Genomic DNA, 270665 nt, shown 5'->3' on the forward strand with positions numbered 1-270665 from the left:
GTGACACACAGCACGGGAAGGAGCTGAGATGCAGGGCCTGGGTTGGGGGGCATCCAGGGTCACGCTTGGGTGTGCGAGCGCGTGCACGCGTGCCTGGGTGCGTGCCTGGGTGTGCATGAGGGTGCAGGCAGATGTGGGCATCCGAGTGCATGCACAAATGCCTGTATCTGTGAGCATGCACGTGTGTGTGTACATGGGAGAGTTCACCCTTCCCCCCCAGGGGGTCCTTTGGCTCTGTGGCACTGCCTGGGCAGGGTGTACCCCCCTGCTCTGCGGTGTAGGCTGGCAGGGCTGCTCTGAACAACGGGAGCAGCAGGTTCTTCCTGAGACCGGGAGTCAGACGAAGCTACCTCTGTTTTGTCAGAGCCCCTGTGCCACAGGCAGCCGGCCGTGCTGCGTTAGCAGCCTGAGCAGACGTGCTGGCAGGGCCCCGCGCTGCCTTCAGCATCGCCCAGGTGTTGAGGGAAGGGCTGGCTGCTCTCCTGCCTGACCAGGGCCCTGTGCCCAGCCATCGCATCCCTCCTGCCTCATCATGGCCCCAGCTGTGAGCACCCTCTCCTTCGCCTCTCGGGAGAGCCTCTGTCCCCCCCCCGCCCCATTTGGCACTTCTCTGGCTCTAATTGAGCTGTCAATGGGCAGAGATAACAGGGAATTCGTTAGGTCTCCTCTTTGATGTCTGCCCGAGCTGTGATTGCAGCACCGGCTCCAGAGCGTAGCGCGAGCTGCAAATCCTTCGCAAACAAACCGCTTCAGACGAGGCCCCTCGGCACGGCAGGCTGCCAGCCCCACGGTCGCCCCCCCAAATCCCCGCCGGGCCAGCCCCACAGCCGCCCAGGCCCCGGTTACCTCCAGCAGCACCCCCTCGGCAGCCAGTTCCCCCCAGGGACCTACAGCCGCATCCCCTCGGCTGCCGGGCCCCGGTACCCGCAGTGCCGGCCGGACCCTCGAGACCTAAAGCAGCAGCCCCCCTTCGATGCCCCTCCGCTGGCGCCAGCCCCGGGGCAGCCCGGTCCTTCAGGGGCTCCGTGCCCGTGGCGGCGAGCGCCCATCCCCGCCGCCTCGGGGCGGGCCGTGGCGGTCCGGGCGGCTGCGCACACGGGGCGGCCGGGCCCGCCTCCGCCGCTCGGCACAGCAGCACCGCGGACAGCGCCGGTCCCCCCGCGCGGCTCGGCACGGCCCCGGTGACAGCGCCGGTTCCCCCGTCCCCGGCACGGCACGGCCCAGCCCCGCCCGGCCCGGGCGCACGCCGCGCCATGGCCACGGAGGTGGGTGCGCGGTGGCACGGCGGGAGCCACCCCGGCAGCGGGCACCTCCCGGCGCCGGGCTGCGGCGGAGCTCCCCCGCTCTGCCCTCCTCTGCCCGCCGCCATCGGCTGGCTGGGCGCGGGGGGAAGGGGTCCGCGTGGGGTGCGCCGGTGTGGGAGGGCAGCGTGGGGCTGGGGTCCGCGTGGGGTGGCCTGGGGAGTGGGTCAGTGTGGGGCTGGGAGGGGTGCGCGTTCTGTGCGTGTGCACAGAAAGGCCAGTGTGTATGCGGGGTGCCTGGAGGAGTGTGTGGGGGGGTACGGGGTGCCCTTATTGAAGGGAGCAGCGTGGGTCTGGGGTGGGGTGCCCCGGGAGAAGGGGTGGCTGTGGAGCTGGGAGTCCTGCTCCCAAGTGCCGTGGTTTGGACACGGGACGGGGGCCGAGGGTCTGTGGGCACACAGCAGGAGGTGGCCCCCATGTCACCCAAGGGGAAGCGCAGGGAGGGGTCTGACACCCGTCCTTGGCACAACCTGGCCCCTCCATCCTCCTCTCCAGCCCTCCCCCCCAGCTGCTCCACGGCCCAGACCCCTGGGGGCTCACGTGTGCCCTCGTACCCCGCGGGGTGCCAGGGCTGCCGGGGCTGGGCTGAGCGCCTGCCGCCGGGGCTGCCGATCCCTTTTGTGCAGCAGCCCTGCTGCAGCCTGCCCACCCGCTGCGCTGCCGCTGCAGACCCGCTGCCCGGCCCCTGCTCCTGCTCGGCTCCTTCCCTCCTCCCGCCTGCACACTGTTGGGGCGGCTGCATGCTGGGGTGCTGCTGGGGACGGAGGGCTGTCCCCTCCCCGGGCCGTGGCCCACCGGGGACACACACCGATTGTGCAGCAGCTGGTGCAGGCGAGGCTAGACACCGGCCCAAGGCAGGAAGCACACAAACTCGCCCACGCTCTGAATAGGGGGCTGCCGTGGCGTCCTCTCCTTGCTGCCGCCCTCCCCTCGTACTTGGCCTCGCACCTCCTGTGCCAAGCTGTGCTCATGGCATGACACAGCCTGTGCTGGGGGCTCCCCTGCCTTGGGGGGTGCAAGCCTGTAGCCCTCATGCCCTGATGCTGGGGGAATGGCATCGCTCCCAGGGTCCCCAGCCCACAGCAGGGATGCCCGTCGCGCAATGTCTATGGCCCCCAGCTCATCCCACCGCTCTCCAGGTGCATAGCCTACAGGAGCTGCGGCGCAGCGCGTCCCTGGCCACCAAGGTCTTCGTGCAGCGGGATTACAGCGATGGGACCACGTGCCAGTTCCAGACGAAGTTCCCCCCAGAGCTGGAGAGCCGGGTAGGGAGCCTGGCAGGCCAACAGAGTGGGGGGTGCCCTGTGAGGGGGTCAGAGGGGAGAGGGATCTGAAAGAGTGGGGCTCCCACAGGGTGTTGTATGGACCTGGGCCAGCAGATGCTGCTGGGTGCATGCAATCACAGCCACCTTGCCCAGCGTGCAAGGGCTTGGGTCCTTCCGGGGACTGGGAGACTCTGGTGATGGGCTGCAGACTCAGCACGTCTTGGCATGGGTGGGTGGTGGGCAGGTCCGAGGGAGCTGAGGAGAGGGTTAAGTGCTCCCCAAGTCACTCCAGGGATGGGGACTGTGCAGCGCAGGGGGTCAGCCTGTGGCCAGACTCATCTTCACCCCTGTTTCTGCTCTAGATCGAGCGGCACCTCTTTGAGGAAACCGTGAAAACTCTTAATGGCTTCTACGCTGAGGCGGAGAAGATCGGGGGCAGCTCGTACCTGGAGGGGTGCCTGGCCTGCACCACTGCCTATTTCATCTTCCTCTGCATGGAGACACACTACGAGAAGGTGCTGAGGTCCAGGGGAGGACTTGGGGACAGGCACAGCTGGCAGGGGGCATGGGGATGGCACAGGGAGCAGGGGGGGCTGGAGGCCAGAGCAGGCATTCCTGGGCTGCAGTGGGGGGACATCAGTGCTGGCAGGCCCTGAGTGTCCCTCCATGTGCCAGCAGGTCCTGAAGAAGATTTCCAAGTACATTCAGGAGCAAAATGAGAAGATCTATGCACCACGGGGGCTGCTGCTCACTGACCCCCTGGAGCGTGGCATGAGAGTCGTATCCTCTGGGCATTAGGGTGCTGGGGGGCAGAAAAAGGGTGAGGGATGGGGGAGTGGGTGCTGGACAATTGGATTTGCAACTGGCATATCCCACAGATGATCCTTAGCAAGGCCCAGATCGAGATCTCCATCTACGAGGATCGGTGCAGCAGCGGCAGCTCCAGCAGTGGCAGCTCCAGCAGCAGCAGCGGTGGCGGGGGTGGCGGGGTGGGGGGCCGGTGACTGGCAGGGAGTCCCTGCAGGGACTCGTACTGCCAGGACATTGGCCTCTCCGAGCTCCGCAGGCTGCACTACCAGAGCACCCGCTTCTGAGCCCAGGGTGGGTGGGACGGGGAGGCTGGGGACTGCCCAGCAGGGCTGCCCACCCCCCTCTGTGCCCCCCGCAGTTGCTCTGCCCCTGATCAGACCCACTGCGGGCAGGGGCTGGTGCTGGGGCGTCTCAGGTACTTCCCACTGAGCCAAACTGGTGCCAAGGGGCTCCCACAGCCCTCTGGGTGCTCGGTGCTGCTGCCCCTGCCCCAAACGAAGGAGCTTGCCCTGCCATGGGCAGCCCCAGCTGGCAATGCCCTGCGTGCCATGCATTAGGGAGCAGCAGGACAGGCAGCGCTAAGGGGAGGGGACACACTTATCCCCACACCCACAGGCACTGCCAGCCCTTGCTGCACTCCCTCCCTGGGGTGTCTCGCTCTTGGTGCTGCAGGGTAGGCTCAGCTGCTGCGTGCCCACTGCCCAGGGTGCCTGGCAGAGCCCTGGTGCCACTTCATCTGCACAATGGTGCCGTGCACTCACCCCAGCACTGCCCCATGCACTGCCTGTTGCTGCTTCTCAGCCCTGGCCAGATGCCATCATCCATCTGGCAGTGGCATCCCCACCAGTAGCATCCTCCAGCACTACCCATGACACTGGGCACTTGCTTCTGCTCCCTGCCTGACCTGGTGCCATCCCCAGCTGGACCCAGAAAGCTCCCCAGCCTCGAGCCTTGTGCCCAGGGCAGGGAGATGCAGTGCTGGGCAGGCTCCTGCCCTTGTGCTGCGTGCCACAGGCTCGTGCGTGGCCCAGCGTAGTGGAGGCTGAACTGTGGCATGGGCGAGTCAGGCTCCCTACCCTGTCCCTGCAGAATCTGCCCACTCCTGGCTGCCGGCAGCCCCCTGCCTGCTCTGCCCCAACGCAGGGAGGGTGCCCAATGGAGCAGCTCCACCAGGACCCTTCCTCTCCCACTGCTGAGCCCTCCCCTGCCCAGACATCCTGCATGCATCTGCCACGAGCACCCTGATTCTCAGCCTGGCCTGTGGTGGGGACACTGAGGGGCACCTGGACCCAGCTGCAAGGTGTGTGTGTGGGGGGGTTCATGGGCCAGGGTCAGATGGGGGGAAATAGGAGGGTCCCTGTGACATCCAGCACCCTGAGGAGAAGAGTCCCTACCTGGGTGCAGGGCTGATCTGAGATGGCATTGCTCTCCCTGAGGTCCTGGAGGGAGGACCCTGCCCCGTGGGACTCCCTTTGGCTCGGTCGTGGCATGTGTGTGGGGTGGCCCTGGCCCTACCATTCCCACTGGGGCCCCCCTGCATGGAGACCTTCCTCAATAAACCCCATGCTTCATCCCCCACTGCCTGCCCTGTGTCCTCCTGCATCAGAGGGGGGAGTGGGGCAATGCTGGGGGGCACACCAGTGTGCACAGAGCCCCACAAGGATCATGAGCTTGGAGGAAATAAGGGGGAGGGATGAAGCAGTCCATGGGGGGACAGGGACAGACCCGTGTAGCCATCACATGGTCCCAGTGACAGGGACCCACAGGTAAATCACTGCAGGAAAAAGGGTTTATTCAGTTGGCACTGGGTGCAATGAGCATGGGGCTGGGGGTGAGCAAGGGACACCCAGCGGTGCCCAGGCAGGCTAATTGCACCAGCAGCACCCACCCATGCCTAGGGAGAAGCCATGGCGGCAGTGGAAGGAGCCGTGGCTGTTGTGGCAGATATAGTCGCAGGGGCCAGGCTGTGCCTGGCACTCATCTATGTCTGGAAAAGAAGGGGAGAGGGTCAGAACTGCAGCAAGGGTACGGGGCTTGTCTGGCATGGGCAGGGCAAGGGACAGAGGGGGGCAGCTCTGGGGCTGGGTAAAGCTGGGACATGAAGGCATCTCCAATGCCTGCAGCCACACAGCTGTAGTCCTGCCACCACTTGTCCCCAAGGCTGTCAGGTAGCAGATGCCTCCTCACTCCGTTAGCTGCTGCACAGCCACAGTCTGTCCATCCTGTCCCCTGTGTTTTGGGCTGGCCGGGATCAGGGCTCTGAGCACAACAGAGCATCTCAGGAAGCAGCATGCCTGCTCCCATGGCAGCACAGCTGCCAGCCCCGCTGCCTGCAGGTACTCACCCAGGCACTGGCTGGCAGCAGGATCAAGGGGGCGGAAGCCTGGGCGTCAGTGGCAGACATGTGCCCCAGGGGTGTTGGTGCAGAGCTGGCTGCAGTTGTGTAAGCCCTGGGCACACTCGTCAATGTCTGGTGGTGGGAAGAGAGCAAGCAGCACAGGGTTACAGTATGCAGCAGGAAGGCAGCACGGCCCTGTTGTTGCTGTGTGGGCAGGGCTGCCGGCTGCACCCCATCCCCTCCAGTGCTGCACATCTGGCCGTGCTCCCAGGGCTGGGAGCAGGGATAGGCAGGGGCAGAACCGCCCAGGGCCACTGCGCACCCTCCAACTCGCTGGGGGATGCTGGGGGTGCTCCCCACCCCCCTCCCTGTACAGCCCCAGGGTAGGGTTGGCAGGAGCAGGGGCACAGCCCTGCCCCACACAGCTCAGCAGGCCGGGCTAATAGACAGGATATAGTTTATTGAGGAGTTCTCCGGGAGAGGGACTGGAAGACTGAGCAGGGTCCGACTCCAAACAGTGGGGTCAATACATTAAAAAACAGACCAGGAGGGTCTTTCCCCTGCAGGGCCAGGGGCGATCCTCCTCTGCCGGGGCTGGGGAGGGGGGTCCCTGTCACGGAGGAGGGGGCAGGTGAAGCACACACGTCGCAGGCCAAACCAGCAGGCACATGGTACGGTATCGAGGCGACGGAGCAAGGAACCAGGTGGGGAGGTGCCAGCAAAGGGGCGCTGCCCCGGGGCTGCTTTCCCAGACACGGTGCAAGGGGTGAGCCCCCTCCACAGCCAGGCAACCAGGCTCCGTGCCTGTCCCACCGTGGGCCACCCCGGCGGGGCACAGCCAGCACTCCCAGGGTTGTTCAACATGGAGAGAGAGAGAGAGAGAGAGAAAAAGAGAGACAGGCAGAGGCTGGCCGGTCCTTTCACCAAGGCTGCTCTGGCGTGTTACAGGCAGGGGTTAAAGTGCACAGAGGCAAAGGCAGAGTCCGAGGACTAGAGGGAGGAGGGCGCTGTGGGGGGGCCCAGGCCAGCTCCCAGTGGAGGGGTATCCCCCAAAAAAGGCCACTTGAGCTGCACAGAGAAGGAGCAAGAGAAAGAAAAGAGAAAGAGAGAAGGGGAGTCAGTGGGGACTCACTGGGAGGAGCAGGACAAACATCCAGAGCCAGGGTGCAAGGGGTTGGGCAGCTGCATGGCAGCTCGCAGGATGGGGCTGGGCCTTTGGCAGGGGTGCAACAGCATCCCAGCGTGGTGCTTTGGGGCTGTGGTGGCACAGGGTCAGGGCATCCCCACCATCACTCACCCACGCAAGCTGTGCCATCCTCATTGGGTTCGAAGCCTCGGCTGCAGCGCTTGCTGCTGCGGCAGCGGTACCCGCCATAGGTATTGATGCAGACAGGCTTGTCCCGGGGGCAGACGAAGGGAAACTCAGTGCACTCGTCCATGTCTGCAAGCAGAGAGGCCTCGGTGTGGTGGCTGGGCTGGGGGCTTGGGGCTGCCAGCCACAGCCCCTCCAGTTTCCCCTATACATATGGGATGACCCCCCCCAGAGGTAGCCACGCACAAGCCATGCCACTGCCCAGGAGGCTCATGGCATGGCCACAGCCACCCTGTCACATCCCTGCTGCCCCTCCATCACTCGTGGCTCTAGCACAACGCCTGCCACATACCAGCCGTGCCTCCCACCCCGAGCATGGCAGTCTACCCCCTTCATGTGATGCCAAGTGTCCCCTCCGGAACTGTGCTGCTGCCCTCATTCCCATGCCCTGTGCCAGGCAGGCAGACGTACCCTGCACTGAGGTACATAGCAGCCCTGCCTGCACACCCAGCCGCCTCCCTGGCTGCTGCCTGCCTGTAGCAGAGTGCTGCCCTCATGCCCCCCGCTGTGCCCACAGGACCATGCCGCAGCATCCCGGGGGCAGGCATGCCTGTGCCCCTAGCAGCCACTCACCTACGCAGCGTCCATTCTCGTGCTGGGAGAATCCCTGCCCGCACTGCATTTGGGAAGAAGCAGAGACCACCGGGATGGGGAGGAATCAGCCCGGGGCAGCCACCGAGCCAGCAGAGCTCAGCTCCTTGTTTCTACCCCCAAAGCCTTCCACCCTGCACCCACACCTGGCCCTCACCTCCAGCGGGGCAGGCATGAGTGGCTCCTCCGTGTCCAGGGGGTAGGGGACCTCCAGGACAGAGTTGGTCTCACTGCTGGCCACAGCTCGCACCACGACGCGGCCATCCGGCCAGGTCACCTCCAGGCTGCTGGCTTCGTCGTGCCCTGCAGGCGGGCAGCTGGTCAGAGGTGGGGTCTCCGGGGCAGGCAGGGGCTGAAAGGAGGCCAGGGGGTGGTAGGAATGGAGGGACAAAGCCTTCCCTTGCTCCCCGAGCCAGGACCCTGGTGCCTGTGCCAACAGCCCATACAGAGGGATGCAGACCAAGGGGTGCACATGGGGACAATGAGTTGCCCTGCCAGTGGGCAGGAACACCCCTGCAGGCTTGGCTGCCAGCTGTGCTGAGCCAGGGGAGCGTTAACAGGCAGGGAAAGCCCTGGTGCCTGGGCAAAGCAGCAGGCAGAGGGTGGAGAAAGGGGCAGCTGCCCCTTACAGCAGAGCTGTAGTGGCTGAGCACTCTGCCTGCAGCCTCCCCTGGAGCCCACCATGCCCAGGGCAACAGGCATGGATGACTACTGTGCTGCAGGGCACCGGGGCAGAGGTGGACCCTGCCCAGGGAGGTGTTGAGGATGGCTGGGAATGGGGGCTGCCCCTTACCCCCGTGTCTCACCCAGTCCGAAGTGTGCCACGGGCTCCATCTCACAGAGGTACCCTGATCCGCCGTCGATGATGCGCAGGTGGGCACCACTGTGCCGAGTGAACAGCACCACTTTGGCCCCCCGCGCAAAGGCCCCAAAGCGGGTGCGGGGGATGATGCGCAGCCAGTTGTTGCTGGTGCCCTGCAAGGGAGGAGGGAGCGGGGAGACTGAGCAAGGAGAGGCGTAAAGGATGGGGAAAATACGAGGACCCTCTGCCTGACTCACTTGGGTGCCCTTGAAGATGGAGATTGGCTGTGCCATGGACTCGCCGTGCGACAGGATGAGGTCCAGCATCCCATCACCATCAAAATCTGTCACTGCACCCCCTGCAAGGACAGGATCAGGTCATGCCTGGGGCACAGCCCCGTATCTCCCAGCACTACACCCCTCTGCCAGTGTGAGCTCCCACAGGCACTCCTGGCAATGCAGGGGCAATAGGGAAGATGGTGTGACCCCTGTGCAGGAATAAGGGTCCCTGTATGGGTGGCACCCTGCCATCAGGTGGGTCAGCTCCCTGGGCAGTGGAGGCGGACAGGCAGTGCCTGAGGGGCTGTGGGAAACAGCAGGCTGTCTGCCCTCCCCCCCACCCCCCCAGCCAAATGCAGAGGTTGGCTTTGAACAGTGGGCACCTAGGAAGAGGCTCCCCAAGAGTGAAGCTCTGGGGAACAACTGGAAACAGCATTGTTATTTGGGCATGGGTGGAAGGAGAAAGGACAGGGCCACTCCTGGGTGATGGGGGCTCCAGGATACAGGTGGGGAGTGGGCAGGTGACTCAGCCAGGCATGTGGCATCCCCAGACACATGGACCCCCACTGCCAGGGCTGGGGGGACCCACCCGTGCCCCGTCCCTCAGGCTCCAGTGCATCCCCTGGATTCAGCTCTTCCAGGATGGGGTCTGAATGCTCCCTGCGGATGAGCCTGCCAAGCACAGACAGGGCATTAGTGCCAGCCCCTATGGTCCCCAGCACCTTCCTCAAAATTGCCTCCCCTCCCGCAGCAGCATGGTAGAGAGGCGACAGCCCCAGTGACTATGCAAGGTGGATGAGAGACGGGACCTCACAGCCTCGCTCCATGCAGGGGTGACAGGTATGTCATGACAACCTGGCTCTTGTGGGTCTGAACTGCAGAGCAGCAATGCCATCTCCAAACACTGCTGCATCACGTTGGGAATGGAGTTTCCCCCGCAGCGGGTCCCAGCCACATCACTGCCCTCCACCCACCCATGGGTGCCAGCACCAGGTGGACAACCAGGTCCCACCACCCCACATGCCAGACGAGAAGGCGTCACACTGTGATTATGAGGAATTGACCCCCACAATTAACAGCAGCCACGAACAAGCTTCCATGTGGCTGCTAATCAGCGGTGCAGGGGACCCCAGGGGCTGCTGCAGGCACGATCACAGCAGCTGGTAATGATGCCAGGAAGGGCTCAGTCACGGTGCCTTTTATTAGCTGAGCCCAAGCAGTGGTGCTGCTGGAGAGGAGCCCTGTGAGCCTGGCTGCGCCACGAGGGCTGCTCAGTCCCCCAGAGGGGGGTGTGGGCTGCCCCGGCCCCCCCAGTACCCACCAGGCTCCTACCGGAAGAGGCGGTTGGCAGAGGAGCCGCGGTAGGCGATATTGTTGAAGAAAACCTCCAGCTCTTGGTCATTGTCAAAGTCGGCTGCGATGACAGTGCGGACAGGGGACGGCATGGAGAACTTGGGGGTCGCAATGTCCTGTATGAGGGATGGGAATGGGGTGACAATGGGCACGGGGAGCAGGGCACCAGGTCCCACTTTGGTGCTTTGGGTCCCCTCCTTGCTGGGAATTTGGGCTCAAAGCCAAATCAGGGTGAAGCCAGTCCCCCCAGCCAAGGAGGCTCAGTGGCAAAGCTGGCAGTCGGGGGGTCCCAGTCCCAGCCCTTACCCGGAATCGGATGTGCCCAGGGACCCCACTCTGCAGGTAGAGGCGGTGCGGCCCGTTCCAGTTGCCGTAGACTATGTCCACTCGTCCATCGCGGTTGAAGTCAGCCAGTGCCACGCCGCGTCCGTGCTGGTAGGGGTCATCCAGCCCTGGGGAGCCACAAGGGGACAGGGGGAGAGGGGACACCCTCCCTGCCTCTGTCTCCCCAGAATGTGCCCCACAATCCCCAGACAGGTACTCCCCATGCAGGGCTGCATCCCTGCTCCCCCCAGTTCCCCCTACTCACCCACAGCAGCTGCCACGTCCTGGTATGTCCCATCCCCACGGTTGTGGAAGAGGAAATTGGGGCTGTTCTCATTACCACAGAATATGTCGGAGGCGCTGTCACTCAGGATAGGGCCCACGGCCACCCCACGGCCCCCTGGGGACAGCAGCCCAGGGGTGAGGAGGCAGCCAGCACCCTGGCCCAGAGGGGTTCGTGTCCCCCATTCCCCCCCTCGGTGCTGCCCACCCGGTGCTCCCAGGACCCCCGGCGTTCCCTCCTCGCCCGCCTCCCTCCTTCAGTCCCTCTCATCAGAAGCTAATTGGGCCTGGCACCCGCGTGTGTCACTCCCAACCCTAATCACTACCATCGCCATGGTGACAATACTCCTAATTAGCGACAATTTACCGCTGGGGAGCCAGGGCACGGCAGCGGTCGCCGCGTGGGGCAGCACGGGGGGCAGGCTGGCACCCTCCCCACGGCCCCGCTCCTGTGCCCACGGCCCCCTGCCACGCCGCCTGCCCTGCGGATGCTGCGGGCTCCGGAGGGATCAGCCCAGCTGACGGTGGGCGCGGGGGTCCTGCCAGGTGGGCAGTCCGTGTCCCTGGTGCCTTCCACGGGCCGTGGGGCTGCCACTAGGTGGGGCAGTCAGGCAGCCTAATGCGTGGCGCGGACTACCCACTGCCCTGCCCCGCTCTTCCCTGCCCGCAACGGGGTCCCGCACTCGCCGTGCCCAGCAGCGCCCCGTCCCCGCAGCAGCCGGTACCTGTGTACTTGCTGACGCCAGCCTGGGCGGCCACGTCCACCAGCACCACGACGCCACGGGCAGGGTCACTGGCAGCCACGTCCATCTCGATCAGGGCGTGGGGGCCCACGTTGCCGCTGGCGTAGTTGGCGATGTAGATGGAGTACCTGCCAGAGCCCTGTGGCCGGCAGCACCTCCTCAGCACCCACCCACCCAAAACCCATCTCCACGGGGACCACAGGATCCCCGCTGTGGGGCTGGATGCTCTCATGGCTCCATGGGACCAGGCACCGCTACCATGTGCTGAGCAAGAGGTCTACAATGCCCGTGGCAAAAAGCACCCGGGGAGTGGAGGAGATGTGCCCCGTTGCCTCCAGGAGTTCTGTGGTCCCCAGGCTCACAGTGCCGACACAAGGCAACCTGTCCCCCCAGTATCCCCAATGTGCCAGGTCCCCCCATCCCCACTCCCCTCTCCTTGTCCCATGCAGCAGCTGGACCCTGATTTAGTGATAATCGTTTGGAAACAAACCACTGGGGGAGGAGGAAGAAGAAAGAGCAAGTGACAGGAGCATAAATCACCTCGACAGGTACGTTTATCAGCTGGCAGCAACTGTGTGGACAGGCGCCCGCAGTCCCCACGGCTGGGAGGGCTGCCAGCCCTGACAGTCACGGGCTGCTGGGGGGCAGCCCCATCCCCAGTGGGGGTGGGATGGGGCTGGTGCCCAGGCGAGGGGAGAGGTCCCCTGGGAGCCCATAGGGGAGGGCCGGAGGGGCTCGGGGGGTGGGAAGGGAGCGGAGATGCCCGTTGCCTGCCGTGCCCTGCCTACTCACCGTCCGGTCCACACAGGCAACGGAGCGCCCGGCAAATCGGCTGGCCACATCCCGGTTCACCTCATCGCTCAGGAGGTCCTCCCAGCGCCCGTTGCGGAGCTTGAAGAGCTTGTCTGTGTAGGTGGCCATGCCTGGGGGCGGGGGGGAGCACAAGTCAGCGGGCTGCAGCATCCCACCTCCTCCCGAGGAGGGTGCCCTGTGGCAAGGGGACGGTGTGGAAGAGGTACTCTTTTCCCAAAGCATCCCAAACCTGTCCCCTGCAGCCCCCAGCAGCACCATGGGGCCTGGCTGCCACTGCAAGAGCCCCCGTGACCCTTTAAGGGCTGCCAGGAGACATGCAGAAGAATCAACTCATTAAGGTAAAATGTGTCCCAACAGGGCGCAGCCCTGTAGATCATCCCCAGGAAGGTAAAAAAATCGATGTTGTGCCAGGCACAGGCAGCGAGCCACGCTGTCCGTGACAGCGCCAATGGCAGCACCTGATTTAGGTACAGGTGTGCCGGCAGCCACCGCCAGCCTGGGTAATTAGGAGTGTCAGGAAGACAGATCCATTGCGTGGAGGTCAGGGCAGTGGGACAGGGACATGGAGCAGCGCTGGGCTGGAGCGCTGATCCAGGGAGCTCCAGAGATGCCTGGTGCCAGCCAGGGGCACATGGGTCCCCTGCCCAGGACAGGCATCCCAGGAGCTGGGACAGCCCTGGCAGGACAGGATTAGACCTGGCGTGGTCCAGCTGACACAGTGGAGCCATGGCATGGAGGGGCATGGCTGCTGCAGGGCACAGCTGGCACTTGCAGTGCAGGATCCATGTGGCAGGGCAGCCTCAAGGGTGGTGGGGAAGCTGCTGTCCCACTTGGGGTACTGTGGGGAGGGCAGTGGGCAGCTGGAAGTGCTGACTCAGCGGCTGGCTGGGCTCAGCGTCCCACCCGTGCTGCCATCAATCAATGGAGCCACTCAACTGAGAAATTAACTCCAGCCCGCACACATCCCTCATGTGCCGAAGGTCGCAGGCGGCCATGCTGCGAGCTCCCCCCATGCCCGGGGCACAGCCGCTGGTAGGGCTCACCGGAGAAGGCATTGTTGGTATTGAGGAAGTAGATCTCCTCGCGGCCATCCCCGTCAATGTCGCAGGCCGTCACACCGATGGCATTGCCCTGCCGATCCCGCAGCGCATAGTACGGGGAGCCTCGCTCATCCTCTGCCACGTTCACCAGCCGCCCCTGCGCCTTGTCATACTTGAGCACCAGGTTGGGGCCATTGTACCTGTGGGTGCGAGCAGGGGTGATGGCATCCCAAGACTTCGGGACAGGATGAAAGCCCCCATCCCAACCCTGGGCAGACACTGGGTGTTACACCAGGTGTTCCCCATGATGGGCACAGCAAAGACCTTTGCTGTCCATGGAGGTCAGGGAGCCTGGGCTGCTCTCAGCACCTGAACATGGGGCTGGCTCTCAGCTGTTGATGGGGAGGGCTCAGCTAGGACCTGTTTCAGCCTATGTTGAGCACTCCATGTCTACCTGGCCTGGGTACCCCAGGGCAATGCCAGGGCAGGGGTGGGGTCCAAGCAGCCAGTGAGGCAGGATGGGACACAGGTCCCTGCTTGCAGCCCTTTCCTGGGGCAGGGAAACTGGCATGCAAGGCAAATCCTCTTGGCATGCTGCTCCCCACCAGCTCCCCGCCTGCTCCAGTAAACAAGTTATACAACGGGCACCACAGCTGCTTACAAAACCCACCTGGCTGCTTGGCTCAGCCCAGCTGGAGGTGGTGGCCTGTGCCCCTCTGGGGTCCCCAGTGCTGCCTGTGGTTTGCTGCCTGAGGTGATGCTCAAAGTGGCAGCAAGGCCATACTCTGCTGCCCACCATGGTGCCCCCTGCTCCCACGTATGGATCCCTGGGGGTGAGGGCCTCTCTCCAGGTGAGCACATCTGCACGTGCAAGCCTCCCTCAGGGGTGAGCACAGTGGTGCGTATGCAGACATGCTGCACTGGCGGCTCACAGCCGTGCCAGCACACACAAATGCAGAGCCCACACCTCGATCCCTGCTGTCCCCAGCCAGGACCAGACTCACTGGCAGCAGCTGCTCTGTGTCCAGCCCCGCTCGGGTGCTGGCAGTGCAGCACGCAGCTCTCTGCCTCCCTAGCTCCTGCCAGCCCTTCTGAGCCATCACTCCGATAAAGGGCTATAAAAAACCTCCAGCCAATTAACCAAATCTCCAGAGAGCGTTGAGTCCTGTCAGTGGAGCTGAGCTGGCTTGGGGACATGCTGGCTGTGCACTGCAGGGTGGACCCCAGCCACTGAACAGCTGCCACTGCCCCGCAGAGAGGGGACCTGGCCCTGGGGTCAGGATGGGGACACCTGCATGGCCTCATGCAGGCACCCAGCTAGCATCAACACACTATATGGGTGCACACACATGCACAAGTGGGTGCATGCCGACACCCACCCCACCACTCTTGTGCACAACCCCTTACCCAGCTCACAGAGGAGCAAGGAGCTCCTGGCCCTGCACAACCACCAGGTCCCACTGTCACCAAGCTGCTGGGTGCACCACTCACCCTGCCACCACAATCTCAAAGTCACCATCAGCATCCAGGTCAGTGACGGCCACGCCGTAGTTGAGCTGTGTGGGGTTGCTGTCGTAGTCAGGCGGGAGGAGGCGGTGGGTGACGGCTGTGAACATGGGCTCGCTGCGCTGGGAGCCTTCGCTGAGCCAGGCCAGGAGCAGTAGGCACAGTGCCAGCATCCTGGGCACCTGGGAAATACCTGCAGCCCATCAGCTCCAGGAGGAGACCCTGCTCCAGAGTGCCTGAGCATCCCCACCACTCTTCCATGGGAGACACTGTCTTTCCACCCCTTGTCACCCACCCCAGCCTGTGCCACCCCCACCAGCCCCTCAACCCTTGGCCCTGCCACAGCTCTGACATCCCCATGCACAGACCCTCCTGGGTGCAACTCACCCTCAGGGCTTCCTTGGAACAAGACCGTACTCCTGTGAGCTGAAGCTGAGCAGAAGTTGGGAGCCTATCCTATGGGAGGTACTAGGGAGGCAGGAGGGCTGCAGGGTGCTGATGAAGCTGGGCTCAGCCCCAGCTCACCCTGCCCCAAGAGGCCGCTGGCACCCAAGATCCTGGCAAGTCACGATGCCAATCACTGCTCCCTTGGCAGGGCCAGAAGGAGGAGGCAGTTGCCAGGCTGGGGAGCTTGTCCCCGGTTCAGCTGGTCTTCCAGAGCTGGGTAAGGCCAAGGGGAGAACATGGGGATACTCTGTTAGGGGACTCCTGTGTGCCTCAGTTTCCCCACCCTGCTAGCGCTAGTCCTCCCAGGGTCTCTGTGGGGCAACCTCCTCTCAGGCTAGCCGGGGAAGGTTTCTTCTGCACAGGGATGCGGCCGTGGGAAGGAGATGCTGGGAGGAACGGGAGACGGGGTGGAGAGGCTCATTTAACCTGGACTGCGGAAGACAGCGTCTGGCAGCACACACAGAGGAAACCTTGAGCCCCACCACCCAGCACACACAGAGCCCTGCATCCCACTGCACTGATCCTGCTCCCCTTCCCTCTCCAATCCCATCCGTTCCCTAGAACCAGCTGCAAGGGCAGATGTGTGTGTGTGTGTCCCCAGCTCTACTCTATGCTGCTCCCATTCCCTCCCTGGCCTGACCCACATCCTCCCACAGACCCAGGCACAGCCAGTCCCCCTCTGGCACTGTGCTCTTCACCACCCAGCCAGACTTGGGGCACCTTGCCCATCACCCTGCCATCCTATCTGGAGTGGCTCTCCAGGTGCAGGAGCCTGGGTCTTTCCCTAGTGCAGGTGTCCCATGCAAGGCACATGCGATGGGGATGGGGTTTCATTGGGTTGCAAAGGGATGGGACAGTCCCTGGATGTCACTCTGCAGTGCCAAGCAGTGAGGGGGGAGAAACTTTGCACAGCCCACTGGGCTCGAAGCAAGCCACCCACACGTGGACATATGGATGCAGAGCTACCATAGGAGCCCTCTACAATGGGAGGGTGGTATGCAGAGTGGTAGCCCCTCACCCCTGGCCACAGCCAGGCAATGTGTGACTGTCCCCAGGCCACTGGCAGGGCTCTCCCTGCTCTGCTCCCCCTCCAGCTCTTGCTCCCCACAGTTTGGCCCATTCCCCAGGTGCCTCCCCACCCCATCCAGCTGCAGCCGAAATCCCTCCAGGCTGAATGGAGCCTTTCCAGGAGGAAACAATGTTCCTGATTGAAGACAAAAGGCCTTTCCCAGCAGATCCGGTGCTTGGTGCCATGGGGAAGGGATGCACGGCCCAGAGCCAGGCCATTTTGGGAAGGGGAGGGAGGCTCAGGCTGTGTGTTCTAGATGGGAAAGGCCTTGTGGTCCCCAGCATGCTGCTGATAGCACCGAGGCCCCACTATGAAGCTCCATCTGAGGTCTGAGGCTATGGGGTTCTGCTTGTATGCAGGGCAGAGCTCAGCCTGCCTTGTCCCAGCAGAACCATGTCCTGGCTTGGTTGTGACATCTGGTAGCAAGGTCACCCCAGGATGCCTGCTCAGCATGCTTGAGCCTGGTGACACAAGGCCAAGGTGTCAGGCAGGGGTAGAGGCAGCAGGATGATGGAACAAGGCAGGGAGTGCCATGGGCACCCATGCAGGCTGCAGCAAGGCAGTGCAGGGACAGGGTACTGGCCCCATGGGCAGGGATGCAGCATGTAGGGCTCATTTGCCCCCATGCATGGCTGTGGCTGGCAACACCAGGGTGGAATGGGACTGGGAAAGGAACCATGGGGCAGGCAAGGGGGTGTGCCCCAGACCCTTCAGCACAGGTGGGGAGATGCTGTCCCCAGCACTCTTCATGCACTCACATGCACGTCCCCAGCCCTTGGCCTATATCATGGGGAGGGTGGGAGCTAGCTCTGTGTGGCCACCCCATCCTGCATACCACCATGACATTGCTGCCCACCACATCATGCACCCTAGTGATGTCATGCTCCACCACTGCAGCAACATCCCATCCCGGGCCACAGCCGCCTCCAGCGCCACTACGACATTGCACAACATCGTGCAGCAGGGGCCTTACTGCACCCCAAAGAGCTCCCCAGAGCAGTGACAACATGGTGGCATCACACCAGCCCATAACATCTTGCTACATGTGCTCCAGTAACATCATATTCCTGTTCCTGCAATTCCCAGTCTGCCACTGCTATACCCACCAGGACAGAAGACAGGCAGGAGACATCCTGCAGACCCAGCAGGCCCTCTCCCACAGCAGCCACACTGCCCAGGGGTGCCAGCAGTGCCCCTTCTGCAGCATCTCAGCCCCAAGCAGATCAGCCCCTGCAGTGCCTCTGCTCTGGTCAAAGTCTGTGAGCCCTGGTCCCACTGCCCCAGCTGCTCACTTTTGCTGTGGGTTCAGCACTGCTTCCTCCCGCACCCTTCTTGCGGACCCTGGCCTGTGCATGCATCCCATCACAGATGCTTCCCATGGGCACAAAGCCCCCAGTTGCTGGCTGTCCCGTCCCTCTCTCCTCCCATGCAGGACTCTTCAGCACCGGACCTGGCATGCTGGGGCTCAGCCAGCAGCAGCTAATGCAGTGTGGAGATGAGCAGTCACCTTAGCCTCTGTGCTCAGCCCAAAGAGACACCAGGTCCTTGGAGGGCTCAGCTGCAGCTGCCTGCTCCCAGACCCACCAGCACACAACCAGCCCCTTCCCATGCAGGCAAATACACAGATGGACCCCTCTATCGGCAGCCCCCAGCTCTCCACAGTCTCAGCCACAACCAAGCACGAATATCCCTAGGAAGAGGAGCTGCCTGTTCTCTCCCTCTGTCCCTTGCTTCTTGCCACCCTGATACCTCTCCCCCAGTCCCAGCCCACACCCCCCATCACCACTCCATCCTCCTGAGCCCGGTCCCCGCCAGCCCAGCATCCTTCCATCCCCATTCCGTCCTTCATCCCCTTCCTCCTGCCTTGCCACCCCGCATCCTCTCCACGCTGCGGGGGCAGGCTGCGTGCCCGGCCCCTCTCTGCCCGCCACCAACTTCTCTCCGGGCCGGTGACCGTGCCGGAGTTGAAAGCCACCCCCTCCCCGCCCCAGAGTCCCCGGGAAACTTCACGGAGCAGCAAATCACCCCCTACTCACGGGCCAGGGGGGCTGCCCGGCGCCCCCGCGGCGGCGGGAGCGCATCCCGCAGCGGCCGCCTCACCGCCCGCCGCACCGCGCCGCCCGGCTCCGGCTCTGCCGCTCTCCGGCTTCCGACGGGGCCGGCCTGGCCGAGCGGCGGCTTATGTAGGGCCGGGCGGCGGCGGCAGCGCCAATGAGCGGGGTGAGGGGCGCCGCTGCCAATGGAGAGCGCGGAGGTGGGGCTGCGCTGCGCTGATTTACTGTCCCCATCGCAGCGGCAGCGCTGGTCGGGATGCTGCGGGGGAACCCGCCGGGGAGCATCGCCCCGGGCACTGAGCCCGCCGGGGCTGGAAGTGGTGGTGGGGCTCCGGGATGAACGGGGCGTCGCTTCCCGGGCAGGTGGAGCAGCGGCGAGGGAGCTGGCTGGCCGCGGGGGGCACACGGTTCGCAGGCGAGGAGCTGCACCCCCGCGGTCACCCCGTGGGTGCTGGGGGGGTGGCACTCGGGGCAGGGCTCCCCACCTCCTGCAAGGGCAGGCGGGGCTATGGGGCGAGGGGTGCGGCGGGGGTTTGCCCCGTAGAGCGGTGCAACTGCGGGCACGGGAGGGGGAAAGAGAGCGGAGCCGGGCAGGTCCCGTAGTGCAACACCTGGCAACACCCCGAGGGCTCAGCACCCTCCCTGTTCCAGCACCCTGCGGGTCACCCACCTCCCTCTGCAGTGATCCCCGGGAGTGGCTCTGCCCTGGCAGCCAGTCCAAACTGCAAGAAAGGTCCCATCTCTGGCCACGCAAGGCACTGACTTGCCCGAAATCTTGTGGCCAGTGGATGCCCGAGGCAGGATCGCACTTAGCCCGCAAGCCTGTCTTCCCTGACATGTTTTTCTCCTGAGTGGCCACTGCAGGGCTGGGCACAGCGCTCTCAGTGTGTCTCTGGACAGCACCGGCAGGACACAATGCTACCAGGTCACCCCAGTGGAGCATGTTTGCCTGGGGCTGTGGCCGCCAGGAGAGACATGCTGGGAGACAGCAGGAGCTGCAGGAGCCCGGGCTGTCCGGGCTGCTTCAAGTGGCTAATCACCCATCCTGCTAAAACCCTTATTCCTCATTCAAACGTGTCTGGCTTCAGCTTCTGCCTGTTGCTCCCGGTTCTTCTTTCCCTGCTGGATTTGAGAGCTCTCCAGTCCCAGTGATTGTCTCCCATGAAGGTTCCTCCACGTGGCCATCAAGTACACCTTGATTTCATTTCTGATGACCCACTCTCGCAGGGTGCCTGACTGAGCACTGGGCTTTCTGCACAGCTGCCAGCTGCAGGGTCCTCATGGCCAGCATGACATTGTCCAGGCACAGGGAACCCGCTTTGGGGCACTGCCGTGGAGCAGGAAGCACCCCTGCTCTCTGCATTTGCCATTGGGAGGTCGGGATACTGAGCAAAGCCACCACGGCTGGGAGGCTGGTGTGACCATCACAGGTGTGCAATGCTGGGCTCACTTGTCCTCGTGCACCCCAGAGCTATGGGTCCGCTCTGCCTGCCAGTGGCCCACAGCCTCGGTGCCTGGCTGCAGCTTTGCATGCGTGTGTGCGCTCAGGGCAAGCACCCCCTCTGCTGAGTCGTTAGCTCATCCCAGATTAGTAACCACCTGGGTAATTATTAGCACAAACTCTGCAAGCTGGGTCCCAACGCCCTGCCTGTGACCGGCAGGAACAGAACAGAAACACCAGCAGGAAGCCAGCTTAAGCATGCCGAGACTGTGAATGGTGCTGGGCACGCCAGCTCCCCGAGGCTGCAAACCCGGTACGCCAGCACACCAGGGCCCGGCCCTGGCCCCGAGCATGGGCACACCTGCCGGCTGACACAGACAGGCCTGTCAGCATGCCAGCGCACCACACGCATGCACCTGTACACGCATGTGTGTGCATAGGTGTGTATGCATGACGTGCACAGCTAGACACGCAGTGCCGTGCACACACATGCAGCTCCGCAGGTGCACACGCTGCGTCAGCAGGGATGTGCTTACACCACGACATGCTGTGGTTACACAGATGCTGCGTGCATGCAGGCCACACATGCTGAGAGGGTCTTGCAGGCTGCAGCCCTCAGCTCATGCTACCAGCACCCAGCAGGGTGATTTTCCACTTGTGATACTGCAAGGTGCTCCCCAATACCTGCTGCTGGAACCCCTCAGTGACTTTCCCATGGATGCTGCCACCCTGTCAGGCTGGGATATTTCTCTGGGGAGGAAGAGCAGCCATCAGGCACCTTAGGGTAACAACTGCCATGGCTGTAATCCACAGCCCTGCATCAGTCCCTGTGCCCATCCAGCCTGGCCCAGCTGTGTCCATCCCACACCTCTGCTTGCACCCATTTGGGGACACAGTGGGGCAAGCACGTGGGGTGGAACACGGGTCTCTGCAAGGAGCTGCAGAGGGGAGCACAGAGCATCAGTGAATTGAGCTGGGATGTATGTGGGGATGTTCGCGGGGCGCTGAGGCTGGGTGTGGGCACCGGGGTGTGGGTAGCCTGGCTGTGTGGCATACAGGGAGGGATGCATGGAGGACGGTGGCGGTGGCGGTGGGGACAATGCACAGGAAATTAGAGCGAGCAGCAGCCAGATATGCTGCGGGGGGAAGGGAGCTGCTGTGCTTCACCAAGGGCTACACGCAGGCAGGGGGGAGGGTCTTCTGCTGAGTTGGGGCCAGCATGAGCACCAGCCACATCCTCGAACACCTAGGACCTGCCTTTCCCATCCCCGGGGCAGAGGTGTCCCAGCTTTCCTAGGGTGCTTGCCCCATCCCTGCTGACCTAGCACCCTGGGAGTGGGGACCGTCTTGCAGCCAGCAGCATTGACTTCCTGTGTCCCTCTGCCTGGTGACTCATCTGCCACCCCGGGATGCCCCTGGGTAGAAGGGAGCAGAATGCTGGGGACCAGTCTGCCCCTTGTTTGCATTGCAATGTGCAGAGGGGTGGCACAGGGCTGTTAGCTGGCAGTGCCAAGTGCTCCGGCCATTCAGGGTGAGCCTGTGGGGTGGCAGTGCCAGGTGATCCCCATAGCCCTCACAGGAACAGCACTGCTCTGGGAGCTGGGGGACCCTCAGCAGGACAGGAATCCGTCCAGGATCAGCTGGATTCATGGAGCACCCAGTCTGTCCCCTCCAGCAAATTCCAGATGGTACAACACAAACTGGGTGCAGGTGAGTAGAGCAGTGCTGACACAAGGCACTAACCTCTAGGATACTTCGCCGGGGCTGTCATTCCTTTTTCTAGAGCATCATGAACACCGAGACACCTGCACACAGCCTGGTGGGTGCACAGCAGACACACATGCTGTCAGCATACTCACGTGCACCTACATGCACACATACAACAGTCTGTGTGCAGCCATCCCGTCTGCACGCACTCTCTGTGCTCACACATGGTGTGTGAGCACTCAATGCGCTGCCCAAATATGCACACAGCCCATGCAGACACACACACACCTGCACTTACACGTGCATGCAGCAGCGTGCGCACACCCCACCATGCACACTGCCCTGTGCACTGCTGCTCGCTGCACCCACCACCACAGCTGGGCAGGCTGCACCAGCCACCCTTGCTGGTTTTCCACACTAGAAGAGGGGACAGGCTGTCACTGCAGCACACTGCGGGACCCCTCAGCCACCGAGCCGAACCTGGCTCCTGCCTGGCACTGCTTATTTCTCTGGTGGGGCTGTGCTGGGACCTCCCTGCTCTGAGGGTCTAATTTCCACCCTAAATGTGTTCATGGATAATTTATCCCCAGTCATTTATCCCTGTGCTAACGTTGTCTTTTAGCTGAAATAGCTCTTCTCCTCCCTGGCGTTTACCCCGCTGATGTATTTATAGTGAGCGCTCCTCTCCCCCACAGCCTGTGCTGTGCTGGGCACGAGCCGCTGTCCTCCCATCACCGGTCTCCTGGGCTCTGCCTCCCCTGGCAGCCCCACAACGCCTCTGCTCCTCTCCCAGGCTGGCTCCAGCACAGGCAGGTCTCCCAGGGCCCATGCAGGGACGCAAGTCCCCAGCCCTGCCAGAAATGCCTCTCCTGGCTCCTCCTAGGATTGCTTTTGGCTCTCCCATAACTGCACGCCCGTTGTGCGGCGGCTCACAGCGATGGACTCCCATGCTCAGCTGGCTGCTCACTTGGTCCCTCTTCTCCCTGCTGTCCCCTCCCTGTCACTGTCCTGCAGCGCCTGACCTCCAGCCTTGCCCATGGACCCCTGCCCGCTCTGGTCCTGCACCCCAGGCCAGCCCACTGCTACCCGTGCCGACACCTCCCTGCCCGGGGGGCTCTTTGTGCTGGGGCTGGCAGTGACCTGGTGACTACCACCCATCCCAGTGGCTCCCTGTGAGCTGCTGCCTCCCAGCACCCTTCCCCAGTCCTCCTGCCAGCGAGGTCCCTCTCAGGTGCTCACTGGGCACAGGAACCCCTGGCGAGGCGTTATCTTATTACAGAGGCCAAGTCAACCCTGAAGTGTGTTTAATATCTTCCAGTCCTCTTCATCACAGGTTTACCGTACCCTCAGCAGCAGCAGGGTGTGAAGGCTGGGCCCTAGGTGCTCCCCACCCAGGGGGGCCCCTGGGGTGCCCAACCCCTGCCCTGGGATCCCCAGCCCCGCGGCTCTTTCCCACCCCAGTCCCTGGCTCTGCACAAGCCTCCCTGGTCCCTGCACGGTCCCCAGCTGCTCCTGTCACCGTGCACAGTGCCCCTGGGTCCCCGCTTGGACTCTTCCTGTCGCCGGGACATCATTAGAAATGTTAATTATTAATTATCACTAAAAGCCCTTTTTGCTGCATTGCTGTTCTCTGCCTATCTCTGCCCCGTGCTGCCTGTAACCGGATCCACCCGCGCTCGCCTCCCGCCTCGCAGTCCCCATCCCTGCTTTCCCTTGCTACCTGCTGGGATGCAGGGTGGGGCATTGAGGGCAGTGCCCCATCCCCCTGCAGGATGTGGCCCCACGGGATGAGCTGAACTTGTCCTCCCTGGGATCCTGGAGCCGTGGCTGGCATGGAGATGCACCAGTACCAACACTCAGCCTGGGGACGGCCCTGCCTCATGCCAGGAAAGGGGGCAGGAGGCCAGAGGAGGCACCTGGCCAGTGCTGCGATGGAGCCAGGGACCATCAGCTCTTCTCAGCCAGGGACGGTGAGCTGCCTTGTGAAAGGAGCACTGGGACAGGGGTCCCTGGCTGGAGGGGGTCTCACCAGGGTATAGGCTGTGCTCTAGCCCACCCAGGCAGCATCCCTGGCTGGGTAAGAGCAAACATGCTGTGGGGAAACCTGGGGTGCTGCTGGCAGCTGGCTGGGGCTGGCAGGACCCACGGGGCTGGTACATGTTCAGGGCAGCCAGCTGCTTCATAGGAGCCATGCAGCTGCTGGGAGGCAGGGGGATGCCCAGCCTGCCCAGCTCAGCCTCCTCTGTCAGGGCCTCCGAAAGATTTATCAGCTCCAAGTGGATCCTGCTGATGAATCAATTCAAATCACAGTCTATTGAAAGCAGCCAGGTTCCTTCCCATGGGGCAGTGACTGTCACCGGACATGGCGGCAATGCCACAGACAGTGCTGGGTGAGATCGGGAGCTTATTCCAGTTGCAGCATCCCCGAGCACTGCCTGCCAGGCAGCAACCACCTCCTGGCAGCATCTCTGCCTGTCAAAGCTGGCCACAGCACCCTGGTACCTCCTAGGGACTGTGGCAGGATGGGCCACAATGGAGCGGGCTGCGAGACCATGCCAAGGGGGGGCTACCTCAAATCAGGATAAAACCTGGTTTCCCCCTCCAAGAGGTCTCTCCTGCTTATTCTCCCCATCTCCCAAAGGAGCCAGGCTATCTGGGTAAGCAAACTCCCCAGCCCCGGGGCTGTCACGGGCCACCCCATGCTGCTGCCCGGTCCTGCTGAGAGTGCTGGAGAGCAAGACAGTAGTGGGAAGGAGACAACAGCTATAGCTCAGGGAGAGGAATTTGGGGGCAAGCTCCTGGGGGAGCGCAGGGAGGAGCACCCAGGCCGCTCCTGGAGCGGTATTGATTCCTGCAGCACAAGCACTGTATTCTGTACCTATTCATTATAGATGTGCAGGAAGACAGGGAGCAAGAGACCCCAGCTCCCACCTCCACAGCCAGCCCACACTCCTAGGGGCATGGTCCCATCGCCTCCCTGCCTGCAAGCTGCCGGCAGCACCGGCGCCTGCCCGCACTGCGAGCTGCTTCCTCACATTATACAGCTCTGTCACGAGCCACCGAGTCCCCAGGTGTTTGGTGCAATAATGCAAAGCAGATCTAATCCACCCCAGCCCCGAGCTCTCTGCAGTCCCATCCCCACGGGCTGAGCATGTCCCCTGGCCGGGCATGGGGGAGAGACCCAGGGTTGCAGGTGCCCTGGGTGCCCCCAGCACGCTGCAGCTGATGGGCAATTCCCTCCTTGCCCCTGTGTGCCCTTTGCAGCTCCCCAGGGCTTTTCTTTGCCAAAAGCACTCTGTAATCACTTGCTCCGCAGCAATAAATCACAGGGATGATCACAGAAGCACGGGCCGGCGCTGGGCTCCCCAGGACCGGGGTGCAGCGAGGCGCCTGAGGCGATGCTTGGCCCCAGGACGTGACTCATTTTCTGGTGTTTCAGTGCTAAGCCCAGTGATCACAGCTCGGGGGGGGTCTCAGGCCATGCTGCCAGGTCTCTGACCTCCCTGTGTTGTCTGGCTCCTTTTGAGCCAGAGCAGAGCAAGCAGGGACTCCTCTGCACCCCACGTGCAGTCCCAGAGGGTCCCCAGGGCTGGCTGGGGGCTGACGCGGCTGCAGCAGCCTTGGTACCCCAGGACAAAGTGGTACCGTGTCCCCAGACCGTGCCTGGCTGTCTGTGTTCCTCCTGCTCACAGCCTCCTGTCCCCTCTGACACCTCCATGTGTGTGTTGAGCCAGCAAGTTCTCAGCTCCCTGAGAGCCCTGGGAGTCACAGGGGGTGACAGGCTTTCTGGTGGCTGGGAGGAGGCTCCAGGGCTGACAGGCAGGGCTGGGGGAGAAAAGGATGCTCAGGGAGCCAGAGCAGAGCTGAGGTTGTCCCATGCTGCCTCTTCTTCCCATCCCAAGGGCCGTGGCTCAGCCCAGCACAGGATACTGCGTGAGTGGGAGCTGGATGCATGGCTCGCCTGCGATCAGACCCAGATCTGGGGCCGCTGACAGCTTCTTTCTCTCCCGTGCTGCTCCTTTCAGCCTGTGCCTCCCCACAGCCCTGGCTGACGTAGCTGCAGATGAACAGACAAGGAGAGCCAGGCAGCACTCCCGGCCCGCTCTGCTGTCCCCTGGGAGACACAGACATGTCAGCTTTAGATCAAGACTCTTCAGAAGCAAGAGCAGCCCCAGGTATCAGCAGAGAGCGGCCGGATGGCTCCCAGCACTCGCTCCCACTGGCTGCATGACACGGACAGTGGGTTTTAGGATGCTAAGGCAGCCAGGATTGGGGTGCTGAATCCTCTGGTGCAGAGCCATGGGATGCTGCACCAGCGCTGGGCTGAGTGCCTGGGCCATGGCTGGGCTGGGAGCAGACCTGGCAGCAACAGCCAATCCCTGCCCTGGCACTGGGAGCAGTGGGAGCCCAGTGCCACCCTGCTCTGCATAGAACATCAGTCAGACCTTGGAGAATGGGATCTCCACACCTGGGAAGACTCCTAGGACCCCTGAGACCCCTCCTAGCCAAGGAGAAGGTGGGCCACGGCCAAGCAAAGCCCTACAGCCCCACTCTGGGGTAGCTGGTCTCAGGGGTTGGTGCAAGTAGGGTGCCTCTACACTGCCCCCTTGCCCTCACCCATCCCCTCTTCCCTGGGGAGCATGGGGGTGTCAGTGGTGTAATGGGTCCCTGTCCTCGTGGGTGGCAGTCTGGAGGGTACCCCAGTGTCCCTTGTGGGAAGCAGGAGCACAGACACAGCTGCTGGAACTGGAGAGGACACCTGAGGATGTCTCCAGCAGGGGAAAGTGAGGGGGTCCTTCTGCATCCCACACCTCACAGCACTCGGACCATGCTGCTGCTGCCATGGAAACTGCCATGGAGCATCATCCTGCTGCACCAGCCAGGGCAACCAGGGCACAGCGGTCCCCAACCTTCCTTGGGCTCTGTCTGCGGGCACCTGGGTTGACAGATTGTGAGAGGATGGGTGCTCCCTGCCAGCCACTGTCCCTGGGTCACCCTGGGGCTGTGATGGGACGGGGGCACCCCGGGTGGGACACCCAGGGCACGGCAGGGACGGAGAGGCCGGGGAAGTGCTGATGGGGGGTGTCTGGTGCCACGCTCAGACAAACCCAGCTCCCACGCGACCAGGGGCTCCACGCTGCTTGGCCTCCCACAAACATAAATCATTTTCTAATTTATAACATGAATAATTGATTTTGCCTCCGTAGCTGGCGATAAATCTCCTGTGCGCACATGCATAAGAAAATAATAATAATGAAAGCGATCAGGATCTGCTGCCATCGATTAGCTGCAAGAGGGACCACGGTCCCCTGTGTGCCATGGCAGGCTGGGGCAGGGGCTGCTCCCCGGGGGGGTGCAGGGTGGCCCTGCATAGTGTGAACCTTCTTTGTCCTGCACAGGGCCACGCAGCTGGGGCGAGATGACCCTACCCATCCGTGTCTGTCTTGCCCAAGGGTTTCCCTGCCCAGCCTTCCCTTCCCGGTCCCTGGAGTGATCCCGCAGGACTGTGGTGACGGAGCACAGCTTCTTTTCCAGGGCCTTGCCTTGTTCACACCTGCACCCAAATAAAGGGAAATCAAAGGTAAAACATTATAGCTTGGGTCCACCGCTCAGCACAGAAGAACAAGGTGTCTGGGGCTAATGTACCATCTGTGCTGAGCCCCCGTGGCTGTACTGGGACCCACACTGGGCAGTCAGGAAGGTCTGAGTACTTCAGGGCATCCCAGACCTCAGGCATCAGCAGTCCCAGACCTGTAGCTGCACCGGAGGAGGGATGAGATGCTTGGCACAGCCCCATGCACTGATGCCCCATGCAATGACTCAGTTACACCTTGCCAGGATGGCAGGTCACTGGTCCCCGGTCCCTCAGCAGCTGCACACCCTCTGGGGAGCTGCAGAAGCTGCGTTGGCTGCCGGCTGCCTGGGCACCAGCCTCATGTCCCACCACACACAGGTGGCGTGTGCGCTATGGGGCATCACTCCTCCCTCACCCACACCATCAGGCTGCCTGGGAAGCAGCTGCTTGGGAATTGCATCGGAGAGCTTCGGCTCATTAGGAAGCTGATCCTGGGCAAGGGGGCAGAGGGGGGGCAGAGACCCCCTGTCCATCAGCCAGACAAACCAGGGCGCCTGCACCAGCCTGCCCAAAGCCTTCACAGCCCTGCGCCCCAGCGAGCTGGGTCACGGCCCCCCTCTGCCCTCAGCCTGCAGTGACAGCAAGCCCCACGCCTGCCTGCATCCCCTGGGCCACCCTCTCTTCCACTGCCAGCCCTCGCCCCGCCTGTGGGAGAATCCAGCCGTGTTCCCCGGGGCGTCCCATCCTTCCCCCACGGGTGCAGGCCCCGTCTCGGGAGTGCTCTGCAGCACCAGAGCTTCATTAGGAGCCGGCGGACGCGCCGGTCCCGGGCATGCTGCCCTCGCTGCCCACGCTGCCTGCGAGCGCGTGGAAGCGCCGGGCCCCCGTTCATTATCTGCCGGGCGCAGGCAGGCTGCTCCTCGCCAAACCCCAGGAAGGAAGCAGAGCAAACCTGCCCGGCGCAGACACCTTCCCCCGTCTGGGTGTCTGGGCAGCCGGCATGCCGGCCGGCTCGCAGCCCTGCGGCGGGAGGGCGGGATGTGGCCCGGGGGTGCCCGAGCCCCCGGCAATTCCCCCGGTGCCCCCCCGGCAGGCAGAAGCGGGGGTCTGCGGGCCCAGCCAGCACAGCCGCAGCGAGCACCGCTGCTCCCGCCTGGTGGGTGACATTAAACGGTAACGGGAAACCCACGGCAGCCTCCCGTGGGGTCAGCCGGGAGCGGGAGCGGGGGTCGCTCTCCCTCCTGCTGCTCTGTGTCCATCACCCCCCCAAGCCACGGAGCACCCTGCCCTCGGCCCCCTTCCCCCGCCTGCCGAGTGGTGCCTGGGGGCGGAAGGGCCGCGGTGGCACCGGGGCTGCCCGCGGCGGTCCCAGCTCCGGGGACGCGCCGAGGATCAGGGCGGCGGCCCAAGTTCCCACGGGGTGCCGGGGCCGGGGGCTGCGGGGCTGCCAGCGCGACGGGGAAGGAGCGGCCGCCCGGGGCGCGGGGCGGTGCGGTGCCGGTGCCGCACTACAGGTCCCGGCGCTCCCCGCGGCGGGGCGGGATGGGGCGGGTTCAGCGCGGCGGAAGCGGCGGCGCGGAGCGGCGGGGGACCCGGCGCGGCCACTGGTAACGGCGGGGGCCCGGCCCGGCCCGGCGCGGCTCTGCCCGCGGGGTGCTCGGGGCAGGGGCACAGCAGCCCGGGGTGCGCGCCTTGACCCGGTCTCCGGGCTGCACGCCGTGTCCCCTGCCCAGTTCCGGGGCTGCTCACTGTGCCCTCTGCCCCGCTCTCCCCCACCCCCTGTCCCAGCCCCGACCACCACCCCGCTGGCCCTGGAGCACGCAGGTAACATGCCATGTTGCAGACCCCATAACTCTCCCCAACTTATTGAGTCACTCACGGCGCAATGCCTGTGGTGACAGCCCTCTAGGGCAGGGGAGTTATACGACATCCCCGAGTGCTCGGTGCACCACGCTCTCATGGCTCATGAAACATGTCCCTGGTGCTCCCAAACACTGGATGCTGTTTTTCACGGCTGCCTGCCTGGCCTCGGTATCCCCTCTTTCCTTAACGCTGCCTGCGGGTCTTTGCGTGTTGCCCACCACGGGGCTGTTGCAGTCTTGGGGTGGTCCGTGGCATGATGCTGGTGTCTGGCTTTTATCCCTTGCACATTTTGGGGTTGTCACCCTTGCCAGTCGCTTTTTGGTTTGAGCGCACCCAGGGCTCTGGGTCTTGCTTTTCAGGCTGCTCCTGCCCACCGGGTAGCTGCTTCGGGTTATTTTACCTTCATTTTCCCAGGCTGGCTCTTGTTTCGTTTCCTGCCTACGTTTTTCGGATACTCTGAATCATTTCGCTGCTTTGGCCGGTGTTGCAACACCTCTCTGCTCAGGATCATCTACAAATATAATTACAATTCACTATTCAAGTGAAAGTTTGGGAGATGATATAAAACAATACCCTGAAGTTCAGCTAAATTGCATCCTGCTTGCCTTATCCAAAGGCTTTACCAAGCGATTCTTCTGAAATGACTCCCGCTGGGCAAGCCAACATCCTTCATCCAGAAGCCCACCGTGGTAGGTGTGCAGGCTCCTTCCTCTGGATGTTATATTCTGTGCTAGGGATGGGCACAGAGTTTATCCTGCGCCTGGCTCCAGTTTTACGGCCCTTCGTTGCAAAGAAAATCAGTGTCTGGTTTGCTCTGCCCAGTACCATGTGTGTGTCGGCAGGTTAATTGGTTTGTATTAGCGCTGGCCATGCCGGCCAGGTGAGTGTGTCTATGTGGAGATGCTGTTTTTGCTTTCTCTGCAGCTGTTTTTGCAAGGCCTCTGCCTCATTTGCATTTTTCTGGTTAAAAACAGTAATTTTGCCCTTTTGAGTCATCTTTATTTTTGAGCCATCATTAATTTTCTCTCCCTCCTTGTTTATTAATAGACCTTTTCACTTTTGTGCTGATTCTGCCTGGGTATATTTGTAAAGTCCTTTGTATTTCCCTTAGCCCTCCAGCTGTTAACTCTTTCTGCTGGTTTGTTGTCCCTTTTTTCCCCTGCAGCAGCGAAGGATCACTATCGACTTAGAAATCCCCCTCTTTTCTGAAACCTTCCCCTTCTCTTGTTCCAGGTATCTCCTAAGAGCATCACAAGTGAAAGGCATGATTGAAATCTCTTTTCTCAGCGCCTTTCATGCCTTTGCTGCCTCCTTGCATAGCCAGCATTTGCTCTGGCTGCTAGAGAGCATCTTTCTCCCAGCAGCAGGGAAAAGGGACGTCTTAAAGCCCACAGGGCTGCAGGCAGGCATCGGATGGGACGTGACTCTCTGCTCCTTGAAGTGCTTTGCTTTGCTTCATGCTGCTGCTCTGTGTTCTTGTGTTCGCTCTGCCTCTCTCCACCAGGTATCCAGGTCCTTCCCTGGCCCTGTCGCTTGCAGCGTGAGCTGAGCAGGCTGAGCTGGAGCTCTCCTCAGAGCAGGAGAGGTTCAAGGTAGCCAAAACCTCTGGCAATCCTTACCTGGGCTGCTGGGTGCCGGCGTTGTGCAGTCGGCGAGTGTGCTGTGGCACGTGCCTGGCGTGGGATGAGCCCCGCGAGCTGTGGATTCCCCAGCGGGGCTGTTTAGAATCTCCTTGTACCTGCCTTTTTATTAGTCTTGTTATTATATTTACTTTTTTCCCCTCCAAAGAGCCCAATCTGCGGCAGGCTGTAAAGAGTGACATTGCGGGCGTGCGAGCTGCATGCCGAGACTGCGCGTGGTCCCCCAAGGCTCCCGGTCCCCGGTGCTGTCCCCATTCACCATCGAGGCTTTAAGGTTATCTGCTCTATCGATGGGAGTATGGATTGAGTGGAATTAGAAACCTCGAAGGCTAAAAATACAGCTCCCTGCCAGGAAATGCGGCAGCCTGCTGGGAGGGCGCTGGGTGGCACCGAAACTTTTCCGGGAACTGGCACGCTGCATGTGAGCCCCGCAGCCCAGCATCCGTGCCTGTTCCTGGACTCCCCTCACAGGGCTGTGGCTGGCACCTCTGCCCGCAGCAGGAGAAGGTGGTGGGTGCCCTGGCTTTGCTGTCAGAGCCACGCTATAGGTGTCCTCACCTGCTGGGTGGGGATGCAGATGATGGAGGAATTTGGCGATGCACTGTGCAGCGTGAAGTAGGATCTGCGACATGCTCAGCTATGTTTTGCTGTTATTTGTGGGGTCCTTCCCCAAAGAGGAGAGGGAGAGAAAGCAGGGAGACAATGCTGCCCATCTGTGCTGCAAACGGTCACTAGAGGAGAAACGCAGGCTGCCACATTGCCCGAGCAGCTGCTCTGAGACCTCACAAACTTGTGCCATGAGCACAAGCTTCCCATGAGCAGCGTACTCCTGGGGATAGTGCGAGGGGAGCCTGTGCCTGTGGGGAGCATCCCCTTGGCCCCACCAGGCTGTGTTGTGCTGTGTTGGTGGGCATTATATGCCAGGCAGCTGGGCAGCACTTCCTCCGCCACTTTTACTGTGGTACCGTGGCATGCCTGGTCCGCAGCTCCCTTTCCCAGCCTGGTGCGATGATGCCAAGCTGTTTTCCCAGCCGGTTCCAAAAAGCAGGGCAGCACCTGGGGCAGCACAAGCCCTTTTGGGGATGCGCTGCCCACCTCCATGTGGCTTTGTGGGGCGAGCAGAGAGCTTGGTCCCAGAGTTGGGAAGCGACAGGCTTGCCCTGCCCAGCATAGTGTGAATGAGACCCGAAGCCAGGGCTGTTGCTCTGCCTCCCGGAGCGTGAAATCAGTCGGTGCCGACGCGTGGCCGTGGCATCGATGAAGTGTGTAATAGGCTGGGGGCAGGAGCTGTGCTGCCCTGTGGGGAAAAAGCAAAGTGCTGCAGCATCCTTGCCAGCGTGGGCCAGCCACCACCTTGCTGTGCTCCTCCCTGGGCTGTGGGAAGCGGCTCTTCCCCGGCAGCGTATGACAGGCAGAGGCAAAGCTGTGCGGGGAGAGGATGCTCCCAGCGCCAGTCATCTGGCTAATGCCGCACCATCTGCTTTGGAGGGTGAGGCAAGGTGAACGGCAAGCTTTCGAGGAGCCCATAAATCCTGCGTGCCAAGGCTCTTCTTGGAGGTGACTCGGATCTGCGTGGAGCAATGCTGCTCCTGGCTCCTTCCCATGCTGGAAATTCTCGGGAAGCAGAGCTTGGGAGGATCAGCGATGAGGGGGGGTTCGGTGATGTCCCATGGGCTGAGACTCTGGGCTTGGCTGGGAAAAGTCCTTTAGCAGAACGTGCTTTCGTGTGGTTGGAAGCTCTGCGTGGTTGGAAATGGTGGTGCCGGGGGGGGGTCCCGGTGCCCCCTCCCCTCCGGCACTTGGGCTGCCGCTTGGTGAGAAAATGTATAATGCCTCGGTGTTGAAAAATGACTAATCTAGACCTTGGAGGCTTTGTAGGATACGTTCTTTTCTTGCGGTCGATAAAGATAAAGGGGATCGTTCTGCCAGCAAAATTAGTGTATCAAAGAGGGGGAAAAAAAATGACAAGAGCTGCAGAGACAGAAAAATGGTTGGGGCAGCCCCGGGATGGTGCCCAGCATCACCGCGGCGCCCATGCCTGCGCCTCGTGCCGCGGTGCATGCTCCTGCCCACCTCCGCGGCACGAGGCGCAGGCACGGGCGCCGCGGTGATGCTGGGCAGCACTGCCCTGCCCGGGCTTGCCAGCGGTTTCCAGAGAGCCGTGAGAGACCCATCCATCACGCCAAGGCAGCCGTCAGTCTGTCCATCAGGAGGAGGGGATGATGCCGTGCGGCACGGGCAGTCCCGGCCGCTTTCCAGCCGGTGGTTGGCCTCCCCTCGCCTTCCCGGCACCGCTGCCGGCTGTCGGCGAGGGGCCACGGGGAACGTTCGCGCCTCGGTCGGGGGCTGCGTAGAGGGGAGGCTAATGTACCGGAGGTGCCTCGGAAATGAGAGCCTTGGATGGGTTCCTGGCCCTATTGATCCGCCGGCAGTTTATGCATCCTGACATTCATAATCTTGGTCGGTGCTGATGGTCCAGATTAATGGACCCGGGGGCTGTCCATCCGTCACTTCACATTAATTACTGAAGAGGTGTTTTTCCAGTGATTTACCTGACAGCGGCCCGTGATGAATCCCCCTAAACGGAGTGGGCAGTGATTAATCACGGGGCCCCGGCCTGGCCCCACGCTACCTTCCCCTCAACCACAGCGCAGCCCCCCATGCCATCCGTCTCCATAAACCCTGCCTGATGCATATTTATAGGAGCGGGGGGGGGCTGGCAGCTTGCGGCCTGCCTGCTGCTGCCAAAGATGATGAAAAATAAATCTCTGCCGGGATGGGGCAGCGGTGTGCCGGGGTGGCAGCCATGGTCCTGCGCTGGGGTGTCCCTGCACTGGGGTTTGGTTTCTGTTGCTCCGTGACGGCCATGGGCTTCTCTGCAGTTTGTGATGCATGAATGGTGCAAGGGCTCTGTGTCCTGCTTCAGCCACAGCTGCTGGCCCCTGGGGCGGGGGGGGTCCCCGGCAGCAGCTGCTGGAGCAGGGCAGGCACCTTGGTGATGCTGGCAGGGTTTCCCTGCTTCTCCCATAGCCCGGTACACCCACCGAAGGCTCTAGGACTGCAGGGTGCTCCACATGCCAAACCCCATCTGCAGAGCCACAACCACGGGGGCAGTATTGGGGCTCCACTATCCATCACTCTGTGCTGGCCGCTGTGGGAGTGAGGGTGGGTGCTAGGCTGGGACCCCGACCCACCGACCTGGGCAGGGGCTGCCCGCTGTGTGCCCGGCTGCAGGGCTGCTGGGATGCAGCAGGGCAGTGACGCTGTCTCTCCTTGGCAGGTGGTGGTGGCACCATGCAGCAGGAGGCGGAGGGCGGCCGGCTGCGCCGCAGGAAGCCCGACATGGCCCTCTACGTGCCCAAAGCACGGCGGGAGAGAGCGGCGCAAGCGGCGGGTGATGTGCCGGCCAGGCACTGCCGGGAGCCTGAGAACCACCGTGTGGCACAGGACGCTTACCGGGGCAGCGGCGAGGGGCAGAGGCGAAGCTCCCGTGTCAGGACACATGTGGGCAGAGCGGTGAAGAAGGAGAACAAGGTGGATGCTGGCCCAAAGGAGCCGCGGGCAGCCTCTGCCGGGCACTGCCAGAGGCTAAGAGGCAGCTGCCCCATCACACCAGAGAGCCTGAGGGCAATACCCAGCGTGCAGGAGCCATGCCCAGATCCAGCTGTTGCCCAGCCCTCGGACAGGTGGGACAAAGCATCGCATGGTGAAGAACTTGGGGAGCTTAGTCGTGGCCGCCAGATGATGAGGACCAAGCCTGACCCTCCATCCCCACCGAGTGCCCAGCCTGGGGCCACGGAGGCTACCCTCGAGCTTGGGGGTGACCCCGCTAGCCCAACGCCCCCCGCTAGCCCAGCACCAGTGTGTTGGACAGGGCCAAGCAGTGTGTTGGAGCATTTGGGGGACAGCACCCCGGATCCAGCCAGGGACCTCTGCCAGCACCCGGGAGAGGGTGTCCTGCCGCCAGCAAGGGCAAGCAACCAGGGCAGCGTGCCCGGGCTGACGTGGGAGGCTGCAGATCCAAAAGCCCAGGGAGAGGAAAGGGAGCCTGGGGGGTTTCTTCTGGCAGGGCAGAGCGAGGCTGGGGTGCTGGCAGAGGAGGAGGAAGAGGAGAGGCAGGGAGGCATGGCTGAGCTTGCTGGGGAGAGCACCATGGATGTACCAGGAGCTGGCTGCGAAACCAGGTGCTCGAGGGGTGGCGTGGGTGATGCGCCGGTGCTCCCCGAGGAGAATACCCCGAAGCACAACATGGGCAGCCCATCCCAGCTCCCACCCAGCAAGGAGGAGAGTGCTGCCAGGGCCAGGGATCCCAGTGAGGAGGGCATCCCGGTGCCCACTGCGGAGGGAGCAGGCAGCACTTCTGCCTGCCCAGATGGCAGCGCCGGGGCTGAGAGTGGTCTGCTGGGTTTTGGCAAGGAGCTGGTGAGCAGCACATGGGAGGGGGCATGTCCAGAGAGCCGCAAGCCCCCGCTGCCCCTGGAGCTGCTGTGCTGCGGCATAGAGGGGCTCTCGCCCGTGGCCTGGGTCGAGGAGCCAGCAGGGGCAGATGAGGACACAGGCTCACCGCAGCAGCACCCGTGCAGCCGGGAGGCCAAGGAGGAAGAGGGAGGTCTCCGCAGTGGCTCCCCGAAGGTAGAGCCCCCCAGTGCCGGGACCCTGAGCCAGGCCAGCCCAGGCGCTGAGGAGAGCTGGGACGCGTTGTTCAATGATGATGGGGACTGCCTGGACCCGCGCCTGCTGGAGGAGGTACGTCCTGCGAGCCGGCGCCCACGGGGATTTGCAGGGATGGTGGCTGCTGCCTGCTGGGATGCGGGGGCAGGGGTCCGTGGGGGTCGGCTGTCCCTGTGTCCTCTGGGGTGGGCGCATGGAGGGGCAGGCTGCACCCGGGGCACGTGGCCAGCCTGGCTGTGCTGCCTGCTGTCACCACAGCTGTCACCCCAGCCGTCCCCGAGGGCACGAGCTGCCTGTGGTGCCGAAATGCCTGGGACCTCCACCTTCCCCCCTGGCTCGTTCCCATCCCATCCTGTGGTGCTGGTGGAGGCTGGGGGAGATCTCACTATGGTACATAAAATGCACCCAGTAAAACCTGCTTGGGCGCCGTAAACTGCAACTGCACCCTCGTGAAACTGGGGCTGGTGATAAAGAAATGGGCTGAGACGTATGGGCTCCCATTGAAATAGCAACGGGATGTTTCCTCGAAACTATGGCTTCTTAATCAGCTGTGGCTCGTTACCATCCCCTCCTGCACGCGTGTGGCTGAATTTACTACAATTAGCTGCTTAGCACTGGGACCCACGCCGTTTTCCTGACATTCGCGAGGAAAGCTCGGCTTCTGCAGCAAGGCTGGATATCCCTTATTGCATTTTAAATCAGTAGCATCAAACTGGTAATTTTCCAAATGACATTAATGTGCCCAAAGTAACAAACAGTGCTAATATTGTTACAGCCAGCGTCCATCCACCCCAGGCTGGAAGCAGGGTGTGAATTGGCGGATGGTGCCTGATAACAGCTGCTGGGAAGGGATGAGATCAACTCAAGATCATCGTTACTGAGGAGCACTGGTACCCACCTCATCCGTGGGGCTGTGCTCGGGTTGGCATGCCCTCGCCAAGCCTGGTGTGGGGCTGGGACAGGGAGATTTGGGTACCCCATCCCTGGCTGTGCTCTCCCCAGCCAGGAGGTTGTGGTGAGCGCTGGCGCAAGGGGGATGGTGCTGCTCCGACGGCAGCCGGTGCACGTGGCACTGGCACTGGCTTTCCGTGGGGCTGGCACGGGGGGACACGGCTTCGTCCTCAGGCGCAGCGGAGCAGCTGCTTGGCCCCGCTGGGGAGGCAGGTCAGGGAGTGCCTGTGTTATGGTGCAGCCGTAGGATGCTGTGGGCAAGGTTGTGCCGTGCAGCACCAGTGCTAACTGTGGACAGCTCTGGAGCATCCGTGTGAGCTCCCCCGTGCACAAGCTCTGAGCAAAGTTTGAGCTTTCCAGGGAGTTTCCCAAAATGGGTGAATAAGAACCTGAAAAAGGGATTTTTCAATTAAAAGTTGCCATCTTCACCCCCCTGCAGATTCCCATGCTGAGCCTGGTGCTTCCTGAGCCCTTCAAGCTCTTGGCATGCAGACGTGGCTGCTCAGGGAGGGTGCAGGCTCTTGGGGAGAGGGAGCTGTTGTTAATTAACAAAAAGGACAAGAAAATTAGTAGCGTTCTTCCTCATAACTGAATCCTTATGCACTGCGGATAGCTGGCAGAGAGCAAGATTTATGATGTTCTGTGTGGAGGAGAGATTTCTGATAGCGGACGGCTCTTTAATCTAGCAGGAAAAACACCACAGTGAGATCCATTGGCTGGAAGCTGAAACCAGACAAATTCAGAGTAGAAATCAGTTTGAACACAGAGGGTAATTAAGCACTGCGACCATTTCCTTGCAGGCTCAGTGGACTCTCCATCGGCCGGCGGGGCGGGGGCCACGGTGTGTGCGTGCGTGCCGGGGGCTGTGGTGTGTGTGTGCTGGCATGCGCCTCCCCTCCAGCTCTGGAGGTGCACTCTTGGTGAGCGAGCAGGAGCATGAGCGAGCAGCCACGGACCCCTCTAATGTGCTTCAGCAAGGATTCATCATTAGGGAGCAGGAAGGCATGATGGACGGGCTTCATTCCCTGCAGCATCCTGCCTCTGCTGTCTGTCCATCTGTCTGTCAGCAGATGCTTCCCAGTGCTGGGTGCTTGCCAGGGCTGGGGGCCATACCCTGGCTCCTGCTCCCTGCCCTGCCCCACAGCTGGGGGGCTGTGGGATGCTGCGTGCCTGGGCTGGCAGTGCGGGGGGACCTGTTGAGCCATGCCTGCCGTGCGGCTGAGCCCGGCTGCCAGACGGCTCCTGTCCTTGCCGCCCCGCCACACTTGGTGATTTGTGAAGGTCAAGGACCGCTCCGACACTCTGCGCTCCCGCTCTCTAATCATCTTCCTGGTGCATGGCACTAGCTGAGTGCTCTGCTCCCTCAAGCGATGCTGCAGGGCTTCATCCTGCCCGGGGACGGCTCCTTCGTGTCCCCCGAGCAGGCATGGGTGCCTGCCGGGTGCGCTGCCCCGCACAGGCTGCGCTCGGTTAGTGGGTGATAGTGGCGGGGCAGGTGGCTCTGCTGGCAGTGCTAGCCTGTCCCATGAGCTCCATAACTCAGCTCTACCCTCCACCGGCATCCAGCCGCCCTGGCAGCACCCCCTCACCTGCCGTGAATCCATCTTCCTCATAAAATTGTTGGAATGAGCACTTTTTATTGACTGAGCTGGCTGGGATTTATGGACTCTAACCTTCCAGCCATGGTGTGCTCTGCTACGATCGCTTGGGGGATCGGGCTGGGAACCTGGCTGAGTTATGTACCCCCTCCCCGGCACCACGCTGGCCCCACACTCCGGAGGAAACGGCGGAGCCGCTGGCAGCTTTGGGCTGCACCTGGCCCAGTGTCACAGCTGGAGCGGGGCCATGAATCCCCTCAGCCGCTGGCACAGCACGGTTTGGAAGTGGTGCCCACCAGCACCGATGCTGTGGGGCGGAGGGGAGCAGAGGGGTGGCTGCACCCTCGTGTCGTGGCAGTGGGAGACTCCTGCTCGTATTTTAAAATGAAGGTTGAAAAATGGGAGAGGAAGAAAAGTGCTACAGCTGTCATCTTTTAGGGCTGGAGAAAGTGCCCCACTGTGAGATAGTAAACGTGCACAACCCGTTTAGCTTATCAAAAAGAAGATCGAGAAGGGACTTGATTAGTGTGAGTAAGTGCCATCACAGAGAGGGGACCAGGGACTGTGAGGGCTCTTTAATCCAGCTGAGAGGCAGAACAAGAACTGCCGGCTGGAAAGCAAAGCCATACAAATTCAAATAAGAAATAAGGCATAAATTTTTAGCCACGCAGGTGATTAACCACCAGAACTTGCTCCTCAGTGGAGCTCTGGCTTTTCCATCTTGGCGTCTGGGGTGCCAATGGGCTGCTTCGGTGCATGTGCTGCAGACGGGACATGCCGAGCCTGGTGTTCCCACGTCTTTCCTCCTGGCCTTGCTGTCATGCTCCTTGTTCCCCAAATGTATTTTGGGCAGCACGTCACTGTGGAAGGAGGGGTGTGCTTGGGTATATGTGCGCTGTCTCACCGGTGCCATTCCTACCATGTCCCCAGCGGGATTGCGGAGTGCAGCAAGTGAAGGGATGCTGGTAATGGGAAAAGCAAGTGAATGGCGTGAGAGCCCTGGTCGATAACTCCTAATATCTCAACTCCATGAATCCATCTGCAGTGCTGGGGCAGGGTGCGGGGGCCGGACCACTTCCTGGGGAGGGCTTGCTGTGGGTCAGGAGCTGACGTGGGGCGGGCATGCACGAGTTGCTCAGTGCTGTGCCGCTCCCACCCCTGCAGCTCTCGGGAGGTGAGAAGCGCCAGGAGAGCCAGCAGTCACCCCGCTTTGACTACTACCGGGCTGAGCCCGCCGCACCAGACCTCAGTGATGCTGAGCTGCCCCATGTCATCGAGATCTATGATTTCCCTTCAGATTTCCGAACTGAGGACCTGCTGCGTGTCTTCTGCAGCTATCAGTGAGTCTGCTTGGCATTGCCCCATCCCTGGTGCTGGGGTCTCCTGCCTGGGGTCTGCTCCAGACCCCTGCCTACCCGATGCCGATGCCTTGCTGAATTTCCCTCTCTCTGGCAGGAAAAAAGGCTTTGATATTAAGTGGGTGGACGATACGCATGCCCTGGGCATTTTCTCCAGCCCCATAACAGGTACTGCTCCCAGTTCAGCTGGGGATGGGCAGAGGGGAGGCATCCCTGCCTCTCCCATGGCTGGATCCTGGGCATGGGGCTGGCCCCACACAAAGACACCTCTGCTCTCTCCTTGCAGCACGCGATGCCCTCAGCACCAAGCACCTGATGGTGAAGACGCGCCCACTCTCCCAGGGCACCCGTGCCTCTAAAGCCAAAGCCAGGGCGTACACGGGTGAGTGATGCTGCCCCGTGCTGGCTTGTGTCATGGGGCTTGTGCTGCAGCATCTTCATCCTGGTTATTAGGAAGGGATGGAGCAGCCGGCACAGCTCCACAGTGCTTAAGTGCTGCAGAGCTGTGCCAGCTGCCTTGTCTGTCCCGGGATGCCCCTACTGATGTCCCCCATCTTTGCTCACCCAGACTACCTGCAGCCAGCCAAGGAGCGCCCCGAAACATCGGCCGCCCTGGCCAGGCGGCTGGTGATCGGTGCCCTGGGGGTACGCAGCAACCAGACGCCAGCTCAGCGAGATGCGGAGCGGAGGAAGCTGCAAGAAGCCCGGGGTAAGATTTGGATGCCCAGATGGGCTGTGGTGTGGGGGGACCCTCCTTGTGGATGCCCCTTCTCACAGGGTGCTGGGTGGGAGAGGGCTGTGCCAGGGTGGGCTCCTGACACCTCTACAGGGAAGTGGGTGGCTGTGGGGTGATGGGGATGCGGGGTTGACCCTCCTCTTGTCTCTGCAGAGAGGAAGCGCTTGGAGAACAAGCAGCGAGAGGATGCCTGGGAGGGCCGGGACTGAGTCAGGAGGCTGCACCTTCAGCCCCTCTGGGAACCCCCCTGGGGTGCCCAGGCCCCTCTCTGTGGGCAGACAGGGCACCCTGCATCTCAGAGCTGGGATGGATCCTGCACCGCCTCCCAAAGCACTGGGCTGCTCCACCGAAAGGGCTGAGCAGGATGCGTGCAGGCTGGTTGGTGCCGTGCGGATGCTGTGCCGTCAGGCAGTGCTGCCCGTCCTGCCCAGGGCAGGACCCCTGGTGCTGCCTGCTGCAGCAGGAGCTGCTGTTGGGACGTGGGGAGCTCGGCAGCAAGCACGTGGGGCTGTGCGGGGCAGCCCTGGCCACCTGGCAAGGCCTTGTGAGCAAGAGTTTCTGTCCTTTATTTTGCTAATAAATACCATTTATTTTACTCTGTCTGGCCTGGCTGTGGCTTTCTGTACTCCTGCATGCCAGGGGTGGGGGGGGCTTGCATGCTGGGGACTGCTGCACATGGCTCCTGCCACCGTGGGGATGTGCACCCCTCCCAGGTGGTGGATGTCCCCGGCGGGTGGGTGGGGGGCGCAGGCAGGAGGGGTTGGGCAGGGCGGCAGGCAGGAATGTGCTGGCAGGGACCCTGTTTACTTCCGCGGAGCAGCTGCGGCCCCAAACAGCGGGGCCCTTGTCAGTGCACAGGGAGGGCCACGTTCCTGGCCCCGCGCGGGGCTGTGATGTGGTTGCGCTGCCGGCCCTGGCGGGCTGGGGGCTTCCTGCCATGCCCTGGGTGGGCGCGGGCGGCCAGGTCCTGCCTTTGGCTCCTCTGCTTTACATCGTCTCTCAGCACCCGAAAAAACACCCTTGTGTGTCCCACCGCCCCCATCCTGTAGCCCCCCTCCAGACTCTCGGGGCCACGGTTTGTGGGGCTCCCGTGCCCTTCACTGCAGGTGGGGACAGGAGGACAGTTCTTTTCCGCCACCCCTGCCAGTGGTTTGCTTGGTTTTGGTCAGGCCCACCTCACTCCAGCTTGCGCCGAAGGGCTTGTGTGGCTGCCCCATGTCCCTTGGCTGTCCCCCAGCTCAGAGGCAGCGGAGCCGGTCACGACCCTGCAGCGGTGGCTGCCTGCCCCCATGCCGGCGGTGCTGCCAGCTGGGAGCCGTCTCAGCCACCTTAGCCGCTGTTCCTGGCTGCTCACAGCTCGGCCAGTGGAAATTTCAGGCCGTGAAGCTGCTCTCATGTGGAAAGCATCTTCCCCACTGTCTGGCATCCCTTGAACCCCAACCCCAGCGGAGCGAGCCTCTGCCAGCACGCGGCTTGCCACGGCCCCTGGCCTCTGGCCACCCCACCGCGTCACCACCGTCCCCGGCAGTTCCTCCACGTGTGGGAACTGTCACGTGTGGGTACAGTCCTGCCTGTCCCAGCTGTGTGGGGCTGAGGCGGGTACTGGCAGCCCCCCCCCCCGCCTCCCCCCCCCCGGCTGGTGCCTGCTGGCAAGGTGGGGACAGGCAGGGGTGTCCAAGGAGAGGGGTGGTGCTGCCCAGTAGCTGGCTCGTCAGGGGCCAGGCAGTACAGTGTGGGTTGGTGGCATTCCCATTTATTTCCTTTAAAATTTTTTTGCTAGAAACCGTGGGAGGAAAGAAACACAGAGAGCAAGGGCACGGCCTCCCCCAGGAGCAAGGGCTGCAAGGGACAGAGTGGCCCCAGCCCTGCCCCCAGGGCTGGGAAGCGGCCAGGGCAGCCTGGGAAAGCCCGGCATGGCAGCTGCAGCCGTGGTGGCCAGTGGCCTGGCTGCTGGCCCATACTGCCACAGAGCTGGCCCAGACCCTTCGTGTGCACGGGGTCAGCCAGTTCAGGGCCAGGGTGCCCTGGCCGGCAGCGAATGGTAGTGACAAGCCAGAGCCACTTGGCACTGGCCGCATACAGGCAGCTGGGGGGCTGGTGGCCCTGGGTGGCAGAGGGGTGACACTACCTGGCTGGGGGACACATCGTCTAGACCAGGGTCATTCCCAGCTAGGGACTGGCTTTGTGGTCCTGGTGGGGAAGAGTGCAGGGAAAGGAGCAGGGGATGGTGGGGTTGGTAATAGGGTACCTGCTCTCCCATTGCACAGCACCTTTCTCCCATCACACAGCACCTTTACTGAGGACAGGACTGGTACACAGGTGACAGTGGCTGGGGCCTGTCCTGAGTCTGCTGGGGCCAGGGGGGCAGGAGGCCAGGCTGAGGTAGACATCCTGGGGGGGGTACTGGAGCCACAGAGGTGGGGGCTGCTGCAGTACCTGGGTCCTCTCTTGTAGGTCCCGCTGGCGGCATGGGGCTGGGCACCCCCGAGTGCTCCCCACCGGCCCCGGTGCTCATCTCCATCCTCTGCAGCAGCATTAGTAAGTACAAAAGCCTTTGAGTCCTTGAGCTCAGTCCAGTGCTGCTGGGGCGCAGGGGCCGGGGTGCAGGAGCCAGGCTGCCCCACAGCGCTGCTGGGAACGTGCTGATGCCGGGGGGGGGGGGGGGGTCACACAAGGTTGTTGGCAAGGCGCTCCTGTCGCTCCAGATCGCTCACCACATCAGCACCGTAGGCATCACCTGAGGAGAGCGACAGCATGAGTGGGTGGGGGACATGGGACCTGTGGCACCCCCAGCCCCGCCGCTTCCTCCCGCCCTGCCCACCATGCCCCCTCTGATCCTGGCCCTCCATACTTGTGTGGCAGCCATGCATCCAGACGCGCTGCCCATCATACTTGCACTGGCACCGCATCACATTGTTGGAGAAATCTGACTCGGCCACCTCATGCTTGGGGTTCACGACCACCTGGGGAGGGTGAGGAGCAGGGCTGGGGGCACTGTCGGCCCCCTGGAGTGCTGCTGCGCCTTGGCCAGCCTGGGCCATGGCACACACCGCGGGGTGCAGAGCAGCACCCCGATGTGCAGGGTGAGGGGTGCTGGTGGTGCCCATGGAGGGCAGCCCACAGCCCTCAGCTCCAGTGGCTCGGTGCCACTCTGCCCCTCCATCCCCGTACCTGGAAGGTGTAGCTGCCTGGCGGCACATCGGTGATGTCGATCCACTGGCAGTCGATGTCATGGCGGTAGGTGTCCCAGCACCCCACGCTCACCCCCTGCTCCCCAAAGTTGGCGCAGGCGAAGCGTCGCTGCAGCCCTGTGGTATGGAGAGGAGGTGAGGGAGGGCATGGGCAGAGCCTCCATCGGCGAGCAGGATGGGGGGGTCGCTGGCAGCTCTATGGCTGGCACCTACCCTCAGGGCAGTTGGTGTCCTCCAGGCAAAAGCTGGCCTTGTGCCCTTCGGCCACCTTGGTGCCATTGAGTGTCAGCAGGTCATAGTGGGTAAAGACCTCAATGCTGTGGAAGTGCCTGTGGAGACAGAGGCTGAGCACGGTGCCGGTGTCCTGCCGGGGAACACGTGCCCGGCCCAGCCGCCCACTCGGGAACAGGAAGCACCCAGAGGCTCTGAGTAAATTACAACCTTGAAGCCAAATAAAGCCGTAATGACAGTGCCGGTGCAGACGCTGCTAATTACCCTGGGTGGGCCAGCCTCTGCGGGACGGGTGCCACCGTGCCCTGCCTGGCCCAGAGAGGGGGCAGCCCCCTGACAGCCCCTGCCACAGGCCACTCACCGGTGGCATTGGTGCCAGGTCCAGGCATGGCGCCCCATCCTGGGTCGGAAATCGGCTCTGCCCAGGTTGTGGATCTGGGAGGAGAATCGGAGGAGGCGGCGGTGGCCATAGGGCCAGTGCATGTCGTCAGCGGAGCGGGAGAGGCAGCGCTCCTCATGGGCACAGTACAGCAGCCCCAGGGGCCGGTCCTCCAGGTAGGCCGTCTCCTGCACCAGCTGGGCGTTCATCACCAGGTCCGGGGCATCTTGCACAGAGCAGATCAGCAGGGATGGAGCAGGCAATCCCCACCCTGCACAGCCCCCCTGCTCTCTGTACCAGGAGAGGAGGGTGTGCCCCCTCCCAGCAGTAGCCCATGGGCTCCCGGTACTCACGGGCGGTGCAGGTGACCCCCGCCGAGAAGCGTCCCCCGCCACTGGGGCAATGGACAGGGCCGTGGCGCTGGCACTGCTGGAGGGCCAGCTCGGTGCCAGTGCAGTGCACCCCGCTCATCACCACCCGGGCGGCATCGGGGCTGCCTGCCCAGTACCATGTCTCCTGGGCAGAGGAAGAGCACAGCGCTGGGACCAGCCCTTGCACCCCCTGCCAGCACCCACCCCGCCTCCCCTGCCAGCTCCCCTGCCCCAGCACTGCCACCAGGGCTTGTCCTCCCAGGCTGTCCCTTCCCAGAGCCCCCGGCCACCCCATGTCCACATCACGCAACACGTTGGACCCCTGGCAGCCCAGGCCCCAGGCTGGGACCCCGCTCACCTGGAGAGCATGGCTGGCAAAGCCCAGCCCCAGCTGCCTGCAGACGACCATGGCCTCGTTCAGGCCCCACTGTGCACCACACACTGTGCCCCACTGCAGCCGCCCTTGCAGTGGCACCAGCACCTCCACCACACCTTCATCAGGGCTGCGGCCCCCGGCCAGCCGCACCTGTGGGCAAAGAGGGGCTGAGCCAGAGTGTGCGGAAGACCCCCAGCCCTCCCACCCGGCGCTGCAATGGGGCAGTCAGTCACACACATCCAGGTGAATGTCTCCCTGACATTCCTCTTCCTCCTTTCCACCCCACAAGACTACTTTTGCCATTGGCTCATCCTGCAGACCCCCATCAGCATGCTGCTGTGTCCTCCCCCATCCCCAGGGCCACACCAGGGCTGCTCTGAGCATCCAAACTGGGGCACAGAGCTTGGGGTTCAGGGGCTGTGCAATGGGGTTGGGGTTCCACAGGCTCTGGGGAGGAGGCAGGGGCTCACCTGGCTCTGGAAGTCCATGAGGGGCATGTGGCAGCGGACAGCAGCGTCATCCTCGTGCCGGCAGCCGCTCCGCTCAGCGTCCCGGAAGCGGCACTCACCCAGGGAGCGCTCATGGCCGGTGCACCGTACCTCGCTCATGTGGATGGGCCCCAGCCCTGAAGGTGGGTCAGCACTCCCTGCTCTGTGCCCATCCTGGAGCAGGGAGGACCTCTGCCCTCCTTCCCCCGATCTGGGCGTTCCCTACGGGAATGGGGCTGCCCATGGCACGACCAGCCAGGGGAACCCCATCCCAGTGTGGGCTGGAGCTGCCTGGACTGCCAGGATGCTCCAGCAGCACCCAGTAAACCAGGGGTTTTCCCCATCATGCCCCTCCAAGCCCAGCAGTGCCCTGAGTCCCTGCCATGTTGCCCACCTCACCTTGGCCCATCTGGGCTCCCACCAGGGCCTGCTTCGCCGTCCCGTAGCCCAGCTGCCGGCACACCACGCTGGCTGCAGCCAGGTCCCACTGCTTGTCACACACGGTGCCCCACTGCCCATGGCGCAGCACCTCCACCCGGCCCTCACCAGCGTGGGTACCTGCTCGCAGCCGCACCGGGAGCACCTGGGAATGGGGAGCAGCTGGTCAGCGGCCTCAGGGTGCACCCACCCCATGGGCATGGGTGCAAACGGGGTGGCCGAGTGCTGCCTGGCTCCGGGACCCTCCGTCAGCAGGACGGGATGCGGGGCCGTGCTGGGGCTCACCTTTCCTGGGGAGGTCTTGCTCCTGCCCTTGCCCGTGCCCTTCTGGAAGGCAGGGCCAGGGACGCAGCTGACAACGGCATGCATGCCATGGGGGCAGGCATGCTGGCGGGGGGCTGGTGGGGCCACCTGTGTCGGGCAGCGGGCCAGGTGGGGCTCCATGCCCTGGCACCGCACCCTGTGGACCCAGAAGCTGTTGTTCCGGCTGAGCGTCTTCAGGCTGCCGAGGGAGAGGAGCAGGGGCCGGCGTCAGCTTGGGTGCTGCAGGCTCTCCCCCACCCAACACCCGCACTGGGTGCCCAACCAGGGTGCCTCTGCCCACCCTGCCCAGGGCTGAGCCTTACCTGGAGTTGGGGTCCTTCAGCTTCATGTTCCAGAGCTTCCTGTGGGTGCACAGAGCCAGGAGGTCCGGGGTGGCCATGCCAACCCTGCGGGGCTCCAGACCCCCCATCCCATCATCCCTGCCCTTCCCAGCACCTCATGGCAGGACTTGGAGCAGTGGCCCAAGGCGGGGGTGGAGGGGCTGAGGGCCACTTGCCTCTCCTCTCCTTCCACCCACACTTTTCTGGCCACGGCTGGTGACCATCCCCACAGCCACCCAGCTGCTGCTGAGCCCAGCTCTGCCCCTCGTGGAGGCCCCAAGAAGGGGACCCAGGCATGGCCAGGCCCTACCAGCACCCCGCACACCCACCCAGCATCCCTTCCCTGACACCCCCTGGTCTCTTGCCCCCACGTGTCTAGCCAGGCACCCTGCCCCATGTGCTCCACAGCAGCAATGCAGCTCTCCCGCATCCCTACCGGTAGAAGCTGGTGTTGACGTGCTTCTCCCGGGGGAAGCCCAGCATCCCGCAGACCACACGGCTGTTGTTCCTGGTCCAGCCGGCATCGCACACCTGCCTCCAGCGCCCGCTGTGCTTCACCTCCACGGCACCCTCCGTCACTGGCATGCTCAGCTTGGCCCGTGCCAGGATGGGCTTGAGCCGCACCTCCTCCAGGCTCAGCCCTGGCACCTGCCACGGTGGGCACAGGGGTCGGCATGGGGGCTCCAGCATCGAGGGCAGGGTGTGCAGGATGGGAACAAGGGAAAGGGACCTGCCCCAGACCCCCGTCCATTCTGCTGGGCACTTACTTCTCCCAGGTGACCAGAGATGGTGGCCAGAGAGGGGGCACCAGGTAGGCGCTGTCCTGAGCACACCACACCGGCATCCTCACCGTGGTGGCAGTCGCTGGTGCCCCAGCCATTGTGAACGCACTCTGCCAGGGAGCCCTCACTGCCCCCACACCGTACATTGTCCAGCCAGATGGGGCCTGAGAGAAGACACGCAGGGCTGGGGGTCACCGTTGGGGGGATGTCTCCATCTCCCTCTCCAGCACCATGGGCCCCATCCAGCCCTCATTCCCCACCTGCCCCCTACCTTCCCCTTGGCCGTAGGTGGCACTATGGGTCCAGGTGACAGCCGCGGCGTAGCCCAGATGCCGGCAGGCGACGGTGGCCGCGTGGAAGTCGAAGCCATCATCGCAGACAGTGCCCCATCGTCCCTGGTACAGCACCTCCAGCCGGCCCTCCCCAGCAGGCCCCCGTGGCCCCGCTAGCCGCAGTTGCACTGGGGCTGGCTCCTGCCCGCTGGGGGCCACCCGGCACAACAGCAGCACCAGCAGGAGCAGGATGGGGCTCACACCAGCCAGCATCACCATTGTGGCTCTGCAAGTAGGATGCCTGGGGACAGCCCAACACTGAGCCCTTGGGGACCACAGTGGGGTGGAGAGTGCTGCTGCAAGCCCCCCCGTGCCCCAGGAGCTGGGCAATGGTGGAGAGATGTCATGGCCCCTCACAAAGTAGTGACATCCCTGTCCCTGTGCTGCAGGGGATGCAGGGGTTGGTCCCTGCCACACACAGCTTGCAGTGTCCCCCACCCTGGAGTTCAGCCCCAGCTCCACACCCACCTGCCCATCACCAGGGGCACCCAGCCCTGGCACAGCCCCCTCAGGCACCCACTGCCCCACAGTCAGCCTTGCCTGCCAACAGCCACAGGAACCCCCATGAAATTACACTGCCTCTATTGCTTCCTGCCTGCCCCATGCTTCAGGCCACGAATGGGGGCCCCACAGAGGTCCCCCCGCCCTTATCTCCCACCTGAACACTGTGCCAGACACCAGAGTCCCCTCCTTATCCCACACACAGCCCCTGTCCCCCATCACCCCACTTCTTCCCCTGCATCCCTGCTCGGAGCACTAGTGAGTTTGCTGTCGGTCCCCCCACCCCGTGCCCAGACCCCCACTCCCGGGGCCATCCCCGGCACTCACCCTGGCAGAGGGTGACGGTGCAGGACAGGCAGCAGCGTGGGACAGGCAGCAGCGAGGACACACGGCGCCAGCTCCCGCCGGCCTCCAGCAGCTCTCCTGCCGCCGAGCACCGCCTGCCGCCGCTTTTATGGTGCGGCGGGGTGGGCCGCCCCGGGTGGGGACCCGCGCTACCCAGCCCGGCCCCCCCGCACCGTGCCTGGAGCCCAGCCCTGCACCCTGCTTCCCCCCCCCTCCCTCCCCCCCCCCCCCGCAGTCCTCCTCTGCCACCCTGGACCAAACCTCCCCCCCCCCCAGCCTGGAGGATCTGAGCACCCCTGGGATAGCCCCTACCTGCTGTGAGCCCGGACCCCCTTGCGCAGAATGAACTCAATGCCTCCAGCCAGGGATGCCCCCTCCCAGCATCACCGCACCGCAAGGCTGGCCCCCAGCCAGACAGAGCATGGGTTTTCTGGGGGTGATAAACTGCCAAGCTAAGGACACCCCACAAGGACACCCCTCGCCCCTTCCCACCCCACTCAGCAGCTCCAGTGGTTGCGCAGGCATAGGGTGCCTGGGGCTGCTGCAATGGGGCCAGGACTTGGGGGGCACAGAGACCGGGGGAGGCTGTGGGGTGGAACTGGGAGACCAAAGCAGGGTCCTCCCGGGGCTCAGGGCATCACCCGGGCCATACCTGAGCCAGGCTGGCTGCAGGGGTCCCCAGGCACTGCTCCCCTCTGTGGGACGTGGAGTCAGGGGATGCCCCCCCTCACCTGCCCCGGGAACAATTTCCGGCTAGGGGTGCTGCCAGTCTCCAGGGCACCCCGCTGCCCGCCTGCCCCACCATGCCACACCGTGGGATGGGGGTAAACAGGAAGCCCTGTGCCCTCACCGTGGTGGCCAGGGGCTGGCCAGGAATGTGTCGGTGGCTACTGGTCTGTTTGTTTGGAGTCAAAGCAGCTGGTTCCTGCTGGGAGGAGCCAGGATCAACACGGCCGGGAATAGCCCGTGACCTCATTGCCACGTCCTGCGGGAGCCTCCAGCACCCCGGGTGTACAGGGGTGCCCGGCCCTGAGACCCTCTTGCAGGGGACCCTCATCCCAGCCCTATGCCCCAGCTGGGCTCAGGGCACACACTGGAGCGTCTCCTGGGATGGGGGTCCCTGGCCAGCCCCAATGTGGGGGCCACAGAAAGCCCTGGGGAAGGGCAGGGCTGGGGCCAGCACAGAGCCCATGACTCATTTGTGGCTCGATGGTTTGGAGCTCAATTACTCAAGTGTGAGGCCAGCAGCCTCCCCCCCCCCCGCCCTTCCCCCCTCAAGCCACCCCAAGGCAGATGCTAGCAGGGGTGCAGGGCAGGTGAGTGCTGGATCCCGCTGCTCCTGGGGGCAGCAAGAAGAAGGCGGAAGGAGGGGTCCAGTGCGTTCTCCCACACCTGGGACCTGCCAGCCTCAACCTGCAGGAGTGAGGGCACTGTGTCCTTCTGCTCAGTGTGACCATGGCAGGCTGGGGGTGTCCCCTCTCGCTGTCACCCCCCCACTCCAGCCCAGCCCTTGGGGCTCACTGGGTGCCAGTACCTGCAGCCCCGAGCAGCCAGCGACTGCAGCAGCTAAAAATACACCGCTGGCAGCAGGGCAGCCCCATGCGCGGGAAGCTGTGGGCAGCGGAGCAGGCGTGCGGGGCTATTCTCAGAGGACTGCGGGACTATTCCTGGCCGGTCAATATTGATTCAGCCAGCTCAGGTGCAACAGCTCAGCCTGGCAGCACTGTATTTAGGGCCCGGTGGGAGGTGAGGCGGGTGGCTGAATCGTGGGCATTGTCCGCGGGAGGAAGAGGGCAGGGAGAGGATGTGAGCTCTGTAATCGGCAGCGAGCGGCTCCCGGCAGCAGCCCGGGAGAGGGGCACACCCCGGGCCTGCCGCCGGCTGAGGGGTGGCCAGTGAGAGCCGCTGGGTAGCACAGAGCATCTGCCCTGGGGATGGAGGGATGGGGCCAGGACACATGCAGGCAGCTCCCAGCAGGAATGGGGGGTGAATGGGGCATGGGGGGGGGGCAGTTGCCAGTCCTGGCTCCTTGCAGTCTCTGACCTGCTGGGTGTGGGGTTGCTGTACACACAGCCGCTGAGGGCTTGGGGCGGGGGGGGAGCAGAGGACAGTTGTGGCTTCAGGTAGCAAAGCAGGTCTAAAGCAGCTCCCTGTGTGTTCTAGGCACCTTGAGGTGGCCCAGGCCAGCCCCGGGCTGGGTGGCTCCAGCCACATTGCCCTGCATGGACCTGAGCATGCATCAGTGAGCAGAGGAGGGGGCGAGGGGGCTGGTTTTCCCCGTTCACTGCTCTGGGACATGCCATGTCTGGCAGCACCCCCAAGGCTGCATTGTGAGCCACGGTGCAGATGGCACAGTGCAGCCCCCCCACATCAGCATGTTGGGAGCTGCATGAAGAGCTGAAAAACCACAGTGAGAACACTCAAGACACAGCCTGGGCCAGGGTTTATTTCCATGGGTGCAGGCAGGGGCAGAGCAAGGCTTGCCATGGCTGCCCGGTGCCCAGGAGCCACCCGGGCAAGGCTGGGCTGTGGTGGGCTGGAAGCAGCCATGTGTTCAAGGTGAGAGTGGCAGCTGGGAGCCGAAGGCACCCTGCCAGCCTGCACCCCTCCAGCTCTCAGGGGATGCTGCTGCCCTGGGGTGCCTGGGAAGGAAGTTGGGGACAGGTGGGACTCTGTGTAGGCACAGCATGGCTTGCTGCAGTCACAACCCTGCACAGGCGAAGTCAGTGTTACGGCTGCCATCACAGGTGCCTGAAGTCCTCAAGGGCCACCTGAGCTGCGTTGCGTCCTGCTGCTCCCATCACTCCTCCCCCTGCAAGGGAGCAGCAACAGGGAGCAGTGGGCAGCTCTGGCCCCGGGAGATGGGGCCCAGGGCTGCACCAGTGAAGCTGCTCCATCTCCCTGCCCGTGTGAGGGCAGAGGGGAGTAGACCCCTCCCCCCCCCAACGCCTTATGCTGCCCTTGCACCTCTTCCATGCACCCTGTCCTTCTCCTGCAGCCCCCTAGGAGGATCCTGGCTCCCAGCCCTACTCACCAGGGTGGGCTCCACTTCCACAAAGGTACAAGCCAGGAACTGGGGACCGGTAGCCTGAGTAGGATGGTGCTGGCCGGGCAAAGTATAGCTGGTCAAGAGACATCCCTCCATGGAAGATATTCTGCAAGCAGAGCTCAGGCTGTGTGACCTGGCTGTGACCAGCCCGATGCTGTGCCCCTACCAGTGCTGGCACCAGAGCGATGCTTAGAGCTGAGCCCACATGGTACCCACCCCACCAGGCAGCCCAAAGATCCTCTCCAGGTCTGGTGGCGTTAGGATGTCCCTGCCGATGACGGATGCCTTGAACCCTGGGGCATAGGCTTCGATGCAGTCAAACACTAGAGAGGGATGGAGTGACTGGCACACAGTTTGGGGGACACGGTGCCTGACCCCTGAGGAGCTCCAGGGTGGCTCTGCCCACAGGCAGGGACCAGCACTCCTGGTGTTACCTGTGTCTGTGTCTGCATTACGTACCCGTGTCTGCATATGCATTTCTGGCATGCTCGTCCCAGGGCTGCCCGCCCGCCAGCTTGAAGGGGGTATACTGGGTGAAGAGGGACACGACATGGCAGCCCTGTGGGGCCAGGCCCGGGTCCAGCACCGAGGGGATGCAGAGCTCGATCATAGGCCTGGGGGAGCAGGACACCAGCTGGGCAGGCAGAGGAGGATCTGGTCACCCAAACCTCTTCCCCCAGCACCACCTGCCATGGCTGTTCTGCCCCTTCCCCGGGGCACCAAGGTGTGCCATTGCAGGCTCCTACCTGCTGGAGGGGTGCCCGTGGGTGGCTTCAGTGAAGGCTTGGTGCAGGAGGTGGGTGGCCTCACAGTTGAGATGGATGGAGCACTGGTGGTGGGGCAGGGGCTGGCCATCACGGGTGTTGGGGGCAGCCAGGAAGCTGGGCAGCCGATCCACTGCCACTGGGTGCAGGAGGGGAAGATGGAGCAAATGTGGTGCAGCCTCTTGCTGAGCCCTGCAGCCTGGCACTGGTGTCTCTCCAGTGGGAACGGTGGTGGAGGTGGCCCCACCAGTACCTACCGTTGATCTTGGTGACAGGGGAACATGTGTCAACCTGCCTGATCCGCTGGACAAAATCCTTTGGTAGCTGCTCCTGGGGTGGGAGAGGCCGGGGTAGAGCCCAGTGGTGAGGGAAGCAGCCTGGCCAGGGGACGCCACCACACCAAGCCCCTGCCAGCCCCGTGTGCCCCATACCTGGGGGGTGAGCTCCAGGAAGGTGATTTGGGGGGAGGCGTTGGACAGCACCAGTTTGCTCCTCACCTCTGTCCCATCCTGCAGCGCGACGCCCTGTGCCCGCCCATCCCCGCCCAGCAGCACATGGCACACCGCCTGGGCAGGTGGAGGGGACAGGACCTCACCAAGAGCATCCCTGCTGCCTGCAGGCTGGCCAGGCAGCTCTCCACACCCAGCCACCCTATACCTTCTCAGCAAAGATGTGGGCTCCTTGGGCAGCCGCTGCGTGGGCGATGGCTTGGGACAGGGCCCCCATACCGCCGGCCACGTAGCCCCAGGCCCCCCGCCGTCCCTCCAGCTCACCCATCACATGGTGCAACAGCACGTACCTGTGGCAGCAGGACCCCAGGTTAGCCAGGGTCTGTCCCCTGCATGGGCACAGTGAGGATGGTTCCACAGCCCCCATAGATGGGACCGCACCAGCTTGTAGGATGCTAAATCAGTTACTGGGAGCACCTACCAGCCAGGACTTCACCTGAGCTGGGGACAGAGGTGTCCAAACAGCAAAGGTGCAGTGGGGAGCACTCAGGAGAGCCATACAGCAGGGATGGGGGACAGCCCCTTGCCCAGCCCAAACCCCTGAGCCACCACAGCAAGGCTGAGCGGGCAGCAGGAGGGAGAGGCAGCGGGGCAGGGTACAGGGTGCCAGGGGACAGCAGAGCCAAGGAGCTGCCAGCACAGAGAGCGGTATGGGGGGATGGTGCAGCCATGAGCCCTGGAGGAAAGGGACCCTCACCCACTGCCAGGGGTGTGGGGGCTGGCCATAGCTCCAATCACCGCGTCAGTAGCCAGAGTTGCCTTCAGGGGCTCCGACTCAAACCACTGGTCCAGGATCTGGCCCAGGAGAAGAAGAGAGCACCAGGCTTGGGGTGAGGGCTGCCACATCCCCCCGCAGGCAGGCAGGGAGACAGCTAGTGTCTCTGTGCCACTGCTGCCAGCACTCACCTTGGAGATGGGGGCTGTGAGCACCTCGTAATAGCGGGGCAGCTGCCACCCCAGCGCCAGCCCTGGGGGTGCAGAGGCAGCGTGAGACCTGCACCAGGTCCAGCTGCCTGCACCTGGTTGGGTTTGGGGACAGGCAGAGGGCAAGCTTGCTGGCCTGCCAGCCCAGCTGGAGCTCCTGAGGAGCCTATGCCCTGGAAGAAGCAGCTCTGCATTGCCCATGCCAGGTGCAGGCAAATACCCATTGCCATCAGGGTACCCAGCATCCCAAACGTACCTGCCCGCAGTAGGGGCCGCAGGGCTTGCAGGGCCCTGAGCCGCTGGAGCAGGGACCCCTGCCCCAGGGCAGCTGTATCCACCGGGGGAGCATCCAGCAGTGGATCAAGGGCCAACACCAAGCCCCCCATGAAGGCCTCGTACTCAGGATAAGCCTGAAAGGGGACAGAGACGGGCTGTGGTGGGTGCAATGGATACCCTACCTAGGAGCGTCCCTGCCACTCTCCTGGGCAGGACAGCCTCTTGGGGGCTTTGCTGTGCTGGGTGCTTGCCCTCACGATACCTGGGCATCCTTCTGGGAGAACTGTGCGATCTGCTGCTGGGTCTGGGTCATGTCGTGCCCCAGCAGGAGGGAGCGGGGGGAGCTCCTGTCCTCCAGCAGCGGGGTGAAGGAGTAGGGGTCCCGTGGGAGCACCCTCAGACCGTGTTGCTGCAAGACAGGGATGGCAAGACCCACACTGTGGGGATGGCTTGGCAGCAGGCTCACCCTGCCAGCATGCCAGGAGGTGCCAGCAGCCCAGCCAGGGACGGGTGCCGATACCTGCAGCTCCAGCTCAGCATAGATCTGCGGCCGCAGCAGGCTGAGCAGGTACGACGCCCGGGAGAACTTGAAGCCTGGAAGATGTGGGGCAGTGGGAGGTGCCCGCACCCAGGGTTGGGGGGGGACTGGGGGTACACATGGCACATAGAGGTACCTGGCACAATCTCCTCTGTGACAGCTGCACCACCCAGTACGTGGCGTTTCTCCAGCACGACCGTGCGGACCCCTGCCCGCTGCAGGTAGGCAGCCTGCGGGGAGCCTGGTGTCACGCTGCCCATCCCTCTGGGCAGATGTGTCCTCATTGCCTTGAGGACCCTCTTGCACATGGTACCCTCCTCACCAGGGAAGACCCTGCTCCTCACAGCCCTCTGGGAGCCCCTAGCCCCACAGGCAGTGCCACCAACACCCTCCCTTGCCCACAGCGCAGACCCTCCCTGGTTTCACGCGGTCCTCTGGGGATGGAGACAACACCACCCCGCTCTTGGTACTCACTGCCACCAGCCCGTTGTGCCCTGCAAGGAGAGAGGGTGAGCTGAGCCCAGCATTGGGGTGGTCCTGCGGCACAGGGCACCCTGCCATGTCTGGGGTGCAGGGCTGCCACAACCACCCAAATAACGGGGTTCTGGACATGTGGATACAGGTGACAGGGAGCATCGTCCCCCATCCCTACAGCCCTGGCCCTAACGGTGCAGGGGATGGGGACAGTGGTGGTCAAAGCAGATGCCCCAGTTACACCCTGCACGCGTGGGGGCTGCAACATGTGCCCAGCCATGCAAGACCCCTGCACCCTCCCCCAAGGACCATGCTGGGGGACTGCCACGTGCCCAGCATCACTGTGGTCCCCACCTGGCCACCCCCCACCTGCCCTGAGGGGAAGGCAACTGGGTGTCCCTACCAGCTCGCTGCAGCCCAGCGCAGGGTCCCTCGCCCTGTGTTACCTGCTCCAATCACCACCGCGTCATACTCCTGCCGCAGCCGGTCTGCAGCCCCACCATGCAGCCGTGCTCCTGGCAGCCCTGGGGACAAATGCCAGCCCCGCAGCCAGTGGGAAGGGCAGCCCATGCCCAACCAAGCCCGGAGCCCGGCTGCCATTGCCCTGCAGTGCCCGGCCACGGCTGCCCTGTGCCTGGCAGCCTGGACTTTGCTTTCACAGCGGAACTTTTCCTAAGGCTTCCGGGCACGGGGAGGGAACAAGGGGGCCAGAGCAGGGAACGCCTTGGTGCAGCGCCAGACGCTGCGTCCCAGGGCTTGTGGGGAGGCTGGGCAGGACAGGGCACATGCCAAGTGCTGCCCGCGCCCTCCAAGCCCAGCACTGCCTGCAGCAAGGCGCTGATCCTGGCAGAGCTTTGCTGGGGGTTTGCACTACTGAGAAGGAGCCAGGGTCAGATCCTGCCTGCTGCTCAGCAGGATGCCAGGTGCTCCCCACCCTGTACCCCAGGAAGGTGCTGGGCAGACAGGCGAGGGCCTGAGAGCCCCCCCCAGCCCCTGTTCTGCTCCAAGGAGGACCCAGGGGCATGTGGCTGGGGTGATGGACCAACAAGCACTGCAGGACAGGGGGACCTTGTCCCCCCCTCGAGCAGGCAAGCCCCAAGCACAGACCTGAGAGCAGCGGGAGAAGGGGCAGCTTGGGCATAAACTTCGCCCTGAACCCAGCGCTGTTGCTTGGCAGAGCAAATTCCTGCCCAGCAGGGTGGGGCAAAGGCCCCACCACGGTCCAGTGCTCCCTGAACTGCCATCCCCAGCCCCAGCGAGCAGCACAGAGCGACAAGGGCAACAGCTACTGGAGCCCCAGGGGGCTGGCCCCATCCCCAGCCGTGGCTGGGGGGGGTTGCATATGCACCAAGCCCAAACATGCCTAGGAAACACATGAGCTCCCTTGGCTTTACCCCCTGTTCACAGCCAAGCTCGGCCCCACGGCTGACTGGTGTCTGGGAGCCCAGGTGTGGGGTAAGGGGTGTGGGATAAGGGGTGTGGGATGGGTGGACCTCCCCACAGCCTGCCAAGCCCGAGGGGCCCGCACCCATTTGTGGGTGAGGGGAAAGGGGGATGCATCCTGGGCCATTCCTCCACGTAGGTTTGGCTACACCGTTTTGTTCTCCAGCCAAAGCCTGGTGGTGATGCCAAGCCAAGGCTATAAATCCTGCTTTGGAAATGCACTTTTCAGCAAGATGGTGATTTGCCAACAACCTCTCAGCCTCACTCTCCACCTGTCCCTGGAGGCTGCTGGGTGCCAGCGAAGCCTGCGGGAAGTGGCAGGCAGCGGGAGTCCTGGCTGGGCTGGAGGATGGGAAGGCTGCCCATGGCTGCCTGCAGGCACAGCTGACGGCGCACAGGCACCAAGAAAGCAGCCCAGGCACCAGGAACACCCACACACCCGCTTTAATCCTGGCCCCAAGGCGGTTGGAGGCAGCTCAGAGCAGGGGGATGCGGGAGGGCTCCCAGAGGCGCCGGGCCAAGTCACAGGCCTGCTGGACCACTAGCTCGGAGGGGATGATGCCCAGGTGCACAGTCAGCAGCTCGTAACACTTCACCACCTCTGCCTGGTGGTTCTTGCTGTAGTAACGCAGCAGCTTCCTGGGGAGGAGAAGACAGGGGTCTTGGCAGACACAGCGCAGACCAGCACGCCCTTTCTAACCACCTTCTCCCTAGAAAGTCCCTGGCAAGGACACAGTGCCCATACCCTGGCAGGACCATGGCACCAGGCTGGGGAGATGGGCTGGTGCAACCCCAGTGACACCACAGCACTGGCACCACCCTACAGCGACATCCTGATGAGGACAGCATCACTCACGGTGACCGCCATGCCAGCACAGCCCTGGGCCCTGGTGCCAAAGTGCAGGGCTGGGGACTGCTCACCTGTAGTAGTCTCCTGCCAGCATCCCAATAGGAGCAGAGTCATCCGAGAGAACCGGCACCTCCATCACCTCCAGCTTGTAGCCCTGGGGAGAGATGACAGCAGAGGGCAGGAGCAGGGAAGGGACTGCCGAGGAGCTGGAGCTGGCTGTGCCTGCAGCCCTTCTCCCTGCCCCCAGAAGGTGTCGGGGGAGAAGGGCTCAGCCCCTGGCCCCACATACCAGCTCATTCTCAAACCAGAGGAAGTAGGAGCAGTAGTAGTCACCATCCTGCAGCATGAGCGTTGTGTAGCCCTTCTGTAGGTATCGCCGGGCCAACGTGATCAGCGACCAGACCTGGGGAACAAGGGACACCTGAAGCCTGAGCAGAAAACCCTCCAACCATTCAACCTCTCCTGTGGTCCCCATCCCCATGAGCAGTACCTTCCTCTTGATGAAGGTGGCCAGGGGGCCCTTGCCCAGCTCTGAGCTGGACTTCTCTGTCACGCTGAGCGATGGTGCCATCATCTGCCCAGCCGTGCGGTCCGCATAGATGAAGTGCACCAGACCAGGAAAGTCCTCCAGGTACGTGGTGTGGGTTAAGGGTGTCCAACAATTTTGGTGCCCATCCAGGACAGCTCTTAAGCCTAGGGGAAACCGCTTTCTCCCACCACACTCCTCCCCTTGACCCTTGTGCTGGGGGGACAGGGTCCTCCCTCTTCCACCTCTGTTTTCCCCCCCAGGGACCTCTCCTCCCCAGGCTGGGCTCCCAGTCGCAGGGACGGGTATGACACCATGGTGATATTGCGCCTGCTCTTCACCAGCAGAAAGTCCCGCCAGTCCAGCAGTTTCTCCCTGCCAAGAAGAGGTGTGGTGAGAGGCTGGGACCCCCGCCAAGCCCCAGCAGAGCTGGGTGTGGGGCAGCCCGCTGGAGATGCTGGCCACCCCCATGCACTCACCTCATCAGCTTCTGGGCATGGTCCCGTAGCCCCTGGGACAAGCTGTGGCTGGTGGAGGCCAGGAAGAGCTGGCGGTACACAGAGCAGAGCTGCCGCTTCACGTTGGCCACTGCCTGTAGCAGCCTGAGACATGGACGGTAGAAAGTTAGGCCCCTGGGTCCCCAGTGCCACAGGGACAGCCGTGCTGCCTCCTGGGCTGGGAAACATCCCTGCTTGCCCTGGAGACTTTCCCTGGTCACCTCATACTCACTCCAAGGAGCTCGCAGGCTCACTCCGGGAAAATATCTTGTTCTTGAAGTCCATCCAGGCATTCTGCAACTAGAGAGAGACAGGGCTCATGTCAAGCTGTGGGGACAGCAGTACAGGGTTCTTGTGTCCCCACTCCCACCTGGATGTCCTGCCCGCTCAGCTTCTTCACAAACTTGTCCATGCGCTGCCGCAGCTCAGCCAGGAACGGGTAGGAGCGTGGGGCTCCTGTCTCCAGCCCCTCTTCCAGCTTCCTCTCCAGCACCAAGAAACCATCCAGCAGCTGGTACAAGGTGATGGCCACCTGGGTCGTGGGGCCCTGCCAGGGAGAGGAGAGGTGGGTCAGCCAGGACCCAGCCCACTGTCGCTTCCCTCACCTTAGAGGCCGCTCACCTTGGTTAGGAGGACAAGGGAGATGCCTGGCCAGAGTGGGAGGCAGTGCATGGTGTGCGGCAGCAAGGGGCAGTAACCTTCCCGCAGGTTGGCATCCAGGAAGATCCTTCTGGGGTTTGAAGCTTCAGGGACCAGAGGCCCCAAGGTCTGGAGCAAGTCCTCTGCCATCTAGGGAAGAGAGGGGAGATGCTCAGACCCCTTAGGGGACGAGACAGCCTGCACCGACCCAGGACGCTCTGGAGGGACAGAGCAATGCACTGAAAACTGCAACTGGGCACGAGTGAACCCATGGAGCTGGAGGGGCCACATGGCAAAAGATCAGCAGCAAGGGAAGCACCCAGGGACCCCAAAAGAGCAGCAGATAAAGGGGAAGCTGCTTGCAAAGACACGGGTTGCAAACACCTTGCACCAAAGCCAGCACTTGCTTGCAGAGAGTGTGTGAGGCTCTGCAGCATTTGGCAGGGAAGCAGCCCAGAAAGCCCAGAGGCAGCAGAGGGAGACACCAGACTGCTCTGAGGCAGCCCCGGCCCCTCTGTGCTGATGGCTCTGGACAGGGAGACCGTACGCAATGCCTCAGAGAGGGTGGTCAGAGCTATTACAGTTATGCACAACACGGGGGACACAGGCTGAGGAGGTGCAGAGCCAGGAGGGACTGCAGGACCCCTTGCTCACCTGGACTTCTGCAGCATCCACCTCCCCGGCGCTCAGTATCTCAGCACCCTCCGACCAGCTCTCGCTGCCTGCAGGGAGCATGGCAGGTCACCCTCCTTGCCAGCCCCCCACGCAGCCCCAGAGCCTCTGCAGGGCTGGGGGCACAGGGCAGGGCTGCTGCCCGGCTGGGCACTCACCCATGCTGTGTCTGTCTGGTGAGGGCTCAGGTGTGTAGTAAACCTCAGGCACAGAGAGATCGTCTGTGTCCTGCTGGCAAGAACGGCTGGGTCAGCGATGGGAGCGATGCAGACAGCCCAGCCAGTGCCCCGTCCTGCAGCTCCTGATCCCAGGGACTCACCTGGTCATCAGAGTCCTTCTCCGCAGCTCCGTGGGAGCTAGGGCCACTCATGGGGATGCTCTCACTTCTCTTGGGCCCCTGGGGGACCATCTTCCCTGCCTCAGGCTTCCAAAAAAAGGGGAAAAAATTAAGGCCTGGCCACCAAGGCATCACCCTGCAGGGGCACCCTGACCCGCTGCCCCCCACGCCCCGCTCTGGAGCACCTGGGGGCCGAGCTCCTCCTCGGCGCTCTGGCTGGGGTACAGGTCCTGCACCAGGAGGATGAGGACAAGCAGGTCAGCGGGGCGGATTGAGCTGGCATTGCGGCTATGGGCAAGAGAAGGGAAGGGTCAGCCGGGAGGACAAGGAGCTGCACTGCCGAGGGTGGTGGGGCCGGGGTCAGGTGCACCTGGAGTAGAAGGCCAGCAGCTTGGTGTGCACCAGGAGGAAGGCATGGCCCACCTCATCCCCGCCGCGCTCAGGGCTGGTGTTGATGTACTGCACCACCTGTCGCTCCAGGAACTCAATGCACTGCTCACATAGCTGAGGGTGGATCAGCCGCTCCACGGCCTGGGGGGGCAGATGGTGGGGACGGCTGCTGAGCCCCCCCAGACCCAGCCACACAGTCCCTGAGCTGCCCCGAACCTCCAGGCACTGCTGCTCTGGGGAGCTGCCTCGAAGTCCCCAGCCCAGAGACATCCCGGGACTCCACACAGCCTCACACCCCTGGGATGCCCCGAAGGCAAGGGACACCCCAGGGTACAGTACCTCCACTGCAAAGCTTTGGTCCTCCTCCCGTAGGTGGCTGTAGGTCTCCAGCAGGCCCCGCAGCAGGCTCCAGACACGCTCCCGCTGCTCCGAATCAGCCGGCCGCAACCTGCAACAGCCGCAGAGCATGAGCTGAGAGCCGGCTGTCACCTCCCTGAGGGAATGGGCACCCCCAAACCCAGCTGCAGCCCAGCAGGCAGGGAGTCCTGCCGCAAAGGGAGGTCCCAGCTTGGAGACGCCCACTCCCACCCGCCCCAGGGCTGCATGGAGACACCACTTGGCAGCTGCCCTGGCACCCTGGCATGCCAGCCCGTGCCGGCCGGCCATGCCCGCTCACTCCTTGCGGATGAGGTGGGAGTCAAGCGTGACGAGGCCGCAGTGAGCCTCCACCAAGCGCCGCAGCACAAACAGCGTCCGGCGCAGGTCATCCTCGCTCTCCGTCCCGTCGCCGTTCACTGCGATGTACAGGCAGTCCCCAAACTGCAACCGGCAGTGGGGTCAGGCGGGGGCCGGCCGTGGCACCCCAGTCCCCGGTGCCAGTGCCGATCCTACCATGTGCAGAACGTGGAGGTGCCGCCCGTGCTCGGTCGCAAAGCAGGTGTAGGTGTCGGCGAGCTTCTCCAGCAGTGCCGCGCAGGAGATGATGAGGGGGGCGAAGAGGGTGTTGAGGCTGTCCTCCAGCGCCGGGCCCTGGGGCACACGCTCGCGGGTCAGCCCCCACGCACGACCGCACACCCTCTCCCCGCACCCGCGCCGCCCTGTCCCGCCCCACCTGCCCGGCGTGGGGTGGTCGCAGCCGGCGGAGGAAGGCGGCATCGGCCCAGTAGAAGAGCAGCTCGGCCGCGGTGCTGGCGATCAGGACGCACCGCATGGCCCGGCCCGGCCCGGCCCGACCCACGGCAGCGGCGGCGGGAGACACACAGGGGGACACGGGGACCGCGCGGCTCCGCCCGCCCCGCGCCGCTTCCTGCTCCGCCGCGCGTGACCGCCGCGCCCACGCGCGCAGCGCCCCCGGCGGCCCGGCGTGGCCCGGCACCGCGGCACCGCGGCACTCTGTCTGCCGGCCCGCCTGCCCGCCCCGGGGCTGCCCCGCTCCCGCCCCGCCTGCTCCGGTCCCGGTCCCGGTCCCGGTCCCGGTCCCGGTCCAGTAACGCCCCGCTCCCGGCCCGGCCCCGGCCCGTGTCGGACAGAAGACGCCGGCGCGGTTGACAGCCCAACTTTATTACACCTCCGGCAGCACCTCGGCGCGTCCCGGCTGCTCCTGCCCACGACACCGCCCCTCTCCCGGGCAGGACACACTCACGACCCGGCCGCCGCCGCTCCCCAGCAGGGAGGGCCGGGGCTGCCCGCCGGCTCCGCCGCTCCGCTCCGGGCCGTATAATTTAATTATCAACGTTACCAGCCGCGGACCCCCGAGCTCCGCCCGCCCGGGGCGGATCCCGGTGCCCCTTCTCCCGGCCCGCCCTGCCCGCAGCGTCCCCGCGCCGGTCCCGGTCGGGCTGGCGGCAGCAGAGGGAGCTGCTTCCATGCGCTTGCTGCACCGGCAGCGCTGCCCGCACCCCCCGCCGCCCGGGAAGGTGCAGAGGAACGGGAGACCCGGCTGCTGGAGGGGTCACACCGAGGGGCAGCGGGAGTCGGGGTGCCTGCGAGGGTGCCCATCCTGGGCTATACGAGGGCTTAGCACCCCAGCCCTCCCCAGCAGATGATGGGCACCGGGCCCCGGGTGCTTCTCGCAGCTTGCGGACGGATCGCGGCAGGCCCTGCAAATTTGCTGTTGCACTGCTCCGGTGGGATGGTGGCCAGGGCCAAGCAGAGCTCTGCAGTCGCAGGGCGGAAGAGGGTGCCAAGCCGGAGTGTGTCCAGGGTGCGAGGACGAGGGCACGGCGCCGTGCCCGCCTGATGTGGCCCTGCTGCAAGGCCGTGCGGGCTGCCGAGGAGGCAGCGTGTCCTGGGGAGTGCGCGGGGGCAGGAGCGGGGCCGGCGGGTCCATTCTGGGCTGCGGGCTATCGGTACCGGCAGGCCAGCGCATTCACGTTCTTCACCACATAGAAGCTCATGGTCAGCGGGGGGATGACCAGGGTACGGCCGGCCCGCAGCGGACGAGGCTTTAGCTCAGGGAGGGTCCCGTCGTCCACCATGGCCAGTGGCTGCCCGTTGAGCTGGACTGACCTGCGGGACCAGGAGAGGGTCAGGGCGGTGCCATTGAGGACAGGGCAGTGATGGCAGCCCCAGCCACCAGCATCGCACTTACTTGGAGTGGAGCCCATCCTTGCCGTAGGGCTGCAGCAGGTACTGGTGGACGATCTTATCCCGCAGCGTCCCTGCCAGCTTGATTTTCTTCCGGGAGCGATGCAGGTTGATGATGTAAAGTGTGATAGACCCCCGGACATAGTTGTGGCTACAAAAGGGAGAGTGGGAGCTGAGGGGTGTTGGCACGTGCCCCAGGAGCATCACCTCAAGAAGGAGTTTGGTGTTCTCTGCAAGAACCTGCCTCATGCAGCCATCTGGAGGGGACATCACTGTCATGGCTGCCCCTTCGCAGGGAGATGCCACCTCTCCATCACAAAGCCCGGCTCCGCGATGACAGCTTCCCAATGTCCCCCTCCTCTCCTCAGCCAGAGGTGGCACAGCTCAAGGGGGTGCCACACCAGTGTCCGGAGCAAGGGTGGCAGTTCTGGGGCAGCACCCCCTCCCCAGGGCCTCGCAAGGAGGAGGCTGAGAACGGAGGGGAGCTCTGTGTGCAAGTGGCGTCTGCCCCCACCATCCCGGGCACCTGACAGGTCCAGACACTGATCCTCTGTCCCTGCCTAATCAGACAGTCCCAAACAAAGGCTATAAAGCACTTTGCACCTGTCAGTTACTGGACAAGGTTTCCTACTGAGCTGGAGGCATGTTGAAAGCATCTGGACTGTGTAAAGAAACAGCCTCTCCTCCTCCACAATAGCAACTTGTGTCTGCAGAGGAGGTGGCCACCCCCCACACCCCCCCACACCCCCCTGGCTAGCTGAGGCGCTTTCAAAGACCTTATCAGCGAAACAATAACCAGGACGGGCTCCCCGGCAGTGCGGCCCAGCGGGTAATCCGACCGACCAGGGGCCCCTCGTGTGAAATCCACTCCCTTGATCTCTGCTGCCGGGGCTGCTTGCTGGCCACTGCACCAGCCCTGGCCGGACCCGTTCCCAGGCGCGGGCTTGCCACTACTTTCATCGGAGGCATTGCCATTCCCACGCACTCGCTCCGCTGCCACAGCAGACAGAACAGCACCCGAGCGTGTCCCCTGGGAAGCCAACCTGCCTTGCCAGAGCCAAACCCTGGGATCCTGCCCTAGCACGTCCTCAGTGGTCCCCATCTCCTGGGGGTCCTGCTTATCCCCCACCCCCATAGCACCCAGCATCCCTCACTCCGCTTACTTGTGGTAGCTGGTGCAGTGGGCATAAATGCGGAGCTTGTCACGAATGACTCTGCCGGGCCGGGGTTTCCTCTGGAGACCAGCCACGTGGATCGCCAGGACCTTGGGACCGATGAGGCGCTTGTAGAGCAGGGACAGCCAGTAGTCCTGGGGGGCAGAGGAGACAGTCAGCAGCACAATGGTCCCCCCGACTCACTGCAGGAGCAGGCAGGAGAGGCTGGCTTCCCTGCTTAGAGCCTAGCAAAATTTTGCTTGTTGGGTGATAATGTCATATGCCAGATGTCTGCCTTGGAGTGAGCTTTTTTTGTGCAGTCCAAGCCAAAACGGCATCACTGTTTCCAGGAAAGAGATTAAGGGAAGAACACATTGCTCTGCCTGCGCTGAGAGACACCGATACCCTCTAAAGGAGCTCAGCTTTTGGCTGGGCTGTGGAGCATGGGGAGCAGCATGGATGCCCTCGCACATTCCCATGGACCTCCACGTAGCCATGCCATGGACCTGTGCAGCAGGTGGGATGGTGATCTCTGGAGCAGGCAGGTCGCCCTCCACCTCACTCTGTACATGGGGCTGGAGCACACCAGAGCTCTCCTGTGCTCTCCAGCTCTGTTCAGGGCATGCTGGCTTTGGTGACTGCTGAGGGTGCTCCACTTCCCAGAGGTTTTTCTTCCATTTTAAAGCCTCTTGTGGAGTTAAGCACCCATGAACATAGCACGGGGAAGCCAAGCACTCAAGAAGTAGGAAACGTTCAGCCCCTGCACACATGCGTTAATGATGCAGCCTTTAATTACATCACCACATACTACTTTTTCCTGCAGGGCACGGCTTTGCTCGGCACACAGGATGGGCCCCAAGCCCTGGGGAGGGAGGCGAGGCTGTGCAGTGACGGAGGCTGCTGCCGGCAGGGCCCCCCCTCATCCGCTGCAGAAGCTGGGAGGTGTGCGGTAAATGAAGCAGGGTTGTGGGAAGGGAAAGGTCAGTCTCAGGCGCTCGCCTGCCTTTCTGCAGGATGGAGCTCTGGCCCCGCTGTTGCTCTGGGCACCCTGGGTGATGCCAGAGAGATGGAGCCTCTCATGCTGCTTCTCTGGGTGCTGCCTGTGGATGTACTGGGCACTGCCTGAGTGCTGGAGCACCTTTGCACACGTGAGCACTCTGGATAAACACTCTCTGCACAACCCAGACTGGTTGCCCCAGAGGGACCGTGTGCCCCAGGACAATTGGGATGATCCCCCCAACCCATCCGCAATGTTGGACACCCAGCAGCGATGGTCATGCTAGCACTAGGGACTGCTCTGCCTGGCAGCATCTCGCCCGCAGAGTGAGGAGGGCCCACTGCTGCTGTGGAAAGGAGCACGGTTCAAGCACCCCGTGGCTCTGCACACCGCCTGCGGAGGCACAAGGAAAGCCCGGCATGGTCAGGATAATGCCAGAAAGGCGTCTGCCACCCCAGAGGGGCATGAAAGGGGAAAATGGGGTCTCCAGGGCCCCAGGCTACCAGACAGGATGGGCAGGTGGAAGCACAGATCCCTCACACAGGTACAGGTACCCATCCTGTGGTTGGGAAGCCCTCAGCCCCTGATTAACATGCATTTTGGATGAAGAGGCCAGCAGATGAAACAGCAGTGCTGCAGCAGCAACCATGAGGCAAATACCCACCTGTCAGACTGGACTGCCAGTCCCCATCCTCTCTCCAGCCCAGCACAGCAGAAGCTGATCACTTCCAGCAGTGCTGGGTTGGCCTGGAAAAGGGAGATCCAAACCAACTTCCCACTTTCTGGGTAAGCTTTTGCCACAGTGGTGGAGGAAAAGCCTCCTCCTTCTCTCCTCTCGCTGCTCCCAGCCAAAACCACGGGGCTTTGTGCCACACCAGCCTAGTAACTGCTTCCCCTGCAAACACCAGGCCCCAGAGGAGATGTGAGGGTAAAGTGAGAGGCTTGTGCACCCCGAGGAGGCTCAGCCCGTGAGGCTGAAGCTCCCAGGGAGGACGAGCTGCAGTTGCTCAATACTGCAGATATGTGCGGTCCCTGAGGCACGTGCCACCGTCCCCAGTCCCCATCCCTGCTGGCTGGCGGTGCTGCCCCACACCATGGGGACGTCCCCGCCGGCACCGTGTTGCAGAGGCTGTGCCAGCCTTCCCCCGCTGCGGGAAGCTGCGCCAGCCCACCCTGCTCAGGCTCATGGCAGGCAGGAGGAGAGGTGGCCGGCACACTGCCGGCTCCTCGGTGAGCCACACCGATTAGCAAGCATCATTAGATGAGTAATTACTTGAGTTGATGGTGAGGCCAAAGGTGAGCACAGATTGCAGTGTTTAGCCCCACAGTCGTGAGTTAAAAATAAATGAGTTCAGTGCTCCGAGCTACCTGTCAGCTCAGACTCTTAGGTGTTTCTAGCAGCTCCCTTGGGGTTTCTCACCTCGTCTCCATATTTCCACTAATAAGATGCTGCTTACTTACCCATAAGTTATGGAAGCAATAGAGACCAGAGACTTTGTTGCCAGCCTTGAAATTTCCATCTCGGTCTCAAGAGCTGTTTTGCAGGGAGCTCGTGATGGCCTTGTTGTGATGGGGAGCTGGCACCAGCAGCTCCAGCCTCCAGCTGAGCACCTGCCCCTCCGGGCAGGGTGGTCCCAGGGTTTGCTGCTTCTACACAGCATCCCTCTGCTCTCAAGGCTCAGCAGCAGCCAGGTTTGCAATGTGGGGGTGTGGGGAGCTGCCCAGCCCCATGACCTATCCCAGTTGCTGCTGAATCAGTCGTCTTGGCATACACTCTTTTCAAGGGTGCTTTGACAAACCCTGCTCCCCTGCAGAGCTGGGCGAGCCGAATCCAGGGCTTCTGCCACGGTGGCTCACAGGCAGAGCTGTGATGTTCAGTGGCAACAAGGGTGCAGCATCTCCCGGGCTGGGCACAAGGAGAGATGCTTGTCTCTCTGGGCAGCATTGGCCATGTTTTGTGAGCTTCTGATCCGGCTGAGGATACACAGCTTTTCTGAGAAAAAAAACATGCAGATGCCACAAGACGGGTAGGGTAGTGAGATGACCACGGCTGAGCATAAAGTATTTCTGCACAGGCAATGCCCCAGGGCAGCGTGGGGAGAGCAGTGATTTTACCTTGCCTTGCTAGCTCCAAAGTCTCTGTTTTGAGAAGGATGTGGAAATACCAAAGAGAGTTCAAAGGAGGGCCAGAAAAATGACCCAGGGCTGGAAAAGGAGTCGTCAGCACTGGCCTCGAGGCATTTGAGCAATTCAGCTTACTGCAGGGAAGCACTGAAGACAGCTGCAGCTTTTCGCGTCATCGCAAGCCCGCTTGTGCCGAGGGCCAAAATCATGTTACTTGCAATAAATTACCAGGAGCTGGTGACACTGAGCATTTGGATGACGAATTACACACACACCTAGCGTGACGGGATCAAACCCGCCAGGTGGGGGCACTTCCCCCAGCTGGGCTGGTGCTCTGGGGCTGCTCCTACCACTGGCATGAGTGAACCCCAGTTAAAATCACACTGGGGATGCTGGGCACCTGCAGCTACTGTCTCCTGTTCAAACAGTGACCAGCTTGGGAAGCACTTGCTCTTGAAATCCAGGTTGGCTGCAACCAAGGTGGCTTTTCCACCGATCAGTGGCCTCTCCCCAGACCCCTGGCAGTGGCTGGCACCCCCTCCCATGTGGCAAACCCTGCACAAGCACGGTCCCCAGGCTGGCAGCACACACATGCCCTTGCAAAGACAAGTGCCTGCCTTGCAGCGTGGTGCCAGGCATCCCATCAGAGGCAGCCCCAGCGATCCCCAGGGAGATGCATGGCTCTGACCAGCACAACTACAGAAAGGATTTGGCTTTTGGAGTCATGGAGGGCTCCTGTTGTGAGGGCCGAGCCAGCAATACAGCTGTAGCGGTAGAGGAGGAATAACAGACAGGAATCTGGTCCACTATTAAGTCCTCTGGGAATCGAGGGAGCTTTCTTGCTTTAATTACTTTGCAGACCCACTAAGCAGTGCTGCCACTGCAGCCCTCAGAGCTGCAGACAAGGAGCACCTGAAGGCAGAGCCGTCCTACACCTCACGAGGTCTCCCAGCAGGGACCCCTGATTTATGGGCAGGAAGGGCGCTTGTCTCAAGTAGGCTGACATGCAGAGCTCCAGCCAGCCACATCTTCTGAGCACCATGGGGCCTGTGAAAACTCACAAGCTTTCCACTAGATGGGGAAAACCCAGAGGGTCCCACCTGATCTCTTTGCACATTTTAATTCATTGCAGAAGCTTTTAGGGACTTCAGCTTTTGGAAACATCTTATTAGGCAGGCCATCAGACAGACCTATTAACCAGACCCTCCCATCTCCAGAGCCATTAGGAAGGGTGCAGGAGCGTACCACATGCTCTCTCCTAGAGGCAGCAAAACAGCTTTACAGCCCACCTGAGTTTGTTCACCACATGTAAGAAGACATTGCCATAACCAGAAAATTGGACTAACAGAGCCGTAGCCCGTTGGTCTCGCGGGGGCTGTAACCGGCAAAGACAGCTGAACTTCAAATGAGCAGGCTGCCGACCCCGCAGTGCACAGCCTCCTCCAGCTGGGGCTGCCTGGGCATGGCTCTGTGTCCCTGTGTCACTGGCAGCATCAGCTGGCTGCTGCCCACCCACCCTTCTCCTCTTCTTCTTGCTTCTTCCTCTTCTGAAGCTGCCCAAACTATTCCTCTGTCCCTCAGGCATGCTCGAGTTTCAACAGCCTGTTACAGGTTACTCCACTCCTGCACCTTCATCTGCGTTTTTCCACAGTCCAAGCAACCTGTATGGAGATAAGGGCTGGCTGGTCTGCCTTCCTGTACACCACAGGACAGAGAGCTTCACTCCTTTATCCCTCTGTTGAGCCTGATGGCTTGTTTTTGGCAAAAGAATCTTCCAGAAAAGTAGTGATTGTGGTTGTGAGGGCTTGGAGGGATGGAGAAGCCGCCACTTCCCAGGGAGTCTGTTCCAGCGGTTAAACATCCGCACTGCTAACAATTCCACTCCTTATTTTCAGCTTGAATTTGTCTGGCTTCAGCTTCCAATCAGTGGTTCTTGTTCTTTCTTTTTCCACTAGATTAAAGAGATCCTCAGCATCCAAAGCTTTCTCCCTGCGGAGGTCCGTACATCCTGTTCAAGCCACGGCTGGTTGTTTCTTCAGCAAGGCTGGACTGATGCTGCTTTTAACATTATCCCTGAATTTTATGTGCTTCTTGGACTGTGGGAGTTTGAGGCTTTCTCACCCAAATCCTGTGGAAGGTCCTGTGACAAGCAGAGCAGGGCAGTGCCTCTCCCCAAAGGGAAAATAATTTGCTGAAGACATAATGATCAGCTCCAGGAGCCGGTGCTGATGTTGTTCTCACGAGCTTGCACGCACCCATCCTGAGGGATGGGAGCTGATAGCCATTTTGCACCCTCCTTGTGTGGACGTCTTGAAGAGCTGAGGACTTGGTGAGCGCTCTCCTACAATATTTGCTGTCATACTGAGGGAATTTGCGGGTGTGCCCTTAGCACCATGGGGGACACTCCAGAGAGGGTCTATGAATGGGGAACAACGTTCCTCCTAGCCCCAAACAAGGGGGCTTCAGGTGGACCGGGCTGCCAGGAGCCAGTGGCATCAGCAGGGGAGAACAGACCCTTGCTTTGATCCAGGCACCTGCACCTGTGAAAGGATCGGCCAACACTGGGATCGGCCAACACTGCCCAATTCCTTTCTTGCTTAGACTCCGTCCCTGCAGGTGCCCACCCACAAGTCCCCTGAAGCTGCTGACCTCTCTTCCTGGGCATCTGTTTCTTTCACTGTGCTGAACCTCTTCCTTCCTGCTCTAACGGCTGCAGACGCCTCATCTCACACCACTCCTTCCTGCATCACCTTCCGCCTTCACATCTCCCCAGCAGCTTTCTCTGCCGGCAAGCGGTCTATGGCTGAAGCATGACATGAGGGGCTGCCAGTCCTGCACCCCAGTGCCTTTTGGCTAAGGAGGGAGAGAGGAGGAGGCAGGGCGAGGGAGGGCAATGGGACGTTAGCCAGTACAGGAGCAGCTCTGTAGAGCAGAAAAGCGGCTGCTGTGGCTGTGACATGCACCCTGTGCGCTTATGGGGGCTTATGGCAGGCTGCTCTTGGTCATGTTTTGCAACGGCTCTGCAATGAGTCCCAAAGCGCAGCATGTGGGGACAGCCAGGAGAGTTGCTCCTGATCCCAAATAACCTGCTAACGTGCGTGCACCCATGAGCTCAGGGAGCAGCATTCTCATCCACAGAGCCAGCAGCACTGCAAGCTCTGTGTTTGGGCTAAGCATCAGCCATTTGCCCTACGGCCCAGGGTCTCCCCCAGCTCTGCCATCAGCACAACCCACCAAGCCTCTGATAAGCACCACATCCTCCCAGCCTTCGAGATACTGCCCCCTTTGCTCAGCCCCTCTCCCTTGGCTCTGTGTCTTCTGATCTTTTTCTTCATCCTGGAGAAAGGCCAAACACCGACATTAAGGCAAAAATCCTGCTGCGAGAGCGGCAGCCACAGGAATCACTGCCGGGCACTGGTGGCACCAAAGGGACAGCCTGTCCAGGCACCAGGGAAGTGGCATGTGGGAAGTGGCCCCTGCCTACTGCTGCCCTTTGCAAACTAGCCCCCAGCCAGTGGCCTCCACCTTCCTGGGGAGCTGAGCAGATGGAGAAACAGCCAAACCTCTCTTTTGTCATCACCTCTCCCTAACAGGGTCCAGGCGATGGAGGCTGCAGGAAGGGAGCGGAGCTGCCGGATCAGAGGGTTGGAAACCAAATACGACTCCTTTGCTGCTTTCTGTTCTTCTGCTGCTTTTCACCACAATGCTACTTCCCTCTGCTCCGCCGTAGAGCACCAACCCACCCTGGAAAGGTTCTAGCTGTCCCACCTCCTCCACAGCCCCAGGATGGCTCTGTCACCAAGGTGGCCAGGTCTGTCACTAGCACAGTGCCTCTGGGGGACATGGGCATTGGCTGTGTCCATCCTTTCAAGTACCAACCGCTGCTGCCGGTCCCAGCTGGAGTGCGTCTCTGACCCAGTCTCCGGTGCAGGAGGAGCAGCCTGGCTCTGGGTCTGCACATGTCCTGCAGCTCTGGCAGGTGGGTGCCAGAGCTGCTAGCTGCAGCATGGCTTTGATGCGTTTGAGACTCCAAGCATATGCACTTCAGAGATGTTTTTTATGGTGCACTAAGAGAGAAAGGCCCCTTAACCCGCTGTGACAACAAGCAGAGTTTAGGTGTTTTAAATCTGTCTCCTTGTTCGCAGATAAAACGAGCCTCAGAGCAGACTTAGAGCTCCTGGAAAGCTGAATGCAGTGAGAGCACAGAGATCAGAGGATGCTGCAGTCTGGGAGATTTCTGCAGGGCACCATTTCCACTCTGCACTTCAGCAGGCCGTTCTCTGGCCTGGCCTCTCCTGGGAGAGCCTTTCCCCCATGCACACCTGAACTGCCCGGGATTTCATCCCAGGGCCAGTGCAAACATCCCAAACAGACAGCTCCTGCCTGTCCTCACCTCTCTCACTCCTTCCCCATCTGCAGGCGTCACTCCCGCCAGAGCCAGTGCTCCAGTGTGCGGGGCAGACGGGAGTGCCAGACACCCGCGCGGCAGATTTATGGTCGTCAGGAACAGTCTCCATCTGTGTGCGAGCTCCATTGGACCCGCTCCTCTCCCCGCCCTTTGTCGCTCCCAGGCTTGGGACCGTGCCTCTCTGCCTGCGCCCTCTCCCCGACAGCCACCCCAAAGCCGAGGGTCCCCCGCCGGGGGGAACAGCAGCCGCTGTCCTACCCCTGGCAGCTCGGCCGGCTGCATGTGCGCAGCGCGGTGACTCAGTGCTGGGCGTGCAGATGGGCCGGCGCAGCGGCGGGGCCGAATTCCCCCGGCCCCGCAGCCAGCTGGCCGGGCTCGGCGGTGGGAGAGCAAGCCGCTTGCGGGAAAGGGCTCTCCGAACGCTTCCCCCTACGGATGCCGGGTGTCCTCTTCGCCTCTGGACACCGCCTAGCCGGGCAGCCACCGGGCGAGCTGATGGCGGGGTGGGGATGGGCGCCGGTGGGCGAGGATCCGCCCCCGCAGCCCTGGCCTGGGGAGCCCCCCCCCCCCCCCCGTACGGCGCAGGGGCGGGAGAGGCACCGTCCGGGGAGACGGCTGGGACCTCCAGCTGCAATTAGCAGCGCCTCCGGCCAAGCCAGCTCAGCTAATGAGCGCACCGGGGAGCGCGTACGTGCGGCAGGCGGGAGCACGGCCGGGGGACCCGCTCCCGGCCCTGGGCACCCGGGGCGGCACCTCGCCGGCGGGGCCCGTGCCTCTGAGCGCCCGGGGATCGGGGGGCCCGAACCGTGCCCCGCTGGGGAGGTGCTCGGGACCGGTGGGGCAGGGGCCGTCGGTACCGAACCGCGTGGCTCGCACCACGGCTGTGCCCCAGGGACCCGAAGGGATCTGGGGATGGCTGTAGCCTGGCACCGAACTCACTCACACCAGGGCTTTTATGAAAGGACAGACCAAATACGAGCTCAGGGTCCTCCCTCCTCCAGGACAGACCGTCAGTTTCCCATTGAGTTCCTCTGTGCCTTTGGGCTAAGCAAAGGGGGTGAAAAATCACCCGTGGCATCCGACCACGGCACCAACAGGCGCAGACCTCTGCACTGCTGCGATGCTTTCTCAAGGACGCCATCAATTCACAGACAATATCACAGTGTCTTCTACTACCACAGCTGAGCAGGCAGCTCCTGCCATTGCTTCACCCTGTGATCCCTCTGGGCCTTTCTCATGCAGCATATGAAACTTGCACACAGAAAGGAAGTTTTAGCATCTACTAAACCCAGGAGAACCAAGTATCTCACCGTCTACAGTCTTTAGGAGAAGGTCCAAGAGGAGCCACAGTTATCAGGAGATGGAAGCCTGGATTTCAGCTTTGGCTTTTCCATGGGGTTTGTGTTGCTCTGGCCCTGCCTAGAAATATGTCCAAGTTTTTCCATGCATAAGTATAACCTTACAGCGCTGTGCATTAAGAGAGCAGAAATCACTACCAAAGATGGATAAAAAAAGAGGCAATGCCATGTGGAAGAGCATGCAGAAAGGTATTTAACATGCTCTAACAATCTGAAGAGAAAGCTCACACCTACCTGGGGGACTGTCCAATAAAATAAATGTATTGCATCCCTCTGGTCTGTTTCAGAGCGATATTAAGGAAAGGGAGATGGAGTACGTACACTGCATGCCTGAAATGAGCCTAGAACTACTAAATGCCAGAGCAGCATTTCAAAGGCACTGCCCTGTGAAGGGTGAATATCAATGCTGCTCCTGCCCTCCTTTCCTCCGCTCCTCACTCCCACACACATGTACAGATGGGTTGAGGTGCAGGCAGGCAGACTGACATACCTGCAAGAGGCTTTATTTGAAGGGCTTCTCAAGCACATGCCCTGATTATTATACAGCTGGCTGCCCCAATCACTCAGGAAGAAAAAGCACTTCAATGACACATAGAAAAGTTATTTCAAAAATAACAAGGCATTAAACACTTGAGATCAGTTGCATTAATATCAACATGATCATTGCTATTCCCCAGCCTGATCGCCCCCGTGCCCAGGCCAGGGAACCTTGTGTCACACAGTTTCTCCTGTTTTGGTCCCCATTAATGCAGCAAGAGAAACTTGTTTCCTTGGATCTACACTTGGAAGGAGGCTCAGAAAGTTGGCCTCGCCTCCTGCTCTGCAGCCAGGATGTTGATGGCACCACCTCTGAGGAGAGGGTGGATGCACAATTCTGGCAGCCAGGACAGACACCCAGAGCTGCTCTCTCACGGGTGAAGGACCTGGATGGAGGCACAAATGCCCCTTGCAAGATGCCCCAGAAGCTCTAAGATGTTGCTTAGCTTGTGAGACAGCTGTGTGTGGAAAGCCCAGGAGAGACATGAGCATCTCCCTAATTTCTCCATGAACCTGCAGTGCCCCTCAGCCACGCTGCTGATGCCTGAGACCATTTTTGAGGAGCCAGGCTGCATTGCACTGGCAAGCCACTGTGGCACAAAGCCAGCTTAAACCTCTGCTTTCAAGGTTTCACTGCATCCCTGCCTGCAAGCAGCTATTTCCAGGTGCTCTTCCATTTCCCACAAAAACAGTCAGAGTTTACAAGTTTGTTTTCAAGCCAAGGCTAACCCTCAGAAAACACAGAGCAAACCCCACCAGGCTGCCTAGGTTTGCTGCCCAGCACCCACACCCAGAGAGTGGCTGTGCTCTCTGCCCACCCAATGCACCGGTACCCCTCGCGAGCTCACAGCACGGCCCATGACAGCAGCTAGCATCCTGCTACACATAGAGCAGTGCAGTGATTTGCCTGCTCCTTCCCCCACACAAAACAAATTCTCCCAGTGCTGCAGTCCTGGGAGGGAGGCAGAAACATGGTGATTTAGAAGCTGAGACTCCCACAGCAGTGCCCACCAAGTGACCCCTCTTATCTGCATTCCCCGGTCCCCAAATGTGGCACCCACACCAAATTTTATGGACTTCCTTATGCCATTTGTCATAACATGCCCTAATAGAGACAGAACTAACGTGTGCAACACCAGCAGCATCTGAGAGGCTCAGCTGAAGGACCCCCTTGGCAGCAGCGCAGTGCTCATAGGATGATGGACTACAAATCACTTGATTTTATATGGGAAGCTCTTTAGCACGAGGATGGAGGGCTGTATTTACATTGCCACACCATCCCTGGACCATGCAGGAAACTTCCTGCACCACGCAGCTCCCCAGCACCTAAGGACACTGCTGTAAAAGGCTCAGCTTCAGCTCAGCATCTTCAAACACACTATCCTCTTATCTGACAAGCAGGGATCAAGAGTAGCAGGGGAGGAGGATGTGCAAAGGCTGCTACAGGGAGCCCAGTCCTGGCTCCTGGCTCCCTGAGGAGTTGCCAGCCAGCGTCGTGATTGATGCTGTGGTGGTGTGGCCCTTCTCTCAGCAGGCAGCTGCCTCACGCCCAGCCTGTGTGCAGAAACCTCTTTGTCATGGCAGCTAATGAGCAGATTGTATTTCACAGCACCGTGGCCCCGCGCAGGTATGGCCAGTGGCTTTCATCTCCCTGATAGCTCCCATGGGAAAAGAGCTGCCCCGCGGAGCAGGTCATGGTCTGGTCTCACTGGGTTTTTTCGTGTTTGCAGCTTTTAAACCCTCTGTTGCGTTGCACCTGCCTGTGGCTCTTTTAAAGCACAGGAGTGGAGGGAAAGGGGCTGGGGAAGCACCCACTGTGTTTGTGGGTTTGTGCAGGAGCACAGCAGTGGGACATGGGAAATAGATAAACACTGAAACACGTGTGAGAGCAAGGAGACAGCCACGAGGGGGGTGGCATCTAACTTATTGGGAGAGTTATCTTTGAAACAGCAGCAAAATCCATTTTAAAGACCTCCATTGTGGTTAACAGCCAGGGGTTTATTCCTCAAACTCCTTCCCTGGCTTTAATCCTGCTCCTAACTGCACGCCTGCTCCAGCCGCTCCGGGGCCACTGCCCCCGCTGTGCTGGGAGAGCTGGCCATGGGCCACCCACTGCCCCCACTGTGCTGGGAGAGCTGGCCATGGGCCACCCGCTGTCCCTGCTGTGCTGGGAGAGCTGGCCTGCACCCATCCGGCCAGGAGCAACCTGGGGGGGCCCCTGAGGCCCTGGGAAGGGGGGGGATGTGGCTTGGCCAGGGGAATTGGCTCTTCAGAAGAAATCCATCAAGCGCTTGCCCTAGGCTCAGATTCATCTCAAGCAAAGTTCAAAGCCCCCCAGGCTCCCCCCAGCCCAGGGCCCCAGAGCTGGCAGGCACGCTTGCTGGAGCGGTGTGTGCAGGAGCAGCCCAGGGTGCTCCAGGAGATACCCGGAGCCACATAGGCAGGGGACTGTGCTCTCCCACTCACTGGTTTGCTCTCCGGAGCCACCCACCAGACCACGCTGGGGTGCTTAGCACAGACCTCCTATTGCAGACACCTCCTGCGTTCTCCCCTGACCCTCAGGGGTGCTGTCATGGGGATGCTGTTTTCACCAGCCAAGTAAGTGGAGACAACCGAGATGCGGCTCCGTCAGCCTCTGCCCCCCCGCAGCTGCCCCCTGAGATCCCAGCGCAGTGTCAAAGGCAAGTTCACAGCAGCAGTGTTGTGCGCCTCTCTGACATGGATCCCTGGCCCACTGGCAGTGTCTGCTGGGTCATGGACCCATAAATCTCTTCCAGGGGAAATGCAGAGCACCCAGTCGCTCTGCAAGGCTCTCCACTTACAAGGCAGGGTATTTACAACACCACCACCACCCCTACCCCGCCCCCCCCCCCCCAAAAAAAAAGGATTAAAAGGAAACCTGCTACTTTTAACAAGGTTTTTCATACAGTTTCTTTATCAGCACCATGTGTGCTGGGAGTCCCCACTTGACCAGGCATTTTTGAAGAGCGAGGGATGCTGCAGGGCACTGGTGAGAACCGCTGCTCCCTGTGAAGCCAGGAACGCCCTTCACCTTGGTTTTTAGAGATCTAAACTCAGGTGCTGAGGCGTCAGCCTGGCTTCCCCTGGGCCAGCTCACCACTACTGATCCAGCTGCCCTCATGGTCCTGCCAAATCCCTCCCTCCGACTCCGCAGTTCGCGCTGGCACCCCTCGATGGCACCAGCCTCCCTCCTCTGCTACCGACTCTGGGCACTAGATGAAGTTTCAGAGGTAATGTCCTCCCATCTGCCTCCAATATGTTGCATTTGACATGAACTAATATCTCCTATTAATACTGCAAGAAACTGATCTGGAAAAATCCATTTTCAAGCAGAGTTGAGACAGGCCACAAGAAGAGAAACCTCGCCAGAAATGCGTGGGGAGAAGCCAGTGCCAGTGCCAAGCCCCCAGGCAGACCTACCGGCAAGGGGTTGAAGTTCTGGTCCACCAGGTGGTTGTGGCCGTGGTCGAGGAAGGAGTGCCGCACCACCACGTCGATGCCCTGGCTGGCCAGCAAGCCCAGCGTGTTCAGCCACCTGGGGATGGAGGGAGCAGAGTCAGGCCACTGTGGGGAGACCCCTTGGCCCCAGTGGCACAGCCGTGCTCCAGTGTACGGCATCACTCGTGTGCACCTGACCTGGCGCCTGCTCCCAGTGCCTGAGCCGAAGCCTTCAGATGGTTTCGCATGCACGTTATTAACCGGCTCCCAACATCTCTGCCCCGGCAAGCCTGCACACCTCTGCCCCCCCTGCAGCCACCTCTGCCCCAGCTGTGCCCACCTTGCATGTCCCAACACTGCACCCGAGCCCCTGTGTACACCCTGGTGTCGCAGCCCTGCACCCAAAGCCTGGGGTGCCCCCCCAGCCTGCCAGCACCCTGCACCCACCGTCTCAACAGTGGGGACTGGAGCATTGCAGCAGCCTGTCTCCTCACACCCCCCGGGCAAAGTCTTCAACCCTCACAGCCTGCCACAGCCCAGGTATCACAGGGATGTCCCCGCGCCTCCCTGCAAAGCCCAGATAATCTTCCTCTGTCTTTCACAATCACGGCCAGCTCTGAAGATGTGAACTGGGGCTTTGCAGCAGCATGCCCATGTCACTGGGCCGTGCCAGTAGACACGCCCCGGGAGCCAGGAATGGTTGTGGCTTCGAAGAAGGAGAGAAAATGGTTTCCAGAGCAGAGTCCTGCAGAGCACTTCCCTGGGCAGGTGCCCTGGGAGTGAATGCATGCAAGGACAGGTGGCTGCAGCCTGAACCAAAAATGCAGAGCGGGAGGAGGTCCAGGCAATCCCAAGCTGCCAAGCGAGGCAAGCCTGTTGGGATGCTGGCTCTGGGTCCTGGAGCTGGCATGCCTGGATCACACCTCCCCTTCCACACCCATGGGAAGGGTGCGGGTACACCATGGGTACCTGCATGGGATCCTGAGCGGTCCCCTCCTTGCTCTGCTTCTCTGGGTATGCCAGAGACTGGGTTGCCTACAGGAAAGCAGAGCTGACGATGGGTAATAGGGATGCTACGGAGAAAATAATGGTGCCCAGGCTGCCAGGGAGCACTGAGGGGGAGTATAGGTGGGGTCTCTGGGCACAGAGCTGGCCGTCTCCTGGCTGCAGCAGCTTTGCAGCACCTGAGCCCACAGAGCCCATGGGGGTGGCAGTGCCCTGGCACTGGTGAGCTGGTGTAACTCACAGGAACCCGGCCGCATACGAATCGGAGAGGTTGTTCATGCCTCCGGCCGAGGTCGTGCCAACACCTTCCAGCCAGATCTTTTTCCCTGGTGTGTACGTATTCACTACCTGTGTGGGACAAAAGCAACCAAAATGACTCCCATGAACTTGTGATTTAGAGCCAAGGCAGACATCTCCTGTGCTATGCTCCAGGAAGGCTTACAGAGACCTTCAGTAACGCTGCCGCTGGGCAGTCATTGCCTACCTGGTCTTGGCACAATCACTAGGTATCTTCACCATGTCTGAGTGGTGGGAGGCTGATCCTCACTCTCTCCTGTCGCTGCCACATATCCACTACCCATCTTCCGGAGCTGCTCCAAACACACCATCCCAACATGCTCTCACACTCCCAAACCCAGGCCCTACTCTTTCCCTATGGTCTCCCCACATGCTCTGTCCTGCAGGCTGCCCTTGCCATGTCACTTCAGCTCTCCATGTCACCACACAAGGTGGCTGCCAGCTGCAGGGAGCACCCGAGCCCCTATGGCTCTGCAGCATGGGAGCCCTGGGACATGTACTGGAGGCACATGGAGGAATGGTGAGCACCTGAGAATAAAGCAGTGGATGCCCCCAGGTTGTGGGGAGAGCCAGCCCCATGGCTGAGCAGTGACTGCTTCACCATCCAAGGGGTCCCTGGCACAGGCTGGACATGCAGGTGGCTCCAGCTGGCAGTGCAGACACCTGTGAGATGCCAGACAGGACAGAAGGGCTCAGATGGCCGGAGCTGCCCTCTCCCAGCACAAGCAACCTCCGGCATCACGCAATACCCCATCCTCTCTCCTGCATTCCCACTTCTCCAGGCCGGGTGATGAGCTCCCGTGACCAGATGTCTGCAGAGCCAGCGGCCCGAGAAGCACTCCGCGCAGCCTGATGGATCCTACCCCATTAGTGAGGAGCGCTGGAATGTGCTGGATGGACTGGGATCCCTCAAAGATGTTAAAATACGCCAGCTCTGGGCTGCCTCCCACTCACAGCCTGTGAGAGTCGACATCCCTGACTGAAGCCCCAGAGGTGTTGGCATCCTGCCTGTAATTATCTAAGCCCGCCACCTTCCCCTGTCGGAGAGGAAGCAATAAAACAGGGAAGTGGACAAGCCCAGCTGCTCTAATCAGCCCCGGCAGGATGCACGGACTCAAAGCCAAGCTGGAGGCTATTAGCACCCAGCACTGTGCTTTTGCTCAGCCACACTGGCATTCCCAGGAGTGCCCTTCCCCGGCCCTGCCCTGGGCAGACCAAATCCTGTGCCATGGGTGTGAGGGTTCCCCCAACCCACACCGAAGGCAACTCCTTACTGCCACTGGTCTGGGGATGGTTGGGGTCCAGGGAGCCCCTAGGGCCTGTGTCCCATCCTGCCAGGGGTGTCACCACCCAGCTGCCCAAGGCCAGGACAGCAAATGTCTTCCCCAGCGATCCTGCTGTCCATGCTCCGCTCCCTGGAGCAGTCTGCCCAGCCCACCCTGGGGGCTCCCGCTCCCTTCCCAGCCCACGGCAGAGGTGGGACACATGCCACCAGTTTTGGTGGGGCTGTGTCCCCCCAGCGGGAGCAGAGATGGCCGGTGCCTCTCACTTGCCCCTGCAGTGATCCCACCGGTCGCCCTGCCATGCCTCCCCGTGGCGCGAGGATCATCCGCATTCACAGATGATTCCCAGCTTGCACCGGAGGACTCGGCAAACGTCTGCTCTCCTCCAGTTTTGCTGTGCCGACCCTCGCATCCCCTTTCCTGGGGCCTCTTTGACTTGTTTACTCATCCTATGGATTCTCCCTGCAGGAATTACAACAGTAAGATATTGTGGTGACTGGTATGGTATGAAAACCCAGGCAAGACGGACCGACATCCCCTCTAGTCCCTAAAGCCTTCCCTGCTTACTAGGTGTTCCTTATTTGCTGTCAGACTGACAGCTCAGTGGGCCGGTCACAGCCCTGGTCCCTCTATCAGCTGAGGTGGGGGGACCCTGCAGAGCCCCGTCCCATACCCAGTCGCTGGAGATGCGAGCCGGGTCCCCCTGACCGGCGGGGAGAGGAGTGCTTGCTGCAGGCTGCGCTAACCAGGCAGAGCCGTGGGCTCTGACACAGCATGCCAGCAACAGCTGGGTTTTATAACACGGTCAAAACATGATCATGAGGGAAAAAAAAAAGTTGTTCATAACGATCATGATTCTCCACCAGTGAACATCACCCTGGAAATGCAACTGTCACAACTTTGCAAGCAACAGTTTTAGGGACTGTGAGCGAATAGGGCAAGATGTTACAGTAGGAGACGCCTCCTAAGCAGGGGCAGCACCAGCCCTGCTCTGGCTGGTTTGGTACCTCCTGGTTGCTCCCTCCCCTCCTCGGCCTCGGGAGCAAGTTTCAGGAATGGACAGATGAGAGACTGGAGAGAGTCAGCTGCTTTAGAAAGGCTTTGCAAGGCAGCGTCGCCCCTGTCTCGTGCATCCAGCCCGCATCCTGCCACACCTGCACGGCTCACGCCACGCTGCAGCCCGCAGCCGCTTCCCTCCTGACCCGCCACACATCCCACCCCGGGGCCAGGCACCGTGCTGCCTGGACTTTCCTCCCAACCCCTGGGTGAGGGCTGGCTATGTCTGGGCCGGGAGCACAGCCACCCCTGCCAGTCGCCCTCCATCCCTGCCCCATGCCAGCTCCCCTGGAAGCGCGTCGGTGCTGAGGCCAGAGCCCCGGCCACCAGCTGTGCCAAGGCCGGGCACTGCGGGCATGGTGTCCCCTCGCCCCTCGCAGACCCTTTGCACTCACGCACTTTCTGGATTTTCCTGATCTGGTCAGAGAGCGTGTCTAACAGGCGCGTTTTCAGGAAGTCATTCACTTTGGCCACTCGGCCATCAATGTAGTAACTGGAAGGAAAATAAGAAGACAAGGATCAGACAGCTGGGAGTAGCTCTGCCCCGAACCACATCCTCCCGTCCTGCTGCTGCCCCGCACCAAGAAAACTCTGCTCCAGGGGAGTCCCTGCTTGCAACCAGCCCTGCCCTGGCCCTCTGGCTGTGCCTGTGTCTGGAAGATGCTTTCAGTCTCCAAAACAAGGTGTGAGGTGGATGCACCCTGAACATTGAGCATCCTGCACTGCAGAAACCACGGGAAGTTTTGCACTTGCTTAACTATTGCTGGTGAAATGCTGGGAGCAGATCGCAAAAGGCTGGGAGCAAAATGCCACCTGGAAAGGCTTTGCAGCACCCTCTGCGCTGACCTCATGGAGACACCATGGAACGAGACCCTCCAACACGTTGCCTGTAATAGTCAGGCAGACCCTGGGCTCCACCACCAAGGAGATCTTGGGAGATCTGTTCACCTGGCTCGTCCTGTCTGTACCCATCCCCTGTCTTAGGGGCACCCTGCTTCCAAAAGGCAGATAAGCCAGTCAGCCCTGTGCCCAGTATCATTGCTACTGGAAAGACTTCTTCTACGGGATGGCAAAATGGAAGATGCACATCTAATGGCTGAAATGAAGATCCCCTTAGCCACAGGAGGACACTATGCAGACAGCAGGGAGGAGAAGGGTCCCAAGCTGGGGCTGGCAGGGCCCAGCCGCTGCCTCCCTTCCCTTGGTGAAGCCACATCCAACCAGAGTTACACAGACCCTTCTCCCTTTCCGCAGACTTCAATACAGCCATGGGTGCTGGGATGCATAACGGGCTGAAGACCTGGGGTCTGAAGAAAGGTGGATTCAGCTTTCCAGGGCTGATTTCTCCATAACATGCATCTCACCCACACCAGTGAGCAGCTGTAGTGGCCGTAGTGGCTGCTTCACTTGGGTGCTGAAATGCAGGAGCATCCCCAAAGGACGCTGCCATCTAACTCAGCCTCAGCCAGAACGCCCAGCACACGTGCAACATACACGAGTGCTCAGAGAGGATTTTTGCTTCTCACTGCTCCGAGTGACTACCCAGGTAACAGGGTAAATGCACTTGGAGCTGCACAGGGCTGTGCTGAAAGGGGAGCAACACCAGGACTAACTGGCCCAGAACAGAAATGCATTAAATGAGAAGAGTGTCACCTGCCAATCCTCCCCCAGAAGTGTAGTCCCTGCTGTGTCCCCAGTGAAGCACAGGATCATGCCCAGTCTCGCTCCAACGTTGTGTAACCCAGGGAAGGAGGAAAGAGGCATTTCTGTATGTCTGTGTTGACTGGAAGGTGCTAAGGGCAGAGATTATCTCTGGTGGGGACTTGGGAAGTGTTCTAAATCATTCCAATCACTTATATGCTATCGAACCACTGGCTGCCGGGAGGAGAGCAGATCTGTAAGCAGCAGGCAGCAGTGGGGTTTAGAGAGATTACTTTTTTAAGACAAAATTACAAAGCCATGGACTCTGGGGATGGCAGATGTTTGGATTTTTGCACAGCACTTAAGAACTGAACAGAAACGATTTTTTCAGACTGCTGTGGACTAAAAACCCCATCACCTGGGCTGCAAACTGGCGGAAAGGCCATAAAAATAAGGTTGTATTAAATGGGAAAAGATGGAGTTAGAGAGACCTCAGTCTGCGTATGGCTCCTCCAACACAGCAGGCTTTCTGCAGGGTTCAGCTTGCCTGCACAAGCTGGTATGGTCCCAGAAAAAAAAACCCTCAGAAAGCAAAGGCAGGCTTGCATCTTCTCATTGACTCGTCCGAGTACCAGGTATGCTCTGACCTACAGCTCTGCTGCCAAGGGAGAGGAACATCTCTCCAGGAGCTGCCCCAAAGGAGGCTCTGCCATCCCAGGGACCACGCAGAGGAGGCAGCCTGGGAAGGTGCTGCTGTGCTGAGCACAGCCAAGACCCCGCAGGGAAAATAAATGCCCCAGGACCGTGCCACAGTCACATATTTTTGACAGAGAAATGGGGACTGGCAGAGGGATGAAAGGCAAAAATAAACTTTCTTCAGTATCAGGAAATCTTGTTGGTAGTACGTCTCCTGGGGGAGCACCTTGGAATTGGGTATTTAAGCAGAGCATGAAGACAATTACAAGCTTCTGTAAGATGGGCAAGGATCTCTTCCAGATTTGTCTGGGAAGTTTTCAGACACCAACAGGTACTTTCCACCTCCCCAAAGTGGGAAAGAGGGAAAATGGCACCAGTTGCACAAGGCTTGTGAGGAAGAGGTCTTCACTGGTACAAGGCTGCTCAGGAACTGGTGAGCAGTTTCCAGCTGTAGGCTTTGTCATTGAGATTTGGGCATTTCCTTTTGAGAACTTCAACTGTCATTACTGACAGTATAGAAATCCACAAAATGCAAACAACTGACATGTCTTTAAAGAAGCAGCACTTGTTAGGCGTGGATTATTCCCAGAAGCAAAGGCTGCAGCTTTGCTGATATTTCCAATGACTCAGTGCACTTGACTTTAAAAAAAAAAAAAAACAACAAACAAACCTCGAACAGTTGCAACTCTCCAACCTCCCAAAAAGCCAGCAGCAGCTGCAGAGAGCTCCAGCCTGACGAGTACCTCCAGAGGCAGCAGCATGGTGCACAGGCAGTTGGGCTGAGCCAGCCCCGGATGCTGCAGCATCCGCATCCTCCTTTCCCTGTGCCGGCGAGGTCTGAGTGCCAAAGGAGCCGAATGGACAGACCCTCCCCAGCACAGGCAGGGGTCTCTGGCAGCCACGGCTCTGCAGAGGCAGAGGACGTGTAGCTCATGGACAAGCTATTCAGCTCCAACACGGGCTGGCAGAGCTTCCAGTGGGCTCTGAGCATGATGCAGCACCAGAGTTGGCCCTGAAGCCTAGGAGATTTCAGCATGTCCCCCATGCGCACAGACTATGCCCATTCTCATAATACAGAAGAGAATAGATACAGGCAATTGTATGCAGGGCTGACTCATCGTGTCCCCCAGTTTGATACCACTATCTCTGTAGACAATCTGCAGGAACTTGAGACAGCCAAGAAAAAGAGGGATCTAGCAACTAAATCCTAGACGAGACATACATCTCAGAGGAAAGGTTGCGTACGGCCACTTTGGGTGCCCTATTATACTATACAAAGCTGTGGCCAGTTCTTCCCCTTCTGTTTACATTTGCCCATTTCTAAAACCCCCATTTGAGTATGCCCTAGAAACCCGGGATGGGATCAGTGCACTTTGCAAGGGGAGGTGTGACTGTATCACTCCTGACATGGCCAAACCAGAGCATTGTGCAGGAGGAGAACTCCACCAAGAGCTGGGCAGGGATTTGTGCAGGCATGAGGAAATGCATCACCCCAATTCCAGGCCCCCATCCCTGGCTGGAACTGCAGCATGAGACTCGAGACACAAAGACAAGAGCTGGGAACAGTACATCAAAAAAGCTGCTGCCAGCAGGTCTACTGAGGCAGGGCTGAGCACGGCTGCCAGCCAGAAACGCCTGTGTTCTGGGGCAGGCTGCAAGGCCAGGGCACGCACAGCCCTCTCAGAGAAGGGAGCCAGGCACCTGGGGCTATACGTCTCTATCCTGTCACCTCCGGGACTTGTGCTGCATTTACAATAGTTTTCTGGAAAGATCCACAATCTGCTGTGTGGGACCACGAGCATCATCCCATATTTAATGAAGGCAGTGCACTGGCTCCTGGGCAGCTGGTTTCATTTACCTCCCCTTTCATTTTAAAGAGAAACCTTTGCCCCTATTATCTGACCTCTTCTTCTGTTGCAGTTAATTACATTAAAGCCCACTTCCCAAAGCTCAGGAATTTCCGGATCTACTTTGTTGCCTGCTGCTACGGGGAGAGTCTGCTAGGAATTAGGGCACTCGCCTGCCGGGGACGCCAAGCGGGGAGATCCCCGCCATCAGCGTGACACCCCGCTGCCACCGCAGCTGTGAAACCAAGACGCCTCTACCGACAGAGGCAGTCCCCATCCCTGAATATCTTCCCAAGGAGAGGGCAGAGACCCTGTCTGCAGCACAGGACACAGGCAGCCCCACTGCTTCCCCTGGAGAGGAGAGGCAGGATGCGACCCGCTCCCCCCAGGTAAAGACCTGCGGGCACAGGGGAGAGGTGCTGCCCACCTCCAGTCAACTAATAAATGCACTGACAAAGAAGAATGACTGGGTGCTGCTCTCTGGCCCTAAAGGCAGAACTCACACCCGTGCCTTTCTCTGTCCCCAGATGAGGTGCTGCTGGTGGGAGCCATCTCTTGCCCATGCCGTCTCCCCAGTCATGCCCTGGCATTGCCTGGGATCATGCTGGTGGCCAGGGCCATGAAGCTGCCAGGGACCGTGCCCTCCATCAGACAGTGCAGAGGATGGCAAGCCAGTGGGCAAAGCTGTGTCCTGGCCAGGTTTATTTACAGGTGGAGATAGGCCAGTAATTCCTTCATGCAACCCTTTCCTCCAGACACAACCTCAGAAGACACTGCACTCTGAACACTCACAGTATGCTCGTGCAAGTCCAAATATATTCCCTTGGTAAGTACATTGCAGGGGGTGGCAGTGTCCATGCTGAGCAACTCTGCCCAAGCATCTTTGGGAAATCTGCCCTCTGCAGCTACTGCCTCATGAGCAACTCTGCCTGCATGCTCAACATGTCTAAGCCAGAAGAGATGTCACCCAAACCAAGCCCAGCAAAACCATTTTAAGCAGCATCCCCTATATGCCCATGTGCCTGGCATCTCTGGTTTGCCACATAGGGTGGGTGAATTTCCATCTTGGAAGATAACGTGGCATTCTCCAAGGAGCCAAAAGGATAGATGTCCACTGGCTTTGAAGAAGCAAACATTTACTTTCCCTGTAATTAATAGGGATTTGTGCTTCAGAGGCAGCTTTGCATAAGGATTTGCCCATTAAATATGCAAAACTTGAAGTTTTGCACAACATTTTGGATGGAAAAACAGCCGTACAGACTGAGAGAGCACGCTTGAGGATGGGACTGAGCATGGCTGCAGGTTTAAGTGGACAATGAATCATCACCATGGGTGAGGACGCCAGTGCTGAGCAGAGAGATGGCTGTGGGGAGGTTTCTGAGCAGTGGAAACCCGCATCCAGAGACTGAGGGGGTCCACAATAAACCAAGCATTTACTCATAACCAAAAATAACAAACTAAATTATCAGGGAAATGCCAAAACTCTTGGAGCCTCTGTCAGTCCCACCTGCCACACCCTCCTTTAGTGGAAATTCCCTGGGCATTTTGAAGCCATTCACACATCCCTCTCCAGCAACACATTACTTCTGAATAGGAAGGCACACATGCTGAGTTACATATGTAAGTGAAACCATACTCCGAAAGGCTGGCGAGGTTGCTTATTTCCACCCAGTGTCACTTTTCCGTCAGCTATATTTCAGATATATTCTGTTTTCACACAGAGAATAGGGATCTCTGCAATGTATTCCCTTCTCAATTCCCTTTCTGGATCAAGCACAGCATTTCAAAGGAATACCAGATTTGACAAATTTATAATCGATATCCCGGGAGAACGTTAGGGTTTGGAACAGAAATGTTCATACTTGAAGTTAGACAGCAGTTTAGTTTCCTGCTAATAATTTTCTTCTTGGATACAAAGGAACTTGTTTTGTTTTGCTGTTTGGAGCAGAGGGATGAGACACTGTTTTGACATTTATTCATAAACAGTACAGAAGCCCAGCTCGGAGCTGTGGCCATTGCCAGGCCTCGCAAATGCATACGGGTGCAATCCCCAGAGCTGCAAACCCAGCCTGGGGGAGAAGCATCTCCTCCGCTGCAGTGGAAATGGGTCAGCAAGCAGTGTCTCAGCTCTGCGACCCTTGCGAGGAGCTGCACCAGTCCTCCCGCTCGCAGGCTGCTGGTTCAGCGCAGCCACTCAGCACCAGAGCTGCCGAACACTTTACACTAATCCTATAAGAAGAGGTTTCAAAGCAGCTGTGCGGGCAGATTCCTTGCACACCAGGATGAAACTCCACATCTGAAGCGTGGAAGTTTGTTCCTTCAACTCCTCCAAGGGCTTGGCCCAGTGATCAAGCCCTGTTGCAGAAAGCGAATTCCTGGACTAAGTAAATGTGATCAGCACATCGTGTAATCATGAAAAGCAAACTCCCAGCTGAGACATAGATCATCCTTGCACAGCATGAGCCTGTAAGTAACACAAATCCCACTCCAAATGCTCTGCTACCCTGTTGCACCAAAAGCTGCTGCTGCCTGGCAGTGAAGCCCCAGGAACCAAACACCCAAGCAAGCAACACTGCGGTGCAGCAAGGCAAGCTAATCTCCCTGAGGAACAGGACTTGCTGAATGCTGGTGCTATAAACCACTCTGAGATGCCAACAGCTGCTTCTGCAGGAGGCTCCAAGGTTAACGCATCAACACAGAGACTCTGGGCACACTTGCAAGAAAACCTCATGTCTTAAAACCCACCAAGCTCTTTTTAAGAGCAGGTCTCCAGGTGGGCTTTACAAACCGCGCTGTTATACTTCAGCAAAGCAACCTGAGTACCACACAAAGGGTCACTGAGGAGGATCGGTTTAGGAAGCAAGCCCTGTGGGCAGCACACAGAAGCCCACCCTGGACCTGAGACCCAGGCTCCCATGCTCAAGGCCAGTGCTCCATGTGGGAAGTGTAACCCACCATCAGAGAAAATCCCCTTTTTTCTGGGAATGGGGGGTGGGTCTCACCATCATTTTTGCTCCAGTGAATGCCTGTCTCTGAAACCTGTTCTTTCTGTGGCAAGAGAGAGTCCTGCCTGTCCCACAAATGCTTTTTCTATCAATTCTGGTGGTCACTGTTGTGCTTGCATGCTGCCTCACCTTTGCACTGGCATTTACACTCCCACTACTGCAGAGGGTCAGTCTGCTGGGGAACCTACCTCTGGCCACAGTGTGCAAACTGGGGCAGCTGGAAAAAGATGTTTATGGATTTTCCCCCAAATAAGAAAACCTTTCCCTCCACTTGATGCTTCTCAGACAGTGCTACAGCTCAGAGCTTGCTTTGCCTCTTCTGAACTGCAGCGCATGTCCATGTGTAGGAACCAGGGGAAATCAGGTATCAGCACCCCTCTGGCAGCCCCACTTGAGCCTGGATCTTAGATGTTCACCTCCTTTCCATCAGCATCTGCTTCTGGGGCCCCATCTGCACTGCAGGACAGCGGTGTGTCTACGGACACCTGAGACCATTACAAAATGGAGTGGGGAATAGGGCATTAAGTGTTTACCATTGGACTAAGCTGCCTCTCCCTCCTCTGGGCCAAACCAATTTAGCTTCAGGCCAACGGCTGCAAGGAGACAGCGATCAGGGTGAAAGGAAAAGGGCTTTCAGACAGTCCCAAACATCTGTCATATGCGGCTTTTGCTTCCCTGTTGTCCCCACCTCGGCCACCACCGGAGCTGCCTGTCTTGCCAGCTGTGCCCGGGGACTCGGCCATCCGGCATGGCTTTGTTTCCAGCAATCAGGCAGGCCAGGCATGCAGGCAGTGGTATTTTTAGCCTCTGTCTCAGCTGCAGTGGTAAAGGTTAATATATCCCCTCCCGTATTTGTTCAAGAGGCTCCAGAGGGATGGACAGAGCCTCTTTCACCTATTTAAATGCAGCAGGAGGACAGAGGAGGTGGCTGTCACACATCTGCCCCCTCTCACACCCAGACAGCACATCAGCTCTGCTCCCATCCTCGTCTGATCACTGCAATTAGTGTTGGAAAGTAGAAGAAGTGGTGAATACCTACTGTTGCCAGGTAACAGCATCCACCGTGCTGCCAGCCACTTTCATGAACCTGTAGGAAAAAGAGGAAGAAACCATATAAGCCCAATGTTGTCACAGGGGAAATCCTAAAACAACTGATGCCCATCTTACATCACAGGATACCAAAGGGGGTCAACTCCAGTCACAGATCCTTTCTAATGAAACCTTTGCATCCTTAAATGGAAAGAATAAATTATACTTTCTACAAATGCCTGTAACAAACACAGCTGAGAATAATGGAGTGAAACCCAACTGGCAGCAGAGCTCTGAGCATCATTTTGGGGCAGGTAGGGAAAGATTTGGAGCACAACAGAATTTCAGGAACAAGGGTATGTAGTTAGTTCTACGAGAGCAACAACCCTCAATAGTGATTAAAGAAAGTTTTAAATGCCCATCTTAAAAGGAGACACTTCTTCACCCAACATGTACTTAAGCTGAGGAACTCCTTCCCTGGACTCAAGTAAGAACTGGCAAAATGGAAGAAAAAAATAGCAAAGCTATTAGATGCAAAGATGCCATGTCCAGCTCAGGAAGCCCCTGAACATTGGAGGATGGGAGGAAAGGCTGGGCAAATACTGCTACATGCTTCCCTTTTTTTTTGATGCTCTTTCTTGGGCATTAGGTGTTAGCAAACTGATGGGATTCCGACCTGGGTGCACTTTTAGTCCATCTAGTTCCTATTACTAACCATGCACAAGGTTACAGTTATGTGTGTGTATTTGTCTCCTGATCTTAAAGACAATTCACCTCCAGACAGCTGCTATGTGAGTCAGACTTGAGGCTACACAGGTGTATCTGCTTATGCTGATGATGCCAAACCCAAAGCAATTCCTAATCTTGGGCACTGTACGTGATCACCGCAGCAGCCGCCTCTGCCACAGGCTTGCTCCATCCAAGACATTTCCTCTCTGACTCCCTGGTCCAACAATGCAAAACGCACCTTTGAAAACTGTGGCTCCCAGGAGGAAGCCCAAGCAGTTACTCTGTTCTTACGCTTAGGAGCAGAGATATGAAAATACACAAAGGCACACACCAACTGGACAGGCACACTTTTCTGTTCAGTAGTGTAACGTGTATAGCTAATGCATTTTGGAAGTGATAATGTATGCACGTGACAGGAGACACTAGCTTGAGCAAGTGAACGTCACGAGAAAGAAACCGATGCGCAGGAATCCCGGGAACACAACAGGAATCACACAGCTGCCCTGACTCCACTGGGACACAGGGATGAGTAGCATTGGGTCCTGTGACCCCAACTCCCCCAGGACAGCCCCGTGACCAAGGGTGGGGAAGGGAAGGTTTGTAAGGAGAGATGAGACCTTTCATCAGGCCAGTTGTGATGGCAGAGAAGAACAGCAAGCTTTCCAGCGCACGAGCCTCTAATCAGGTCTGAAACAAGAGCAGCAAACTTCAGGCTAAATATAGCTCGGAAACAATCATTCTGACTTTAAATTAATGACGATGGTCAATTATAGGCTGGGACAAAAGGGCAGCTGGACCCTGTGAAGCATAAGAGGACACTGGCACAGGCAGGGGTAATAAATCCCTGTGGACAGAGAGGGAAGAGATACAATTAGAAATGGAAAAACAATAACATGCTGTAAAACCTTGTAGCACTGATGCATCCCTGATTCTGCTGCCTAGCAGCGCTGTGAGCTTCAGTTCCCAGGCTTGCCTTTCAGAAGTGCCTTTACATCTCTCCTGAGGGTCAGGCCTGGGAGGCCAGTACCAGGGCATTGGTTTGGGGATGGTTCTTCCCCAGCTGAGCAGGGTGAGGAGACCTGCTGGACTAGTCGTGGTGCAGCCAGAAGGAGAGGTGCAAGCTCCCCACAACCCACATGGGTCATCTGGTGAAAAGGGGATTTTGCAAATATTGTTCTACAAAACTAAGTGTACAGAAATATGCTAAAAGGATCAAAAAACCCAACTCCCAGGTTTTAAATGCTCAGTACAGGGACTGCTGCCTAAAATGTAGCACATGAAGCATACAAGAGTGAACTAATGAACTCTAAACTGAAATTATGAACACAATCTGTATTGGGTTTGAAGATCGATATATTGCAATTGGGTTTGAAGATTAGCCCAGCTTGCTTTCTAACTTTAAATGCTTTATGTTCTGACTGCAAAATAAACCATCCTAAACTTTACTAAATCACCTCTTCAGGCTCAGCTTGGCAATCTCCACTCGCAGTCCAAAACCATGAGCAGACTGAGTTCAGAGGAAGAAGCTCTCTGGTTTTCTTTACCACTTCCACAGAGCCTACAGCCCTGCTGCAAACACACCCACTACAGCTGACTTTGAGCAGGGACTGAAAAGCAAAGCAAACCCTCAGTATGACCTCCAGCATCCCTGGAGCAGCAAAAGCAGGACATCTGTCTGTCCCATTTCCCATGTCTCTAGGAAGCTAACTGACCTGTTATTAAAAAGCTCTTGAGAAAATGACACAGGCATCACTCAGGTGGCACAGTACAGACCAAAAACAGGACAGAAAAGGTCCTGCCTTGCATAGAGTTCCTCTTTGGTCTCCATAAGAGTGAAATAAATCAGTTAGTTCTGGTCGTTTTCAAATTTTACCTTAAAAGATGCATATCTAGCTCAAATTTTGCTTTCCATGTCTGTCTGTCTTCCTTTTATTGAGATTTTTGCAGGATGAAGTTCAAAAGTTCCTGGTAAAACTTCAAGTGCTGTCTCAATGGTGGAGTTGTGCCTGGAGCACCCCAGAGGAGTTGGGCAATGGTCTCTACCCTCCAAAGGGAACCTAGAGCAGCTCAACAGCCAACGAGTGGTACTGCACAAGAGATGAAAGCCCAGGGCAGGTGGAGATACAGAGATGCACAGGTATCCAAATATCCTTGGCTTAGCAATACAGATGTAACTAATCCCTTTATTCCTGTAGCACCTGTGCTGCTCAAACCACAGATTTTGAGGCCAGTGAAGATCCATACGGTCCAAATGACCAGTGCTGGCACATTTTTATCTGGGATTTCCTGGACTGCGTGATGTCCATGTGTGCAACGCGGCGCAGGCAGAGCAAACCAGACGCTTCCGGGAGGGCTCAGATCCCTGCACATGTGCTGCACAGATGGGCTGGGCTGGCGCAGTAAATCTGCCATTTTCCTACACATTGGCCTTTCTCTGTGAGCACCAATCAACCACGCAGCACATGTGCAGTAAATCCCACCCCAGGAGCAGTGGGACAAGCTGAGCCTGTGCCGTGCAGGCAATGTGGACAACCACTGTAGCGATGCCCTGTGGTAGCAGCTCCAGGGCATACCCATGCGGTATCCCTGGCTGGACTTCCACATGTCAGAAATTTAGGCAAATGTAAAAGTCCTCAAAATCTGCTGGGGCAGCATCTCTAGGTGGGAAAACAGAACACATCAGCGGCCTGAACAGGAGCCTTGGGCAGGGAATTTTTGATACGATGGATTAAACAAAGTCACTGAGCTCGGATATGTCCATCTCCTTACCCTTGCAGCTGCCCATGTGCCAGTGCCCCATGCCAGCATTACTACTTGTGGGACCTGTGTTGAGCTAGAACTGAGGCTCAATAAGCTTTTAAATAAGCAATGAGAAAAATGTAATTTAACAATGATCACTCACCCAAACAGTTCACAGCTCTGTCCCAGAAATGGTAATACTGGCATAACATGGGACAGCACCTCGCAGGTCAGGAACGAGCTGTGGCAGAGCGGGGCAGGAGAGCTGGACACCCTGAGGTGGTACTGACACCGTAACTCTATATTGTGAAACCATGCCTCAAATCTGACCTTCCTCAGAGCATCTCCCATAGCCACATCTCCCAGGACCGCAACTTTCACTTGAGTGTGGGCACATCTCTGAAATAGATCTCATGTCCTGATTCAATACTGAATCACAGTGCACCTACTTGCAACCTTAAGCAAATTGCTCCCATGGTTAATTAGCCTCCGAGTATGTTATTTCTCATCTGAGTGTGTCTGGCTTCAGCTTCCAGCCACTGGAACTTCCTAGGTTTATTCCTGATACATTAAAGAGCCATCTGCATTTGGAAACCTCTTTCCCATGCAGGTAATTGCAGATTGTCATCCTTTAAATAAGAAAAAAGTGATCCTGTAAAAAAAGAATGCAGCTGCATAAGGACACAAGTTACTATCACACAGGCTCCCAGGTGGTTTAGGATCATCATCTGACTCCTGGGTGATGGACTTCACAAACACGGGTTGTTTCATCTGTTACTCCCTGGAGTACTACATAAACAAACTGACCCCCCCAAGCCCCAAATGTGGGAGCAACACTGGCCTGCCCGTGGTGCCGCGGTGGATCCCTTGAGCTGGGTGGCAGACCTCTGCCCTTTGAGCCAACAGTGACAGGTAGAAATAGCTTTATCTTGTGTCTGAATTGGGTGGTGAGGGGGACTGAGGCACAGGCTTCACTCACTTCTTCAGGTTCCAGTAGCACAATCAAATACCCGCAGCAGCAGAGACAGGCACTCAACCCAACTCATGCTGCCTGCTGCAAAGACTTTGACCTGCAGTGCCAGAGTTCAGACAGGATTTCACTCCGGGGAGCGGACCCTGTTGGGGACTACGTATAAATGTGCTACTATATTGTATTCTTTCTCTGCTCAACATTACCTTTCTTCAACCAACCTGATCTACAGTAGGGCTGCACAAACCTTCTAGCAAAGAGAGCTTTATGTCCCATACTGTCCCACCCAGCCTTGGTAATCTGCACTCCAAGGACCCTGGAGGTTGTATTTGGACCATGATGTTGCATGATGCTTTTTTCAACCATTGATTTGTCCAGTCCCTTTCTGAACACACACCTCCACAACACCCCTCCACAATACCCTGTCACAATGACTTCTACAATGCCATCACATACCATGTGAAAAAGTTTCCTCCTCCTTTCCAAAGCTTTCTTCCAAACTACTTTCTGCACTGTGGAAAAAACACCCCATTCACAGGCTCACGGGCCTCGGTAACATTCCCTCTGAGCTGTCTGTCTTCCAAACAGCTGAAGAGGCATAGCCTATTTAATCTCTTCTCATGTGAAGAAATCCCATACCTCTGCATATCCTCAGTTCCTCTCCCTGTAACCCTCCTGGTTCTATTACATCTTTTCCGACATGAAATGACTAAGATTGTAGATAGCAATCAGGGTGAAGGTACACTGTGTACTTACACAGAGGCATCTCATCTATGTCTTTTCTTACCCATTTTGTTCTTCCGATACAGGTGACGCTGATTTTGGCATTCCAGCCATCCAGATCAAGTTTCAGCAACAACTATCTTAACCCTTTCCTCCTGAGAGAGATAACTAAATCCTTTGCTTATATCTCAGATCCTTGACCCTGCTATATAACCAACTGCAATATGCCTCATCATATCCTTCACCTCTCATTTCATTGTATTTATGAATGGATTCAATCCTAAGTTAAATGCTACCAGAGCTTGAGTTCATGCTGCAGTCACCTCCTCCTTCCTTTGTATCATTAGTTTAATGTTGCTTGTCTTATAGCTTGATTTTTTGTACAGAATTCTTGCTCTGGACATATTCAGTGTCCCAGTATATCCTGTCCCACCAGCCCTGTGGTAGCTTGCATAAGGGTGAAGCTTCTGGCTCTGCTGAGACACGCTCTCCTCTGTGGCATCACTAAAGAGCCTTAGACAAGTACAGCAAGGATGTACTTTCTAAAGAAAGTCAAACAGCCAAAACAGAAATTCTGAAAAATACAGTGCTTACAAGTCCCCTGTATCAAACAGGGCAGAAGTCCTTGTCAGCAAGAGGACAGGACAAATACCTACATTTCTTCCTGAAACCCACCCAGAGTTCTTCTCTCTGCCAGATACTACCTACTCCAGGCTCTCCTTGTTTCTCTTCCCTACCTGAATTTAAACAAACAAGCTCTGCCCATAGACTGCCTTCGGCTGCTACTCCAGTACAAGTCACAGATAAAAAGCAATGCCTGGACCAACTGATGTGTGCTGACCTGCTCAGCCAGCCACAGACCTCTTTGCCCTTGTAAAGACATGGACACAAAGCACAGGCAGTCATCGTAAAAATACTATGAAAGACTCTCCATTTTTAGCACCTTGATTTTCTTGGCCTCTGGTTGTGTTGGACCCCAAGCGTATAGCCTGTGCCATCTCGCGAGCTATACGCTAACACCTCTCTCTACCACAGAAGCACCAACACGGGAATCCAGGCTTGGGGTTGATTTGTGGTTGCATGGACAGGGCTGAGGATTGGGACAGGTTTTAACCCGACTTCCTACCTGGGCTACCCACAGGTAATCAAGACATCACCTCCGTGCCCCCTCCCAACCCTGCCAGGTCCATAGCTGGCAGGGAGGAAGGGCTTCATCAGCACTGACAAATGTGCTTCCTCACCTTTATGGCCCCTTTCAGAGCACTGTAGAATGATATCATCACCAAAAGCAGACAAAGGGACCCAAATGGGTGGTTAACTCATGGGTGGTACTACAAACCAGGAGCAGGAGGCAGTAAAATCACTAATGATGAGAAACTCTCGTGCCTTGTGAGGTGAAGACTGGCATGTGGGAGCTTCCTTACCTGCTGCTGCCACCTGGCCAGAGATGCTGTGGCTCTGTGACCAGAGGGTGGATGTGCAATGGTGACAGCAGCAGCAAGAAGGGGACAAGGAGGCTGGAAAGAGGGCAGAGAGAAAGCCAAGGAGGCAGGAGGTCTGGTGGCTCTGAGAGCTGTGGGATGAGGACATAGGGAAAGGCTGTAGCTCCAGACAAGAAAGATTTTCACTTCTCTGGTGACTTCAGTAGGCTCAGGACCCAAACTGGCCACAGAGCATCAACAACAGCCAGCCTAGCACGGACACAAGTGCCCACCAGCCCTTATCCTCCCAGCACTGCAGCTCCTGCCATGGTGGATGTAACACCTCAGCTTGTAAGTGTCCAGCGACACCAGCTAAGGAACAAAAGGTCATGAGAGCACCTAGCCAAATCGGCCCAGGCGTGCCGGTGTAAGTTTTGTACCAAATATTCTGAGCTTTAACATGTATTTAGCATCTCTTCTTCCTAATAGCATTCCCTCATGTTTCTTCTCTTCCGGCACTGAATGTGTGATTCAATCATGCATTAACCTTTGTGTCTGATTCCTGATCTGCTGTTAAAATCTACGTTAATTCCTTAGAATCTCACAATTTTTTCCCCAAGCAAATTCTGAACAGTTCTGGGATTCCGGTACCCGCAGACACAGTAGGTAGCTAACATGGTCTGCTCTCCAACAGCTCAGGCTGCATGAATGGTCTAATTAACACCTCATCAAACTCAACTGTTGGTTGTGTCTGGAGAAATTCCCTCTTGCACCTGTGCATTCACAAGACACCATTTCTAGCCTCCCACACAGCAGGCCCCAGCCATCGGAGCAATGCTCCATCACTGCAGAGCCTATCCTTACATCAGCAGTAGCGGTCCTGGTCCCGTCTCCAGAACTTGCCAGCCCAGAGTGACACTGATAACACTCTGTCGCTGCTCTGAGCAGGGTGGTGCAAGAGCTTAGGAGCAATAACTCAGCAGTGAAGGGTGTGAAAAGCCCACACCACTGCGTTTCAGGCAGGGCTCTCCTCCCCTCACTGTATCCTACCTCCATCATCAGATGCAGAGGTTTCACCCACCACAGCTTTGTGTCACTTGCCTAAGGACAGACTTTGCAGTGGGGCAGCGTGCACACACCCCTGCCAACCTTCAGGTGCCTGATCTGCACTCATGATCTAGCCTGTCTAGCAGACCCCAGAGAAAGGTGGTGCCCCAGGAGGGGTTCAGTCCCACCCTGTCCTGGAGGACAGGCCCTAGGATTGGATCAGAATGGCCCTGGAGGTGTCCATCTCTCACCACTGAGACAGACAGAGCCTGGTGCACAGCAGAGCGCAACACCCAATTCACGTTGACAATATCATTATTATTGCAGGGCAGGGTTTAAACATAAAGAATAAGTTTAGCTTGTTTGCTTGAGATAACAGTTAAATAATAGACTACAATGCTTGGAACAGAGCATACAACAGGAAAATGTAATTTTAAGTAATAATTCATAATGAGATTATTCTGAATGTATCAACACCTCAGGTAACTCTAGAGGCTTTCCCTGGAGAACATCTAACTCCAGCTTCTGCTGTTGGAGATCACACTCCCTGGGCCACTCTGAGAAATCTTTTCCCGCTTCAGCTCATTTCCATTATTTGCTGCCCCAAAATCCGCTTCCTCACTTTGTGTAATGGGGTACTGCTTACCTGGCAGACTAACCCACCCATCCTGACTCCTGTGCTGGGGTGTATCATCTCTCCCCTCCAGCCTTACTTGAGTCGTAATCTTCCACTTGGCATATCTTTTCCTATCTGGTTGACTTCTGCTTTTCATCACGTTTTTTAAAATAAGAGCAAAACTTTGCAGATTTCACATCATCGTGACTATCACCTGTACGCACTTCATCCTACCGGAAGCACTACATAGACCACTCATGGTCGTCTAGCAAGGCAGACAGCAGGCTTGCCATTGAGAGCACTTTCCTAAATTCCTTCTCCTGCTTGCTGTGTGGTGCTCATTTAGGATCCCCGGAGGCATGTCCTGGCTGTGACAGCCCCAGGCACATGCTGAGCCACATCCCATCGACCAGTTCTGCGATGCTCCCACTGAAGGCAGAGCTCTCGGTAGCAATAACTGAGTTCTGAAGAGACCTCAGGGAGCTGTTGGGAATAAAGCTCACGCTGTCAAGTAGCTTAGGCACCGGGGTTTATTTGTTTGTCCTTTTGCAACTCCATTTCCAAATACTGCAAATGAGCATTTAGCCCTTTGTCTTTGTGTAATCAGACTTGTTCCTCCTCTTTACGCCCCGCCTGGTAATAATGGGTTCTTTATGTGGAAAGACAAACAGCTCTTGTCTCGCAGGAACCCATGGGCTGTAAGGCCATGCAGGCACGTGCCACTCGCTATGAGCTGCGGACACCAGGGTTTGGAGTGCAGGACACAAAATTTCTCCAAGGGAGAGAGAAATCACTTTGTGCACCTGTGGACCAGCATCACCCTGGCAGGCAGGGACGGCAGCAGAGAAACAGCTTATAGCTTGGAGAGCAGGCATGCTCGTTACAGCTCTTTCAGACCAATGTGGAGGTCTGGAGAGCCCCCCATCATCCCGTCTTCAGGGCTGCTCAAATCCTAGCTCTTACCTTCCTTCCCTTTCATTTGAGATGGTGTTTCTGTCATCCTCTCCATCAGATTGTATGCTACAGCCTCGCTCCCGGGGTCGCCGTCAGTCAGAGCATGGCTCCAGCAACGCAGAGCTGCCGGACCACCCTGGCCGTGCGACTCAGCTCTTCCGACCCTTCTTCCCTGGGACCCGGCTGCAGCGCACGAAGGGCAAACGCAGCAGTAGGACTTCCCTTTCTCTAAGAGCTTCTTGGCTCTCATCCCTGTTGTTTTTCTTACTCAGCCTGCTCCTCCCGGCGCTAATAGATTTCCTGCTGATCAAGGCTACTACAACATTTTGTAACTCCCCCCACGCCATACCAAACACCAGGGCTCTGGCGAGCGATGCGACTGTGTGGCATCGGTGGCAGCCGTGGTGTGGGCACAGGGGCTGCTCCCCCACTTTCACCAGTGGGAGGGATGCTGGTGTCACAGCCGGTTCCACCAGCTTTATGGTTTCTTTGTGCTGCTGCAGCAGAGCTGAGAATCTGGCCCTGGCTCCCTCCCTGCCTCGCCGGGGACTGCATCAGTGTGCTGTTTATTGTTTCTGCCAGATCATTCATGCAGATGTTAATGAATGCTAGACCCAGCTTTGCTCCCAGCAGAGTCCCTTCCACACCTCCCCCTGCCCAGCCCTCTGCGCTGGAGTTTCTGTTTACAGTCCTGCAGGGAATTTCCCCTCTGTTGCACAGTCTTCGAGCCACACAGTCCCAATTCCTGCTGCCAGCAGGCTCCCACACCTCCCTGGTTCCTGTAGCTGTCCAATGTCACCTCCAGGTGTCTGTGTCCCTCACTGTCACCATTCCTTCTCCACCTCTGGCCTCCCCTAACTACAGACATGCCAATTCCTCTAGGAGGGAGCAGAGGGCTTGGCCAATGAAGAAAGTTGCTACAGGTTCTTCCTCTGCACAGATGGAGAAAGCACAGGGAGAAGCAGCCACCAAAGGGGAAGAGCAAAGCAATTTGTCCAGGAAGACTCTGAGACAACATCTATGCTGGTAAGTGGTGCCAGGACCCACCTCCTGGCCCCACAGCCCACAGGCGTGGAGCAGCCTCCATCCACACCACCGCGTTATCTTCATATCCCAACAAGGTAGGCATCTCAGTCTGCTTGTAATTAGGAAAAGCTGGGAATATCTGAGAGTGTTAATCAGCTCAGCCCAAAATCCCCCCAGGGACCTCTGCAGAAGTTTAGAAGCACAGACGACCGTGTCTGCAGGCCCCTGGTACCGTGGTAGCTGAGCTGCACAGAACCTCGCTGGTAGCTGTAGGACATCAGGAAGCCGAAGAACAAGTCTACCTGCTGCAAAGGGCATTAGTTTCAGGAGAGATTTTTGATCTTTTCTTGATCAAAGCAACATCACTTACCCTTCCAGGAGAGCGATGACATTCTTTCTGGGCCTCCCAATGTTCGGCCCATAGAGGTTTGCTCTGGAATAAGTGCGGATAAGCTGCAGCAGGCTTCTCAGCTGGATGTAGTCCTTCCCCAGCTGGCTGCCGTTCACCGAGCGGCCGATCAGGGTCCGATAGTTATTGGGCTCTGGGAAAATAAAAATAGACAAGCAAGGCTTGCCAGCTCTGCTCCTTCATCTGTGCTTCCGGAGAGAGACACACAGCTCACACGCTGTCACACAGCTTGAGCTCCACAGAGCTGCCTGTCTGCTCTGTGGAGCAGCAGCAGGAGCCTCCAAGGCATGGATGAGGGCCATTGCTTGCTCTCCTGTGCCAGCATCTCCTCCCGCATCCCTTTTGCTGTGTGCTGAGTGAAGGACCCGTGCCTTGGTGTCATGCTCCTGTCCCCCACTTCCCCGGCACTGCAGCCACCGTACAAGTCCATACAGCTGCTGGTCTGCCCACCCCAGGACCGGCTGTACCGAGCAGCCAGGGCAGAAGCATTTAATGTGTTTAAATGTGTGATGGAAACATCCAGCTAAGGTGCAAACACATGCCAGGTCCGTCTTAGAGATGGTGCTGCCTTATAGCAGAGGCCTTTAAATCCCTCTGAACCTACATTGGCAAAACATCCTGGGATTTGCAAATATCCTCTTCCAAAAGGGAATACCCTTCTGCTACTGCGAGCTCTGTTCCTGTGGCTCTCCTGTTCCCACACTTACCGTTGCCCAGCTCCCAGGAGATGTTGTACTTCTTGCTGGCACTGTACTTCAGCAGGCTGAGGGCATTGGAGCTGTTCCAGGAGTTGTTGGGATTTCGGCGCAAAGCATTCAGTGCAAAGATCAGGTGAAGGCCAGAGCAGTCAGCAAAGTTATAGAGTTTGTCTAGAGACCTGGCTGGGAAGAAACAAAAAACAGCTTGTAGTTCAAATGAAAGCCAGTTCCAGGGAGGTTCAAATGATCCTGCTGTCTATCAGACCTTGGCTTCTGTGTAGGATGAGCCAGGGTCAAATGCCATCCCCGCGACATCTGTAACCGCAGAAATGCACCTGACCTTTGAAACAGGGATAGGATTCCAGGTGTGGGCTCATCTCCTTCCAGCATGAAACCTGGATGCCCTCCACCACTGTATCAGTGCTAGGGGCCATGTTACAAGAGACAAGTGACTGCATAACATCTCTTTTCATCCACTCTTGGCAAGGAAAGTTCAGCCTTTTCTGTGCTTATCCGCCTCACATCTCTTTCAGAGCAGATCCCTGCAGTGCCTGGGGAGCAGAGGAGGAAATCCCCACCCCAGGGCTGCCAGCTTTATGGTCACCTCTCCTGCACGCCGCCGCAGCCTGCCGTCTGCTCCCGTAGCCCCCTGTGCAGTGACCAAACCCCAGCCACATCAAGCAGAGCCTCCAAGACACGCACCACACACTTGGCTAACCTCTGGTCTGCGCACAGAGAGGAGCTTTGTGCCGCCTCTTGAGCTTGGGGAGAGAGGAGGGCTCCCTGCCTGGTGACAGCACAGCCAAGCTCTGCTCCTGGGGTGGCCCTCCTGGGGTCTTTCAGGGTTTTGCATCCTACATGCTGGCCCCAAAGCTCCCCAGAGGGCTGGCATCCACCTTGCTGTGCTGTGGCCTTGATGAGCAGTGGAGCACCAGCCAGCAGCAGAAGTAGAGACCAAAGAGAGCCAGCCTGCTGTTCAGTGAGGAGAGACATTAGCACAGGGCACTGCTCGGAAAGCCAAAATGCTTAATGCCTTCTTTTGCTTCAATCTTCCCTGAAAACTCTAAAGCAATCAAGTCTCTGATGAAGCTAATGCCAGCGTTAACAGGATAAGAACTCACGCGACAGCAAGAAGAGATTTGGTTAGAGGGCAATTAGATAACTGTGGTGTTTTCAATCATCCCTGCCTGTTGAACTGCATCCCAGGACACTCAGCAAGCTTCCTGAAGCAGCCTCGGAGATGCAACCATTTAACTGTGAGGAGCCACTGGGGATGGGGAGGTTCCAGGTGGCTGGGGAGGGCAGACCGAGGGCTCCACTTTCAGAAGAGAGGAAGGAGGCGCTGGGGAATTACAGAATAGGCAGACTGGCTTCAGGTCCCAGAAAAATACTTGGACAAATAATCAAGCTGCTTGTCAGCACTTACAAAATATAAGGAGATGATCAACAGCCACAGGAATGTGCCAAGAACAAATCACACTGAAGCAATCTACTGACAGGAGAGGAGGGCTTGCGGGCAGCAAAGCAGCTGTTTAGGTCTTATACCTTGATGGTTTTTAAGGCTTTTGACAGGATTGCACATGATGTTCTCTCTAGAAAGTGAGGTAACCCTGATCTAGACTGAACTGCAGTGAGAGATACACACAGAGAGCAGCTATCAGTAATTTGCTGTTAACTGAAGGGTCTAGGCAACCTGCTCTGGGTCTCGTTACGCATTTCGAGTGAGGAGGGGTATAAAGGAGTGGAGGATACATACATCAGACTTGCTATGACACTAAGGTCGTAGCATGCACCACCATGGCCAAGGGAGCTGAAGGGGATGGAGAGGAGGCGACCACATGCTCAGGGAATTGCTCTAAGCCCAGGTGCGATGCTCCGAGACTTCCTATGCCAGCACTGCTGGACCAAGGTGCAAATGAGATGGTGACAGCCAGGAGCTGCTTGCTCTGGTTGGAATAAGCTGCTCACAGCATGTACATCTGTGTTAATTCTGTTGCCTTTCCTGGTCACTGAAAGTCTCGGTGAATACGGAGCCAGCTCTGAGGTCTGAGAAGAATAAACTTATTTTAAAAGCAATGTTTTAAAGAGGGTCAAGGAAATAAGCTAACTGAATAGCTAACATTTAATGGAATGCAGCAAAGTCATGGAAAGGAAAAGAAAGGAAAAATGTGGAAAAGAAATTCTTAATCCTTTTCACAACCTTTTTCTAAATGCTACTGGTTGCTTGAGTGAAAAGTAGCTGAATTAGATTAATCTAATATATTCATCCCACTGGTTCAGGCACATTAGCTGTTTTTCTGGATGTTTAGTGAATTAGAGACAGATACAGTTACTTAATACTCATTTACTTCAGACCTCCAGGCAAAAAGCTGCACTTCAAATGAGACTCCTATAAAGAGGATAAGATAGACATCTAAATGACAACATGAAGATAGCAAAAAGGTGTTACCTGCAGTTCCCCTGCTAGAAATGAAACCTTTTTGCAGTGAAAAACAGTTGTAGTTCTTAAGTACTACAGGATGGGATTTGGTTCATGTTTAGGAGTCTCTGCAGAGGACTGGGAATTGATTTTCCATGCATCCACTGGAGGAAACAAGCCGTCTGTTTATCCCAGTGCAGGGCCTGCCACTGTGAAATTATATTTTCCCCATGACACTTACTTTGTTTCCATATGCCTGGACACAGAGATGCCACGTGTATTTCATGTTCTGCTGTGACTTTCCAAGCTGGAAACCTCAGCGATCAGGAGAGAGAGCTAGGAGAAAGGCAGAGGTGCCTGGGGGTTGCTCCTGCAGGTTTCCAGTGGTCTCCCAGCTCACAAACTAACCTGCAGACTGCAACAAGGCTGCAAAGAGCAGAGAGCTACTAACAAACCTATATCTGCAAACCAGATTGTTAATATAGGCACTCTAGGTATTAAGAGTATCAGGTATCAAGCCCATTTATCTCCTTTATCCTTAGCAGCTCTCTAAAGATGGTGTGAATTTGGAAGCACCAGTCTCTCCAGTGACTCTAGCAGAGCCTTGGTGACCAGTTTGCACAAGATGCCCAACTGTTAGTGGTTAAGGGGCATGCCTGACCCCTCCTGAGGTGATCGCCTTAAACTGGACATCTCTGTAGTAGACAGCTGCAGTTAGATGGGAAGAGTACTGTCATGGGTGACTAAAGCACAAAAAGAAGCATATTTAGAAGACCTTGAGTGATGTCCAGCCCTCCATAAGTAAAAACAGGGCCAAAAGAGAATGCTATAAATATTTTACTGCCATGACTAGGGATGGCCACATTACTTCTGAATAATGAGAACACAAAGAATCACAGTATTATTAACAGCTGGCTAAAACTCACTTTGAATTCTGGATAATTGCACTGTTTTTTCTTCATCAAACACAGAAAATCTTCCAGGAATTTAACCTTTCCCCAGCTAACAGATCATTAGGCAAGGCTTTCACAAAGTATTTCAATAGAAAAAGCCATTGTCGTACCAGAATGAATCTTAATAGAGCAGAACTGGATTTCTAAGACATTCTCCCCCTCTGCCCAGTGCAGAGATGCACATGCTCATGTCCACTGAGCTCAGAGAGAAGGAATAAGAAAAAAAAAAAAAAAAGTACAAGGACACTGAGAGTCAGCTTCTGCCACTTACAAATGCTCACGTAGTTGGACCGAGACAAACCAAGGCAGCAAAGCTACGTGCTCCGTTCCCTCACACCCAGCGGCAGTGCTTGCTGGCAGGTTTCGGCAGGGGTGGGTGCCTGCCTCGGTGGGTTAGGGACTAACAGCAGCCAGTAGGCAGAGACAGAGGCTCCATGGCCCTGGTACAAAAGAGAAATCAGAAGATATTTGGGCCTTCACAACCTTTTACATCCTTGATTCTTAGTTGTGGAGGCTTGGACGCATCTGGAGAGTGAATACTGCCCGACGATTGCGTGGCTGGGGGGCTGCCAGTGAAGATCTGCTCGCAATCCTGCCCTCTGCTGAAGCTCTGCACAGGAATTAAAGATTTTGGCTGTTTACATGGATCTCTCACCCTGCACAGAGGGAGACAAACAATTTCAAAATGCAGGAGAAGGTGTGAGGCCACAAATGGTGGCAGGGTTCATGGACAAGTACGTCCTTTGGGATTCTTTCCCATTTTTCTCCTTTTTATACGAGGCTAAATTTTAAAGTTCTCTGAAAGATGGATGGCACTTAACTCTGTGGCATGCCAACACAAAATCTGAGGCGTATTAAAATGTCTCTGGCAGTTTAAAATAATTGGAAAGACTTTCCAGTTGTAGTTACTGAATTAAACATTATACTAGCGATTTTTTATAAAGAACATAGTATTGACTGCCATTTGGTAAGAAGGACAGTTCAATAATCTCTGGGTTTGAAATTCTTCCACATTTTTTATTCTGCTTCAGGAATTTTGCTTTGGCAGGGTTTAGCACGAAGAGTGGAAATTCATGTGCACACTGAGATAGAGGCTGAGATCAGCCAGTGGGCTGAGGGGTGGCGGGGCACGGCACGACGTGCCGGGGGCTTTCGTAACTCTGGGAAGTCAACCAGGACAGGAAAGAAGAGCCTGTTCTCCCTCTATCCCCACCATTTACCACGTCCATCTCTCGCACGTACAGCACGTGCCAGCGCTGAGGAGGACTAGGCGAGAGCTGAGCATGGAGAGGGCAGCACACACCGGGCTCCCCAGATCCTCAGGTTAGCTGAGAGACCAAGCAAACGAAAAATAGATGAACCTTTCTATTGATAAAGCAAAGAAAAGCAGTTCTAGACATAAAGATTTCAACTAATCATGGGTATCGCTCAACCCTGCATTGCCCATAAATCCTGAGCAATGCCTGGAGCACCCCTGCAAACAGCTCCTGGTGCCAGCAACGAAGCCAGCAGCATCCCCTGCGCCTCGAGCACCCTGCAGGAGACAGCAGAGGGAACGGGTTGGGAAAGACCTGGCAAAGAGAACCCCAAAGAGAGCTTTACAGGCCGGGGGGCAGAAAGGATGGTACAGAGTGTTCAGACAAGAGATGAGTAAGATGGCTGGTAAGAGCAATGAATGGAAAAAGAAAGGTATTCCCACTTACAGAAGAACAAGTGGGTACATGGAAAAATTATTTACAAACAAATTACCACCATAGTCAGCTGAATCCCATTTGCACTGGCTCTCTTGGGCTGAAAATCCTCATAAAACCACATGTGTGTGGCAAGAACTTAATGTTTTCTTAGCAAATAAATATGAATCAGAAGATATGCAACAGGCAATCAGAGTAACTCCAGACCCATGGGACAGGTCTGCAAAACTGGCTTGAAATCTTCCCATGGATTCCATCCCCAGTCACGGTAGGGTTTCAGGCAGGGAAACCAGAACCCCCATCCACAATTTGCACAGTTAGAGCACCAAAGAGTAGCCTTCACCATCACTTCACCATCAAGTTTAAAGGAAAAGCAACATCCCACACTGTCCGTATATACTATAACATCCAGCTTGATCCACTGGATCATGGGAAGATTTTCCTATTCTAGCTGCATGCTAAGCCATTCCTTCAAAGTTGCTGCTTAAAGAGAATTTTAAAGATTTCGAGGCTACCAAGAAACCCACACAGTTGCTGGAAATTACATTCTGATGATAACCATCCCAGCTGGGAAGCTGTTTGGTTTTAATTCAGTCTTCTGAAGCATTTTGCTATGCAGTAAAACCACACCGTGTAAAGATGCTGAAGAATTCCCAGGCAAAATTACTGGCAGGAGGGAAAAGTTTGCTTGCCTCAGACACACGTTTCACCTGAAATGCTCCCTCTACCTGGTCAGACTCCCAATTTTCCCCAAAGAGGATGGAGGTGTGCAAAGTCGTCTCTTGCTCTCATTTACCTCCTGGGCTTCCTTATTGCTCTATGGGGGAGCAAAGGCTGGGGGCGTGCTGCATGCAGGAAGTGCTTCCCAAGGCAAGGTGCAGCGTTGGAGGTCTGTTCTGAGTGACAAGAAGTGCTTTGGCAGAGCCTAACGGTGCTATAGAAAAGGGATCTAGTTTAATCCTATCTGAAGAATACCTGAAAGTTGGAGGAACTGGCTTTAATACTGCCAGCCAGTAAAGAAATGCTGCGCACCGTGTGTTAATGAGAACCTGGATTTTATATCCAGCTGGATGACAGATGGGGGATCTGGGGCTATTCCCCCCGGAGTATTGAGGGGGCCTTGTTCCAAGGGAATTGTTGTCATCATCCCTGGTCTTTAAGCAGCTGAACATCGACCCTCAATATTCATTCAAGTCTTTAACTAGATTTTTCATTTCACTGCCAGTGCAGAGGTGATTATGCTGACCACGTGAGCTAGGTTTAGTCCTTAACACCACCGTACAGAAATAGCAGTCTGGGGGCTTGGTGTCAATCTCTCGCCAATAAGGAGCTTGGCCAGCAGCCATGGATTGTGGGCTGAGTTCCCAGCTGGCATATAACTTGGAAGACAACCACAAGGTCTGGGTTCAATATCCAATTGCTAAGGAGTCTGGCTGACAGCCTCATTTTGTGGAATGAATCCCAAATTAATATAATGCTTTTGATACCAGACAAGGGGCATGGCCTGCTTCCAAATACTGTAAGGGCTCAGATAAAAGCCATAGGCATTGGGTTCAGTGTGTAAATGGTATCAAGGTTGGATAACAGTCAGGATTGGGCTTAATCCTCAGATGGTGAGAAAAAGGAACGAGGCCTGAGCTCTGCCTTCATACAAAAAAAAAAAAAAAACAAACCCCAAAAAAACCCCCAAGCACTCAAACGAGCAGAATAGCTCTGTTTTCAATCCTCGCGTGGTAAAGAGCTCACAGGACAGTAATGGTTTCTAGGAACAAGTGTAAATTGACATGGAGCTTCAGAAGAGATATGGGATCTGGGTTCAATCTCCAAATACTGTAAAGCTCAGATAATGGCCAGAGGGGCAATTTCCAAACCCTCTTTTCCAGTCTGGTGCCTGGGAAGGAACCAAGATCACATTACAGCTAAGAAAGCTGCTTTCTTCTGCTGCATAACTTAAGACGTTTTCCCTTTTGGATCACGCCGAATCCAGCATCTTCTAAAGTTTCAGAGAGAAATGGAGGTGGGCAGGGAGAGGGGCTACAGGTCTGAGCAGAACAGAACAACAGAGAAAGAGAAAATAAGACTGTGAGCACTGCCTGCTCTTGTGCACCTTGATGGTCACCTCAGATCACTGTGCTCAAGCCATGGAAACTGCTCCAGAGAAAACACAGGTACAGCTCATCAGCATCCTTGCTGCTCTGCAGTGCCTGCACCGCTGGGCATCCTCAGGGCCTCTGCAGGAGGCAGGTCATCCCACCAAGAGACAGTGATAGCTTGCCTCACAGCTACCTCTCACTGACACCACTTGCACAAGGGATTGGTGTGAAACAGCATGCGCAGCAATAACTCACTCCTGCTCTCATAGCTCGCTTGTGGAGTAGCCTCCCGAGGCGGCTAGGCTAGCTTGCTTGAAGTCATTCCACTTTGTATAAAGGAATGCAAATAAAATATGGATAAAATATTCAAATACTACTTTAAGTGGGCATTTAAAGTTGGTCTGTTACATAAGAAACCTTTCCTAGATGCGGTTTTATTGAAAGCAATATTGCTCCTGTGAAAAGTTTGACGTTTGATACATGGGCACTATCTCCCTTCCCCTGTGCAACTTCCCCTTCCTTCTTGAGCAAGAACTGCACACTTGGGGTAAAACCCCTCAAAACACCCTCTCAGGGCAGCAGCTACCCATTCCTAACAGCCAGAGGTGCTGAAGACAAGCCCTGTCAGCACTATCCCCTGCACAGGTAGTGGGGACAGCCCAGCATTTTGCTCTTCACCCTGTGCAAAGCTATGATGTTGGGGACAGGTTACAGCCCATGCTACAAAACCGCCTTCCTCCGGGCTTTACCTATGCACGTGGAGGGAGCAAACCCTCCGGGCTTGGGAACATGGCTGCAGATATAACCCAGCTCCGCTGCCAGACCGTTTGCTGACAGAATGACTGTTTTATATGGCTATAAGAGCAGCTATAAGCGCAGCTGTCTGAAAAGCAACAAAATCTATGATGTGTGTTTCTAAATCCAATGACAGCTGGCAGTGCTGCACTACAGCTCATTCCTTCTTTTACACAGTTTAGCTAAAACACTTCTCTACGATCACCCCGATTTATCAACAAACAGCAGTTTCTGGAACAATTTGAAAGCATTCCCAAATAGGCAAGAAGTGGTCAGCTCTTCAAGCACTCAGCGATCTGCGAGCTCCCAAATAGGCAGGCAGCTGGAGATGGACGGGGACGGCTGATGGGAGGACCAAACGCCCTCCCTGGCCACCTCATGGGGAGGACGGGGCTATGGATCACATTGGGATGGGGGGGTCTGAGGCAGGGCTACCTGGGCAGCTGCAGAGCATTACCCACAGGTGGGGCATGGTGATTTATATGGTTTAAAGCTGGCTTGAGGCACAAACATGAATGATTTCTGTACTGCCAGGGAAGAGACTTAGTCCCCGCGTGGTGCTGCTCACCAGCCAAGGAAGCCATGAGAATGGACATCTCCATGTGCAACTGAATCCATCTCCCAGACGTGGGAAACCCTGTGCAGCCCAAACCCACACAGGTGTGTGCAAGATAATGCTGTACCTTGCTTCATGTTACAGTGTACAGCCACGCAGCAAAGTGAGAAGACACAAGGGCAGGTACCATGACTATCCCCACACTCATCTCCTGCTGGCTGTGGGGCAGTGCCTGCGGGGCAGACGACACAGGGACCCAAGTCCCCTGTGCATCACTTGCTGCTTAGGCAAGCTGCATCCACATCACTCTTCTAGGTGCCACAGTTACAAGGCAGAGGTTTTCTTTAGAAATGCTTTTTCTCAACAGCACCTGAAGCGCCAATGCTGCAGCAAGAGGATGGATGTTTTCAGCGCTTTCCTGCAAAAAGTGAGCTGGGCAGCATGGGCTGAGCAACACCCACATGCTGCATGGCTAAACTGGAATGAAAAATGTACAGATGTGAAGTGTGTTTTTAACATGTTCATTTAATCCCAGTAAAATGCTTAACCCAGGTAAGCTGTGCATCCAGTTCACTGTTCCCTTTAGCCTGGCTGGCAGTTCCCATACTCTGTTTTTGCTGCCTGAACAGCCGTCACGTGGCAGACACACGGCTTGATTCAGCAGAGCCTTGCGCAGGGATGTGAGCCAGACCCACCCGACAGCATCCCCGGAGCTGCAGAAGGCGCAGTGCCGTGTCCCGGACCTCTCTACCTCCCGCCCCCCGGGTCTCTTGCTGCTCCGGAGGAGAGTGACACTGATCAGTCATGCTAGGAAACTGAAATACCACATCGGGAACAAATTCAAACTGAGGACTTCAGCGTTGCCAAACCCCAACATTCAAAAATCATGAGTCAAGCTCCCAAAAATCATGGGACTGGCTCAAAAAACCTGGATTTAACATAATTTTCATTGCCTGCTGTTTTCAAAAATTTTGGGTGCCTTTATAGGATATTTTTAAGCTCTTCTACTATCAGGAGAGTTAAAATCTGGCTTGTTTTTATTTTTTCTTTTAATGGTAGTTGATGTGCAGCAAAACAACTTTTATTTTACAAGTTGTTTGGGGTTGGCCTCGCTTTCCCGTGGGTGGGGGCTGCAGCTGGCAGCCAGGGATGGCAGGGGCACACCCGACACCGCAACAGAGATGCTCTGGCACTAAGCAAGGATCTGCCCATCTCCTCTTACAAGCCCTAGCTATTTAGGGGATAAACCCAGAATCCACAAAAATCAGGTGCTTCATGTTACGGGTCTGAGTCAATATTTCCTATCGTGCGAGGAGCCGCAGCCACAATACGCCGTTGAAAACCGCCGATCCCAGTCCCGGCCCATCCTCTCCTGCCTGCTGACCCCATTCTCGCCATCGGCCGTCCCTGGCTGTTCCTGCTCGGCAGAGCAGCTGATTTCCCTGAGAGGAAGAGGGAGTGACTAGGGCTCTTCGCACACTTTGTGAGCTGGGCATCTGGTATTTTTCAAAACTCTAAAACATTTTAACTGAAAACTGTCCTAAAAAAAAACCCAACCAAAAAACAACCCATAAAACCGGAAATGTTTCAATCTGAAATCCTTAATTAAAACCACACTCTTTAGTACATAAAGAAGGAAGTTAAAACAGAAATGTACTTTTGCACATTACAGACAGCATTATAATAAACACAAAGCACTGCCAAGAAAGAGGCATTTTCAAGGCTAAAGTAGATGCCTCCAGCTGCACTCAAATAATGTCAGAGGGCTTGTCCACACTGATGAGTGTCATTGCATTTGAACATGATAGCGAACGACCAAGCTAGGCGGATGAGGAAGACGGCAATTATTGGCGCAGACCGCTAGCGCTGCAGCAAGGACTGCAACCCACTGGGGTCTGTGAACTCCACTGACTTCCCACAGATCCCAGACCCTGGTCTTAATCTGTAAAATATTTGAAGGAACTGGCCCTGACTCTTCCTGCTCCTCTGGGCTCGCAGATACGGCTCAGCTGGAGGGACCCGGTTTGGCAGGGGCTCTCCCCAACTAATCTTTGGGGGAATCTTGTACCAAAGCACATAGGGTGGAGTCTGAACCCAATTTGGGAGGCACAGACAAATAGTCGGAAAAAGGCCAGTATCATTAGCCTGATGTCCTCCTGCACCACGCAACCCGGGACACACACAAGGAGTGCAGAAATCAAACCCACTCCCTCAGCAGGACAGATCAGATCTTTTGTAGAGGTATCTACTGCCAGCTTAGAGTTTGCTGCAAGTATGAAAATCAGCCTATCCCCATGTAAAATTTTGCAGTTATTTAACATCCATTGTCAGAATAGACACCTGGCTTCTTGTCCAAACTGGTCTTCTAGTGACTGGATCTTGCTATACCCCTGCCTGCTAGGGTTTTGTTCTTGTGGATAGCTCAAGATTAAGATCAAGCCTCCTCTAAACACATTTTCATTAAGCAGCGTTTGTCACAGGTCTTCAGTATCTTCACAGTAATGCAAGTTCTTCCAAGCTTCCAAATCAATTCTGCAGCTCTTTGCTGTCCTACAAGACTTACTAAGCTACATCACCAAACCACTGCTATGGGCAACATTTAGGATCTCAAAATATTGATGTGCCAAGGGAGGATAAGCCTGCTCAGGCTCCTGTTCCTCTGCACCAGTCACAGAGCCAGGCACTACTGCAGAAGCAAGATGGTCTCCTGCAGAGAGAAGATGCTGGAAAAAGTAGCACCTGGGTGAAGATGATTGGTACCTCTCCAACCTAGAGAGGTGTCTGGAAATGAGGTCTGAAGGGAGCCACTCAGAAAAGCAAGCAGGTGTCCTAAAACCAACTGAAAGCTTGGGATATGGCTAAAGGAAAGGGAAACTGCAGAAGGCTCAGAGCAAAACTCTGAGAATAACAGGGCAGTCTTCTGATCCTATTATACGTCTGCACAGAAATGCCAGAAGAACAGGCAGTAAACAAGACTGCTTTAAAGTCCTCATATGAAACTACAGCATTTAGCCTCACACATACTTCATGGAACGATGTCATTGGAGGGGAATACTGATGTAAGATGATGTAACTTGTTTAGGAAACAGAAGAAGGTAATAGGAAGGGGGGGGGGTTGTATGAAGAATACTTTGAGGTTCAAGAAGAGGTGAGGAAACAGACTCTGTGCATGTCCCCAGTGACAGAGAAAGAGACAAGGAGCACAGGAGATGTCCCACAGAATGTCATTAATCAGAAATAGGACACAGACAACACCTTTTTGAGCATCTGACTGAAGCGGCCAAATACTTGGACTTGGTAGGAACAGGTAATTTTAATTACCCTGGCATCTGCTAAAGCCAGAGCAGGGCAGGTCCCAGACACACCAAGCTGCTGGGATACATGGGGGAAAAGTTGCTTCATAGAAGGGAAAGTAGCAGGGGAGATGTTTATTACTTGGATATTATTGATACAGAAAGTTGATTAATAGTTCAAAACTGGAAGTAAATTTGAGTTCAAGTGGTTACAAAACCATAAAGTTCAGCAATTTAAGGCAGTGAAGGAAGAAGAACAATGGATTAAAGATAATGTATTTCAAAAAAAAAAAAGCAAATTTGAACAAATTCAGGGCACAGGTCAAGAGGATCTCTGGGGAAGGGAGTTCAAGACAGCATTTCCCAACCAGTGAGACATGGAGAGGCAACAGCTGTGCTGTGGGTCCAAGGGAGAGAACAGCAGAAACAGCAGCAGGAAAATACCCTGTAATAAATACATACAAATAAGAGGAAGAAAGAGGAAAATATCAATCCTTAACTCATCGGAAAAGGGTAAAGAACATATTGACATAGAGACAGTTCTTTGGTGTAGTTTTCATAGAAACAATTAACTGTGACATGGCTGATAATTACATTAATTTTAAGTGTGAAACAGAAGCAGGCCTGAAGAGGGAAAGAACAGATGAAAGACCACTTAGGAAAGCTAAACCACAAAAGTGCTCAGTTATCACTATGAAATATGTGTCAGATTGTTTTGACAAATACAGAAGATTCATATGTATTCAATAAATAGTTTTCCTGCATTTTCACCCAGAATTTTGCCATTATCAGCATGCCCTCTTGCAATAATGCTGCACTTTGCTGAAATAGTTTTACTGCTGGTATAGTGAGGTGCACCCACTGCTTTACTCCCATGGACACAGATGCATCCCCAATACCCTCAGCTTCCCCGTGTTCCAGGGGAATGCATCTCCTCCAGCTTTACTGCAACGGAGATATCACCTGAACTACTTTATCCTTTTAAGGTGAGCTGGGAAGAATAGTCATGAGAACTCCTTGTGAAGTAAGCACCCAAACTAGCTCAGGTGAACTCCATAGGATCTCTATACCTCTTTGTCTTCCTAGAGAACAACCCAAAGCCAGCCCAGCCCCGGAGATCAACACTGCAGATACACAGACTTGGATGGGATGGATGTTAAATTTCACAACAGTTACTCCACAGCCACTGCTGCCAGCACAACTCCTCCGCATTAGTTAGCACATCCTCGGTCGCTGTGGAGATGGAGAGAGGTGCTCGCACAGCCTGCCAGGACAGTAGCTCCAAATATCATCCATTAATTGTATCGTGCCTAGATGTGGCTGTCAAAAACGCAGGGAGCCACGTAGGCAGAAGAGGCAGATGAGAGCACAGCTCACTCATGGTATGTGGGACTCAACTAAACATGCAGCAAAAGGCTCTGTCATTACTCCAGTCAATGAATGGATTTAGATGTCAGATGTTAGCTCTTTTCCAGAGAGACCCTCTGGATGTTTTTTAATACATCTGTGTACCCAAATGCTGAGTGACCTACAGCACTGCCCTCCCTCCTTCTCCACTCTTACTACTGGAACACAAATCCTTCAACTGAAAATACATCATATTCTGGAGCTAAAGAGTCGTATTAAAATTGAGTATATGAGGTGCTGGATTAAGCTAATGGTGTCATTGGCTTGCCTTCTGGGAGAAGGATGTGATATTTTTGCAATGTACTTGTCAGATTTTTAAACTTACTCAGCTAAACAAATAACCACCATTAAGCCTCTGAAAGGGATTCTGCCCCCAGCCAGAGGAGACAGCCTTCCGAGACAATTCCTGGGGATAAAGGTTGATCTAAAGCAGCACATTTTCTCAGGGTTTAACTAAACGTATCTCACTGGTTAAATAAGCGGTTATCTTTTGGGATATGGCATAATCTCCACTGAAAAATAAATGCATGGAAAATATTAAAATCAACTTATTAAAATAAATTCTCCCCAAACTGCATGGCAGTCTCTAATTAAATAATTCCACCTGAGAATCCCATCCCCTCAGATTGCATATGCGATATGCCCACTGGCTCCCACCTTTGGTAAATGGGAACCATGTGGGCAGCATTAGAAGAGGGAAGTGCAAGAAAAGGTGAGCCCAGCAAAAGGCAGATCAACCCACCATGGCACGCTAGGGAAGATTAAAGGGAGACAAAAAAGGAGAGCTGAAAGCTTTTGACAGAAGAGAACAGGAAAGTTTCCTTATCCGAGAAAGGTTATAGGCTTGCTCTGAGTGGGGAGTAAGGTGTTAGGAGATGGAAGAAAAGACTAGGTCTCTTGTCCTGGGAAGAAATGCTTCAAAAGTATTTACTTTCCAGCTTAGCAATGACCTTGGCTCCATTTATTGCCGAGGGCTGTGGATGTTGGAAGACTGCTTCCACAGAATGAGGCTGGAAGTGCATTATTGTTCAGATGATAAACGTTAGACTTTCAGAATTAGGAAATATATTTATACTCACAGCACTCTGAAATGACTCAACAGATTCTCACTTAGATTTCAGGTCTTCTCCTCAAACCCTCAGTCTGAAACTTTACCATAAGGAATTCCCATTTAAAAAGAAATGATAGGATAACATTATAAACACTCAAAACAGGTTTGCAACCACCAGCCTGGGTTACCACATGCTCTTGTGCACCAAGGGAACAAATAGAGCGAGAGGCCGGACACCAAGAGAACAAGTCAGACACTAGGAGAGCCTCCTGGAGAGAAACTGGAGAGAGATGTAGGGTGCCCAGGGTGAAGGCAGTAGCAGCAGCAAACTCGGGCAGCCCCAGCCTCTTCCCAGCAGCCCCGACCCCCAAGAGCATACTCCAACCAGACCTGGTGGCAGTGTGCTGCTGTGCAACACAACAGCTTTGATGACAAAGACTGATGGTGATAAAGTAGGTATCTACAGTGATTTAGGGAGGAACATGAAATATTTTGTGCACATGTGTAGAAACAGATGACTACCTCTTTCTAGAGTACTTTTGGCCATGCAAACAAGAAGCACTTGTGTTAGAAGAGGTGACAGCAGCAGGGAGAGGTTTATCAAGCTGATGCTTCAGGCCCTAGTTAATCATGATTTCTTTCTGGTGAACTTTACTGGCACCCCAGCACACACAAGTCCTGGCACAACAAATTCAACACAAGCCAGTAACTACCAGAGGGGCCTGGAAAAACCTCATTAGCTTGCTGATGGCTCTACACCCAAATGAAATCTAATCACCACAAGGCCAGGGCAGAAGGGAAACCAAGCCTCTGTGGTGCCTTGGAGGAGTTTTGGCAATGCTGTTGATAACCATGCTCCAGAAGGGCATTGGCTGGGGCATTGCACTGAGAGCTGGTTTTTAAGCAGCACGTTTCCTGCGTATCCCATTCCTTGACACGAGAGGTGCTGCAAGTCCCATCAGTGATGATTTCCCACTTCTTGAAGGATGGAGATCTGCAAAATTTCCTTAGCCTCTAATGGCTCCTTCCCAAGGACAGACTCGCTAGGAGGTGCAAGCTATTGGCAGCTCAGGGGCCCAGAGGAGCTGTTGACCGTGTTTAGGCCACAATCCAGAAGATTTGATTTCATCCAGTGTAAATGGAGCTGTTTTATTTATTCTAATGGTCTGATGGCAAGGGAGGAGTGCTCCCTGGCTGCCCGCGACAGCCACAGCCCTGTTCCAGACATGGAGTCCAACGCATAGCCCCGCTCCAGAAAATGCTGTTCGTAGGGATGAGGTGCCCATCCTTATGTGCCACCTGGAGACAAGGTTTCAACAGACCCATACTGCCTCCCCAGGGATGTTTATTCTTCTCTTAGACCTGTTGTCTGACCCTGTCCATCTTCCCCAATCAGGTGAGCCCATGTGGTTTTTCCACATCACGCTGGAGGAGCATTTGAGCCTTCCATCTCCAGCAATGGCCAAGAGGAGATGCCTGGAGGAGAGCGCGAGAGGGGCAACCAAGCTGTGACACCTCCCAGGTACACTCCCAGCCTCCAAGAATTGGTGGCACAGGGCATCAAGCATTACAAAGCATCAGGAGTCTTACTAATAAATAAAAGCAATAGTAAAAGCCAGTAAGTAATGATAGCCCCAGAACTTCACATGCACTGCAAGTACAACAAAACTCAACTCAGAGTAACTCGCTGTCCCATCTAAAGGTCTGAGAGCAAGATGTCCTAGTTCGCACAAAACAGCAAGAGCCTGCTGAGCCCTCAGAACAAACTTGCGCCAAATTATAAATAAAGATCCAAGAAGACTTGACACAAATACTGAGGCAATGACTAGAGAAATGACTTATGAAGTACACAGCAAATGCCTGCAGGGCTGACCAAATGGAGGAGAAGCTTTTAAGAACTGCAGGAGCTTTCCAGAGGAACAGAATCTAAGGAGTGCCAATTTGTGTCGAAGATTTTCCATCTGCACATAAATAAATAAATAAGGAAGATGGAAGCAGACAGGGAAAAATCTGTATTGTCCATCACAGAGCCCTATGTGGGTGTAGCTCCTCCAATGCAGAGTCTGTGCTGGACTCCAGCAAGACTGAAGCATTGCAGATGGCCGGCGGTAGTCATCTGTGTGGGGCTGAATTATACTTTATAGGTCCAATTCTGCCTCTAAAATTAATATTGTGTCCTCTACGTGTCCGAGGTACTCTCCAGACCTGCACAGCATTCACCTGCCAGAGAGGGAGCGACAATGTCCCTCAGGCAGAGCGTGGGCTGGGAGGACAGTGAGAACAAAGGAGCAAGAAAAGAAGATACAGAACAATAAGTAGAAGGGAAAAAGAAATACATTTATTGGCCAAGCCGTGACATCCCAGCTCCCGTTAACTCCTCACTGCTGCTCACCACAGCACCTTGGCATAAGGACACCAGCCTTGCCACAAACTGGCACGTCCACGGAGGGAGAAGAGAGGGAGGGATGGCAGGCAAAGAGGGGACAAAGGCAAGCCAAAGAGTGCAGGAGGGAAAAAAACATTTTGGGGTTTATTTTTCACACAGGATTCACAACATTCCTCAGAAAATTTAATTTTGCCGTCCTGTTCTTGTTTGCTAACCAGAACCAATTTAATTTTAAAACAACACGCAGAGCCAACGGGGGGAAAAACATTTTGCAATGGCTCTTCGCTCCCACTTGGAACGGCAAGCACAGCTTAACTCGTTCAGCTCCCACAGCTGCAACACCAGCTCATGGGGAGCCGGCCCGGGAAGCCTCCGGCCGGGAGGGAACGGAGGGAGGACTTGCTGGCGCCGGTAAACGATAGGATGCAAATGGCTTTTCTCGAGCAACTTGACAAATCCCACCCCACGCATCTGCAGAGGCTCGAGGTGGTGGGAGAGGAGAGCAATTTGTCCCATGGAACATCTTCCTCTCGGCCTGACTCCCTGCTCGACAGCTCGCTCCGCGGTTTATAGAAAAAAAATGGCTTGTTAGTGCATTTAACAAAGAGCAGAAAGCTCCTATTCCTCTTCTGCTACCAAGAACATGCACATTTCTCGTATCAGCATGTAAGCCTTCTGTGGTTTTATGCCTTGTTGTGACAGTTTGGTAAACAAGCTGATAAAAATCAAGTGCTTTTCAAAGGCAAGGTTAACACACTCATGTGCAACCTGGCTTGTCAGAGAACACCAGAAACTCCAAACACGTTGCTTCTGCTTACCATCTGCATGAGCTTATTCAGACTAAAATAACAAAGTGTGTTTCCTGATCTCCGTCAACATAAATAGAGCCATTAAGCTGCGAGGCTGTTTACATTCTGGGAAATAGTCATTGCATTCATCCAGATTGCTCCTCGTCCCACAACCACAGTGTCCCCACACTGTACTAGCAGCAGCTCTGCTGCAGCCCACAGCCCCACCAACCACTGGTTAACACCAGGCACTGGGACCCACCACGTCTGTGCCACAAAAGCCAATGTAAAACCCTTCGCAAATATCATACGTTGCTGTCCACATTTGGTTTTATAACTAGAAACAAGGATACACTTGAAGGATTCAGCTCTCCCAGTTGTAATATCTGGCAGGCAGAAGTAGGAACATTCACATTTTTTAAAAGGAGCTCTTTTGGTAGGTAAAATCGTAAATATTAGAGTAGAAAAGACCTGGAGCTTGCCGGTAGTGTGCTTACAACAGCTACGTCGTCTGCGTCACACAAAGAGCAACCGTCCAACACGAGCACGTAGAGATGGCACAGCCTCTGTCCCAGAGGATTTACGTCCTGGAAGAAGAGGGGTTGGTACCATCTGTAAGCCCTTGCGTCCCAGAACATCGGAGCCAAACGCTGCGCTCTCTTGGCCAAGGCAACCCATCTGCTCACCGAGAAGGGTTGAGAGCAAACATCCCCCAGCCCCACGGTGGTCCCACCATGCCAACCAGTGCCTCTTTACCCACGCAAAGGACTGGGTTCCTGGGTGCTGGCAGGGACCCCCAGGAACATGTGCCATTCCGGATGCTGGCTTGCATTGCTAGCCTTGTTACTGCCCTAATAGGTGCTCCCTGTAATTGCAGGAGACCATTGTTTTTTCTTGGCCTAACTTCACCTGCAGAATTGTAGAAGAATGAGAATTCCACATTTGGAAATAATAACAAAAGGATAAAACCGGGCAAATAATGGTGCCGGCCAGGTCACACATTCCCATTTTATTAGACTCAAACCCTCCTGAAAGAATTTCCTTGAATCTGCGTGTACTAGCTAAGTGCAAATATTTTCTAGAGGACATTCTGTTTCACAAAATGGAAGGGCTCTGTTTCTGCGAGGGTTACATCATAAATTATCCATTATAAGTTCAGCAAGTTTCGCCTTTACGCTATCTAGCATAACAGAGCTGGACCTGCCCTCTTGGCTCTGCTTGGCAAGCTCACCCCACAGTTTCAGTCCCATCAGAAGCTGTCCCCATCACAAGGCCAGAAAGTCGCATCTCTATCACCGCTCTTCGCAACTTGTGTCTTTCTCTCGGTCCCAGCTGAAAATATCCCTTTCCTCTTTTGTGTATGGCTCTTCCCTGCCCTCTCCCTCTGCTAGCAATTAACTCAGTGGAGCATTCAGGAACCAGAACAAAAGACAGCGTAGAGGATAAAGCCATAGTCCCATTCCCCACCATAATGATGGAGACAATGCTGCTTAGCCCAGCTTCGTGCCGAAAAGCAACGAGCAGCAAAAAGCCCACACGACATGAACAAGGATGAGAAAGAAGCGAGTATGAATGCGTTTGCTTTAGTTGCTGATGTTCTGCCAACCACGTCATAAGTAACCATTTAACAACGGGACTTGTGGAAACCAGCACACCAATATTTGCTTTTACCTTGAATTTCAAGGCATTCGAGCTATGCAAGCACTGTTTTTAAAAGAGTAAAACAAGCATGGTTTTGCGCTTGTACGTGAGCAACGGTGAGGTCGGATATGCCGCAGGAATGTCATCGCTCTTGGCAGAGCCGGTATGTCCAAGGGAACCATCCTGCCTTGACTCAGAACTGTTAATCGTGTCAGGAACCATCGCTAGTTCCAGAGCTACGCACTTGCTGGGAGAGAGGCTTTCATCACAGCCCTGTAATTAAGGGGAAATGTTGATGTTATACGTTAATAACCTGGAACATCAGTTATCCTGAGAGTTCAGAGAATTTAAAAAATGTAAGTATTTTGATAAAGCTAATCAGTTTACATACCAACTTTAATTTAACCCCAAATAAATCAGGAAGGTTTGACTTTTTTATGCCAAGATATTCCTGCAGAAAGAGAAAGTACCTCAGCATGAACGCAGCAAGTCTCAGCCATGATACAGGCAGGCACAGCATGCCACCATGCAGCACCTTGCATTTCTCCCTCTGCATCTAAAATAGTTGAGGAACTACTCAACACTTTGCATAATCAACTCGACCCTTACAACTCCTCAGGTTCACTTGGGGGGGGGGGGGGGGGGCATTGAGTGGAAAAAAAAAAAAAAAAAGCCTGTGGCTGGACTATGTGTTTTAATCATGTCCAGCCCTTTCCATCTGAGGTGTATGTATCAAGTATCTGTCCAAACAGGAAGGACGCACACACGGGATAGTCAGAACAGCTGAAGCTCACGCACTCGAGAAGGAAAACATCTCCCAGTTGTGCGTGGGTTGGCTCTGAGGATCAGAAAATACATGGGAGATGATGCCCAGGGATGGGGCGGGCTTGGCCACAGGACATGCTCGGGCACACTGCGGTGGGGAATGGGCCATTTCGGGTCAGGGCTGGAGAGGACACCGTCCCCTGTCCAGGGTTGGGTCCTGCTCAGAAGCTTCCTAACCCAGATGGGAGAGGTGAAAGCAGGAGCCCCAGTCCATTCTTGAACATGTGGCAATGTTTCATTGTCAAAAAGACGGTGCTGGCCAGAAATGTTACTACATTATTCAGCATTAAGAAACATTTTCCACTTAAGAACAGACATAAGCTTGAAGCCAGTGTAAAAGCACCCTTTCAATCAGTAGTAACAATGGCATCATTCAGTTCTCCTGATGCTTCAGTAGAGATCAGTACTTCTGCCTGTATGGTTTTAATAAAAGCAGCCAAATAACCCAGTGATGGGCTCTCCAGAAAGCCCTACAGAGGGTTTGTGTACTCTAAAACAGAGCACGGGATTCATGGCAGTAAAGGTGGTACTCGTGTGAACACAGCCTCCCCAGGATAAAGATGTTCCCCAGCACAAGCTGAAGCAGTACAGAGCTGTATGCAGACAAGCCCCTGGAGAGGCAGAAGAGAATTATGGAGTGTTGAGCTAATTAAGTTCACAGCCTTAATTATTGGAGTACTACAGCTGATAATGCAAAACCAGCCTTGTAAACAAGCTTCTATTTTCAGCCACTCATGCCAACAACTTTCTTCTGAAAGCATCTGCTGCAGAACTCAGACTTGTCCCATCCCAAGGGCACGTTCTGGAGAGTGTAAAAAGGCACTCTGAATCCCTGTAGCGTCAGGTAATTAAAGCAAAAGAAATCTTGACAATTCCCATTTTTAAACAAATAATGAAAACATGATGGAACATTTCAAACTCATATGTGGGCTGTATCACGCATGGCTTAAGTGGTGGTTGCAGAAAAAAAAAAGAACATAGGAATTCAGCTTTATGTATGGCTTCCAAATTCATAACCTTCAGCTTCTCTTCAGAGTATCCCCTCTTCTGAGATCGGAGGAAGAAGAGGCAGGGTCACATGCAGACCCTTTGCTGGTCCCAGGAGAGCACAGATGGAGTCACAGCCTCACACCTTAACTGGCCTCATCCTTCCGGCCACACTGAAACTTCTTAGAGGCTCTAAAGCCGGAGGAACCATCAGATCACCTTGTCTGACCTCTACGTACATCACACACTATAGTATTTCACCCACTTATCCATGAACTGAGCCAAATAACTCCAATTTGGCTGAAGTGTACTTTCTATAAAGGCATCCAGACTGAATATAAAGCATTACAAGATGAAGAAAAGTCACTTTTTTTTTCCTTAGGTAGTTTGTGCGGTCAGCTAAATATTTGTGTCCCATTTCTAATTGGAATTCTTTGGTTTTGGCTTCCAGCCCCTGATTCTTGTTCTGCTTCTAGCCATTAGATTAAGAGACTCTGCAGCAGATTATATATTTTTTTCCTGAGAACACACAAATCAAGTAACTTTTTGGTCATCTTTTTCATACACTAAACCGACCAGGTTTGTGAAGGCTCCTGCAGCAGGGTACTCCCTCCACGTGGTAAGCCAATACATCTCAGCACCCTGTAAAGGATTCCTCCTACCTGCATACATCCAGGCAAAATCATAGAATCATCATAGAATGGTTTGGGTTGGAAGGGACCATAAAGATCATCTAGTTCCAGCCCCCTGCCATGGGCAGGGACACGCTCCATTAGACCAGGTTGCCCAAAGCCCCATCCAACGTGGCCTTGAACACTTCCAGGGAGGGGGCATCCACAGCTTCTCTGGGCAACCTGTTCCAGTGCCTCACCACCCTCATAGTAAAGAATTTCTTCCTTATATAATAACAAGTTGAAGATGCCTCAGCTGGTGCATGGGGACCCCAGTGAGGAAGAGGTGAAGGGGGATGACAACTCTCAGCTGCAAGGAAAAGTCAGAGGAGCTTGGGGATTGCACCAAAGTCTGTCCTGTAGAGTGCCGAGATCTCCTGTTACAGCAACGCTCAAAGCACCGTTCCTGTTCACGCACATGACTCACATCAATGAACAGAAAACGATCCTCGAAAAAAAAAAACCAACCCAAAAAAACCCCAAAAACAACCCCAAAAACAAAACCTCAATCCACATGGAGGGCAGAAAATATCATCACGCCATCTAGGCCACCCTCCCACATAGTCAAAGCCAGGTACCTCTCAGAGCCACCTTCACTGAACTCAATAGTTTTAATTTTACTCAATAGCAAAAAGCATAGCAATTTTTTTTTCTTAAATGGAAAACATGCACCAGATCCACTTTTATACTGCTGCCCACTCAGTGAAGGGTTACATGTTTCCTGGGACAGGGTGCAAGCAGTGATGTAAGGGTTTGGGAGCCTCAGACATAGACTATCACGGGCTGTCAACATGTGAACAAAGACATCAAGTACGAGATGGGATTTTTGGGCATTAAAATACACATTTCACAATTCCCATAGCAGATGGTGATTTATAACTCACTCAATTATCCCTGTCTCATGATGGTGTATAGCAGAAATGTTAATGAGGGAACCAGAGCTAAGGAGAGACAAAAATGGACAGATCTCCACATGGTCATGCACGACATGATACGACACACATTACGATATTCCAGTGCCCACCCAAAGGAATCAGGGCTGGGCAAATGGGGGCAAAGAAGTCAGAAGAGGACCAGATCACCTATTTCTACTGTGAGTAGCAATTTGAAGAGCAGGAGAAGCCAAGATGCTGCACTTCAGTCCTGGGAGAGTAGCAGTGACTGACAAGCCAGACTCAGACCCCCCCCAAGACACTGTGACCTCCAGAGCAAACCTGATCTTTAAATGACAATGCGTTTTGTTATTTCGCACCTTTGCCCTACCATTGTAAATCCATGGGGTCGGCCAGGTTAATGAAATAATGTGTTACTTAAGCCCTGCTTAGTGACAAACCTGACCCTAAGGTTCTCCACCACTAACCACACCTGCCCTACATCCCAGAAAAGTCGTATCAGGTGGGCTGCAAGCACTCTGCTCTGTCCATGCTGCACAGAATTTGGGGGTCCCCTCCCTGTCCAGGCTACACCCCAGAGTGCTGTTCTGTTATCATTTCTGTGCATCTGATTTCACAGCACTTTCCAACTTAACTCAGACCAATCCCCCACTTAATTACAAGGACTTAGTCACTAAGCAAATAACATGAATTGGCAAGTTATGAGAAACATCTTTTTTGGAAAAAGGTTAGCCCGAGCTGCTTAATAAATAACACGATAGCAGAGAGAGTGTCTGAGATTCAGGAGTCACCAGGAACTCATTGCCAACACAAAAGCTTTTACAGGTTCTCTTGGACCTCTCCTAAAGAAGCCACTCAAGAAACAGGTGTGAAATCAGTTAGTCACAGAGTAGCAGAGCTGTGTGCCTTCCTCATTTCAAAGCAGAGGTCAAGCACCAATGCAGTAAAACCCAAAAAGAGATACAGGGCTGGTTTTATTGTGTGTCTTTTATACAGAGTAGGTGTAAGGGCCAGGGATGGAGGAGCCGTGGGGTCCCTGACACAGCTCTTCCTCAGCAGCACAGGGAGGCACCTGGGACACAAAGATGTGATTTTAAAATCATGAGTGTTAGTAGGGATAGAACAGCAATTTTAATTTCTAGAATGACTTTTAATTAAAGGAAGCAATAAGATTACAGTGAGACCCTCATAGAGCCAACACATATGGGTGTCTGCCTCTACATTGCTTTAACAAAAACTTCTTTCAGACACCAGGAGGCACCAGCATCCTGAGAGGGATGGGCTTCTTATGGGTGATGCTCACAGCTAACTCCTAGGTATCCACTTTCTCCTGGTACGAGGTTTGTATTTGCATGTAGCCTCCCGTATCCCTTCATTTTCTCCCAGGCTTTCTGGTGTATGAACATCTCCACTACCTGTCATCTTTTTGCCCTCTAAATTCTTTCCAAAGACTTGCACCTGCCTGTCACCCATCAAGTTAGTTAAAGTAAAACCTTGCTTTTTCTCTCCAGAATGTGATACCCCACCATGTGTGCTTCATAACCCAGTGGAACTGCAGCAGCACCTACGTGCCCAAGCAGCCACTAGCCGTTACTGGAACCACCAGCCCCAAGTCTCCCCTTCTTATCGTTACTATCCCCAATAATATCACACCTAAATTGCCACTAGGAGGAATGCTCCTTTGATTATGATGCCCGGCTTATTTCTGAGCATATAAAATTTCATGTCCTTCTAGTTTTACACTAAGGCACTCAAATGCTGAGCAAGCCAAAGCCTGCACACGTCTGCTGTGATGAGAGATGCGCTGTGACAGCTAAATCTCTAGGGTGCACTTGTCTTTACTTGCAACAAGCTAAAATGGACACACCACAACACCTAGTGTTATTCTTCTCATCATCTCTTCCATCACCTCTGTTCATCCAGTGAGATAAATCCCTCCCAAGGACAGAAACCCATGGGAGCTCAAGTCCCAGCCTTAACATGAACTGTATTTAACTTTTGTTCATGGACTCCATCAGTGGGAATCAGGCTTCTTCAGTGACTGAGGGAGGCTACTGGAGAACTGTGTTCCCATGCCGAGAGCTGACAATCCAACCAGCATAAAATCAAATGGCACTGAAGCTGTCGGCACTGAATCAGCGTTGGAGGCACTCTTGCCTCAGGAAGTCGCTTTGAGGGACACATGCCATGGAAGGGTCCCCATCCCCAGGCACCCTGAAGACTCACAGCTGTGTGGGCAGGAAGCAGCATCGATATCACGGTGCGCCAAAGCACGTGGCACTGCTTTGAGCCTATGGAAAGCCACCAGCATGGATCTGCCCCACAAGATCCCAGTCTGTTTCTGCAAAGCATAAACCCCTTAAACCTTGTGTTTCTGGAACTTAAACCTGACATTTTAAAGCAGCTTAAACGCGATGCAAACACTAATAAAACACCATCCACAAGCTCTGCTGCTGCAAAGCGGCTGGCTTTGAAGCTGGATAATTCACTTAGCAGGATCTCAGCCTCGCAGTGCTCTTGAACAAGGACAGAGGGACTGCAGGAGCATCACTAACAGCAAAACCTATCTGGAAGGACTAGCAGGTTGTTTCTATTTACTGCTCAGGGTACTAACAAGTCCAACAAGGAGAAAAGCACATGTACTTTCCGGCTACAAAGGCAATGCGAGCAGCCCAAATGCATGAAGTAACTCACACATGAGCTTTGGCTGTGACCATTTCTGGTGTTTGGGACACGATTGCCCCAAGGGAACACATTGCTACGTGACACAAAGCCCCTCTCCGGGATTCACACTCTAGGGAGTTCACTGAAGCTAAAGCTTTTATTGCATTTTTACTTTGTTTCAGGGCTGGGTAATTTTATGGCCATTAATAACACTTACAGTTAAGTAAGATACGCCTATGAAAAGGTAATCAAATGTCACGCATGAATCCAGAAACCAGCAGTGGTTCATTCAGAGAGGGCTGAGGAAATGGCAAAATAATTATCTTTGAAAGGAAAGAGGAGATGTACTTATATATTAGCAATTAGCAATATGTACTTACATATCAAGTAACCATACACCAGTAAATTAAACAAGAGCTGGTGCTTGGAGCAATGGGCAGAGGCACAGCAAGCTCAGAGGTGGGCTTCTGTCGGGGGTAAGATACCCAGGTGTCTAGATTACAGGCTGGGAACACAGGAGGAGATGGATACAAACTCAATTAGGAATCACCACCTTAGTGATGGAGGCATCCCTGTGCTGATACAGCAGAGGATTAAACTCTGCAGCTAGACAGTCCCGGGCTGAGAAAAAGATAAATCAGAGCAAGGAAGAGTTTGCAGGCCAGGAGGGGGAGAGACACAGACAATCCCACTGAAAGCTGGCCGCACCATGACGGTGATGGATACCGGCAGTGGCAGTGGCACTGCTCGCGCTCAGCCAGGATCCCGTCTGCTCCTGCACCATAACAGGGGTCAGCAGGATGCTGCGGGATAACGCATCCGTAACCACAGCAGCCAAGCACCTTCTGGTTGCACAGTATCAGTGTAACTGGTGCTCATTACTTTTTTTTTCTGAAGAGGTTTCCCGAAAGGTTAATGTGCCTCTGACACAGCATCAGAGGAACACACAGCTGATCTGTCCAGCTCAACAGAAGTAATGACTGAGGGTTTGTTTGCAGAGTGACCTCCACATCATGGTGCCACACTAAATCACCCTCCTGGTCTGTGCATTCAATGTGGAGAAAGCAGGCTAATGCCATGGCTACAGCAGGGCATGTTACTACAGTCAGGTTGCATTTCTGCACACAGCATGGTGATGCTGGGGGCTTTTTTAATTGCACATTTTTCTGCACTGGCCCCTTGGAGTCCTGGGCTGAGGATGGAGAGGAAGGATGTCACAGCACTTGTGCAAAAAGGTTTCTGGATACAGACTCTTTGATCACAGGGAAGGAAGGGCAAGTTGGGACATTTATGTGGGAAACAAATCCCCAAGAACCACCTTATTACAGGGTAAGGAAGAGTCTTTTTTTTTTCCTCCATGCTCCACACAGACTGTCTAAAAAAGCCCACATCCACAGAAAAAGCATAAACTCTGGCAAATTAAATGTAAGAGCATAATAAAGCAAGTCAAAAAGATTTTAAGAAACAACTTACTAACACCTTAAAAACTAATAAAAGTTTTTTCAAACACATGAAAAGGAGGAAGCCTGCCAGAGAGTCTGTAGAGCCAGTAGATGACTGAAGCAAAAAGATAAGGCTACAGCAAAAAAGCTAAATTAATTCTTGGCATGTGTATGAAGGAGCTTAAGAAGGTTCTCACAGCAGAGCCTTGCTCTATGTGGGACAAGCCAGAGGAATGTCTCCAGCCACAACACCAGAGGTGCAATGACAGGGGCTTGCAGAGCCAGGCAGGACAGGGGAGCTTTGGCCACTGCTCCTCACCGCAAACAGAAATCACATGGTGGAAATATCAACTCACACAACCAGTGCCAGCCATGTAATTAAGCAGAGGAGCTTGTTACCTGAAGGGCACTGTGCATGCTGCAAGGCTGGATGGATTCCCTGGGCTCTGAGATGAATGAGCAGGAAGAAATCCACCATCAGCAATGAGCACTGAGCTGCAGGTGATGCACTGGCAGTTCCACAACTCTCCTGTCTGCGCTCTCCGTGACAGGCAAGAGATGCAGGAGATCCCTCCGAGGGAGAGAGCAGCAGTCCCCAGAAGGAGGGAAGGCTGAAGGTGAACACCCAAATGACACTTGCCATCACTCTGGTTATTGCTCTAAGACTGTTGTTTGGGAAAAGGTCCCAGTAATGAGGATTTATAGTTAAAGGAAGACAGCAGAGAGGGAGAGGATGGTACTATGAAACAGCCAAGTCTTTTGGGGCTTCAGAAGAGTTTTGCTGTGGGTGCTAGAGGTCGAGGACTGTGCCTATAACCATACTGGAAATCCTTGGTCATCATAAGCTGCAAACCACCAGTAACTGGGAAATACATTGGTTCAAGTTCCTGGCTGCTTCCAGCATAAATTCATGTGATTTGGTACCAAGCATGTTCTGTCATCATCATTCATATGGCTATGAAGACTAGTCACAGTACCACGGATGATGAAATTAGGACCAGGGTACTTATCCTGAGCAACGCTTTCTTGGCTTCACGGGGTGCCTCCCAGGAGAGCCTGCTGCAACGCTGTCTGTAACAGGGCTGTATTAAGGTTAATATTTTTATGGGGGGGAAAAAAAAAAAAAATCACAAACATAGGAGCAGTGGAAAATTTAGGGTTGGAAGTAGAAATACATGTAAGGCTATGGAAAGGTTTTATAACTGGACATACCTTTTTTTATTAGACTGCTCTGTGCAGTCTGACTGCACAAGCCGCTTCCTCTCACCACCCACTTGCCCCTGTGCATTTTCCAGCCTCAGGTTTTCCCCACTGAACCTTCCCAAGGGATCAGGCTGCTAATAAGAGGCAAGTCCCAATTCATTTCTTAAACTTAGAAAAATGAACTCAGCTTCCCATTGCGCAGGGAGCCTCATGCACAGCTGCCATGGGCCCCTGACACCCATGGGAATGCAGCACCTAAGGGGGCTCTGTGGAAGCCCAGAACCTGGAGAGTGAAGTTTTCTATTCAGGAGCCTAATTCCCACCCACAACCCCCCCAGAAAATTTCAAGGTTCCACCAAAAAAATAGCCTACAGATTATATATTCAGTTTAAAAAAATTGAGTCTCACTTTCTGTTATTCACTTAGACCTCCTTGGGGCAGGAAACGAGGGCTTTCAATTTGGCTATAACAAGGGGAAATTTGCAGATGAATGGAAGATGGCTTTGCTCCTAGAAATGCTGGCATAATGACTCCACAGCGAGATACCAAAGAACTTGAAGCTATTCAATTTATTCTAGTGACAGATAGTGTGTCAATCACCTCTTAAGCACCGGAATACGTTAAAAAGTTTTTTTTTTTTTTAATTATAAGTTACACTTTAATTTATCAAAGCCAGGGCAATTTTTAGAGACAGAATGAAGCAAGACAAATGTATGTACTAGAAATAAGCCTCCTTTTTATACATACATACAGTGAAGGCAGTTAATCATTGGAACAATTTATCTACATTGTGGAGGATCCTCCATCATATGTTATCTTTTTAAGGCAAGAATAGAAAATTTTATTAAAATCTGCTCTGGTTCAACCAGAAGTTGCAAGTTTTAAGTAGGAATTTCTGAATAGGAATTTTTGTTCAATGTTATTATGCAAGACAGACAAGATTTTTGTATTAGTGCCTACTGACCTTAAAAGCCAAGAATGATTATAATGAGAGACGTTTCCCATTAAAGGAGATGATATTAAGGGACTTAAATTGTATTTCTTTGAACTATTCTGAAAATGTTTGCTTTGATATAGATATTCTTATTCAGTCAGTGTTTATTTAGATATCAAAAGGTACTAAAACTAATCACGGGAGTTCTTCTTAACATATATTTAATATAGCACAATAGACTTACTGAAGCACGTAAAATATCTGAAGTATATTAGGAGTTTAAAACCTTGTAAAACTATGGATTACTAACCCAGTGCTATGAATGCATTTGGGGATTTGATGCGATGTCGCAGGATATTAATTCCCCCCCCCCCCCCCCCCCCCCCCCATCGCAGCAGCAGGGTGAAAGGAAAGCTCCTCCAGTCCCTCTAGCAATGGAGACAAAAATATTAGAATATTTTTAATGAATTTCTGCTGGACTTGCAGAAGCTAGGGTGCACGAAGATCCTCCTCCTCTGGTTGCACACATGTCCTTTGCTAATACAAACAACCGCTGACGAGAAAGAACGCTGAACTTTGAGTCAGAACTAAAATAGGTAGAATAGTCAAGCATTAAATTAACCAGAGCTCTGGATCAAACTTTTCCACATTAGATTGAGCTCCGGCTCATGCACACCACACAACGTCTTTTAGTCAACACAGACACAATCAGATCTGATTCATATTCCAGCTAAGGATCAGCTCTTAATTCCCTCAAACGAAATCCAGACGCAAGGTGCCCCACGTTCCTACGCCGTGCGGATTCTTAAACATTTTGCTCCTTCATGTACACGCTCAGGACACAGGAGTACGCACCATCTTGGAGCAGGCAGATACACAAAGATGGCTTTTTGCCAGGCGTGCTCCTCTGCAGCAAGACATAGTAAGCCTCCCCTGTCTAGTCCTTGCTTAAAAGCAATTCCTATTTGAACTGGCCACGAATAGCCCAAAGTGACACTGAAAATCAGACATTGCCCACAAAAGCCAAGCTGGTAGCTAACCCTCACTCTCTCAGGTGTACTTCTGCACCGGCCATGTTGTGTCATCTCATACAGTGCCACTGCATTGGAGACAAACCTGCCCAACTCCTAAGGGAAATGTATATCTTTTTCAACCAAACTACAAGCAGATTTTCCAGTCCTTCAGTCCAGCTGCCTCAAATTCAAAGCTTTTATACTATCTGTAAAGCAATTTGAGCTGGCTGGTCAAGAGTTCTCACTTTATGCCTTTTTCTTCATCTCCGAGCCCTTTCAGTAAGTTATACCTGTGCTGGGGGAGGAAGAAGGGGTTAAACCCAGACTGGTCCAGGTCTGTAACCGCAGCATCTCGCATCACCCTCACTCCAATGGTGGGGAGGGCTGCATGCCCTCACCCCACTGATCTCCCCTTCCTTCTCAGCTGTCTGCATTAACACACACTTACTTGCCACGGGAAATCAACAACGGAAATGTGCTTGTTTGAAACCCCTCTAAATTGAATCTGAAAGGAAGGAATTAAATAAATTAATGAAACTATTGAATAGTACTGGGCTTGGCCCTTAAGGCTTCCTACATGATTTCCCAGTTTGACAAAGAACTAGCTACAGTTATTCTTTGAAATTTTTTTTCACCTATTTTGTAGTGATTTCATCCAAACCAAGTGTCCTTGGTTTGCTTTTGAGACAAATACTACCTCATATTCAAAATACATCCCAGCTACTATTACCTACCTTCCCAGAACAATGGAGTCCGAAAAGAAACCAAATTTATTCTTAACTGGTCTAGGTTAGACCAATGTTTGCCATCTTATTATCCGAGAAGGGTTTTTAAATTGGTTCATAATTCGCTCTAGCATCTTTCTTGTTATCAAAGTTAAAATGCCCAGTTTATAATTACTCAGGTCTCCCATCTTAGAGAGGAAGGATTACACTTCTTGTGTTCCCTTCTGCCAGGAAGGTATGGAGACTGGATTATCTACATATTTTCTAAAAATCTTGTCCTAAGTCATTTTCCTACCCTGACCACACACATTGCCCATGTTCACAACTGCTTTTGGAGGGACCTCATGTTCTGCATCTTTGGCAGCACCAAGCAGACTCCAGCATGGTCCCCATTCCCAAGAACCGCACACCAGCACAGCTTTGCCTGGTTCACTGCTGGGCCACAGCATCAGCTCAGCCACATCCCTCTGTCCTTACTGGGAGCAGAGCAGGTGGTCCCAGGGAAACTGCCACTCCATGGATGTGACATGCTGAGATTTGTTCCTCTCTCAAGGGTTAATAACAAGACTTGGCGTTGCATGGCATAAATAGGGTATTCATATCCCTGCTCATGGGCCCAGCAGGGATGAACTGGACAGGCTGCAGAAGAATAAGCCTCATGCAGGAAAAGAGGGTAAGGTCATGGCTGATTATGGGTGGGAAAGATGCTGGAAAGCCAGGACAGGCACCTCTGTTCTGCCCCCCCCGCCAAGTCTTGCTTGCCATTAAATGATGCCCAGAGTCTTGCACTCTGCCCAGTGCCAGCTCAGCACCACACAGGACTGCTCCTTATATCAAGTACAAGTCACATTTTGACACCAAGGGCGCAGGAGACCTGTGGCAGCATCATTTCTGCATAAGCAGTTTCACTCTGCCACCATTGGGTGCCACCATGGGCAGAGCCAGCCCCAACAGCATGTGCTTCAGGCTAAGGGGTCTGCAAGCACAGGCTCACCAGCAGTTGTTTACATGTGTTTGTCTGAAGTTAGAAAAAAAGACAAAAAAAAAAAAGGAAAGAATAAGAGAAAATGAGCATTTTAATTTCCCAATAAAATCTATGCCACAGTATGAGTCATTGTTTGCTTTTTTACACTAGTTGGGAAAGGCCTTCTGGTTTTAATAACTAATACTGCTGAGTTCAATAAAAAGCACTTAATTTAATTTACTCCAAACCCTGATTAATGCCAGCTTCCCCTGGAATTTTATCTTTGTTTTAATTTGAGTCACTATGTTAAGGGAAAGAAAAGACAGAAGGGGATAAAAGTCAATTAGTTCCTGTGCTTGTTTCTGGGCAAAACACTGGAAAATGGAAGATTGACAGGTAAGGTCTGAGAGTCTATTTTTCCCCATTCCTTGGGCTGACTTTCCCTTAAGAATGTAATGTTTGCTTAGTCTTAAAAAAGGAAGCTTAACGGCTCACAGCTCAGTTTGGAAAATAAAATATTCCAGGGCCAATTAGGATCAGATTTCTTTGCTGGAAGTATATTGCTTTTAATGTGTTAATATTCAAAAGATATGCTACTGTTTAATTGGACACAGAGAGCCCTTAAAGCTTGAGAGCTCTAACATGAAAACAGCCAGCCTCATTCACGTGCTCTGGAGTGGCTACAGAAGGAAATAAGCTGGGATAAAACCTCTGATAAGAGGTTTTCATCCTTTCCCTACAATTGTCTGCACATATGTTTATTCAGATTCATATCTTATACAAATAACCAGCGCTAACAGTTTTTTTTTTTTTTTTTTTAGGCTGGGAAGTTGAATATCCAAAAAGCTGGAGTAGACGAGCTGCTGATAATGGAGTTCAACACCCTCCGTGGCTGCAGGGAGATCGGCTCTGCCCAGCATCACGGAGGAATCCTGTGACAGCGCCAGGGTTAGGATCCAGTTCTCCCACATCCCTCACCAGCGCCTTAACTACAAGTAAACATTCCCTCTCTTCTTGCAGTCCTCTATCTTACTCTGTGCAAGGAGTACGCCAAGGTCCTGCCAAGCCAATAGTTTTTAATTACATGATTGCATACTCTTGTAATGCATATATGCAAGGGAACTGAATTAAGGTCGCATGGGCCTGGGTATTTTCTAGTTTTTGTATGACTGATTTCTGCAGCTTTACAGAGAAGGGTTTGGATGCGTTGTCTAGGATTACCTTTCATTACAGAAACGAGAAATAGAAATGAAATTACGCAAACACACAGGACTACTTGCAAACGTCTGCAGCAGAACCTTAACTCAGGACCTTAAAGGAGCAACGGAGACCTCTGTCTCTTCAGCAAAGAGAGCAACTGCTGGGAGCAGAAGGCTGGACCAGTAATTACATAACAGGCACTTCACCGCATGTGGGGTTTAGGTCTTTTTTTTTTTTTTTTTTCTTTCCCCTCTCGGCAGCCAGGGATGCTGGAAGTTAACAAGTCTGAGCTCTTTGCTGTGCTAGAGGCACTCAGCAGCACTCTGGTGTAGGCAGACATTGCATGCTCATTCTCACAGTCAGATGTCTGCTCGAACAAGACTTAATTTTTAGCGTGTGTTAGAGACCTGTAAAACTATGAACAAATGGTGCACAGAGAGGGAGGAAAACTTCCCTGGATTTGCTCACTCCGAGCTCATCCCTAGGCAGAGGGGCTTCAGGCAACCACCACAACAACTCTGCTGGCCTACAGCAGCAGGACAGCGTCGTGCTGGCCAGCACCCTTGGACACTGGTGGCATGAGCCATTTCTACCAACCTCCAGCACTAATGCCTTTTCCAAGGAGATGATGATGGAATGGCTGAGCATCATCTCCTGGCCCTAGTGCAGAGCTGGTCCTGCCAGGGCTGCCAAGGACTAAGCCAGGTGATGGACAACCAAGGCCAGCCATGAAGGATGCAGGAGGACCAGGCAGCTCCTTCAAAGACACAGCAGAAGGAGCAAGATCCATCCTCCTGTGCCTCCCTTTGCCCCAGCTGCATATATCAGCACCAGCCCTGGTCAGGCACCCCCAGGTCCCCTGCCCCAGCAACAGGGAAGCTGAGGTGGCCAGTGCTTAAGGCCCCTCCTCTGGCCCACAAAACCAGAGTCTTGAGAGCAATCCCCTCCCTGGGAGCAAGCTGCCACTCCAGTGAGCATGAGAGTTGCTGAAGTCAAGGAAGAGCCACAGAACCAGTCCTTTGCCCTTCACAGCCCCAGCCCTCATCCTTCCTCTACTAACGCAAACACAGGTAAGAAAAAGGCAAAACCAGACAAGCTACACAAGCAAAGAAAAGGGTCAACAAAATGGTTGAAGGAATTCAAATTTCAATAACTATCTTTTCAGGGGAAAAAAAAAACTTGCAAAGGAAAAATGAAAAACATGTCAGTGGAGAAAGTATATACAGAACTTTGAACCCTCGGTTGCGCACAGATTAAGTAACAAAGTTCATTATTGAGAAGTGTGGAGAGGGGCTCATGAGAAGATGCTACCACCATTGTCAGCCTGGCTACCTAAAGCCCACAACTAACCATCTGCACCCTGCAGATCCCTACAGTAACTCAGGCTTTCCTGCTCACACCAGCAATTACGGGAAAGGGATTTCAGGCACTTCCCCTGTACCTCCTAGGAAATTCATTCCCTGTGGTTGTTGGGCAACCCTTCTCTAATAAAAATTAAACAAACAAATTTAATAAAGAGTTTTATTCAGAATAGAGGCCAATTTGCTACTAATGGCAGCATTAAGGTCCTAAAAGGGTATTGAATTACAGAGCAGTAAAGCCACAGAAAACAGCCTGTAGTTCCAAAATAACTACAGGTGCCAAAATTAAGGAGGACCAAATTACCAACCTGTTTCCAATGTTGGCCTGCAAATACTCAACACAACGTGAAAAATGAATGGCAAATGATTGTTTTTATATTAAGAAAAAAGTTGTTTGAATATATTAAATGTGTTTCATTGTGCAATTTCTATATTTGCTCTGTTCCCAAAACAGAATTATTCACCTAAAAGATTAATGAGATGACACTAAGCAGAGGGGGAAGGTCATGTATAATTAGAGCACTTTCAGACAGTGTTTATAAAAGCTATTTAACAACACCGAGGAAGAGTATGCTGTACTTAACACTAAGTGCTTCTAGGAGGGGCTGAGCACCTGCGCTGCTCAGCACGCACAAGGGCTTTAAACCAAACCAAACCCGCCTTCGTGTGAAGGATAGCAATTCTCCTGGATGACAGAGAATGAGATTTCCTGTCAACTGACCTCCCACCTCTCAGGCGATGGGAAGTAGAGCCAGCCATTGGTAGCATCACCGTTCAATTTGAAAGAGCACGTGTTCCTTGCCTGGAAACGTAAAATTTGGATTCAATGTGTTAGCTGCTTTCACAGCCATGTGAGGCAGTATAATGGCACATGAAAGAAGAGGTCAAATTTACTAAGTGTTGAGGAGGTGTCATCGAGAGCTGCATATTACTTCAAGATGTGTCTTCAGCAGCAGAGCCCGCGTGAGCCCCTCTCGCGCAGAAATCTCTTCCACCCACTGGGAGTTGGAGAATTCCTGCCAGCTCCAGTGGAAGTTGCCGATCTGCACAGGCTTGTGTAAGATCCGGCTCTTTTTCCTGCTCTGTCCTCCCTTGAAGGGCCACAAAATAAAACCAAACTGATGGGAACAAGCTTTTGACAAACCCTTGTGCTTCTTTCTTTTCTGTTTGCAGAACCTTGCACATTACCCACGGGCAAGTTTTCGCAGAGCGGTGATTGTATCCCACATCATCCAAAGAGCCGCTTTCACCTTGCTTCAACTTGAATTATCAGTTTCCTCTCACAGGTGAGAGCAGCCTAATGCCTCCCAGGGTTGGGGGATGCACATTTTTACCTGTCAGTAGGTGGTAAAAGTCAGGGTCTCCAGCCCCTGCAGAAATGCTCCAAACATCTCCGACCCGTTTGGTTCCCAACCCGTTAACACTTCCCTGTCTCTGCGTTTCCCATCAGGCAGCACAGCGCGGGTGGGAATTGCCTGCCCAGGATCAGGAAGCTCTTGCCAGCAGCACCGGCTCTGCACAGCATGACAACTCTTCCTCACCACTGTCTTCCTCACCACCACCACCCCCCTCTGCTACTCTCCAAATAAAACCATTGCCAGCACAACCGTCAGCGGCAAGAACAATGTGCTAAGGCAAGCACCAAGGCAAACAGAGAAGCCATCAGGCTCTCTGCAGAGTATACACGAGCTAAAATCCAGAGTCACATAAATCATGCAGATACATGTATTTCGGGGGCGGGGGGGGGGGGGTAGGTGAGGAAAAGGAGGGACTCCTTTGTCTTGCACCAGCCCTGGAGGCCCCTTCCCAAGAGAGCTAGCCTTCCCAGGGAGCTAGCTAGGAAGACGACCCTGGCATGTCTGTGCAGCTATCCGCTCCTGGGCTCCTCCAGGACAGTTTTCAGCCTCACAACCAACACTCTTTTCTGCAGTGGGTGAGCTGCAGCCAAAATGTAAAGCCCCTCTGCCCAATCCCCTGCTTACGGGAAGTGGCTTTTCTTCTCATCAGACTGTATATCACAGACCACTTCTGAGGGCAGATCTGCAGCTCCAGACCATGGTGCTGAGATTCAGGAGAGTTGGGAGTTTGACCTGGAGAAGCACAGAGGTCTGGCTGACTCTTCACAGGACATGAGTCCCCTAAAGATTACATATGGGCTGAATATCACAACATAAAGTCACTTCTGTAGCAATTCCAGTTCCCCAACTGTATTTGAGCAAGAGGCACTGAGCAGTTGGACTTCCTCACTGTCTCTTTTGCAACTTCCTTCTGAAATGCAGGAGAAAAGTCACACAGGAACAAATGTGGAAAAAAGTATCTAAACTGTCTTGAGCTTCAAACAGCCTCAGACACGTGAAGGAGCTGTGAAGGGCGCAGGAGGAAGAGGAGGGTGTCTTACTGCACCTACCCTTGGCCCACCCCCAGAGTGTCTTGCTGCATTTGGTGGCAGAGCCGCAGGTCTCCATCCTTTCTCAGCAATACTCCAGTTATGATGAGTGCCCAGACCACCCAGTTTGTTTCCTATGTGTTCATCTTAGGCAGAAACAGGATTTGCTGCAGTCTGCTGAAGATACCCTGAACTGGACTTGGCACAGTAGCACTCAAGAGAGCTCATCAAGATCTCTGCTCCTGACAGCCTTTATTCCCCCAGAGGACAGTCACTCCATCCACTATCCACAGCCCTGCAAGATGCACTTGATATAATATTTCAGGCTCTTCAGCAATTTAGCAGCAGCTCTCACCATAAATTGCAGGACACGGAAGCAAGAGGTAGTTGGTGTGTTAGAAAATGAAAGATCTGGCACAGTTTAACACAAGAAGTTCTTTCATTCTCCAGATTATTTCTCCTTCTTTTGTACTGCGTAACCCTCACCCTGGACTGGGGTCCTGATCTGCTCAGCACTAACGCTTGATTTTAAGAAATCTGCTATACAATCCTAATGCAAAATGCACATATTTCTTTTTCTTTCAGTGAAGATACATACATTTAAATATATATATATGTCCTTGAATGTTTTTCTCAATACTCCTTGGTTGTCTTGTAGCTGCCCACCAAGTCACACAGGGTAGTACATCAGGCATAGGTAAAGCATGACAGTTGCAGAGTTAACTTATGGCAGTCCCTAAATAAGCATGGCACAGGATTTGAAAAATTTGAGGTAAAGTATTAGTATCAAGATTTAAAACACAAGCATTTTCATGTACTGAATTGTCTGGTGAAGCCAACATTTTCAGAAGACTAAGTTCATTAGTCATACCAGACTAAGCATCTGGGAACAAGCAAACGTTCAGTGAGAGCAGTGGAAACTGGGGTTGGCTGTGTGTATCGAAGAACAACTCTTATGCCCAAGTTTCCAGTAAGTTAACGTGCTTTGTGTTATGTATTCTCAAGTTCAGCTTTCCCTTTGCATTATTTGGCTGTTGAAGAAACTTGGGGCTTTGCACAAACAATAACATAGATATTTCAATATTAAACTCATTTTCAATTTTCTGATAATCTCTGCCTGGCAGAAATCACAGAGAAAATAAAGAGATAATTACAATAAGCTGCTGAAATAGTGAACAGCAGTTATTTCTTAATTCAGTAGCCTCACATTTTATGTGCATGTCTGAGCTTATAACATCCATGAGTACTGCATGTTGGTTTAACCTATTTTGCAAAGCTCAGGAGAAAAGATTAATTTAGCTCTCTTACAAGTCTCTCCAGTGGTTGAATATGCTTTGCTTCAACAAAGACATTGCAGGAAATTGCAAAAAAAAACCCATTAAGACAGCACCATATGTGATGTTTCCAATACCTACAGAGATAAGGTGACTTACAAACTTTCCCATCATGAAACAGATACATAAGGAAGGGCATTTATTTGTTATATAGGAAGCAAACAACTGAAAGTAGTGTTCCTAAATGCTCTGAAACATTAATGGTGAAATATTTGTTTTAAATTAATAACATATTTGCACTTTTTTTTTTCATCCTTATTTAAAAAATTAGTGTAAGACCAGGAAGTTCTGAAAAACTTCTTAAATAGCAGTTGGCAGTGGTTTTGTTCAAATCCAGTAATGTATTTGAATCCCAATATCAAATCTGTCTTCACCCAGTGTCATGTCCTTGCAAGGACTTATTTGATCCTCCAGCAAACTAGCCCTGACACCCGTACATCCAAGATGTGTTGAACATATAGGACATTTGCTTCCAGAGACTTTCCTGTTGCCTCTGACTTTTCTTATCTCTACCTGTAACCTTAGAGAATTATTTTCTTTTCCTCTATTTACTCAAAACCAAACTGTGCCCGTTTAGAGACATGATCGCTTTTCGTCAGACAACGTGCAAATGAAGATGCTGCCCACCTTGTTTCTGTAACAGGCACCTAGGACCTAAAGACTGGCTTAGCCAGTCTGCTCATCCCCAGACACCGTGAGGTGTCCAGCCTAACCTCCTCCTCCTTCTGCCCACCATGGCCTCAGGAGGGTGCTCCCCTCCCTGTACCAGGGCAGCACAGGCTTGGCAACACCACAACTGCCAGTGGCAAGTGCTGAAAGATGACAGTTGCCCTTTTGCCTGGGCTGGGGATGTTAATGTACCCAGTGCACTTTCAGAAGTATTATCTGTGCACACAGTGCAGCATAAATGCCCAAAATTGCTCCAGACAGGTGACCAGGTGTACAAGAAGCCATAGTCATCATCCTATATAGCCAGACATAGCTGAAAAAGGAGTACCCCACATCCCTAATTTCCGCCCACCCTAAGAAGTCAGGACACTCCAAAGCAGAGGAGAGGGATGGAAAGTGCTCACAGTGCACACATTTTGAAGAGTTTGGTGCTGGTATATAACCTGTTTTTTTCCCTTGCGTTGTCCACGTGCACATTGATAGAGTGGGCAACCCTCAAATCTCCCTTCCAGAGCAGAGTCACATCCCAGGGAATAACTCTGGAGTCTTTACAAGGGCAAAGCCTGGAAGGCTGCTGTACCAAGTGCTGTATCATGCCTGGAAAAATGATACAGCAGACCAGCACTTTCAGCATATGAAAGGCCCTCCAAGCTACCCAACAAAACATACTGACAAACATTATTCAGACACACCACTGGGTATCTGAGTGTGGGACAACAAGTGGGCAACACAACCAGTTATTCAACCTTGAAGCACTCATACCAAGTCCTGACACAGTCTGTCCTTCAGCACAACACCCCTGCTGCTCACATGGATGGACATGTGAAGCCTTGCCATGGAAGGCATTTCTCAAATGTTATTTTATGTTAATATGATAAAGGTTCCCCCAGAGAGTACAGAAAGGCTAGAAAGCGGTTCATGGCACACACAATACAGGGATGCTGCAAACGTGCAGCAACTCTAATGCTCCAGATGTGTTCCGTGTATATCCAGATGTGCTCCCATTTGAAGTGTCTGGTATTCCCCAGCTGCACATGTGACTCATCAGCACATGTGCCAGAGTAGCTCCCAAACCATGAGATCCCCACGGCACACTCGGGTGGCACATGCCGAGGGACTGCCCAGGCACCTCTGCAGTGACTCAGTCCTCCCACGGAGCAGAGCACACGGTGTACGTAGGCACCATGCTTCTCACGGGACAGTGTTGAAGGGTCAGAGTGGTTTTGCTCTACCCCATCAAGGTCAAAGCCAAAAGCACTGGATTACAATATGGAGAGTTATAAAAAGGCAACATAAACAGATGCACAGTCAACAACTGCCTGAAATTTGGATCCATAATTTGCTGTTAGCCGATTTCTTCCCTGTAGTATCACCCAGTCATTCAGGTTGAGGATGGGCCATAGCCAAAAATCCTTTGCCAGAACGTGCTCTGAAGAAATAACCTCAGCTTGGAACACAGCCTGCAAATATCTGCTCACTCTGTTCCAGCAAAATACTGAAGGGAAGTGAATCTTCAAATAATTTCTAGTGTCTCCTGCTCTTTTTCCAGTTGCTCAGGTTGAAGGTGATAACATACGAATTTCACTATTTCTCTCCTTTTCCATCATCTGCTCGGGAGCCCACTCTGCTAGCTCACACTAACACGGATGTTCACACTTCTGTCCAAAAAAGCCCGGTGGTTGCTTCTCCATGTGGAAGGGGAAGGATTGCTTGCTTCAGCCCAAACATTTTTGCTGTGTTTTTTTGCCTTTTTTTTTTGTTTGTTTTTCCTGATTCACCTTTCCAGTTTGAACAACTCCACTGATGCATTAAGCTTCCCATACATTCCCATTAGAATCAAGAAATAATTACCTGCTGGCAATCAATACATCTCCAGTCCTGTGCAGAAATTACACAACACACAGGCAGAATAAGCCATTACATTAGGAAGGGGTGTCCAAACCATGCCCATGTCAGCAGGTACCCCAGCAGGGTTTTGGGCTGCCATCCCACGCTCAGGCCAGCTGAGAGATGTTGCGACCCAACAAGGCAGGGAGAGAAGGACAAAAGCCAGGTGCCCACTGTCTTTCAGGGAGCTGGGTTACATGAAGCACCTATTCCTTTCATCTCTTACCTCAGTACTCAGCTCCTGGCAGGAGCTGGAGGATTTTCATCATTTGGCCAAGCACAAAGCCAGAAGGACAGGGGCAAGCAGGAGGAAGGATGATGCATGAGTGCGGAGCATCCCTGCTTGCGCCATAGTCTGCCAAAAGTTCATACAAAGCGAACAGTCTGTGGCGAACCGTCAGCCATGACTTTCAGCAAGTTTCCTAGTGACAATTCGGCTGGTGAAATGTTCCCGATGCTGGAAATGTCAGCACCAGGTCTCTTGCGGTACATTAATCCCACCACACAGATCTGACTAGCATATAAACACCATCACCTTCACCACTGCTTGGCACATCATAAGTACAACTGCTTGAAGCTGGGCATTGGTCACTCGTCCAAGGGATGGTGCTGTAAATTCAGAGAGCAGGAGAGTCTGCACAGGAACAGCCCAGGAGAGAGTGGGAGACAGCTGTTTCATTTCTACTTCTTACAGGAAAATATTTCCATGAAGTGTAATGTTTGGAAAGTGTCTAACAACCCAGTTCATGCTTTCTACAGATTATGTGGACTTAGCATTTCTGTTGTCTATACTGGGGTAGATGAATAGAGAGATAAAAGGAGGCATGAAAATATAAGACACTTGGAATGCAGGAGAATCTACAGAATGTGTAAAAAATGTAGGAAAAGCTAAATAAAAGAAGAAAAGACAAATGAGATATTGTCAAGGCAGCCCATGAAGCAGCAGGGTCCCAGTTCAGAGGTGGAATCGTTAAATGACAAGCGAGGCAGCTCTTACGGAAAGGCTACATGATTTTTTTAACCCTGGAATTCACTAGGGGGAGCGTGTGGACAAGGGCGAATGCCAGAACAAATCTGTTTTCCAGAAGAAAAAGGGACTATGTTGGGAGTTCAGTTACCCCAGAACAGGGGCTCAGGGAATGAGGTGGCTTCACACTCAGGGTACATCACCCAACAGCTCTCGGGAAGGTGGGAGGCATCCACCACCCACTGCATACAGTGACAGCACCTGCAGGAAAGCAGGTTCGCCTGCTTCCAGAGCAAGGACCAAATATCATGGCCCTGTAAGTAAGAATTGAGAGAAGTGCTACAGAGAAAACGTGGTTAATTTGCTTGCGTTTTGCCTGGATCTAGGAGAGAAAGCTATTAATCCTTCTCTCATTCTCCAGCCTGTCACAAAAATCTGGGATCCTTGTCCAGAAAAGCCAGTGCAAACACAACAGCTTACACTCAATTTGCAGTCCTTCCACGTCCCAAATGCAAGTGGCATGTCAGACGTACGTTAGAGACATGATGTCCTGCATCCTCTGCTTTTCTCTGCTGCAAGAGGAATGTGAAGATACAGACCACTGTGGGAACATGTGTATAAATGGGATGGAGCAATCCAGCAAGGAAGCACAAAGCTCAGGCAGAAAAAGGAATTTTAGACACAGGACAAATATAAGACCTTGCCTCCATGCAAGACCATGACTCAAAGGGTCTTCCTACTGATCCTGATCGAAAATAGCCCCATCTAGGAAGGGAATGTAAAGAACTAGGACAGTCTGGCAGAGATTTCCAAAGTATGCACGTGCCCAGACTGCTCTGTACAAGCGTGCAACAAAGCTAATCCTAAACCTCTGGGGACGTGCTAGGCTCAGACACACACAAACTACACACTAACTCCTCTTCGAGATCTTGCATTTCCTTCAAGTGCACTAAAAGCAACTGTATAACACATGTGCATACGTTTGGCCCATCCAAAACTCCCCAAAGCGTTCAGTCCCTTGCACTTAAGAGTGTAGCAGTGATTTGCAGACAAGCAGCAGCTCAAAGCTTCTATGCATGTGAGCACGTCCTGCATTTCTAGACATTTGGCAGCCCATCAGGATTCCTGCATCTGTGGACACATCTGGGTTTCCCAGACATGGGGCAGTCCAGTCAGACTCTCTGTGCACGCATGGCAACATGCAAGGCCAGTAGACACTTGTATCCATCAAATCTGTCCGGACAGTAACAGACAAGAGGACATGTCTGGGGAAACCTGGGCAGACAGTGATGTGAAGAGCAGACTAGCCCAGGAGATGCAGCCAGCAGAGGAAGCTGATGGCATCTGAGGTTAAAGACAGGCACAGCAGCCTGGGTCCTTCTCAAACCTTCTACCTGGGGGCAAACCAGCATTGCATCTCCTGGGGACAGGAATACAAAGCTTGTGCTGCTTATGGACTATCCTGTCCTTGCAAAGAGAAACAAGAGGCATGGAGTTACTTCTAGTCCCTGTGGGGCTGCCAGAAATAACACAAACCTAACATCTCACACCAGCTGGCGAAGAGGACTAATCCGGCTTCAGAAACTGCTTGAAAAAGAGCCAAACCTCCCATCCAGTTCTCATGGCCCCTTCCACCCCACCCACACCCAGTTCCTTTTCTGGCACGATGGTATCCTCAGCACTCGGCTGACAGCAAGCTGCTCCCCGCAAACCGCTGCCGCCCTTCGGAAACGCTCTGCCGACCCACCCTGTGGCAGCGTGCTCACCTGGGACTCCTCAGTGCTTCTGCTGTCCCACGCCACGACGGAGCCTGGCTCTGCAGTGGCCAGACCAGGGGGTGGTGGGGCAGCAGACATGGCAGGGAGCTCCTCTCCTTCCTTCCTCCACCCTGGTCCCTGGCATCACAGCTGCACCTCTTCCCTTGAATTAGACATCTCGAGACCTTCCCCTGCTTGTGAACCTCCATTTCTCTCCCTCCTCCCAACAGCCTGTGCCTCTTTTGAGCCCTCAGTTCCAAAGCCTGTACACCTCTGTAGAAGAGGAGCTTGGTCATATTTTTGTTTCCCCCTCATCAAACACCTCCACTGGCTCCACATTCATTTCAAGCTGTGAGAGAGGTTGGGTTGGATTTTTTTAAATAATTATTTTCAAAATGCAGTACAGTGACCAGAGCAGAAGCATCAGCACCGCAATAACGGAGTCTGTCTTCATTTCCACCACTAGCTTACAAAATAATAGGAAAGAGGCATTGACAGTTGCATAACTAATTGCAATATAATCCGACTCTCTGATACTGCGCAGCCCAAACCAATAGCTGTAAAGCACCGTTTAATTTAGATGTTGGTGGAAACACAAGGGCTTATTTGCATGGCTGCCCTCAAATACTCTGCTCCTGCCACCACATCCTTCCCTGTAGCCCTGCCCTGCTGCGGCTCCTGCATTGGAAAAAATAATATATGTAAAAATATATATGTAAGAAAGCATTTTTCCTTTTGAGACAGTGCAAAGGAAGGAGGCTGGCACACTCAGCAGCCTTCAGGCTGCACGTAAATGAGCCAAAAGACAACGCGTTTCGGAAAGGAAAGGAAAGATAAGCCCAAAAATGAATTTTAGAAGGGCAAGTCCCTTATGAGAAGATACCCTGCGTAACAAGCGGACAGAGCTAAATTCAAAACATTCCTAGCCTGATTTGGTCTGCAAGGCTCCTATCTTCTTCTGTCACACATTATTAAACGTAGATCAGAAATAGGATCTGGGATTACAGAACAGACTGAACTCAGGACATCAGAAGACACCTGTCCTATAAATAGGAATCATTTACCAATTCAGAGCAACACACACATGTTTTGGCAACCTCTCAGCCAATAAAAGCAGAAGAAAACATCAGAAGTATCCGAGCGCTATTATTTTAAATGCAGAACAATGATTTACATCATCATGACTTAACTCCTCGTTTCCCAAATTCTCATCATGCATGTCTGAACTGAATTTCACCAAAAATTAACCCTTTCTGAAAGAAGTCCATTGCCATTATAAAAATCCATCCCAATTTGTCATTTGGAAAAGTCACCCTGAAAAAAAAACCAACAACAAAAATCAACAACAAAAAGCAGAGCTTTGGTTTTGGAGCTGTTAATTTGGAGCCATCGATTAGATAGCTTTTTGCCTTTATCCCCACATCCCAGGATTTCAACTTCAAAACTCCAAAGTCAATTCAGTCACACCACAGACTTTCCATAGCAAAGTGCTCAGAAACACACCAATTTGGGATTTTGCACAGAGTTGCAATTCAGGGGCTCTGATTTGTTGACATTTGTGTTTCTAGGAAAAATTAACAGAAACACGTGCAAGGGTCTGTATAAGGGAACAACGTGAAGCGCCGCTTCCAAACAGGTGCAGCCGATTATCTGAGGCAACACTGTGCCGGGGAAAAAAAAAAAAAAAAACACAAAACCAAAAACGTTGTTTTCTTTGCAAATTTTAAGAGCGCTAAAAACTTCCAGATAATGGGAAGTCCCTGAAGCTTTTAGAAAGTGTTTTCTCATACTCCGTACCTGGTATGACAGCTGCTTCTTTGCAGCTATGGGGAGTTGTGGTTTTCCATTTGTGAAAATTCAAGTGAAATCTATCATTTTTTGGAAAGAGCCGAAGTCCTGGGGTTCTCAAATATCTTTACAGGTTGAACATTTGGAAAGGATCCAAGACTCCAATCAGAGCATGAATATGTAGAAATATTTAACTCTCTAAGAAACAGTATATAAAATAAGCTATTTCTCTGCTTGATGACTATTTCAGGATTGACTAATGACTTGTCATGGTGCCAAACACCACGGAGATGGCTCAAGAGGATAATTTCTGAAACTTGAATTTGTAACATTCTATCAAATGAAGACTATTTCTGTGTCAAAACCCTAGATCTGGGAATTTATATACAGCAAGATCATAAATGAACTTTTGGACACCAAAGTTCAGAAGCTGCTCCATTACATTTATTCAATGAAATATCTGCTAAATCTTTTTTTTTTTTTTTTTTTTTTGGGGGGGGGGGGGGCAAGGGATGAACAAGCTTTAAAATAAAGCAGAAAAATAAAGACTACTGTATCAAACATAGGACCCTCCTGGGGAAGCTCTTGCACTTCAGCTCGTTGGTCTCTGGATCTCATTTCAGGGAAGGATTTGGTGGCAGGGAGCAAAGACTGTCCCGCTCTCCTAGTCAGCACATCAGTTCCTCCCTGGGGCTCGTTATGGCAAGGATAAGCAGCTAAGCTTGCCTAAATTCAGCCACCTCTGGCCAAAAAACCCTGACATAAACTTGATCTTTCTTCTAGTACCAACGCACATCACACCAAGGCCAGGCAGGCTCTGGCCTAGGCAGAGGCTAAGTTCAACTCCTCTCTAGCAGGACAGAACTGGAGCCCATAGTCTGAGCTCAACTTTAGTCCCAGCAGAATGAAAGGTCCATTCGGCCAAATTACTGGCAAAGGCTAACAAATTCAGTTTGGTTTCAGGAAGCAATTAATTGCTGCAATCACCTCTTCCCTAGGAGGCATGACGCTCACGTTACACATTTATTCAGATTACAAGAATGGAAAGGGCCACTAAATAGAACAGTTTTCATTCCTGCTTGATCGAGGTTAGAGGCTCTAACCTAGTAATTATCACACAAAATCTGTAACTTCTGTCTGAAACAGTTTCAGCAGGAGTCTGGCTTTCAGGCTGACAGTGGCTGTTAATCCACCTCATACCTTGGTAGAAACATTCCAACATTTATTCTCAACATTATAAATCTGCACATTATTAGCCCAAGGTTGTCCTGCATTAGGTTTTAAATCATAGCGAAGAAAGGCACAAAGAGAAGCTAACAGTTTGAGCTATTTGCTCTGAACTCTTTCTTCCCCTTGTTGGTACTTGTACATTATGATCAAGTTATTTTTTTATTTTCCCCTAAGTAGATGAATCTTATTAAAACCTCATCTATAGCTCTACATTTCCAGGATTTGGTCACATTTATTGCTCTTTCCTGAATCTTTTCCAGCTATATAGCATCTTTGCTGAACACAGTGCCCAACACTGCCTCACCAAAACCATTTCCAACATCAGGGCCTCCCATCGACCCTTACAGGGCTCTGGCTGTGCCTGCCCTCCCAGCTGCTGCTCTGCTCCTGTGGCTCATGCTCGCCCAGCTATTTGCAACATCTCCAACTCCTTTTTCATTATCTGCTTCCACCTCACAAGTTTAGCCTATGCTCTCCGATCCTGCAAAGTCCAAATTTACATTTGGTATCAAAACACACGAATGTGTGTTTACCTGTGAAACTATGAGGTGCCACTTCCAAGCTCAGAGCTGCACAGGACTTGCTGCTGCAGGAGCTTGCCAAAGCCAAGGAGCAGATTTTACATGGTCCCTGACATGCTGTGCAAGATAACTTTGGCACAGAGAGGACAAAGATACAGCAGGTGTTAAAGCAGCAGTGTCCATTTAATATCTTACCATTAGAAAAATAATCTTTTACTTGTCACCAGCATTACAGGGGAGCTGCACCAGGTGGAGGTGGGTATCACATGGGGCTTTGGGAGCTTTTGCCGGTGCCCAAGGGGGCTGAAATGTAGCTTGACACTGGCCAGGCAGCAGACCAGATGGAGGGAGGAAGAGAGGGCTCAAGGTCTGATTAGCAAGAGAGGCTGCCATAGCACCACAGGAGGGGGAATAAGAGGCAGCTTGGAAAAGGAAAAGCTGCAAAAAGCCAAGCAGAAGGGCCACAAGGCTACAGCAAGGGCAGATAACCACCAGAACAGGCTGAGCTCCCGCACGGCAGGAGGGGCCGGCAGCACAGCGGCCAGCAAGCGTGTGGGAGAAGGGGAGAGGGAGCAACGCGAGTGCGTTACGAGGCCACGGGGAAGGCGCAGCTGTCAACCACAGCCCTGCAGAAAGGCATGAGTGGGCTCAGCAGGGGAGACGCACACGGAGTCTGGTTTTGGCCAGGCTGAGAAGAACAGGCAACTGTCCATTGTGTAGGCTATGTGGGACGTGCAAGGCTGGCTGGCAAAGGGAGGGAAGAGGTTGGATGGGTGAGCTGGACCCAAACTAACACAGCAACCTGTAATCATGTGGAGAGGGAAACCAAGAGCAGGATCTCAAGTTTGTGCAAGGGGCAGGCTGAGGGCACTGAACCCATCCAGGAAAGGAGGAGGAGAGCTATATGGAACGACATCCATCAGTAGCAGCTCTGGCACTTTGCTCCTATACACCAGCCTCACAGGGCACTGAAAACAGCTGTGGCATGGGCCACCTGGCAAACCCTGCCACTACCTGCATGCAAGCACTGATGTCTCCTTTTCCTTCTTCCACATTCACCTGCTGAGGGGCTCAGAGACTAGCAGCGCAGCTGCCTGGCAGGTGAGGTACCCAGAGCTGCAGGCAGCTTTCTGGAGTTGCAGCCTCTCTGCCCACTCAGCTGACCCCCAAACAACATTCTCCCTTGTTTGCTCCCAAGCACCCTCCTCACACAAATCAACTTGTTCCTTGCAACCTCAGCATGGCTGACAGAGCATCTCATTCCATGGCTCACAGCAGCAGCACGAGCAAAGTGTCCCAGGCCTGGCTGGCTCCTTGGGACAGCCTTTCTACGCCAACCCCAGAGGCCCCATATCCACACAAGCTCTGACATCATGCTCTGTGGCAGGCACGATACACCCCCAGCATCCTGCTCTCGCACCACTGCTACCCTGGTGTATCCAGAGCACACGCTCACAGACACCAACACCCCAAGGGGACGGAGACATAGGTTAAGTGCCATACGTGCGTGCAAAAGCAGGCAGCTCTGCAAGGCATTTGTGCTGAGCATGTTGGGTGAGAGGCAGTTCATGCCAGCAGACTCAGACATCATGCCCTGGCATACCCACCTAAATGTAAAACCTCCATAGGTAGATCGTTTTGCTGCTGTGCACGTACACTCCTATGGTTACAGTCTACTACTGATACAAGAACAGGAACCTGGGAACAGTGACAGTCCTGTGCAGCAGATAGTACATAACAATTTAGACCCATGGCTTTTCTGGGTGAGCATGTGCTGGGAAGCACCTAGGAACAGCTATGTGAGATCAAAAGGTTTCCGGATGGACCTTCTGCCGTGGGTACAACTGTTACTTTGTCAGACACCTAAGCAATTTCTTGGACTGTGATCCCCTCTTTTTTCTTGCCCCTCCTTATTAGCCTCTAAACAAATCCCAGAGCTGAATCAGTTTCCTCCATTTAGAGGCTCCACTCAAATTATTTCTAGGATTCCCATCTTTCTCTCTTTCTTTTTACTTTACAAATATATAAATAGTCACATCGTCATCTGAGACAAGTAGAGACTGACTCTTATGGGTAAAAAACAGATGTTTCCCAATCTTCCCTAACAAAGTAATATTTTATATACGGCTCTTCAATGGATTTATAGCCAATGAAGGGATGTTACTACATTAGCTCATGGAGGGGGTGGGTGATAAAAACTGGAAAGGAAGAGCCAGACAAGGAAAAAAGAAGCTATCCAGAGCGCTGCAATTGGAGAAGCATGACAAATGGGCAGCACAGTTTTAGAGGGCTTCGACAGCAAGGCAGATTGCCTGGCTGGGAGTGATTGTCCACAGCTGGAGCATCGCAGAGACCATCTGGTATTTCTTAAACATGCTTTCCCCAGGTGATCCAATTCTTGGAGTGCCCCAGCAAAGAGAAGAATAAAGGCTTGTGAGTCTCAGCCCCATTTCCAGGGTTCCCCTTATTAGTTAATAGAATTATATTTGAACCAGTTTCAGTTTCTCCTACAAAACCTTTGCTTTTGCCACCTTTTGAACAGGAGGAAAAAAAAAAAAAGAGTATTTAAATTCATGGACTATTTCATTTCTTTAAGTCAATGATTGTGTCTCTTGGCACAGCAACCCAATATAAAACTTAATGAAGTAAAAAGAGATCCAAAATTTCTTTTGAACACCTTGTAACCTCGCTCTTCCCCACACCACTTTTAGCTGCATTTCCACAGGCTCTCACATTACTCTCCCACCCCAGCATATCCAACCCCAGCGCGAGCCTCTGAAAAAGCAGAGCGTAGACTACATGTGGGACTGTGAACCTCTTATTTCCCGGATTTTGACCTTTTTCTTAACTTGGAAAAAAGTTAAAGCATTTAGTTAACTGTGTGTACCACACACTCCTGTCCCTGCGATGAGGAGGGCTGGCAGAGCAGCAATACAGCGGTGTTTGCTGCTGCCCTCGCGTTCCCCATAAGATAGCCCCTTCCTGAGCCAGGAGCATCAGGAACCAGCTAATGAAGAAAAGAGCAAGAGAAAAGGGGTTAGAGCAAGCAACCGGAGAACAAGCCTTGGGAACCAAACCGCGTTCCCACCAGCAGGCAGTGCCCCCACCGAGCAGCACGGTGAGGCAGGAGCCAGGGTCCGGCCGCAGAGATTATCCCCGTCACTCCCCGCCAAGCCAGGCTTACCAACCCTCCCCTCTGTTTTCTCCACGAGTTAACCCAGTCACAAAGCGCAGGTCTGTCCAAGATGTATCCTGCACGCCACAGACGCACATCCCTGATTCCTGGCTGCAAGCTTCCCAGCAGCACATAAATAACCATTCCTGTTACTTTTCACAGGGAGCAAATACATAGGGATGGTGGCTGGAGCAGTGAACCTGGCAATACTCTCCTCTGACTACAGCAAAATTTGTTGCTATGTCACAATTTGTTAGGAATTATTTTTTTAAATGCAGGGAACTCACCAGACACAAGTTCCCTGCTCTGTCTGCATCAGCAGCTGCCTTCTCAAAGCCTGCAATTGAGAAAAGCTAGTGGGACCACAATCCCAGTCAGAAATACAGACACAAGGTGCTTCAACTTCTCCAGGCTGAGAAAAATTATCTAATTAAATTATTGGGAAGAAAATACCAGAGAAAAAAAATCCAAATGAATATTTAAAGGGCTTTCTTGCTTTGTTTTTAGGTGGTTTTAGTGGCCAAAATCAGCATAGTCCACCACCATGCTGGAAGGGGATTTTGGCTGGAAACCCATCCCTGTGCAGTGGTATATACAGCTATAATAGAAAACAATAGAAGCCACGATTGTAAAGCTAAAGAATTAGCAACCAATTGCAAATTACAGAGTGTAGAAAATTAATAAAGTATTTAAAAAACATGATGGAAAAATTCATGCCTTGCCAAGTTAATAGTCGGAATTTAAATATAGAGAAAAGAAGGGAAATGTGAACAGAGACATAGATTCATTATTTTGTGCACACAGTAAAATTGCCAGTGTTACTACAAAAATATATATGCGCTCTGTATACAGGAAAAAGATTTGATGAACTCATAAGACTATGATATACTTCGCAGTTTACTAATGACCAAGAGATGTATTAGATAACATCTGCTTTAGATAAACACTGTTAAATCACCCACCCTGGATAATTTGCACCTCCGAGTGCACTAAGGAGATCTCTGACCCATTGATGCTAATTTTTAATAAATCTTGGAATGCCAAGTAATTCTAGAAGGGTAGGGGAGCCCTAATCCTGGGCCGGTGCTTAGGCAGGACTAGCTGACCTAGGGAGTGACAGCCAGTCACAGCCTGACAGCGACCTAGACAAAGTAATTAAAAACCAATATGGGAATCTACCAATAATTCATTATATTCATGTCTCAACTAATTACCAGCCAACATATGTTGTACAGAACCAAGTCCTGTCTAACTGATGTTACAGCTTGATTTAAGAACTTGCGTTAATAGAAATAATTTAGCATAACTAGATGGATAGAAGTGGCTGATGAGGCAAAAAACTTATCCATTGCCTGCTTCCCATCCCACAGGATGCAGTGGTTTTACCAATCATTTAGATAAATATAAGATCCTTAGAGGCAGCTTACAGATAGCACAAATGTAGGTTAGTAAATAATGAACAAAACAGCCCCTGTTTACCCTGCGATCCAATTTGTATGGCTAGATGGCCACCATCCAACCAAGCGTGCTTTAATTCAGCCAAGCGCAAGATAATACACGTACAGGAAAATAACATAGAGCTTGTATCTCCAGGATGGAAAAGTCTATCCTGCACTGCCACAGGACAAAGGAGCAGCTAGGAAGAGACTTTGGCAAAGTGAAGCTTAAGGAGCCAAATCTATTCAGCTTATGAAAGAGGAAAACCCACAAGATTCGACTGCTGCTCGTAGGCATTGCATGAGCATGGGGGGGGAAGGGGTTTCTAACCAAATGGTGAGAGGCAAAGCAAGCTCCAGGGGTTGAAAGTCAGAGTTAAGCACAATGCTGACAAAGAGGAAAATTATCATCAGCAGAGGATAAGAAACATCACACAAAAAGGTCTGGATGATCTTGGCGCCTGGCACAAAAGCAGGGGGTGAAATTCAGTAGTACAAAGAGCAGGTATAAAAACCTCTGTGTAACGTAAGAGTGGAAGGAGCCCAGACTCTGGCACACTGGGGGTCTGCTTTAGGCTACAAAATCAGGGAGATCAGAAGCAGAGGCTTATTGGGAGCATCTGAAACACAGAACCCGCTGGTAATTAGGGACCTTTAACTGCCCACACATTTGCTGGGAAAGGAAGACATCAGACACAGCCTTGCATCAAGTTCCTGGAATGCACCAAGAAAAAAAAATTGTGAAAGAAGAGACAGGAACTAAACTAGGAAGGAGGCTTCTCGAGGTTTGATTCTCATCAACAGAGAAAACCCAGGAAAAACCACAAAGATGGAAAGCACCATGGGTGAGGGAGCCCAAAATGCGTGTTTGTACTTGCTAGGAATAGAAGGGAAAACAGTGACAGAGTAAAAATAGTGCTTTGTAGGGACAGAGGCGTCAGTAAACTTAGAGGGTTGGCAAGTGAGATTTTGTGCAGAATGAAAAGGGAGTTCAGAAAAAATGGTGTTTTGTAAACACTGCAAGATGAGGGGAGCAAATACAAATTATCTTAGCGCAGGGGTACGATACGGGTAAATCACAGACTCCTCCATGGCTTGCAGCACACGAAGGAGAAATGGAAACTCCATCAGGCTGATGCGATGAGCACAAAGCAACGGCACCAGGAGAGAGGGACAGAGCGAAAGAGCCAAGCGTTCAACAGAAACTGCTCGCAGCGGGGATCGCCAGCAGTAATGAGGAGACATTTGATAACTACATCGGTGGGAAGAGGCAGACCAAAGAGTTCATCACCTCCTGAGCAGGGAGAAAAGGTTAATAGATTGGTTTATGCCACTGAACACGCCACAAGCCCTTCCAAAGCTGTTAGTGCGTGTCAGCCCTCCCCCCTCCCACAGAAATCTGTTTTCTGTTAGGTTTATGTGTTTTCTTTATTCTCTACACAGCACCCAGAACTGGCTGGTTCTGGTAATGACATTACATATTATAATGTACATATAATTCCTAATTTTCAGATGTACAATTTATAAAATATCTTCTCTTGTGAGTTAAATTGGACAGTAAATTGAATTTAATAAATACCAAACACATCGTAAGAAGCCACGTTCCCCACTATTACAAAAGCTATAACCAAATCAGATAACGAGAAAGCCAAAGTGTTCCTTAACAGGCTAGAGAGTGTCACCTGAAAAAGAGATTCACCTTCACGACCTCTCTCACACACACACACACACCATCAGTGCACAACGAGTTGGAAAACTACTAATTAGGGTAAGAGGAGGCAGGGGATCCCAGGGGTTTGGCTTGCAGCTGTCTCAGGAAGCAAAAAGGTATAAATTGGGACACAATTTCACAATAGCCAACAACTCTCAGAGTTAAAGCCAAAACGTTTAATGCTCTTGTTGGTTCAGACTTCATGAAAAAGCATAACTAAGCCTACAAAGTTAATGCAATTAAAAGCAGCAGAGTAGAAGCATAAGGTGTAGTAGCACATGATCAGAATGAAGTTTGATGTTTTTCAAATAGGCTGAGGTCCATCAGCACCTATCTCTGGGAATTTCTGGAAGACAAATGAGATTCCAAAAGACTGTAAAAGGGCAAATATAGTGGCTACATTCAACAGGTTGAAAAATCAAGGAAATCACAGGCTAGTCAACATAGCTTCAATTCCTAGAAAAATTTTGAAACAAATCAAACCATCCATCTGCAAGAAAGGGCTGGAAAGCAATAGCCCTGCCAAATGAAGGCAGCCTGCCTGCTCTTTGACAGAGCAAAAGGGTCTTGTATGCGAGACAGAGGCAACAGATGTTCTATACCTTTACTTTTGCAGGGCTTTACCTCCAGTTTTGTATAACACTTTAATTAGAAAATTAGGAAAATAGAGTCTAGATGAAATTCCATACAGGGAACACACAGCTGGTTGGGAAACTGTACGCAAAAGTGTGGGCACAAACAAGCAATATTGTACCAAAAATTCCGTGATTATACAGGGGTATACGGATGGGAATGTCACTCAAGGTACATGAAATAACCCTGCTGCTCTTCTCAGTCAAGAAAGGCCTCAGCTACAACGCTGGGCTCATTTCAACAACAGCCCAGATCAAGTGGAGAGAGCCCAAGGGACCCCAACAAAACACAGAACCACAAAAAATGTTGAAGAGGGCTGAAAGGGACCTCAAGAGGCAGAATCATCCACACATGTGTCATTCAACTTGAAAATAACATGGCCATGAGGAAAAAGCAAACGAAAGGCAGTTGTTCAGTGTAGAGAACAAAAGTCTTTGGGGAAACACAATAACAAGCCTCAAATATGTAAAAGATTTCTGCAAAGAGGAAAGGAGTGCTGTAAGCTGCTCTCTGTGTCCACAGGGAGAGGACATGCCGTAACAGGCTTAAATTGAAGCAAGAGATTTTAAAAACACCAACTCCATAATGATATGGATAATTATGCCCTAGAGCCAATTGCTGAGGGAGGGTACCTTGCTCCCATCACAGGAGGTTTGAGAACAAGGATAAAGCCACATCATATGAATCAGTTATCAGTGATGTCCCCGCAACCTGGGCAACACCGGTGCCTGGCTGCTGAGCCCCAACAACCTGCTGGCTTTACACAGACATGCCCAGGAACACGATATATTCCAGCTACACGCCAAATTCCCTCAGAAAGCTGTGTAGTAAAAACAAACAGCAACTTTGCTTCAGAGTGAGCTCATATAAACAACTGATAAAGGCAAAAAAATACTCGGTTACAAGAGATTGTTTTCCACAGTTTATTTTTCTCAGCACTGTCCCCTCAGTTCTGACCCCAAGGTCTCAGAAGACGCCTGTAAACCATCCTCAAAAGGGACCCAGCAACTCTGCTGGTCATTAACTATGAGCTTGGTACAGATATTGTTTTAATAATATATTACAATTTTTCTGGTCCCTTCCTCCCAGGAAGCCCCCCCCCCCCCCCAGTGTTTCACAGCAATTCTCTCTCCCTCTCTTTCCCCTAGGAGCTGATGACATTATTGTCTTCCCCTTGCTGACCTAACTTCTCCACCACTACCCCAGTTATACTAATCAAGGAGACAAACTCAGGGAAATTATTTTCACTGTGTATTTATAGCTTTGAATGCCACTTTTTCTTCTTCAGCCCTGACAAAGGGTTCAAGGCCCCCCTAGGTTTATCTGTTTTTCCAACTGTATCAGCCAGTCACATGGAAGATATTGCCTCTCCTTATGCACCTTTCCCCAAGCGGAGTCCAGGTACAGCTGATTTGCCATGGAAAAGGCTAGAAGATGCCCTCTTGAGGTCCTTTTCAGATCTATTTTGTGTGACGCTGTGGATAACATGTATAACATAACGGGCTGTGATGGACAGAAGGGCAGGCAGCCTGATCCAAAAGCCACTCACAGGCCTGCAGCAAAGCCCCAGGGAGCACTCTCCTTGAGGGAAAGCTGGACAGCAAGCGCAGCGCAGACCACCCCAGCACAGCACCCAGTAAAACAGCTAGGATGCGTATCAGTGCTGTGCAGACCACAGGACATTTATGCTGCTGGTCCCAAACAAGGTGCCAAAAAGGCAAGGAAGCTGCACTTAGCTCTGCAACAGCCCTCCCAGGTCCCATATGACAATGCAGCCCCCCCGCCACCTCCAGCCCCACAGAGTTAGCTACCGCTAGAGATAAAGCCATATATACAGGGAAAACTCCAGCAAAAACAAGCAGCGCAGACTTTCTGCCCGGCAGCACAGGCACCAAAACCACAGCCAGCCCCATGCCCTCCTCTCTGCACAGACCCCCTCACAAGGGCAGCCTCTGAGCCACGGCCCCCTCCAGACCCAGCACCCCACAGGACAGGTCCCAGGCCCTGCAGACGTGTCCTGCTCCAGGACCACCATCTTACAAACCCCACAGCTTTCAGCAGGAATCACAAAACCACCAGGGGAGGTTCACAAGTGCAGGAAACACAAATGTCACAGGTGCTCGACCTGAGCTGTATGATTCCCTGCCAAGGAACAAGCACAACTGCAGCTCTCACTATCTTCGGGGGAGAGAAGAAAAACATATTTCTGTGGGGCAGCTTCTCTCTTGCAAGCCCTTTACACAGATACACTGCCCTTATCCTTGCTCCATGTCACCCCATACACAATTGCTCTGCAGTAACCACACACATGCTTCTGCTCCCACACAACCTGCTTCGCTCCCACTCATACCACCATTGTGCATCCCTAGTTCAGAGAAGCAGGTATGTGCCCTCCAGCACCAGCACCTCACACACCCGTACCACTTACCCCAGATGAAGAGGGTCTCTGCCTGGTTGCTAACATCTCCAGAGGTGGTCTTTTGCAAAGCAAGCCTCACAAAGAGCTCACAACTGCTGTTATGGCAGAATTTAAGTTCTCTAATGACCTTAACTGGGGTAATGGGGCGCCAATGTAAAACACCTAATTGCAATGTTGGGCACAGATAGTGAAAAGCGCTCTTTGGCAGTTCTCAGCTTTTCCTAGCAGCTCCCACCTGATTTTAATCTCCCAGGTCTCTCTCAGTGCAGCTGGAAGACGCTCTCTGCTGACACCCTCAGCAGAGTGGGACCACAGAGGATCAGCTGGGAGCATTACGTACCCTGTGGGGAGGGTCTCCTCCCTTAACCACTGCTTTCAGAGGCTGTGTCGCATGATGTGATGGGGTGTTTTCACTATGTATCCTGCAGTCTCCTCACCAGCTTCTCAGTGCAGATGTGGTGTGGTAGGACAGGCTGGGGAGCTGTCATCACCAGTCTCTCGATGCAGTGAAGTAAACTGCATTGTAGCTTCAAGCAGAAGGTAGAGCAGAAAGAAGAGGCATTTTTCCACTCTTCAGAATAAGAAGCGAGGTACTATTTTGTTTCCTCTGGACAGGAACTCCTGAAGGCAAATTTATGGTCATCCTTGTATCTTGGGAAGTTCAGTTACTCTTAACACTTCATGTTAATACAGGAGGGGACAATTTTTCACGTATGTCTATTGACCTCAGCAATTCCCTCTTCTATGAGGCTTAACAGGCTTTACTTCATAACAGTGCAGAAACCTGCAGATATCCAATCTCTTACAGTACAAATGCAGTACATGAGCCCAGCCCAAACTGGCACCAATGATTTAATCTATCAAAGCTCTGTCTGCTGCTGCCCCACTCCCCACAATCTCCCTCCCTAAAACCTGCATGCCAGTTGTGTTTCCCAGGCAGTTCCTCACACCTCACCCGGTGCCAGCCCAATGCTGGGCATTCACCCCTCAGCTCCAGGGTTCCAAAATCACCTTACTGTCACCTGGACATTTCTCCTGAGGGCTGCAAAGGAAAGGAGCCTGCTGTGATGACTGCAACTTCTACTCCTGCTGATACAAACCATAAAAGAATCAGCGCTTGCTCCACCTAACTTGACAGGGAAGGAGCAGAGAAGTGTTTCTAGTGAAAGATTCCTCCTCCTCCCCTACGCCACCGTGGGCTTTGCTGAGAGAGCCAGTTCCCAGAGAAGAGCAAGCGATGCTGTGCACTTTCCCCTGCTCTACCACAGGCTCACACAAGAGCATCAGAGATGCTGATCTGTGAAATGACATACCTATCTCTAAGCTCCAAGGGGGAAGCTGCAAAGATTAATAAGCCTCAAAATGTTATACAGCATTTAAATAGTACTGTCACAGATCAAAGACCATCACTCATCTCAGAGAGGCAGGCTCAGAAAGCCTAGAAAGATCATGTACAGAAAGCAAATGCAAGATGCAAGAGAGAGCCTGCAGACAGGAGCCGAGGAAAGCTCAAACCGAAGTGGCCTAAGCCAGAGTCTAACATGTGTTCCTGGAGGAACGAAAGCCAGAAAAACTGCCTGGTTTCACTCAGTCTCAGTTGTGTCTTAGCACAAAAAAACACATTTCATTTTAAGACACCCTCTTACCTTGGAGGTACCTGCTGCTGGGAGCAGCTTAAATCCCAGTGCAAAACCACAACCCTGCCAGATCGCTGAGATAAGGAGCACACTGGGAACCATGTGCAACTGCTGAATAGATTTGAAAAAGCCCCTGAATTACATTGATGCCACAGGGACTGCAGAATCACACTGCCTGCGCTCTAAGAGCTTTCATTCTTAAAGCCACGAGGATACTGCGTGGAGGTTTGATGGCAATATCACTTGCCCACACTTGCAGGCAGCGTGGGAGGCCTGATCTACAGTCTTTCAAGTTATTCATATAATTTTGTCATGTGGGAGGAGGAGGAGGAAGAGAAGGGGACTTTTTATCCAAATCACTACAGCGGTAGAGGTAGTAGCATGGGAATAAAGATGCCTCATGATGGTATTCCTACCCCCAAGTTCTCCTAGAGTAGCTATCCCATTGTAAAGCACCTGTATTCTCACATGACTTTGAGCAAGACACTCCATTTACATTTCTTTAGTACAGTTAAAGTGCTGCAGGAACTAGCAGTAGTAGGAGCCCATCTTACACAGAGGTATAGGGTTGAATATTCCTCCAGTCTAGGTTGGACACTGAGTACTGAGGGTCACCCACAGTACATGCACTGCATGAGGCCAAGCAACTCCTGGATACAGACATCCAGGAGAAACCCTGTTCTCAGAGATCCCCCGGATACTTCATCCCTGCAAACTCAGTCCTTCAATACCCCCCCCCATACCAGGTCTGGATCCTTGCTCCTGAACCTTGCTTCATGACCTGGGGACTCCCTACAGCACTGTACAAAAACACTGTGCAGAACAAAAAGAAGTCCTCAAGCAAACTCTGGCTGATTGAATTTTGAAGGTAAGGAATGCCCTTCTGCAACAGATGTACAACCCCCTCTGCCCACCCCAAACACCAGATCCATCACAGAGAAGGGAAATATTTACACAAGTTAGTAGAGTTCCAGTTAAATATTATGCTTAGCTGTCTAGAGTCCATGTTCTCAGACTATGTCTATGAAATAAAAGATTAAACTTCATAACAATTATGAAGTTGTTCTGTTCACATTCAGAGGGAGTTAAAGGACATTAAAATAGTTCTTTGGGTAATATTCCAGTGAAATTGCTCTTTCCCTCCTGAAGAGTTAGAGCTAAAACCTTCTGAACTATCCTGTAAACACACTTGGAAAGGCTAAGAGCTGAGCTGATAACCAGGTAGCACCTCTGCTCTGCAGGTTCTGTAAAAAATGTGAGCAATGCTGGAGAGCTTTTGAAGCGGTGAGGGAAGGAGGATAGGGGAGAGCAGCTTCTCTTCTCGAGGGAAGTTTGTTTAGTGGAAAGTAAGCAAGTTGTCAGGGGAAAAGCTGACAATGTTGATTCCAGCAGTTGTACTGGGAATAAACAGCCAAGTGGATTACGTTACAGAGAATGAGAAACGGCTCTGAGGATCCCATTTAAATGCTGGGCTTTCAGGAGTGATGCGATTCAGCCACGCTCATGGCCCCAGTGCCCACCGGCCCCCCTCGGGCTGAGCCCTCTGCCTGCCCTGGTATTGCCACCCCCTCTCTGGGGGGTCCCCGAGAAGTCCAGCACAGCCGACGACGTCCCCAGGAGAGCCAGAGCTCACTGCTGTACTGGCGAGGACGCAGACCCATGCTGGCTTCAAGGCAGGGGCTGGACATTGAATTAGGGATGGCAGCAGAGTGGGGGGAGGTTGCGCAGGACCCGCTTGTCTCTCTCAGCCCAGCAGCAGGGGAGGGCCACCATGGGGCTTGCCATCTCCTCCCCAGCCAGACCATGGGGCCCTCCCTCCCATAAAAATCAGATGCCTCCCTGCCTTTCACAGGAAAGGGACCCTGCAAGAGGAGAAGGGGATCTTGTTTGATTTATTAGTCTCTTCCTCCTTCCCATCATCTGTGGCTCATCCAGCTGTAGTGATAAGGAGAAGAGCTATGAAAGGACACTGCTGGCTGCTGGGATCCCATCCTTCTGCCCACTCACTGCCTGAAGACATCAGTCCTTTACAAGCACCATTAAATGTGTATCCAAAATGTGGCAGTCTCCTCCATCCTTTGAGATTCTGTTCCCTGGATAATACAAACAGTTGCCAGAAAAAGAGTATCCTCTCATCTCTGTCTGGGCCATTATCCCTTTATATTTGCTCTTTAATATTTACTGGGTTCACACAAAGTGCATGCTCTGGAAAGAAAAAAAAATCAGCTGCAGCTTAAAGGACTCCAAATTTAGTAATTGCTGCAGCCCCATCAACGTGAACAGTTAGCAGGGAGATTTCTCCAGCACTTCACGTGCCGTGGTATTCGGCTTAGGTCAGACTGTAGAAAACGTTCTGTCCAGGGGCACCAAATCTGGAGTGTCTGCGTAGGTGCCAGCTGCAGGGGCCTTATGAGTCCACCACGAGACCCTGCAGGTCCTTTCCCTCCCAGCACCCAATAATCTTGGTAGGAAACAGAGGCAGCCAGAGAGATGCTGATTCATACAGAGGTGAAGCACCCGAGGGTTTTAACACACCTGTGAGTTAGCAAGAACTAGCCCCTGCTCCTGGCTCTGGAGCTGGTCTTGCAGCCTTACCTGTTAATGTGAGGTTGCTGTATGTGTTTGAAAACTGCTCCTTTAACAAAACCAAGTGCATCTGAGCTGCCTTTTCCCTCTGTAGCTCCAACATTATGTCAGGATGCTGGGCGATCTTACAGCCTTTCTGCTTATCCAGGGCAATGTCGCTGCGAACAATGTCTACAGCAAAAGGGAAAGAAAAAAGGGAGATGGCCAAACCTCAGCTTTCATTTTCACCAGACACTTGGATAAGCACCAGCCAACATGTCAGCCACACAACCATCACTCAGCATGAGCAACCCAAAAAAAAGGGTCCAGTCCCCTTGGATCCACCTATCCAATGAACCTACTATGTCCAAGTCTCCTTTTCTCCCACAGAAAGCTGAAGTCATTGACTTTAATATGCTAACGCAACCTACTGCCCCTTCCATCCTTCACCTGCCTAGTAGTTGTTCTCTTACAATGATGACCCCTCTCTTTCAGGAGAGTGCAAAAGTCTCTCAACATTTATATTATGACCCTGTTACTGGCGTGTTTGACACTAAATAATGAGCAAAGACTAAATCCCATTCTGGTGACCCCTGGCTTCCATTTACCCTTGCCTGTCAAAAAGATGATGAAGAAGGCTTGTTCTCACCTTGTTTATCCCCACCACAGCTATCACAGCTAGAGTTAGGTCAGCACGGCTTATGACCCTTTGAACAGGTCTCTGTACCCTTCCAACTCCTGACATTCAATTCAGGAGGCAGAAGGGTTATTTAACAATTGTTTTCTCTTCATATGAGGATTTTATAAGTCATATTGTGAAATAAGAATATATTCCCTCGCCTAGAACTACCCACCTGCTGGGGAAATGGAAAGATGGGGATAGCAGGGCAGAACAAGAATCAAGTAAGATGTGTCCAGGCTCTAAGCAGGAAGGGAGTGGTGCAAACTAGTCCTTACAAGGTTCCTGTCCGAGTGTAATAAACTCTGTAACATGCTCAGATCCACAGGCACCATATGCTGTGTCTAATTCTTACAAAACCTTAGGCAGCCAGCACTGATAAGGAAGGATGGAAGTTGGAGTTCTTCCACCACATTGCATGAGGTCACCCTTTGCATCATGAGGTTGCGCTTTGCTTGGTTTAATTCCCATCTAGCTAGATGTTTCTGAAGGAGCTTATTGTCAGAAGAGAGTCACGTCTTGCTCCACATACACTCTCCAGCTCCATTATCGTTATGTACACCAAGGAACACCAAAGTTGTTTTCAATAGCCATGTTCCTGTCTTTCAAGGTGTCAAATCTCAGGTTCGGCAAACATAGGTTCAAAATTCTGCTATGTCTTGGGTTGGCAGAGAACCCCCTCCAAAGGTGGGGTGAAGGACTGGAAGTCACTTTATCTTCCTGTCTCTGAGCCTCATCCTAGAGTCACTATGCTTGTCTTGCCCAGGCTGTGCTCTGTCTGTCTCTTTACTGCACTGTTTGGGATTAACACAGCTTCTCTAAAGCCTGTCTAAAAAAGAGTGCTCAGAACAGTAATGTCATTAAAGCCCTTGTGTTTTGTAGTGAGGGACAAGAGTTCTCACCTCCACCTGCAGCTAACATGCTCACGAGTTAGGGCAGCATCCAGCTAGCATGAAAATATGGCTCAGTACTTCCACACCCAGCACAGGGGCTTCAATGCTTCAACGTGGAGAGATGAGATGGAAGAGGAAGGAACAATGTTCCTCTGCAGATAAGAAGCACACACTCCCCAACCACGCGCTTTTGGTGCACAACCTCTTAGGTAGACACTGAGTAAGATTTGAGCCTACCCAAATTCTGCCCAACTAATGAAACTATGTGATGATACAATCTTGAACCTCTGCTGCGTGAGATATTTGGAGAACTGAAGATTGAGAAGCAGAGTCTTATCACTCTCCCACACCAGAAAGGGTATCACTACAGCTACCAGTGCCACCTGGAGCTCATGCACAGTCATTCATCTTCTTCAGTGACGGATTTCCTTTTCTACAGAACTGAAAGCAATGGTTGTACACTCCCCACCCCCAAGGCTAAATGGGGCACAACACATCAAGGAGGCCCTGGCGGAGGAAAAGACTGAGAGGCCAAAAGTTTTGAAACTAGATCATCAAGACACTGTCTCCAATTCCCTTCAAACTGCTATAAGGGAGTCCAGGCTGGGTCAAAACATGTTTGTTTCCTAAATGGGGTGGAAAGCTCCTAAAATCCAAACCAGGACCAATGTGGACGCACGTGGAGAAACCGTTGGCCTGGGACCAGGGTTCCTGCCCTCCCGCTCAGGGGCCAGGACAGCACCTTGGAGAGTGCAAGGGGACGTGGCAGCGGGTCTGCGCGACACCCTTACCTCCATCTTTGGGGACCACAGATCACAGCAAACACATGGTTGGGCAAAGGACGGCCCTGTGTGCACTGTCAGCAGGGTCTGGGGACAAAGGGCAGGCCAGGGGACCAAACCTAGGAAAGAGGGGCAGGAGCAGTGTTTGGAGTCCTGTCCTTAGGTGACGAACTGCTGTGGGATTAGCACAAGGAGGTCAAGTGACATTCAGACAAATCCCTGGTGTTTTGTTAGATGTTGAAGTCTGGGAGAAGGTGTGCAGGGCACTGAAAGTGGGGGAACTCTCTGGCAGTCATCTTCACGGGGTTCTCAGAGAGCTGCCACTGCAGACTCTCAGGAAGCAGAGGCAAGGCATGCAAGCTCCTGGCTTCTCAGATTGATGAAGGACCCAAGAAACTTGTACAAGACCTAAAAATGGAGGTAGACTCCATGTTCATTTTAGCTCCAGCTTAATCAGTGGGCAGATGTCTGGGATATGGAGCTCTCCAAAGAACTCAGTGCCTGGTCATCCAGACCCCACCAGGCTGTACTCGGTCCAGAGGAGGAGGCAAGGGCACCTCCACACCACTCTTCTGAGCCAGCAGCACCAAGGGAAGAGGAGTGGCAGGCCACAGCTGCTGGAGGCTCAGAGGAAATCTCAGCAAGAGCAACCCAGGGGAAACAGCCAGCGAGGAGCCTGCAGCCCTCAAATCTTAAAGGAAGAGAGAGAAAAGGGAAAGATGCAAGGAGTGCAAGGAGGAGGGTGCCCCAGGAAGCACTGGGCAGGCCAGCCTCCTGAGCAGCAGCTCCTGGAGAAGGACAATGCCTTCCTGAATGTCGATTTAAAAAAAAAAAAAAAAAATAGAAATAAACTGCCCAGCAAAACACGAACCCAAGCAACTCTTGCCAGAAGTGCGAAAGAAGAACTCCAGATGTGGGAGCCCCAGAGGACGCCAAATGGTTTCCAAAGACGCAGACGATGAGCTCTGCCCCGAGAGGGGCCGGGGCCGGGCCGGGGCGGGCCGTGCCGGGCCGGGTCAGTACCCTGGCCAGCTCAGCCTCCCGCGGCGGCGGCAGGGCCGGGCGGACCCCCGGCGGCGCGGCGCTCCGGGGCGGCCCCGGTCCTGCGGCGCCGGCAGCCGCGGTGCCGGGTCCGGCAGGCGCCGTGCGGTATGGCGGGAGCACACCCGTGTGGCGGTCAGGTGAGCTGCGGCTGGCGGCAGACACCGGCAAACGGAGGGGAAAGCCCGGCGGCGGGAACGGGGCGGGGGGACCCGCCTTGGGGCCAGCCTCGGCCCCCAGCCCCGCCTGCCTCCCACCCACCGGGAGCGGGTGGGATGTCGGGCTCCCGCAGGAGCGCTCCCCTCGCCGGGCTGCCAACCCTGGACGGAGGATGCTGCTTTGCAAAGGCCGTTCTGTGTTTCCGAGTGCCCGCACATTTCTGTGTCCCGCCTTGGGATCTGCACATCTCCAGAGTTTACACGTGTGACACCTATGGAGGTCACCAAACCTACCAACGGAAATTTTGAAGAACGAGTTAGAAACTGTCCCTGGGGAGCGACGCAAGCACAGCAATCCCAACCCAGGGAAAAATGCCCAACGCAGGGCATCCCAGGACTAGCTGAGTTCTAGCAGTCCCTTTCCGTGAGCCACCTGCACCAAGGGGTTGCACTAACCATTTCCCACCATACCAGTACCGGGCCAGAGAGCTCCCAAGCCACGAAACCTCCAGGATGGCACACAGCACACAATGACAGCTCCCAGCTGCCTGCAGGGGAGGGTTCCCCCAACCCACAGAGTGAGCTTCTGCACATGGGAATTTACAGTGTCAGCATGGCCTGTGGGCAAGTGCCCGTCCCGTGGCTGATGCCACCATCTGCCCATAGGCATTTTCCTTCCAGGAGTCACCAGAGTCATGGAGCAGACACGGGCTATCGCTGCTCATCAACTGGCAGATGGAAGGAGGGGGACACAGACTCAGGTTTACATGGACAGGGCAGAGGGATACGGTTACGGTCAAAGGGATGTGTGACGGAAGGGTGAAGAGGAGAAGTAACTCAGCTTTCTGTGTGTGCGTGAGCGAGCGCTGCCCACAGCCATCACCACTCCAGCAAAAGCCACAGTCACCACTGCCGTGGCACCAGAAAAAGCTGAGTTTGCCCATCCTCCTAATGGGACCGTTTGCTTCAGCTTTCCAGTCCTAGTGAATTTTAAAGGGAAAAAAACCCAAACTATTTTATGATAACAAAACCTGAATATTCTTACTAAAAAATTGGAATATTAGAAAATGGTGTTAGTGCAGAAGTTAAATAGATGTTTAGTGGGTCACCGGGCAAAACTTATGAATTGCAAGTTGCCAAACTTGTAAAATATCTACTTTTTAAAATGCTTTTAAAAACCCCAGATTTGTCTGCTGAAATTATTATAAAATGCCCAGTGACTGTGAAATTGAGAACACAGCTTCTATTTAGAAAGCCTGAAGATTTCTCAAGCCAGAAACTGCATCCTCATCATGCCTGTCTTAGGCAAATTTCTGACACATTAGTATCATTCCTTTCTTTTAGCTGGGAAAAATTCCCCGACAATGTGTTCCACAAGTTATTTCCCACTATATTAAGATAAAAATATTTGTTTGTTTTATATGTAATAATTCCACTGGCTTCCTATTTCTTGTGCCATGAAAACAAGGAAATAATCATTCTCAAATTGTCTTCTCTGTGTGCCACTGAGTTCACAGTATTTATCATATTCTCAGTCATTTTTTCCAAGCTGAAAAAACCCTAACCTCTATGACTGAAAGCTGTGACTTTGATCACTTCCACCACCCTATTCTACATATATATTCTTTACACTGATTAATATATCATCACCTACTTTGCTTATAGCATAAGAATGCTCTCAGTGAGTTTCTCCAATTCTTTTCTAACACTCCTAATATTGGATTTACTTTTTACTTCCCTAAATGTATTCAGGGACCAATCCATAATAAATTCAAAACATTTTCCCTGAAAGGCAACCACTAATTTAGAACATATAGCTGTATAAGAAAAGTCACGTGCATTTCCCTTGTGCATGTAACTTTGCATGAACCACTTTTAAATCATAAGAAGAAGATGTAGCATAGAAAGAAGTATGGAACTAGCAAAAATATGTAATTTTTTTTTTTAGAGAATTTACAATGCATATTATAAACAATCAAACATACAACCATAGAAATCTTTCCTCTCACCCATATACCAGCAAATAACTAACAAATCAGGATCTAATTGTTTGATTGTACCATTTCCTGCAGTTATTAAAGCAATTTTCATGCATGATTCTAGCAAAAGAGTTTGAAATTTTTAAAAAAAAAAAAAAAAAAAAGGAGATAAACAGGCAATCTTTGGATGTATCTCCTGCATAGGCAGTATCTCCCTTACCTTGGGTAAGGCGATTTCTACAGCCTTTTTTTTTTTTTAATTTCTGAGGAAACAACTAAGCACTGGAGCTCCTTACGAGAAATCCCTGCCAGGCAGAGCAGGTCGCAGCTCTTTTCCTGCGGTCATGGTCCCTGGGAACTAGAAAGCAGGAGGCTGCCTCGGAGCTCATGCCAAAACATGGAGCAGCCCCAGGTCTGGCAAATCCCAGAAGACCAACAGACTTCAGAGGATCTACTCATCCTTGGGACTGAGCGCTTGCAATGTCTGAAATGCTGCAGTCCTCCCAAAGGAGCTGGGTTTTAAACACTCAGAGGGTGGAAAAACCAACCGTTTCCTCTGCAAGCTGTGAAAGGACAGATGCCTAAACTGTCGAGGGACACTTAGGCAGACAAAAAAGGGGCTCTGGGTGACCAGAAACAGAAGGTGATTCCTTGAATAAAGGAAAACTTGTTTGTTCTTTTTTACTGGGACAACAGGATGGTTCTTCATTCAGAAACACCTGCTGCAAAGTTTTATGAGCTGGTGGAGCCAAAGGGGCAGTCCCAGCCACATGGCAGTAACCCTCCCTTGCTCTGGTTCTGGTATCCTCATACCCCATGATGACCCTCATGATCCTGCTCACTACAGTTGTCTTTTTTTTCCCTCTGAATTAGTTTTCTGCTGGCTTAGCAGAGCATCAGAAATGTGCCAGAGCCAACACAAGGGAAGCAGCAGAAGGACACAGTGCAGAGCAAAAAGAAGGTAGGGGGACCAACCCTTTTGGTTGCAGAGAACCAAGCAATGAGCTTTACCACATTTAGGAGACAGTTTTGTAAGATTTAATCTGACCAAGGCTGAGGCTCCTGCAGTCCCACCTTTCACTGCAGGCTTTCCTTTCCCAGCACTGTCCTCTACGCCTCTGTGGTCACACATCATTAATTGGTTCAGGCGGCTGAACGAGCTGAAGTGTGATCACCTCTCCATCATCAGGTTTTGGTCAGCTGAGTTCCCTGAACTGGATCACCATGTAAACTCAGGCTTCAGGCATAGGAGAGGGCAGGAACATGCCAAAAGGGGCAGAAAAATGTGAGCAGCAGCCCTGGCTGAGGTCAGCTCCAGCCCCTGTGCAACCACGCAAACATATAAAGCAATCCTCAGGTCATTTAGCAGTTTACTACCTTCCTTTCCACTCAGTAGGTACTCACACCTACTCTAAAAGCCCAGCATCCTGGAAGCTGCCTGTGCAATACAGACCAAGCAAGGGTGAAACGATAGTCTCACAAATCTCGAGGTTCAGATGTTATGCCAGGTACCTGAAGGAACGGATCCCAAACTGAAAGGACACCCAGAAAACCTATGCCAGGATCACACAGCATAACACAAAGTTTCCCACACTATACAGCAAAATCTCCTGACTAGTATGGAAGGCATAAGAAACATGTCTTTTTCCAGGTTTTTGTGGTAATTGGCCACTTTTCCAGATGCCCAGTATCCTCTCCAAAAAAGGAGATAAAATAGAAGGAAGTAACTTAACAACAATTAAGAGAGTATTTTTGAAATGTGTTGTCCATATGCACTTCAGCTCAGAAACTTTTCTGACGCACTACCTACAGCATGCATATGTGCTCCCCTTCCTCTCTGCCTCCCATGACCCAGCACAGGGCCATGCTGGCTGTGTGTGGTAAATGTCCTTTGGTCTCTTCTCAGCCACACAATCCCAATAGCCCGCACAAAGCCTGAGGGATGGGATGGAGAAGCTGCAGAGGCTGTGCGCTCAGGCCAATGCATCTCGCAGAACCTCAGTTACGAGTAACTTCTCTTTTTCCCTTGAGTTTTCCTTTACAGCACATATGCACATGGAGAAACTCCAAGCAATGTTTATGCAACCACAGGGTGTTCGAAGCTGGTCTGCGTGCCTTCAAGGTGGGAGGCAGTCAAGGAGGTTCCACATTAGCTCACCAAACTCCTGCTCTAGCACCAGCAGGGAGCTTCCAAACTGGACTCTACGTTCAGGCACTGAGGCGGCACCTGCAGTACCCCTTGCTGAACCAACAGGAAAGACCCCAGGTCTCCACACCACACCTAACACTCAACATCAAGCTTCAGGGCAGCACACGAGTCAGGTTTTAGCAAACCCAGCTTCAGAAGTTTTGTACCAGCAACTGTAGCCTGAGCAAACAGGTAGCTCTGTGTGTTTGCTCCAAAAAGGAGCTGCGCAAGCCTGTTTTCCTGGAGACTGATGTTTCTTATTGTCCCATTCCTCAGAGCCAACTGACCCTTGGCGATGTGTGAGGCAATTGAAAGGACAGGTGAAACGGATTGCTTGGTACACAATCCAATAGCAAAAGGAGAAGCAGGTCTACTACATAGACTGAGCATGAGACCTTACATCTTGGTACCTGCCCAGGGATCAGACCTGTGCTTACGGCTGGAGAGAAACACATCCCAGATAACAAAGCACAACTCCCAGCGCAGCTGGTGAAGAAAAACGAACTCAGCAGGGCACATACAGAGAAACACCATTTAAGGGAGAGAAAAATCTGCGGCTAAAAATGTTACACCGCTTGATCATCAAATGTCAAAAAGTCTCTGGCACAGCCCCACCTCCTGGTACCACAGAGCTTGACATACACTAAACTGGTTTCTGTTTCTAACAGACCTCAGGCTGGCCAGTGCTGTATCCAAACAGGGTGGACTCTGGGACTGACCATGCAAAGCATGGGCTGCATAGAACGGCAGTCACCTGGTGTACACTTTACATGGGGGGTTAATAAGACAGATTGCTTAGATGACCTTCTAAAAGTTCGGGGGTACATATAGCCATGCTACCATTAACGGGGACTGCACACCCTACGGCTCACCTAAACCATTCATCATAGGGAATCACTTTTACAAGTTACTCTGTCAAGTACGGACAAATCTGCCACCAGGTGATGAAACTTCTGTGCCAGCTTTATATGCAGTGCTGAAACAAGTTGCCACATGCACCCTCTCTGGGGGCATCACAGACTGCCACCACAGATCACTCACCACTTCGTTTCCTTTACTGCCCAAACACGACTCGTCTGGACTGGGGTGAGGCTGTTCAGAGTTACAAAGGAAAGACGCTGTACACACCTGGTATTACACAATACTTCCAGGTCTGCGCTTCCAGGAAGAATTTGTACAAGCAAAGAATGACCCCGAAGCCTAAAGGAAACACCTTATTTCAGGAAAATTAAGTACATCTTAGATACAAGTCAAAAGCAACTATTATAACCCTCAGAGCGCACTCACGTTCTCCATGGAGGAAACAAGAGGAAAAAGATGAGCTGGTGAACCCAAAGGCAGGTCTAGGTAGAGGAAATTTTCAGAAAGTGAAGGTATGCAGAAGAACATAAGATGTGCCCTTCCCTCCCCACCTACGTGCAGGCCACATGGGAACACGAGGCACAGGAACATCCACGGGGGCTGCAAAGAGAGCCCAGGCACTGCGGTCACAGGCCTGGAGTCTGTGTGCACCCACAGGGTGAATGGACAAAAAGACAGACACTCAAAGCACAAAACGACTGAGCTATCACTTGTCATATCACTAAAAATCACTAAGGCGACACACAAGGCTTAGAAATTCACAGATTTCTCTTTTAATAATTTTCTGACATTTCTAACTAATTGAGCCCCCCAGCTTCTTCCCCACTCCCATGCTACTAAAGCTTAGACAAGAAATTTCAGAAAATAAATGCTGGCCATTCAAAAGCCCACAGATGAGGAAAACAACCCAAACCACCCCACATAACTTGCAGAGGGGGAAGGGTACCTAGAGGGAAGCTTGCTGGCTTCCCCCACGCTCGGGCACTGATCATCATCTTTTTTCTGTGCTGTCTGTTCAGGATGTAAGGTTTTTGTAGTGAGGGCATCTGCTTGCACACTTGTGCATGCCCTGATCCCTGATCAGGTCCTGATCTCTGATGCAGGTCCTGGACGAGCGAAATAACGGAACAAAAAACCAGACCAGAGCTCCGAAAGGAGAAGATGGCTGCTCAGATCCAGTACAGCGGGGCAGAGAGTTGCAGTGGCATCAGGATTTCATTTTGGAGAACTGGATCCCTCTAGTGAAGCACTCAATGCAGCCTCAGCACAAAAAGATGAGAGCTACTAGCAACTCAAGCCCTGGAGTTTGCACACAGATCTTAAAAACAAATACAAAAGCTTTGCTTCCAGGCAGGAAATCCCTTTTACCACACCTTTCTGATTTACACCGATGCTTGATACACACCACATGTGTCCCCTCCTTCCCTCACCCACATTCACAATGGTTCTGTTCCATATTTAAGTGATGAAAAGTTAAGACCTGTGGTTACAACTTCTATGAGAAGCTTCATTTTGAAGGGCTGCTACATTTCAACTTTATTGCCATAAGGAAAACTGAAAAAAACAAAAGCTTTCAGTCCTTCTCTAACATGAAAGCTGTTGTGAAGACATTTAATAAGTGTAAGTTCTCTCCTGCAAGTTGTTGAAATATTGAAAGCGGGAAAATTTGTTCCTGCAAATGTTTTGTATGAGTCCCATCCACAATTTTATGCACTACACTTAATTTCTTCTGTTCAAGGTGGCTGCAGCAGGTTTGATCAGCATTTTCTCCTGAAGTGCATCTCAGTAGGCAGAGCTTACAGCAAACCCTTCCCCCGAGATTTGTTACGAGGAGAAGAAAAACAAGGAATAACATCGGGATTGCTCTGGCTAGGATACCAAGAGAAAGATGGAGCACGCAAACTTACCCACCTGCCTGCGTGTGGGAATAGAGGGACATTCATCTCGGTGAGATCAGACGTTACATGGGGGAACAGCAGGAGCGAGAGCCATCAGAAAACTGGCAAATGCATCTGCTTTTTCCATTCAGCACTGTGCTGCTGACTGGATCTCTGCAAAACTTCCCCTGTTCCACTGACCTGCCCACTGGGATCTGTCTGGCATTAATTGGCCTTCAAAATTACTTATGGAAATATCTTCAGCTAATTTTGTAAGTCATTGAGTAAGAAAAAAAAGTATTAAAAAAAAAAACAAGCAAGAGAAAAATCAATAAATTCTTGCATGCGGGCATGGTATTCTGCTTCTTAAAACAAATGCCTTGACTTGGAGACTTGGCCCTGACTTTTCTACGAAATTTCTTTGTGTGAACTAAGGGCCGCAAAAGGTGAAAGCCTTTTGTGTAGCTAAGGACCGCTGGGGAGGAGGGCAGAGGGGAGCAGCGGAAAACCATGGGCCAGGAGGTGACTTTCAAAAAGACCTACGATGGCAGAGCGGTCCGGAGGGGCAGCAGCCCCGGCCGGCGGGGACCGAGCGGCCCAGCAGCGACCAAGCTCGGCGGGACGGCGGGGAGCCCCGGGGCTGCGGCGGGCGGAGAAACGCGGGACGACGCCGGGGTCCTTGGGGAAAGGCAGGGCTCCCCGACAGCCGCGGGAGAAGCGCGGAGCCGTGCGCGCAGAGGCATCCCGGGGCTGCGGTGCCCGGTCCCCGCCAGCAGCCGAGGCAAAGCCCCCTCTGCGGCCGGCGCTCCCCGCTCGGGGCTTGGGAGGGAAGGGAGCCGGAGAACGCGGCGGGGCGGGAGAGGGGACGAGAGAGGGGACGAGAAAAGCCCCGCTCCCCGGTGCCGCCGTTTGTTCTTGGGGGCCGGCATCCGCCGGATCCACTGGCAACGGGCGGGCGGGCTCCGCCGAGCTCCCCGGCTCCCCCCGCTCGGGAAGGAAAGGGTACGGAGGAGGCTCCCCTGCCCGGTGCCCGGCGGCAGCACTGCCCGGGCGCGGCGCGGTCCCGCCTGGGCGAAGGAACGCGGGGCAGGCGGAGTGGGACCGCCCGGCGCCCGCAGCCCCCCGCTGCCGCGCCCGCCCCGGCCCCGGAGCTCACCGTCCTCGTAGTTCTTGAGGTAGTAGTCGGGGCCGGGCCCGCCGCGGCTCTTGGCCGGGTTCTTCACGTTGTGGAACTGCAGAAAGTCCGTCCTCTTGCCCGCGAAGCGCAGGAAGGCGGGGGCCAGGCCCCGCGCCAGGGTCACCAGCCGCCGGGAGCTGGGGAGAGGAGAGAGCGGGCTGAGGGCGCCGCGGGCCGGGCCCTCCCTGCCCCGGTACCGGCAAGGACCGGCGGCCGCGGGGCTCCAGAACCCGCCGCTGCCCTCCCGGGCCCTGCTGCCCCACGCAGCGCGGTGCGGTGCGGGTACCACCGCAGCGGTGCCCGGCTGCGGGGCTTTGCGCTGGCCGAGCGGCGCGGCCCGGGAACGGGGAGCCGCCCCGCCCGCCCGTAGCGGCTCGGAGGCCGGCGGGACCCGGCTGTCGTCGTCCCCCCCCCCCCGTGCCCCCCTCCCCCGGCGCCCCCCGGACAAGTGCAGCGGCGTCGCGGAGACACAAGCGCTCAGCGCCCCGCGCAGCCCGGCCGCACCACGCGGGACCGTGCCACGGGCCGAGCGGCCGGGGAGGGCAGCGGAGCGGGAAGGGGAGGAAGGCGGGAGCCGGCCCGGCTCCGCTTCGCCCGCGCCTTCCCGCCTCCTCGCCCCGCTCCTTCCCCGGAGGCGGAGGCGGCAGCCGAAGGGACCCTCGGAGCGGGCGTGCGGAGGAGACCCGCTCTCCCTCCCCGACTTACCCAGGAGGGAGAGGGCTTTCTGGCTGTCCCAGCGCCTCCAGGCCGCGGCCGCTCCGCACCGCCGGTGGAGCCCAGCGCAGCTGCAGCCCGGCTCTGCCCCCCGCGCAGGGTTGGAAGTCCGGGGAGCGGAGGGCTCTGAAGACCTGGCCGACACCCCGCTTTCCGCCCGTCGGGACCTGGGGAAGGCTCGGCTCGACTCGGCAGGCGGCCCCGTTCCTGCTGCTGGGTTTGTTGGTTGGTTGTTGTTTTTTTTTTTTTTCTATATCCCTGTGCTGCCTCGGCCCCGTGTTGTGCTTTTTGCAGAGGAGCGGTTGTTGGAGCGAAGGGAGCACGACATTTTTGCAGTCATAACTGATAAGTCTCCGAAATGCTTTCTCCATTGCAAACATGTGCATCTTAATGGAAACCATGGCCTCGCTTCCCTCCGTCACAACAAGCGCCGCCAGCAGCGCAGAGCCCGGCGGGGCTGGGCGGCGGGGCCGCCGGGGCGCCCCGTGGGCGGCGTGGGGAGGGCGCCGGGGGGCTCCTGCCTTACCTTAAGAAATCGAGCCAGCCATCATGAATGATGGAGGGGTCCAGCTGCAGGGAGAGGAAATTCTCACTGATTATCCTGACAGGGCTCTTGGTGTTGACATCAAGGAGAATGAGAGTTCTTCCCTTCACACCTGGAGGTTTCTCCACCGGCAGCGCTCTCCTGTCCCCGGCCTGGGAGGGCAGCGAGAAGGTGGCCATGAGAGCCAGACCAGGTGCCATCAGGGCTAAGAGCCCGGGGGGGCAGGAGCTGGGACAGGGCATGCCAGAGAGCAGGAAACCCCTAATTAACTCGCTGTCTGCAGGGGCTCGCTGGTGGCTAATTGTCCTTATCTAAAGTGTGGGGCGCTCTGCCTTTTTTTGCAATGTTTTGGTGCTGGTGGAGGGGAACTCACGCCCCTGACCAGCCTTTCTCGCAGCCGGTGCCAAGACTCCTTGCAGCCAGCACCGCCCCTTTAAGAGATGCAGGCTCCAGACATTTTTAACTTTTTGAAGGTAAGGGGAGGCTCCTGGTTTAACCCCCTCGGCTCGGGGCCCGCCGGCCCGCCGCAGCCCCGCCAGCACCGAGCTTTCGCTTTGCGCCGGCTCCGCCGCCCGCCGGCGGCCGCTTTCCGCCGCGGGAGCTCCTGAACCCCGCAAAACCGGGCCGGAGTCGGGACACCGAGACACCGGGGAGCTCGGACCGGAGCCGGAGCCCCGCGGCCGCCCGGCACGGCCCTAGCTTGCAGGAACGGCCGACGCGGTAAGGCAGCGGGTGCGGCCCTGGTTGGGGGAAAAGGGGGTTAATCACCCCGAAAAAAAAAGCGCTACCCGCGGGCAGAGCTCGCCCCGAGCGGAGCGGGGACCCGCGGTGCTGGGCGAGGCCCCCGGGGGTGAGCGCTCACGGCTCGGCGGGACCCGACGGCCGCAGCGGGGCTGGGGGCCGCCGGCAACCCGGAGCCCCGGCGCGGCACGCTCGGCTTGCCCTGCCCGAAGCCACCGGCTCGGTCGGCCCGCGCACGAAGGCCGGTCGGGCACCGCGGGGAACCGGGCCGCCGGCCGCCCTCTTCCGCCGGCCTCGGGCCCCAGCGGTGTCCGACCCGCGGCGGGGAAAGGAGAGGGGCGGCGGCATCGGCGCCCGGTGTGGAAACGTCCGCATCGGGGGTGCAAAGGACAGCGTGGTTCGATTTGAACCGACGATGTCCTTTGTGCCGGGGCCAGCCTGCGGCCGCTGCCTGCGGGACGGCCCGCGGCAGGACGGCCCGGTCTCGGCGTGCTGAAGAGGTCGCGGCCGCGGTTCTCGGTGAGGGGCGCAGGCTGATGGCGCTGGACCCGGGATCGGTGGCGGCTGCCGAGCATCCCGGGAGCGACTGCCCACCTCAGAGAGTGTCCACCCGAAATGGGCATCCTCCCCCGCCAGCAGCCCGTTCCCGGGCGAGTCCCGGGCTCCCACACACCAGCAGCCGGCGAGCTCCGGGACAGGTAACTCGCCCTACCTGGGGCCGCCGCCGCCTCCATGACCCACCCCGGTTCCCCCTTCGCCCAGGGCAGGCGGCACGCAGGGCCCCGGTGCCGCTGCCCGGCCCGGCGACGGAGGGCTGACAGCGGCTGGGCTGTGCCCGACCCGGTGCGGTCCGTCGGGGCCCCGCAGCCCCGGGGATGGGGCGCCCGCAGCACCATCTGCTGGTGAGGGGCCCGGCGCGGCGGGGGGAGCCGGCACCCACCTGCGGACACCCCCCGCGCCGGTTCGGGAGGTGCCGGGGCTGCGGGAAACAGCAGGGCTCCGGGATAGAGGCACAAATCGCGCCGGGAGCCGAGCCGCAAGGAGCCGCACGGAAGAGGCGGCCGGACGGCGGGGATCCGCCGGCTGCTCTCGGGGAGCCCAGCCGGGGTCGGGTACGAGCGAGCGCTGCAGGACGGCCGCCCCGGGCAGCCCGGACCGGGGGCTCCTCCGGCACACGGGCAGCCCAGTGTCTCGGCAGGGCTCCCCGCGGCTGAGAACCCCGTTCCGCTCCTCCCGGTGCCCGTGCGGAGCCACCTGCGCTCCTCGTCCGCCCCAGCCAGCGCCCGGGAGGAGGGAGCGGAGCCGGTGGCTCCCACGACGGCAAGTCCTGGAGCTCGGCGGAGCCCCGCACAAAGCGGAGGCGCTCGGGCCTCGGTCCCGGGGAAGTCTGCAGGGCGCACCGTCTTCCGTGGAAATCACGTCTCCCCTCGTCTTTCTGCCCCACGAAGGGCATCGCCCCGGGGGGGCAGCCACCCCTGCCTTGCTGCCAGCCGCGAGTTAGCCGGGCAGGCGTTGCGGAGGCACGGAGTCACTGTGCAATGAAGAGCAGCGGGGGGAGGATAAAACATACCTCTGGCCCTGCTAGGGGTGAGCAAGGAACGCACAAACCACGATTTGTCGTGAAATCATCCCGCTAAGGCAGAGAGGGGAGCGGGGCTCAAAACGCGCAGCACAGGCTGACAAAAAGCAGCAAAGGGGTGCCCGGAGCAGCGGGGCTTTGAGCACTAGAAGAAGTAAGAGGATCCGGGGGAAAGGGCTGTGCAATTTCAGCTGTGCAAAGCCCTGGCATCCCGGGACAGGAAGAAGGCAATTTAAGCCTGAAAATTTGTGTTCGGCTGCAAACACTTCGGTCGCAGTTTGCAACAGCGCTTAAAACTGACCCAGGACCTGAAGCCTCCGCTTCAGAAGCTGCTCAGTTTTTGGGTCACCTCCGAAAGCGGGACACGAGATTCTGAAAGATGTCGTTATTTTATAATGTTTCTTTTTTCCTGTATTATCAGAAGATGTCAGCAAGGTTTCAGGGGCGTTTGTTTCTCAAATCAGCGTTGTGGTTGCAGGCCGGAATTTTATACTGTGCCTTCTGCTAAGGGTGTCTCTATTTTAAAACGAAACTCTAGTGCATTATGTAGTAAAGGACAAGAAAGAAAACAAATTATCCCGTTTAACCTCCTTTATATTTTTTTTCCTTACAAACAAACTGCTTTGAAGGAGAAATGTGTTTATTCTGAAACGTTCCTCACAATTAGTCTCCGCTTTGAATGCAAACTCCGGATGCAGCGAAGTCACTTATCTGCGGAGATATCACCAACAACATAAAACAGCACGGAAAGGAGCAAAAAGTCTCCCAGCTGCCAGGGTCAGCTTCCACATTCGGGAAAGACGGTGCTAAAGGAAATATTCACTTACCTGTCTCAGCTCTCCAGACCAACACCTGGAGCCTGCCCCGATCCGGTGGCCTCGGAAAAGCAATTGCGCCCCATTTTGCATCTGCCTGCAGCAATGGCAAGTCGAATCTAAAAATAAAGCGGTTTGGTTTTTTTGTTTTATTTTTAAATAAATTGTAGGCTGGCTAGAATAGCCCTTTAAAGCTTTGGTTATCTACAAGCACTGGGGCAGCAACGGAGGTGCGGGGAGCTCCGGGCCCCGGGAGCCGCCGCCCGGGGAGCACCGGGAGCCGCCGCTGCCGCCCGGCGCAGCTCGGGGGCGGCCCGGGAACCTGCAAGGGGGGGCCACGGTACACCTTCTTCACAGCAATGCATCTACCGTAGAAGGAACCGGCCGTCTTTGCCTAGATCCCCGACAGGAGATGTCTCAGTTTACACCAGCTGCGACCCTGGCTCGCCGTCCGCAGGGGCGGTGAAGCGCTGGGTCCTTTCTTATATTACGATAATTACTTTAGAAAGCCTGACTCACATAAAAAGTATCTATAAAGATTTACTCGCGGTTTTGTCGACTTGGAAATACGTTTCTCCATTTTCCATCTACTCTAAACTTGCTGGTTTTCATCTCCAAAGCAGTCATTGGGAAAAAGAACTGGAGGAGGAGAAGCATTTCTATAAAGAGTTTAACCAAAGCACATCATTAAATATTTTCCCAACATCACCAAATAAACAACAATCCTCCAGCTCCCTATAAACTATTTAAAGCACGTCATATCATCTCTTCTGCTCTTGCCAATGTACTTTCCTTTTAATTTATAAGCCGATTAGAGCAGGGGCCTGTCTTTTTGTGTATATTTGCAAAATGTCTGGCACCCTTTCAGTCAGTCGCAGTTCACAAACACTTAAATCTGTGTTTAACTTCGTTATTCTAGGTAGTAGCTTTGCTTTTTCCTTACTTTTGCAGAGCTACTGCCTGTGAAAGTGCTTGTTGTAAATGATCTGAACAGTTGTTGAAGGGTTTCAGCAGAGGAAACCTCTTTGGATGGCAAATGGCAAAGCTGATACAAAAAAAAAAAAAAAAAGAACACGAAAAAGCACAAGAGAAATTTAAACTGAAATCTCAGGCTGTATAAATTGGCCCAAAAGAAAATGGGGAAAGCCTCCTTAGGAGGAACATTTTTAGTTCGCTAGAAAATAAACTTCTGCTCATAAATGATGAAAGTTATTATCATCAGAGGATGTGCTGTACCAAACAAACCTCCATTAGGCTGGGAAGGATAAAACAGGCTAGACAGCCTTTTTAAAAAAAAAAAATCATCATGTCTTTGATTCCCAAGATATCAACCATGTCTGTTTCTGTAGCGCTGTCAAGTAAACCTGAGTTATGTATGCTCTAAAAGAAGCCAGCAAGGAGAAAATTCAGCAAGTGAAAATTAAGAGCGCTTTCCATAGATACTTTACCAAAATATACTTTCTTTTTTGGACTCTTAAATTCCTGCCCTGTACCATGGCATGACAATTTCTGAGAAGAAGAGCAAGACCAGTGAATGTGGTAAAGCTGTGGTCATCAGAGCACGCAATTGCATGGCAGATTCTTTTTATTGAGGTTTTTGCTCTTTCTGCACTGTAATGTCCATCATTTTCACCACAAGAGCCTTAATGTCTGGAATGTAACCTCCTAAAACTGCCAGTGCCTCAAGGTGGGTGTTGCACAGTCTGAACTCCACTGCTGAAACCATTTTCTAGCACTTTTATGTATCACGTCTAACCTGAACAAGCAGGCAGAGGACAACTGGTTGATTTAATACAGTATCCGTGCATTGCTCTTTAATGTAGGTGACCTGGGAAGTTCTGTAACAAGCAAATACATCTGTCTGGGCTAGAAGGACTGGCTGGCTAGGGAGCTCAGCGACAGCGGGAGGAAAGCAAACCTACCGAGAGCGCTTCCTCCCTCCATATGTGCAAAAAGCAAGACATCGATCAAAGCCAACTGCCTGGTCATGAAAAGCACAGTTGGCAGTGCTGGTTTTGCTTTTTTTTTTTGCCAGTATGAAAGGAACACAAAGTGGTATCTCCAAATCTAGCCATAGGAAAATGGAGCATGGTGGTGCCTGGCTTTCCTTGGAGAGACAATCTGTGCTCACTAGCTGCCTAATTAAGAAACCTATACAAATAAGGGACAGGGACAAAAAGAAGGCACTGGTCCCATAAAGGCTGCAAGTGTGGGCTCTCCCTAGCTGGCACACCATGGGAAGACACATGAGAAATGGGGGGGGGTGATGAAGTTAAGTTTTAGGTAGCTGCTGATCAATGATCTTTTCTTTTTCTCTTTGTAATTTAATTCCCAGTTCCACGAGCAGTTAGCCCATGTTCTCTCCTAGAAAAAAAAAAAGAGTTTATTACTTTCCTTAATCTAATTTGATCCATGGTCTCAAAACTACTCTGACAAACCCTAGTCCTGCAGATTTGTCTATGGAGAGAACTAGTGAGCTCCCAAAGTATCCATCTCCCAACAGGTGTTTTGAAGTTCTTGAAAAACTGAGATGCACAATTTCCACAAAGCTGTGAGAACAGCTCTGGAGGCTGGTCAAACCAGTTGCTGCCCCAACAGACAGAAATCCCCTTTGCCCAGTGCCTCTTTAGCAAGCAGAAAAAAACCCAAATAATGACTGAGAATACCTCCGTGTATAACAACGCCCTTTGACAGAGAACGCTGTTTAGATCCATAAACTTCCCTGTGTTCATCAATGGCTGGGTCTGATTTAGGTTTTGTCTTTTGTATCTTGAGTAGAAGCAAATGTGGCAGCAGTTTGTCATAGTCAAAGAAATACAGAGGACAAACACAACAGTGAGACCCGGAGCTCTGCAGCACTCCGAAGACCACAATAGCCTCAGAAACATTTCCCTCAAACTGAACCCAGCCCTGAGGAGCAGAGAAATGTCTAGAATTATCCTCATTTCACATCATCACGTGAAAAAGAAAAAGAAGTGAACACGCCAATTTTACAAACCTGAGAATGAATGCAAGCTAGTATTTGTCCCACCATCTGGGAGGAGATAATAGAGGTGAAGGAAGAGGGAATACAGAGGGGGGTGGTAAAAGTTCACACAGACCTTCTATTTTTCTGGAGAGATGCTTCACATTCCAGCAGCAAAAATGAAGGAAACGGACATGAGGAGTAGATCAGAGAGGGGAAATAGGAAGATGGATGAAGTGCAAGGCTGGAGGAGCAAACAAGTCAATTTTGAATAAGAGTAAGGGGCTGTGTGCAGAGACCAACGAGGAGATGGAGCTCAGGGGAAGAAACAACAGCCAAAACACTCTCAAGTCAGAGATGGTGCCGGGATGAGGGAGGCAGAAAAAAATCAGAATCTTTCAGGTAAAGATAAAATCCTAAACCTCTGTCCTCCGTATCTGTTTGATTATGGCATCTCTGTCACCAGCTCTATCAGGACAACTGAGCATGGCCCTGCTATAGACAAGAGACAGGAGAAATCAGCCATGTCAAAGCTGCAAACTTTGGTTTGTGTAGAGAAATCAGAAGCAAACTATGAAACTCACAGCTAGAGAGCAAGAGGAGGAACCACTGAGAACTATGGGCCGTGCCTGAGAACCAGGCAAGTAGATGAAGGAGAAAAGAAGGGAAATGCCAGCAACGTAGAAGCAGTGGATGCCCAGGATGAACCCAGGAGATGAGGAGGATCAGAAGCGAGCACCACCAAACAAGGGCAAAAGGCCAGCAGTACCTCACAGAGCTATACTAATGGAAGGAGGAGGAGATGGGCTGATGCTGGATAGACCTTAAAACAATACTCTGATTCCATTGTCCAGCAAAAGCTCTCAAATCCAGAAAAAACAAATATCTTTCTGCACAAATTCCACTAACCACCATTAAGTTCCTGATGTGTTCCTCTTTAAGGTGGTAGTAGAGCAACAAAGGTCTGCAAGCATCATTTGTAAGGTTGAAAGTACAGAATCTGGGAATCTCTTTGGGATTCCCTAACCATGCCAAGACATGGTCTGCCTGCAGCTTCACACAAATCTGATATAAACCCCCTCCCTCCTCCTGACAATGAACAAGCAAATAGTTCATGCCTCTGTCTTAGGAGCAATGGGGCAGGAGAAAAGCGTTCATGATGACAAAGAGCTCTGAGAGAAGCATTTCCACAGCCCTTACAGCAACACAGCCTAACCTCAGCACTGCTTTGGTGCTGGCAGGGCTGCAGAAATCAGGGAGAAGGTGCAGGGTCCCTGGCCCAGGCACAGTAGCTTATCAACCAGAAACAACCACAGGGAAAGAGCATATATTCATAGCGCAGACATCTCCTTTGTCCTTTCTACCAGGACCTGGATGTTGCCTTGTTTCTTCTCCATCCACAGTTTCCCTTCTGTTAGCCCTTTAGTACCAGCAACATGGAGAAAGCTAAAAATAAAGCTGTATAAGCAATGTAATAGGCATGCAATTGCATGTCTATTTTCTTTGAAAAAAAATGATGCTTTATTTCCTGTACAATGGAAACTACAGTTTGATGTTACGACTATTGGGTTTTGACTGAACGCAGAAATTTGACTTAAACAATGACAATTCCCCCTGTATTTAGTATTACCATATGTCACTGATTATATATTTAAGTTGCAGAAATGAATTAAATTTCATGGCTTCCTCAAGTTAGATTCTCTTGGAGTGGACTGTCTGTTGTTATTAACCAAAATGCTTGGAAAACAGTTTAAATCAAAACAGCAGACTTGTGGTATCATTTCAGGAGAAAATTGGTTATCACAAATCAAGTGCTTAACACGCCATCATCCAGAAGGCTGGCTAAAGCTTTGCAAACCTGCAGCAACCATGGCCAGGATAGAGAAAAGGGGTTAATTGAACACCACAGACTCAGAGATGGAAAAAAAGAAAAGGAAAAAAAAAAAAAAAAAAAGACACAGTGCACTGTTTGGAGCTCCCTTGCCTGGGGTCTTATTCCTTCTGCCTCAGAAGTTATCATATATCCCACATCTCAGTGCTTATTTCACTTACTTTGGGAAAGTATCTTCTCTCAGCTGGCTACAGAGCATTAGTGACAATCATGTTGCGCACATGTTCCAGGAGAAGCCAGCCTTACGCTTGCTAGATTTCCTCCCACTTTCGGCGGGGGGGGCAGGGATCCAGATTTTCTTTACTCCTTCTGTTTCCCATCATGATTTGGATTGCTAACATTTCTATCCCCACTAGCAGTCCCCCAGTGGCTCCTGGCCCTTTTGTAGAGGACCAGCAGACAGCAGACCCCCTCGGCTCCCATCAACCAGGAAAGAAGTGAATTGTAACCTGCAGCCTCTGGGAATCTGGCTTCAGATTTAAAGTCAAAGTGATGTGAAGGGACTTTACAAAACTCCCCATCCATGCTTCCCGCCTCCTCCAGGTCCTGCCTAGACCTGCACAGTCAGAGCTGGAAGAGGACAGCCACGATGAGAGATGTCACCACTGGCAGGGGACGTGGATGTTGCAGACTGCGACACAGAAGCCGCAGAGGGAGCTCAGTGGTGGCAAGACACGGTGTAAAGCAGACCTGAGCAGTTGTGAGTGAGAAGCAGGTTATTATTCCTAACTGAAGAGCAATGTCATCAGGGGAGAACAGGTAAAAGATGGAGACTTCAGCATAAGAAGAAAACACAGGGAGCCACGCCGTGCTTGCCAAAGGACTCATGAGGCAGGATACAGCCAGGACAGGCCTCAGTGAGAGCCTTGCAAATTCATGTCATACTTTGCCAAAGACTCAATCAATTGAGCATGTGCTAAAGCTCAGTTTGTTTTGTCTTATTTAGAGCTTTGGAAGATATTTCCTATCTTGACTCATTGAACACACTCCAGCCACACACCTGCAACTTCTGGAGTGCATCCTCTCAGTGAGAGGCTGGCTAGCACGTCGTCACTTATGCAGGGCAAATCCTACTGAAAGCACATCAGACCACAGCTTTCGCACCAGTTTACTTTTACATGTAGCACATGTAAGCTAACATCTGGCAAGAACACAACTATGTCCTGATTGAGATGGAGCTCATCGCAACAGATGGTGTTTGATACTGCAGGACCAGGGCAGCTCCACCTCAAACTGAGCATTATTTCCCTTCTGCATTTTTACACATCTTTTTGGGAGTGGAGCTATTGTCACTAAGGCTTTGCAGTCACCTCAAGACTATATGCCACACAGCCTACAGGTCACTGCCTAGTCCTAACATCGAGGTTATTTTGCTCCTGTTGAGGCATCTCAGTGCATGAAGCAGGATCCTGACGCAACTGTCATATCGTACGCTAATACAACACGACGTTAGCAATACTCTGAACCAGATAGTGCCTCCAGTGCAGGAGGAAACTTTCTGTCCAAGCACACAGTAGCTCTGCCAGCACGCACGCACGCAAGCAGCACTGGTAGTTAGCAATCTAACAAGCAACATCTGGTGCCCATTTTGGGGGAAAGGATGGAAAGGCCAGCAAAGAGCAGCCTCCAGTACCACCTCTTCAAGCCTGAGACTTTCATCCTAAAGGGAAAAACGTTCAGAAGAGAAAACCCAGCATCGAAATGACTATTGTCACGACTCTGGAAGATACAAGACTTGACCAACTGTCTCTGCAGCGTTACACAGTTACTGTCCGAGATTTTTTTGCCAGAGGTTTATTTTGCCAGGAGAAGTACGGAGAGAGATTGCCACCTTGTGGTTCCTCCTCCTGCAGTGCCATGTTTTTTTATCAATTGTACTAGCCTAGGACCAGTGGTTTCCAAACTGCTGTCCGACAGGGTGACAAGGACACTGTGGACAAGAATAGAATCATAGAATCGTTTAGTTTGGAAATGACCTTTAAGATCATCAAGTCCAACCATTAACCTAGCACTGCCAAGTCCACCACTAAACCATGTCCCTAAGCACCACATCTACCCGTCTTTAAAATACCTCCAGGGATGATGACTCAACCACTTCCCTGGGCAGCCTGTTCCAATGACTGACAACCCATTTGGTGAAGAATTTTTTCCTAACATCCAATCTAAACCTCCCCTGGTGCAACTTGAAGTCGTTTCCTCTTGTCCTATTGCTTATTACTTGGGAGAAGAGACCAACACCCACCTGGCTACAACCTCCTTTCAGGCAGCTGTAAAGAGCAATCAGGTCTCCCCTCAGCCTCCTTTTCTCCAGGCTAAACAACCCCAGTTCCCTCAGCAGCTCCTCATCAGACTTGCTCTTTAGACCCTTCACCAGCTTTGTTGCTCAAATACTTTCTAAGAACTTAACCAAAAATGCAGGCCTGTAATTCACAGTCTCTGGTTCCTATATAGAGAAAGGTATCACCAGAAAGTCTTTCAGGAATCTAATCTGCAAGTTAATGAAGATGAGTAACTCCTGCACAGGTACACAGCTTCCAAACAGTGATCCAAAATGCTATGGCAGTGATGCACAAAACCAGATCATTTTTACAATATTCTCAGCATCAAGAAATCTGTGAGAAATTCAAGGCTGATGACAACCTGCAGTTTCAAAAATTTGGGATGGTCTCAGACAGTAGTTCCTACAAGCTCCTAGTAAAGAAGGAGCAGCCATGTGCTTGTCCCCACCACCTGCAGACAGGAAGGCAGGAGCAGACTGAGCTTGTCCCCAGTCACTCCAGGTACTGCTTAGGATAGTTTGTAAGATCTGCTCCTCAGGTGGTATAAGCTAGGGTAGGGTCTGAAAAAGGAGGTTACCAGTTGGCTCCTCTGTAAATCATGCCCAGGTAGAGCACCAAGCAGTATTTCCCCACTGGAGCTAGGGGGACTTAGAAAGGGGATGATCAGCGAGAGCTTGTGAAGCAGCACATGGCCCCTGTGAAATCTCAGGGAATCAATCAACCTTGGGGTAAAAAAAAAAAAAAAAAAAAAAAAAAAAAAAAAAGCTGCCTCTCCCAGAGAGGGGGAAGAGTCTCTCCTAACACAGCAAGGAACGTAGGTCTCCCTGGTGGCTTTTCATGCCTATCTGCCTGCTGAGATGCTGACACAGAAAGCGGCCCATTTTCCTGGGTGCAATAACAAGTGAATAATCAGAATTTTAGGGGAATTCCCTTTTCCTCCACGATATTTTCTGATTAGCTTCCTGCTTTGCCATTAGCAAGCCTGTTATAGTCGTAAACAACTGACTCTTTTCCAGTTTCCCAGTCTTGTTTCAAGGCTGTTCTGGATGGTGGTCCAGGGAAAACCCAAAAGTTTCAACAGTCCCTAAGTGCCGCCTTCTGCACATACGTCTGAAGCTGATAAACGCCCTTTGTGCATCACGTTCTCCATCAGGTCTAGACACAAGAATAAATGTTAGTTACAGCGTGGTATGTTTGTTTCCTAGGAAGACCGCAAAACTAATGACTATCCGCCCTCCATTAAAAAAAATAAAATCACTCCCACGGGAAGAAGGGAGATGAATTTGAACTGAAAAGCTAAAGAGTTGGGCCTCGGCAGATAACGGAGGGGAGGCTGACTGCAAATCCTGACTCTAGGGACTGCTGGCACAAGGCTTTCAGCAACCCCCCCGCTACCCAGCGCACGGGGAGGCGCAGACCCCGCACGGCCACACGCAACACACGGCCGGCCTTGCAGCACACCCGCCACGGAAGCCGGACCGAGTGCGGTCGCAGGTGGCCGGGGCAGGGCTCGGGGCTCGCAGCCCGCTCTAGCTGCCAGGGGTGGCCCCGCAGCCCCGGGGATGGGCTCCCGGGCAGCCCCGCCAGCGTCGCACCAGGTGTGGGGAGAAAGCGCGGTGCCACCTGCCGTGGGGATGCTCCCGCGTGGGCCGTGCGGGGGTGGAAGGCGAACACCCCCCCCGTCGCCCGGGTAGGCCCCCCCGGCAGCGTCGTTCCGCCGGCCCGCTCCCGGTCGCACGTGGCGCGGCGGCTGCCCGCCCCCCGGCCCACGTGTGCCGCCGCGCCGTGCCGGCTCCCCGCTGCAGTCCCGGTGCGGCGGGCGGGCGCTGCGGTGCCGGCGCAGCGGCATGGCGGCGGCGGGCCCGGGGCGCGGGGGCAGCGGCGGCGGCTGGGGCCGGAGCCGGGGCGCCGTGCTGCTGCTCTTCTTCTCGCTGTCGCCGCGGCCGCCGGCCGGAGCCGCCTGGCTGCTGGGGCTGCGGCCCGAGGACACGGCGCCGGGCCGGGTGTCCCTGGAGGGCGGCGCGGTGCAGGCGGCGGAGGGGAGCCGCTTCCTCCTGCGCCTCTACTTCCAGCCGCCGCCCGAGGGCAACGGCAGCCGCGGGCCGGCGGGGGAGCGGGAGCCGCGGCTGGTCTTCATCGAGGAGGCGGCTCCGGCGGCGACGGGGGGCAAGGCGGCGCGGGGCCCGGCGGAGCGGTGCCGGGAGCGCAGCGCCTGGGCCTCGGACGTGGAGGTGGTGGGGCCGCTGCGCTCGGGCGGGGCGGCGGGCTCGGCGCTGGCCGAGGTGCGGGTGCGGGAGCCGCGCAAGGGCGAGGCGGCGGCGGCGCCGGGCGGGCGGCTCTTCTCGCTGTGCGCCTGGGACGGGCGGGCCTGGGCGCACCACGGGGCGGCGGGCGGCTTCCTGCTGCGGGTCCGGCCGGCCGCCCCGGCGCTGGGCGCCTGGCTGCTGCCGCTGCCCGAGGCGGGCTGGCTGCGGGCGCTGGGCGCCCTGCTGCTGCTGGGGCTGTCGGCGCTGTTCAGCGGGCTGCGCCTCTCGCTGCTCTCGCTGGACCCGCTGGAGCTCCGCGTCCTGCGCAACAGCGGCTCGGCCGCCGAGCGGGAGCAGGCGCGGCGGGTGCAGGCGGTGCGCGGCGGCGGCGGCACCTACCTGCTGTGCACGCTGCTGCTGGGGCAGGCGGGGGCCAACGCGGCGCTGGCCGGTTGGCTCTGCGCCTCGCTGCCCGGCGGCGGGACGGCAGCGGCCGGTGGGCCGCGGGGAGCACCCTGGCTGCCGGTGCTGCTGTGCGCCGCCGCCGTCTTCCTGGGCGGTGAGGTGCTGCCCTACTCGGTCTGCTCGCGGCACGGGCTGGCCATCGCCTCCCGCACCTTGTGCCTCACCCGGCTGCTGATGCTGGCCGCCTTCCCGCTCTGCTACCCGCTCAGCCGGCTGCTGGACTGGGCGCTGAGGCAGGAGCTCAGCGTCTTCTCCACGCGGGAGCGGCTGCTGGAGACGCTGCGTGCCGCCGGCCCCCACGGCGACCTGGTACGGGAGGAGTTGGCCATGGTGCAGGGCGCGCTGGAGCTGCGCACCAAGGTGGTGGAGGACGTGCTGACGCCGCTGGCCGACTGCTTCATGCTCCGTGCTGATGCCGTGCTGGACTTCGCCACCGTCTCCGAGATCCTCCGCTCCGGCTACACCCGCATCCCCGTCTACGAGGGTGACCGGCGTGACAACATTGTCGACCTGCTCTTTGTCAAGGACCTGGCCTTTGTCGACCCTGATGACTGCACCCCCCTGCAGACTGTCACCCGCTTCTACCGCCGTCCACTCCACTGTGTCTTCAACGACACGCGCCTCGACACGCTGCTTGAGGAGTTCAAGAAGGGTGAGGCCACCAGGCCACCACCCCCCGGGCTCCCCCTGCACCCCTTCCGCACCCCCAAAGGTTCCTTGGTGAGCAGCCCCCCACAGCCCACCCCACATCGCCTCCTGGCAGGATCTGGCAGGTACTGGGGATGCTGGGGGGAAGTCAGCTCCTGCATGCGCTGGTGTGGCGGTAACCCTGGTGTCACCTGGTAGCACAACCCCTGGGTGGATCAAGGGCCTGCAGTGCTGGTCACACCTGCGATGTTATGGAGACTATAAGAGCCTTCAGCCTCAGATATTGGTGGCTCAGTGGGTGAGCCTGTCCCGCAGGGCTGATGTCTCTGCAGGGTCATAGAAGCACAGGCACAGCGCCTACCCTGCACCCCTGCCCAGGCAAGGCAGCATTTGCTGTTCTGCGCAGAGGAGTTCATGACAGGAGATCACATCTTATTACTTAGCTCTCACGCTTTCAGCTTAGCAGTGAGAAGCAGGCCTAGAAAGCATTTCTGTGCAGGTACTTTAAGGGAAGAAAAAAAAGCCTAAACCCTTAGAAAGAGCTGTACTTTTTTTGCAGCTGTGACAGTATTCATAAGGCAGCAGCTGCCAGCAGCCCCAGAGATGCTGAGAGCTGTATTTCATTAACCATACCTTGAGAATACACACAGCATGTGTTCCCTCCACACACTGGGAATTGTGTTTTGCTGCATGTTACTCAGTACATCATATCGTGGTGAGTGAGTCTTTAAGAAATGGCTGCAGCAGTGACATCCTGTATTATGTAATGTGGGAGGACAGCCTTGGCTCCCCGGCTGCCTGGGGCTGCTCTGCTGCAAGCAGAGCTGATCATGTGAGAAGGGCCAACCTGGTCCATCCCAGATACAAAGAAAGCCTCTCTGAGTCATCATCTGCTGGTTTTTAGAGCTGGGAGGTGGGGAGGATAGGACATTTCTTGTGTGCCAGGAAAGCAATCAGCAGATACATGTAGTTCAGCATCCTCTCCAGAGATGCACAACTATGTCCCCATGGCCTCTTGGGATCACAGGGAGAGGAGTTCTGTGTGGCACACACCACCTACCCCTCCTTATCTCTGCCCCTCAACATGACTGGCAACTCCCAACAGTACAAATCAGAAAAAAAATCCTATTTTTTATACTGAGACTGTTAGTAAAAACATTAAGATTGCTCTCTGGGTTCAACCTTGATGAGCTGCAGTAGTTCTCACCCCCATCCCGTACCTCTTCTAACATAACCAGGTGTCTCTCCTCTTCCTAATTCTGATCTCACATGATACTACAACATTACTGAAGTTCACCTGAGGTCTCTGCTACCTCTCCTTTGTCTGGAGAGATGGATATTACCAAAGATGTCAGGTGATTTTAGCATAGTCTCCCTTGGTCAGCTTCCCCTGCACTTTATCTGATTGATGTATTCAACTACTTCCCCCTCCAAGTTTTTTCTACAGCCTGGTACCCTATGATCAATAGACCTATAGAAATGGCCTTGCGGTTGCTTAGCTCACTGCCCTTTGCTTGCCCTCCTCTCTGCCCTGCTTAAAGAGAGATGTGTCACTCCCTGAGCTGACAGGTACATTAACAAGCCTTGCTACCTGCCCTGCACTTTCACATGCTAGTCCTCATCTCAAATGAAAGTTATCCAGCCTTCTTCAGCTTTGCTCCATTAAAATCTTGGCATTTTGCTGCAGGCTCTTCCTCCCTTACATATGTTTGCCATCATGGCCTTCTGGGGCATTTCGCTCCAGCCCCTGTGTAGAGCTCTCCCTAAAACTTATTTCTGTTCCCACCTCATTTCTCCTTCTGTTTTTTAAATTACATAGCTGAAAAGCCTTGCTTTTTGGTCTTAGTCTCAGCTGGGTGTTTGGCTCTTCCCCCAAATGTTCTTCTTCCCAGGTGTTACTGTTCTCTTCTGACTCCTCTCTTCCCTATTTGTAAGCATTTGGTCACCCCCAGCCCCTTGTGTTTGCAGATAGTCACCCCCCCAAGCCCAGCCCTAAACCCCTCCTAAACTCTCTTCCCAGTTCCAAATACAGGTTCCTGTGCCAGCTCCCACACTGCAACAAGCTTTCACTCCCAGCTGCCTTCAGGCCCATCCACTGCCATTTCATCCCCATTCGCTTGACTATTTAGTTTCTAAAATAAAGATTCCACATTTGTAATTAAGAATCTTCATCATTGTCTCCTTTTCTGTGTCTGTTTGAATTATGGTGAAATATCTTATTTGATCCAATCAAGGTTGCTTTCCATGGCCAGCCAGGTCTTCTGTGACACCTCCACTAATTAGAGAGTAGGCTGATTGCTTGTTGGTTCAGTGAGTGCTTAATGAAGACATTCATCACTTCACACATCCAAGGTGCCTGCAGGACAGCAAACGCTCCCACTGATAAAGCCCAGGCTCTTTCTAGGAAATGAAAATTTCCATTAAGGATGGGCATTGATAGCCACCTCCAGGTCCTTAGGTCCCTGTCAAACCTCTAGCAAAACCTTGCTAGCTTCTTTTTCCTTCTCCCATTATTAACTCAAACAGGTTTTGTATCCTTTAGTTCTGTTGGTTATTACAGCATTTATACAAAATACCCATCAAGTTTTATAGCTTTCCTGGATAGCAATGTATACTTCTGATCTGTTTCACTAATGATTAATGTTCTGCCACATCCACTATATACATTATGCAAAAAAAAATGACATTATGGGTAAGTAACACAATTTCACTGCCAGAGCTCCTTGCCACAGTACACAAACATTTGTTCTTTCTTACTGAAAATGTCAAGAGGATGATTAAATGCAGCACTTTGGGACTCTTGCTTACACCTCTGGCAACACTTTCCCTTTTCTGTCTCTCCTCCTACTCACCAATATCACACTGTATTATCCTTGTTTACCTGATGCATTTCTTTTCTCTTTGTGTTACCCTAGCTATGAAGATGATCAGCTTCCTCTCCTCCCCCCTCCCCCCCAGTCTTTTATAGCAGGGTTTGAAGGGAAGCTTTCCTTCATTGGTTTCTAGGTATGCTCACACCTAACCTCATCTGAGCTCAGTTCCATTAAGATGCAGTGATGTTTGCATTGAGTTTAATCCATATGAGTCACAAATCTCTTCTCCCCCCAGTAGGGCCCCGCATAGACAGGATTACCCTCCATGGATCTGGGGAAAGACACTTGTATAGCATCAGCTTGCCAAGACATTTAAACTGTATGAAAATAGTAGCACGCACTTCGGTAGCACCTAGGGACTTAATGGCCAGAGCAGTTACAATGCCCAAGAGCAGCTGAGACCTCCTGGCTGACAAAACCTGACCTCAGCCTCACCACAGCAGAACCAGTCGAACCCTTCACATCTGCTCCTTCACAAGCCTGCTGCTGGCATCATTTGACATCTCTTTTGGCACTAATTCCTGTAGAAAGATAGTTAAATTGGGGCACTGATGGGAACTGGGGAAAAAACTCAGAGAAGGTTGCAAACAGCAGCAGAGGGGGGGCTGACCTGCAAGAGGACAGCTCAGACTTCAGCCCACAGCCCAAAAGAGGAGGGCAGGTGCTACAACTGCATCAAAAACAGCATTACGGCAGTGTGAGGAAGATTCAGCTAAAGGCAGGAATTGCTTGTGCTAGATGATAGTTTTGACTTGATCCCCTCATCAAATCTCAGTGAAATTAACTCAGAAATAACAAAGCCTGGACACCCAATTTGCTCTCTTTTCCAGGCAAGCTAGACAGGGTCATTATGGAAGGCATGCATAACACTTCTATGTAAATGCTGCAGAACTAAGTGGAGCACACTGCACAAAATCTGTATCTGCTTTTCTCTAGAAATAAGAAAATGCACACCATTATGGTAACTTTGCCACCTGCAGCCTGAAAGGAGCTGAAACTACTGAAGGAGTGAAAAAAATCTGAGACAATTTCTCAGCAAGTTGTATTGGTGCATCTCAGAGTACCTGGCTTTATTCTAGGCTCACAGGAGGAATCATCTAATACACCAGAGAAATAACTACACCATATTTAGCAAGCTAAAGCAATGTAGAGGGGCAGACAAGGTCCCAGTAGGATAAACTTCACCTTGAGAATATGGAGCTGGGAGGAAAGGTTTATGCATTCATTCAGTGTGAAATGCTGTGGGTGATGCAGTCTGTTCCTCCTTCATCCCTAGAAGATAACTAAAGCAATGCATGTTGCAGCTTCAGCTGTGATTATAACTCCTCATGGGGAGCTCTTCCATGAGGTCCACCTCCTTGTTCTGTAGGTGCCTTTGGGAAGTCATAGTCTTATCCCATTGCTCAAGTCATTTACGGATTTTGTTGACTACTTTTTTGGGGGTCCATGTATAGCAATGATACCTTTCAGCAAATATCCTTCCCCTGTCAGAGAATGTAAATTTGCTCTTAAGTTCATTTTCCTGCAGCAGGGTGGAGGCCGAGGTACAACTCAAATTAGTCTTCTGTGGTTTAGCATTTTTTTTTCAATTAAATTCTCCAAAAACAAACTTTGTGGCTTAGCAGGGAAAACATTTCTGCCCTAGGGTCTGTCTTTGCTTTTCAAGATACTCCACAGCCTCTATTAGACTTACACAAATTGCACGTAGCTGTAGAAGGTGCTTACGCTTGCCAGGAGCTGGGGTCAGGACCATTTCACCTGCTTTCCTTACTGGCCTTCTCCTCAGCCTGCAGTCATGGCAAGCACAAAGCATGGCTTGAAGTTTAAACCAGCCTTCAAGAGAGTTCTGCAAGTGTGATAGCCACTGTCTTGGGTACCTCGATGGGCTGAAGCAGTGACCTCCCTGGCCAGCTGTATGTGTTAAGGAGCCAGCTGTTACCCAGGAATATCCCGTACACGTACCGTGAGGGGCGATGGCCAGGCTGGGAGTGGGTGAGGTGCCAATACACAAAAGGTGGTTTCAGTGACTCATGCTGCAACTCTGCCCGAAATGTTACTTCGCTTTCCCACTGAAACTGTACTAAATCTTGCAGTGCGAACCCTGGGCTGCCTTTCCCCACCCCAGCAAGCCCAGGAGCAGGTCTGCTCCAGGGAGATGTTCAGCAAAGCAAGAGGGGAGCCATGTCCTTGGGGGAGAAGGCACCCAGCTGGCCACCTCCCTCTTGGGAGCTGTCAGAGGCACCTTCAGACTGAGCTGTGGGAAAGAACAAGCAGCCTGTGCTACAGACACCAGTGAAAACAGTTTTGCATTGGCTCTTCAGAAGTTTTTTAGCTTGAAAAAGCCTCAGTATCCTTTAAGGCTTCCTTAGGCTCCGAGTACCATGCAAGGGGACCGGCCATTTGTGGTCAGGCAGGGTCATTACCTAGGAGGTCAGAGTCCTGTTGTACGGCAGATGGAAGGTGAGACTCCATGTCCCCTCTAATCTCCCCCTTACCCTCCTGATCTGTTTTGTCAACTGCAATACATCAGCTATTCCAAATATTCCATCTTTCCCCCACTTTTCCTTAGGAAAAGCACCAAAGCAGAGTATGAGAAAGGCTTTTGTACACTGCTAGAGACAGATGTAAGCAGATGAAATTCTCATCTCTGTGGAAGGTCTGGATTAGATTAGACTTTACAGTTTTCCCTTCACATAGCTCTGATTCCCTGTAGAGCTGGGTGCCCCCACAGCCCTCCTGGTTATTTCCCCCCTGCTTAGGTGTAGATGTGCATTGCCTGTAGATGCAGCTCCTCGAGCACGTGGTTTCACCCTTGGTGCAGAGTCATGATAACACAAAAGCACACTCACACACATTTCCAGTTCAAGAAGTTCAAATCAGGGTCCCCACTTATTTTAGATGCAGGTCTGCAAGAGGGTACAGAGGTGCTAGCAGCCCCTGGCCCAGAGAATAGCTCTGATGAAAAGCACACAGAAAACAGATTTCAATTACATCATGATTGTTTCACAAATCAACCTTATTTACCAATCACTCTTTTTGCCTTCCATTTTGTAGCTGTAAATGGTTCATGGCTTGTGCCTGTACCTTTGATCTCATAGTAACAGATTTAGATCTTACTGTAAAAATTGAAGAAAATAAATTTCATGCTCAGAACACTCAATCCATGGAACAAGAGACAAGACTAAAGCATCTTTAACACTCCTTTGGCAGAGCAGCTATATAAAAAATGATAAGGAAGTCTGAGCTATATTTGCAGCTAACAGCACTTTCTTTCCCACAAGTAAAGGCATTTCCATGTGTTCAGACCCTGTTCTCCCACTGGGGAGGAAGCTTTGAGCCCAAGGTCATTTAGGTACCTATGAAAAACAAGGCTCCTAAAAATGGGCATAAAAGCTTTAGGTATCTGTTCAGATGCTTGTTCCATCCGGAAGCTTTCAGCTGTTTATATTAGCTCTGTAATTTAGCATTTTGAGGCATTAACTTTCCACTGGAGCTGTTGTTTGAAAAGAGCAGATTTCATGTAGCTCATAAAGAATTTAGTACAGTTGTATCCCATGCTGAGCAGACACTTAATCACCTATAGACTTCCTGTGCGAGAGCAGTCCTGCGGAGGCCAGTGGAGCTATTCGCACAAGTGAAGTTAATTGCCCATTTGTTCTAGCATTTGCCAAACCAAGGCTTTGATTCTCAAGTGTTTCACTGTGCTTTCCTGCGTCAGTGATAGCCCTGTAAAATTCACATGCGACAGCTTGCTAGCAGGGAAGCAGCTTGCCCTTATAATTCATTTCATTTGAGCTATCAAGTAACAGTTACAATAGCATGGGTTTTGTAATCAACTTTATAGATCTTAAAGCTGGTTTAGATCAAGTTTGGGGTTTTGTTTAAGTGATTTATCTCCCTCTGTAGTACTTCCACTGAGGCAGACCTGCAGGGTAACAGCTGGAGAAGAGAATGTGACCCCTCTTACATCCCCAGGTCCATCCCTGTGCCACCCTCCCTTGGATATTGCTTCCACCTCATAAAATTGCCCAGCTTCTGCCCTCATACCTGCTGCAAAAGCCACCGCTCTTCCTCTGTGCAAGTGTGGCAGCTCCCAGGGCTTGGAAAGGTGCTACAGTCAAGCTTGGCAGCATCCCCAGCCCATGAGGGAACAAGCCATGACTGTACAGCCAGGGCACCTGCAAACCCCCATTGCCCCTCCTGCCAAATTTATATGGTCTGTTAAAAAAGTGATGGGAGGAGACACAGGACCCAGCTGGGGTGGGGGGCAGGACTTTGTAAATGATCTCATGTCCCTCAGGTGGGAGATCAGGGCAAGTCACCCCTTTCCCAGTGGGGGCCAGCTGGGAGCAGCAGTCATTTACAGGAGCTCTGCGAGGGGTGGCAGTGGGTTTTGGGGTGGTTTTGTGATACGGGTGTCAGCTGGCCAGGCAGGGGCTAGGATCAGCTCGCTCAGTGCGGGCCAGGAGCAACCACATGAATTGCAACAATTTTCCATCACTGAGTACCTGCTCCATCTCTAATGTGGGTGTTAGCCTGGAAACCTAAACCCGGGGGTTTATAGTGTGGCTAAAAGTGTTTATTTTCTGTGAAAATAAAAAACTCTTGAGTGCTCTAACAGCCCTTCTGGCTCTGCCCCCAGCGCAGTGAAACCGTGGGTCTCCTCCCAGGCTAACGGTGCTGGGTTACTTCTAAATAACCTCATTTGCTGCTGTGTGAACATGGAACTGGAATCACATTTCTCTGAGGCTGCTCTAGAGTAAATTACAGTGTCGATGTAGGTGTTTGGCCAAAAAAAGAATTGCCTCCATTACTCTCTGACTCCCTTTAAGTAGCACCTAAGCTTTTTGTAAGGGCTCAGTGGTTTTGGATTGCATGTAAATGTCATTAACAACAAGCGTTCGGCCAAAAGAAATAACTTCTCCCCTCTCCTTGCTTACCCAAGGACGTGTAGGAGACCAGATGGCCCCAGTGTTTGGGAGTGAGGTTTGGCTAAAGGAGACATTTTTGAAAGCTGGACTTTGCTAAGATGAAACGTAGCTGTTGCTGCTGTCTTGCGGCCAACTCCGCTGCTTTTTTAAGTCTCAAGTTGTGTTGCTTTATTACCCACTGATTAGACAAGATGCACAAACCTGCATGTGAAAGGAGTGAAAAAGCCCAGTCCAAAGAACATGCTGAAATTTCAGTGCCCGCAGGCTATTGATTTGGTTTTTTAAAGTGCATCTCGGTGCTACTTGCTGCGATGTTATGTTCTCGTTTCTAATTCTGTAGGCGTGGGAGGCAGGGAGCTGCTCTCTGAAATCTTGCAATAAAAGCTTGGTATGAGGAAGAGGGAATTTATACTGTGGAAAATGCCCAAGCTTTGCTGTGAGAAAAGTGTAATGCTGATCTTAGGCTGAGAAATATCATTTGCTCATCTCAGATCCAGGGCAGGGTTATTTGAAGGTCACATGTTCCCCAGCAAGATGTATTTGGTGGGACTGCCGGGCTGCCCTGCGTGTGCTCATCCCTGTCCCACTGCAGGGATGAGCCAGAAGGCACCAGCGAGTGCAGAGAGAGCTGCGCAGCAGGCAGGAGCCCACCCATATTGCATCTTTCTACATAAATACTGTTCACATCCCCTCACCCGGAGCAGCAGGCGATTTTGCTGGGGAGGCTTTATGGAAGAAGCAGATGCAGAGGCAGCTGCGTAGCAGAAGGGACCTGCCCCCCTTCAGGTGACCATTGCTGCTCAAGGAGCTCAGCTCCAGGCTCGTGGGGAAAATAAGGTGTTTGCAGGTTTCTGGAGGTCCCTGCAGTGTGCACGGTGCAGTTGGGTTTGTGCAGGCATTGCAAAGGGAAACAGAGGAAACAGAGGGAGGGGAAGTTGTTGGCTGTGGTGCTGATGAAGGACATTTTTAACATTTTAAGTAAAACTAGAAGTTCGGAACCTGTGAGTGCTGCTGAGCAGTGTAGGAGCCACAGGGGCAGTAAGAAAACCAGTGCTGTTCATTGGCAGGTCCAAGAACACGTTGGAGCTAGAGACCCAGAAGTTGTTTGTGACTTAGAAGTTGGGTTCTGGTCAAGCTACTGAGCAGGAACATAAATCAGAGCAGACAATAAAGGAAGGGAGAAGTTGAAGAAGTCAAAACAGCTTACAGAGAGCTGGACATGCGAAAACAAATAGCAATGTTTCAAGTATGCGAAAAGCAAGAAGCCTGAGAACGTGTCAGCAGAGCTGCCAGGTTATTGGGGACAAGTGAGGAAGCTGAAACTGTGATTGAGAAACACTGCCACTTCCAAGCAGGAGTCACTATCATTGCGGCTGAAGGTCCTGGCCCCAGTCTGCTTGTTTAAGGTAACAGGGAGGAGGTGCTGTCCGGAGCAAGGTTTGGAGAAGATGTTCAGATGCAAGACGATGGTTTGAAAAGCGTTCCGCCTCTGTGTCCAGATGGTTCACCCAAGAGTTCTGCAGGAGCTGGGCTGAAACCTGCAAACAAACACGCATTTCTGCATTAAAACCAGCTGCTGTTCTGAGGAGCTGGAGGCTTTGCCTGTATTTTAAGAAAAACTTTAGGATTGGTCCAGACAGTGATGGATAGAAAGATGTGGGGGAGCAGTTCTTGGCAGTTTAATAGAAACGATAATAAACAACAGAATGAGAATACACCAGGAGGATGAGGGAAACCAGTAGAGCTCAAGGACATGCTCACATTTCTGTGTTGGAGGACGCTGTCTCACTGCTCTGTCAGAGTTGTCTCATCCCAATGAAGCTGAGGGTAAGCAAGAAGCAGCTGGTATAATGTACACTTCTTTCCTGCACAGGGTGCTGTCAAAGAGCTAAACAGAGTGACTCACAACAGATTGTCTGGATAAATAGAGCAAGCGGCCCCCAAAAAAGAGCCAGGCAGAGTCCTGTGACACCTAGGGGACACCTGTGACAGCCTGGGGAGTAGCAGCACTGTTAGGCTGGGCTGTGTGTCCAGCCCTTCTTCTTGGCTTAGCGTGGCTGGGGTGAGTTTGGGCAATGGCGGCTGCTTCTGAGGTTTGGCTGTGATCTGTGCCTCCCACCGAGCCCTGTCCATCTCCCAGCCCGATGTGCCTCTCGCCAGGGGTGGGGGGTCTCACTGCCGCTCTGTTTTCCCCTCGCAGGAAAGTCCCACCTGGCCATCGTGCAGCGAGTGAACAACGAAGGGGAAGGAGACCCATTCTACGAGGTGATGGGCATTGTCACCCTGGAGGATGTCATTGAGGAGATCATCAAGTCCGAGATCCTGGATGAGACGGATCTGTACAGTTAGTGTCCCAGAGCAGCTACTGCGGTTGCAGGAGCCAGGGTGGGAGCCCACACAGACAGACATGTGGGTAGGAAACAGGCCAGAGCAAATCATGGTCCTTCCCCAGAGCAATTCAGTCATGGTGGGAAAGACAAGAATGATGGAGAGATGCTGGTCAGGTGTCAGGGAGTCTTGATTGCTCAAGAAAGAGAAGCACCAGCATCAGCAGCCAGTGGCTGGGCAGGGCCTGACCCAGGGATACCTGTGTTGGGCATGAAGTGCCCATGGGTGGTTCTCAAGCTCCTTTCCAACTCTGGGTGATGCATCCAGCCAGGGCAACCCAGGACTTGCTTCTAAGAAGCATGTTTCACCGCCCTGTTCCCTCCCCAGGGAGCTGCTCCCAAGACTGATGCATGGCACGTTTTGTGCACCCCACTGCTCCAGCTTCTGCTTCACAGCAGTCCTGCCATAGGGTGCAGCAAAACGCGCCTCTCTATATATGTGTGCATGTGGTATGGGCCCTGCAGCTGCAGTGGCTTTGTGGCTGCTGCAGGCAGGTGACCGCTCTGCTCTCTGCCCTGCAGCAGACAATCGGAAGAAGGAACGGGTGCCCCACCGGGGACGCAAGCCCCAGGACTTCTCCATCTTCAGGCTCTCGGACAGTGAGATGAAGGTGAAGATCTCCCCACAGCTCCTCCTGGCTACCCATCGGTTCATGGCAACAGGTACCCTTGCCCTTGTGCAAGCCCTGCATCTCCCTGCAGCAGCACCAGCCCCACAGGGCATCCCTCAGCCATTCCTGGGTCAGGCTCCCCCGCAGTGAGCAGTTTCCATCTGCCCAGACCTCCCACCCTCGGCATCCCACTGCTCCACCAGCATGGGTCTGCGTTTGGCTCCCCTCCATGCAGTGGGGAGCTGAGGCTGGAGGAAGGGGGGCTGTGCAGCTTCCCAGCAGCCCTGGCCCTGCTAAGCAAGCGTGTGTTGCCTCCCCTCTAGAAGTGGAGCCTTTCAAGTCCCCCTACCTCTCCGAGAAGATCCTGCTGCGGCTCCTGAAGCATCCCAACGTCATCCAGGAGCTCAAGTACGACCGAAAGAACAAGAAGGCAGCGGAGCATTACCTCTACCAGCGCAACCGCCCCGTCGACTACTTTGTCCTCATCCTGCAGGTACGTGGAGCAGCAGCAAGCGGAGGGTGGCAGGGGGTGGCCTGTCTCTCCTCACTGCCTTGCTCTGGGCTCCTTCTACCAGTGGAGATGCCCATCTTATCATGGGTGTGGTGGGGATCCCTGCAGCCCTGGGTGGGTGGATGGCCAGGAGCGTGGGGTGCCTGTCTGAGTGGATTTTCCTTCTCCTTCCAGGGGAAAGTGGAGGTGGAGGTTGGCAAGGAAGGGCTGCGGTTTGAGAATGGGGCATTCACCTACTACGGTGTCCCTGCCATCATGGCTGTCATCTCCTCAGGTAAAGGCTCTGTGGGGTCCATCTGGCCCTCCCTTTGCTTTGGCAGCCTCCATGGGGGCTCCTCCCTCCAAGGTGGCTGGTGGCCAGGAGAATGGGCTGGCCCTGCTGCGGGGTGTGGGGCAGGTGGGAGCACTTCCTCTGCGATTCCTACACCTCCAGCTGTCCTTTCAGATAACGATGTGCGAAAAGTGGGCAGCCTGGCTGGATCCTCCTTCCTATGTAAGTATTTCAGGACAGGCTGAGACTCTAAAACCTCTTCTCTGTGGCACCGGCTGGCTGGAGAAGGGATGGATTTGCATCCCACACAGAACAGCTCAGGCTCTGTACCAAGGTCGCCCCCTTTGAAAAGCTCAGTTGAGAAATGACGTGCTGAGGAGCTGATGCAGCAAAGTTCTGGCAGAGGGACTTTGAGGTCCCTTTGAAGTTTCAGCCATGACCTGGATCCCTGCAGGTGGATCCCAGCACAGCTGGCACTGCAAGGGCCACTGCCCATGGGTGGCAGCATGCCCGTGCAGATGGGAGCAGTAAACCCTGCAACTTCTGGCACGGTGCGTCTAGGTCTCAGCGTAACATCTCTGGACCCGTTTGTGTTCCTGAGGCTTGGAGCACGAGCTGAACATGGGTCCCATGCTGTGGGGGACAGGGTCTGCTCAGGAATTGCAGAGATGGGTCAATTTACCTGTGAGCTGTTTGCGTGTGGTGGTGGTGGATAATTAGCTGAGTTAAAAGTAGATACCCCAGTGCTGGTAAATTCCCTGTGTGCTGAGCTGATGGGTTAACAAGTAGATCCTCTGCTTGCAGGAGTTAAGAGAGCTCTGCTTAGGGGAGACTGTGAGCCCCCACTTCTTTGCTCGTCACCCCTGCAAATGTTTAGTCCCCGATGGCTTGGGAGCAGGTGGAAGTGCTGCCCACCCCCAGCCTGGCACATCCCTCAACCCAAACCCCAGATGTTGCAGTTGGATCTGCAGTGCTGATGTTAAGCTGAGGATGCTCTGGGTGCCTAATCAAAACAGCCCACTAAATTCAACCTTTAGGGAGGTGTAGGGAGAGATGTTGTTGAGAGAATGAGGGGAGTCCCTTGGGGCAGGTGACTGTCATTCCTGTGGGTTCCAGTCTGCGTGCAGCTCTCGGGTTCAGCTATTTCTTGCTGCTTGCTTTGCTTCCATTCGAAAGGCTGGCCCGTGGACTGCTGGATTAACCCCTCAATGTACATTTCTGCTCCCCCGTGTGTCCGCAACGCTCACTTTGGACAGAGGAAATCACTGAAGTGGCCAGTTTCCCCTGGGATATTGCTCCACGGCCCGATGCCCCCATGCCCTCGGTGACCATCCGCAGAGCCCCACCGGGGCTCAGGCAGTGAGTGCTGCCCATGGGTGATGGGGCAGGCAGAGCACGGGCCACGGCAGGAGCCCGCTCAGGGCTCCTTTGCTCCCCGTGCTCTCGCATGATGCTGTGTCATGAGATGTTTTCTGCCATCCAGCCACCCCTGCCTGCCGTGGGACGCGTGTGTGGTGTGTGCAGTGCCGTGCCCCTGGCCAGCAAGGGGGCAGGGTGGGAGGCAGAGGTCGCAAGGTATTCCCCTTGTCAGGCTGACGCCCTCCTTCAAGCAAAGCCCAGCAGAAATGAATGTGAGTAGCATGTCACAGCAGAGAGTTCAGATGTTAACACTTGAGCATTTAACAATTTGTTATTAATTAACTGATGTTATGCAACTTTTTTATTGCTAGGCAATCTTTGGCATTGTCAGCTGGGGCAGGGGTGCGGCAGCAGAGACCCGGCATGGCCAGCCCTGCTGTGGGAGGGTCGGGCGGTGAGAGCAGGTAGCGAGTGCTTGTGGTTATCAACCTGTCCTTTGCTCCTGGCTGGACGAGGTTGTTTTGGGCAGCACTTTGTGCTGGTGCCTTTGCTTGGACTTTTATTTGCAGAAGGTTTCAGTCCAGGGGAGGACACAGAACAGGAGTTACTGGGGGAGGAGCAGGGAGATCAGAAGGAGGGGGCTGCAGGGCAAATTTTCTGGGGGTTTTACCTTCGAAGCAATTTAAAAACTTTAATCACATAGGCAGCAGATGGTTCCTAGAGCGTTGCAGCCGTGCTGCGGGCACAGTGGCTGGAGGGAGGGCAGCGCGCCCCAGGCAAGAGGGCCGGCAGCTGGGGGAAAGCACGGCCGTGGCTGGAATAGAGGGCTGGCAACCAGCGGGCTCGTGTATCCCGCTGCTTTTGAGGTGGGTGCTGAGAGCAGAGATAAGGCATGGAGAGATGTTAATGAGTACATCCTGTGTGTTGGGCTCTCCCTGTTCCCTCATGGAGCTCTGCACCCCTGTGGCATGGCCGAGGGATGCTGTGGAGAGGAGCAGGGCAACTCCCCGCAGGCAGCAAGTCACAGGGAGGAGGATCGCCTGCCCTTGAAATTGTCACTGCTGCTGTAACCCGTGGAAATCAAATGTGGAAAGTGAAGGGCCTGTGATTCACCCTCTCTGTGACAATGGGTCAGGCAGCCCCAGATGCGGGGTCCTGGCTTCTTGTGGTTCCACACGAAGCAGGTCCCAGTGGGTGGCTCTTCTTGGCATCGCCATAAGTCTGTTGAGACCCAGGGCCTTGTGGGGAGCCACAGGCAGCCCAGCACAAATGCCTTCGCTTTGCATCATGCCGAGGTGCTCCTGCCAGCCCCAGCCTGCAGCTGAGGGGCTGTGTGGAGGCAGGGGCTGTTTCAGAGCACACTCCCCCTCTGCCACCTGCCTACACACACAGAAGCATCCCAGATGCCAAGCACAGTGACTCGGTTTAGCTTCCATCTCCCAGGTGGCACAAGCTGACCACAAAGTCCCATCTCCTGGCAGTGGCTGGCGAAGGGCTGGAGCAGGGTGGCAGCACTCAGCCAGTGGGAAGAAGATGCTTTCTGCCCACACCATGGCTCTAGGGAGATGTGTGGCTGTGCAGGCAGGCCTGGCAAGAGCTGGTCCCCCCCCAGGCTTACCTCCTCTTACCTCATCACAGAGCAGCCTGTTGATTTACAGCATTCAAGTCTGTGTCCCTGTACCCAGGGCTGGCGAGCACCTCCCTGGAGCAGAAGCAGGAGCGTGTAAGAGGGGTGGGAAGGGATGCTGGAGTGGTGGGAGCCAGCCCAGGGCTGCTGGCACACAATTCTTTTTCTCATTCTTCCTCTTGGTCTGTCTTCCACTCTCACTGCTGTCTCTTGCCTTCCCCCATCCCCTCCTTCCTTCCCTCTCCCTCTCTCTGCAGTGCCTGTCTCAGTGTCCCGCACCTTTGCCTTCAGCAGAGGGGACTCCCTGGCTGGCTCTCCAGGTAATGGGGCATGGCTTGGGGAAGGGGCTTCTGGCTTCCATATGTGCTGGGCTCTTTCGGGTTCCCTGTGCACCGTGCACCAGGCCTCCTCCACCCTGCATGCCGGGCAGTGCCAGGAGAGGAGCACCCACATCACCCCACGCCAGGCAGCCCCTCACCTGTTGGAGTGTGGGTGGCAGATTGGGGGACAGCAGCCCTATCCCTGCTGCAGCATCCCTAGGAAGATGCAAACCCCAGGAAGAATGGGGGGGACAAGGGGGAGCCATGGACAGCTTGGGCTTTCTTTGGTGTGCAGTTTCTATAATTCCCTGCGTGGGTTTTCTTGCTACTTGCTGCTTCTGACCACAGTTACTCACAGCCGTGCATTGCACACTGCTCTGCTTCGTTTGCTTTCCAGGTAGTAGAAGGGCAGATAGATAGCAGCAATAATAGCAGCAGAGCAAAGTCAGCAAGATGTTGACGTCACCTGTCAAGTAACAAGCTGCCTTTGTTCCCTAATAAATCACTGACCAGACAAAATCCATCATGCCTCGTGTCAGAGGCCATCAGTCAACGTGAGTGACAGGCCAGCTTGCCGTGGCAGCCTCTGCTCCTGTTCTGTCAGAGTCAGGGTGGACAGGAGTGTGCCCTCGAGGCAGGTTAAGTTAAATCCCCATAGGCTGTCAGCTGCAGCCAGGACAATTTGTGCCAAACGCCATGCAGAAGGCCTGTGTTAGCAGGAGAGCTGTCAGTCAGTCGGTGTGACAGGCAGGCAGCCCGGTCCCTTTGGTGTGCGTGGGGCTGGCATGGCACAGAGCCTCTGATGACAGTGTGCACTGAGGAGGACCCCACTGCAGGTCACCACAGGGCCCTTGCCAGCCCTGGTGTCCTTGGGGCACAGCCACCGGAGGTGACCGGTCAACCCAGGCCCTGCACCGGGGACCCGAGTGGCACCACAAGTGGTAGTGAGTGCTTGCCTCTGTGCCATCCCCTCCCGCAGTGAACAGGTCACCGTCGCGGTGCAGCGGGCTCAACCGCTCCGAGTCGCCCAACCGGGAGCACAACGACTACGGGGGCAGCACCACGCAGCTCCACAGCAGCAGCAACAACATCTACACACCTGACTACTCTGTGCACATCCTCTGCGACGTGCAGTTTGTCAAGGTACCGGCTGGGCTGGCAGGGACTGTCCTACCCCGGCCACCGCCACCCAGGCACTGCTGTGCCCCAGGAGCCTGCTGCGTGCCCAGTGGGCGTTCAGGGGTGTCACGCTCCTGCTGACCAGGGGATTAGTGCCACCAGGTCCCTGGGAGGTCCCAGCGTGGCTTGGTGCTCACTAAGCTGGGCACTTGTGTCTGTGTGCCCAGGTGACCCGGCAGCAGTACCACAACGCGCTGGTGGCCAGCCGCATGGACAGCTCGCCCCAGTCCCCCGACATGGAGGCCTTCGACAGGGATTCAACCAAGGCCTCAACTGCACGAGGAACCCCACAGACGCCCAAGGAGGACCCCACCACCCTCCTGAACGAGAGGAACAGCGTCATGTGTGAGTCACCCCACGGCCTCCCTTCTCTGCCATGTGCCAATGCTGTGTGTCACCTGGGGGGGCCATGCTGGGACTCGCTGGCGTGATGGGCACACCACCACTGAGACACACTTGCACGTGGACCGGGGCACATGGGCATTTGCACACACACACCTGTGGATACTGTAATGCACAGGCACACAGGTGCAACTGTGCAGGCATGTAAATCCTTGTTCCCCCGTGCTCATACTCCCTGGGGGTCCCTGGCACTGGGACCTGCCACTGCGGCAGGCATCCTGCTGCGTCCTGCCCCAGGGCAGAGCGCCTGCCCGCCATGCCTGCCCTGTGTCCCCGCAGGCAGCCGCTCCGAGGGGCTGCGCAGTCCCAGCGAGTCGGTGTTCCTGCGCATGGAGGGCATCCCCTTCATCCAGGAGGAGCTGGCTGACAATGAGGAGAACAGCAAGCGGCAGAGTGAGTCTGGCCAGGGGACGCACACGACCCTGGGGGTGGCGAGGGCCGCAGCGCCCCAGGGTGCTGCAGCCAGGCTGGGCTTTTGCAGACAGTGAGTGCTGCGGCACCGTCCTGGAGGCAGAGTCCCCTGGCAAAGAGGCTGGGACCAGCTCATCGCCGAGTAGCTCCGAGGAGACGCTGGGCAGGCGGCTGCTGAGATCCCTCAGTGAGTGACTGACCTGGGGAGGGAGCACCCAGAGGAGAGCTCTGCCCCAGCAGCCCACTCCTTGGGTCAGCTCCTCCCCAGCCCTATCCTGGGGGTGCCCTACAAGGGGCTGGCATGGAGCAGGGAGGCAGCCCAGCTCCCAGGCAGCACCTCAGCAGCAGGCAAAACTGCCCATAAGGCTCGACTCCATGCACACACACCCCCCCAGCACCCCAGCCCTAGGTACCTTTGCTTCTGCAGGTGGGCGCAAGCAGCAGCCATCACCAGAGGGTGAGAAGACACCAGAGGAATGCTCCAATCTTGCCCCATTAATCACCTGAGCAGCAGCGTGGCTGGAGCACAATGCTGGAGGCCCACGCAGACTGGAGGTAGGAACCTGCCTCTCGGTGCAACATTCCTTCCCCAGCAAATGGGAGGTTGCTCAATTTTAATAGTGTAAAACCAAGTTTCAAGCAGCAAAGCCAAACGATGCAGTTTGGAGCCCACGCAGGCATGCATGTCACTGGGGGCTGGAGCAGGGTCAAGGGATGCAGCAGCAGACTCCAACCAGCCTTGGGGCAGGAATGGATGTCAGAGACAGAGTGATACCCTGACTCATGTTTTCACAGCTAGAAATGTGTGTCTGCACCAATATCCCCAGCCTGGCTAGGAAAAGCGCTGCAGGCTTGAGCAGCAGCAGGACAAGGAGGGCAGGCTCTGGCCACCTGCACCAGGCTGCACTTGTGTCTTCCAGGTCTGCAGCATGGGGGTCTCCTGCCCCGAGGCTCATGTTCAACAGCAGCAGGTCTGCACTTGCTCGCTGCCTGCCCGCCCGCCTGCCCGCTCGTGCCGCCCCTCCCTGCAGGACTTGTGCAGAGCCCCATCCCCAGGCGAGAAAGGATGTGCCCCCGGCGGGGCTGACCTACCCAGGCGGCCTGGACCAGCTAGCTGGAGTCCGAGGGCCCTTGCCCAGCTGCTCTCTGGTAGCATCTGGTCTCAAGAAGAGGTGGAGAAAGGAAAGGTGGAGAAGTGTCTGGCACAACGTCCCTGCAGGCAAAGCAGGGAGGGGCGGCCCAACCCAGAACTGCCCTTAGCATCATTTACCATCCCCATCCCAGCGAGGCCCAGAGCCCCTCAGTGCTGGGTGCTGCACAGACGTGGTCTCCGCCATAAGGAGAACATGCTATTTGGGGGGTGCCACACACAGCTCAGGGCCCCAACACGCGTTTGTGCCGTGCCTAGCGACATGCACACTCACAGCGCCTTGCGCACGCTGACCATCGACACAGCCCGGCACTCCCAAACCCCTGCTAGGCACAGGGCAGGGAGCCCAGCTCACCACCGACCATAGCCCCCCTCTCTGGGGAGGGCTGCTCCACGCTGCATTGAACCATCCTCCTCCCCTGCGAGGGAGGCTCACACCAAGCCTTCAGGTTGGTACAGACCAGTCAGTAGTTTGTGTAGAGGCTGAATGCAACGGGGATACTAACATTAAAAGCAATTTCTCCCTGAGCGATGCCCTGTCTTGTGTCAGTGGGTGTAGGGAGAGATGTGCTACCTTCTCCCACCAGGCTGGTCTGCCCTCGTACCTACGGCCAGAGGCGGCTGGAGTAACAGGACTCAGCACCGCTGAAGGGAGTGGGTAGAGGACCAGGTCAGAAAGAGCTTCCCAGTTTCTCCCTGTGAACGTGGGCTCTCTGTCACTCTTGCTGCCAGAAAAACAGCAGTGCCAAGAGTTACACCAGAGCAGTGCAGATGAGGACTGGGGAAGAACCGCAGTTAATGTCATGCCGTTGCAAACACAATAGTGGGATACGCATGCTGGAGTACAGCCTGACAGATAACAACAGAAATCTCCAGTAGTCCACCAATGCTGATAAAACTTCAGCTGGAATAACTGCATCCCTGTCTGGGCACTGCCCTTCTAAGGAAACGCACAGCAATTGAAAGGAGGCCAGGGGAAAGCAAGGGCTGGAAAACAACCTACTCCAAAGGCTGAAGGAAATGGGGTCGCTTAATCTTAACTGGTGAAGGATGTGAAAGGGGGAGAGGAAGTTTTCAAATACATAAAAAGCTGTTGCAAAGCGGAAAGGAATAATCTCTTCTCTGTTGCCATGGTAAATGGGATAATGGGTAATGAGCTTACACCGCAGAAAGGGACAAATTTAGGTCACTCATTAGGAAAAACAAGGCTGATAAGGCTAGCAAAGCACTGGTAGAGATCACACGTGAGGTGGGCCAGGTTCCACACCTAGAGGTCTGTAAGGACAGAAGTGTAGGTAGATGTCAGAAATAACAAAAGGAGAGTTGGTTCCTTCAACCCCTCCTGAAATCACCCCTAGAAGTCATCCTTTAACCACTGCCCCATCATCCCAGCTGTGGATGGACACCAAGAAGAGAAAAAGCTCCTCCTCTGCACAGAGGAAAGGCTGCCTCTGGCTCACTCTCTCACGTGACATGGACACTAATCTGAAAAGGACAAGCAAGAGACCCCATGCACTGTCTCTCTACAAACATAGCAAGGGAACAAGGTACTGTTTTCACCTTCACTAAGCTGCAGCACAAGCAAAGTCCATAAGGGCAGCAATGACTATCACTAACTGACTCAAGGAAAGGGACTGTTCGCCTTTCCTCACCAACATCCTGGCAGGAGGCTGCTCTATCAAGGTGGTAATATCAGCTTATATATAGATCTGCAAACAGTGAGTTGAGAGAGCAGAAGCAGATGGTCCCAGTGCTTTTTCAGTGCCAGAAGCTCAGGCTGTTGCTGGCAGGCCCTGCTGAAGCCAGGGGGAGTAAGTTGTGGTTCACCAGGGGCCTGCTGAGGAGGAGGAACAAGAAAGATCTGCTTTTTGACGCATCAGTGGCAGGCCAGGAGCTGTGGGCCAGGGAGGGATGGCCAGATGGATGGGTAACACACAACCACCCAGAAAGCAAATGCATACAGATGGACAGGATAGGCTGCACAGCACAGGGCAGGGGTACAGAAAGAGGAACACAAGATGGATGTGAGGAACTGCTCAGCTTCACAGTCACAGAGAGCTGTCAACTACACTCTCCCAATAGGACTGTGCCCCATTAGTAGCAACTAATTGTCAGAGATGCAACACACCATGAGGGAGAAAAGGAAAGCCGTGAAACAAGCTCAGGCCCAGTGGACAAACCATGATGCTGAGGCTTTAACCTCAGCCTGGGAAGAGGCTAACACAGCCTGAAGGCACATCACACAAGGCAGGGGTAGTGTTCAGAGATGGGAGGTTTAATTTTCTGTCAGCAACACGAAGAAGCGATTATCACAATTACGAATGTTTGCTTGCACAAGGCTCAGAACTGAGTGGGGGAAAGCCAGCAACAGCTTTGCTTGTCCCCAAAAATACTACTGAGTGACATTAGTTCACAAGCTGTATGAGATCCCAACCGACTGGGCTGTTATCCCACAGCACATTGCACAGGCACCAGACTTTGCCTAGATCAAACTGATCAGTTACATGGAGTTGATTTGGATGTGCCAAAGGTGCAGCTCTAAGTGCCTGAAGAACAGGCTGCTGTCAGTCAAACAAGAGGCAAGGCAGCTCATACTGCCATTACCACCCTCCTGGGAGCACTGGCTTACCATATCGCAAGGGGTATTTCAAAAAGGTCAAATTATTACCCCTGATTGAGCTACTGCTCCCGTCTTTATTAAACCCCAAGAGGTGTGGGACAAAGCAAGCCATGAGCAGGGAAAGAACATGGACTACACACTACAGCTTTGGTGACTTCATGTAAGTTTGGTTGTTCACGTGCTTCACTGGATTTTTGTGACAGCTTCATGGATGGACTTGGCCACATAGTCCAGGTTCTTGGTAGTCAGGCCACACATGTTGATGCGCCCACTAGCCATCAGGTAGATGTGTTTTTCCTTGATCATGTACTCCACCTGCTTAGCTGGGGAAACAATTGGACATAGGTCAGTGCAGTGACCCCACAGCTCAGAAAAGCCCAAAGAACCAGTCGGGGCTCCTTGAATCTTTCACAAGCAGAAAACTTCCAGCACTGGCCACTAAAATGCTCCCAGATGCTTCATCCCTGCCTAATCACAGTGGCAGTGATACCAGGACTCCAGTGAGGTCCCCAACTGCTTCAGCCCAGTTCACCCCCAGCAAAACTGCCTTCACCCAATCCTCCCTTCACCAGGCCACTTGGTACTTACGGTTCAACCCCGTGAAGCTAAACATGCCGATCTGCTCTGTGATGTGGTTCCACGTCCCCGGGGTCCCAAGGGACTCCAGGCGAGACCGGAGCTCTGACCGCATCAGCAAGACCCGATCTGCCATCGTCTTCACATTGTCCTTCCTGCAGCAGGCAGGAAGCAGGGCATGAGGACAGGCATCTGGCCAAGCCTGGCAGGCAGGGAGACAGCTTCCCCCTGGCCCTTGCCCTCTCCCACCAGCCCTGGCCACACGTACCACTCAGCAAAGAGCTGCGGGGAAGAAAGTGTAGTTGCCACAATGCGTGCTCCCTGCGAGGGAGGGTTGGACCAAGTGGTACGCACAATCTTCTCCATCTGGGAAAGCACACGCTGCACATTGTCTGCGTCCTTCCCCACCACGGTCAGGTTCCCCACGCGCTCATCTGTGGACAAGCCAAGAGATGTGAGCCATCGGTCCCACACATCACGGCAATGCAGAGCTCTCCCCACCCCCAGCATGCCAGCCCCATCTGTCTGGGTATGACGCTACTGGGCCAGCTTACTGCCAGACACTCACTGTAGAGCCCAAAGTTCTTGGAAAACGACTGTGCACAGAAGAGCTCAAAGCCCTCGGAGACAAAGTATCGCACAGCCCAGGCATCCTTGTCCAGGCTGCCAGAGGCAAAACCTTGGTACGCCGAGTCGAAGAACGGAAACAGGAACCGGCGCTGCAAGGAGGAACAGTGTTAGAGGGAAACCCCTTCCCCACAACCTTCACTTTACCCCCCACTGTCCCCACAGGGGGGAAAAATGATGATTATGCTTCTGGGTGAATACAAAGGAAATGTGGTCCGTCAGCACCGGACTAGGATATTTTCTTTCTACTGGGGTAGACTAAAGCGGTCAAAAGGTCAAATGCCGGAGAAAATTGCATTTGAGGACACAGGCACAAGAAATGCACCACCTTATATCCTACTATCCAGCACCTGTGAAAAGCAGGTGCCCATGGATAATCTTTCCAGCATGAAAAACCCCACTGCGGCCCATGCTCCAGAGCTTGAAAGCAAGAACTTGGAGGCACAAGCAGAACTGGGATGCTTTTATCCTCTGAGCACATCAGAGGATGATCTGACAACCAGCATCCTGCCAGCCTCTCCCTTCAACACCTGCCCTGCAGGACTCTTCCAGGTCCTGCCACATCTCATGCTATTCCCTAGAGTCCATTTTGGATGCAAGTGCTCTGGCTGGCTCAAGAGCTATCTGTCCCCTCAGCACTGCTTTAGCCCCAACAGCAGCCCATACCTTCATAACAGCAGCAATCTGCTTCCACTGGTCAGGAGTAGGGTCTGTGCCTGTTGGGTTGTGCGCACAGGCATGGAGGATGAAAATGGAGAACTCCGGGGCTTTCTGAGGAAAGAGCAGGTCTTGGTCAGACACACGGACGAGACTGGACACCCACAGCAAAGGGAGAGGCCCCAGGCTGCTCTGGGCACCGGCAGTCTCTTTCGCAGAGGTCCACTTCCAGGCACAGCACACATGAGCCCAGCCAGCTGCTGACAGCACAGCACCCAGCTCAACCCATTCCATGCCAGTTTGACTCACCTCCATGTCATCCAGCAGCCCCTGGAGATCCAGACCCCTCTTGGGAGCATCCCAGTAGTGGTAGGTTCTAATATCTTTAAAGCCAGCATCCACAAACACAGAATTGTGGTTCTCTGAGGAAAAAAAACACTGTTCAGAAAATCAGGCCCCATCTCCAGCAAGCCACCTTCTCCAGTCCCATTATCTCCCTAAACGTCACCAAAATACACCTCCTTTACCCACCAGGGACAGGCCCCTCTCTCACTGCCCAGGCCCCTCCATTCCTCCCTCTCCCACAGACCCACAGGGCTCCCTGCAAGGAGGCAGCAGCACCGACCACAGCACTCACCCCAGGATGGAGCGGAGATGTATATGGGGGTCGCCGTGTTGTTGTTTCCGTTATACCACCGCTTCAGAAACTCCGCGCCGATACGCAGAGCGCCTGTCCCGCCCAAGGATTGAACGCTTCCGATCTGCAACAGAGACAGTTGCCAGCGGGGTCCACCCAGGTCAACCCGGCTATCGGTGCGCAGGGAACAGAGGCGCTTGCAAGAGCAAGGCAGGATCCCAGATGTGCTCCCTGGGGTCACCCCAGCCAGGACACCATCCCCTTTTCCAGTGGTCTTCAACCTCCTTCAGCACTCAGGCCTGTCCTGACACCTTCTACAGTTATAAATAGATCCCAGTTATTCCTGTTACTTTTTGGCACAGAGCAGATTCCTAGCTAGCAGCTTATTCCAGGAAAGGTGGTCTTTTACGTGACCGGTTTCCCGTGGGGCAACTATTAAAAGATGAAGGAAAAAACAAATTCCAATCACAGCCCACGTTCGGTCTTTCCCAAAAACTATGACTACTTGCACAAACAGCTTCAAGTTCACGTTCATCAAGTAACTTACAACCAGTATAGACCATGTCAGAGAAGCCTCCAAATCCTACCAAAATGCAGTTACTCCACACGTTTGTGCTCTTCTGCTGCAGAGACACCCCGGGGTCCCAGCAGCTCTCCGAGCAAGAAGTGCTCTCGCTCCCTGCCCAACACCACCTACCCGGTTCTCCTTGATGGCTGGGCTGTCATCACCCAGGGCGATGCGGGAGGCGTTGGCCCGGAACTCAGGCAGGCCCAGGATGGGCAGGTACTCGTGGTTCAGGCTGTTGTCGTTGGCGATCATCTGCTCCACCTTCTTCACCACCGGCAGGACCCATGGCTGTCCCTCGTCCGTGCGGTAGGCTGCGAGGAGAGGGAGAGCTCTTACTTCCACATCCGGGAGGACGCTGGGCTTCCCGGCCCCCGCCCGGGGCACCGACACCCGAGGACGGCGGGCAGGCCAGCGCGGCCGCCGCCACGACCTTGACGTCCACCGGGTGACCCGCTGCCTGCCCTCCTCCCCCGCGCCCAGCCGGGCGCCCGCCGCCGCTCGGTGACCTTTCGGGCCCTGGTCCCGCTGATGCCGCCCAGCTGCCCAGGCAGGCGCAGGGCCCGCCGCGGGGGCACCGGCCGGCCTACCCCGCGGAGAGGAGCCCCGCCGGGCCGGGAGGCGGGGGGGGGGGGGGGGGGGGGGGGGGGGTGCGGGGGTGGCGGGGAGAGGCGGCCGCGGACTCACCGCCTACGCCCAAGTTGACCTTCCGCGAGTCCCCGTCTTCCCGGAAGTCCGCCGTGAGCTTGAAGACGGCGACAGGCGGGGCGCGGGGGACGGCGGTGAAGATGGAGGCGGCCATGGCGGCGCAGCCCGCTCGGCCCTGCTCCGCTCCGTTACAGACAGCGCGCGGCGCCTGGAGGAGACGCTCACCTTCACCGGCGGGGCGGGGCCGCCGCACGCCGCCGCCAATCAGCGGGCCGCCGGCGTCCCCGCCCCCGCCGCCAGCCAGCGGCGGCCCCGCAACCCTTCGGGCGGAGCGCGGGCAGCCAATCGCGGCGGGGACACCGGCCGGCGGCTGTCGCCGAGCCCGGTGACGCAAGCGGTGCGGAGACGCAGGCGCTGACTATTGGTGGCCGGCTCCGCCCCGGGCCCGCCCCCTCCTCTGCGCTCGCGTGTTGGGCGGACGGTTCTCGCGGGGCCGCCTCGGGGTGCAGCGCCCGGGGGCGCGCGGTGGCGCCCGCGTGTGGCCGGGGCCGGGGCCGGGGCCGGGCCGGCTGCCTGGCCGGGAGGAGTGCCGGCGGGCCCGGGGGGTGCCGGCGGGCCCGGGGCCGCGGCGCAGGGGTGCAGAGCCGTCGCAGGGGCTGCGGGGGTGCAGCGGCCGGTGGGGGTCCCGGAGCTGCAGTGATGGGGGGGAGGGGTGGTGCCGGGGCGCGATGCCCGCGGTACGGGGTGCTGCTGGGGATGCCGTGCCCGAGGCAGCGCTTGCTCTGCGGCAGTGCTCGGGAGTGCAGTGCTCGGGGGGCATGGCACGGTCCCCGTAGGGGAGCCGGGGGTGCAGCGTATGTGCGGGTGCAGATCAGCCCTGGAGTGCAAAGCCGGGGTGCGGGACAGCCCCGGGAGGGCCGTGCCCGGGGGTGCAGGATGGTGCCAGGGTGTAGGGCTTGGGGGGTGCGGGAAGGTGCCGGGGGGCCGTGCCCGGGTGTCCGGGTGCGGTGCCCGGGCTGCGGGGTGGTCCCGGGGGTGCGGTGACCCGGGTGCGGGACGAGGACGGCTCTGAGGGCGGTGGGTGCTTCCACCCCCGGGCGGGTCACGGGGATGCTCCAGTGCACCTGCCCCGGGTTTTGAAGGCATTTTCCCCATTCCCAGCCACCCGCAGGTCAGGCACTGGGGGCGGCCCCATGAGACGCTCCCAAACCCGGGGAGACCCCGGGGTCTCCTGGGGGTGTCTCACCTCCCAGCCAGAGCCTCCGCCCGGCGGCAACGGCCGCCAAAGCGAGCCCTGCCCTGGCCCACGGGGAGCGTTAGGGATCACTTGGTGACTGCGGCCCCCTTCCCCCGGAGCGCACGGCATTGCGCTTATCCGCAGGGAACTTCTCGTGGCGCCTTGCTGCCGAACCCCGCACCGTTCCCGCAGGCACAGCGCTTCGCACGGTGCCCCCGACCCTCCCCGGCCCTTGAGGGCCGCCCACCGCCCGGGACCCTCCCTCCAGCCGTGCGGGGGCCTCCGGGGACCCTGGGCGTTGGGGCCGATGCCCTCGCGGGGCGCGGTGGAGCGGCAGCCGGCCGGGAGCGGCGGCCGTGCACGGGGGTGTCGGCAGAGGGCAGAGCCGGCCCGCGCATCGCCGGTAGGACCGCTCCGTGCGGCCCCGCCGCTTATCCCGCAACCCCGGCGGGGAGAGGCACGGCAAGGAGTGACCGGCTCCGGCCCGGCCTGGCGGGACAGGCGGGGGGCGGCCAGGGGCTGCCCGAGCATCCCACCCGCGGGTCCCCCCGCGCAGCCCTGGGGAGGGGGCTCGCTGCCGCCCGGTGCGTGGCCGGCTCCGTTAGGAACCCGCCGCCTGTCTCAAGCGGCTTTTGAAGTTTGTGGGAATCCGCCCGCGATCCTGCAGCATCTGGGAAAGGCTTCGAGGGAAATGGGAAGGACGTCGCGAACAACAGCCCCGGCAGCGCGACCCCCTCCCCCCGCCCCTCGTGACATAAAACACGGGGATACGGAACAGGAAAGGCCATGGTGTCCCCAAACGCTTTTGCAGACAACCCGTGTCATACACTCCCTTTGTTAACCCAGCCAAGATCCCTCTGAAAACCAGTTTGGCTCCTCGCCCTCCTCCCATGCCAAAGGTGGCTCCACAGCCCGGCTGCCTGCGAGGGAGCCCGGGGGCACAGCCCTCACCTCCCCCAGCTCCGGGCAGCACCTGGAAGAACTGCCCAGTGCACTTTCTGCGTAGCATGGGAGCAGGGAAGAGGTAGAGCTGCCCGGCGGCACAGCAGCATGCCAAAGCTTCTGCCTTCGGAGAAAACAGCGTAATTGGAAAGGCAGAGGAACAAGACAGTAGCGCTAGACCAAAGCCTTGGCCCTGGTGGGGTTTTTAGCCCACCTCAGATAGAACCTCTATCAGATCTTGAGAAAAGGCCAAGCGGAAACCCAGAAAAGGCTTCAGGTCTGCTCTCTGCAACAGCTGTGAGCCCCTGCAAATGCCTGACTTTGTCAGGGTGCTGTGAGGGCGTTTCCAAACGTTACCCTTAACTCTAACCCTAACCTTAACTCTAACCCCAACCAGATGAAGAGAGCACTTGGGTTTCTTGAGGTCTGTGGATGCTGCTACACGAGAGACGCTGCAATGCTGAGCAAGGGCATCAGAGGTAAATGGGGGTCACCCACCGCAGGGTGACTCATGTCTTCTGCTCATGAGGAGTTAAGGACTGCACAAGTGCGATGCTCTGATGGGAAAAGCCGACCAAGGCTGCTTAGAGCATCCTATTTCTGGAGCAGACAGAAGTGCTGGGGAGTCCCCAGACTGGCAGGCTCTCACTGCACTTACTGGTTTCTAATCCTGCCACTCTCCAAAAAGCACTGGGATATTTGGGGACATGGCCAAGCCCTTTCCCAGTGCAGAGCAGGGAAGTCACAAAGGCGCAGGGGTGCTGCCTGCCAAGCTGGCTGCACCAAGCCGCTGCTTGGGACCGCCGAAGCAGGCTGAGCAGTGTCAGTCGCAGGACAAAAATGCAATTTCCCCAAATCAACACCATCTTGCTCCCCTTCCTTGGGGGCTCCTGGGCAGCCTGAGCTCAATGCTGCCAGTCTGGTAGAGACCGTCTGTGCCACTGCCCATGCCTGCAAGGCCAGGGTCGCTGACCCAGCAGGAGTTACCTGCTGGTGCGCCTGCCCTTGGCGGCGCAGAGCGGGGCTCTGCTGGCAACACATGCAGGAACGAGACAGACAGGCACGAAGCAGCAGGCCGCCAGGCCCCCGAGCCGGGTGGCTGTGCGTTAGCAAGATCCCTCTGGCCCTCAGCTTTCATCTCCCCAGCCTACACAAAGGGTGCCACCAAAATGTATGTAAAAGCAGGAGAAACATGGTAGTCAGCCCTGAGGCATCCCTCCCTTCATCTCCTGCCTCCGACTGACAGCCAGCAATGACCTGCCACTCAATGGAAAGGCTTGCACACCTTACCTGGAGCAAAGGAGCCCCCCAGGCACGCTCTGCTGCGCCACACGCAGGCACGGCCCCCCACGCTCAGCCCTTCCTGGCAGCCAGAGGTGGGGGGGCTCGGCAGCCATCCTGGCTCCTGCAGAGCTCAGGCTGCTGCAGGGATGCAGGGACCGCTGGGGACCAGGTGCTGCCCTTCCTGTGCTGTCAAGCCCTGCGTGGTCCTGGAAAAAGCCCTTTCTGGGAGGGTGCAGATGAGCTCCACTCACCCCATCCCCTTCATTCCCCTTTGTGAGGTCCACCCTTGCACCCCTCTGGCCTCTACCTCATCCTCTGCCTTGCCAAAGAGCCCTGCCCAGTGCAGGGGCGCCCGTGATGCTGATCACGGCAAGGGTTTATGCTGCCCTGCCCCAAGGTGCTGCCCATCTCAGGCTGAGGCTGGGCGCAGGCAGCGTGCGGGCAGGGAGCAGAGCCGCCTGTGGCCGTTCCCAGTGGGTGCTGCACGGGGGCTGTTTTCCCAGCCGTCCTCCGAATACAGATGTTTTCTCAGTGCTGGATCCAGACAGAGGAGGGTAAAATGTTTTCATTCCAAGCTCCCGGGGTCAGGTCATGGTTTGTCTAAATGGCTTTTGTTGCTGTAATTATCAGATTAGCTGATCTCTGGCAGTGCGTTTAGGGGCAGCTACATTAACTGCGGATTCTGACCCCCCCCTGCCACCACCCTGCCCAGCTGGGGCAGCAGGTTTGCAATGGAGCGATGGGGATCAGGGATGCCAGGAGAGCCAAGTGAAAGGTTCATGCTTGGTTTTGAGCCGGTACCCAGCTGGACCCCAGCCTGGGAGCAGATGGCACATTTGAGGAAGACAGCAGCGAGCCTCCTTGACCTCCTCAGTGCACATGATACTGCAGAGCTGGGCCTGATCCTTTCCTCCCACTCCAACCTGCAACACAGCACAGCTTCAGAGCCCTGTCCCAGGCGCTTGCTTGCTGCTGTGGCTGATGGTCAGCGTGCAGACGTGGGACAGGGGCACCTGAGGTGCCTCCCCTCACTCAGGCAGCAAGGCCAGAAGGTGCTCGGGGGCTCTGGGACACCGCACTGTGGCTGGGATGGGGTGCCCAGGGCTAGTGCCTGGCTGTGGGGTGCTGCAAGGGGTGGGCAGCCCCCCAGCAGCTGGGGAGGTGCAGGAATAGGAGTGTGAGATACCAGGCGAGACAGAGAGCGTGACGGGGAGACAAGGGAGCAGGGCAAGGGGCAGATAAAGAGGGATCAGGAGTTTCCGGCCCCGGCCAGCCCCTCGCCGGGTCCGTCTGTCAGCACCTGCAAGTGCTGATGGCACCAAGCCCTGGTGGCAGCCGGGGCCGCAGGTCCAGCCAAGGGGCACCGTCAGGGGCTGGGAAGGGGGCCCCGCCGCTGCCTTCCTGCTGCACCGGGGCACCGGCAGTGGCTCAGCCCTCAGCGTGGCCGGGACAGGGCAGCGCCTGTGCGCAGCCCCACGGGTGCCCCCGAGGCCAAGCCCCTGGCCACGCTGCCCTGCAGCACCCACCCTCTGCCCTCCTGCCCCCCAGCCCTGCTACACATACAGACAGGGAGCCCCAGGGATTTCACTCACCGGCACAAAAAAAATCAGTTCATGCTCTGCTGAGCTGCAGGGGAACGCTCAGGTGCTTGGTAGCCACTTGCTCGGGCACTGTGCCCGTGGCGGCCACCTGCTTCCTGACTCATTGTCCCACCTCCTCTCTCACCTAGGTGGGAGCAACAGGAATTTCACTTGAGCAAGGCAGAGGCTCTTAAGAAATGAAATAATTCCAAATCAGAAAAGACTTTAACATTTCTCCATAAAACAATTTATTTAAAATGTAGTTTCACTGCATTTCGGTTTCTGAAGTCTTATAATGCCAGACCATAACACCTCACTGAATGAAGGCTTCTGCAGCAGCACATCTACATCTTCTCTTTCAAAGAACATTTCAACCTCTTTAAATGCTTCAGAAAATTTCAACAGAAAAAAATCGCCTCTAAACATCAGGTTCCTGCAGGAAGTTTTGGCTTCAGCAAAACATAAATTTAAAAAAAAAAAAGTAAAATTAGTGGAAGCTATATTCCTGGTATTTTGCCTAATTGCCACCATGACAGAGCTTGGTTAGCTCCAAATCCATCATCTTTGCTTCCAGCTAAAAGCCAGAGAGCTGCCCAGAGCCGCGAGGACAAAGCCTGTGTACCCCCGAGGAGCATATCCACCAGCCCAATCAGGCTCAAACCTCTCCTGCCATCACTGCTGCCTGGGCACAGCCAAAGGTTCACCATTTCTCGATTTAAAATCATTTTGCACATTAGCTCTGGTGTCCCTGGAGTCCCAGCACAGCCCATGGGCCACTCAGGACTTACCCCATGGAAAGAGGAGGTGTCCTCTGCATCTGCTTGTCCCCCAGGCACCCTGGAGGAGCATTGGCCCTGAAAGGGGCAAGGGATGGACTGGACCTGGTGCTCGCCATGGGATGAGCCACTGGGGCTAGGAAAGTGTGTTTCAGAGACCTGCTTTCCCCTAACTTTTCCTTTGCATCAGCACCTGCTGGCAGATATCAGGAGACCATCCCATGGACTGTGACCTGCCCAGGTGCTGACACCTGGTACCCTGATGCATTAAAGATGGTTTCCCAAAGTTGCAGAGGACCAATGGAGAAAAGATTGGGCTGTCGGTTCCCAAGCATCCCCAGCCCTGGAGCAGGACAGGCACTGTTATGTCAAGACATGGACTTCTGCACAGCCAAGGAAGCTGTTTCGGGAGGTCTGATGTGGGGAGATAGCTGCCACCCCTAGAGGCAGTGAACCCCCTGCCCAAGCCTCTGCCCCCTCCACCAGTGAGCGTGGCTTGTGCCTTGGGACAGAGATACCTGATGTGTCACAGGGAGCTGCTCCACCACGGCGTGCCCAGGCTGCCAGGCAGCTGCGGGAGCCCAGCTGCACCCACGGGGCCAGTGGGATGGAGGCATCTGCAGCACAGCTGGTCCCAGCTGGACCCCTCTGGGCAGGGCGTGTGCCCCGGCACGGCTGGGACGAGACCAGGAAAGAGGACTCTAGCTCCCTTGCAGGGAGCCTGGTGCTACGGGTAGCTACTGGACCTTGGTGTAGGAGCAGATTTACTGAAAACAATTTATTTAATATAAAAAATAATTTCTTACGGCGTTTTGGCTGGCGTCAGCCGAGCGCTTACTCACCCGGGAATTCAAACAAAGGCAGGGCTGGCGCCCAGCCAGGGGGTCGGGCGCTGGGTGGTCGTGTCCATCCCGGCCTCGGACCCGCCTCTGGGTCACTTGCGGGCTTGTGGCATGATGTCTCCATTTATTTATTGGAAATGTTTGAACAGGAAATGCTAATGGTTTGGGTTTGTGGAGACAGCTGGAGGGGTCCGGCCGGAGCTGCTGGGAAGGGGAGGGTGCGCTGGGATGGGGCAGCCCGGCGGGGAAGGGGGAGTCGGTGCTGCCGGTGCTGCCGGTGCTGCCAGTGGGGATCTGTCCCCTCTGTGTTTGGGGTGGAAGACCCGACAGGAGATGAGATCAGGGAGGGCCCCGACGGCTCTGCTGCCTCCTCCTTCACCGCCAACTGCAGCCGCCGCTGCAAAATAGGCAGCCGCGCCACAAGCGTGGGGCTGCTTCTGGCACGCCGTCGTGCCCACTGCCTGTGCCCAGTGCTGCCGGGGTGCACAGGAACAGCACTGCCGAAGTGGCACAGCGGGAACAGCGACCACAGGGCCGTGCACGTCCCATCCCTGGCCCTCGGGCTCGGGCCTGGCCAGTGCCCATTAGCATGGGAGGGATGTGAGAGCGCTGCCTCCCCCTGCAAGGGGGTCGAGAGGTTCCTACGCAGCCCAGCTCTGGACCGGGCTGTTCCTGCATTTGCTGATAACAGCGGAGGTGAAGCCTGACCCAGGAAAGCAGGCAAGATCCGCAGAGATAAACTCCCCGCAGCAAGACAAAGGCACTGACCTCCGTGCAGCCCAAGCCGCCGCATTCCCACAAGCACAGCAACAATTGCCCAGGAGCAGCAGGGAGACCTGCACCAAACCCCGCCGGCCAGCCGCCGGGAAGGGCCTGCGCGGCAGCTGCTGACACCTCCGCCAGGATCACTGTGCAGAAAACACAGCTCGGGGTTTTTAACCAGATCTGCTGTAGTTATCAATTGCCCAGGCAGTGACAGCAAAGAGAGCCTGATGTTATTGCTCGCTTCTCCTTCAGTGGTGCAGCGGGCTCGGCGCTGCCTGTGTTGCACGGCCAGAGGGATGCTGCACAAGCATCCCCTCGTATTCCCTGCCTTACACTTTTATGTGCAGCATAAACAGGCTCGTATGCACTCATGCAATTTAGGTTTCAGTGTTTGCTTTGAGGAGAAGCTGCTGTGGCACTACACGCCCTCAGCGCACCCAGGGAAACTGAATGGCAGGCACGGGGTCAGCTCTGTCTCCCCAAGCCCGGCTTGTGCCCGGCTCAGGTACTGGGAGGCTGCAGCCCGCCTGGCACCTCTGTGGGTCCCTGCGCCAGGTCTGCCCCAAACCAGCACCAGCTGAAAAAGGCAGAGGAGCTTAATGGGATTTGCAGAAACACCCAGCTCAGTTACATGCCATACGCCTGTCGTCTCAGGCATGTTTTTAAAATCTTTATCTCTGCATCATTAAACACAGATCTACATTTGAAAAGAATCCCTTTGGTTCTCTACCTCTGAAATGAGGATAACTATCCTTCACCTCACAGTGGGGTTACGAGGATAAACAGATTAAAGACTGCAAGATATTGTGGCAAAGAAGGTTAAACAAGCCCCTGTGACAGACGGCCCAGGGGCAGGGACCAGCATCAGAGCGATGCACTGCATAAGCTGCCGACCCACATCTGCACCATGCTAATGACCCCAAAATCCCAGTGCTGGGTTTGCCACCGTCTGCCTTCCCAGGACATGGTCCCCAGCCAGCCGAAAGCCCGCCGAGGGGCTACTTCCCCAGCCAGGGATACGCACCCGTGCCCTAAGCCTGGCAGCAGGGAGCACAAGGGTGTAGGGGAAAGGGGAGATGGGAGGTGTCCGTCAGGAGCTCAGGGCTATGGGGAGGACATCAGTGACCCAGGTGCAGCAACAAGGGACTGCGGGGTGCGGGCAGCAAGGCACAGCGGGGCAGTTGCCCCCTCTGCACATCCCTGCCCGCATCCTCGGACAGGGACACCCCTCTGCTACTGCCCACAGTCCTGCCCATCCCTGCCCCACCGGGCGCCCCGGGCAGGCAGGGACAGCAGGGAGATGTGCACTTCTGCAGAAAGAGCTGGTGGGGGAGAGGATGAGCCAGACAATTACTGTCTGGAAAGTCTCACCCGGGTCCCTAGTAAAATAATGGCACAAATATTAAGAAAAGGAGCTCTGTAAACATCTAGAGGATAATGAAACCATGAGCTATAAGCAGGATGGGATTTGTAAATAAAGGACTGTGCCAAAAACAACAAGCCCTCCATAATTGTTTTGGATAGAAGGACAAGATTAGTGCGGGAAAGGGACTCGGCGGATGTCATGACAGGAGACCTGGAAGCACCGGGTCTGTCCTCCCTCCTGGCCATTAGAGACCCCCTGGTACGTTTGAGCAGTTTGTGCTGACCTGCACAAAAAGGTGCCCCAATAACACGGCTGGATGGGGACGTACCTGCCCTCCAGAGCTGGCCACCTGCAGCCCCCCAGCCTGGCACGTGTCGCACGGCACTGGTGCAGTCGCTCACGCCTTGGCCACGTCTGAGTCACCGTCAGAGAGCAAGGCTAAACCTGACCCTCCATCCCAGCTGGGGCACATCCCACCAGCATCCCTTGTTGGGCTGCGACCCACACGGTGCAGGAACAAGCCAGCTGGACAGTCACGGAGGGGCAGAGTAAGAAATAAAACCGAGCAAAGCCAGGAGTCGGAAAATAATGCTGGCACATTCCACACCATTCCCCAGGTTTTGGCAAGGCTTTGTCTTTTGTGAACATCTAAATGGCATGTTCTGCAAAACTGTAGGGTTCCCCGGCGCTCTCAAGTATCGGATTTTTGGCCAGACGTACAGGAAATGTGCATGCACCTCCTTGCAACCAGCCCTTTGAAATGCTACACTATAAAAACACAAGTAAGCACTAACAGTCATCTGCACTGCACAGGCCAAACCTGTCCAGCGTTGACATAGCATGGAAGGGAAAGCAGGGGCCTGGCCAAAATGTACCTGGTTTTGTACCCGAGCCTTGGGTCTCTGCAGCGTGCAGCCGTGCTGGGCTGGATAACATGCTCACTGGTGAGCAGCTGGCTGCATGCGGCATGCAGGGTAACGCACGCTTCCAAACCGACGATGAAATGCACCATATATGGTGAAGATATTATTAGTCCATAGCTGTCTTCATAGCATCTTATGAGGAAATCTTGCTTGAAAATGGGAAACAAAGAGGTTTGACTGTGAGACTCAAGCAGGGACTCAAGCTGCCTGTAGGACCAAAAGCAATGGCTTCAGAGAAACAAGGAGCAGTGTCAGACCCTTGGGTATTTGCAAGATGCTTAACAATATTCTGGTTCAGTATTTGCCCTAATTAATGCTGATTGCCCACCCAATACCTACACCCTGACCAGTCTCCAAAAGTCATTTTCAATAGGGAGATGTTGCTGAAATGGTGTCAAGAAAGGTCAGCGCTGGGGTCCGGGTACCCACAGAGGCACAGGCGAGCTGAGAGTCAGCACCAGCTCGCTGCTGCCAACTGCGGCTGCAGTCTGGCACGTGACAGGGAGGATGGAGTCACCCGGTCGTGGGTTTTGACTGAACCGAATGCCAAGTTGGATGTGTCAGCAAAGAAAACGGGCTGTCCCTCTGGGTGGCAGGGGCTAAGGCAGGGCTCTGGCGCTGAGTGGGATTGGTTTGGGGTCCCGGGGGTGAGCGGATGGATGTAAGCTTGATGCTAGGACCACATGAGAATGCAGTCCTGGGCATCAGAGCAGGGAGCACAGCAGATGGGAGTTATGAAGCAGTGTCTTACGCAGCAGGGGATGGGATGCCAGCCCTGAGATACTGTGACTAGCCTGGTGCCTCAGTTTAAGATGTAGATGGAGAGCCGTAGGTGTGATACCCCCACCTCCTCATTTTCACCATTTCCCATAGCATCCTTGCCGCCAGACTGGGGAGGTGTAGGCTGGAAAGTGGGGGACAAAATACGGGTTAAAAATTGAGTGCTGGCATAGTGAGGCAGTGGGATCTGTGTCTTCAGACATTTACAAAATTTGGTGGATCGAGGCCCGACCAGCGGGCTGAACTGCCAGAGCTTGAGGCCAAAATTATTCTGTGAAATGAGAGAGGGTGCAGAAAACAGCCACAGAAAAGACAGAAGGGCAGAAGAACGCACCCCACAGTGACAGAATCAAGCTCAACCTGTTTTCTTCTTAAAAAAGCTTAAGAAATTTGACTGCTATGCACAAGTACTCTCATAGTAAGAAAATACCGTGTGCTAAAGCATTTTTATTCCAGCCAAAAAAGGCAGAACAAGAATCAATGGCTGGAAATCAAAAGCCAGACAAACCTGCATAAGAAATATGACATACATTTTCTGAGCAATGCTGATTAGCCAGCAGATTAACCATCAGTGATTAAGTAAGACCAAACCATGAACTCCCTCGCTCCTCCAGACCAGATGCTTTTGTGCATTAGCAAAACCCTAAGTTATGTGGATCTAGAATGAGTAAAAAGACAAGGCAGTCGGGGAGATCAGCATAGGTGATCTAATAACTAACTATGATGTTAAACATTGTGAGTACAAATACATCGTGTTACTAATATGCATAGAAAAATTCCCATTGCACGACCTCAGCATAAACATCGAACAGTTGACATCTGCAAACCCACAGATGGAGGGGGACGACAGTTGCTAGTCCTGTTTTAGGAAAAGAAAAACACCCAGCCCACGAATGACCCGCAGAGGCCCTGCGATGGGAGTGAAACCACGAGCAAGACATGAGTTTGCAACACCAGGAGTCTGTCACCAGGCAAAGTAATGAGTGAGATGGGGGTCTGCCCCAGGATGCTCTGGGATCCCAAGTATAGGCATACAGATCATTGGGCGGGGAAGGGAAGGTCTCTCCATGCATTGCTTGCACACAAGACATATGACCATTCCAAGAAAAGGAGGACCACAGGGATGTACAGAAATGGGGAAAAAATGGACAGGAAAAAAAAAATGCTTAGGAGAGAATAACAAAAAAAAAGCTGATGGAGATGATGGAAACGTGGACGACATCCACAGCTGAAGCAAAACACACCTGGCAAGGACCAGTCCTGAATAGACTGGCTAGAGGCAAAACGATCTTCTCTCTTTTTAGTATCCATATTCACAGAATTATAAAAAATAAGCCTGGAAGGCCCTTGAAAGGTCACCTAGCCTGTCTGCCTGCCCCCAAACAAGGCAAACTCTTCCTGGTGGAGCTTTTGTCTAAACTCTTCCTAAAATAAGCCTCTAATGGTGAAGACAGCTCCCAAGAAAAACGAGTTTTAATTTCCTTTACCACAGTCATTGCAGGGTGAGCCGATGACTTCTTCTACCCACCCTGAAAACAAGGAATAGCCCATTATCTTGTGCTTTGTAGCAGGGCTTTATGCATTTAAAGACTTTTATCTTATTTCCCCACAGTCTCTACGTCTTGATACTAAGCTACCCTGGTCCTTCAGCCTTCTCCAGTATGTCATGTTTTCTGAATTTCTGATCTCGTTCTTCCCTGGGCCTTCTCCAAGAACCACAACTTGAAACACTGAGCCCCAAGTGGGATTCAGCGCTCAGGCTAACACTTTGTAAGTGCAGCAGGATGACATCAGGTGTCTTACAAACACCTTGTTTATACATCCCAGCCTGATTTTGCTCTTCTCACTTGGGATGCTGCTGGCTCATGCTCCCTGCAGGACCCACCGTCACCTCCAGCTACTCTCCCACAGAGCAACCTTGCTCATTCCCCAGCTACTGCTTGTGATGTTGATTTTCCCTTGCTCATATTTGTTCTTATATTTGTTCTTACTGACAGTTTTATTTCAGATTTCCCCAGTTTCTCAAAAAAACCACTCTTGCAGGCCCTACCAGACTGCTGCTGCAGGTAAAAGTCACTGATGAAAGCACTGATGAGCCCTAGACCCAGACCAGACCCTGTCTGAGGGTTGAGCACTGGTAACTGCCCTTTCAATACAGTTTTCCAGTCAACTGTGCTCTCATGTAGCCACACGTTCACCTAGACCACGTTTCTCCATTGCTTACAAGAATTTCACGTGGAAATGGAACTAAGCTCCCATGAAAGTCAAGATTTAGCACATCTTGTTTTTCCTGTGTCAGCCAGCATAGATATCCTCAAGTAGAAGAAAATTCTGTTGGTTTGGCTCTTAGCTGATGGCCAAAGCTGTCACTTACCGCCTCGTTATCTCTACTCGCGTGTTGTGTCCCTTAATGATGTATTTGCCTGTCTTCAATCTGTTTATGCCAATGGCCCATTTTTCCTTCAGTTCTGCACCCCTGGTCTTGAGTAAAGCTCAGGAACTCGAAAGCCACAGAGGTTCATTTGGGAAAAAAAAAAAAAAAGGGGACGGGGGGAAACTGCTCAACAGCAACTAAATCCTCGGAACTCACATGTTTATCCAAATTCATCTGAACCTTCTGGGGACAGTGACTTTTTAGGGTAAAATAAAAACAAGTTCAAGTGAGTTTTCCATCCCTGAGACAGTATGGTGATTCCAGCCAATCTGAAACAATTTTCCAAGAAGATTTCCTGCAACCTCACAGTGATTAAAGGAAATAACATTGTGAATAAAGGGACATTCTTCAAAGTCAATGAAGGAGCCACAAACTGTACATTCTCACAGAGGGCCGGAAAGCGCCAGCGCGAGGTGGATTTTGCAGCATGTGGCCCCCCAGAAGGAAGAGGGTGGGATGCCGGCTCCATCCCTCTTCCCCGGGCAGGGGTTGTGACCGGGTTTCTCCCGGAGCAGGCGGTGAGGGAAGAGGGCCCCCAGGCTCCCCGTGTTTGGGGGCAAAGACTTGGCCCCGCGGGCTCTGACCCCCTGGCTCCAGGATAGCGTATGCTGGATTCGGGGTCGGGGCAAGGAGCTCAGCGTCTCCCTGCAAGCATGATGCAAGACCCCATTGACCCTCTTAAAAACCAGGGTGACCCGGAAAGAGCAGCATCCCACAGCGGTGGCTTCACACCGCAGCCTCCTTCCTAGGAACCTCCCGGCGCCTCACTTTGTCTGAATCAAACCCCCAGCACGTTCGCCCAGCCGGGCTCCAAGATTGACACGGAAATGTGAACGGGCCCGAAAAGCCACTTCGGCAGAGGCGAAAGCACCGTGCCGGGCTGCTGGGCAAGCAGGGTCCTGCCCGCTGCAGCCCCAGCCCGCAGCAGCCCCTCTGGCTGGGGGTACCCTGGGACCGGGACCGGTGAGGGAGGGATGAGCGTGCACACAAAGTGGATGGGCCAAGGGGACTTTTAAAAACCCGCCATCTTAGCTAAAACAAAGAGAAGGGAGTAATGAGGAGGCGAGGAGAGCTGGGGAGAAAGGCGAGAGGGGCTGCCTGGAAGCCCAAACACACATGCTTCAGTTGATGCTGTGTAATAAGGGAATTAGCTAATGAGCTTACTGCGGCACATGGACAAGTCCTTTAGAAATATCATGGCCACCTGGGGAGGCTCGCAGAGGAGCCGGGCGGCCCTAATTTGCAGAGCTGGAAAGATGAGCCCCCCCACCTCGTCCCCCAGGACCAGCCCCACTTCCCCCCCGGGCAGAGCACGTCCGGGGGTGCCACGAGGGGCTGACGCAAATCCAACGAGAACTGGTCATGGAAACGGTAATAAACAGTGTTTTGAAAAAACAGCAGCCTACGCTCACGGCTGATCTCAGAGGGCTGCAGCTCAGCAGCCCCACGATACCCGTGCAGAGGGGCTGGGGCTGCTCGGGGACCAGCGCGGTCCAACTCCCCCTGGCCAGGCGGCGCTGCTCCGGGTTGCCGGAGCACGGATTGCCTTCCCTTGCACTGGCAGCTGTGATGGATATGTCAGACAAAACCAAATAACTCCAAAATATGGATTGTTTTGTTTTGAAAGTCATTCAATACAGCTGTATAAAATCCAAGCTGAATGCAAATTCAGATGTAAGTGCGTGTGAACGTGCTAATTTGAACCGAAAGCGGGTGAGAGAACCTAATGTTAAAAGTCACTTAGAACAATGCAAACATTAAATATACAAATACTCATCAAATACTTATTTAGAAAGTGGCTTTTAGACAGAGATCAGACTAAGCTAAAAAAAAAAAAATATTTGCTGATTAATATTGAACTCATTGAGGAATTTGTGCATGTGGCAGTATTTGCACGAATTAGAGCAGGGGAAGCTTGAACAACGCTGAAGAAAGAACACTCCTCCGAAGAAAAAAGGCAAAAGCAAAAACTTGAGCCAAAAATGAGGCTCCACTTGAAAGAAAAAAATTACTCCCACAGCAGTGAGGACAGGACTGAACCCAGATATTTGCTGGAAAGGTGGAAACTGAGGAATTTTATTATTTTGAGGTAGAATTATTATTTTTAATAATGTGAAAAATAAATTATAAAACTTGTTCAGTGTAAAAATTACTGAAAATTTTCGTACCACAAATTAATTAGCTTGAAAACTATTCTATGGAAACCATTTTCATTTCACTTTTCAATGGGATATTTTGAAACAATTTTTTTTATTTCAGTTTCCTAAACCAGAAAGCTGTTTGAAGTTTGGAAATGCTGTGGTTTTAAGTTTTCCTTGTCCTCTTTTTCTCCCTTGCCCCAAAGCTGCCTGAAGACCACCTGACATTCGTGCTAGTTTTCCTCCTCTCTTTTCTCATCTTTTCTTCCCTACGCTGATGCTTTTCAAAGATTTGGCACTCTTGTAAAAGAAAAAAAGAAAAACCCTAAGTGCAATATCAATTGTTCAGCTATTGGAAGGGTTGGAAGAATAAAATGAATAGAAGAAAGAAGAAAATATTTTCAACTTTTCAATAATTTTTCAGCTGTAGTAGAAGCAATTTATGTCTAACTAGAAAATGGTGGGACTTACAGCCAAATAAGACTGGGTATTTTCCTTTTTTTTTTTTTTTTGGTGAAGTTTGTTTCTGAAGTGCTTTAGTTTAATTTAATTTAAATCCCGATTAGCTGAGATGATGAAGGCCCAGAGGACACGAGGGCAGGGCAGCGCACCAGGAGCAGCAGCAGCAGGGGTGAGGGAGCGGCGGTGCCCCAGCCCACCCGGGGGGCTCAGCTCCCACGCTGCCGGCTGTGGAGTGGAAACCCCCGTCTGCAGCACCGGGAGCTGCCGCTTCTCCCGCGGCCAGACTCCCCGGCTGGGTCTGCAAGGCTCAGAGGTGACACGAGGCGCGAGGACCACCCCGCAGCTGTGGCAGCAGTGGGTGTGCGGGGCTGCAGAGCCCCTGGCCCTGCAGGAGGGAAGATGCTGGCACCAGGCATAAGGACCCTGCACACCTGCAGCGCGGCTAAAGGGAGGAAAACCGCTATGGCTGGCGTTTGGGAAGGAGAGTGAGGTTTCCCCCACCTTTCCAGCTGGTCACCTCTGTCCCAGCTCTGAGCCCAGGCACCATGAGTGCTGTGAGTGATGCAGCGGGTCCCCAGCCCAAGCAGGGACCGTGGCTATGAGCATCACCCGGTAAGGTGGGGGCAGACGGGGGCTGCCAACTCAGCCCCTCGCTCCCTCTGCACCAGGGTTCTTCCCCGGCTCCCCGCACCTCCGAGTGTCCGCTGCGGGACAGAGCACGGACCCACGCCAAGGTGGAGGGACTGTCACTCTGCAGCAACGAAACAATAGTCAGCGATGATTATTTATTTTCCAAATAAATCAGCGGGTCCTGCAAGAGAAGGGCTGCAAAAAAGGCGAGTTTAGATTAGACCCTCCCCAAACCCCGGCTGGGCCTTGAGCCGCTGTCAGGGCTGCAGAGAAACAGCAGCGAACTCTCACGCAAATGGCCTATAAAAAAGGCCCCTGTCAAAGGCACCTTGACCTGGAGGCTCGCTTTGGTGCTGGGCTCCCCAGCGGCCCTCCCCTCCCAGGGCTGCGCTCTCCTCGCATGATGTATTTCCCCTGCCTTTTTTAGAGCTGCATTATGTTAGCTCCAGGAAACAGCCTCTTCCTTCTTATAAACACAGCCCTGGGTTACTGACCAGCGGCCCTGCCACTCCACAGCCACTCTCTGTCCATCCATCACACCTCGCTGTCACCCTGGCAACATATCTCTTGGACCGGTCCGGCTCCAGAGATGGGAGAGGCGGGGGGGGGGGGGGAGAGCGGGGGGGGGGGTCACATACACAGAGCACAATTCCAGCCTGCTGACTAATTCCCTGGAAACCCTGGGGCTGCACAATGAGAAAGCCTTTCCGAGGGTTTCTCGAGCGTTACTGGAAGGTCAGGCGAAGGTCAGCGCAAGGACACGGCTCCTACTTTCCCCGCCGTCAGCAAGGGCGGGTGTGCAGGGCGGACGTGGGGGTACCGTGGGCGTGCGGCGGGAGGGATGTTTGGAGAAGGGCGCCTGGGCCCCGGCGGCCCCGTGATGCGGCACGGTGCCCGCTTGCCACTGCCGGGTGCGGGGGACGTGCCTGGGATTGGGCCGGCGGGGTGTCCCGGCAGCCAGACAGGCGTCGGCGCTTCCAGCGGCACGGGGCATGGCCGGCAGTGTGGCTTCTTGCCTCCCCGGGAAAGGGGAGGATGAGGAAGGGAAGAGCTGCCTTGGCCCCGTGCTAACTACCGGACTGCCTTCACCACGGCCCCAGCGCTCTGGGACTGTTGGCCTGACACGACACCATTGCATGGGTCAGTCCCAGTGAAGAATGGGTCCTGGAGAAGGGCACCAGGATGGGTCCTGGGGAGAGCATCCCAGCCATGCTGGGCTGCCCACAGCCTCCAGTGCGCTGGGACGTCAGCGGCACAGGGACAAGCCAGGAGCCTCATCAAGACACACAGGTTGCCCTGCCACTGCTGGCACAGGGACGCATTTTGGGTGAGACTTGGGCCCATTCAGCCTTTTGCACGTGTGACTGAAGTACAGCAACCATGGCAAGAGGGGTCCAGCCGTGCCGTGCTCCCGAAACAGCACTCTCGCCCATCCCCACCTGCTTGTCCTTCCTTAAGCCGTTGTCTCCAAGAGGAAATGCCATTTAAAGGCAGGTATTTCAAAAGAAATGGGAGATCTCTGCACTCTGAACAACACAGCGCCTCACTTCTGCCCATTCCTGGTGTAAAGCTGGGAGTCAGGTTTACATGGGGATTAAAAAAAAAAAAAAAAAAAAAGGCAAAGCTTTTAAGGACAGATCTTCACAAACCCAAACCAAAGCCCCATGAAGGCAAATCCTTCCTAATCCATGCTCTTCCTTAGAGGTGTAAGTGGAGTGGAAGGGTGGAGGAGGGGGATTTAAATCTGGAAAACTGAGTTCCCCATCCCTTTAGTCTGGCAGAGAGCCCACCGATAGACTAAAAACAAGTCTGCAGAGAAGCCCGTGTGGGATAATCCAGCTTTGGCCCTCGAAGGGACAAGAACAATTAGGAGTCCTCTCTCAAGTCTCCACTCCAAGATAGAAAAACAGTTTATAATTTCGTCCAGAGTTGTTGTTAGAAAGTTCTGAATCATCAGGATACACTAACAATTTCTGTGCAGTAATTACAAGGAGAATTCATTAGGCGGACTCAGAGATAAACTATTAACAGAAGCTTTCAAATCTCCCACCTGCCTGCCTGCCTGCGTGCGGGACGCAGGGGCTGCTCTATTTATACAGCGGCCGTCGGTGAGGAGCTGTCGCAGGAGGGAGCAACACGAGCAGCCACGGTAAAATATGAAAAGTATTTTAAAGGAAAACGAAAGAATGGGTGTTTATTAGAAGTGCGCAGTCCTACTGCACGCTCCACCATTAACCTTTCCAGGCGTGGTAGCCAGCCGGGGAGCTGTTTGCCTTTGCTGCCCCTGAACATGCCACAGTCCCCACCCACAGGAACCGTTCCGCTTCCAGAGAAAAACCCGCCACGGCGTTGGAAGCTGGCCCGTGGTGGCCTCTGGAAGCAGCATGCTAAATGCCTTTCGGCTGAGCCTGCCAGGCTCTTGTCCTGTATTTACCCAGCGGAGACAGAAAGGATGAGGTTCCCCAGCCCCTGTCTTCCTCCCTAGCCCCCAGCTGCAGGTTGTTGCAAGGCAGGGGGATATTTGTGCACAACCCTGCTGAGCTGGCCGGCGGTGAGCTACGGCTGAGAAGATGAAGCCGGGCAGCAGCCCCTGCCTGTGGGTGCCCCTCGGAGCCCGTGGCAGCCCCTATAGCTGAATGCCAGCAGAGCCAAGCGAGTGCCACCACGGAGAGGCAGTTGCCCATGCACTGCCCCACGCCTGTGCTCAGGCAAGGTTGCAGCATAGTTTTTGCCAAAGCTTGTTTCTGCATCCCTTCTCAGTCCAATTACCCCAAAATCACCCTGGAAAACCTGCAGCTGTGTGCCATTTTTGGTGCAGATTTGCCAGCTCCGGGGGTAGCCATGCCCAGGACGGCCTCATCTACATGGGAACAAGCCCTGCTTGCAGCCGGAGCGATCTTGATTAAGCAGGGAGAGAAGTGGGGACTGGCTGCCGGGCAGATGCCCTAAACAAGAGGAACTTATCAGCTCTGTTTCCAAGACGAGACATGTGTCACCACCTCGCAGAGATCCAGCCCGGGCGCTCACTCTTCACCAGCATGCCTGTACAGAAGCATGACGGCTTCTCTCTCCCCGAAGGACGCTGCAGAAATAGCCACTGAATAACTTGTGAAATTTCTTCTAGAAAAGGCTTTGCTCAGGCTAAGAAAAGCGTTGCACCCAGAATGCTTTGGGGGAAGATGCCGGACAGGAACGGGAGCCAGCGTGCAGCTGCGCTCCCAGCCCTGTGTGTTTGTCAGCGGGCCGGCCCCAGCGGCAGCGCAGGGAGGTCCCCAAGCCCAGAGGAACACCAAGTGCTGCGGACAGCAAGGAACCGCTCCGCCAGCACACACGCAGCAAAGCCCGACATGGCTAATCCCTCCTGTTTATTATGTAATAAAACGCTTTCCAGACCTGTTAAAATTTAATTGGTTTAATCTTAATTGTTCCATTTTCTACAGCGCATACAAACACAGAGCCTGACCCTGCCACTCTCGTGTGAACCATCCCGCGGGCTGCGGTGGGAGCAGGATGAAACCTGCTGACCTCAGCAGGATTACGTGCATGAATCAGACCTGCAGGCCTGGGCTCGGAGCTGAAATCCAGTGCCGGGCAGGCCGCCAGCGCAAGGCCCAGGGTCCACTTAGGCTCCACTTAAGCCCTATGGGATGCAAGTGGTACGCAGGCCTGCGGATGCAAGCGGTGAGCAAGCCTCGTGCTTGGCCTCTGCTAAGGGATGAATTTCAGCCCTGCTTCTTAACCTCATGGACTCAAACATGCCGCAACAGCTTCTGAGGCATGGAGCAACGATGCTCCCAGAAAGGCTGTGGGTTTTGCTCTAGTAATGGGGTAGTGTACGTCTGTCTGAGGCAGTGTTCTCCAGCAGAAGCCTCAACACGGGACCTTCTCATCGCACGAGCAGTAAACTGTGATTTATGACAGCTTCTCCTCCAGAGGAAGAGGTGTTTTGCTACCCTCTGCACGTCCACGGCCTCAGGGTTGTGTTGTGCAGCAGGGTGGCTTTGTGAAGCCTGGATATCCTTTGTGCACGAGAGACGCCAAATAAAAGCAGGCGGGAGGGGGGTCCTTGGCACTGACATTTCCTATCCTGCATTGCCTCAGATGTACGATGACCTTTTACCTGCTCCTGCGCCTTGGCTCTCATGGAGTTCAACGCATCAGCCTCAGTTCCAGAGGTCCACCAGGCACTGAAATCAAGCGCAGCCCTTTGGTGTCCAAACCTACTGAGCTGCCCCTGCTGCAATGACTAGCACCCTTGCATGAGCCGCCCCTGTCCCCCACAGTGCTGACCACTGAATGTTGCGCAGAGCTAATGGTACCCCCCAAATCAAGCTCCCACCCTGGAAATGCATGCGTTTCTCAGGACACTAAGGAGTCTGAGTCTAACCCTCAGAAAACACATTTCTCATCGAGGCTTTGTTTTAGGACGTATTTCCAAATCCTTTATCTCTGTACTGTGAAGAAGAACCGTGAATCAAAAGTAAATCAGCCAATGCCAGTGGAGCAAGAAAATACTGAAGAAAAGCAAATATTTTCAGTGACATATTTCTCAAGAAAGTGGGCATTATGTGGGTGGTTCTTGGCAAAGCCAAGCCAGGGGGGTTCCAAGACCCTGAGAGGTGGAGACAGGTGTCAACTGGCAGACCCGAGTGGGCAGGATGGTGCCGGCACTGCCCGGACAGGGCTGGGATGGGACAGTGGGAGATGAAGACAGCACGTTGCTGGCTGAGTGCGCAGCATCCCTTGCCCGGACCTGGCTCCTCCGCCTGCAGGAGCCCTCCGCTCTCCTGAGGAAGACAGATTACGTTTCGTTTCAAAAAGTTATGAAAAAGCGTCATTCCCGGGCAAGCGGCGGGGCTGGGATAAAAGCCGTCCTTTACCCGGGGAGATGCGGCGGGCCGGGGCCGTGCCCGGGATGGGAGCTGCAGGCGGGGCCGCTCCGTGCCCGCTCCCCCCAGAGCTCCCCGGGATGTGCCCGCTGCGCACCGTGCGGGGCGTCCCCGCGGCCGAGAGGCTCGGTGCGGGGAGAGCACGGCCCGGGAGCAGGCGGAGCGCCGTGCTGTGCCGGACCGGGCTTCGCGCTGGGCGCCGGGCGGGCCCGCTGCCGGCAGGTGTCCGTGTCGTACGAGGCCGGTGCGGGCCGGGCCGGGCGCGTCCCCACCGGCGGCCCCGGCGGCGGGTCGCTGCCCCGGGACCCGCGTCGCGTCGCCGGCCCCGCCGTGCGGGGGCGTCCCCGGCGCGCTGCGGTTCTCACATAAATCAGGGCCGAGCCCCTGGGAAAGGGCCATCCTTCACCGGCCGCTGCTGACAGAGAACGAGAAACAGACGGGCCCTGAGATAAACCACGGCGCGCAGCGTTTACACAAGGGCAGGCTCTGTGTAAATAGAGCCGGGCGCGGGGGGCAGCTCCCGGCGGCGCGGGTCCGCATCGGCCCCGGCCCGCGGGCCTCCGGGCTGCCCGGGGCGGCGGGCAGGTGGGTGCCGCCCGCCCAGGGCCTCCCGCAGCCACGCCGGGGCCGCCGCCGCCGCCGTCCTTCGTTGGGCTCCCCCGAGCACCGGGGCTGGAGACAGGGTCGGATTAGCGTGTTTGTTTGTTTACGGCCATTAGCGCGGGGCCGGCTCCAGCACTCGGCACCCGCGAGAGTAATGGAGCAATTAGCAGCCCCGGGGCTGATAGCATCGCCCAGAGCCAGGCCCCCGGCCGCGGTTGCCTGCTACCGGGCTGCCTGCGCCCGGGGCCCCGGCGAAAGGGGAGGGGGGGGCTGCCCGCCAGCCGCGATGAGCACGGCCGCTGTAGGGCTTCTACCCCCCCCCCCCCCGGGCCGCGGGGGGGGGGCTCTTGGCTCCGCTGCAGCATCCGCACGGCGAGCTCCATCCATTACAATAATCCCCTGTCTAAACAGAGCGCAGGAGCGGCCGGGACAACAAGGCCCCGCTGTAAACAGAGCTCAGGGGACGCCGCTAATGATATAAATAAAATAACCATTAATAGCCCGGTGACCCCAGCCCAGCCGGCTTGGGAAAGCCCCGGAGCTGCATCCCGGGGCTGACACCCGCCGGCAGGTATCGGGGCTGCGCCCTGCCCTGGCTCCTGCACCCCCGCGCCACTCGCCCCATATCGGGGCGGCGGGCGCCGAGGGGCACGGCCGGGCCCGAGTATCACCCCAGCTAGGAATCACCGCTGGTGTCCCACCGAAGCGGGCCTGATCCGGCTCCACCAAAAGGGGGGATGCCGGCAGGTCGGGAAGGCGCGGGGTCTCTTACCGCACCGGGAGCACCGGCAGGGAACGGAGGCGGCCGCGGGAAAGGTCGGGATAACACAGAGGTTCTCCCCACGCGTGTAGGGGCCCGGCCGCGGCTTGCTCCCTTCGCGGGGTGTGGGTTGCCCGAGCACTTTCTGGGGCCGACGACAGCACGATTGAACGGGTCCCGGAGGGAGAACAGCTCCCACCACCGGAGAGGCGTCCCGGGGCGCCGGTTCTGCCCGGTTCGGGCCTTCCGTGTCCACAGGCCGCGCCTGGTGCTCGGCCCGTCCGGGATGCCGCTGCAGGCGGGAGCGCCATGGCGCCAGGTGAACCAGACCCCGCCGGGCCCGGAGACGGGCATTCGGCACGGCGGCTGCTGCTCCCGCCGACGGCCGAGCAGGCGGACACCGGGCTGTGGCCCGCAGCCCTCATTGCCGCCGCCACCGAGGGCACCGGCTCCTGCCGCTGCTCTCCCCGTCGCGGAGATCGGCAGTCGCGGGGCTCCCGGGAACGCGTCCCGAAGCAGAGCCCCGGCCGCCCGCCGCGCTGCCGCCGGGCCTCCGCGCCTGCACCTCCCCATGGATCGAAGCCCTGCGGCGGGCGGGAGCGGGCCGCGCCGGGCCGGCGGCGGATGCGTAACACCGATAAGGCGCTAATTGTTATCGGGACCGCGGCAGCGAGGCAGCGCCGGGCTCCTCTGCGCACCGGCGGCACGGGGCAGAGCCGGGCCCCAATCAGGCCTGGTACAGAGAGCTCCTTTCCCGGTCCACCGTCCGGACCGGGCGGCCCGAGGACGGGAGGAAGGCGGCCGGCACCGGGAGCGGGTGGGCAGCGGCGAGGAGAGACCGATCCGCCGCGATTTATGGCGAGGAGTTTGAAAAGGCGCGGTGGGAACGATCCGGCGCGCCGGGAGAACGGGAACCGGCCCCGCCGCGGGAGTGGGAGCGCCCGAGCTGTTGCGAAGTGCGCGGGGCCCGGGCTCCCGTCCCCGGCTGCGCCGCCGGTAAATGGTTTTCTCCGGGGCGTGCCGAGCGGCGGGAGCCGAAGAACGAAGGCATCGACAGAGCTGGTAAACGGCGGAACCGCCGGACGGTAACGACCCGAGAGAAGAGCCCGGGAAGGCCCCGCGAAGCCCCGGCACCGGGACACTCACCTGCCCGGCGTGCGCGCCCGGCTCCCGTGGCCTCGCCTCGGCGCCGATCCGAGCCCTGCGGGGCGGCAGGATTTTAATCACAACGAAATATTTCGCCTGGGACCCCCCACCCCGCCTTCGGAGCGCCCGCTCCCCGCGCCGCGGCGGCGCTGAGCCCTTGGAGGGGCCCGGGGGCCGTGGGTCGCCGCCGCAGGGCCGCGGCAACCCCCGCCGCACCGCACCGGGGTGCTCGGCCGGTGCTCGGCGCAGCCCCAGAGCCGGGGGACTCGCGGTGCGGAGGGGGCTCGGCAGGTTCGCTAGGTGCGTTACCCGCCGACACGGCGGCGCGGCGGCTCCGTGGACCCGCTCGCCGCTCGTTACCAGCGGGAGAAACGAAACGAAACGAAAGAAAACGAAAGAAAACGAAATGAAACACCAAAGGGCGCGGGGTAGCGCTCCCCGCTCCGGCCCTGCGCCGCCGCGGCCCCGAGATGCCCACTCAACCCGGCCCGGCCCGGCCCGGCTGGGCCTGGCGGTCGCGGGGCTGCGGGGCCCGATCCGACAGCGGCGGCGGAGCGCGTCTTCCCCTGGGCGAGCACGCTGCGCACCGGCTGCGGCGAGCCGGGGGGGGGCGGCAGATAGGCCCGTCGCGGGGGCATCTGAGGGGGCACCGGCGGGGGCACCGGGGGTGCCAGGGGATGCGGAGCGGGTCGGCTACGTGTACATCGCACGGCTACGGTCCGCCCGGGAGGAGTGCAGGGCGGAGGCGGAGGCGAACCTCCCCTCGCCGCCGCGTCCAGCGCGGCGGGAGGCACTTGCGGGGCCGGGCGGCCGGCCGTGCTGGCGGGTCGGGGAGGGCGGGCCGGCGGGGCCGCACGTGTTCGCCTCTCCCGGGGCCGGTCCGCGCCGTGTGCGGGCAGGGGCCAGCGGGGCGCGCCGGGGCGGGGGTCCCTACCTACCTACACGTGCTTAGCACTGGGAGGCGCGGCGACGGCGGCCGCGGCTCTCTGCGGGGACCCCGACCCCGGCACACCGTTCCCGGGCCCGCCGGGCGGGTGCCGGGCCGGCGGGGCGCTCGGCGGGGAAGCGGCCTCCCCGAGCGCAGCCTTAATACATTGCTATTTCTGGCCGGGCGGCCGGAGCCGGGCAGGGGGCCGGCTCTGCCTCCCCCTCCCTCCAATGGCGAGGCCGCCCCCGGCCCCTCCTCGCCGTGACGTGCCGGCCCGGGGCAGAGGAGGCTCCCGAGCCCTTGGCTGTCCCTGCAGAAGCTGTAACAAAACGCAGACCCCCAGCGCCGGGCTAATGGAGGCAACTTAGACAGGAGCAGGCGCGGCCCCTCGTCTCTCGGCGCTGCCTGCTCCCCCCGCACCGGGCGCGGCGCTCCCCGCCGAGCCGCCGCCCGAGCGCCGCCGGGCCTGCGGGACTGCCTGGCCGCTTGCGCTGCCCCGATGATGTTACCGAGCCCCGTCACCTCCACTCCCTTCTCTGTCAAAGACATCCTCAACCTGGAGCAGCAGCAGGACCCGCACTATGGGGCCCAGCTCCCGCACCACCTGGAGCACCACTTCCACCCCGCCGCCTGCCTGCTGGCGGCCGCCGACGGCGCCCGCTTCTCCGACGGCGAGGAGGAAGAGGAGGAGGAGAAGCTGTCCTACCTGAGCCCCATGGGAGCGCCCGGCAGCCAGACGGACGCGCGGATCTCCGCCGACAACTACGTGCACGCAGTGCTGCGCGGCTCCTGCGCGGCCCCCGGCTCGGGAGAGGAGCTGGACCCCGCGGCCCGCGACCCAAGTGAGTATCGGCCCCGCCGCGCTCTCCCGCACCACTCCGCCGGGACGGGCCTGCGCTCGCTCCCTGCGGTGCGTTCCCAGCCCGCTGGGCATCGCCCCGCGAAGACCCGGTCCCGGCGCTGCGGTCCGGTCCCCGCCGCCGCGTCCCCTGGGCATGTCGAGCCGGGACTGGCACGTCGTGGGGGCTGCCACCGCCCTCCTCTGCGCCCCTCTCGCTGCCTCCGCGAGAAGCGCCCCCGCAGGGCCCCGATCCGGAGCTGCCGGATCAGGCCCGCGCTCCGCAATTTCGGTAGCGGAGACGGAGGAACGGGGCGGGTTAGGCCCAACCCGCGCCCGCTGCGGCGGGGCCCTCCGGGAGCGAGGCGGCGGAGCAGGTGCCCGGCGCCGTGCGCGACGCGGCCCGGGGCTCGGCCCCGCGGTGCCGCAGCAGTAACCCCGCCGCCGGCCCGGAGGCGCAGGGACGCGCCCGGCCCCGCCGCCCGAACCGGCCCCTCGCAAACACAGGCGGTGCTGGAGGCGTCCGGCCCCGGCGCTGCCTCCCCGCCCGCACCGCGGTTCCCCGACGGGCGCGCAGCGGCGCGGGGCTCTCGCCCGCCGGTGGGCCCCGTCGGGACCGGCGAGCGCCCGGCGTCGGGGAGGTGCAGCCGTGACCTGTGCTTCCCCGTGCAGAGAGCTGCGTCCTGAAGAAGCCGCTGGATGCGGCGGAGAAGGCGGAGGAGACGGAGAGGCCGAAGCAGCGGAGCCGGAGGAAGCCGCGCGTCCTCTTCTCCCAGGCGCAGGTCTTCGAGCTGGAGCGGCGGTTCAAGCAGCAGCGTTACCTGTCGGCGCCCGAGCGGGAGCACCTGGCCAGCAGCCTCAAGCTCACCTCCACGCAGGTGAAGATCTGGTTCCAGAACCGGCGCTACAAGTGCAAGCGGCAGCGGCAGGACAAGTCGCTGGAGCTGGGCGGCCCCACGGCCCCGCCACCGCCGCGCAGGGTGGCCGTGCCTGTGCTGGTCCGCGACGGCAAGCCGTGCCTCGGCGGGTCGCAGGGCTACAGCTCGGCGTACAACGGGCCCTACTCCTACAACGGCTTCCCCGCCTACGGCTACGGCAACGCCGCCTCCTACAACCCCGGCTACGGCTGCACCTACCCGGCGGGCACCGGCGGCGCCTCCATGCAAGCCGCCTGCAGCCCGGCGGCGGCCGCCGGCCCCTTCGTGAACGTGGGCGGCCTGGGGGGCTTCGGCGGCGGCGGCCAGCCGCTGCACCAGGCGGCGGCGGGGCCCTCCTGCAGCCAGGGCGCACTGCAGGGCATCCGGGCCTGGTAGCCCGCACGCACTGAGGGCCGGGAGCGGACCGGCAGGACGGCCCGGCGGCTCCGGGGCCCCGTTATCACCCGCACTGCAGCCCGGCTGCGCGCCGCGCAATGCGCGCCCTGGACGGGAGGCGACGGCGGAGGGACGGCGCGGCGGGACCCCGGCGCTCCCGCGGGCCGCGGTGCGGGGCCGGCGGCGGGCGGAGCGGCGCGGTGCGGCAGGACGGGCCCGCCCGAGCTCGCAGCGAAAGCGCCGCCGCCCCGCGGAGCCGCCGCGACGGCCGGGCGGGCCGGAGCCGATCGCGCCGCGCCAGCGGAGCAGCTTTGCTTGTAAAAAGCCGACGGCGGGGCCCGGGGGTGCCGCGGCCCCTCTATCTACTCTGTATCGGTTACTGCCAGCGCCAGCTCGCCGAGTCAGTCAATAAACCAGGTGCAATATCCGCCGCCCGCTCCTCCTTCGCCCAGCGGCCGGGGCCCGCCGGGGCCGGTGCCCGGCGGCGGGGCGGTCGCAGTGGCGTGCCCGCGGGGCAGGGCGGCCCGGTCGGCTTGTGAGCGTGCCAAGGGCGCTGAATGGGGCCGCGCAGCTCAGAGCCGGGCCCATTGTGGCCGCCGGGCCGGCGCTGAAAGGAGCCGCCGAGGAAGGTAGCGGGAATAGGCGCTTATTGGATTCGGGAACAAAAGGTGTGGCAGGGAGGCGAGGGACAAAGGGGCCCCGGCGCCGAGATTGACGGGCCGCTTTGCCCCCCACTGAGGCCCAGGCCCGGTGCTTTATGCGCGGGGGCTGCAGAAACGTGCTGGGTTTTGTTCCCCTTTCTGGGAGCGCAGGGGGAGAGGAGGGGGGTCCGCGGGCCGCTGATTAGGGCCGGCCGGGCCGGGCAGCCTGAATGCCGGGGCATTATTGCTACATGTTCAGCCATTTCCCTCGGCTGCAGGGGGAGGGGGCGGCCGAGGGCCCCGAGCCCCGCGGGACCGGCCGCGGGGTTGTCCCCCGCCCGCCCCGTCCCGGGTCGCCCCGTCCCGCCGCCGCCGCGGAGCTCTCGGGGCAGTCGCGGCCCCGCCGCCGCGGCCGTGCCTCCGCCGTGCGCGTCCCGGCGAGCGCCGCGTCCGGAGCCGGGGCCGGGGCCAGAGCCGGAGCCGCGCCTGGGGGCGGGGGGGGGCGGACACCCGCGGAGCCCCGTCTGGCTCGGCCCGGGCGGCAGCGGAGACCGGAGGCGCGGGGAGCTCTCCCGCACGTCTCCCCGGCCGCGACGCTCGAGCTCCCGGAGATGTTTCCAGCGCAGCGTTCTCGGAGCCGCTGGGACGGACACAGCCCAGGGGCTCGGTATGGCTCCCCCCCACTCTCGTCCAGCGATGCCCACCGCGTCCTCCCCCTGCCTTCCCCACGCGTGTCGTGTGACGGTCCCTCTGCCACAAGCAGAGGACCGGGTTTCGTAGCCTGCCATCGCAGAAGCAGCAGGTAACGACCGTTCACGCTGTAAACCCGGTTTTACGCTGCACGTTTCCACCGCACGAGCCGAACACCCTTGGGGTTTGCTGTTTGAAAGGAACCGGAGAAATTCTGGAGTACTGCGGGGACAGAGCGGGCAACCAGCAGACTGCGGGTCCCAGCCCTGCTTCTGCACGGCACCCCGCTGTCCTGCGAGCCACCCCGAGGCCGCAGGCTTTGCGGGGCCGGCGCTGGGAGAGGATGCGGCACGCCCAACCGATTGTTTGCTGGATGGCAGCAAGGTGTCGCGGGAGAGGAAGCCCAGGCCCCGCTCTTGGCTTTCGGAGATGAGTGGTTAAGGCCCTGTAGTCTCGTGGGTAGAAACAGGATAGCCAAGAACAAAGATAGGTAATGCTCTATCTTTGCAGCAGCAGTCAGGCTGGGGAGATTTGTCTCTGCCATAGGAAAGAGTTGCGCTTTCCTCCATGTTCTGCCAGACTGTTGTCTGCAAAAATACAGGAGACCCGTGTGAGTTCATGCCTCAGTGTGCAAACCAGAGGAGTTGTAAACACAAGCTCCTCCGAAATCAGGGTGTGTGAGAGGAGCTCCCAGCTTACCACATCCCCTCCAAGTACGTGGCAGCTGGTTAGAAATCTGCTTCATCCCCAGCAGCACCCAGAGACTTCAGTCGAGACCAGAGCCCTGGCATGGGACACGCTGTCCACGTTCATAGCCCCAGTCTCTGGAGCATGGACAGTTAGGCAGAATGAAGGGGCACACAGGGACCCCACGGCCATTTTGCAAGAGGCCATGCTGGGCAATACCAGCATTATCAAGCACCAACAGTACCCAGCATTGCTCTGGGTGTGAGGTCAGTATTGTGCACACCCCATTTACGCCTGCTGACACCCGTGTGTGCTCCCTGGCCCTGCTTTCCCCACACTGAGCTGGAGCAGTGCCCAGCTGGGGGATGCCGAGAGGCCCGGCTACAGGCTGATGTGGCACGGCAGTGGAAGTTTCTAGATGTCCACCATAGTGAGCTCCATTTCTGGGACAGATCCCAGCTGTCCCACCAGCTCAGACTGGGGGGGAGGGCAGGGGGTTAGTGGGAGGGACCCCTCTGCAAACTCTTGCCCAAAGCCCCTGAGCTGATGAGGAGGATGAAGCGGCACAAAGAGCTGGCGGTGCCGGAGGGCCCAGAGCAGGGTGGCGGAAGTGAAGCGCTCCAAAGAGGAGGAACAGCCGGCGGAGGCCAGTGGGAGGGAGATGGTGGGAGACCGCAGATTGGACAGGCTGCCCAGGGAGGGGAGACACAATGGAGGGAAGTCGCTGCGTGGCTGTGCTGGAGGCAGCGCCTGCCTGTGACGTACCCCATCCCCTGCGCCCCGGGGCGAAACAGGGTGCTGCAGGCAGGATGCGACGCAAGCAGCGCAGGGTGCTGGTGGAAACCCTTCTGGCATGGTCCCGCTGCAGCGGTGGCGCGGCTGGAGGGACACTGGGGAAGGAGGGATGGGGAGGGTCATGGTCAAGGGGCAGAGGGCACATGCTGTTTCTTCCCAGTCAAATGGGGATTTATTGCTGTTTGGGAGTCAGGGAAGGGAGGTGCCGATTGATTTTGGACAGGGATGAGATTCTCTAAAACAACACACTGACTTAAAGCAAAGAAGGGACTGAGGGGTGGCCAGGCTTTAACTACCAGGCCTCAGGCCGGCTCTGTGCACGGGCTCCATTTCTGTGTTTCATTCAGGTTTCCTAGCCAAGGAGGAGCCCATGAGCAGAACTTGCCTCTGTCCAGCGGTTCCCAGGGAGTCTCTATCCAAACCCCAGTGCTAGCTGGTTTTCTGAGGCCTCTCCATCATGCCCAGGATTGTGCGGGGGCAGCACTGCTCCCTCTGCAGCACTGCAGATGTGCTCTGGTTTCCTCTCCTTCCTGACATCTTTTCCCATTCCTCCTTCCCCCTCCACACACCACAAGCTGGGAGCTGCCGAGGCTGCTCTGTGGAGCCATCAGTGCTCGGTGGGCAGCTGGCACCAGAGATGCTGGAAGCTCCTCTTGGTGATGGCAATGTGGGGTTGTCACACAAGCACTCTCCAGTGCCAAGAAAGCTATAGCCAGCCATGGATCAGGTAATTAAATTAAAATATTGGTACTTGTGCTGTGGAGCCTCCAGCGAGGGTTTCTCCCACTACGTGCCTGCCAGCACGAGGGCCACGGACCTGTCTCCCTTCCTTGGATGAGTCACTCATGGCCACAGACCCTCCCCAGTCCTCCAGCCCGTCCTGTGCATCACAAGATCACTACACCTAACTAAAAGCAGGGGGGGGACATGCATGTATTTTAGCTGTTCCTTTTCCCTGCACCAGCGAGACGGGCCACAGCATTGCTCCAGAGAAGGGGACTGCATCTTTGTCCCCTCCAGAGCGGTCCCCAGGTCCCGCTGGAGCCCTTCCCAGCTGCGCCCTGCCGCCTTCCCCTGCCTGGGCAATAAAATCCGCAGTCACTTTCCCGTGGACGACCCTTCGCTACGCCCGGGGCTGCTGCAGGCGGGCGGTGCCGGGGCCAGGGGGATCCCCGGCTGCTGGCGGGGTGCTGCCTGGGAACCCCAGGTGGCCCGGGGTGCCAGCCGGGACACCGCTCCCCGTGCCTGTCCCCAAGCGAGATACGCCACCGCCATCTATCGGCAAGCACCCGGGGACAGGGAGCGGCAGGTAACTGTCCCTGCCACCCCATGCCGCGGGGGGGGGACTCTGCCTCTGGTGTTGGCTTGGTTTGGGGGTGCCCGAGTGCCCCTGCAAGGCTTGGAGGGCTGCCGAGCAGGCGGGCAGGGCTGCCTCCCCACGCTGGCTTCGCGTCCCTGGCGCTGGGGATGGCAGTGGGACGCGCTGGGCATCGGGAAGGCTGGGCTGGTTGTGTTGGCTCTGGGCAGGCTGGTGTCTCCCCACGGCTGAGCTGTGTGGGACCTGGGGTCTCCTGACACACGCAGGAGCTTTGCTGCAGCGGGGAGCATCGCTGGGGCTTGTACATGCAGTGAAAGGAAAGCACCTACACATGTCCCCACTGTGGTGGGGGAGCTGGGGACAGGGCCAGCATCCCCTCCTGGCCTCTAGCCACTGCGCAGGCCCCTTTCTAGTGAGAGATGTTTTGCTCTCTGTGTTTGGTTTTTTTTTTTAACTGAGCACAAGCAGCCAGCACGTCTTTGTGAGAGACCCAGGATTTTAGCTCTGATTATCTTCTCCGTCCCAAAGCCCCAGCACTGCCCACAGCCTCCAGCTACCCATGTTCACGCCCAGCAAGTCCTTGCCCAAGGATATTTATGATGGTTGTGGTGTCCAGTGCCTGGTGCTCGTTTCAGCTGCGCCCTCACCAGAGGGAGCTGTGTCCCTGCTGGAGGCACAGCCCGATTCTCTGCTCCCTTCCCTTTTTATAGCCCTTGGCAATGCTCCAGGAGACATACTGCCCAGGTCTAACAGGCACCCAAATGTGCTGAGGACAGAGGAGAAGGCTGCTGGGTTTGCATTTCTCCTGGCATCCACCTAGCTGTGCCAGATACAGTCTGTGCCCCCTGCCAGGAGGCTCTTGTGTCAGCCTGTGTCCCACGGGTGCTCCAAGGGGGATTGCAGGGTTTCTCTGGGGCTAGCACCACCAGCAGTGCAGTACATGCAGGTGTGCTGGGCTGGGGAGATTAGGGCTGGAGTTCCCCCATCTCCTGGAACAGCCCTTGCTGCAGCTGCTTTTGAGCTTGATCCCAGGGCAGGCTCTAGTGTCATGGTGCACTTGAGCTGTCCCTACTGTCCTCACCTGTGTGCCCTTAGGAGAGTGACCCCCTGCTGCCACCCCTGTGCCACCCGCATCCAGCCCAGGAGCGGCTCTTCTCCCACACTGGCCACCTCCCCAGCGTGACACACTGGCTGCCCGCACTCCAGCCAGGCAGCATCTTCCCAGAGCCACTTTGTAGCCCCTTGTCAGGGGACTTTGACACATAACCCTGTGCTAAGTATGGGTATTACCAGTATTTCCCCATGAACCCAGACACGCTGAGAACAGTCCCAGCCCAGCCCTGGGGATTGCTTCCTCTGATGGCTCTTTACAGACAAGAAAGCAGGTTTTCAGCCCCAACTTTACCTTTCAGGCTATATTGCCTGCCTCCCTGCACCGCTGCGATGCTCGGCCACAGCCGGGCAGGCTGGGACCAGCCCAGCCAGGGTTTGTCTCTCTGCGGTTTAACCCGGGCAGCAACATGGGTCAGAAGAGGGTTTCCCAGGGCCCACCAGAGACAATGTCTGCTCTGTGTCCAGGCAGCCCCAGCACCCGCGTTTACCACCACTGTAAGGCCGTGGGGTCATGAGAACTTGTACGACTTTATTGGGGTCTGACAGAGCCCTGAGGAATCCCAGAGCTGGGGCGGGTCGGGGCTGGAGGGAGGCTGGGAGCCCACCTCCGCGCTCCCCACGGGCTCTGGCCACCTCCTCCCACTGAGCAGGGCTGTCTGGCACCCGGTGCAGGGAGGCTGGGGGGGCAGGAAAGCTTGGGGTAGCCCAGGGTGCTGGCAGAGGAGGAGCAGGACAGTGCCCTTGCCCCCCCGCTTGCCCCTGAGCTGAGCTGGCAAAGGCCCCTGCGAGCTGGGACCCAGCACCCTGTGTGGGATCCCCAAGGCAGGAGCAGCTCGGGAGCCCACTGCCCCCCCCGCTGAAGGTACAGGGCAGACATATTGGAGGGGTCTCCCCTTCTTGCTCTGGGGGTGTTGCCCACCCCCCCCCCCCCCCGCCAGCTTCACTCACCCCAGCCCTACCCTTAACCTGTGGGAGTGCAGGCATCTCCGGTTACCCCAGGAAGGCAGCCTGGGGCTCCTGAGCTGCTCCTGGCGTGGCAAACTTGGACTGCCTGAAATAGCTTGGGCTCCTGCCATGGCAGAGCTGTGGCAGCCCTGGATCTATCACCCAGAGCGGGGCACGGCCGGCAGCGCTGCCCAGCTCTGCCTGCTCGGGGGCTGCAGGGCTCACCCCCACCTGGGACCCCCGTTTCGGCACCAGCGGCAGGACAGGGCTCGAGGGGCAGTCGGAGATGGGAAGGCAAGGCAGCAAATCCCTGCCCGTGCTGGACGTGGCCGGGGATCCTGCGGGGAGGTGAAAGGAAAAGAGGTTGTCTCCAAAACTCCGCCAGGCTGAGCATGGCTTCCTTGCTGAAAAGCCAAAAATAGTGTCTTTACTCAGAAGAGGCTGTAGGAGGAATCTCACTCGAAGTGCAGCCAAATACCTAGGAGGCCATAGGACAGACCCAGAGCAGCATGGCTTCGCCGAGGCATTATCAGACCTTGGAAAGGCAGCCGCCCTAGCAGAATCAGACGATAACCCCGTTACCTCTGGGCATCTCATCATGCCACAGGCGCCAGAGGAACCAGGCTGGCTGGTGAGGGGACACCTCACCCCGGCAGAGCTGGGGAGCAGCCACGGGCACCCCTCGCACCATGGCAGAGGTTCAGCTCGGGGGATGGAGATAGCAGCAGGAACAAGGGATTTTTCTGGTCTTTTGTGGCTTGGCCCAAGGGATATCTGCAAACCACCGGGGCAGCTCTGCCGTCCCTGCAACGCCAGACCCCTCACAGACAATGCCATCCTCCGTGGAGCTGCTGCCTGCGCTGGGCAGCACCCACCTGCTGCTGGGTTAAGCTGGCAAAACGCCGGGAGAGCAGAAAGGCCATGGCCTTGCCAGGGGAGCGCTCAGGCCCGTCGCTCACAGCATCTCTGTGCGGTGCTGACTTATCATCTCTGCATTCCCAGGGGTCTTGCTCCCTCCCCCAGCACTTCTGTGGGCAGTTATTCCTGGAAACATCCTGGAGTCACCTTCAATCATGCCTTCATCCGCTGACATTTATAGAGCTTCTTCCAGCAGCTGATGGATTTAATAGTGTGAATTTCCCCCCAGTCCCGGCCAGTGTTTATGCCTTCCCCTTCACAGGGTCTGTCATTACCTCGGTGCATGGTGAGGGCTAAAGGCGAAGCTGCAGCTCCACTGCCAACAGCTTTCGGCTTCTGGGCAGGGAGACCCGTCCTGGCAGAGCCCAGCCGTACCCATCTTCTGCAAATTACTGTCTAATGCCCTGCCCACCAAGCTAATCCTTCCCTGGTCTCTCCCAGCCATTTTTGCGTCTCGGATTTCTCCCTCTTGGGTGGAGGAGCCGCAGGGCTGCCAAATCTTACAACACTCAGGCTATTTCTTAAAGCCCTAGCTCCTGAAATGATGGGAAAACTGGAGGCTCCTGTCTTCTGGCAGCTTTTGTTTCTTTAAGGAGCTTCTCATTCTCCTGCTTGTGCAGAAAAATCTGGGACCAAGAGTCTGCAGCCCATGCAAGGGAGCAGAGGATGAGCACAGCCTGCAACCCAGGCAGACCCAGGCTGTGGCCGCTCTGCGTCCAGGGACACCCAGCCTTGCCAGGCAGCCATCAAAATTCCCACCAGTGGTCACTTGGCCTCAATCACCCACCCTCAGAAACCAGGGGACAAGAGAGATGCTTAAGGGAAAGGTGGAGCTGGGGCTGGAATGGGGCTTGGGCAGGGTGCTGAGCACCCAGCCCTGCAGTGCGGGGGTTCCTGCCCTCCAGCCTCTCCGCAGTGCTGGACCCGATGCCCCCGAGGGTTCCACATCCTCCCTGCTCACCCAGCAGCCTTTCCAGCTGCAGGACAACCTCTCTTTTCCCCCGCCAGCAGCCCTCCGTGCAGGCCAGGCACAGATCCTCTGAAGCAGCCCCGAGCCAACCCAGACACTCACTGGCAGCACGTATCACGGCTTGTGAATGCATTTCCTCCAGGGAGTTATTTTGGGCATGGCACCGTGGGATGGACGCTGCTCCTGCAAGCACCATGGGTGCATCCCGCAAGAGCCAGGCGTCACCCACGGGCACCCGGCTTGAGGGACCCGGAGCTCTGGTCTGGGAAGGTCAGCACAACTAGGCGATACCTGGGTGCTCAGCACACATTCCATTGAGGTCCAGAGCTAGGTGGGACCCTAAAAGTCAGTATCGAGCAAGCTAACAAAATGGGAAAAAAAATAAGCTGTTCTATTAATTAGCATTAGTCTAAATACTGGCATTTTGAGCAAGTGTGTTGACAGTTTTAAGATGCCCAACAAGGCACAAACTAGTTTACTCGAAATGAGGCGGCAAAAGCCCTGCTGAGGCCCAAATCTCCTGTGTGAGATGCACAAAGCCCTCCAACCTCACCCGGTGCTGAAATTCCTGTGCTGTCCCTGGCACACACAACCCAGGGCCCTCCTGCCATCACCTCCATTTGGAGCGGTCTGGAGGACCACCCCGGGGGTGCAGAACTGCCTGGCTGAGAAGCAGAAACCTCAGCTTCTTCAGCAGTCACAGCCCATGCCGGTGGCCGGCAATGGGCTGGGCCATGAGCCAAAGAGGATGGGGACCACCCTCCTCCCTGCCTGTTGCTAGGGTAGCTGGGCCAGGCAGGCCCCCTCCTCCCACCACCACCCTCGGACCCCATTTCCCTTCCTCTCTGGCACCCATCAAAAGAGCTCAGCACCGTGCACAATCTGAAAGGCATGGTGGTGGGAGCTGGGCCATGCCGAGTAAGAAGGGGACATGAGGATAGAGCAGAACTGTTTTTATTGGAGGTGTCAAGAGCAGGAACAATAACACACCTACGGGCTCCCCTCCTCAAGTGCCATCCTCCCCCCCCACCACCACCAGGGCAGTCAGCATCACGTGTGCGTGCTACAAGACAACGGCAAGGCTTACACTTTGCTTCAGCCAAAAGCCGGACAAAGCCCCCAGCATCCCGGGCAGTGCCGCCGACCTCTCCTTGGTGACTGTGAGCTCAGCTTGGCCCTGCCAGTGGCAGAGCAGGACGTTCACCTTCCCCCTCCGAGGAGGGGCGAGCTTTGCGTGAGAGGAGGTTTTGGTTCAGGAAAGGACAGGAGCACAGCTCCACCGAAGTGCCAGGGGACGTGACCTGGGCTGCAGCTCCCTGTGGGACATCTCAGCGGACCCTGGGAGAGAGCAAGCCGTGCAGCCTGAGCAGAGCTGCAGCAGCCGCAGGCAAGAAACGGCGTCACTAAACCCCGAAGGGCTTCGCTGCCCCCTCTCTTCAACACAAACCAAACCGAAAGGGAGAGGGGTCAGAAGACAAACCAGGAGGGGAGGCGAAGCAGGTCTGGAATGGCGTTTGGCTCTGGCTCACTTCCCAGCCCGCCGCTTCTCCTGGCGCTTGGTGAGGATGTATTTGAAGAACTCGTACACGGACCAGGCGATCGCCGTTGAGGGCATCTGATAAATGACTCTCGCCTGGACCCCTCTGAAGTAGGCGGTCACGCCACCCACTTGGTACACCGTCCTGAAGGCATTGGCCATGCCTGTGATGTGTCCACTGATGTTGGAGCTCAAGGCCAGGGACTCCTGGGTGTTGAGCAGTGTTTTGCAAACGTCCAAAGGCGTAGTGGCAGCGGCAGCGACAGCCCCCGCGCAGGCTCCGGAGACCACGTGGGAGCCTGGGTTGTACTGTCTGTGGGGGTTGAGCTGCTCTTGCAAGAACTCGTAGGTCATGAAGTGAATGGCTTGGAAGGGGATGTTCATGGTGAGCTGGGTGGTGTAGCTACGGTAGAAAGCTCCGGCCCCTTCATTGCGCCACACAGCCCGCACACAGTCCGTCACACGCTGGTAAGGCGAGTTGTACATCTGCATCCTCTGTTTGACCACTTGGGACGGATGGCAGCAGCCAGCAGCAGCAGCCAGGACCCCGGTGCGTAAAGGAAGAAAGAGAAAGGGTAAGTGCGAAACCAGGCTTCCTCCGAGCACCTGGAGTTTAGTCACACCGGCTTAAAAGCTAATGACAGACAACTCGGACCAGCAGTGTCCTGCGTGTCCCCGGGCAGGACTGCAGCCATTTAGATCTGCCGAGGCATCACGGTCGCACAGACATCACCACCTGCAAACCCCACAGCTACCGCAGCCCCAGGGAACATCCTGATACACGGGTGCTTATACTCCAGATCCACCCTCGCTCCCGAGGTCTCCCCATTCACCACCGCAGAGCTACTGCGAGGGGAGAACGCCCTCCGCATCTATTATTTTCCAAGAGCTCTCGATCTGGACAAGCCTGTCCCTCCCCAGCTGCCCCTGCTGCTGCCCAAAATAACCACAGCGCATCGCAGAGCCCACCAGCCAGGAATCGTTAGCGGCTGCTGCTGAAACACAGCCGCTCCGGGGCAAGAACCAGACACCAATCCCCCCCAACACATCCATGAGTGGTACAGGGGAGCCCAGAGCACCGCCTGCTGCTGTCCTGCCTCTTCCTGTCTCAGGGTGACCACAAATTCTACAGCTGTGATAAGAAGATGAGCTCCAGGGAAGGAATGACAATGGTCTGGCCACACAACTGCCTGCTCCTCAGGGTCCCAGCGAGGCAGGGGCAGGCAGGAGCCTCGCTGGGCCCAGATCAGCTGGAACCTGCGTTGCCATGACCCCTCCAGCTTTAAAGAGGAAAAAGTACCTTCATGACTGGTTCTTTGTTATTCCTCCTTCTCCCACCACGTTCACAGGCTTTCACTACAAACTCCCTCTGCCTTTTTCATACATACCAGGCTCAACAAAATCACTATCTTCCAGACATTTTGCAACACAAGATCTCCCTTCTCCTGACCTCTCTCGCGTGCCTTTTGTGCCCCATTCTTTTCATTTTCTTCCTGAACACAGGCCCAGAACTGTACCGCATCTTCCCGAGATCTCACCGCAGCAATGCCCAATTTCCACACACCTGGAGTGACTTCAACAGTAAAGACGACACCTCTCGTGCCTTTTCTCCTGCTCCAGGTAACCTTCCCCAGCCAAAGCCCTGGGCTGGTGCCCTCCCGGCTCCTCCTAACCTGGGGTTCGCTGCGCTACCCTGAATTAATCTCTTCTACCTACCCCCTCCGTAACGGGCAGCCACTGGGCTCCCTGAGCGGAGCTGCAGCCACTGGCCCCAAAAGATCCTTGCAGTCAGGCGAGCAACGAGGAGAGCCCCCTCCGTGCTGCAGAGGGGACCCGAGCGGCCCGGGCAGCCCCCGATCCTCCCCTCCCCGGCACGCCAGGACCATCGTTACCTTCAGCAGGGTTCATGGCTGCATCGTGGAGCAACGTTGCTACACACCCGGCTGCACCTGCAAAACAAGAACTGCCACATGTGAGCAGGGGGAGCCGAGGGACCCCGGGGCTCCATCACAGCCCCACGTCCCCGGCTAAGGCAAAGGAGGAGGCCCCTGGAAGAGGGCGAGATCTGAAAGTGACCTCCATCTCCCCGTCAAGAGGCAGGACGGTCCTCAGCAGTTCCCACCCGGAGAGAGCTCAAGAAAGAGAAGGAGAGGATTGCGACAGGCTCAGGTCCCGCAGGCTGACCGGGACTCGCTCAGGCGCAGCCCTTGGGGGACAGGCTGATGCCACCACCTGGCAGGGGCCCACAGGGCAGCGAGCGGCCCCGCGCCCCGCAAAGATGGAGAAGCGCGACGGCACTCCGCCGCACGCCTGCCGAGGGCGGGACGTGCCCCGCTCTCCCCTCGGCCCCACGCTTTCTCCACTGCAGCGGCTCGAGTCGAGTAACGGGCACCGCGGCAAGACCGGCTCTGAAACCACGTGGTGCTCCTGGGGCAAGCTCCGGCACCGCCAACCCGTGGGGCCGTGGCCGGTGCCGGCTCGTCTGCGGGCAGCTCCCATCCACCAGCATCCTTCCGAGCCGGGGCCGGCCACTAACCTGCTTCAAGCCAGATACCTGGGAGCGGCTCCGGCAGGCGCAGGACCGGTGCTTCCCCCTGCCCAGCACCGTGCCGGCGCGGCACCGTGCGGCTGGCTGGCAGCTGGAGAGAGCACAGGGCTTTAGGACATCCGTGGCACCCCGACCCCGCAGCGGCTAAGGGACGGGACCAGGCCTCCCTACCGCCAAAGCTCAGTCTCTCCCCACCCCGCTCCCCACCCCGGCGTGGCGTGGCGGGGGGGCGGCTCCCGGTAGCCCCCGGCCCCCGTGGCCCCCCGCGGGGGGGGTCGGGAGCAGTACCGTTGGCCACATGGCTATTGCCCCCCGCGTGGATAACGTCGCTCAGCGTCTTTTTTAACTTTTCATAGCAGGCGAAGTAGAGGGCGTGGGCCGGGCCGGCGCCGGTGGCCGTGATGTTCATGCCCCGCATGGGCCGCCAGACGCCCTCGGTGCGGGCGATGCGCCACAGGGCCTCCAGCACGTTCCGGTAGCGGGCGGCGGGCTCCGGCCGCAGGCTCTGCATCCGCGTCTGCAACACAAGGCCCGGGCGGGCGGCCCGTCACCCCCCCGCGGGCCCGGCCGGGCCTGGGCGGGGCACAACCCCCCCTCCCCCCCCCCCCCGGTAGGCCCCGGTTTGCCGCCGCCCTCCTCCCCGCCCCGCCGCGCCCCCCGCCCCGCCGCCGGTGCCGGCACCTTGACGCAGTCGACAGGGTACATCACGCAGTGCTCCATGACGCCCGCCACGGCGCCCGCCAGCATGTGCGTGGAGACGGCGGCGCCCTGCGGCAGCGCCTCGTAGTCGGGGGCGGGCGGGGAGCGCGGCTCGGGGCCCCGCGCCGCCTCGGGCCCCCCTGGGCCGGCACCGGGACCCGGCCCCGCCTCCGCCTCCGCGCCGCCCCGCCGCGCCCGGCCCGCGCCGCCGCCGCCCATCAGCAGCAGCAGGACGCGGCCCGACTCCGCGCCACCCCGCGCGCCGGGGCCCGCGCCCGCCCCCGCGCCCGCCCCCAGCTCCATGGCGCCGCCGCCACCGCCGCCGCCGCCCCGGCCCCGCGCCGCGCCGCCCCGCCCCCTCCGCTCCCGCGCCGCCCCGCCCCGCCGCACCCATTGGCCGCCGCCAACCGTCGCCCGCCCCCGCCGCGCGTCCACTGGCTGGACCCACCGCCCACCGCCCCCGCGCGCCGCGCTCATTGGCCGCCGCCGCCGCGGCTCGGACGCTGCCACTGGCCGGCCGCTCCCTCCGGCGCGCTCGGGCGCGCTGCCCGTTGGCCGCCGGAACTCCCCGCCCCGCCGTCCCGCGCGGCCCATTGGGTGCCTCAACTTCGCGCCCCGCCCCGCCGCGCGGCCCATTGGGCGGCGAGCCCGCGACCTTTGGCCCGCCCGCTCTTCTTCTGCGCGAGACCGGAGAGCCGCCATTGGCCTTCTCGCCCGCCACTCCGGCTCTCGGCGCGTGTTGTGTATTTGGGCGCCTCGGATTGGCTGGGCGCTGGCGGCGACGGCCCGCGGGAGGCGGGCCGCGCCCCGAGTCCGCGCTGCGATAGGGCGCGCGGGAGGAAGTCTCCGGGTGACGTCTCGCGGCGAAGGTCGGACGCGGGAGCAAGGGCGAAGCCAGGCGCGGCTCTGGGCCGCCTGGGGGCGCCGTCCCGCCCCGATCCGATTGGTCACCGCGGCGCGTGGGCGTGGCTCCGCCGAGGGGGTGGCGGGGCCGACTGGGCTCCGCGGGGACGGGGGGGGGGGCGGGGGGGGGAGGCGGAGCGCCGCCCGGCGGGGTTCGGCTGCGGCGGCACCTATTGGCCGCGCCGGGGGCACCTGGTGACGTGGCCGCCGGTGCCGGCGGCGGGTGCCGGCTGCGGGGCGATGCGCGGGCGGGCGGCGGCGGGTGCACATGGCCAGGTGAGCGGGGCCGGGCCGGGGGGCCGGGACCGGCCCGGGCCCGGTGCTGAGATGTGGCCTCTGCCCGCAGGATCGGCGTTTCCTGCCCGTTGTGGCGCTCGGCGGGACCCTGCCCGTGCCCGGGACCGCGGCAACGCCCGGCGGCGCTGGGACTGGCCCTGGCCGTGGGGCTGCTGCTGCTGCTGGCGGCCGCCGCTCCCCGCCGCTGGGGCGCGCCGCCCCGCACCGCCCGGCGCGACGAGAGGTGAGCGGGGACGGGGGCTGGCGGGGGCCCGGGGCTCGCCGGTGCCAGCCGGTGCTGAGGCGCCCTGTGTACCCCCCCCCCCCAGGTACCTGGCGCGGGTGGAGGACCTGACGGCCACCGACACCGAGGACTCGGCCCTCAATTACGGAGTGGTCGTCGATTGCGGGAGCAGCGGGTCCCGGGTGTTTGTCTACTTCTGGCCCCCGCACAACGGGAACCCCCACGACCTGCTGGACATCAAGCAGATGAGGGACCGGAGCAGCCGCCCCGTCGTCAAGAAAATTAAACCAGGTGGGTGGCACCCCTCTCTGCTCCCGGCCCCGAGGCCACCGCACGCGGGACAGGTACGGCCGCTACCCGCGGCGGGGCTGGGCTGGTTCTCAGCCTCCCTTCCCCGGGCAGGCATCTCGGTGGCGGCGGCAGCCCCGGAGCAAGCTACGCCCTACTTGCGGCCTCTGCTTCAGTTCGCGGCAGCCCACGTCCCGGCTCAGAAGCACAAGGAGACTCCGCTGTACATCCTGTGCACGGCGGGTATGCGGCTGCTGCCCGAGACGTGAGTTCGGCCGCCCGTGTCGGAGGGGAGCCAGGGACCCGCTGGGATCCCTCAGCCGTGGGGAAGGGGATGAGAACTGCCTCGTCTTGAGGCTCGTGGGGGAATTAGGAATCCTGGGGGGGATCTGAGAAAGGAAAGGGCGCGTCGCTGGGGGTGAGTGGCGGGGGCTGCAGAAGGAGGCTTTGAGCGGGCTGGGAGGGAGGGGAGGGGAGAGACTTTGGGCTGAATAGATCTAGTTTCTCGTCTCCAAAGCGCACTGGGTACAGCAGCAGGGCTCGTGGGGCTGGGCGTGGGGTATATTGCAGCAGGATTGCTGCTGTTCCTTGTGTTCCTGCAAAGGAGTGTCACTGGTGACGGTCCTTCAGCATCTGTCCCTCTCCTGCACCCTTGAAGGCAGCAGGCTGCGATCCTGGAGGACCTGGTGAGAAACGTGCCCCTGGAGTTCGATTTCCTCTTCTCCAAATCACATGCAGAAGTGATCTCAGGAAAACAGGAAGGTAGGAGCTGCCACAAAGCAGTGCTTGGTTCCCTTTGGTATATTACTGTAATCACCCTTTCTGTCTTGTACAGGTGTCTATGCTTGGATTGGCATCAACTTTGTCCTGGGCCGGTTTGATCACGAGGACGGTGAGTCTAATCGCTTGCAGAGCGGCTGGGAGGGTCTGAGCGGAGCCCTGCTGGAGATCACCCTGGCGCTAGAGCTAACGCAGGCTCTGGAGCTGGCAGCATCTCCCGCTCTGGCCAGGCAATGCCTGACCCTAGCCCTGTGTGTGACACTCTCCTGGACCTGGGACCTGGAGAGGCACCTGCGTGAAGGGGGGCACTGGCAGCGTTTTGGGAGAAGAACCAGAGAGAGAGAGGGTTTGCAGTAGTGTTCCTGTCGTGGCTTCCAGTGGTGGATGCTTTGGGGGAACCTACAAAGCCAAGGGGGTGGCCAGCCCCAAGTGCCAGGACCCGCTGCCCTGCAAGTGATGCTGGGGGCTGTTTGCATGGGTGGAGGGGCCCCATGAGGCTGCTGCAGAGGGTAATGGTGGAAGGGAGGAGATGGTGCCCCAGGCCCTGTCCCTTCCTGATGCACCGCTGTGGGTTGCAGAGGAGGATGCGGTGGTCACCGTAGCGCTGGGGGACCAGGGACATTCCCTGGTTCGGAAACGAACAGTTGGGATCCTAGACATGGGGGGCGCCTCCCTGCAGATCGCCTACGAAGTGCCTGACTCCGGAGCCTTCTCCTCCCCGCAGCAGGTGTGTATCTGGCTGGTTGGCCCTGAGAGCAGCCCCTGCCTTCCCTGGGTCGCTGCTGATCACGGACCTCTCTGCACCCCCAGGAGGAAGCTGCCAAGAGCCTGCTGGCAGAATTCAACCTGGGCTGTGACGTGCAGCACACTGGCCACGTGTACCGTGTCTACGTCAACACCTTCCTGGGCTTCGGGGGCAATTTTGCTCGGCAACGCTATGAGGAACTTGTGCTGAACCAGACCTATGTGCACAATCGGTACTGCTGCCTCACCTGGCAGTGCTCCTGCTGGGGCATTGCAAAATGGGGTGCTGGTTCCTTCGTGCTGCCCTCTCCCCATTGGATTTGCCCCAAGAGCCGCCTGTGGCGATAACAGCTCCCACAGCCACGCTGGCAGCAGCAGATGCCTGGGCTGGCACAGGGTGCACCAGTGTTGCCCTTCTCTGAGCCCAGCAGCCTTATCAGTGCCGCAGCTCCCTGCCTTCCTCCTCCTCCCTCCTCCCTTCACAGTAGGCTGTGGGGAGGCCCCTCTAGTTGCTTTTGGCTTTTCTTTCTCTGACTTTCCCTCCTTCTTCAGCACCGATTCACTGAGCGCATCTTTCCACCGCATCCCCGCCTCAAGCTCTCTGTCTCCTGTCTCTCCTTCCCTTCCCAGAGCGCTATGAGAAGCTGTTGCCAGAGGCGGAGAGGCTTGGTGCCCAGGTACTCCTGTGCCGAGAGCAAACCCTGCCTCCAGATCCCCGGAGGCTGCGCAGGGGTGCGGATCCCCGTGAGCTGGGTGGGGTGGGCTGTGCGTTGTTGCACCCACAGGTGCTCGGGGCACATGGCTGCAGGTCAATGTGACAGATCTGGCTAGTTCAGCTTCAGCAGGAGGTGTCACGGTGGGTGCCAGCACTGCAGGGTACAAGGGGAAACGCCTGGTCTCGTGCAGGGGGTATCCAGATGCGCTAGACTAGGCTTTTGGGAGGCGGCACAGAAGCCCCCCATGCAATTGCCTTTCCTTCCTGGCCTGTTTTCCAGCCTGCACAGCCAGCAGACAGGGCTGAGCCCTGAGGTGCCCTTCCTGGACCCCTGCCTGCCTGTGGGGCTAGAGGACATGGTGTCAAGGGGCGGCCAAACCCTGTACATGCGGGGGCGAGGGGACTGGCCGGCCTGCGTGGAGCTGCTGCAGCCCCTCCTGGCCGGGACCAACAGCAGCCATGCCTCCCTGGTGGGGGCCTACAAAGCACCCATTGACTTTGGCAACAGTGAATTTTACGGCTTCTCCGAATTCTTCTACTGCACTGAGGATGTGCTGCGCCTGGGGGGCCACTACAGTGCCCCCACCTTCACTTCAGCTGCCCAGGTGGGTGCTGCCCCAGCCCTGGGGCTGGGAGGGAGTGGGGGCCATTTCTCTGTTCTGAGCTCCAACTTCTCTGTTCCCCAGGAGTACTGCAGCCAGCGATGGGAGGTGCTGACCCAGCGCTTCCGTGGCGGCCTCTACTCAGCACATGCTGACCAGCACCGCCTGAAGTAAGTGGCTTTGCTGGAGGGGTGCCGTGGCCGGACCTCCTGGGGGGCTTTTGCTGGGGTGAGGGACTGTGGTGTGAGGGGTAGCGTCGGGCAGATGCTCCCATGTGCCATGCCTATAGGTATCAGTGCTTCAAATCAGCCTGGATGTACCAAGTCCTTCACCAGGGCTTCCGCTTCCCCCTGGACTACCCCAGCCTGCGTACGGCCCAGCTGGTGTATGACCGGGAGGTGCAGTGGACACTGGGAGCCATCCTCTACAAGACGCGGTTTCTGCCACTCAGGTACCGTTTGCTTGCTGATGACATCACTTAGGAAAGGGTGGTTGGGGAGGAACAGGAGTTACCCCACTGGGCAAGGGCTCTGCTGCCCCGGCAAGGGAAGGAGAAGCACGGGACCCTGGTAGTACCCCATGGCATCTCACGGCATTTCCTGACTCCTCTCCATAGGGATCTCCGGCAGGAGAGCATCCGGCAAGCACACACCTCCTGGCTGCGCCTCTCTTTTGTCTACAACCACTATCTCTTCTTTGCCTGCATCCTGGTCGTAGTGCTGGCCATAGTCCTCTACCTCCTGCGGCTGCGCCGCATCCACCGCCGGCAGCTGCGCTCAGCCCAGCTTGCCTTGCTCTGGCTGGACAAGGTGGTGGTGCCACCGGGCCAGGGAAACGGGCCATGACACTGGTGGTACCCACCATCCAGTTGCACCAGCAGAACCAGGACTGGCTGACAGCCTGGGCTCCGAGGGCTTGGACTCTTTCTTAAAGACTATGTCAGTTCCGTGCTCTGTCACCTCCACGTCAGAACCGGAGGGCTGAGGCAGCTACAGACGGCTTTCCTCTCTGTCTCACCCCAGTCCTAATCTTTGCATTCCTTGGCCTTCGCCTTGCTACGTGGTGTAGAGCAAAGTCCTCTGCTGCCAGCAGGCTCAAGGCTGCAGCCCTGGCAGGTCCCACAGATAAGCGGGATGCTCACCGAGGTGGCCAACCCAGGGCTGTGGCCTGAAGCACTAGGCCACCCCATGACTCAGCCACCAGTTTGCAGAGCAAGCTGGTGAGGTGCTGTAGCTCATCACCCGGGGTGGCCTTTCTGCAGTCCCTTACAAGCCCACAGGCTTGGAGAACAGCAGTTGCCAGCAAAGTTACTGCAGGAACCAGGTGAGCCACGAGCTCCAGTGAGCTGCACTGCCCAGCCAGCCCCTCTCAGAGCACTCCTCAAGAGGTGTCCTGCTCTTTGCCATGTCTTCCCCTCCCAGGACAATCCTCCCGCAGTTCTAGCCAACATCCCAGGCTCAGCACTGAGGGCTCAGGGATTGGTTCCTAAGGCACCACCACTGTGGGCTGCCTTTCCTTTTACACATTCCATCCTGGGCAACATCTGCCCCGTGGCGTCCCACACGTTAATTGGGTACTAGCACCAGGACCAGTGGTTCTCACCCCCACGAGCGCAGGCTGGGCCTGCCCATGGGGAAACCACCTCATTCCAGCCCAGCTCGCTGCCCCAGGGCAGGTCAGGGCTGTGGCTGTGCACACAGGCACAAGTCTTCCTCCCCTGGGGCTGGAGCCCCTGACAACCTGATGAAGTTTGTCACTTTTTACTTGAACTCAGCTGTTCCCATTCGTGTAGCAATAAACAAACTCCTTGAGCCATCCAGCACTGGTCTTGTTTCCTTGTGAGCACCTCCCTGGCAGGGACAGCTGGTGGGATAACTGGGGGCCAGCGCGTGTCTGCACAGCATTGCTTTGTGCCACCGTGGGGGGACGATGGAGCTGCTCTCTTGCCAGCAGGTGTTCTCTGCGATTCCAGCAGGACAGCTGAGCTCAGCCCCCAAACTGGTAGAAGCAAGGGAAGCTCTGATCCAAACTGAATGGTTGTGATCCTTGGAGACAGCATCCTTTGCTGCCCTCCTCCTAGGAGCAAAACCTGCCCGCTCAGAGCGCGTGGAAGATGTCGGTCCCTGCTTTTTACCTTATTCCCCACCCCAGTCTTATGGAACTGCCTGGGAAAGAGGCAACTAAGCTTCTCCTGCTGCTGCACAGCCACAGAGATGGCCTCAGCACAGCTGCCTACAAGAAAGGCTGGGCAGGTACCCAATTCTCCCTCTAGCACATGCCATTTTCTACTTGTGACCCTGGTCCTACAGGACAAGTGCACAGGTGGCATCAAGGATACACTTTTCCATGCAGTGTGTTGCCAACCTCCTGCTCAACAGCTGAGGATCCCAGCCTTGTTCTCAAGAGCAGGCTTAAGGGGAAGGGGAGAAGTCTGAATAAAGCCAAGACTGTTTCTCAGCCTCCAAGCAGCAAGCGACTCTGCCTCCAGCATCACTTACTAGAAAAAGGATTTATTTCCACAACACAAATTTAACAAACACAGACAAATAAATACAGATGAATTATCTGATAAATAAGGGGAAACTAAAACACAATGCCCTACACAGTTCTCAGAACCTGGACACAGGTTGGGGGGGGAAGCGGTACCTAGACACTACTGCAGCACCCTCACTGCTGAGGCAAGAGGAGACACAGTATCCCTGCAATCCCCTCCAACAGGCTGCCAAGCAGCAGAACCCCCTGCCTTGCACCTCCCTCATAATACCCAAGGGGGTCCACATATTCCTCTAGAGTCAGCCCTCTGTTCACACACCCACAGCCAGAATATTAGTAAGGACTTCCCTCACCACAGGGGACTGACCATACAGCAGAGGATGCTATGGGCTCCTGCCTTCTCATGCAGAAGGGCAACCCATGCCTGAGATGACCGGGGATATGGCAAGTAGCTGGGCAGCTTGGGCTATGAGCAGGGGTTTCACTTGAGGGGCTAGGGCTGAGCACAGTGGAGGGAGCAGGGCAAACACGGGAGGGACAGGATCCACTGGCACTACACACAGGTCTCTCAGGATGGTGCTCGGTGTCAGTGACTGCAGCACTTGGCCAGCTGAGGGGATCTCTCCCTGGTAGCATGGCTGCTCCCAGGGCCGGGATTACCAGGCCCTCATTCCGGGCAGGGGTGCTGCCTGCCACGCTCTGGGGCCCAGCCATCATTGGTCCAGGCTGCAGTGCTCAGGACGTGCTGGGGCAGTGGGTCCAGCCTCTGCCCCAGCACCTCTGGGGCCTGCCTGGTATGGGAGGGTAGAGGCTGGAACAGCAGCAAGAGCTGGGGGAGGGAGAAAGGAGGAGAAGTTAGCACCAAACTGCACCCACGAGGGACCCCCACAAACCTAGAGATCCACAGACTCGGGGGAAGCACGTGCTTGCTCAGGCCCAGCGCAAAGCCAGCAGCCCCATGCTGAGACCAGCTCACCACAGCCACAACGTACAGAAGCCAAAGCATCTCCCACCCAGCAAGGCCCAGGCCGCAGCTCCCTCCCCAGCCAGACAAGCAGGGACATCTCTGCCACCCCGACCCTCTGCCCACTCACGGTGACGGGGGTCTCTGTTCAGGCACCAGCTCCTGGGGACTGCTCACTCCCAGAGGAAGCGCACGTACCAGATGGTCTCGTTTTTCAGCTGTGGCCCGAACAGGGGGTTGGCCTGGGCCAGGATGGCGATGAGCCAGCTGCAAAGAGACCCAACCTGCCATCAGCCCCGGTAGCACAGGGGCAGGGACCAGGATCCCGGGATGCTGCTAACGCAAGGGGCTGGCAGAGGAACTGCTGTCCCGGGGGGCGAAGTGGCCCGGGAGGGAGGCAGGCCGGCCGCAGCCCGGGCACTGTCCCGTTCATCCACGGGCGGGAGGCTGGGCAGCAGCCACTGGGCCCGGTGCGGCCACACGGAGGACAGGGGAGGCGGGGCCCGATCCGCGGTACTCACAAGAGGTAGCAGCACACGGCGGTGGTGACCAGCATCGTGATGATCACCCTGCGGAGACACCGGCGTTAGGACGGTGAGGCCCCAGTCCCGGACCCCCCGTACCCGGTATCCCTCCGAGACTCTCACTCACCCGCGGTTCGGCCCCTTGGGCACGAACCAGGGGGCGGCGATGCCCACGAGGCCCCAGAAGGCGGAGAAGAGGACGAGCGGCAGCGCGAAGCTGTGCGCCGTCATGGCCGCTCCGCACCGACAGACCGATCGCCGCGGCCGCCGCACCGGATGCCGCTCGGCCCACTGCCGCGCGCGGCGGCCAATCCGCGGGCGGAGCGCAGCGCGTTGACGCGACCGCCGCCTCCCATTGGCCGAGATGCGACGCCGGGCGGACGCGGGACAGCCGCCAGGGGGCGCCAAAAGAAGCCCGCCCGCCCTCCCCTCCCTGCCGCGGCGGCGCGGCTCGACCCGGGCCCGCTGCAGCGGCTCCCGCCGGGGCTCCCCGCACCCCTCCTCACCTCGCTCCGGAAAGGAGGCACCCAGCCAGACACCAGCCGCTCCGCAAAAAACGCCTTTATGTTACAAAGTTCGCGCTCACACCCGCCGCCTCCTCCCTGTACCCGGGGTGTGGGTGAGTGGGTCTCTGCTGCCTCCGGGCCCGGCAGCACAGCTTCCCCGGGAGGGCCCTTCCTCCGGTGGGTTACTTGGGCACCCGCCGGAGCTCGCTCATGAGCCACAGTGCCATGCTGAGCAGTGCCAGGGAGCCCGACTGGTGCGTGGCAGCCAGAGGTGTGGGGACATACAGCAGCAGTGTGCTGATGCCCAGGCCCACCTGCCAAGAAGGGAGAAGGGGTAAGAAGAGCAGCTGCGGATGCAGCGTTGGTACACATCCCCAGCACAGAGTATGATGTCCAAAGGCCCATGGCCGCTGCCAGACTTCCCACCCTCAAATTCAGACTGTGAGTGCAGTATGGTGAGACAGCTCCAGCAGAGATGCAAGCTGAGGATGGCTCCATCTCACAAATGTGCTACAAAGGACTAGAGGGAGAAATAAAAACAGAAGAAGAAGAAAAAAATAAAGACAGTACCTGCACGCAAGCGACAGCCAATAAGGAAGTCACTGCCATCCTGGTCCTGCGAGGGAGTGGGATCTTGCGCGAGAAGAGGTACAGTGCTGTGACAGCTGTGACTGAAGCGATGCCCTACAGAAGGGAAGGGAAACAACCACCCTTCAAGGAAGGTTCAAAGGAAATGAGTGCAGTGGCTTTCGGCTGCACCCTCCACGCAGTAAAAGAAATTCTGTGAGCAATATTTAACTGCAGAAACGTGTTAATGGCCATGACCAAATCCCAGAGCCCCCATGCCCACCAGGTTAACAACCCTGAAATTTAACTAAAGTTATAGACAGTTCCATTTTTCTTCCAATTAATGCTTTACTTTCCAATAGTTTTTCCTCATTTCTTCACATCATTAGGGATTATTTCTGCCCTCTCCCCATCTGTCACCTTGACAACTAAAGGTGGAAGATGTCATCTGGAAAACTAATCTCATTTTTACCACTCAGCAGTAGTTCACCAGCGTAATCTTGCTGAGCAGGTCACCCCAGGTGATTCCTCTTCACTTAATCTTTCTTTTTAGTCTTAGCAATGGCTTACTCCACAGTAGCACTGGCAGTGGTATTAAATACCTGGACTGCTCTAACTAGCTATTTTCACAGAGCACTACTGGTGTAAAGCAAGTTCAGCAATGCTGGATGAATCATTCAATATTGGGACTTCCAAGTTTTATTTCACATTACTTTCCCGAGCACTTCAGTAGCGAGGGCCACCCTGGTCTGTAGCTTGTTACGGAAAAGGAGACACAAAGAAATGAAGTCTGTAACTTGCACAGGAGGAAGATGTCCACAAGGAAATAGAGTGCTAAACTTCCTCTTTCCGCAGAAGCAAATTGGTAATGTGTTCTCAGGACCTTCGGACACCCTGGATATCACTCAAGCTGACAGAACCACAGCCCAAAGAGGACAGCCTGGTTGCAGGAGGCAACCAAGAAGAAACACAGACACAGCAGGAAGACGGCACTTACCAAGATCCTGTGATCAAACTGTACAGTTGTAGGATTCTCAAAGATATTTCTCAGCACGGGGGAGAAGGCAAGGAGATCATCTGGGATCCAGCGCTCCCCCATTTTGGGGAAGGAATTGTACACAAGGCCAGCATCCAGCCCTGCCACAAAGGCACCTGCAATTCCAGAGCAGAAAATGAGACAACCAGAGTAGGCACAGGTGGCACGCCAGGTTGCACAGCTCTGACTCAAGAGCTCAGCTTGATCCTGAATTTCTTTTAGAAAAATATACAGAGATCGCACAGCAATAGGAAGGCTGGAAGGCGCATCTCCATCTGCTCAGCAAAGGCCAGTAAGGGAGGTTCTTGACTGGCAGCCCCCTGCCAGCAATAAAGTTTTCCCAGAAAACATGATGGAGTTGCTCACAGTCCCCACCAGACTAGAAGAAAAACAAGGCAGAGGGGAATGAGCTGCAGATGGGACAGCAGAAAGAAATACTCTTACCTGAAAGAGCGGTAAGAAAAATGAGAGCTGTAGTGCCATGAGCAAATTGTCTCAAGCGAAGGAGCTGATGGCTCTCAGGTAACTGTAAAATACAGGGGGGGAAAAAAAAAAAATCAAAGCAAAGCATTTCTAGTGCTGTCTGCAGCAGGTAAGAAAAACCTTCACTGCCTATACAGGCCAAGTAGCTGGCCTGTATTTTACAGGAGGAATCCAGCTACCACCCACCATGCGGCACAGTCACACTTCAGTGGTTCCTCAAAGCCACAACTAATTGAGTCCGACCCTGTACAGAAACTGAAGAGGCCACTGGGCAGTCACTGGCACAAACCATTTAGCCCGGACAGGCAGACCCCTGCCTGAGCTTGTGTGAACTCTGAGGCTGATTGCTTTTGAGCAGCACAGCACGAGTCAAAGGAAGCGTCCCATAACTGAGAAGTTTACAGAAAGGGTGTTTTGTAACACAGTATTAGATCAGAATCAGGAACAGAGACTGAAACAGAAGCACCACCACCTTTCACACCCTTTCATCACCCTCCACATCACACCCTCACCCTCTGAATTAACACTACCCTGCGCTTTTGACTCCTGACACGCTCCTCCGTACCTTGTGTAGCGGAAGCAGCAACGACAGCCCTGTCCACAGGCTGGCAGAGTACAGAACCAGCGCAGAGCCGAGATGTGCCGCGAGACGGTACTGACTGACCCGAGGAATGTCATAAGAGTCTGGCTTCTCTTCCAGCCCACTCTTCACCATGTACCATCCCAGCAGTCCCTGGCAAAAAAAAAGAGGGGTCAGAGCCAGCTCCCCTAGGCTGCTATACTGCCCTTCATCAGAAAGACAGCTCGGTGAATAACCCTTTATGTTTGTCTCAGCACGGACAGGGCAACAGTGACTGCTAGGACCAGATAAACATTAGGGACAAAGCAACTTGTTTCCTCCACTTTCAACCAGCTACCAGCACCAACCCCTGTCCCAAGCTTTCACGAGTCCCACTGCCTCAACGACGCTCGATCAGAAGATATTCACAGGAGATGCTGCCGTTAACCCCTGCAGCTACAGAGCTCTCTCACCTGGAAGCACACCAGACCGCAGAGCGCAAGAACGCAGCCCTTCATGGGGCGGCTGAGCCAGCCCTTTCGCCAGAAGTAGGCGGCAGGCAGAATGTAGGCCAAGCCCACAACACGGCCCCACATGCGGTGCGAATACTCCATGTACCAAATGAACTTGAACTCTGTCAGCGTCATGTCGTGATTCAGGCTGTTAAAGACAGGAAAACAAAGAATGACTCAATGCGAGGTGGCAGTCCTAGTTCCCATGACAAAGGAATCACCTTCCTCAGGGAAAGGGAGACAGCGAAGGAGCCACCATCAGACAGGCTTCACGTGCCTTCTCAGTGATGTCGGCAAGAGTTCCTTGTGTGGCTCAGTCGCAGATGGGATGCTCCTAGCCCACCCTCTCTCCACTTTTGCACACTCACATTTTAAACTCTGGGAACTGCTGGTACTTTTGGAACTCGGCTTCCCACTCCTGCTGCGTCCTCGGGGGTTTCATCTCTTTCACCAGGTGCCAGTCGACCATCGAAAGGCCCGATTCTGTCAGCCTGGGAGCAGACAGAGACACAAGCGGGCACAACTCTGCTCCCTGACCGTATGCAAACCTACCGAAACGAGAGCTGTTGGCTGCACTAGGCAACCCTGAAACTCACAGCTAGAAACAGGATGGAGATCAGGAAGTCCGTGAGTGAGCAACAGACCCCAAATTACCACAAACGTGTGAGACAAAGTTACCCCCACGGATCAATGCCCCGCGGACAGTGCCCCTCTGGTACCCCACCACGTCCCCTTGCAACCAGGAGTGGGGAAAGGCACGAGAGGGGCTCCCACAGCCGCACTCAGGCCGGGTCACGGGTGCGGGAGGCAGCCGCGGGCCGCAGGGACAGCCTAGGCGGGTCACCGGCGGCGGGGACCGGAGGGCGGCAGGGACCGCCGCCTCCGCACGGCCTCAACTCCCGAGCCCCGCCAACGGCCCCGGCGCGGACACGGCCGCGGGACACGAACCGGTGCCAGCGGGGCGGGGGGTGCCGCGCTCACCTGGTGACGCCGCCCAGCACCACGGCACCGGCCACGGCGCCGCTGCAGGCCAGGAGCCATCGCCCCACGGCGGGCGGGGTGGCGGGCGGGGGCGCGGCGGGCTGGGACACCTGTTGCAGGAGGCGCCGCTGAAGGCGCCGCTGCGGAGGGGGCAGCGGGGGGAGGAACAGGCCCGGTACCGACCCGCCCCGTCCCTCAGCAGCGCCGCCGCCACGCGCGGGCAGCAGAAGCCGGACGCCGCCGCGAGCCGCACGCAGCATCCCGAGTGACCCCGGAAGTGGCGCGCGCGCGCGCCGCCGGAAGCAGGGCGAGCACTTCCGGACACACCTGGGCGTCACCATGACAATCCCCGGCACGTGACCGAAAGCCAGCAGCGACCCCCGCGCGCCGCCAGCGCAGGTGAGGGCGCGTGCGAGGCGGGGGCGGGGCCCAGGCGGGGGCGGGGGCGGGGCCGCGACGCCGGGGGGCGGGGCTTCCGCCGCAGAGCGCGAGCGAGGCGCGCCGGCTCTTCCCACCCCCTCCGCCCTCCCGCGCCCGCCCTCGCGCCCGCGGGCGGCGCGGGCCCGGCCCGCGAGGGGGCGAGGCCGGAAGCGGGAGCGAGGGGGCGGGGCCTGCGGCGGAAGTGCGGCGGGGGCGGGGCCGCGGCCGGCGGCGGTGCGGAACCGGGCGGCCGCCATGGGGCGGGTCGGGCTGACGGCGCCGCTCTGCCCCAGGTATGGACGATGGCTTCCTCATGGAGGTGTGCGTGGACTCGGTGGAGTCCGCCGTCAACGCGGAGCGTGGAGGTAAGGCCCGGGGGCCTCGGAGGAGGCGGTGGCGGCGGGCCGGGCCCCGCGGGGCCGGTTCTGACGTGCCTCTCCCCAGGTGCTGGCCGGATCGAGCTGTGCGCGGGCCTCGTGGAAGGAGGGACCACCCCGAGCATGGGTGAGCCTCGCCCGACCCCGCCCTGCGGCGGTCCGGGTTCTCCCCCCTCCCCTGGGGCCGGTGCCCCTGCCCGGGGGCTCAGCGTGCCCAGCGCACCCTCCTGAGCGCCCGCCCTCCCTTCGCCCTCGCCCTGTGTCCCCCCCCCCGCCCCCGGCCCTGTGCACCCCCCCACTGTCTCGCCTTGCCTCCCCCGGTGCCTAGAGCTGCCGTCGCCGGGTGCTGAGCTGCCTCTCTCCCTCCCCCCCCAGGACTCCTGCAGGTGGTGAAGCAGTGTGTCAGAGTCCCCGTGTTCGTGATGATCCGACCTCGGGGTGGAGATTTTCTCTACTCGGACCGTGAGGTGGAGGTGATGAAAGCTGATATACGCCTTGCCAAGCTGCATGGGGCCGACGGGCTGGTGTTCGGGGCCCTGACTGAGGACGGGCGCATTGATACGGAGCTCTGCACAGCATTGCTGGGTAAGAGTGTCTCTGGTCAGAAGTGCTGTGCCGAGCTGTGTGCACTACCTGTGCTGTGGCTGGGGGTTCAGTGCTGCTCTGTCCGATGCTGTAGAAAGACCTGCAGGGTGCTTTGGTCTGCAGGTCTTGTCTGCGGCCTTGCCATCTGTCTCCAGCTGCAACACATTAAATAGGTAAAAAGCTTCACAGACCGAGGGCCACTGCCCCAAGTAGTTCATGCAGAGTTTCAGGCCAACTGGGACACAATAGCAGGGTCTAAGAAGAACTGCTTCAGGGGCTCCAGGGTATTAAACTGTTGGATTCTCTCTTTTCTCTGTTTTCTTTGCCCTTTGTTCTTTCCCTTGTGTCCTTGCTATGGATGTCTAGGATGTGTCTCTCTTGGACTTTGGCCTTGTGGGTAGCTGGCAGCTTGGTTTTGTTTTTTCCTGTAACACACCCAATGAGAAAAGATAATAAGAGAGAGATGGAAACATGTAAAAGGCTACTGAAGCTGCAGTGGGAAACTGTTAGTCCAGACCTTTAACATGTAGAGAGAAAGAGAATTTGCTTCCACACCTTCTCTGTGAGCTACAGCCAAAGCTAAAGAGGGTTGAACCTTTCCCTGGTGATGTGGTGCTGAGGTTTTCATGTGAAGGTGAACATGCTGTAGGAAGTGCAGCTAAAGAGAGAAGTCTTGCCAGGATTTGCCTCCACTGGAGCAAAGAGGTGCTCTGCTGGAACCAGTGTTTCCAGGACAGGAGACAGTTGGATTTATTTTCATAGAAATAAATAAGTTTTGCCCAGTAAATAGAGCATCACTGGTGAAGTTTGCTGTGATCTGAGAGCAGAAATTGTAGGTAAAGAAATCACAAAAATCAGCTCTTCTGCTTTCAAAGAGCACTGGTCCTGTCCTTTCCTCAGGTAGATGAGACAAGGTCCCCCCTTCCTTCCTGCAGAGAAAGACATCTCTGGTGGGAATGAGGGTTCTGCATGATCCAGATGAGATGAGGGATTTTGGTGTTACTCATAAAAACAAAGGTTTGTTGCTTTCTCAAAGGGCAGAAGAACTCTTCCCCACCAAAGAGCAGCAGCTGCGTTGTTCCCAGCAAGTACTGGGACTCTTGTGAGCTCCCCAGAAGTGGCCCGAGAAGCCTTTGCCCTCTTTTATCTCATGTGCTTTACTGGTTCTAGCATAAGGGACTCTGTGCCTGTCCTGACCATATGTCTTTTTATTGCAGCGGTGTGCCGTCCCCTGCCAGTCACATTTCACCGAGGTGAGTCGCCTGGGACAGCGGCCCTGGCAGGGACCAGCCTCAGCCCTGCTGCCAGAGGAAGGTGGGGCTGGGAGGGAGCTGAGCTTGGTGTACTTTGGGTGTTCTTTGCAGGGGAAAGCTCTGCATGCTGTGCAAGGGCAGGCTGTGACTGTACTGTTTCCCCAGGAGGGGAAAGGTCCAGGCTTGGGGGCTGTGTCACTGCCCTGTGTGGAGAGGAGGTGTCTGAGGAGCTGAGCGTGGTGGCCCTGGCACTGCTGCAAGGGGGATGTTGTAATCAGGAGCTGTGGCTCCCCATGGGGGTGGCCAGCTGTGAGAAGGATCCTTCCTATCGTTGTCTCCTGGGCTCCTGAGCTGGCAGGGGGACAGGGCTTGAGCATGACGAGCTGAGTAGTTTCTGAGCTGTTCCATTCATCTCTCAGCCTTCGACATGGTGCACGACCCTCTGGTGGCATTAGAGACCCTGATCTCTCTGGGGTTTGAGCGGGTGTTGACGAGCGGCTGTGACAGCTCAGCGCTGGAAGGATTGTCCTTAATTAAGAGGCTTGCGGAACAGGTAAGTGTTCCCTGTGTTACCGTGGCTGCTCCTGGGCTTTGCCTGGAGGCAGCTCCTTTATGGTAGCCCTTGTTTCTGTAAGGAACTTCTGTCCCGGAGTATTTGCCCTTCTTGTCTGGCTTGGTCTCGGTCTGTTTTCCCAAGTTCATGTGGGCTGAAGCCCAAAGTCTCCCACAGCAAAGACTGGTTGGGTTTTTCTTGCTCACAGCCTGGGAGGAGGGTAGCAACAGTTGGTTTCATCAGCTGATGTCATCAGCCCATGTAAACAGCAAAGTGAGGTCCCTGCTGGGATCTCATGGTTCCTGTTAGGAAAATGCAACAGAGAGGTAAACAGGTGGGATAGAGAGGCAGGAGGAAATGTTGATGAGTTGTGTTAGCTGTAACTGCAAAGTCTTTTCCACATTTCCTTGTAAGACATGAATAGTACAAAAAAGATGGGTGAGAGTACACGAATCGTAAGCCACGGTGACGTCCATGAGCTTGCTGAAGGTGCTGCGTGTAAAGTTTCTTTGTCACCCCACAAATGCACGTGCGGATGTAGTGCTGAGCAATATCACTAACATGTTGTTATTCTTTCAGGCGAAGGGCAGAATTGTGGTGGTGCCAGGTAATGTTTTTGTTATCATCTGTAACAGGTCCCATGGTCCCTAGCCCTGCTTCCTAGCCTCTCACCCTGGGATGCGCTGAACTGGCTTTTTGAGGCAGGTCCCCAGGAGGGGGAGCTCCTGCCCTGGTGCGAGTAAAGGCCGGGCAGCCGGCTGGGGGTGGCAGAGCCCTGCCGCTCACTGGAGGGTGTGGGGGCAGCTCTAGATCTGTGCACCAAGGCTTCTCCCGAGTCTTTTCGTGTGCCCGGATCTCCCTTGTCCCAAGGGCTGTCTTTACCCCTCTGTGTAGATGGTGTTTGTCCTGTAGGGGGTGGGTTCCAAGGTGATGTCAGGTCTGGGACCGTGCCATCTGGGCTGTATGGGACATCTGGATTCTCCTCACCAGGGGGTGGCATCACAGAGCGCAACCTGCAGAGGATTCTGGAAGGCTCCACTGCTTCTGAGTTTCATTGCTCTGCTCGCTCAGCCCGGGACTCAGCCATGAAATTCAGGTAACTGATTAGTTATTTGTAATTTTTTTTATTTTTTAGCAAAACTGTACAAGGGAAAAGCTGAATTAATGTGAGCATGAGTTTGTAGAACAGCCATAAATTTCAAACAGCTTTCTCAGTGCTAATTGCCCTCTCATGATTGGGATCATGATGCCTGACTCTGTATCCTGCAGTGTACGAATCCAGCAGTGCTCATCATCTGGACACGAGCTCCATGCGTGACCGGATCCTTGAGGCATTTCTGCTGCTGCCCTAGGGCTTGTGAGTGCACTTGTGTGGCACTTAGGAAGGCAGGTTCTGGTGTAGTTGCCTTAGGCCTTTAACACTGGAGTGTGTAGGATTTGGGAGGCCAGCGGGACGTGAGGAATGAGTGAGGAATGGCTCGTGTTTGTCCACAGGTCTACACTGGGTTTCTGCTGATGCTGCTGTTCCTTGCCTTTGGATTCTTCTTCTTTCTATTACTGTCTCATCTTTGGTCTGGGTGGCACCAGCAGGTTCTGACTGCTGCTGAGACTAGGGGAGATAGTGGGTTTTCCTTAGTGTGTCTTACTCGTCTGTATCACCTACATATAGTAACCAGTCATTTTCCTGACAGAAATCCGAACGTTGCCATGGGAGCATCCTTCTCTGCCCCCGAATACTCCATAAAGGTGGCAGATGTGGCCAAAGTGAGGACCCTGAACGCGATTGCAAAGAACATTCTGTAGTGGAAAGCACCGTGCTTGGACAAGAGTGCCGAGACTCCAGGGTCTTCCCTGCCGCACGGACAGATGGGTACTGCTTCCGTCCTCAGGCTGCAGAGGATGTGAACTAGGTGACGAAGCCTGACATCTCTTCCCTTGGCTTCCCCTGAACGACCAGTCCCTGGCCTGGAAACTTATGTTGGCCATTTTAAATAAAAGGACTCGTTCCCAGATGTTGCAGCAACAAGCTGTTTGGCAGTATTTGGGAGAAAAGGGAGCTGCGCAAGTAGGGGGATTGAATTGTGTAGCACTGCATGTGATTGTCAAATAAACACTGCAGCTGCCCCCCCCCTTGCTGTGCTGTTTTAAAATTTATTTTTACTTTACAGATAAGACTGTGATCTATATTGCATAGCTCAGTACAGTGTGCTTTGGTGTCAGTTCAAGGATACACTGTGAACAGAGAAGTCCGGATGAGCTCATTTGTGTGATGTGAGGCAATTTGCCCAGGAGGCAGAAACACCCCTCAAGAATGACATAATAGCAAATAAGCATTGAGCTAAATATATGACTCCAATCCTAGTGTCAGGAGAGGTAGGTCTGAGAGCTGCGTGCTGGGTCTGAGAGGCATGAGCCAGACTTGTGTTGAAGTAGCCAGGCCCTACTGCGCCAGAGAGAAGACAGTCGCATCCGAAGTGCCAGGGAGGGAACCTCCACAGCCATGGCTGGAAAACAACTCCTGCTGCGTCTGCCAGTGGGGTAGCTGGGGATTAGCAATGCAGCAGCTGCTAGGTAGGGAAAAGCATGTTGGTACGTAGAGGTGATGAACACATTAAGTTCTAATGGGAAGGAGCTTCTGACTACCTGACTGATGAGGTGGGCTAGTTGTGAGGCATCCTGGGCTGTGGGGCGTGGGTGCTTGAGGTGGGATTGGGCGTACTGTGAGATTCCTTGGGGAGGACAAGGTGCTTTTTCTCAGGGACTTTCCAGATTCTTTTCCTAACACGAAGCACAAACCATCTGCTTGTTCTCCAGATAGTGCTCGGGGCAATGTGCCTGTTGGGTTATTGCTGCCTAGTCAGAATTAGATTAATTTTGGTTACCCTGCAAAATACCCAACAAAAGAGCCAAACGGTGTCAAGAGTGGTCCAGTAAAAAAGTAGAGACCCAGAGATAAAGCACCTTTATTCTTGCTGCCTGCTCTTCTCTAAAAGATCCACAAAGCTGAAGAGAATCCCCCTGACAGCAGAGACAGCAGACCTTCTTAGGAAGCAAAAAACAGGGTTCAGATTTGTCTGCCCACCTTGGCAATAGCATACGGCCTGTGAGGATGTGCAGGAAAATGTAATGTCTGACAAGGTGGCAGCAGCTTTTGTCACCTTAAACAGAATCAGGTCATTGAAAACTTACAACCAAGGCTCACTACGTATCTTCAGCTCAAAGGGTACATCCACCTTTTCACGTGGATCCATCAGAGGTATCGGTGTCTCCCAAAACACACCTCAGGAATGTACATGGTAGTTCTCAACATAGGAGCTGGGAAAGGAACGGCTGCTTAGGGCTGGTGTCAGAGCCTGCTTCAGCACTGACATATGTGCAGGCAGTAGGGAGGATCCAAAATCAGAAGCAATTCTATAATTTGTAATTATAGTCAGTGTAATTTGGGACACCTGATTTAAGAGCTCATGGCTTATGTCGTGAGATTTCATGAGTCATGGTAAAGATTAAGAAACCGGTAATGCAATAAACATGCTGACACAGCTCCCCCCCCCCCCCCGCCCCCCCATCATCATGAACAGAGAGTTTGGTTCCTTCCTTTTGTGTAAAATTTAAAAATAAAAAAGGAAAGAAAAAAGGCTTTTGAACTTACATGGGGTTACAGCATAACAAAGCAGAAAAACCCTTCAGTAACAGAGATGAGCAGTGATGGCCAGACTCACTTGTAGACTGTCTTGCAGAAGCCTCTGTCCTGGACCAGACCCTGTGTGAGATGGGCATGAAGCAACGCCTAAATTTGAAAACTTAGGCTATAAGATGGTGGAAGACAGGTAAAGGCAGGGAAGCACAGGGAAAAGGTGTGGTATTGTTGGCCAAAGAGATCTTGCCACTTCAATGAGCTTGGTCCCAGTGAAGGTTTTCTGGGTATTGTAGTGAAGGAAGCTGCATGGAAGGAGCTGAAGGGCAGTGAGGTGGCTTTGTGGGTTTTTAGGAGGAGCATGTCCGGAGCTGAAGGGCAGTGAGGTGGCTTTGTGGGTTTTTAGGAGGAGCATGTCTGGAGCTGAAGGGCAGTGAGGTGGCTTTGTGGGTTTTTAGGAGGAGCATGTCCCAGCTATGAGGCTAGTGGTGATGTGCTTGTTTTGAA

At 55.6% G+C, this 270665-nt stretch overlaps 15 protein-coding genes and 1 long non-coding RNA gene across 26 annotated transcripts; 6 read left to right on the forward strand and 10 right to left on the reverse strand.

Moving 5' to 3' along the window:
• The first annotated feature begins 1110 nt into the window (after positions 1-1110).
• GOLGA7B (golgin A7 family member B) lies at positions 1111-4953 on the forward strand. The gene is made up of 5 exons (XM_075758160.1): positions 1111-1265; positions 2441-2566; positions 2929-3081; positions 3245-3346; positions 3466-4953. The coding sequence occupies exons 1-5, from the start codon at positions 1254-1256 to the stop codon at positions 3568-3570; spliced, it is 498 nt and encodes a 165-aa protein (XP_075614275.1). The 5' UTR covers positions 1111-1253; the 3' UTR covers positions 3571-4953.
• A 198-nt stretch (positions 4954-5151) lies between these two features.
• CRTAC1 (cartilage acidic protein 1) lies at positions 5152-18491 on the reverse strand. 4 transcript variants are annotated; one of them, XM_075758156.1, is made up of 16 exons: positions 18371-18488; positions 14804-15000; positions 13316-13512; positions 12252-12382; positions 11442-11598; positions 10700-10834; positions 10417-10562; positions 10090-10226; positions 9347-9429; positions 8737-8837; positions 8484-8652; positions 7835-7980; positions 7660-7702; positions 7012-7155; positions 5721-5846; positions 5152-5363 (listed from the first exon to the last, which is right to left on the reverse strand). In XM_075758156.1, exons 1-15 carry the CDS (start codon positions 18413-18415, stop codon positions 5767-5769), a joined length of 1911 nt encoding a protein of 636 aa, XP_075614271.1. In that variant the 5' UTR covers positions 18416-18488; the 3' UTR covers positions 5152-5363; positions 5721-5766. The 4 variants fall into 4 exon arrangements, with proteins under 4 accessions (XP_075614271.1, XP_075614274.1, XP_075614270.1 ...); XM_075758159.1 differs by having other exon boundaries at positions 14804-15011; positions 18371-18482; XM_075758155.1 differs by lacking the exons at positions 5152-5363; positions 5721-5846 and adding an exon at positions 6155-6782 and having other exon boundaries at positions 18371-18491.
• Positions 18492-28656: 10165 nt separating this feature from the next.
• Positions 28657-40523, forward strand: R3HCC1L (R3H domain and coiled-coil containing 1 like). Its single transcript, XM_075758161.1, has 7 exons — positions 28657-28718; positions 33895-35360; positions 38999-39174; positions 39290-39360; positions 39479-39574; positions 39761-39901; positions 40082-40523. The coding sequence occupies exons 2-7, from the start codon at positions 33909-33911 to the stop codon at positions 40135-40137; spliced, it is 1992 nt and encodes a 663-aa protein (XP_075614276.1). The 5' UTR covers positions 28657-28718; positions 33895-33908; the 3' UTR covers positions 40138-40523.
• A 1676-nt stretch (positions 40524-42199) lies between these two features.
• On the reverse strand, positions 42200-47539 carry LOXL4 (lysyl oxidase like 4). The gene is made up of 14 exons (XM_075757508.1): positions 47100-47539; positions 46814-46992; positions 46483-46694; positions 46029-46067; positions 45688-45904; positions 45364-45547; positions 44947-45101; positions 44459-44626; positions 44083-44245; positions 43712-43955; positions 43333-43448; positions 43100-43236; positions 42780-42891; positions 42200-42665 (listed from the first exon to the last, which is right to left on the reverse strand). Exons 1-14 carry the CDS (start codon positions 47377-47379, stop codon positions 42595-42597), a joined length of 2277 nt encoding a protein of 758 aa, XP_075613623.1. The 5' UTR covers positions 47380-47539; the 3' UTR covers positions 42200-42594.
• A 2889-nt stretch (positions 47540-50428) lies between these two features.
• PYROXD2 (pyridine nucleotide-disulphide oxidoreductase domain 2) lies at positions 50429-55277 on the reverse strand. 4 transcript variants are annotated; one of them, XM_075757511.1, is made up of 16 exons: positions 54987-55273; positions 54541-54560; positions 54203-54296; positions 54049-54122; positions 53791-53937; positions 53509-53662; positions 53235-53347; positions 53026-53123; positions 52477-52618; positions 52251-52385; positions 52077-52149; positions 51802-51958; positions 51515-51669; positions 51272-51378; positions 51041-51161; positions 50429-50715 (listed from the first exon to the last, which is right to left on the reverse strand). In XM_075757511.1, the coding sequence occupies exons 1-16, from the start codon at positions 55138-55140 to the stop codon at positions 50708-50710; spliced, it is 1752 nt and encodes a 583-aa protein (XP_075613626.1). In that variant the 5' UTR covers positions 55141-55273; the 3' UTR covers positions 50429-50707. The 4 variants fall into 4 exon arrangements, with proteins under 4 accessions (XP_075613626.1, XP_075613624.1, XP_075613625.1 ...); XM_075757509.1 differs by having other exon boundaries at positions 50429-50818; positions 54987-55270; XM_075757510.1 differs by having other exon boundaries at positions 50429-50818; positions 53235-53296; positions 54987-55267.
• A 1134-nt stretch (positions 55278-56411) lies between these two features.
• Positions 56412-61221, reverse strand: HPS1 (HPS1 biogenesis of lysosomal organelles complex 3 subunit 1). The gene is given in 18 exon segments (XM_075758169.1): positions 56412-56622; positions 56905-56987; positions 57123-57236; positions 57324-57463; positions 57664-57734; positions 57839-57961; positions 58089-58156; positions 58227-58403; positions 58478-58645; positions 59150-59217; positions 59326-59395; positions 59487-59591; positions 59690-59792; positions 59875-60035; positions 60234-60342; positions 60571-60713; positions 60786-60987; positions 60989-61221. Coding segments are annotated over 18 exon segments (2184 nt in total). The 5' UTR covers positions 61105-61221; the 3' UTR covers positions 56412-56459.
• A 221-nt stretch (positions 61222-61442) lies between these two features.
• Positions 61443-172965, reverse strand: HPSE2 (heparanase 2 (inactive)). The gene is made up of 12 exons (XM_075758171.1): positions 172654-172965; positions 171393-171550; positions 159809-159970; positions 99718-99891; positions 98972-99143; positions 88387-88434; positions 80558-80651; positions 77764-77870; positions 76500-76614; positions 63644-63789; positions 62485-62631; positions 61443-62402 (listed from the first exon to the last, which is right to left on the reverse strand). The coding sequence occupies exons 1-12, from the start codon at positions 172911-172913 to the stop codon at positions 62237-62239; spliced, it is 1749 nt and encodes a 582-aa protein (XP_075614286.1). The 5' UTR covers positions 172914-172965; the 3' UTR covers positions 61443-62236.
• Positions 172966-175588: 2623 nt separating this feature from the next.
• On the reverse strand, positions 175589-179762 carry LOC142602496 (uncharacterized). The gene is made up of 3 exons (XR_012836242.1): positions 176351-179762; positions 175819-175925; positions 175589-175702 (listed from the first exon to the last, which is right to left on the reverse strand). It is a non-coding gene; the product is annotated as an uncharacterized LOC142602496 (long non-coding RNA).
• Positions 179763-184667: 4905 nt separating this feature from the next.
• On the forward strand, positions 184668-205255 carry CNNM1 (cyclin and CBS domain divalent metal cation transport mediator 1). 2 transcript variants are annotated; one of them, XM_075758162.1, is made up of 13 exons: positions 184668-186304; positions 196305-196448; positions 197014-197154; positions 197426-197595; positions 197788-197887; positions 198059-198106; positions 201128-201190; positions 202170-202333; positions 202537-202714; positions 203051-203164; positions 203253-203369; positions 203610-203737; positions 204103-205255. In XM_075758162.1, exons 1-12 carry the CDS (start codon positions 184789-184791, stop codon positions 203687-203689), a joined length of 2835 nt encoding a protein of 944 aa, XP_075614277.1. In that variant the 5' UTR covers positions 184668-184788; the 3' UTR covers positions 203690-203737; positions 204103-205255. The 2 variants fall into 2 exon arrangements, with proteins under 2 accessions (XP_075614277.1, XP_075614278.1); XM_075758163.1 differs by lacking the exon at positions 204103-205255 and having other exon boundaries at positions 203257-203369.
• A 1331-nt stretch (positions 205256-206586) lies between these two features.
• On the reverse strand, positions 206587-211109 carry GOT1 (glutamic-oxaloacetic transaminase 1). The gene is made up of 9 exons (XM_075758164.1): positions 210702-211109; positions 210147-210328; positions 209450-209573; positions 209122-209234; positions 208822-208926; positions 208097-208247; positions 207797-207962; positions 207541-207683; positions 206587-207275 (listed from the first exon to the last, which is right to left on the reverse strand). Exons 1-9 carry the CDS (start codon positions 210814-210816, stop codon positions 207136-207138), a joined length of 1239 nt encoding a protein of 412 aa, XP_075614279.1. The 5' UTR covers positions 210817-211109; the 3' UTR covers positions 206587-207135.
• Positions 211110-235466: 24357 nt separating this feature from the next.
• On the forward strand, positions 235467-237726 carry NKX2-3 (NK2 homeobox 3). Its single transcript, XM_075758165.1, has 2 exons — positions 235467-235989; positions 236658-237726. The coding sequence occupies exons 1-2, from the start codon at positions 235647-235649 to the stop codon at positions 237296-237298; spliced, it is 984 nt and encodes a 327-aa protein (XP_075614280.1). The 5' UTR covers positions 235467-235646; the 3' UTR covers positions 237299-237726.
• Positions 237727-246313: 8587 nt separating this feature from the next.
• Positions 246314-250651, reverse strand: SLC25A28 (solute carrier family 25 member 28). Of its 2 annotated transcripts, XM_075758168.1 has the most exons (5): positions 250142-250651; positions 249749-249977; positions 248805-248861; positions 246856-247418; positions 246314-246713 (listed from the first exon to the last, which is right to left on the reverse strand). In XM_075758168.1, exons 1-4 carry the CDS (start codon positions 250634-250636, stop codon positions 246901-246903), a joined length of 1299 nt encoding a protein of 432 aa, XP_075614283.1. In that variant the 5' UTR covers positions 250637-250651; the 3' UTR covers positions 246314-246713; positions 246856-246900. The 2 variants fall into 2 exon arrangements, with proteins under 2 accessions (XP_075614283.1, XP_075614282.1); XM_075758167.1 differs by having other exon boundaries at positions 246314-247418.
• A 535-nt stretch (positions 250652-251186) lies between these two features.
• ENTPD7 (ectonucleoside triphosphate diphosphohydrolase 7) lies at positions 251187-256530 on the forward strand. The gene is made up of 12 exons (XM_075758170.1): positions 251187-251338; positions 251409-251582; positions 251668-251873; positions 251985-252135; positions 252529-252632; positions 252706-252762; positions 253229-253377; positions 253461-253627; positions 254390-254714; positions 254796-254881; positions 255001-255162; positions 255328-256530. Exons 1-12 carry the CDS (start codon positions 251331-251333, stop codon positions 255554-255556), a joined length of 1818 nt encoding a protein of 605 aa, XP_075614285.1. The 5' UTR covers positions 251187-251330; the 3' UTR covers positions 255557-256530.
• A 671-nt stretch (positions 256531-257201) lies between these two features.
• On the reverse strand, positions 257202-259075 carry ATP6V0E2 (ATPase H+ transporting V0 subunit e2). Its single transcript, XM_075758177.1, has 4 exons — positions 258820-259075; positions 258690-258737; positions 258299-258435; positions 257202-258033 (listed from the first exon to the last, which is right to left on the reverse strand). The coding sequence occupies exons 1-3, from the start codon at positions 258921-258923 to the stop codon at positions 258342-258344; spliced, it is 246 nt and encodes an 81-aa protein (XP_075614292.1). The 5' UTR covers positions 258924-259075; the 3' UTR covers positions 257202-258033; positions 258299-258341.
• Positions 259076-259238: 163 nt separating this feature from the next.
• On the reverse strand, positions 259239-263967 carry COX15 (cytochrome c oxidase assembly factor COX15). 2 transcript variants are annotated; one of them, XM_075758172.1, is made up of 8 exons: positions 263337-263967; positions 262724-262846; positions 262317-262503; positions 261850-262017; positions 261246-261327; positions 260763-260917; positions 259769-259882; positions 259239-259512 (listed from the first exon to the last, which is right to left on the reverse strand). In XM_075758172.1, the coding sequence occupies exons 1-8, from the start codon at positions 263675-263677 to the stop codon at positions 259381-259383; spliced, it is 1302 nt and encodes a 433-aa protein (XP_075614287.1). In that variant the 5' UTR covers positions 263678-263967; the 3' UTR covers positions 259239-259380. The 2 variants fall into 2 exon arrangements, with proteins under 2 accessions (XP_075614287.1, XP_075614288.1); XM_075758173.1 differs by having other exon boundaries at positions 263664-263901.
• Positions 263614-268652, forward strand: CUTC (cutC copper transporter). Of its 2 annotated transcripts, XM_075758175.1 has the most exons (9): positions 263614-263735; positions 264050-264121; positions 264201-264260; positions 264509-264718; positions 265936-265971; positions 266391-266524; positions 267104-267131; positions 267515-267620; positions 268216-268652. In XM_075758175.1, the coding sequence occupies exons 2-9, from the start codon at positions 264052-264054 to the stop codon at positions 268325-268327; spliced, it is 756 nt and encodes a 251-aa protein (XP_075614290.1). In that variant the 5' UTR covers positions 263614-263735; positions 264050-264051; the 3' UTR covers positions 268328-268652. The 2 variants fall into 2 exon arrangements, with proteins under 2 accessions (XP_075614290.1, XP_075614291.1); XM_075758176.1 differs by lacking the exon at positions 264201-264260.
• The last annotated feature ends 2013 nt before the right edge of the window (positions 268653-270665 follow it).

This window comes from Balearica regulorum, chromosome 7, assembly GCF_011004875.1.
Source record: "Balearica regulorum gibbericeps isolate bBalReg1 chromosome 7, bBalReg1.pri, whole genome shotgun sequence".
Lineage (NCBI taxonomy): Eukaryota > Metazoa > Chordata > Aves > Gruiformes > Gruidae > Balearica > Balearica regulorum.

Bases quoted from the DNA above. Each gene is read 5' to 3' on its own strand.
- CNNM1 (XM_075758162.1), top strand. From the start codon at position 184,789: ATGGCGGCGGCGGGCCCGGGGCGCGGGGGCAGCGGCGGCGGCTGGGGC. The intron at 186,305-196,304 runs GTGAGGCCACCA...TTCCCCTCGCAG, and splicing joins GCTTGAGGAGTTCAAGAAGG to GAAAGTCCCACCTGGCCATC. The intron at 203,165-203,252 runs GTGAGTCTGGCC...GGGCTTTTGCAG, and splicing joins GGAGAACAGCAAGCGGCAGA to ACAGTGAGTGCTGCGGCACC.
- NKX2-3 (XM_075758165.1), top strand. From the start codon at position 235,647: ATGATGTTACCGAGCCCCGTCACCTCCACTCCCTTCTCTGTCAAAGAC. The intron at 235,990-236,657 runs GTGAGTATCGGC...TTCCCCGTGCAG, and splicing joins CCCCGCGGCCCGCGACCCAA to AGAGCTGCGTCCTGAAGAAG.
- ATP6V0E2 (XM_075758177.1), bottom strand. From the start codon at position 258,923: ATGACGGCGCACAGCTTCGCGCTGCCGCTCGTCCTCTTCTCCGCCTTC. The intron at 258,738-258,819 runs GTGAGTGAGAGT...GTGTCTCCGCAG, and splicing joins CCCAAGGGGCCGAACCGCGG to GGTGATCATCACGATGCTGG. The intron at 258,436-258,689 runs GTGAGTACCGCG...GTCTCTTTGCAG, and splicing joins GCCGTGTGCTGCTACCTCTT to CTGGCTCATCGCCATCCTGG.
- CUTC (XM_075758175.1), top strand. From the start codon at position 264,052: ATGGACGATGGCTTCCTCATGGAGGTGTGCGTGGACTCGGTGGAGTCC. The intron at 265,972-266,390 runs GTGAGTCGCCTG...TTCATCTCTCAG, and splicing joins GCCAGTCACATTTCACCGAG to CCTTCGACATGGTGCACGAC. The intron at 266,525-267,103 runs GTAAGTGTTCCC...TTATTCTTTCAG, and splicing joins TTAAGAGGCTTGCGGAACAG to GCGAAGGGCAGAATTGTGGT.
- LOXL4 (XM_075757508.1), bottom strand. From the start codon at position 47,379: ATGGTGATGCTGGCTGGTGTGAGCCCCATCCTGCTCCTGCTGGTGCTG. The intron at 45,905-46,028 runs GTAAGGCTCAGC...CTCCCTCGGCAG, and splicing joins CTGAAGGACCCCAACTCCAG to CCTGAAGACGCTCAGCCGGA. The intron at 45,102-45,363 runs GTGAGGTGGGCA...ACCCACCTTCAG, and splicing joins GGGAGCCCAGATGGGCCAAG to GGCTGGGGCCCATCCACATG.
- R3HCC1L (XM_075758161.1), top strand. From the start codon at position 33,909: ATGCAGCAGGAGGCGGAGGGCGGCCGGCTGCGCCGCAGGAAGCCCGAC. The intron at 35,361-38,998 runs GTACGTCCTGCG...CCACCCCTGCAG, and splicing joins ACCCGCGCCTGCTGGAGGAG to CTCTCGGGAGGTGAGAAGCG. The intron at 39,902-40,081 runs GTAAGATTTGGA...TTGTCTCTGCAG, and splicing joins GAAGCTGCAAGAAGCCCGGG to AGAGGAAGCGCTTGGAGAAC.
- PYROXD2 (XM_075757509.1), bottom strand. From the start codon at position 55,140: ATGGCAGCCGGGCTCCGGGCTTGGTTGGGCATGGGCTGCCCTTCCCAC. The intron at 53,938-54,048 runs GTATCGGCACCC...CCTGTCTTGCAG, and splicing joins ATGCTGAGCTGGAGCTGCAG to CAACACGGTCTGAGGGTGCT. The intron at 53,663-53,790 runs GTATCGTGAGGG...GTCCCCTTTCAG, and splicing joins TCTCCCAGAAGGATGCCCAG to GCTTATCCTGAGTACGAGGC.
- HPSE2 (XM_075758171.1), bottom strand. From the start codon at position 172,913: ATGCCCTGTCCCAGCTCCTGCCCCCCCGGGCTCTTAGCCCTGATGGCA. The intron at 99,144-99,717 runs GTAAGTGTGGGA...TTATTTTCCCAG, and splicing joins CTCCTGGGAGCTGGGCAACG to AGCCCAATAACTATCGGACC. The intron at 62,403-62,484 runs GTAAGTGCGATG...CTGGTCCCGCAG, and splicing joins AAGGATGGGCTCCACTCCAA to GTCAGTCCAGCTCAACGGGC.
- CRTAC1 (XM_075758155.1), bottom strand. From the start codon at position 18,415: ATGCGCTCCCGCCGCCGCGGGGGCGCCGGGCAGCCCCCCTGGCCC. The intron at 8,653-8,736 runs GTGAGTCAGGCA...CCTCCCTTGCAG, and splicing joins CCATCTTCAAGGGCACCCAA to GGCACCAGCAACAACTGGCT. The intron at 7,156-7,659 runs GTGAGTGGCTGC...CTCTGCTTGCAG, and splicing joins CGAGAATGGACGCTGCGTAG to ACATGGACGAGTGCACTGAG.
- GOT1 (XM_075758164.1), bottom strand. From the start codon at position 210,816: ATGGCCGCCTCCATCTTCACCGCCGTCCCCCGCGCCCCGCCTGTCGCC. The intron at 210,329-210,701 runs GTGAGTCCGCGG...CTCTCCTCGCAG, and splicing joins GGTCAACTTGGGCGTAGGCG to CCTACCGCACGGACGAGGGA. The intron at 209,574-210,146 runs GTAGGTGGTGTT...TCTCTGTTGCAG, and splicing joins CAGCCATCAAGGAGAACCGG to ATCGGAAGCGTTCAATCCTT.
- GOLGA7B (XM_075758160.1), top strand. The intron at 2,567-2,928 runs GTAGGGAGCCTG...TTTCTGCTCTAG, and splicing joins CCCCAGAGCTGGAGAGCCGG to ATCGAGCGGCACCTCTTTGA. The intron at 3,082-3,244 runs GTGCTGAGGTCC...ATGTGCCAGCAG, and splicing joins TGGAGACACACTACGAGAAG to GTCCTGAAGAAGATTTCCAA.
- ENTPD7 (XM_075758170.1), top strand. The intron at 252,633-252,705 runs GTAGGAGCTGCC...TGTCTTGTACAG, and splicing joins GATCTCAGGAAAACAGGAAG to GTGTCTATGCTTGGATTGGC. The intron at 253,378-253,460 runs GTGTGTATCTGG...CTGCACCCCCAG, and splicing joins CCTTCTCCTCCCCGCAGCAG to GAGGAAGCTGCCAAGAGCCT.
- COX15 (XM_075758172.1), bottom strand. From the start codon at position 263,677: ATGGTGACGCCCAGGTGTGTCCGGAAGTGCTCGCCCTGCTTCCGGCGG. The intron at 262,504-262,723 runs GTGAGTGTGCAA...TGTCTTTAACAG, and splicing joins CAGTTCCCAGAGTTTAAAAT to CCTGAATCACGACATGACGC. The intron at 262,018-262,316 runs GTGAGAGAGCTC...TTTTTTTGCCAG, and splicing joins GCGGTCTGGTGTGCTTCCAG to GGACTGCTGGGATGGTACAT.
- SLC25A28 (XM_075758168.1), bottom strand. From the start codon at position 250,636: ATGAGCGCGGCGCGCGGGGGCGGTGGGCGGTGGGTCCAGCCAGTGGAC. The intron at 248,862-249,748 runs GTACTGCTCCCG...CTTGTTTTGCAG, and splicing joins CAATAGCCATGTGGCCAACG to GTGCAGCCGGGTGTGTAGCA. The intron at 247,419-248,804 runs GTAACGATGGTC...ATCCGTCCCAAG, and splicing joins AGCCATGAACCCTGCTGAAG to TGGTCAAACAGAGGATGCAG.